Source organism: Equus quagga, chromosome 12 (assembly GCF_021613505.1).
Source record: "Equus quagga isolate Etosha38 chromosome 12, UCLA_HA_Equagga_1.0, whole genome shotgun sequence".
NCBI classification, from domain to species: domain Eukaryota; kingdom Metazoa; phylum Chordata; class Mammalia; order Perissodactyla; family Equidae; genus Equus; species Equus quagga.
The window spans coordinates 35,148,511-35,401,718 of NC_060278.1; the positions used below are offsets into that span (position 1 = coordinate 35,148,511).

General features: G+C 40.1%; 3 protein-coding genes across 4 annotated transcripts; all 3 read right to left on the reverse strand.

Annotated features, from left to right (window-relative positions):
• Positions 1-17,438: 17,438 nt before the first annotated feature.
• Positions 17,439-21,705, reverse strand: LOC124248153 (microtubule-associated proteins 1A/1B light chain 3C-like). The gene is made up of 4 exons (XM_046678006.1): positions 21,699-21,705; positions 20,659-20,901; positions 20,404-20,497; positions 17,439-17,670 (listed from the first exon to the last, which is right to left on the reverse strand). The coding sequence occupies exons 1-4, from the start codon at positions 21,703-21,705 to the stop codon at positions 17,439-17,441; spliced, it is 576 nt and encodes a 191-aa protein (XP_046533962.1).
• An 18,793-nt stretch (positions 21,706-40,498) lies between these two features.
• EXO1 (exonuclease 1) lies at positions 40,499-80,721 on the reverse strand. Of its 2 annotated transcripts, none has more exons than XM_046679345.1 (14): positions 80,667-80,721; positions 79,572-79,751; positions 76,844-76,963; positions 74,039-74,162; positions 72,898-73,035; positions 71,509-71,721; positions 63,709-63,896; positions 62,906-63,002; positions 57,725-57,950; positions 54,258-54,501; positions 49,322-49,883; positions 46,575-46,676; positions 43,794-43,987; positions 40,499-40,870 (listed from the first exon to the last, which is right to left on the reverse strand). In XM_046679345.1, exons 2-14 carry the CDS (start codon positions 79,730-79,732, stop codon positions 40,735-40,737), a joined length of 2,505 nt encoding a protein of 834 aa, XP_046535301.1. In that variant the 5' UTR covers positions 79,733-79,751; positions 80,667-80,721; the 3' UTR covers positions 40,499-40,734. The 2 variants fall into 2 exon arrangements, with proteins under 2 accessions (XP_046535301.1, XP_046535300.1); XM_046679344.1 differs by having other exon boundaries at positions 54,258-54,504.
• A 48,405-nt stretch (positions 80,722-129,126) lies between these two features.
• On the reverse strand, positions 129,127-243,417 carry WDR64 (WD repeat domain 64). Its single transcript, XM_046680060.1, has 28 exons — positions 243,273-243,417; positions 240,188-240,318; positions 233,642-233,744; positions 231,269-231,372; positions 228,147-228,176; positions 226,793-226,903; positions 223,800-224,014; positions 219,977-220,111; positions 206,284-206,363; positions 196,719-196,858; positions 182,993-183,119; positions 179,647-179,795; positions 177,133-177,256; positions 174,538-174,713; positions 166,943-167,119; positions 160,334-160,464; positions 157,436-157,537; positions 156,275-156,344; positions 155,321-155,357; positions 154,614-154,753; positions 153,171-153,276; positions 147,201-147,259; positions 144,055-144,164; positions 139,491-139,679; positions 136,868-136,973; positions 133,946-134,026; positions 133,000-133,113; positions 129,127-129,221 (listed from the first exon to the last, which is right to left on the reverse strand). The coding sequence occupies exons 1-28, from the start codon at positions 243,415-243,417 to the stop codon at positions 129,138-129,140; spliced, it is 3,276 nt and encodes a 1,091-aa protein (XP_046536016.1). The 3' UTR covers positions 129,127-129,137.
• Positions 243,418-253,208: the final 9,791 nt, after the last annotated feature.

Here is a 253,208-nt window from a genome sequence, read left to right on the forward strand (position 1 = left end):
ATAAAAGCTTAGCTTAGAGCTTCTGTAGTTCCGGTGATTCATAATGCATCGACTGTAGTTACAAGGCTGGGGTCTCAGTCTGTCCAGCCAGTTTTGACACAGGCCGAGGTAGACTGTGAAACAGCAGGAGGCGCAGGGATTGTGAGAAGCCATTTTTCGTCTTCCTAATCCTCATTCTTTTCGATTTCTCTTTTGTTTATTTCTGAGAGACGGAGCTCACTGGGCAACTGGGCAGTGCGCAGACTCCCTGCCTCTGCTGTAGGATGATGGCTGTTGGACTTGCCAAGCCCCAGGCAAGTCTTTAGACAGAATGCCCGGAAATGTGCCTTCGAACTTTTGTTTCTTCCTCGGCCATTTCTTTTCTTTTTTTTTGACGAAGATTAGCCCTGAGCTAACATCTGCTGCCAATCCTCCTCTTTTCGCTGAGGAAGACTGGCCCTGAGCTAACATCTGTGCCCATCTTCCCCTACTTTATATGTGGGACGCCTGCCACAGCATGGCTTGCCAAGCGGTGCCATGTCCGCACTCGGGATCTGAACTGGCGAACCCTGGGCTGCCGAAGTGGAACGTGTAAACTTAACCGCTGCACCACCGGGCCGGCCCCTCTAAGCTTTTTTGATAGGATTCTAACCATTTATGATGAGGTGGGAAGGAATTTTAACACTGGATCTTCCTGAATGACGGTCCCCTCGCTTCTGATGAGTCCAGCTTTCAAGTGCTCCTTGTGTCCTGGTCCTCTGGGTCCGGATCTTTGGCTCCTCCGTCATTTCAGGTCACGATTTCTTCTTCTGCGCATGCTCTGGCTACGTGGCTTCGCACATTTTCTGAAAGATAACTCTCAGTCCCTCTGTTGATAAGAGATAAGGTCAGCTGAACTGGTCCTGGAGGGGGCCTGCGGTTACAGATCCCTACCTATTTTTCTGGCAGGATTTTTATTAGAAGGATTATCAGAAATACATAGTTTTTTCTTGAGAGCTCTGTTCAAGTGTTTCAGTCCCCTTGCCTTCTGTGGATACTTTAATCCCAGTACCTGGCACATAGCAGGCTTTCCATTAAATAATAATCGAATGCATGAAATGATAAACCTGAAGCATTCAGATTTTCTAACTACGTGATGGTGTATTCTATTTTTACTAGTGGTTGTTTTATTTAAAAATTATTTTCTTCTCCCCTCTAGTCAAAGTTATATGAATTTTGCCTCTCTTAAAAAATTGCTATGGGTATAACTTTTGTTTCTGATTTTTAAAAATAATCTTCCAAAAGATTATTTTTATTTAATAAATAGGCCTCATGCTTAATCCAGTTCTTGACTCTGAGGAGCTGACTCTGACATTGGCACATAGTTGTAGTGATTTAATTTAAGTGTTCAATTTAATAACTAATGATGTTTTTTTGTGTGTGGTTCTTTTTTAAGATTTAATTTTTTTCCTTTTTCTCCCAAAAGCCCCCTAGTACATAGTTGTATATTCTTCTTTGTGGGTCCTTCTAGTTGTGGCATGTGGGATGCCGCCTCAGCATGGCTCGATGAGCAGTGCCATGTCTGTGCCCAGGATTCGAACCTACGAAACGCTGGGCCGCCTACAGCGGAGTGTGCAAACTTAACCACTCGGCCACGGGGCTGGCCCCACTAATGATGTTTTTATGTGTTATGCTCTTCTTAATTCTTTATATGTGTAGGTGCATATGTGTGAGTTTGTGTGTGTGTGTGTTCTAGGGTAAGTGTCCAGCAAGAGGGTCAGTTAAGGGCTATGAATTTCTTTTGGGATGCTCTATGTTAATCCTGCCCTGAGGGATTTCATCAAGTTGTAACATCACCAGCGGTATAGAGTATCCCTGTGAACACATATAAGAGTTAAAAGATTAGTATCAGAATACAGAGTGAATTTCCACAAATCAATTAGAAAAACAAACCCCCCAATAGAAAAATGGGAGAAAGACATGATTGGTGATTCTCAATTCTGGCTGCACGTTGGAATCACTGAGGACTTTTAGAAAATACAAATGCCTCCCATTCTCCCAGATTCTGATTTAACTGGTTTGGTTTGAAACTCTGGACCTGCCTTTTCTTCAGCTCCCTGGGTGATCCAGAGTCTTCAGGATTGAGAAACACACAGAGAGAAGATGTCCTTGCACGGGCTCTTGACATGTCAGTAAATTCACATAAGAAAAAAAAAGAGGGATGAAGTATTTTGGATGGGCGTGGAAATGCAAACAGGAGTCATAAACGAGCAGGTGGAGACGGACAGTGCTCCTGCGGAGGCCGAGAATCCTGTAACTCCAGAAGTGGAAGGAACCATAAAGACAGCTTAATCTCTGCTCACATCTCTCCAACTATTATTTTTTTTTTTCTGCTTTATTTCCCAACCCCCCGACCCCCGGTACATAGTTGTATATCCTAGTTGCAGGTCCTTCTAGTTGTGGGATGTGGGATGCTGCCTCAACATGGCCTGACAAGCGGTGCCATGTCCATGCCCAGGATCCGAACCCTGGGCCGCCGCAGCGGAGCGCGCAAACTTAACCACTCGGCCACGGAGCCGGCCCCTCTCCAACTATTATTTTGCTACTGCAAAAGTTGTAAAAATATGTGTGTGGGTATTCAAGGGCGGCAGAATGTGCCACCCTAAAATATGCCTCTTTGGCATAAGGATTATTTTGAGAAACTGTAGACACAGGAGAACCTCTGAAAACAGAGTAGAGGTTACCCTTTTCTAAGAGAAATTTGCAGTAGAAAGGGGCCTGTGCCGGGAGAAGTGCTGTTACTGGAGATCACTTTCCCAGCCGGGAGACCGTTCTGCTGGGCAGGGCAAATTTGCTTACCCAGCACATCCTCCTCTCACTGTCCCACAACTTGCCTTCCCCCACTTTGAAGCCCCAGACCCTCATTCCTGTCCTCGGCCCAGGATGGTATGTTACATATACATATATAAATATATAAACACATATGTGCATATATAATATGTACATATGTATATATGTAATATATATATATATTTAGTACTTATAGTTTGTTGAGAACTTTTATCTAAGTTACCTTATTTGGGTTCCATAATTCTATGAGGTAATGAAAATCATTAACTCCATTTTATACTTGAGGAAACTGGCCGGTGACCCTCAGTGACTTTGGCAGCTGCTGGTATTGAGGTGTGCCAGGACACAAAAGTGGGAGAGAAAGAAAGATCATTTGAGGGACTTCCACTTTGGGTAAGGGGGCAGGGATGTCTAGCATATTCAGTTTAGCACTCTCACTGAGAAGAAGTGAATATGCTAGAGGAAGTCTGAAAACTTCTTAAAGCTGAGAAGGACTGGAATATAGTGAGAGATGACCAGGCCAAAATCCAGGAGAAGGCAGGAACACAGAGGGAGTGGGAACGCCACTGCTTGCTTCTGCCCTGTGGGCATTTGCTGACCTGATGAACAGCTGCTAAACTGACAAGTGGGGAGAGGATGACAGAGGTGAAAGCCTGAGGCACCTACAGAGAGCAGAGACTACAAACGTCTCTCTCACAATCAGGGTGAACCAGGAGAAAGCCAGTTCCCATTTCCCCCCTTCCTAGAGCTGTAGGAAGAGTTTCCTTGTTGCTGAGAATGGAGGAGACCTGAGCGGAAAAATGTGACTCTGAGAGGTTGTAATGCAGTGCTCCCCTTCCTAGGCATTGTATCCCACTCATATCAGAATCAATGGGGAGTTTAAAGTGGCTGCAGACTGGTAGCACGCCAGGAATTTAGTAAATACAAATCCAAAACCTCAGTGGAGGAAAGAGCCGATGCTTCTGGGAATGCCAACAACAGTTCCAGGGCTATCATGTGCACGCCATCAAAGAGAACTAAGCTCATTTTGAGTGAGAACCAGTGAAAACAAAGAATGACATAAACTGGCCTCCAATGTCTTTAAAAATTGTAATTATAAAACATAAATGATTCTAAAGAGTGCTTATAATATTTAAAAATATAAGAGATACCCAAAAATATCTGTGAGAAACAGAAAATTATAAATTGGGTCATAACAAATTTGAAATAGAAACAAAAAAGCAACTTCTAAAAAGAAAAAATTCAATGACTGAATTTAAAATTCAATGTAATGAATGAGTTTGGAAGACAAGAGAGTTACAGACTTAGAAGATTGGTCAGAAGGAATTATTCACCATGTCATACGGACAAAAATAAAAAATATAGCAGCAAGTTTAAGAAACATGAAGGATAGAATAAGATGATCTAATATACATTTGATCAAAGTCCCAATTGGAGAGAAGAGAAAAAATTGATGGAGGCAATATGTGAATAAATGACAGCAGTGAATTCTCCAGAACTGATGAAAGACTCTAATCCACAGATTCAAGAAGCCTAATAAAACCCCAGTTGAACAAATTTTTTATTTAATTTAATTAATTTATTTATTTTGAGGAAGACTAGCCCTGAGCTAAATCTACCAATCCTCCTCGTTTTGCTGAGGAAGACTGGCCCTGAGCTAACATCTATGTCCATCTTCCTCTATTTTATATGTGGGACGCCTACCACAGCATGGCTTGCCAATCAGTGCCATGTCGGCACCCGGGATTTGAACTGGCGAACCCTGGGCCACTGAAGCAGAATGTGCGCACTTAACCCCTGCACCACTGGACCAGCCCCCCCAGTTGAACAAATTTTTTAAAAAGCCATTACTAGATACAGTAAAATTGAAGAAAATAGGAGTTAATAGAAATATCTTAAAAGCAGTCAAAGAAAAAAAATAATAGATTATCTTCAAAGGAGCTGCAGTTAGATTGAAAGCTGACTTCCCCATTGCATCAAGATACAATGGAACAAGACCCTCCATATGCTGAGGAAAAAAATAACTGCCAACCTAGGACCCTATATTCAATGAAATATCTTTCAAGCACATGAGCAAAATAAAAACATTTTCATAACAAATAAAAACTAGAGTTCATCACCTGTAGACTCCTCTCTGAAGGAAATTCTGATGGAAGTGGTAAATATGTGGGGAAATCTAGACAGATATTGACTTCATCAAACAGAAAAGTCATGTCATATGGAGTTAAAAAAACAGGGCAAAACTGAAAGACATGAAATAAGGAAATAACTTGGAGTGGTAAATAGAGTTGAGGTGTTCTAAATTTCTTTTATTATCCAGGATGAAGTAAAGAAATTAAATTTAGACATTAATAAATTAATAAAGCACATTGTAACTTCTCAGACCACCACCACAAAAAAGTAGAAATACATAACTTACATAACTTCTAAATTAGTAATGTGGGAAGAGGTAGATTAATAAAATATAATAGATGCCAAATAAAGCATAAATGCAGACCAGGGAAAAAAACAGGAAAATTAAAAGCATACGTTTTATGGTAAAAGAAAACCCAAATGTGTCACTTTACACTAAATGTAAATAGACTGTAATTCAAGACAAATTTATTATCCGATGAAAAAAGATACATCTAAAGCATACATGTAGACTGAGATTAGTAAAAAAGAGAAAAACATGTCATGCAAATACTAATTCCCCCTCCAAATCTGTATAGTTAATATCAGACAAAATTGACCTTAATGCAAAAAGCACTATAAGAGATAAAGGGAGTTATGCTGTTATAGTTAAATGTTCAAACCACCAGACGATAAAAGCATAGTAAGGGGGGTGCCAGCCCCGTGGGGCAGTGGTTAAGTTTGCACGCTCCACTTTGGTGGCCCAGGGTTCACCAGTTCGGATCCCGGGTGTAGACCTATGCACTGCTTATCATGCCATGCTGTGGCAGATGTCCCACATATAAAGTAGAGGAAGATGAGCATGGATGTTAGCTCAGGACCAGTCTTTCTCAGCAAAAAAGAGGAAGATTGGCAGCAGATGTTAGCTCAAGGCTAATCTTCCTTAAAAAAAAAAGGCCACAGTTAGAGGCCGGCCCTGGGGCCGAGTGCTTAAGTTTGCGCACTCCACTTCTGCGGCCCAGGGTTTCGCCAGTTCAGATCCTGGGCCTGGACCTGGCACCACTCATCAGGCCATGCTGAGGCAACATCCCACACAGCAGAACCAGAGGGACCTACAATTAGAATATCCAACTATGTACTGGGGGGCTTTGGGGAGAAGACGGGAAAACAAAAAAAGAAGATTGGCAACAGATGTTAGCTCAGGTGCCAATCTTTTTTTTTTTTCATAATGTTACTTTATTATAATCTTGTTTGTAATGTGCTTTTTCTTCTTTTTATTATTATTTTTTATTGCAGTAACACTGCAACAAAACTGCATTGGATATAACATTATATAACTTTCAGGTGTACATTGTAATATATTTTGATTTCTATGTAGATTACATCATGTTCACCACCCAGAGACTAATTACAATCCATCAGGTGCCAATCTTTAAAAAATAAAACACGGTTAGTCTGTGAACAAAAGCAAATCTGGAGTTTAAGGAATAGTGACCCCCCAACCTTTATGTAAATTGGCTTATAAGTGCCCTCTGGAAACACCTGTAGTTAAACAAAGTTGAGTGTGTTAACTCCTTGCAACAAGAGAGAACTCACGTCATGGGGAACTGTGGGGGTCCCAGTAAGCGGTTAGAAAGGATTTAGGATTAGGGCTTCTCTGAGAGTTTAAGGAAGGGGCTTTGCTATAGATTGGAAGTAGGGGTAGTTCTATGATTGAGTAAATAATTCTCTTCTAGAAGATGAGGACAGACTGTGGCTAAAGCTATCTAACTGGTCAAAAGGCGTTAGTCACGCATTAGCCAGGATAAGGAGATGTCTGGTCATTTTTGTGGTTTGGATGACATTCTGGCTTTCATCTTTGTGCTGACGTGATTATGGAGTGGCCTTGGTTTTGTCATGATCCGTCGGTCACGGAGTGGTCCTGTCCAGTGTCAGCATTCTGTGAAACTGCATATGTCCCACCGCAGCCGAGCTGTGCACCAGGCCGGCTCCCGGCTGTCAGGGGCTGCCTTCTCTTTCTCAGGCTGAAAGCTGGCAGGGAGGAGAGGAGAGCTGTCAGGGAAGGTAACTTCAGTTCTTGGAGACCTCGTGATTTCGACTGCGGCGTAGTCATGACGTGCTGGTCTCTGCTGGTGTCCTGCCTTTGTCCCTACTGCTGGTTAAGCAGATCTGCACCATTTCCTCATTAATATGCCTCAGTTTTAATTTTAATTTTTTGGTTTTCCAGCATCCATGTGATTTTCAAGAAGCAATTTTTCTTTAAGCTTACATTTTTATGAATGATGTTAGAGACAAGTTTAGTAAAACAGGAGCTTTAATTTTGGGGCTCAAATGAGTTTGCAGATGTTTGGTACCAGGGCCCATTCCCGTGAACACACAGTCCACGTCCTCCGTTAGCCTGAGTCACTGACACGTCAGATGGGCACGGCTGCTCCTGGGAAAGGTGCTCAGTGAGAGCGAAGGGTTTAGTATCCTCTGATGAAAGCCACATGCAAGAGTAAAATACATGCAGTGTCTTTTTCCCTCTTTTTCGGCCAAAAGTTTTGTTCAAGATTTTGTGGCCTCCTGTGACTCATCTTATTCTGTTGCCAGAAATTCCCCCTCGTCCTCCCTTGGTTTCCGTTTCCTCCTGCTGGTTGAGGCCTCACCCCAGCCCCTGCTCCCACTGGTCACCTGGCCACTCGCTGCCTTCGGGGTGGCCTCCTTTGGGCCTCCAGGGCCCATGGCAGCACCAGGAGCTGGGAGGGTGCTTTCCCTTACGGAGGTTTGTTACTCTCAAGGTCTCAGCATTTCTTTCCTCTGAGTGACAGATTCAGGACCCTCTTGGTTAGCACTCACGTCAAAGACACCCATCTAATCTTCCCAGCTACTCCCCCCACGTCTATGCCCAATCACCCCTCCCTCGCGCCGGCCTCTCAGAGGATTCAGACACACCCATCAAGAGGCTTAAAGTGATCCGGATCTTTAATGTTTATCCCACCACAATCCATTGCTCGCCCATTTCTAGACCCTCCAAAGCTGGATTGGTGCCACTTACTGGTGGTGGTTGACTTTAGCTTACTCTGGGAGAAAATCCCGTGTTCTTGTACAGCCCTGACACTTTAAAGTCCAAATTAGACCTTGGATTTGCCTCTCCCCTCCGTTGCCCCTCCACTTCCTTCTCCAAGCCACATGCTCTAGCCTGGACCTCCTACAGCCCCTCCTGCCTCCACCCCTTCTCTGCACAGTCACAGCAGCGACACAGCAATGACAGCAGTGCCAACTGGATCATTTCGCCCCCGTGGTGGGGCTTGCATCTCTTTAATGACTTGTCCTCTCATTGAGAATAAAATCCCAACACCTGCCTGATCTCCCACAACCACCTCTCCACTTGCTTCTGGCCCGGCCTTTCCCCTTCCTCCTTTTTCGCTTTCCTTCGGCCCGCAGGGGGTCAGTGGGAAGGGTAGGCTGCTGCCCGCCCGCTGCACACACCGTCTCCATTTAGGAGAGCATTTTATCAGAGCACCTGGGGCTATAAAGAAAGATTTAAGAGAAGCAATTGAATGTTTCAGTTGATGGGACAAACACCCAGAAAAATATTCCTCAAAGATGGGATCATGAGGTAGAACCAAACTGTAAGATGTTTAAGGACAGTGAAAGATCAAAACCCCAGAAACCAAAAACATCGCGGCTCAGCCTACTGCACGCCAGGTTCCATGTGCTGTACGTTGTCGTCAGTGCTCACACCCCGTAGATCAATGCATTATTGTTAATGCTCATTTTACAAATGATAGAACTGAGGCTTAGAAAAGAAAAACATGCTCAAGGTCATTCCACTTGTGATAAGCAAATCCTGGTCAGTGTTTGCTCCAAAACTTGTGCTTGTGGCCCCGTTCCACACATTGTTATTTGCAACAGCAGAAGCTGTAGGCAAGTCCAAGTTCGTTAACAAGAGGTGGATGGAATAAACTGTGGTTTGTCTAAACAATACAAAAGTGCCCAGCTGTGGAACAGAACGAGGTAGATTTGTGTATGCTGGAAAGATCAATAAGATACATAAAGCAAAAAAAAGCAAGATTTTCAAAATAGTTGTTATAATTTTATTTTTGTTTAAAAATAATAAACTCTGGAGTGTGATTAACTCTGAATGCCTCATAGTTTTTAAAACTTTTTATTTGGAAAAAACTTTAAACTTTCGGGAAAGTGGCAAGCAGGATCCCAAGTCACTCCACGTCCCTTCTCCGAGCTCCAACCCAGCGCCCTCCTCTAGCTTCTGGTAGTCTCTGAGGAGGGGTCTTTCCTCCTCACTCAAGAATGGTCCTCATCTTTCTGCTTAAGGAGATTCGTCTCCTCCTCTGGTGCTGTCAGTCCATCCCCCACCCCTGCTGTTACCTAACCTCATCCCTCCTGTACCATCTCCTTTCTCGGAGTCAACAACGTGCAGGTCCCTCACTGCCTCAAACACTTACCCTGCAGCTGCCTCTTTCCAGCGAGAGCCCAGCCTGAAGACAGACCTCTGCCCTCACTAGCTCCACCTCCTCAATGCAGCCCCCACTCTGCTGCCTGCTGCTGCCACTGGGCCCCCGCCCCAGCATTCCAATGAACATTCTTTGACAAAACCGCCCACAATCTCCCGCTTGCCAAATTCTTCATGCCTGCTCATCCCCATGACCTCCCCTTAGCTTTACCCTCAGCGTTACCCTGGTGATATCATGGCCGCTCTCCTCTTAACACTCCTCCCTGACTCCCCAGACACCTGTGGTCCCCTCTCACTCGCTCCCTCCTGACTCTTGGCCAACTCACTGAGCAGGACTACTCATTTCCCTCCCCGAGGCCCTTCTTGGACTGGTCTGCGAGCTCTGGTGCTCTACAGTCTATCCCCTCGATTGCTTTCACTGTGATTTTGTAAAAATCTAAGTCAGAGGCTCTTCTGTGGTTCTATCTACTGCGTTGTTTTGATTTATAATCATAAACCTTCTTCCATAAACAAAACATTCACAAAAATTGGTGTTTTGCAGAGTATCTAGTTTAAATAGAGTAAAAATTTTAAAAAAGAAAAATATGAAACACTCTTGAAAGCAATAAAAGAAAATTAATTTTAAAAAGAATGTGGATTTTTTAAAAATTCAAAAATGAAAATAAAATAAAATGCAAAGCCCTGATTTGTGGTCCCTCCCCCATCACTGCCCATGAGACAAGTCTAAGCCCACCCTCTCCATCTTTAGCTCTTTCTCTGCTCCTCCATTTCTACCCCAACACAGAGGCCGAGTCCCACACTAGTGAAACCGCTCTCCTGCCATGTCATATGGTTCCTTTGTGCCCCTTCTTTGTCTTATTTGCTCCCTCTACTGAGACTTCATTTCCAGACCCTTCATCGTCTGCAGTTACCTCCTCGCCATTGAAGATTCAGTTCAAGCTTCAAGTTCTGCATGAAAACTCCCCTGCCTCTCTACCTCAACTCCAAGGCCCAAGCAGAATGGGCTGCTCTCTCCCTTGGGTCCCCACCCGTCCGTGTCAGAACCTCTCTATCATCAGACCAGGAGTATTTCACTGCAGTCGCCTGTTTAGAAGTGTGTCTTTGGGGCTGACCCAGTGGCGCAGCGGTTAAGTGTGCATGTTCCGCTTTGGCAGCCTGAGGTTCACCAGTTTGGATCCCGGGTGCAGACATGGCACTGCTTGGCAAGCCATGCTGTGGCAGGCGTCCCACCTATAAAGTAGAGGAAGATGGGCATGGATGTTAGCTCAGGGTCAGTCTTCCTCAGCAAAAAGAGGAGGATTGGCAGCAGTTAGCTCAGGGCTAATCTTCCTCAAAAAAAAAAAAAACAAGTGTGTCTTCCCCACCTGGATGCACGACCTGGTACAGATACTTGCACTGGGTCTTCTGCTAGAGTGGCTCATAGTAGGTGCTTAAAAAGTATATCTTTTGAGCCAGCCGTGATGGTCTAGTGGTTAAGGTTTGGTGCTCTCACCACTTCAGCAGCCCACGTTCATTTCCTGGTCGTGGAACCACACCACCCATCTTTCAGTAGCCATGCTGTGGCTGCAGCTCACATAGAAGAACCAGAACAACTGTCAACTAGGATATACAACCATGCCCTGGAGATTTGGGGAGAAAAAAAAAAGATGAAGATTGGTAACAAATGTTAGCTCAAGGCGAATCCTTTCCTGCAAAAAAAAAATATATATATATATGTATATATACACATATATGTGTGTGTGTGTGTGTGTGTGTGTATATCTTTTAATAAATGGAGGAATGAGCATCATCACCAAGTGATCCACTAACAGCGCCTTTGCGTGCTTCCTCACATGTTTGCTAGCCTGCCTTCCCCTTTGTTGGTCCACCCCATCCCCCTTTCAGCCCCCACTTTGTCTGTTGCTGAGGACCGCAAGTTCACTCACAGCATCAGTGGATGTTCAGAGACTGGCTGGCATCCATCTCCCTCCACCCCCACTCATAAGCTATTGGGTTGTCACATTCCACCCCACCCCAGGGCATTTGTGACTCTCCTCCAAAATAAATTCAGGCCACCCTGTCTGGTCTGTGAGCTCTCCCACAGTTTGATGGAGAGCGTGAGGGGCAGGGAGCTGACCAAGGTCCACAGATTCTGTGGCCAGGCACATGCCGGGGGCTGTGACTAGAACTGCGTACTGGGTCGGCACAGCCCCTGACCTCCAGGAAGCTTACCTGCTAGAAGGTTGGTAATACCTTTAATTGTTAGTTAAAATGTTTCCAACCAGGTGATTCATTTACATGGTTCAAATTCAAAAAGTACAAAAGATACACAATGAAAACATTCCTTTTTAGGGCAATGAAAATACTTTGTCTGATATTATAACGATAGATATACGTCATTACACACTTTTCCCAAATCCATAGAATGTACAACACCAAGAGAGAATCCCAAGGTGAACTATAGATGGACCTTCAGTGACTATGATGTGTCAGTGTCGGTTCACCCTTGGAGAAAATGTTCCTTTTGCGTGATTGATATTGTTAATGGAGGCGGCTAAGCATGCGTGGGGGCAATGAGCATAAGGGAAATCTTTGTACCTTCCTCTCAATTTTGTTGTAAATCTAAAACTGCTCTCAAAAAATTAAACCTTTAATAAAACATTCCCTGTCTCCACACATTTTCTCTCCCTGAAGGCAACCAAAATTATATATGAGACATTAAAAAGTGTACATATTCCTTCTCCCTTCTTTTATTTGAAGTAAATAGTGGCATAGAAAATACAAACCAGTTAATACATACGTATCTAAGTTTTTTCACTTAAAATATATTTTGGAGATTATTCCATATGAATTCATAAAGAGTTTTATCTTTCTATCTTAGAGCTGCATAATATTCAGTCAAATATCATAATTATTTAACAACTTCTCCCTGATGGATGTTTTAATTTATTTTTAAGCTGTTCCACACTATACTGCATTAGTAAGCTTGCACATTATCTTGCAAGTGTGCCAGCATATCATAAAATACCTTTAGAAATGGAATTGCTGCATCAAAAGGTATGTGAATTTATAATTTTGATAGGTATTGCCAAATTGTTTTCGATGGAGTTTGTACCAAATAACACTCCAGCCAGCGATGGACCAGAGTCCTCACAGCTCGTGACACTTTGATGTATTCCCTTCAAGACTTATTTTTCTTTAACAATCTTGGGATCATACGGCACACAGTTTTATCTTTTTCCTTTGTAAAACTATTTTATTCTCCAAGTAGAAAAAAGTGATCGTGTCTTTCCATCATACTCTTTTCCGTGTTACATACATAGCTGTCCCACCCAGCATTATAGAAAGCTGAGCCGTGTTATGCTTTCCTTTTGTATTCAGGTTTCACGTTTTTAGAACTTAGTGAGTCCAAACATTTAGTAACCAGGATTTAGCCAGGTAATCAATCACATTCACACTCAAAACCTTCAGGCCGTGTCTGCAGCTCAGCCAGTTATCTTTGCGTCAGACTGAGAGAAATAGCAGATGTCAGCAGCTGGGTCACAGCAGAAGAGTGACGGATGGCACCTGTGCTCATGCTGGATAAATCGTTTCCCGGGATTACAATGACCTAGGATTGAAACTGTGAGAAAAGGGAGATGCTGTTCAAAATGCAGGGATAAACACCTTCCACTTAACTTTGCTCAAGTCTCCACACACACTCACACAGACACACGCATTCCAGGAAAATGATGCTGCTTTCATTTTTATTATTTTTTTTTAAATATAAAATGTTCAAGAGTACCAGTTATCCATTATGCTCCTCTGAATTTTAAAATTGCATACTGCTTGTAATTTACTTTTTCTCACTTAGTGCATCTAAACCATTTCACCATGCCATTAAATAGTCTTCTCCAACAACATTTTAAATAGTTATAGTGTATTCCATCATAGGATTAACATATAATTTATTTAACCAATCCTCTACTTTTGGGAGGTTTCTTTTTTGTCATTTTAGAAGCTGTGACATCACTGAATTACCTGGGTCACAGGGGTCGTCTTCCTGCTCACAGTCCCCGTAACAATCACATGTGAAAATGTTTTTAGGTTTCTTATTACTTACAAGGGACAGCTCTACACGAAATATAGGAAGCAGAGCTAAACTATCCATAAAAGAATTTATATTCTGTTTAGAAAGACGGGCTATCTGTAAATTTAACAAGATAACTAACACACGAGGCACTGTGGGATCTGTCCCAATGAACGTTACAGTCAGTAAGAGAGAGGATTCAGGAGAGAGGGCTGTGCCCCAGTGTGTCGGGAGAGGCTTTGGGTGTCAACCTTGGCTGCACAGGAGACTCACATGAGCCTCAATCCCGACACTCTGATTAAATCAGTGTGGGTGGGGCTCACACATCTGCATTTTTGAAGCCGTCACGAGGACCACTGATGTAGAAGACAACCTTGCACGAGCCTTGAAGGACACTTCACATAGAAAAACAACGACATTATAAACGTGTATTTATAATAAATAAATAGGTATTAATAGATTATTAATTAATAAATAGGTAACAAATGGGTATTATAAATAAATAGAGGAAGGTGTGAAGATTTATATAAACCATGAGAGGAGATGGGAAATATTCATGCAGAAATTTAGACTCTTGGAATTTTAGCACTGGGAGGAACACACAGTCGAATCGCTCTGCTCACGTCCCTTCCTGTTGTTCTCTCCAGATGACACTTGATGGTTTATGGGCATTTTACCTACATATCTTATTTGACTTTCATACTGACTCTGCAGAGTAAGTAGAAATGATTAACCTCATGTTAGAGTTGAGGAAACCCAGACAACTTCTTGGCCTGTGACTAATATTGGACTGTGCAGAGACTTGATAGAAATGAGAAAAGAAGTAGAAATTTAAGAGATTTCCATTTTTGATGACAGCAGGCTATGTTATTTGGTTGAAATTCCTGCTGAAGACAACTTAAAATGATAAGGTATGAAAAAACTTCTTAAAAGCATATTGAAAAGATAGTTCAAAATTTGGAAGCCAAGAAAAAGAGGGAGTTGGCAGGCCACAGTTCACTCTGGCACAGGGGCATCTGCAGATCTGGCTGGAAACAGCTGAGAGACAGAGCTGAGACTCAGAAAACTGAAAGAGAGCACACCTGGCCCCTTTTCCTCCTCTTGAGTGGGAAGAGTTTGGGGTCAGGTAGGGAAAGAGGCCCATCCTTGAGTTTGAAAAACAAACGCTGACGTTAGGAGCACTTGCAGCCCAAATTAGCTATATGAGGCACAAAAGACATGCTTACTTTTAGATGGTTACAGATTCCTCCTACCCAGGTGCTTGGCAGTTGCAAATGCAAATCTCTCTGGATGTATCTTCTTCATCCTAGGTGTCTGGAAAATCTCACACAGAAAATTTTCAAGGGAAAAAGGTAGCACAAAATCAAAGATACATTAGCACACAAGGAAATAAGAAGCAATGAACAAAAAGTGGCAGAAAACCCATCATAAACTAGCCCCCAAAGTCTTTAAATGCTAGAATTATTAGAAATAGACTATTTTTAATCATAATTGTCTAAAAAATATGACAATCTTAAAAATATCTTCAGGGAAACTATAACAAGTGAAATAACAGATTTGTCAAGGAACCAAATAAAATTTCTATAGATGAGAAAAATGAAATAATCCAAATTAATATTTCAGTAAAATGGGTTTTAAAGCAGACTGAACAGAGAAGTGAAAAGGACAGACCTGGAAGATAAGTCAGAAGGTGTTACATACAATGAGAGAGAGAGAAAGATGGAAAATAGGGAAAAGAGGATAAGAGAACTTCAGGGCAGAGTAAGAAGGTTCCAGAAGGAGAGGAGAGAGCATTGGCAGAGCCTGTATTTGAAGGGATTCTGTGTGAATCTTCTCCAGAAAGGTGAACCATATCCATCTACAGATTCAAGAAGCCTAATGAACTCCAAGGAAGATAAACAAAAAGGAAACCACATCTAAACATATCACAGTAAAACTGCAGACACCCAAAGACAAACAGAATTTTTTTTCTTTTGTTTTTGAGGAAGACTAGCTCTGAGCTAACATTTGCTGCCAAACAGAATTTTTTTTTCTTTTTTTTTTTTTTTTTGAGGAAGACTAGCCTGAGCTAACATCTGCTGACAATCTTCCTCTTTTTGCTGAGGGATACTGGCCCTGAGCTAACATCTGTGGCCATCTTCCTCTACTTTATATGTGGGACACCTACCACAGCATGGCTTGCCAGGTGGTGCCATGTCTACACCTGGGATCCAAACCGGCGAACCCCAGGCCACTGAAGCGGAATGTGCCCACTTAACCACTGTGCCACTGGGCTGGCCCTAATTTAATCATTTAAAACAACAGTTTAATTTAATTTGGTTTAATGTAATAGTGTTTTCTGTTAAACAGAAATTGGCCCAGATTATTTTTTGTGGCAGTGGCAAAGAAATGGTCAAATAAAATAAAAATATGTATAAATGAAGGAGGACTCATTCAAGACCTGGGGTCTGGAGATGAAGGAAGATGCCAGTAAACATCTGCTGAGCTTTTATCATGTGCCCATTGTAGATAGAGCCACTGAAAACAACCTGCTCCAACCGGAAAAGTCAAAACATGTAGGAAGCCCCATCGATCAAAACACCAGAAACCAAAAACATCGCAGCTCACCCTCCTGCGGAACATACAGGCTCTCCCCCAGATCCATGCCAGACTGGCTCCTTTTCATGTGGACTCAGTGCCAACGTCACCTCCTCAGAGAGCCCTTCTCTGACACCAAGGTCAAGGGTCCCCCATCATCTGTCTCCCGGACCCTCTTTCACTGTCTTCATACCACTTCTAATGCTTCTCTGCATTTTCTTTCTTCCCTCACTAGCCAGCTGCCTGAGGCTGGCCCTTATCTGTCTTGTTGGCTGCTGTAGCTCCAGCTCCCGGAAGTGCCTGGCACACAAGAGATGCTTAATCAATGTTTACTCACCATAGTGAATACAAACAAAACCAGAAGTCCTTCCCACGAGAATGCGTCTTCCTTCTCTGAATCCTCAAGCTGTGCTCCCCTGAGAGGCCCTCCCGACGAGACCCTCCCTGCACAGGTGAGCACCCCGATACGGGCTCTCTCACACCCTCCGCTGACTATTCTCACATGAGCAAGCTCCTCTGCAGTTACGTGTCTACACCCGTCTCCCACTCGGGTTGGTAAGAGAGTGTAACAGCACTGGTAGGTTTTCAGCAAGTGAAGAAACTCATTTTAGACAGGAAGACTGGCAGAGCAGTTAGGAGCCTGGGTTCTCTGCGGGACTGCCTGATTTCAAAACCTAGCTTTGCTGTTTGCTGGTTGTGGGAACTTAGGTGAGTTTCTTGGACATTCTCTGATTCAATTTCCTCATCTTTAAAACAGGAATAATAATACTTACACAGGATGATTACAAGGAATTAATAGACATAAAATGCTTTGAATGAAGCCTGGTCCATAATAAGGACTTAAATGCAAGCTATTGTTTTAAAAATTATGTTCTAAGGAAGACTAACCATTTAAATTACTTGAAACCGAGTAGTTGCAACTTTGGCATAAATCAATGTGGCAGAGACAGACAGAAGGAATATAAGAGGGAAGAACCAGGTGGAGTGAATGCTGTGGAAATACACCAGTAACCTGTCTAATGACACAGGGAAGCTCCACTGGCTCCACGCGGTTCCACAGCCTGAGCTTCTCCGTGACCAGCGCACACGGACTCCTTCCTGCCCACACAGGTGAAATCAGACTCCTCGGCGGCCTGCCGTCTCCTCCAGGAAGACACTTAAACACATCTCCAGCCCACCACGCAAAACCATCATACAGTGGACACGACTCCACACAACTCCATTGTTTCTTACTCAGAAAAGATGGACTGTTTACAAAATTCCTAAGAGCCAGCACAATTTCTGAATGAGATTGAGAGCACAAGAGCCTGAGCTTAAAAAAGGAGACCAGGGTGGCTGGCCTTCCTGTGGTGGCTGGTGCCCGTCACTGCAGGCAGCCCCGCCCAGACCGTCCAAACGCAGGAGCAACCAGGCCCCGCGCCAGCACCGGGGCAGTGGTCAGAGGACTGCGTCAACACACGCTGGAGAGGATGGCAGGGTCTGCCCCCAGGATGCGGCTGCCGACCCCAAGCCCCCAAACACCTCCTGGGAGGCGCAGGTCATGTACACGAAGCCGTCCTCGTCCTTGCAGTCCCTGTAGATCTCTGCCACGGTCACGCTCATACTGGCCACACTCCTGTGGTTCACCAGCAGGTGAAAGGCTTCAGTGGCCCCGAGGACCATGGGGTTCCTGGGATGGAGGAGAGGGAGGGGGCAGGAAGGGGATGCAGCCGGCAGGGAACGGGCCCTGACCAAAGCCTCCCCTGGTTCGGCCAGTGTAAACTTATCTACCCAAGATGCCCTGCCTCCCCGCTCCAGTGTGTCTTCCTGAAGCTTGAGAGCCGCCCAGGAGAGGCCTGAGGGAGGTGCAGACTCCTGGGCTCCAGCCCCGGAGTTCGCTTGAGAAGATCCAGGAAGCAGCCCAGGATGCTGCAGGGTCGTGAAGCAGGTGGAGCTCACTGGGAGAAACGTTGCTCTAGAAGCACAGGCCCTCCACCTGCCGCCCCGTCGCTGCCTGGAGTCTTTCAAAGTGTCATTTCTATCCATTTGTCTGCCCACAGGAGTCACTGCTGAACCAGTAATTTGTATCTGGTCCTGACTTAACTTTTTGCACAAAACCTCATCCCTCGTCCTGTTTGATTCCCTAATAACAGATAAAGAATCCGCGGCACAGAAGTTAAACAATCTCATAGAAACAACTCGAACGTCCATCCACGGATGAATGGATAAACACAATGTGGTATATACATACTTATAAAAGGAGGAAATTCTGTCAATCAAATCCTACAACATGGGTGAACTTTGAGGACCTTATGCGAAGTGAAATAAGCCAGTCACAAAAAGACACTGTAGGATTCCACATTCATGAGGTCCCTGGAGCAGTCAAATTCACAGAGACAGGAAGGAGGCTGCGGGGCAGGGAGAGCTGCAAGGGCGAGTCAGCGGTACAGGCTCTCAGTGTGGGAAGCTGAAAAAGTTCTGGAGACGGATGGTGGTGAAGGTTGCACAACGAGGTGAAGGTGCTTAATGCCCCTGAACTGCACACTTAGAAATGGTTAAGATGGTATTTTCTCACAATTAAAATAAAATAGTAAAAGAAATTAAAGGACGTGCCCAAGGCGCTTCTCCATCTCTCGGCAGTGTCCCTGCGGCGCTGAGAGAGTGTTAGACTCTGTTCACTTTCCTGGGATTTAAAGTGCCCAGGACTCTCAGACCGGCTCAGACTGCAAGGCCATTCTATCACTAACCAGAAAAATATCCATAGCTCGAAAATGCGGGGCAAAACCGCCTCCGTTTGTTATGAATTTAACGTTCAGAATTCCTGTCTGGTGCAAAGAGAAGGTATATTGCCGTGGGCTCTGACACATGAATTAAGCAGCTTTGCGGGACGTTCCGGAAGGAATTACTGCGCGAAAGTCTGAAGTTCCTCCTCTTGGGATGAGGATGCAGAGGCGCAGCCATACCGGCTGGACTTCACGGGCGTTCTGAATCGTTTTTGACAGCATAGCGAGTTGAGTCTGTCCGTAATGGCTAACCCTGTCTAACCGCCCCCCACCCAAACATTAGGGGCACAGCGGAGCACTCCCGGCCCCTGGAGGAGGGGCTAAGGTTACGTGGCGCGTGGGAGGGGAGACAGTTTCAGAATCCGGTTAAGTCTGGATAATCTAAAGATAATAACCCAGCGCCCACCATTGTGCTGCTCTCCCCGGGCAGGCAGATGTGTGTTCTGCACCGGAAGGGCGGAGCTGAAGGCAGCCTGTTGCAATGGGCTCTTGCGTTTAGAAACTGCACCTTCCTCTTCTTTCTTCTGCTACCAGCCTCTCGTTTCATTAAGGTCCAGGAGCCCCCAAGAGTGAGAACTCTGTGGTCTGGAACCGTCCAGGGCAGGAATTTCTGTCTCGTGCATCATTCTATGCGCAGAGGCCAGCACAGCGTCTGACGCGTGGTGAGCACTAGGTATCAATACGCTTAAACGCGTTACTGCGTTGGAGAATGGGGAGTGTAGGAAAATGAGAGGCGCCGTACACGGGAAAAGGACGGAATGGGGTCACACTCACTTGCTGGTGAAGCTACTTATGCCCCCAGCAGTCTGGAGCCTGACAGGAGTTGGGATCGAAGCCAGACTTTGGTTTTTCTTGAGTTGCCCCCGTTCCACTGGATTAACCTCACCCTTAGCAGGTCTGAGGACAATGCAGAGTGTTCTAACAGCTCAAAAACATCATCGCAAAGGTTCTAAAGAAACCATCTGCGTCGGCCCAAACCTGTGAGAGGCTGTTTCCAGCGCAGGAGACTCACGCACCAGCCAGGTTTACGGAGCCCCCACTCAGCTATTGTTACTTTCATATCATTTTTATTGAGTCCGGCTGGCAGGTGACAGCTTCAATCCCTTAAGCCTTATTGTTAAAGTCAGCAACATTTGCTTCACTTCGCCTTTCCTTGTTCCGAGCTGGTGGAGGCTGCATGTGGGGAAGGTCTGGCTCGTGTGCTCAGTGATGCCCGCAGGTGCACAGCGCACGTCCCTCCCTGCCACAAGGGGGGAAATTACCAGGGGCAAAATGCTATCATTGGGCTTTTAAAACACCTGAAACCAGAGGGTTCTCTGGACTAGTTTCCAAAGTTTCCTTTGGGAAATTCTTAGAGAAATCTGAAGTCAGACATTACAACTCAGTACCAGTAAAATGTTGAAATAAGAGAGAGAACAGCTGTTACATCAATATCCGGAGCTCTCACTGTCGTTAGAATTGCTAGCAAGGTACTTGCCACCTTTTAAAAGTTGGTTATTCATGAGATCATCCTTTTTAAAGACACACTTGAAGGGAAAAGGTGAAGCACAAATTCTTCCTCTTCTCACGCTGCCAGATCCCACCATCTCCAAGGCCCAGGGCTGCAGGGCACACGCCCCCGAGGGCTCCATGTCCCCTACCGCATGACGCCCTGGAACTGGGTCACGGTCAGCCCCTGCGGGCCCAGGAACTTGGTCTTGTCCAGCGCTGTCAGGAACTGCTCCCTGGGGAGCGCTCCCCCACCGCCTGTCAAGAGGGTCAGCATGACTCTCTTCTGAATCAGGGCCTTCAGTTCTCTGTGTCTTAGGCACTTGGAACAGAAAGAAGGAGGCCATTGGCTGGGTTTTAGTTTTTCAAAGAACAGGACGTCACAGACCCCCCCCCCAAGGGAGCACAGCGGAGTCTTACTGGGATCCCGCTGGGGAACTTCACCCAGATTCCAGCAACTTCCCCTCTTCTGGTTGCTGTGAATATTGAAGATGGCAGGTAATAGAAGTCTGTATCTTTCCTCCCTGCCTCAAGGGCCAGAACCCAGACGGTGGGCCAAGAGCTTCTCCTGAGCTCTTCCTCCGCCCGAAGGGGCTGACACTCGCGCTTTTCTGCAGAGTCTGCGGTTTCTTCAACAGCTGTGCCTGCGCCTGAATTAAAACAAACAGAAAAATCCCACAACCAGGACCTAGCTCATCCCTCCAGCTGCTTCCTAACCCCCTGCAGGAGCCTAAAGGGGGCCCTTAAGTGGGGCTGTGTGACATCAGGCCTCTCCCGCCCTCCCTGGGCAGAAGGAGGTCAGATCTGAGGACAGAAAGGGAACACCTGCTTGCTGGTCAGAAAAAGTCACTTTGCTCACAACTAGCTAAATATGTGTCTTTGCTAAAGACATTAAGATTCCCAATGTGGTGCCGTGGTCCTCACTATAGCATGGTCCTTCGGCCTAAGCTGGGAGCTCTGTATAGAAACAGCCCAGTGCGAGGACATTCTAATACTGTAGTAATGAGGCAAATTGAAGATCGAGTCACTTTATCCGGAAATATGCTGCTGCTTTTCACAGCAAGAAATAGATACTCCAGAAAGGTTGAGTAATTTGCCCAGATAAAAAGAGGTGAAACTGCAGTTAAAATCCAGGTGTGTACCAAAGTACTATTTTACTCAGCAATTTTCCAACATATTTTGTCATATTTCTACAGCTCTAGGAATGTGGGTAGGACAGCTATTATCATACTCAGGGTCTTGCATTTAAAAGATGATGAAAGTGAGGTCCACAAAAATTAACTCGCAGGCCTAGGATCGACCAGACAGAGACAGACTCAGTTCTCCTTGTTCCTGGACCAGGAGGTTCCACCCCATCAGGCTTCTTTTATGCATTCATGATGGTTTTAGTGACTCAGCTTCCCCATATAGAAAACAATGTTGCTACGGATGTTGACCCCCTCCTTACCTCGCATCCCCTCATCCCCACACTAGTCCCCCCATCTTGTTCAGACCCATCCCCATCCTGGGAATAAACAGGACCATTTGTATTTCCTCCGTGGTTAGAGGAGGTACGTGATCTTCCAAGGTCATCTCTGGCACCATTCCTGCAGAGACATTTGACATTTGAAGAGTCTTCAGTCAGATGATGATGATACAGAGGAAAGCGGCCAGACGTTCTCCAGGTTTGTTGAGGGACAGAACAAAAAGCAGTAGTTTATTCCTGGTTTTTATTTAACTATTAAAGAATCTCTGTTGAAAAAAAATTTGCCTTTCCTCCTGCCTAGGAAGCTGGGACAGTTGATGCTGAGCACAGTCTGAGGCCTTAAGTCCACGGGGTGGAGAGGGAGCACGGCCCCACTGGTTAGAAGGGTTTCTCAGGAGGCCTCCAGACCCTGGGGCCACTCCTCCAGGAATGCTCTGCTTCTCTGACTCTGGAATAAGTCGGGGTGGTGGCTTGGGTCCACTTAGGGCCCTGGCACGTCTTTCACAAAGACATGATTGCCTTAGCACCACTTTCTCTTTCTCTCTTCTTGTCCCCTTCCTACACATCCCCTCCCAATATCGTTTAACCAATCCCTTGAGCCCTGCGCTTTCAAACTGTCTTTCTTATTGCTCAAGAAGAAAGAATTCTACTTATCGTATCAACTTTTTGATATTTTCCTTTCATGATTATCTGTATTTTATTTGAGAAAAATAATCATTACTACCATTTAGTGATTCTGTAGTTAGGATAGGCTATGCTATGCTGCAGGAAGAAACAGACCCCAGAATTCAATAGCAAAACATAAGAAAAGCTTGATTCTCACCCACTTCACAGTCCAATGCATGCTGGGGGGCTCTCCTATTTGGTTCTATTCCAGGAGAAATTCATGTACACACGTTGCTTTACACTTGCAAGTGTGTCATCTCAAAGTCGTTTCCTTCCACAAGTTCAGATGAGAAAATAGGTGAAAAAGACACATTCTTAACCTTCTCCGACTTAATGTGCTTAAAGCAATACCTGTTGAGGGCCCACTCCCCTTCCGTTGATGGATAATAGTCATCCGATCCTACTGATACAGAGGCCTTTATCGTTAGTGAGCACTAATGTTCTCCACCACCATGATTGTTTGTTATTTTCCAAGCAATGACTATGTTCTTTGTTGGTTTTATATTTGAATAGTCCACACAAAAAAGGGTGTCAGCTCTGGGAGCTACGCCATTTGGGCTGTGTGCTGTGTGCATTAATGGCTGTGTGCCCTTGGGCTAATGGACACACCCCTCTCTCTGCCTCAGTTACCTCATGTATAAAATAAAAATATCTTCCCTGTGGGACGGTGACCATCAAATGAATTAGTTAATACATGCAAAAAGACTTAGAGCAGTGGTTGGCACATACTCCTCAATAAATGTAAGTTATTTTTTTTTTGCCATTTTCCTGATGAAGAGCCTGAGGATCAGAGAGGTGACACAGAGTCCATGAAAAAGACAAGGTCAGTTGGACAACAGACTTGGCTTATCAACGTCACAAACTCCTTCATCACTGTTATCATCCTTCCTCAGAATTGGGAGGAAGCACACTTACTAAGTGTATTTGACACTGTGCTGATCACTACCCATATTTTCTCAATTATGTCTTCCAAAAAAGAGAACTGAATTTCAGAGAAACAAATAAGATGGTCTGGATTGTACAGCTGGTGGGATTTGAACTCATGTTTATACAGCGCAAAAACCATGCTCATTCCATTATAACTTAATGTGTCCCATTCTTGAATTTCAAATACAAAACTTGGGTGTGAAAAATCTTGTGGTCTTAGGATCCTGCCTCCAGCTCCCACAATGCACTGGTCAGTCTCCTTTTGTGAGTCAGCTTTGCGGGTGTTTGTGTCTTATCCATGGGGATGAAAAAAGATGATCTGACCTCAAAGCATCCCTCAGACACAGGCAAGTAGGAAGGCAAAAATAAGCCTAGTATTGGCCTCAAAACAGTTTGCAAACTGGGTTGGAGAAGGTGTCAGGCTTTGATGACCTCAAACACAAAAGCCCATTTTTCTAAGATCTGGAGAAAATTCTTGCTTTCTGCACCTCTTGTGTTTGCTGTAATGTACTCCTGAAGACACCTGGCCATTGGCCCTGTGGCTGCCTAAGAAACCTCCGTTTTCAGAGTCCTTGAAGCCGGGAGGAGGATACAGCATCAGTCAGTCATCATGACCTGATGGTCTGGCACTTTGGGAAGTTTTCCAGCCTGACCCCTGCCATGTGACCTTATCCTGAGAAACTCAGTTACAGGAACTTTGGGAGCTGTATTAGTTATCTATTGCTGCATAACAAATTACCCCAAAACTTAGTGGTTTAAAACAACAACAAGCATTTATCATCTCATACAATTTATGTGGGTCATGTATTTGGGAGCAGCTTAGCTGGGTGGTTCTGTCTTGGGGTCTCTCATACAGTTGCAGTCAAGCTGTTGGCCAGGGCTGGAGTCCTCCCAAAGCCTCACTGGGGCTGAAGGATCTGCTTCCAAGATGGCTCAGCCACATGGCCAGAAAGTTGACGCTGGCTGCCGGCAGGAGCCCTCAGTTCTCTGCCATGTGAACCACTTCATAAAGGCTGCTTGAATGTCTTCACAACATGGCAGCTGGCTTCCCCCACAAGCAAATCATCTGGAAAAAGAATAAGGTGGAAGTCACAGCGTCTATTTTTCCCCCCAGCTTTATTTATTTATTTGTTCATTTATTTTTTTGCTAAGGAAGATTGGCCCTGAGCCAACATCTGTTGCCAATCTTCCTCTTTTTTTTTTTCTCCCCAAAGCCCCAGTACATAGTTGTATAGCCTAGTTCTAAGTCATTCTAGTTCTTCTGTGTGGGATGCCGCCACAGCATGGCTTGATGAGCAGTGTGTATGTCAGTGCCCAGGATCTGAACTGGCAAACCCTGGGCCACAAAAGTGGAGCATGTGAACTCAACCACTTGGCCGTGGGGCTGGCCCCACTCCCAGCTTTATTGAGACATAATGGGCTTACAACATTCTGTAAGTTTAAGGCATACAATGTGATGATTTGATATATGTATATACTGCGAAATGATTCCCACACTAAGGTTAGGTAACACATCCATCACCTCACATAGATACCATTCTTTTGTGTGCGTGGTGAGAACTTTTAAGATCGACTCTCTTAGCAACTTTCAAATATACAATACAGTCTTGTTAACTAGAGCCACCATGCTGTACATTACATCCCCAGGACTTATTCATCTTATAACTGGAAGTTTGCACCTTTTTTTTTTTTTAAAGATTGGCACTTGAGCTAACAACTGTTGCCAATCTTCTTTTTTTTTTTCCTGCTTTTTTCTCCCCCAAATCCCCCCAGTACATAGTTGTATATCTTAGTTGCAGGTCCTTCTAGTTGTGGGATGTGGGATGCCCCCTCAACGTGGCCTAACGAGCAGTGCCATGCCCTCCCCCAGGATCCAAACCCTGGGCCGCCGAAGCGGAGTGTGCGGACTTAATCACTCAGCCACAGGGCCAGCCCCTGGATTTTTTAGATGCTGCATATAAGTGAGACCCTACAGTGCTTTATAAGCTAGCTCAGAAGACACGCTGTCATTTCCACAATTTATACATTTCCATTCCATTTATACAAGTGAGCCCTATTCATCGTGGGAAAGAACTGTGCAGGGACACGAAAGCCAGGAGGCCAGGATCATCGGGCCGTCCTGAATGCTGGTTACCACGGGAGTTGTTTTCTCTGAGCTTCTGTTTCCTCTTTCGTAAAAAAGATCATTATTTTGACTTCACAGCAATATACTTGCATTCATTCAGCCACTCACTCAAAAACAAAGACTTATTAGATCCTTGTCCCGTTACAGGCTCTGTGGTAGGGGCTGAGGATCCAGTGAAGAGCAGTCATCGTAGTTACCGTCTTTCTGTCTTCATGGAGCTTTCTGGGGAGACAGACAATAAAATAAACACAAGAGTAAAAGTAAGATGACTGGTGTGATATGTAATGAAGACAGTGAATTGGGGTTGGGAGCGGGCGTTCTGACTGGAGCGATAACTCTTGGCCTCCCCACGCCTTCCCTCTGCTACCCATTCACACGCAAGAACTGGAACTTCAGACCTAGGAATGGGGACAGGAAGAGAAACTGGCCATTCAGGAAGCCCTCACCGACTCTCGGCTGCCCCAAGACCTTTTGCAGTCTATTCCCTAGTTGAATTTCCACCGCTCACGCCCCGCAGTGCAAGCTGTGATCCGGCTCAGCTGGGCTCACTTTTCTGCAAACATAGTCTGGGCAGCCCTTCTCTGGCTTTGATCGCGTGAAGTCCTACACAGAATGCACTCCCTGCCTCGCCCCGCCTCTCCTCTCTCTCCCTCTCACACATCCCACTCAAGTCGGGTCAGGTTCCACATCCTAAAAAGGTCCCAAAGAGGGGCCCGTCCTTTTCTCCAGGAATATTTGCTGTAGGTACAACGCATTTTGCATGAATATCCGCAGACATATTCATATTTGACTTTTCTTGTTCACATGAAATACAGACGGCTCTGGCTCACTCCCAGAGAGCACTTCCTTAACCTTGCAGAGGGTACCGAGGAAACCGAGACCCAGCACCCACCCTCACCGCGGGCGCCTTGCTCACCGCTCCTCCCTTGTCTCCGTTCTCTGCACTAACTGGGGCGTTTGTTGCTTAGGTCTACTGGAGTCTGAGACAAAAACACACCTGCGAAACGGCCAGCAGGAACGGAATCCCGGAATGATCCACAGCACGGAACGGAGCGACCCCAAAGGCTTCCCAGGAAGGTTCTCAAGAGTTGTTCCCTCTTTCAGTCCCTTTTCTGTGGATTGGCTTCATATATTTTTGTGGCTAGTAAAATTATTAAAAATTCCTACTTTGGCTTAATAAATTAGCTTTAAAATGTTAATTACCATAAAATCTTGGGAGGTTCTTACTTTTCAAAATGCAGTACTCAAATATTCGATGAAACATTGTTCAAATACTGAAAAAAATAAAATCATTAAGAAATAAGTAGGGCCAGCCGCATGGCTCAGCCGTTAAGTTCAGACGTCCCGCTTCGGCAGCCCAGGGTTCGCCAGTTCGGATCCCAGGTACAGACATGGCACCACTTGGCACGCCATGCTGTGGCGTCCCACATATAAAGTGGAGGAAGATGGGCATGGATGTTAGCTCAGGGCCAGTCTTCCTCAGCAAAAAGAGGAGGATTGTCAGCTGATGTTAGCTCAGGGCTGATATTGCTCAAAAAAAAAAAAAAAGTAAATTATGACATGCATTTTATGGAGTTAGAGTAATTAAAGATAAATTAATCTATGTATAATAACAGCAAAAGATGTTCAAATCATATGTGGATTTTTAAAAAGTTACTTGCAGAAATCATGTTTAAAAAAAAAACACAGAAAACAAAACTTTATAAAAAGTGAAATACCCAGGGGAGAGGATTAGGGTTGGGAATATTAATCCACAAACACTTGAAGTTGGTCTGTAATGTTGGATTTTATTTATTTATTTTTGGTGGGGAAGGTTTGCCCTGAGCTGACATCTGTGCCAATCTTCCTGTTTTGTATGTGGGATGCCCCCTCAGCAGGGCTTGATGAGCTGTATGTGGATCTGCACCGGGGATCCGAACCGGTGAACCCTGGGATGCCAAAGCAGAGTGTGCAAACTTAACCACTACACTACCAGGCCGGCCCCTACTGTTGGAATTTTTATAAGTGGGAATATATTTGTGCTCTACTTGCATAACTAAAAGAAATAAAAATAAAATATAAGTGGATGGTTTTTTAAAATAGACTTAAAGGTGCTTGGATTGTCTTTTCAGACGTTAAGGAATGTGGAGGAGCTGCCCTCTTGTGGAGCTTCTGGAATAGTCTTTAAATGGTTACTCAGAAATCAAAGAATTCATTGTGTTTAGTTCACAAGATTCTGGAGTTGCAATTTCTGAGTTCCAGGTCAACCCCTCAAGTTTGTCCTGTGAGAAAGAAGACAATAAAGGTTCAGTGTGTTACCCAAAGTCACGTAGAGTTTTAGGTAAGTCAGAGTTACAGATCAAGGCTTCTGACTCCTACCTGCCTCCCCTGAATCGTGCGTCAACAAGTGTTTGATATCAACTGTGTTTGGAAAGAGTTCAGGTGCTGGATGATATACAGTTTGTGGCGGCTACAAGTCACTTAATAAGAAGAATGTGGAATGCTGACCATGTCGCCAGGATCTTGCTGGGAGCTGAGAAACAAAGGTGGATAATGCTTTTATTGTGTAGTGGATTGTAAAATTTAATATAATTGACACGTTTAATAATAGGATTACCCTCACAGCTGCATCTAATCATTAAACAAGCATCATATAATAAGCAACAGCAGCCTACTGCTGGGGAGGGGTAAGGGCATGGAGAGAGGCCCCTGCTGAGCCACAGGTGCACAAAGAAGGTGACAACCCAGGATAGAGCAGGAACACTGAAGAAAACAACAAAACCCTGGCACCATAGCATCCCCCCCCCCGGTCCCCCGCCAACCACAAGGTAACACTAGAGAAATGTGAAGTCAGGGGTTCAGTTCTGATGATTGTAGCAACCACACACCCAACCCACTTAAACTCCTAACTAGACTTTAGCAGTGCCCCACTCTGACCACCTAGTAGCAGAAGAGGCATGCCTACTTCCAGACATAAATATTTACTTCAGTCACTACCCTCTACATCAACACAGATGCACTCAGTCAAACTAGATGACACACAAAAAAGCAAGGAAAGAGAAAACACTGTCAAAGACACAAGATACAGAACCAGATTCAGAGATGACCCAGATATTGGAAATATCGGAAAAGGAATTTAAATTAATGATGGTTAATAGGTTCTAGTGGAAAAGGTGGATGATATGCATGAGCAGATGGTGAAATGTCAGTGGAGAGATCAGAACTATAAAAGCAAAATAGAAATGCTAGAAATAAAAAAAAACACACACACAAAAGCAGAGATGAAGAGCCAAGGAAGGAACTGGCAAACTTGAAAGTGGGTTCATAGAAATCACCCAAAAGGAAAAATAGAGGAAAAACAGAAAGTAAACATAACAGCATAAGAGCTGCAGGAGAATTTTGAGCAGTTTAACGTGGTGTAACTAGAATCCCAAAAGGGGAAGAGAGAACAGGAGGTAAACAGGGCCCTGGGACGGGCGGCATGCTGTCCAGTTTGGCTTCACTTTCTCCCTTCTTTGCAGCCCCGTGCCTCACCTTCCCTCAGCTGTGCTCCCACCTTTAAGATCAGAGGCTGTCTGGTGCCAGCTGTACAGAGGAAACCTCAGGTCTTTGGGAAGCGAGGATAGTTGCTTCATCTTGTGCATGAGGGACAGGATCTGTGGTGTCTAGTTGCTACATTTCATCTATTTTAAGGTACACATTGTAACATTTTTGAAAATAGTGTCTTAAAGTTGGTGGGGTGTCAATATAACGGATTTTTTCTTTCAATGATATTAAAACAATGATGCATCTTACAGTTTACATCTTCAATTTCATGAAATACTAGTACTATTTTAAAAAATTATTGTAAAACAAAGTGCAGAAAACCATACAAAACAGCTAATGGCTTGATAAGTTATTATAAGGCTAACACCTTACCTTATGGTATGGATAGCTTAATAAGCTATTATGTTCCTGTAAGACAAACCCGGTCATAAAATACACCACCCAGGAAATAAAAGCTCTGCCAGCCACTCCCGGAATCCCCCCGACTGGCTTTGTCCTAATCCAGTGCCCTCCCCACCCCCGGGAGTAACCACTCTCCTGAATTTTATACTTATCGCTTCCTCGTGCATTTCTATTTTTTATCACCAAAGTGTGCATCCCTAAATGATCTACTTTAGTTTTGTCCATTTTTTAATATAGAACTTCCCTCTCCATCCCTTTCCTTACAAAGTGTCTGTTGAAAATCCCAGGGTATTAACCTGTAGTTTCTCACAGTCTGGAATTGCTAATGACACTTTGTGCTGAGGAACTCATGTTCCTCTGATCATCCAGCAGTGTGATCAGACTCATCTCCAATCTCCTGCAAGATTGTGGAGGATGCTGAGTTCTTTCATTCAGAGGCATGAAATGTGTGATTGTCTTTTTGTGATATTAACCACTCCTGATGCTCAAAGTCTAAATCCATTGGTCCACTGGGGGTTGCAAAATGGTGATACTATCTTTCTTTTTGTTAGTTAGAACTCTAAAAAGAGATTTCCCCTCCATTCATCTGCTGTTTGGTTACCCAGTGGTACAGTTCAGAGGAAAGACAGGAAAAATGATTGATATTTCTCCTTTATTTTCCCATTTTCAAGATAGTAAATTGATGTTCTGTCATTCTCTGAAGATGACAAGTTTCTTTAATATGTTTATGATGGGTTTCAATAAATTGTAATTAGTATGCTTTTTCAAGACCAAATTTTCTCATGTTTGGACAGTGGGAGCCTCTTTAAGTTGGATCCTAATTTTTTTGAAATTACAGAGTAGCCTGTGATCACTTCTGTGTTAACAAGATAGTCCAGGCTTATCTTTTACATTTCCAGCCAGACTATTTTACCAAGAAGCTCTGATTTCTTTTAATGAAAAATAGTATTTGAAGACTACAAGCAGAGTAAGAGAGATGCTTATTGTTACTGGATTGGTTATTTCTAGGTCTCTTCAGTGTGTATATATATATGTAGTACATATGCATATATATACAGTGTGTGTATATACATACCTAAATATTTTATCTAAGTTTCTATCAGTACTTCTAATTCAAATTCATAACTACAGGGATTTAAAAAACATTAACCCACTCTGTATTATATCTGTATCTCCTTTTCCCCACATCAAGAATCCTGGTTCTCAAGAAAATTAGAGATGAATTAAAATATCCCATAAATATTCATTTACTTTATCCCACATTATATACACAACAGTCCTAAAGTGACAGTACTATCAAACTGCCACCATCTAAACCAAATGTCCCTGGACATCTCTTCCTGTTAGTCGTACTGCCTCTGTCTTCTGGACACAGCCATTGCATACCACACTCTCTCCCTTAACTCTATTTTTCTTATTTTATTCTAGATTTTATTTTTCCTTTTTTTCCCCAAAGCCCCCTGGTACACAGTTGGGTATTTTTTTTTTTTTTAGTTGTGGGTCCTTCCAGTTGTAGCATGTGGGACACTGCCTCAGCATGGCCTGATGAGTGCCATGTCCACACCCAGAATTTGAACCAGTGAAACCCTGGGCCGCCAAAGTGGAGCACGCAAACTTAACTACTCGGCCACAGGGCTGGCCCCTTAACTCTATTTTTCAATTGTACAAGTTATTATTTGTTTAATGTCCACTACCAGTCTTTATGGTGCTATTTCTTTAGTCATTTTGGTTATCTCATGGAACTCATTTTCTGATAGATTCCTAGCTTAAGGGAATAATATTTCCCAAATTGGATTAGTTGGATGAGTTTGTGCCCTTTATACTTGAAAGTCCATTTTTTTGGATATAAAATATTTTCCTTCAATTTTTCCTTGCATATCTTTAAAATTTTACTCCATTTCTTCAGTATAAAGTATAATTGTAGAACAGTCTGATGACCACGTAATTCTTTTTCTTATATGTTACCTGCTGTGTTTACCTACCCAAAGGATCTTTTCTTTCATTAAAGAATAGTCACTTTATGTTAGTTATGTCTTGGTGTTAGCTGTTTTGGGTCAATAATCTTAGGTATAAGTGCACTTTAAACATGTTATTTCTGACCAGTGATGTCAGCATCACAGTGGAGTGCGTTGTTCCCTTTGTCTCTCCCCTCAAGTTACAACCAGTAGGCCATCCATAGACCAACAAAGGACTCTGCACAGCACACCACACCTGAGATATCCATACATCTACACATCTGAAAGTGGAAGGACTGGACCTCCTGGAGGTGGTGGAATCAAGGGAACAGGGGCAGCAGCTCCCAAGATGGGAGGTTCCAGGAACTGCAGGTGCACCTTGATCTGTGGCCCCAGGAACTGCAGTAACGCCTGTGAAAGGAGGCCCCAGGAACCCAGACAGCCCATGCTCCTGGAGGTGCCAGGAACCACTGCAAGGCCCATGACAGGAGGCTCTGGAAACTGCAACAATACTTGGGGTCCAGCTCCCTCCCTGGCTTCTGGTGGCAGTGCCCTCAACACAGGCCCTTCTAGTAGCCGGGGCTGCATACAAGACCCTAGACCCCCAGCAGCAGTAGTGGTGTCCATGACCTGAGGATCCAGGAACCGTGGTGGTGCTCACAACCCCCATGGTGGCGGCTGTGTTGCTCATGACCCTGGCCCACATGGCAGCAGTGGTGACACTACAAACCCAGTGTCCCTGGCAGAGCAGTGCCAGCGTCTCTAGAAAACCTGGTGGCAACAGTGCACATGGCAGAGAGCCTGTGGAGAGCCAGGTAAGCAACAGCAGAGCCCACAGCCTGGTCCCCCACAGCTGCAGCAGCATTTGCAACTTCAGCTCTCCCAGCTGGAGCAGTGGCACCTGAAGACTGAACAAACTGGATGTGGTAGAGGTGCTTGTCACCCCAGACCCTGTCCCACTCTCCCCCTCCCCACACCACAGTCAGGGAACCCATGACTCAGGCAACGCCAGAAGCAGCAGAGGTGTTCACCAGCCTGGTCACCCCAGTGGCAACACCCATGATTACAGTGACATCATAAGCAGCAAAGCACAGCAACCTCAAAGGCACAAGCAGCACAAGGAGGGCACTGACAATGCCTCTGGCAGAGGCAGTGGAAGGTGGAAAGGGCAGGCTCTCAAATACAAGCAGCAGCTCAGGACCAAAGTAAATAGAATCTTACCCAAATAAGGCAGGTGCTTGCTATCATAAATGTGCTGGCAAAGGAAGAACTCATCAACCACCATGAAAAACTAAAAGAAAATGACAATTCTCTTGAAGCCAAACTTGAAGTCACAGAAGATTGCAATCTAACTGATAGAAAATTCAAAATAGCTGTTATGAAGAAAATCAATGAGTTACAAGAAAACTCAGAAAGACAGTTCAATGAGCTCAGGAATAAAATTAATGAAGAGGAGTACTTCATCAAAGAGATTGAAAACCTGAAAAAGAACCAAATAGAAATTCTGGAGCTGAAGAATATAATAAATGAGATGAAGAATAAAGCAGAAAATATTGGAAATAGAGTGGCCCATATGGAAGAGAGAACTAGTGAGCCTGATGATAGAAACCCATAAATGATTCAAGTGGAAGAGGAAGGAGCTAATATTTTTTAAAAATAGAGAAATTCTATGAGAAACATCTGACTCAGTTAGAAAAAGCAACATAAAGATAGTGGGTATCCCAGAAGAAGAGAGGGAGAAAGAAGCAGAGAGCTTATTTAAAGAAATAATAGCCGATAACTTCCAAAATCTGGGGAAGAAAGAGGAAACACTAGTACATGAAGCTAATACAACATCCAATTATCTCAACACAATAAGACCTTCTTCAAGGCATATTATGTTAACATTGCCAAAATTCAATGACAAAGAAAGAATATTAAGGATGGCCAAAGAGAAGAAAATAACTTACAAAGGAGTCCCCCTTAGCCTATCAGCAGATTTCTCAGCAGAAACTCTATACTAGGAGAGAGTGGAATGATATATTCAAAATACTGAAAGATAAAAACTGTCAGGCAAGAATACTCTACCCAGCAAAGTTATCTTCCAAATCTGAAGGAGAAATAAGGGCTTTCTCGGAGAAACTAAAGCCGAGGAAGTTCATTGCCACTAGAACTGCCCTCCAAGAAATCTTGAAAAGAGCTCTCCTACCTGAAACAAAAAGGCAAAGCCTTAAGCAAAGTGATAGAATCAGAAAATTGCAACTCTGTATCAGAATAGGTTAGTAAACACTTAGTTATAACATAAAGGCTGGGGAAGAAAGTGTTAAAAATAACTATAATCACTTCAATTTGGTAACAAATTCACAACACAAAAAGGGATAATTTGTGACAACAAGAAACAAGGGGAATAGGGAAAAGGACTATATAATCTATGAGATCTTTTATATAAATCTCATGGTAATCACACACACAAAAATCTCAGAGCAGAGTCATGAGACAAAAAATAGGGATCTGAGAAACACATCAAAGAAAACCACCAAACTGAAATGGCAGACAGAAACATAAGGAAAAAGAAACAATGGAAATACAGAACCAGAAAACAAAAGATAAAATGGCACTAGTAAGCTCTCATATATCAATAATTACTCTAAATATGAATGGATTGAATTCACCAATCAAAAGACACAGGGTGGCTGGGGGGATTAAAAAACAAGACCCAACAATATGCTACCTCCAGGAGACCCATTCAGCTCTAAAGACAAACATAGGCTTAAAATGAAGAGATGGAGGATGATACTCCAAGCAAATGGCAACCAAAAGAAAGCAGATGTAGCCATTCTTATATCAGACAAGATAGACTTCAAGCCAAAGAAGATAAGATTCAAAGATGGACATTATATAATGATAAGAGGACAATACACAAAAAATACAGAACACTCATTAGTATACAGGCACCTAACATAGGAGCACCAAAACATATAAAGCAACTATTAACAGACCTAAAAGGAGAAATAGACAGCAACGTAATAATAATAGGGGACTTTAATACCTCACTAACATCAATGGATAGATCATCCAGAGAAGCAACAAGGAAACACTGGCCTTAAATGAAATACTAGAGCAGATGTCCTTAATAGATATATACAGAACATGCCATCAAAAAGCAGCAGAATATACATTATCATCAAGTGTACATGGAACATTCCCAAAGATAAACCATATGTTGGGAAACAAAACAAGTTTCAACAAATTTAAGACTGAAATCATATCAAACATCTTTTCTGACCACAATGTAATGAAACTAGAAACCAAATACAAGAAGAAAGCTGGAAAAGTCACAAATACGTGGAGAATAAATAATATGCTGCTGAATAATCATTGGATCAATGAAGAAATAAAAAAATACCCAGAAACAAATGCAAATGAAAACAAAATATATGGGATGCAGCAAAAGTGGTACTAAGAGGGAAGTTTACAGCAATACAGGCATATCTCAAGAGACAAGAAAAATCTCAAATAAAAAATCTAACAGTATACCTAAAAGAACTAGAAAAAGAACAAAGCCCAAAGTCAGTAAAAAAGGAAACAATTAAAATCATAGTAGAAATAAATGAAATAGAGACAAAAAGACAATAGAAAAGATGACTAAAACTAAAAGCTGGTTCTTCGAAAAGATAAACAAAACTGACAAACCCTTAGCTAGACTAAGAAAAAAAGAGAGCAGTCTCAAATAACTAAAATCAGAAATGAAAGACAAGAAATTACAAGGGATATCACAGAAATACAAAGGATTATAAGAGAATACTATGAAAAGCTATATGCCAACAAATTGGATAACCTAGAAGAAATAAATTCTTAGAATCATACAACTTCCCAAAACTGAATCAAGAAGAAATAGGGAATCTGAATAGATCAATCACTAGTAAAGGGGTTGAAATAGTGATCAAAAACCTCCTCCAAAACAAAAGTCCAGGACCAGATTGTTTCTCTGGTGAATTCTACCAAACATTCAAAGCAGATTTAATATCTATCCTTCTTGAAGTCTTCCAAAAAACTGAAGATGACAGGATGCTTCCCAACTCATTTTACAAGGCCAACACTACCCTGATATCAAAATCAGACAAGGACAACACAAAAAGAAATATTACAGGTCAATATCACTGATGAACACAGATGTAAAAATCCTCAACAAAATATTAGCAAATTGAATACAACAATACATTAAATGGATCATACACCATGACCAAGTGGGATTTATTCCAGGGATGCAGGGATGGTTCAACATCCACAAATCAATCAACGTGATACACCACATTTACAAAATGAAGAATAAAAATCACATGACCATCTCAACAGACGCATGGAAAGCATTTGACAAGATTCAATATCCCTTTATGGTAAAAAATCTCAGTAATATGGGCATAGAAGGAAAGTACCTCAACATAATAAAGGCAACAAACCCACAGTCAACATCATACTCAACGGGAAAAAAATGAAAGCTATTGCTCCAAGAACAGGAACAGGACAATGGTGCCTACTCTCACCACTCTTATTCAACATAGTATTGGAAGTCCCAGTCAGAGCAATAAGGCCAAAAAAGAAAAAAAAAAAGAAAAAAGAAAGAAATAAGAGGTACCTAAATTGGAAAGTAAATAAAACCGTCACTATTTGCAGATGACACGATTTTATATATAGAACACCTTAAAGAATCCATCAAAAAACAATTAGAAATAACTAATGAATATGGTAAAGTTGCATGGTACAAAATCAACATACAAAAATCAACTGTGTTTCTATACCCTAACAACGAACTAACAGAAAGACAAATCAAGAATACAACCCCATTTACAATCACAACAAAAAAAGAATAAATAGCTAGAAATAAATTTAACCAAGGATGTGAAAGATTTGTACACTGAAAACTATAAGACACTGTTCAAAGAAATCAAAGATATGAAGAAATGGAAAGATATTCTTTGCTCATGGATTGGAAGAATCAACATAGTTAAAATGTTCATATTATTACCTAAAATGATCTACAGATTCAACACAACCCAAATCAGAATCTCAACATTATTCACAGAAATAGAACAAAGAACCCTAAAATTTATATGGAACAACAAGACCCTGACTAGCCAAAGCAATCTTGAGAAAAAAGAACAAAGCTGAGGTACACAATCCCCAACTTCAAGATATACCACAAAGCTATAGCAATCAAAACAGCACAGTACTGGCACAAAAGCAGACACACAGACCAATGGAGCAGAATCGAGAGCTCAGAAATAAAGCCACACATCTATGGAAAGCTAATCTTTGACAAAGAAGTCAAGAACGTGCAATGGAGAAAGGAAAGTCTCTTCAATAAATGGTGTTGGGAAAACTGGACAGGGCTGGCCTGGTGGCCCAGTGGTTAAGTTCGCACATTCCACTTTAGTGGTCCAGGGTTCACCGGTTCAGATCCTGGGTGCGGACATGGCACTGCTTGGCAAAAGCCATGCTGTGGTAGGTGTCCCACATATAAAGTGCAGGATGGGCACGGGTGTTAGCTCAGGGCCAGTCTTCCTCAGCAAAAAGAGGAGGATTGGCAGCAGTTAGCTCAGAGCTAATCTTTCTCAAAAAAAAAAAATAATAAAATAAAAAAAAGAAAACTGGACAGCCACATGCAAAAGAATGAAAGAAATCCATTATCTTACACCATACACAAAAACTAACTCAAATGGATTAAAGACCTCAAACCATAAGATGCCTAGAAGAAAACACAGCCTGTATGCTCTTTGACATCAGTCTTAGCAGTATCTTTTTGAATATGTTCCCTTAGGCAAGGGAAACAACAACAACAAAAAACAAATGCAACTACATCAAAGTAAAAAGCTTCTATATAGCAAAGGAAACCATCAACAAAATGAAGACAGTCTACCAAATGGGAGAACACATTTGCAAACCACATATCTGATAAGAGGTTAACATCCAAGATATACAAAGTCCTAGAACTGAAGAAAAAACCCCAGCAACCTGATCAAAAAACGGGCAGAGGATAAAAACAGGCACTTTTCCAAAGATATAAAGACGGCCAACAGGCACATGAAAAGACGTTCAACGTCTCTTAATTATTAGGGAAATGCAAATCAAAACGACAGTATCATCACATGACTATCAGAATGGCTGTTATTAAAAAGATAAGAGGGCCGGCCCAATGACGCTGCGGTTAAGTGCACATGTTCCACTTCTACGGCCTCGGGTTCCTGGTTTGGATGCTGGGTGTGGACATGGCACCACTTGTCGCGAGCCATGCTGTGCTAGGTGTCCCACATATAAAGTGCAGGAAGATGGGCACAGATCTTAGCTCAGGGCCAGTCTTCCTCAGCAAAAAGAGGATTGGCAGATGTTATCTCAGGGCTAATCTTCCTCCAAAAAAAAAAAAAAAGGAGAAGAGGAGGAAGAAACAACAAGTATTGGAGAGAACGTGGAGAAAAGAGAACCCCCCTTACACTGCTGGTGGGGATATAAATTGGCAAGACTATGGAAAACAGTATGGGGATTCCTCAAAAAATTAAAAACAGAAACACCATATAATTCAGCTATCCTACTTCTGGGTATTTATCCAAAGAACATGAAAACACTAGTTAAAAAAGATACATGCCCCACTATGTTCACTGCAGCATTATTCACAATAGCCAAGAGTTGGAAGCCACCTAAGTGCCTGTCGATGGATGAACAGATAAAGATATGGTGTATATATACAATGGAATACTACTCAGCCATAAAAAAATGAAATCTTGCCATTTGCAACAACATAGATGGACCCTGAGGGTATTATGCTAAGTGAAGTCAGACAAAGCCAAATACTGTATGATTTCACTTATATGTGGAAGATAAACACACACAGATATGGAGGACAGATTGGTGGTTGCCAGAGGGGAAGGGGGTGAGAGAGTGAAAGGGCTAAAGGAGCACATGTCTACGTGATGGATGGAAAGTAGACTTTTGGTGGTGAACATGATGCAGTCTATACAGAAGTTGAAATATAGTGATGTACACCTGAAATTTATACAATGTTATAAACCAGTTACCTCAATAAAAAAAAATATATATTATTTCAAATGGTTTTTTATATTAGGAGTTTTCTGGAATTAGTGTTTTATTTTTCCTTCAAAGACTCCTATTATCTGTATATTGGACCTTCTGTCCCTATCTTCAATATTTGTCACTTTCTAATCTTTGGAAGTCTTTTTTCCATTTTGTTTTACCTTCTATTTCTTTTAGGGCATTAATTGCAGTGTTTGCTTTTGTTCCTTATTCTAAATATCCCGTATAGCTTGTATCATTTTCTTAAAATCTTTTAACACAATTTCAAATAGACTAGTTTTGATCTTCTCTTTGGGCCATGGTAGATTTTTATCATCTGTAGAGACTTTATTCTGCTTTTTGTAAAAAATTAAAATAACTTTGTAACAATTGATCTAAAAACTTTTCTGTCGTTTCTTTTAAAGTAAAATTAGTTTTCCTAAATATTGAGAAGGAAGCATGGTTCATAGAAATTCTTGAACTTCAGAGCTTTATTTTGTGTTCAAAAATAGGACATTCTGCTGAGATTTCCTGGTCAACTGTTCCTTCTTCCAGTTGCATTTTAACCTTCTCTTCCTTTGTCTCCTGCTCAATTTTGATTTTACTCCCCAAGTAAAAGCAGTCCTGGAAGAGAGCCTGGCAAACTGGGCCCATCAGCTTTGAGAGTTCACACGGACTAGACGCTTCAGCCTTCAGACATTACTCCGGGCCCCCTGCACTCACTCACTATTGGAAGGGCCGAGCCCCTCCCGGTTTCAAATGCTGTTTCCAGTTTGGCTTGCTATATTGCACTGGTTCCTGCAAGTTCTGTTCTTAGGTCCTCGACGCCCTGCTGCCTTCCTCTGCTTCTCCTGGATGGAGGCCAATACCGTCCTGTGGTCCTGTGGCTGTTGGTGGCTTGTCTTCACCCACTTATAACTTAGGATGTAAGGACACCATGTCACCTAATTTGTTGCAGTGTCATCCATAGGTTTTTGATTTTGCTATCCAGTTGCTGTTATATGGGATTTGGAGACTGAAACACTTGGCACTACTGCCATCTTCCCTTTTTCTTTCTCCTGCTGTTTTCTAAAGTTTTTCAGCCAATCCCATTGTCAGCTTCAGCTTTGCAGGAACCCTTGGCTTCAGGGGAACTTGCGTGATGCCTCCATTTATGGAACCCATCTAAACTTTTGGCTGTTGTTGGATTCTGTCCCTGGAGAAATGAATGGTCATTTCTTCACTAAATCACTTACCACTTACCCATCTGTTGCCTTGCCTGATGTCTCTTCTTCTTGCTAACCTTTGTGGATTTACAGTATGTTTTACTGCTTTTCTGTCATTTGAAACGGGTGAGGAGATAGACATTTGCAGACAACATTCATGGAGAAGTCAAATTTGCTTTTCTTCTTTGGATTTGGTCTTTTCCAGACTGGCTTTAATTTTTCTTTTCAAATTTTTATGCTGTTTCTTACAGCTTTATGTTTTTTGTTCCATTCTGACCTCTTTATCCAAGAATCCTCTACAAAATCCCACATAAAAATTACCATACGCCGGGTCCCTTTCCTTTATCATCTGCAGCCCAGACACCTTTCTATAACTCCTTCACTTCCTGTCAGATCTCACTTGTCTGCCTGCTTCCCTTTCCAGGTCTCTGCCTGTTTCTCTGCAGAGTGTACACATCACAGATCCTGCCGCGTCAGTATCTTACAGTGCACCCAGGACACCAGCTTTAAACATATGTCAAGGATTTTTAGCCCATACTTCAAAAAAGACATTAAGAAAAACCAAGGCTATCTTGAAGTTTGAGACTATTAATGATGTAAGTAGTTCCTTTTATGTGAGGCTGAAAGAAACTTTCCTTCACTGTCAGTTGGTAACCCAAGCAAACGCTTCAGGGATAACAGGGCCCTGTTCCACTTGTGCAATGACCTTTATCCCTTCCCACCACCCCTCCTATCCCAGCAGCTTTATTTTCAATTCAACCCTGAAAGATTGACAGGAAAGGCAGGTGGAAAAATTTAAAGCTTGGAGAAATACATTAATTTCCTTAGGATAAAATGATTACATAATTGTGGTTTTTCATTTACCACTCTTGACAACATTATAGAAATCCTTAGAGTAGATTTTATAAATTCTAGGAGACTTGCCCAATTAACATTAAAACTCCCAAGAACTGTCAAAGATAAGATTACTTCTCTAGTTAGCTTCTTATGAAAATATAAAAAGCTGAACAAAATAAACAATTACAGTTAATATACAAAATGGACTCTACTTAAAAAAATGGTATAGATCTAAGAACAAATCTTTTATACTGGTAAATGCCTCACTCCCAAACAGGACTTCAAATTGATAGGGCTTCTCCTGAGGGCAGCCGCCTCCCAGCTGCCTGAGTTTATTGGAATATTGCTCTCTGTACACGCGTACATTCAGATTTGTTATATATATCGTCTTCTGCTTCCGGAGTCAGTTGGATGTTATCTTTGACTGGAGACAGGGGCTTCTTACAGGAAGGAAGCTTTTCAGAATCTCTGCAAAATATAATATATTAAAATGAATTTGGTGTTTTTAGGGTAGTGATTATTAGAGTATAATCTACCTGGACAAAATACAGGTACATGAGGAGGATAAGAGCCTTTACTGCAGAATCTGTTTCACTTCATTCTATGACGCATTCAGGTTCTCCTCCGAGAATAAAATGTGAGTTTTGCTTCCTAGTACTCCTTCCTGCCTTCTAAATCACCTTTCAAAGGAGGTGCTAGGCCACTGCTAAATATACATTAGCTAAGGCAGCATGATTCCAATAAGGAAACTTTAGTTCTTTTCTCCTTAGCGCTCTTCTCAAGTCTAGCTAAGAACCAACATCAGTGAAGCATGAGCAAATGTTTAAGCCCTATCTTTCACTCCTCCTTCTCTCTCCCTTTTTTTTTTTGCTGGAAGGGAGCTCTAAGTCTATAAAAATTCATCTGATTATGAAGCTAACACAGGTAATTCTATCTCCTATCAACAAAACTTCAACACCAGTAAATCTTTTTTTCTAAAAGGCACTGAAGAATACCGTTGCATCCTTTTTTTTGAGGAAGATTGCATCCAGCCCCTGTTGTGCCCTTAATTTCTCTCTAGTAGCAGTTCTCAAAGAATGGTCCCTGGGCCCCTAAAAGTTTCCAAGGCCCTTGAAACGGGGTTTGCAAGAGCAAAACTACTTTCACAGTAATATTTAGACTTTATCTGCCTTTTCCACTGGGCTGATGTTTGTAGTGATGATTCAAAACAGAACTGAGTGAAGCTGCTGGCAACTTAGCACGAATCAAGACAGCAGCACCAGACTGTACAAGAAACACTAGCAGTACACATATTCCCCAGCTCCACGTACTTGCACTTAAAAAAAAAAAAAAGTTGGGGCTGACCCAGTGGTGTAGCAGTTAAGTTCACATGCTCCGCTTCGGCAGCCTGGGGTTTGCAGGTTCGACGCCAGGAATGGACCTAGCACTGCTCATCAAGCCATGCTGTGGAGGCATCCCACATAAAATAGGAGGAAGATTGGCATATATGTTAGCTCAGCGACAATCTTCCTCACAAAAAAATTTTTAAGAAAAAGTCCATCTCACTTAAGAACATTCTTGATGAAGCAGTAAAAATCATTAATTTTATTAACTCTCAACCCTCTCAATTTCTTAATATTGTGTGACAAAATGGGAAACACACATGGGCACTTCGGTTGCATCCTGTAGGATGATGGTTATCTGAAGTGAAAGCACTGTGATGCTATGGTTATCAAATTTAGGTATTTGGCAAACGGCTTCTCTAAAATGAAGAGAGAGCCTGTTGGTTACCTCAAAGAAAACAAACTAGCAGCATTTGTCGCCAATGATACAATTCAGGCTTTCAAGTGAAAATAGAATTTTGGAAAACTTCTATCTGCCACTTGACAGCTTCCCAATACTTAAAGGCTTTGTTGATAAGACTGTAGTTTTTTTATATTGTAAAATGAAATGTGTCAACATGTGGATGATAAGCACAACTCAATAAACCAGTATTTTCCAAAAGACCAAAGCACAAGGTTACAAAATCATGTACGAGAAAAGATGTACTCCTGGTGCAGGGTGGACCACGGACTGCAGTGTAACAGGGTATGAACAGCCAATCGACACAGCTTCACATTCCACGTTGCAATTAACCTTTAATGAGACCAACACTTGCTGAATTTTGGTGTAGTATCAAAGAGGAAAATTTATAATTAAGTATAAAGGCTATTAAAATATACATTTTCCAACTACAAATATGTGTGGGGCCAGATTTTCTTCATATACTTCAACCAAACAACATATAACAACCAAACACAGAAGCAGATAGAAGAATCCGGCTCAGTTCTATTAAACCAGACAGTAAAGATTAGCAAAAAATGTAGAAAACGTCACTTTTTACTTTTTGCTTTGGAAAACATAGCTATTTTTTGTAAAAATATATCAATTTTAATATGTAATGGGCTTATTGTTAATTAAAAATAAATATTTTTAAAATGTCCATTTTAATTTCTAAGATGGTTAAATGTGACAGATACAGCCCACATAAACCAAAGTATTTTTGAGCCCTCAATAATTTTTAAGAGTGTAAAGCGTTCCTGAAGGCAAAAAGTTTGAGAACTGCTGTTACATAGTCTAATCCTAGACTTTACACAATGTAAAATAAAAAATAATTGTCCAGCACTTACTTCTTTACAAAGTGTTCACACTCATACTATCTCGTCTGATTGTGACATTTGTGTTAGTAAGGTTTAACCCTATCACCTCACATAACTGCTCTTTCTTTCTTCTTTCTTTTTATTCTTAGCACACTTGCTTTATGGAGAAGAACAAGAAAATTAATTATAAATTGATGCTACTCTGTGGCTAATTATATAGTCTAAAAGAAGTACTGTGGTTCAAAAATGTAGACATATAGAGTCAATTCTTTTAAAATTGTCTTTGCTGCATACATTGGAAATCTGGCAAATTCACCATACAAACTCAATGATCCTCCGCATTTTAGATGTGATAATTTAGGGAAACAAATTGCTTTAAATCCAGAAGAATGACATGGCATTACATTCCCACCCCCATGTCCAAAACAACTTTATTCTCATTATAATCCGAGAGAGAAGAGAAGAAAGAAAGAAAGCAGAGACACTTACAAGGCCTGGAAAAGTAATTTGCTTAATAACAGAGAGAGCCCAAAGCCAGACTGAGAACTGAGGTTTTTTCAGTTTGTCATCTTTCCACCAAAAAAAAGTAGAGAAATCGAAGTTAAATATACTCACAAAGAATCAGCTAAAGGGAATAGAGGAAAATAATTCTCTCAGGGTAAGAAGAAAATAAGTTGATTCACATGAAAATAGAAAGAGTTGGGAGAAAGGGATTGAAATTACATAAAAAAAATAATTTATCCTATTTTAGAATAAGTGACAAGGTAACTCACTTTTTAAATCCAAAATTTTTCCAGAGCTCATTGATTTTTATCTGCAACCCTGGCTTGTTCTCCACATCATGATGATTTCTCTTCTGGATGCTTGCTGGTTTCTTGCTCAGCCCACTGACTCTGGCGCGCACAAGAGGTTTGATCTTGGTAGTAGAAAGATTGTCCACGGAACTGGATTTATACAGCCCAGGAACCTGCAGATTAAATGCCCATTTTAATACTATTCTGTTAGAGCAACTGTCTTTAGTTAATTTCAAACTACTCTCTATACACTGGAAGAGAAAATAACCTATAAAGCAATGTGCAAAACTGTGCTATTTATAAATGTCTACGACAAAAATTATCCTAATAATTTTAACAGGTAATACACGCCCTGGCACTAAATTCAAGAACTCTAAAGAACAGAAAAGTGAGTCTCCCTTTCCTCACTGCCTCTAGGCAATCGCTGCGACCAGTTACCTGTGCACCCACTGGATCATTCACACACACAAAACTGTCTTTGTCACTTAACATATCTTGACTCTACTGAACAACGTATCTCAGAGATTTTTCCATTTCACGTGTAGAACTGAATTTTGTTTTGAACAGGTTGTCTGTTCTTCCACTGTATAAATGTGCCATAATTTACTTAAACAGATTCCTACTGACATTTAGGTTATTTCACTGAAGGGGTGATTTTTATCCTGTGGGAAATATGCAGCCATTAAAATTCTGTTGTTTTTTAGGATAGTAAGAGTGAAGTATATAAAACAAGGCTTTAAAAGGGAAGAATCTGGCAGAGGGTGTATAAAGAATGGGAAGGCTCATACCCAAAAGATGAATCTTGAATTAGGCTGTTGTGATGGCAAAAAGGGAGAGAGCAAAAAACAAGACAATGTAAGAGAAACACTAGAATTTGGATAGGTATAGACGTTTGGTGGTTTTTCTTCACCCCCTGCAGAAGAAGGATCAAGCTGGTAGTTACAAAGAAAAAGGACAATCCCAAGGTTTTTAAACTAAATGACAAAGAGAATAATATAATTTTATCTAACAAAGAAAAAGAAAAATGTTCTGGGAAGAGCTGCTTTAGAGGTAAAAAAGATGAGTTTGATTTTAGGTACTAATGATGGATATTGGGGACCAATGGGAAGGTTCATGTGAGGAATTTTCACCAAAACAGACGTGACAGTTAAAACCCTGCCCATGCAAATCTCAGAGCGGGAATAGTAATAGAATGATAAAAAGATGATGGTTTAATGTCTAGACACGATTCCTTTTGGGTAAGTACTTTCTACATCTCTAGTCCTATCCATCACGCAAATAATTTTGGTATCTTTTTGGTCTTTTTATTATGATTATACAAACATACACGTGTGCATGAGCATTTTTAAGTACTTAAGCAAACAAAAACATCGTGCTACTTATTTTTACTTATGTTTTTCCTTTTCATTCAAAAATAACACAGCCATCTTTCCAAGACACGTTTGACAAAGGCTTTCTACTCAAAGATTTAAAAAATAATCTTTATTTACTTATTTTATATTTATATCTTCAATATATTTGGGATTTATATTCATATAGTATGAGATAGGGATCTTCTTTCAAAGGGATATGCAGACCATTTATTGAAAAAATTTTAAAGTTTTTATGCTTTTGAAAATAGAAAAATAAATATAACTATAAATATAGTTCACTTATATAAGAAAAATAATATACACTTACTATAGAAAAAAAGGACAGAAAAAAATTCACCTACATTCCTACCAGCTAAGAGCTAACACCAATAATCTATCTAATAATTCTCTCCTTTATTTTTAGATATTTAGATCATTTTCAATTTTTCACTATTATAACCAAGGCAGGAATAAGGTTTCTTGTACTTAAACTATCATTATTTCCTTAGGCTCAAGTTCTAGAATGCACTTACTGGGTTAAATTATTTGAACTCTTTCAAATTGCTTTCCAAGTGGCAGAGCAATTTGTATTCTCTTAAGTATGTGATTATTCATCCCACTACACCCTCATAAAAATGAGCACCATTAAAAATATCTTTTGGAAATCTGAGGGGTAAGACATTTTACTATTTTAATTTGCATTATTTGATTTCTAATGAGGTTGAACATGCTTTTATATATTAATTAACAGTTTGCACTTTTTCTTTTTTGATCTCTGTCCATGTCCGTTGCCTGTTTTTAAGTTAGGAATTAGTGTTTTCATATTGATGCGCAAGACCACTTAATATATAAAATATACTTTAGCTTACGAGCTTTCACTATGCAGTCACAGAAATATTTATACATTTTGATTAAAAAAAGCTGGCTTATTGGGTACAGTCTCTAGAAGGCCTTTGACAATATATTTCAAAGCTTTCAATCATACACGCCTTGGCACCAGTAAGCCCACTCCAAGGAATTCATCCTTACGAAATAAGCAAGAACGTGTACTCAAATACTTCAGCTCCGCATTGTAGTGGCCGTAGTGTTCGCTACAGCACAACATTTTTAGGGTAAAGGACAAACATAAGAGGATCAGCTGAACCCAAAGAATGGTATAGTATACAGTCATTATAAGTAATGCTATAATAAGTACATGGAGAAAGATCTTTATACGGTAAGAGAAAATAGCAGATTTCACAACTTAAACACCTACAATTAAGCACAAACACGGTCCTAGAAGGTTTGAAAGTAAACCTTTTTGTGTAAATAAGAATATGGGAATTTTAATTTTGCTTATATTTCTAATTTTCTGGTAATAAGCATGCAGTGCTTCTGAACTTAAAAAAAATTTAAATAAAAGTTTTACCTTGTTCCTTAGAAGCATGTCTTTTTTCGAAAAATGAGATAAATGTAGCTCGGATTTCTGATTACCTTGACTACCAATTGACTTAAAACTGCAATCAGATTCCTAGATTCCCCCAGATCAAAAAATAAAATAAAATTAGATTTTTACTATGGAATTTTAATGACAACTAATATTCAACAAAACATGAAACAAGTAAAATGAGAAAAATCAGTGTAAATAAAATGTAATTTCTGAGAAAAGAAAGTATAAAAAGCACAGGATAGAATAAAAGAAAATGAATCTACTGTGGAAAGAATGTTGCCAGTTTCATTCCAAGTCCCACTGCAGATACTAGCAGATGCTTTACCTGGAGAAGTAAATGGTATAACATAAAGTCTGCATTTAAAATCGAAGCTTTTCTGAATCATCTCAGGAGCATCAAAATGCTGACTCAGATAAGACAAGTCTCCTGCTGTAACATCACTGCACGCTTGGCTAACAATTTCCGTACATTACTAGCTACAAAATGCTGAACTAGGAGAGTTCCACATCTCCTCTTTTAACTGCGTAACGTGCTCAACATTAAAGAGAAAAAAGGCGCCTACTTTTAAGAAATAGGGTAGTATTGTGTCAAATGCAGTTACCTTCGCAATGACTTTAAGACCTACCCTATGTACCCCAATCCCACCATGGAAGACTTTCCTATAGACGGAATAATCTGGATTCCCATGAAAGTCAAATACATAAAGGACAGTGAATGGAAATTCAGAAGACTTCACATTTCTGCATTTTTCATACTTTAAAAAAAAATATTTATCTTGGAATGCACTTAAAAAACAACGCAAAAGTGAAAAATACTCTATAAATTTGGATTGTAACTTACAAAAACTCTACTATTCCTGGCTCATAGCTAGCAGTGGTGACTCCGTGCTAAATCATTTCCTAAATTCAAACTCCTGAGTAAGATCCTAAGAGTGATTCCCCTCAGAGAGCATCAATCAACTCACGCACAGACCCCACAGCTCTTGCTTTTCAGTGAACCAACAACAGAAGTGTCCGCAGAGAAACATTTTCTTCAGAACCACACAGTAAAAACCGATATTCAAAATGATGCCCCAATGGCACTGTGACTTTCTGAAACACTTTCTGAATCAAAGAAAGACTACAGAGCTTTTTGTTAACTGTTAGTGTCCCAATTCTGTGAGAATTAATAACTCATTTATCCTAATAGGAATTCACTACATCTGATGGGAAGAGATGACTTAAGGAATGATTCCTGGTTAAGTTTAGTTAGTTTGCTTTTTTGGTGGGGGGAGAGGATTCATGTTTCTATAACTGATTAGTATAAAAAACAGTTAGCCCAGCATGACTAGCCCAGAGCCTGTGAGCTGGTAAGGCTTCTCCGTAAACACGGCTACAAGCTAACAAAGTAAGTGAAACAGGAAGATGTCTGCTGGAAAAATGAAAAAGAATGCCCCAAAGGAGCTTAAGAGACTAAAAGTATCCTCACAAATAGATGGTGATGATTTTATGAAAGATGCTCAAGAGAAAGCAACTGTGGTGGTACCCAAATGGTGACCCATTACAGAGAAAATGCAGTATGAGATGAAAAATAAAAAAGATGACACTAAAATTTAGGAGACTCATCTTAAAAGAAACAGAAAGAGTCTTCTATACCAGTATGGATGAACTGAAGGCAAAGCAAGTGAAATGGAAAAAGAAAAGCAAAAATTTGGTTTGGCATACTCTTAAAACTTAAAAAACACTCCATGGGACAAATTTTGTATTTGAATATATTAACTGATTTCAGCTTTCTCCAAATGAAAATTTGCTTCTACATTTAACTTGGCTTTTTTCTTCAATTTGAGTCCAATACAACTCAAGTTTCCTTTGGGAATTTGAACAAAATATTTTCCTTTTCGTAAATATAAGCTATACTGATTTATTAGATGCTGTTCAGTATTCAGGATTATGAGACATAAAATTCTGTCAAATATTACCAAGGCTGAAATTGTTCTTACAACTTGGTACTTATAGTTGGTAAAGATAAAACAAAGTATGTTATATTGGTAATATTTGAGATAACTCAGATTTAAAGAAAGCTATTATGCTATTATGTCATTTTAAAATATAATGTCACTGGGTCTTATAAACAGTTCTTATTTGGAGCTTTGATTTTATTTAAGTCAGAATAAGAGATATTTTATAAATAAGAAAAAATGGTTAGGATGCTTTTATTAATTTAAAAGAGAATAACATAAAATCACCTGCATTACTATTTTGTTTTGTTAGAAAGGGAAGTTTAGCAAGAATAAGATGAGTAAACGAAAATACATTTGTAAAGTACTAAAATTTAAGACAAACACCCTCACATTAATAGGGCCATTTCTCATAAAGTTTCAAATGTTATCTGGATTCAAGAGAATATTAAGGATTTAAATGTAAAATTTATAACAACTTTTCATTTCATAGCTTATTCTTCAGCTTAGGTCTTAACTGTTCCACAACTTGAGATACCTATCAATGGAACACATAGTGATTCAAGAAACAGAGTTACAGTAAACAGACAAGAGTTTAAAATACGAAAGATACAGAGAAGTCCTTCTGATGAATAAAATGTGACCTTTCTACACAGTAAGATCTAGAAGAAAAAATCAAGACAGCCAATTATTTCCATAACGTAGGCAAAATTTCCTCAATTATCTGATAAACATCCTATTTTCTCTTACGCATGAATTTGAAAACAAAGGCTTCCTAATGTGACGTACCTCTGAATCCGAATCCTTACTAGAAGGCTGGGAAAGGCTTGATACATTCAGACTGTGTGGGGACAGTTCCACGCTTTCCTGAGACTGTGAGGACCAACGCGCCTCCTGCGAGGGCTGAGGCTCATCACCTGCCTCCTGGCTCTTTAACTGAGAGGGTTCAGACGTCTCATTACCGGCAGGCAGAGGCGTGAGGGGATCGCTCTTTCTGCGGAACTGCTGCAGTGCTGCGCGTGGAGAGGGGCTCGGGGTTCTCGAGAAACCTCCAAGACTGCCCGACCAACTAAAACAACTTCTGAGTGTTCCCAGAGCGGGTGGTGAAATGGTCCTTGTGAATTTGTCGGTTTCAGAAGACTGAGCCTCATCATCAGCAGTCCCAGTTGCCTCATCCGGAATCTGATCACTTGAGCTAGGCGCTACAGTCCTATCGACCAGACTCTGGCCATCTGGACAATCCGAGTTATTTACACTGGTCTCCTTATCTGTGACAGTGGCTTCCTCTAGAGGCTGGCTGCTTGCTGTCTTTGATACACAATCAGTGGACTCCAGAGAATTGCAAAAAAACCTAACAAAAAACACAACAGAAAGAATGCCTAAGTATTTTAGAGTTTTCTCACAAAGGTGACAAAATTCAGAATGGAAAAATGAAAGTTTCTTTAAAAAAAAAAAAAAGTCTTACAGTTACATAATTTCATAAATAAAGGCAAACTAGATCTTGAGAGTTTAAATTCTGATTATGCGAACATTCCCACATTTAGAAATTTATTTACACACCGACTTTGGAGACAGACTCCTTTTTTTGAGGAAGATTAGCACTGAGCTAACTACTGCCAACCCTCCTCTTTTTGCTGAGGAAGACTGGCCCCGAGCTAACATCCGTGCCCATCTTCCTCTACTTTATATGTGGGACGCCTATCACAGCATGGCTTGCGAAGCTGTGCCATGTCCGCACCCGGGATCAGAACCAGTGAACCCCGGGCTGCTGAGAAGCGGAACGTGTGAACTTAACCGCTGCACCACCAGGCCGGCCCAAGACAGAACTTTCTAAAAGCAGTCACCTATACATACACGTACTTGGAACTTGAGCGCTTCATCTATACCTAATCATCACATAGGTTTGCTTTCCTCTAACCTTTTTAATTCCTTGACTACAAGCTCCTTGAGGAAAGGTACTGTCCTTGCCTTTGTGTCCTCCACAGTACCTCAAAGAGTGGCCAACACATGGCTGACAGTCAGATATTTGAACAGATATGGAAATATGCAACAGAAAGCACAATTTACAACTACTGTCTCTTATTTTGTAAAAGCAAAATGAAAGATATTACCATTTGCCCCTCATCTTAGCTTAATTCCTAGTAGCAAATCATCTGGGAACTTATAGTAGCATGCTAATCTATCAGCTCTTTATATATCCTATAAACTACTACACTATCTTAAATATTGAGGTTGACTTTCACATCAATCATTAAATTCTATGCTACTAAAGAAGTATTACTTATTCTGTGTAGCAGCTTCAATAAATCACTTAAAAACACTCCACTACAAATGAAACATCAGTACCATCATTGGGGAGGCTGTATTCAAGGAGAGTTTTTAGCTTTAAAAAGAAAATCCTAGAGGGGCCAGCCTGGTGACACAGTGGTTAAGTTCGCATGCTTCACTTTGGCAGCCTTGGGTTTGCTGGTTCGGATGCCGGGTGCAGACCGATGCACCGCTTGTCAAGCCATGCTGTGGAAGGCGTCCCACATATAAAATAGAGGAAGATGGGCATGGATGTTAACTCAGGGCCAGTTTTCCTTAGCAAAAAGAGGAGGACTGGGGGCAGATGTTAGCTCAGGGCTAATCTTAAAAAAAAAAAAGAAGAGAAAAACAGAATCCTAGAGTACATGATAAATATGAAACTTAAAGAGAACTTACCTTCTTCATAAGCATTAGTCCAAGTCCAAGATGATAAACAGAATATTTACTAAATGCTGGAACAGAAATCCTCTCTATCCTTTCATCAAATGCCTAGCTGAGGTGTGTGGGTACAGGGCAGAAAAAAAGCAGAACATGGAAGGAAGGTCTTGCCAGGTTCTTCACTGAGCAGAAAAGTGGGCTCCTAGATCTGATCACATAATCCATTTTTAAGTAAATAATAACCCCTATGCTTTCCAATTATCTTCGCATGTATTATTTCATCGCTAAGAGAAGTGACAGTGGCAAGGTCATAAAATCAACCAGCCTGTGGTGTTACTCAACTGATATTTATATTTCTAGATCTCAAAAAGTAAACTGGCATGTTTCTAGGATAAGTATCTATATAATGAAGACTTAGACTTGCAAAAATGCAGACAGATTGGAGACAATCTTCTGCATATTTAATACCTCCTGTTGCTTTATATTAAAAAGAACGGGGTGGTAATGAATACTTGCATATATATTAATGACTGGGCAATGTGCTGGGTGTTTGATATGCATAACTCCTACTAGTCTTAAGAACAGCCTTACGTATACCATGGTCCACATTTTCTAAAGAAATATGCTCAGGGAAGTTAAGTGGCGTGTGAAAGATAACGCAGCTCACCAGAAGACAGACTGGGGATTTAAGTCCTAGCCTATCAGACTGTGTGCTCCCTTCAATCCACCACATCAACTATGACGAGGATTCTTTCTTATCATCAATACTAACTATAGGACCCTTGGAAAGCTTCTTAACCTCTCAGAGCCTCAATTTCTTAGCCCAAAATGAGAAAATAACGCCAAATCTAAATATCTCAAAATGTTATGAGGAATAAGCGAACACATAAAAAGAACTTTGAAAATTAGCTAAGAAAATGAATTTAATAATATCTAGTTATTATTAGATATTGCTATATAACCCAGATCAGAAAATGATACATCAAAGACTTACTCCCAATTATTATTTCACAGGAAGCTGACAGAGAAAAAATGGTTTCTCCAAGCATGTCTTACTGCACTCTCTGAACAATTTACTAGGGGACCATCTAACAAAACTACATAAAGCAGCTGTATACAGCCTCAGACGGAGAGCTCATTAAGCTTCTACAATGACTAAACAGGCAAGATCTGTAGAGACAGTGTTCTCATTAACAGATAAACACTAAGAGAAAGAAAAAAGAAACTCTATTTTCGCCCAAGTGGAAAAATGAAACACAAGTTCCAAAAATTTCTCCAAGCGAGGGAAGTCGACTTTCTAGAACTTATTAATCAGCATATGTCATCTAGAACCCTATTTCCCATCTTCTGCAGCCTACTTGTTCATCAGTCCACTGTTAACAAGCACCTTTAATGAGGGTGACTCGCAAAAGAAGAGTCAAAATGACCATTTAATTGTACTGCGACTGTTTCCTTGAGAAAAGTCGACAGGAGAAGACTCACGGGAGAGGGGTTTGAAACACCACCTGAAGTGAGGCTTAGGGGTCACCAGTCGTTCACTCCTGCATGCCCATCTCCCACCATCATGATGAGACAAAACTGGCTGCAGCTTGGTTTAATAAACTTGAAAAACAAAAAATATCCATTCTAAGTCTTCTAGAGGAATAGCAGGGCTGATCAATTTTCCTTTTCTTAGAGTTCCTATATCACGCCTAAATAACTTCTGACACTTACACTTCCTGTTTCTGGTTGTGGTGCCACCATCCAGACAAAGAAATAAGAGCTATTCAGTGTGTGTGTGTATCCTCTCTCAAGCACTGTTTTAGGCACTCTACTTAGAGTAATAACTTAATCCTCTCAAGGATCCTGAGGTTGTTAGCACCATTTTTTAAAAAGAAGAAAGTGAAGCCCCCAGAAGTTTACCTGCTCGAGTCAAACATCTATGAGTAAACAGGACAGGATTTAAATCCAGGTGGTCCATTCCCAGGGTCCAAATTCCGCACCCCAAAGTTATACCGACTCTTCAAATTCTCATCGTTGCTCACAGGGACTATGGCAACAGCCTCACTGACCTCTCTAATCCACATCTGGCCGTCTGCAGTCCATTCTTCAGTGTGCTCAGCGTGGTCTATCCAAACCAGGAGTCAAGCCGTACCCATCCCCTGGTTAAAACCCTCTGAAGGTTTCCCATCACCCCCAAGACTATAAGTTCCGTAGCTTGCTTAAAGCCTTCTATGACCTGGCCTCCTGCTTATTTCTGCTCCCTCAGCATCCTTTCCCCATCTTAAATTCTGGTGGTAGTAAAAACAGCAGTGATCAACAGCGAGTAGCTGCCCCATGCGCCATGCTGTTGCTCACCCCCACGCCTCTGCCCAAGCTGCTGACTCCACTGGGAAGGCACCTGGTTCCATTCTTCATCTGCTTCTCCCTCCTGGGCATATAAACCTAGGTAATGGCACCTAGCCCTCGTCCCTCCCCGCTCACCCTTCTCAATCAGTGACTCGGCATTAGATGACCCTTTAATGCCCTCAGAACGCTTAGGATGCTTTCGTCACTGTACTGACCACACTGTATGGAAAGATTTTGTTTATGGACCTCTTTTTCCAACTAAACTACAAGCTTCTCAAGAACAAAAACTATGTCTCATTTTTGTAACCCAGCACCTAATATGGTACTAAGTTCTCAATTAATACTAGAACTAGTCATCTGTACTTAAATATATTTATAAAGGCACTTTGCAAAATTGTATTTAGCTTTTAAAGAAACTAAAACAGTAGAAACAAAGAAGTGGAGGACTCACCAAAATAAAAGAATTCTTCTAATGAAAAATGTACTAGGGTCTAGAATTGTTACCTTGGTTCTGCATGGAGAGACTATAGAAGTAACAGGAGCTCAAGGGAACAGTGGAACTAAGGCAATCCGTGATAAAGACTCTAACTGGATTGAGCCAGGTCCTACATCTATCCCCCACTAGACACAATGTTTACTCAAGACGATTAAAATAACTATCAAGAGTATATAATACAATAGACAGACAACATTCTGTAGGTATAAAGTGTACCTGCTTCTGGTCCCTGGAACCACAACTGCACCACTTTCTTCGTTTTTTCTCTGTAAAAATGCTGCAAATTTATTTCTTGTCGTTGGTGGTGTGCTTAAGCTTTTTTTAATAGTAGTTCCATCCACCAGGTCAGGCAGGGACGTTTCAGCAGAGTTCCATGATTTATTACTTTCACAGCTATTTTTCTTGGTCTTCTTTGTAAATGAAAGAGAATATTGGCTCAACAGATCATCTTCTGACAGCTCTTCTAAATAAAAACAAAATTATTTGTAACTCTTTGTTTCACGTGTAGTTAGAGATTTGGACTTAACCTCACAGTTCATGTCTCCTTGTCCTAAAGATGAAGGCTTATTTTTTTATTTCTTGATAAGAAGATTGGCCCTGAGCTAACATCTGTGCCAATCTTCCCGTTTTGTATGTGGGATGCTGCCACAGCATGGCTTGATGAGCGGTGTGTAGGTCCATGCCTGAGATCCAAAACTGAGAAGCCTGGGCTGCCAAAGTGGAGAATGCAAACTTAACCACTACTCCACGAGCCCGGCCATTAATTTTTTAAACTATGCATCACAAAAGGAAATACCAGGATGAGTCAAAAAAAAACAAAAACAAAAACAAAAACTCCCTTAGCGGTGCTTTACAATTTCATAAGTTAGCTAAGATTTAATGTCAATTATTTGTGCAATTTATGTGAAATGACACAAACCAAAATTTTAGAACATAAGTGATTCTGTAAAGTTATACACTCATTATACTAAAGGGCCTAATTTGAATGTAAAATAATTTAAGGCAATTTATATGTCAGTGTATGATGAATTTAATGTTGAATTTAAATGATTAATTAAATAAGTATCCCAATAAAACCAGCAGCTATTTGTGCACACCATCCACATGTTATGATTTTTGAGGTACATGTGACCATCACGTAGTGGAAGTAATCTGTGCTCTGGCTCTGATCCTCGTTACTAGCCATGGGCCCTAGAAGACTGCTGTGTGGCAAATGTATTCTACGGTATTAGAATAAATCATAAGAATAACAATACAAAGGGTTAAAGCCTGAGATAGGTGAGGCCATAGAGAAAGCACTAAGGTGCTTTATATTGCCCTCAGTCTGAACAGCTCCCACTCATGTAGGAGTAAACACTCACTTCTCTAAGGAGTCGGTAAAGTGGTTGGGGGTACCAAAATACTAGAGACAAAAAAATGATACCTCAAACTTAAAAATGCATAGATTTTTAAAAAGCTATACATCAGTAAACTTGATTTTGATCCCTGGCAAAAGCTGAAAATTGTTTATTATGCAGGGAATTGTGAGCCCTTACAGAAGAGGAAAAAACAAATATTGTAGGCTCTCCAGCAAGGCTTCACCAAGAAGCCAAGCCAGGCTCACCTCACTTTCTTTTTGTGCTAAGGCTGTTGGACAAGCTACCCGGGGGAGTCCATAGATTTAGCATAACTTGAACCGAGCAGGACACTTCAGTGCCTCTCACGTTATCCTAGTGGACACTGTAGAGCAAAGTTTGTGGGATATTAGTTATCCGATCTGCAGCAAGGTGAACAGCCCTGAAAGATCGCTGGCGACTATCAGTCAGAAGGGAGGTCTGTCTCTAGCAGAGTGCTCTAGATTTCCAGACTTATAAACTCAGTAAATGGCAGCAAAATGTCAAGAATGCTAATAAAAGCAATGCTATCTTAGTTTGCAATAATAAAAGCAGTCTCTGGATGCAGGACTGAAATAGCACATTTCTAAATATTTACTGTGCTCCATGGCAAGCAGACCATATCTCAACAACTTCTCACTGTAACAGTTATACAATTATTAAAAGACTGTACATACAGTATCCAAAGCACAACCTGGATAGATAGCGAACTTTCAGCTTGGAAAAGAAATTTAGGAGGGTCAAAATGGCTGTCCCTAAATATATGAAGGGCTGTCACATAAAAGAGGTAAAAAATGTACTGTTCTTTTGTTTGTGTGTGTGCCCAGGGGACAAAATCCGCTGATAAGTGGTAGTTATAACAAAGCAGACTTAGTCTGACATAAGGAACTTACTGATAATGAGCTCTCTACATAAAATGAACAGCCTATCTTGATGGTAGCAGAAGGGAAGCAACTAATATGGATAGCGTACTTGCTATGTACCAGGGGCCGATATATGTTATACAACGTATACAAAAATTTGTGAAATAGGCAGTATCATTCCCATTTCAGAAGAGGAAACAAAGGTTCAGAGATGTTATCATGAAAAAGATTTAGGTTCATAAGGAATCAAGACATTTTGGCCAAATATGAATAATCTATACCTAATTAAAAAATAAAAGCATGATCTAAAAGTTTACAAAGGGCTTTGTTTTGTTTTTGTTGTTAGACTTTCATTCATTCATGTGGATGTCTGAGGGAAAGAAGAGAGAAGGAAGAGATTACAATTATTCTTTCTACTTCTAAACATGCTCTATGGTGAAAAACCCTTTTCCCAATACCTAGAATTCCACTCTTAGCACTTCTCTTCAGTCTTGTAGCTCAAGTTCCAGCAGGCAAGAAAAAGAAATAAAACGCATCTAGACTGGAAAAGGAGAAGCAAGACTGTCTTCATTTGCAGGTGATATGATCATCTGTATAGAAAATCCTACAGAGTCTAGAGATGCTAGAACTAATATGTGAATTTAGTAAGGTTGCTGAATACAAGATTAATATACAAAAAATCAATTGTATTTCTATTTACTAGCAATGAATAACTAGAAACAAATATAAAAATATTATTTACAATAGTATCAAAAATCTGAAATATAGGGATAAATTTGACAATAGGTATGCAAGACCTATTGCACTGCTGAAGACTTCAAGAATGCTTAAATAAATGGATCAGAAAACTCCATATTGTTAAGATGTCAGTTCTCTCCAAACTGATCTATACAATTCAACCAAATCCCAATCAAAATCTCAGCAGGAATTTTCTTTTTAGAAACTGACAAGTGGATTCTAAAATTTGTATGGAAATGTGAAGAACATGAAATAGCCAAAACAACTTTGCAAAAGAACAAACTTAGGGGACCTTTACCACTTGATTTCAACATTTACTATAAAGCTCCAGTAATCAAGACCATGTGTCTGGCATACAGATAGGAAAAGAGACCCATGCTACAGAATAAGAGAGTCCAGAAACAGATCCACACACACATGGTCAATTGATTGTCAACAAATGTGCCAAGGCAATTCAATGGGGAAGGACAATCTTTATAACAAATGGTGCTGGAACAACTGGATTGTCATACACAAAAAAAGTGCACTTGATCCTTACCTCACACCATATAAAAAGTAATTCAAAATGGATTGAAGGCCTACATGTAACAGGTAAACCTATAAAACTTCTAGAAGAAAACAGGAGAGACTCTTAGTGATCTCGGGTTTAGCAAAGACCTCTTAAACGTGACCAAGACTCACCAGTACTTCACAAAAACAAAATACGTACCACTTCTTGGTCTCTTCACAATGGATGACCTCCTTGGAAGATTTAGCCCTTTAGCACTAATCACTTGTTCAATGCCCACAGTGCTTGGCTTTTCCTTCAACCTTGGAGCATCTGAAACAACATCCAGCTCAACTCCAGGGCAATAATTCCTATGCCAAATGCTATTAACATTAGATGACTTCTGACATGTTTTATCATTCCAACTATGACTTCTTGATTGGGCAGGCTAAAATAGTAAAAGGAAAAGGTTACTTGAAGAAGGAAAACAGGCAAACCATTTCCTTCTGTATCAATATAAACTATAAGGAAATAATTAAATTACTCCTTTGAGCAGTTTTTGATGAAATATCTGTCCTCTAATAACATTTCATACTTTGCTGGTTGTACAGTTTTCCATTAATCATGTCTTATATTCCTAGGTCTGTTTCTCTTCTAGTGAAGGTCAAGCAACCTTGTTAGCTCATTTCTAAGAAATATAAAATGAATCTTCCTAAGATGAACAGTGCAAGAAATGAAACTGCACTTGACAAAACGTGGCCAGAAAAAAAAGTACTTTTAAAATTTGAGTATTATTTCAAAACACAGTATTAATCAGCTTAATAATGATCTGACAATAGGCCTCTAAATAGTCATTTACCTACCCTTTAAAAAGCACCTGAAAGTTAAAACCATAAAATCATGTACTTAACTATCCCACCTCTAGAAATGGTTGAGTTCAAACCAAAACAATCTAATTTGCAAAACACTAGTTTTTATTAGACCCATGCTTGGTACCATCTTCAGTGGGAAATACAGAGAAACAGAAAGCTACTGTGGTCTACGCTGAGCGCTGCATAAAATTCCTTTGAGAAAGGATGTATTGCCAGTAAGCAATCATTTTTAATGCTAATATAAGTTATTCACAATTAATAACTAAATATATTTTGGATGACAATGATCTGCTAGGAGGATGTCATGATATTCTTCTTTTTTTTTTTTTTAAAGATTTCATTTTTCCTTTTTCTCCCCAAAGCCCCCCAGTACAGAGTTGTGTATTTTTTAGGTGTGGGTCCTTCTAGTTGTGGCATATGGGATGCTGCCCCAGCATGGCTTGATGAGCAGTGCCATGTCCGTGCCCAGGATTTGAACCAGCAAAACCCTGGGCTGCGGAAGCAGGTGCGCAAACTCAACCACTCAGCCATGGGGCCGGCCCCAGTCAATGATATTCTAATAGAGCAAGAGAGGCAAAGGGAAAAATTAACAAAGGTACAAAAGATGTTGGTACTTAGGGCATGAATTCCACCTGACAAAAATCCCACCTGAACTTAGAATCTAAGTCTTTTACTTAAATAAAGGATAAAAGTAGAAATACATAAATAAAACAAGGTGACATTACTCAGGATACACTTTGAGAATTAACAAGGAAGGTAATTTAGAATACTTGAGGGAATGGGTATAAAACACAGCTTAAGCAGTATAGATCATGGCATTACAGCCCACTGATGGTTTTATTGAAAAAAGAGAAATAGGCAAGTAGGAAATCATACTGGGAAGAAATAGTTTTAGATAAACAAAAAGAATGAATTAGTTTGATGTACAATTAATGGTTCCTGGAGAAATTTCTCCATGAAGAAAGGAAAGATCTGATAAGGATTTGTGTTCATAAAGGATAGCCATCTTAAAGAGCCATAACATTCCTGTTCAGATCTGGACATATTCAATACAACCAATTATTTTTGAGTTTCTGAGGCAAAGGAAAAACTTAAGAATCATTCCTGATGAAATTATAATACCAATAATTCAAATGTGCAGAGAAGATAGCAAACACTTCAGTCCCTTCTTTCAGTAGTCATCCTCCAAAACAAGAAGAGCAAGAAAGAAACACCATCTCCATCTGCAATAAAATTAGGACATGTGTGTAACTTCCAAACCACCGTGAAGACAACAGTATAGACAGAAGGAATGAAGGAACTTGGCAGAAGAGAGATCAAACCCAAGGGTCTGCAGAAGACAATACCAATGAGAAGCCAATTCCAAATACAGAAACCTGGAGAAAGGCTCAGGGATTTAAGGCACCAGGTACCATGGAGGCCATAAACATGGGGAGGGCCGACAAAAGGATGATTTGACCCCTGGCTCTCATCTTCAACCTGACCACACAGTCAATTCACACCCACCTGCCTTGAGAAGCAGAGCAACTGGACACTTGAAATAAACCCAGAAACAGTAACACAGAAACAGCGCACACTTGAGAAGCTGGGAAGGTCCACGTCCCTAAACACAGAGGTCAAATGAAAGACTAAACACCGAATGGCGGGAAGCTGCCTCCCCTCCCTGGCCTGCCCCACTCACTCACCCCATCCTGCTCTCAAAATGCACACAGCCACGTGGGGAATTCACAAAACAAAGCCAGCCTGTCACCAACAGACCCCTGGGAGCAAAGCCCAAGGCTGTCAGCCCCTCACTCACACGCTTCCAGCACTTCTCGGTGCCTCTCCCAGTAGGAACAACTGGACAACGAGCTCCAGACGTGAGAAGAAAGACTTCGCCACAGAAGAGAAAAGGCCAAAACATAAAAAAACACAGAAGCAAAGAAAATGTTCAAGAAATTATAATTAATATTCTGAGAGAGATATAAGAGATTACATCTATGAAACAAAATCTTTAAAAAAGTACAATTAAAGAAGAGCCCTTAGAAATGAAAATGATAACAGAAATTAAAAATTCAACAGAATTTTCTGCAATGCTAGAAATGTTCGGTGCTGTCCAACATGGTAGCTGCTAAGCACTTGAAAGGTGGCCAACGCAACTGAAGAACTAAAATTTAAATTTATTTCATGTTAATTAATTTAAATAGCCACATGTGGCTAGTGGCTACCACACTGGATAGTGCAAAGTTGAGAGACAAAATTAAAAAAATATTTTCACAGAGAGAACAAAAGACAAAGACAGGACTGAAATAGAAAAGGTTCAAAATTTGAAGATGAAGGGGCCGGCCCAGTGGCGCAGCGGTTAAGTGCGCATGTTCCACTTCTTGGCGGCCCAGGGTTCGCCGGTTCGGATCCCAGACGCGGACATGGCACCGCTTGGCACGCCAAGCTGTGGTAGGTGTCCCACATATAAAACAGAGGAAGATGGGCACGATGTTAGCTCAGGGCCAGGCTTCCTCAGCAAAAAGAGGAGGACTGGCAGTAGTTAGCTCAGGGCTAATCTTCCTCAAAAAAAAAAAATAAATTTGAAGATAAAGAAATCCAACGTCAATAGAAGCTCTAGAAACAGAGAAAACAGTAAAGAGGAAATAGCAACTTGAGTGCCAGGTTTATGTAATTTGAGTTGATGAACATGAAGTTCTTGGTTAGTGTCATTACGGATGTGTGCTCTCTTGGTAGGCTGGGTTTATTTCAACCGACAATAACGATTTCTTTTCAGTGTACACTGGTCACTGGTTTGTCAGTGGCCATGCTCTCCAGGTTCACCTTTTTCTGTCCTAAGGCACTCTGGTTCCTCTACCTGGTGAACACTGAGACATTCTTGGTCTGGTCATAAGAAACTACTTAGAGTTCTGTTAACGTGTTACCCCCTTCCATACATGCCATTTCTTCAGCCTGGAATCACTCATCTGTCTTGAAATTCCCCACTAATCTTTGCAAACCCAGACACACATCAGTTTCTCTACAAGGAGAGTAGAGAGCCTGGCTTGGCATCACAGCTCCCCTGCTTATTAAACACGTGACCTGGGCAAGTTAGCTAACCTCTCTCTAATTGTTTCCTCATCTGTGGAATGGGAATAATAGTACTGCCCTTAGAGGCTTGTTGAAGAGTAAATGAGTTACTATGTGTAGGGTGCTCAGAATAGCACTTAGAACATAGAAAATGCTCAGTAAACATTTGCTATTATTATTATGAAGCATTCTCTCCTTAGGTGGAATTAAGTACATGCCCTTTGTTTCCATGGAGACTAGAATACATCTCTATCATAGCACTTACAACATTTCTATATATATAATCTCCTTCCCCTACGCAATGAGTACCTTATGAGCAAGGATTATATTTTATTTTTCTTTATATTCCAGAACACTAGCTAATCTGTTTGTTATAGTGCTTAATAAATGCACAATAAAGGACTGAATTAGTGAGCAAGAATAAAAAGACCTGGATCAGACTAGAAGCTAATGAGAGAGAAGAAACGATCAGCAAGAAAGACAACTAAAAGAAGCAAAAGGACTTAGCAATGAAAGAGAAGCCAAAATTTATTTCTAAGTTTTCTCGTCTGAGAGAATGAAAGATATCATGTAACTGACATTCATTCATTCAACAAATAAACATGGTAAACATAACATAGCAGTGAAGATCATAAAATCCTGCCTTTATGATTACATTCTATCGGGAAGAATCAGAAAATAAACAATAGAGACATAATTTATACAGTAATAAGTGCTAAAAAGAAAAACAGGAAATGTTATTAAGAAAAGTTGATAAGGAATGAAGAGTCTGCTTTTGACTGGATGGATTTAGTGTTAGACGAAATCAGCTGTGCAGCGATCCAAGAGACATTTAGAATTACGTGGTTGGGGCACAGACTTGAGACTGGGTGAAAGATGTATGAGCTGTCTGCATAAATGAGGTAATCAGTCATAAGAACTTATGTAAAGAATAAATAACACAAAAGATAAGAGTGTGAATGAAAGTATGAACAGAAACAAGAGCACGGTGGGAGAGTGCCATGAGGGATATACAACTGGGAAAAAGGAGAGGAAAACGGGAAAGAGCTCAAAGACCCACAGCAGGGTGTTCTAGGAGTATTTGCTAAATGGTGAATGAGTGAAAAAACAGCTTTTACTCCCAAGGGTATTGTTGCTAGGTTTGGGTCTTCAACAACGCCAAATGCCAGAGGCTGAATGGGGTGAGATGAGAAAAAAGGCAACAAACACTTGGTATATTCAAATGAAATGTTCAAGTCTAAAGGTGTGATAATATATAATGTGGTCACTTTTTAATTTGAGGAAATTAACCCACACACCTACCTACGTTCTAAGAGAGATAATTTCTCTAGAATCAAGTTGTTTTCAATCTACACTCTGCATAGTGCCTGGATACAGAAAGGCTTAAAAGATGTTTACTAAATAAAGCTATGTCTTTAGTCACGGTTCCTGAGACATTACTAAAATGTGCTCTTTTGAAAGAAAGTCGTTAAAATGTTACCGTAGCAGTGTCTGGATTGTAGTCATCAATCTGTTCAAAAGTATTTATATCTTTATTTCCAAGTGCTATTTGAAGAGCTACAGAATCATCAACATACCTAGGTTGGTAAGATTAAGGAAAAATGCTTTTTTATTAACAACCAAACAAATGTTACTGTAATAAGATAGAAAAGTGTTCTCTATCATCACGGAAAATCTTCAGGTCTATGACTTTAACGGATCCCACTTCCTTTCTACACTCGCGTTATCGAAACTGCAGGCACAGTTTACTAGTCTCTGCTTGTCACTGCAGGAGTTGGTGTTTCTGAAGCAAAGCCTCAGGTCATCACTCACCCCTTTCAAGGGAAATGGAAAGTCCTGGCCATCACTAAGTGACCCAGGGCTCTGCATCACCTGGTACACATGGCCAGCAGCCATGGGAAGGGCATCTTCGACTGGTGTACTCGCATGCCCAGAATGCTCCTCCTAATAAATGGAGCTGGCTTGCCACAAGGGGTTCTCGTAAGTGTCACCTTTAGAATATGTACCTGAAGTGACTGACTCGGTACACGTTTCTGTCACGTCAAAGTAATCAGAAGTTATAACAGATGAGCCTCAGGATTACAAACAAAAAGCTGCTCCAAATTTTCACTAGCATTATAATGAAAATTAGCATTGTAATTAAAATGAACAAAACACAGATTTTGCTATAAAAAAGACAGTAAAAAACAGTTTGCAAGCTTTTTACTGAATGTTTCACTAAAAAATCACCATAAAAATATGGAAGAATTGCAAAAGTCTACCATTCTGGTTCAGAAAGGATACCGCCCAGCGTAGCTTAATGTTTCAGGATCAATGTCATCTTCATAGGCATTCAGAGGGACGAGTTTCCTTTTGATGGGATCAAAAACCAGCTGATAAAGGAAGGTATTATTGGCCCGAATAAATCCTTCAATGTAATCTTCTGGTACTGTTATATTCATCTTGAGATAATGTCCCATTTTCTTGATAACCTAATAATGGATGTAAAAATATTTATGAGTTAATCTGCAAAAGAAGAATAGGGAATGTATATCCCCAAGACCAACTGGTTTACATCAGAAAAGGATGAAGGGCAGAAAAATCAATTGCTTTTATCTACACTAAAAATCTCTACCAGCAAACACAGCCATGTGAAATCACTTAAAATTCTAAGTCTTTATAACAGTATTTTCTTTGGTTTTTCTATTATTAATGCAAAGAATGAAAAATGCAGCTACAGATCAAGCTTGTATTCCTAGGTACAACATTAAGATACATCCTTCACCCTCAAAGTCCCTTTCATCTAGAAAGCAAAAAACACACAAAACCTGAGAATTAAAAAAACCCAAATATTCCTAGATCACATTTTTAAGTGAAGTCAATCTTCTAACTTCTGACAGTCATGGATGATTAAAGCTGTAAGTGGTTTTAAATATTTTATATCAAACTCACAGATGAGGAAGGGAAGACCCAGAGAAATGATGTGATTCTGAGTCACAGGCTGGTTAGGGCAAGTGGCTCGATCCCCAGCTCTGCCACCACCTCCCAATCTAGAGATCTTTCCATTCCACTACGCCACCCTCAGTCCTGAGAGGACTCACACTGTGGACTCTTGCAAACAGAAAATGAGAACTCTGCTCTGCAAATTCTAAGGGCTTAGAGAACTATCCAAAGGGGAAAAATGAGCTTCTTTAATGTATACTTATTTTTTTAAGGTACAGACATCAGAGAAATTATTGGGCAGTGATGTACGGGGTCTCAGTTTTCCAGAGGATACGCGACACACGACATTGCGTCAGACTGTACAAGGAAGTAGATATGAGGGTCCAGCTGTCTTCTTCTAAGCCACATTAAAGAGATTTACATAAATGTGCAAGTTGTCTCATACTTTTCATTTGTTTTAGAACACATGGCTATTTTTCACAAAAATAATGCATGTATGATAATAACAAATATGTTAACATACAATGAATTTGTCATTGTTGTTTTAAGTGAATTAGTAAGCATTTAAATTTTTGTTTTACTTTCTGCTTTGGCAAATAGGACAGAAATCAAAAGACTGTATATTTTAACACTAACTCCACCCTAGAATATTTTGCCCTTAAGTCTTTATATTAGTCTTCGTTTTATAAATTACTACTGCTTTGAGAGAGGGGTTCAACATGGCAGCGTAGGAGGATCCTGAACTCACCTCCTCCCACAAAAACAACAATCTACAACTACATGTGGAATAACTTCCTCTGAAAAAGATCTGAAAACTGGAGGAACAGAGCCTCCACAAGAGGATCAAAGGACAGCATTGAGACAGACAGTAAGAGGCAGAGATACAGGCTCACCAAAACAACAAAACAAGACAAGACACAACAACCCACTCCAGGTGGGTGATCTACAATCAGGAGGGATCTCAAAAACACAGAACTTTTCCCAGAGGAGTGTGGGGTTTGTGCTCCACATGAGGCATGCCAACTCTTAGATCCTGCCCTAGAGAGATGAGCCCCTAAAATGCTTGGCTTTGAAAACCAATGGGGATTATATCTGGGAAAACCAAAGGACTGTAGGGAATGGAGAACCTGCTCTTTAAGAGCTTGCATACAGACTCACTCACCCCAGGACTTGGTGCAAAAACACCACTTGAAAAGCGCCTAAACCCTATGGGAGGGATGGACCCACGTACTATTCTTGAAACGCCTGCTGGAGAGGCAGGAAACTGATGGGATTCTCTCCAGGGATGGAGACACTGGTGGGCACCTTGCTATGACTGGGGCTGGCAGCCACCATTTTGGTACACTCCTTTTAACTTGCAGAGCTGGTGGGAGCACCACACCGAGAGCCCCGCCTCCTCTGTGCTACACTTGCAGCCCAGCTGCAGCCACAGGTGCATGCAACCCACACAGAGGACACTCCTTGAGCTCCTAGATCTGATTGCTGGGGGGGATTGGGCCTCTGGGGCCCACATGACATCTCCTACACAAGGCCACTCCATCAGGAATGGGACAGAGAGTTGATTTTCCTAATACATAGAAAGAAACACAGAGTCAGGCAATGTGTGGAGACAGAGGAATATGCTCCAAACAAAAGAACAAGACAAAACCTCAGAAAAAGACATTAATGAATTGAAGATGAGCAATGTACCTGATAATGAGTGCAAAGCATGGTCATAAAAATGCTCACTGAACATGGGAGAAGAATGAACGAACATAGTGACAGCTTCAAAAAGGAGATAGAAAACATACAAAAGTTCCACGTAGAAGTTACAGAGCTACAAGAATACAAGAACTGAACTGAAAAACGCGGTACAGGGGTTCAAGGGAAGATTGGATGAAACAGAATGGATCAGTGAGCTGGAAGGCAAAGCAGTGGAACTCACCCAGTCAGAATAGCAAAAAGAAAAAAATTTAAACAAGTAAAAGTACCTTAAGGGACCTTTGGGACAACATCTAGTAAAATAACACTCACATTATAGGAGACCCAGAAGAAGAAGAGAGAAAGAAAGGACCAGAAAACTTACTTGAAGAAATAATGGCTGAAAACTTCCCTAATCTGCAGAAGAAAACAGACATCCAGGTTTAGGAAGCCCCGAGTTCCAAATAAGATGAACCGAAACAGACCCAGACCAAGACATATTCTAATTAAAATGACAAAAGTTAAAGAGAGAATCTTGAAAGCAGCAAGAGAAAAACAACTGGTTCCATACAAGGGAAACTGATAAGGCGATCAGTATATTTCTCAGCAGAAATTTTTCAGCCCAGAAGTAAGCGGCATGATATAGTATTCAAAGTGCTAAAAGGAAAAAACTTCCAACCAACAATTCTCTACCTGGCAAGGTTATCACTAAGAACTGAAGGAGAGGGGCCAGCGTGGTGGCACAGCAGTTAAGTTCACGCGTTCCACTTCGGTGGCCCAGGGTCTGCCGGTTCAGATCCCGGGTGCGGACACGGCACCGCTTGGCACACCATGCTGTAGTAGGCGTCCCACATATAAAGCAGAGGAAGGTGTGCATGGATGTTAGCTCAGGGCCAGTCTTCCTCAGCAAAAAGAGGAGGATTAGAAGTAGTTAGCTCAGGGCTAATCTTCCTCAAAAAAAAAAAAAAAAACGAGAACTGAAGGAGAGAGATTAAGATAAGCAAAAGTTAAAGGGGTTCATTACCACTAAACCAGCCGTACAAGAAATGTTAAAGGGACTTCTTTAAGTTGAAAAGAAAGGGTACTAAATAGTAAAAAGAAAATATATGACTGAAAAAAGGTAAATATATAGAAAATGTAGTGGATTTATTACTTACAAAGCAAGTATGAAAATTAAAAAATAAAAGGAGTAAAATTAACTAAACCTACAATAATTAGCTAAGGGATGCATAAAACAACATTTAAAAGGTGACACCGAAAATATAAAACACGGAAGGGAGAGCAAAATGTAAAGTTTCGGAATATGTTCAAATTTAAGTTGGTATCAACTTAAAAAAGATCATTACATACACAGATGTTATATGTTAACCTCATGGTAACCAAAAACCAAACACTTATAGTAAGGACACACACAAAAATCAAGAAAGGAATGTAAACATAACGCTAATGAAAGCCATCAAACCACAAGGGAAGAAAGAATGAGAAGAAGAAAGGAACAGAGAGGAACTATGAAAATAACCAGAAAACAATTCACAAAATGGCAATAGCACATATCTATCAATAATTACTTTAGATGTAGATGGACTAAATTCTCCAATCAAAAGACACAGAACAGCTGAACGGATAAAAAATAAGACCCACCTATATCCTTGCTGGAAGAGACTCACTTCAGAAGTAGGGACACACACAATGAAAATGAAGAGATGGAGAAAGATATTCTACAAAAATGGAAACCAAAAGAAAGGTGGAGTAGCTATACTTATATCAGACAAAATAGATTTTAAAACAACTACTCTAATAAAAGACAAAGAAGGGCATTAAAGAATGATAAAGGGGTCAATTCAGCAAGAAGATATAATATTTAAAAACATATGTTCACCCAATATAGAAGTACCAAAATATATAAAGTAAATATTAAGGAACCTAGAGGAAGAAATTGGAAGCAATACAATAACAGTAGGGGACTTCAACACTGAGCTTACAGTGATAGATCATCCGGAAGGAAAATCAATAAGGAAACATCAATCTTAAACAACACACTAGACCAGATGGAATTAACAGACATATATAGAACATTCCATCCAAAAGCAGCAGAACACACATTCTTCTCATGAACACATGGAAGAGTCTCTAGGATAGAACATGTTAGGCCACAAAACAAGTGTCAATAAATTCAATAAACAAGAAAATCAGAAATGAAAGAGGAGAAGTTACACCTGATATCACAGAAATAAAAGGATCATAAGCGACTACTACGAATAATTATATGCCAACAAATTGTACTACCTACAAGAAATGGATAAACTCCTAGGAACACACAATCCTCCAAGACTGAATTATGAAGAAACAGAAGATCTGAATACACTAATACCAGTAAGGACCCTGCATCAGTAATCAAAAACCTTCCAACAAGGGGACGGGCCAGCGGCACAGTGGTTAAGTTCACACATTCTGCTTCAGTGGCCTGGGGTTCACTGGTTTGGATCCTGGGTGTGGACTTATGCACTGCTCATCAAGCCATGCTGTGGTAGGCATCCCACATATAAAGTAGAGGAAGATGGGCATGGATGTTAGCTCAGGGCCAGTCTTCCTCAGCAAAAAGAGGAGGATTGGCGGCAGATGTTAGCTCAGGGCTGATCTTCCTTCCAAAAAAAAACCTCCTAACAAACAAAGGTCCAGGACCAGCAAGCTTCACTGGTGAATTCCACCAAATATTTAAAGAAAATGTAATACCTATCCTTCTCAAGCTCTTACAAAAAGTTGAAGAGCAGGGAACACTTCCAAACTCATTTTATAGCGCCAGCATTACCCTGATACCAAAACCAGCCAAGAGAACCACAAAAAAAGAAAATTACATGCCAACAACCCTGAGGAACACAGACGGAAAAATCCTCAACAAAACGTTAGCAAACAGAATTCAACAATACATTAAAAGGATCACACACCATGATCAAGTGGGATTTATTCCAGGGATACAAGAATGGTTCAACAACCACAAATCAATGTGAAACACCACACTAACAAAATGAAGGATAAAAATCATATGATCATCTCAAAAGATGCAAAATAAAGTATTTGACAAAATTCAACATTCATTTATGATAAAAACTCTTGACAAAGTGGGTACAGAGGGAACGTACCTCAACATAATAAAGGCCATATATGACAAACCCACAGCTAGTATCATACTGAATGGTGAAAAGCTGAAAGCTTTTCCTCTAAGATTAGGAGCAAAACAAGGATGCCCACTCTTGCCACTTTTATTCTACACAATATTGAAAGAGCTAGCCACAGCTATCAGGCAAGAAAAAGAAATAAAAGGCATCCAAATTGAAAAAGAAGTAAAACTGTCACTATTTGCAGACGATATACTATAGAGAAAACCCTAAAGGCACCACAAGAAACTGTTAGAACTAATTAATGAATCCAATAAAATTGCAGGATACAAAATCAATATACAGAAATCTGTGTCGTTTTCTATACATTAATAATGAACTATCAGAAAGAGAAATTAAGAAAGCAATCCAATTTACAATTGCATTGAAAAGAATAAAACACTAGGAATAAATTTAACCAAGGAGGTGAAAGACCTCTACGTTGAAAATTATAAGACACTAAAGAAAGAAAGTGAAGACAACACAAATAAATGGAAAGATATATGGTGCTGACAGATTGGAATAATTAATATTGTTAAAATGTGCATACTACCCAAAGCAATCTACAGATTCAATGCAATCCCCATCAAAATTCCAATGGCATTTTTTACAAACTAAAACAAATAATTCTAAAATTTATATGGAACTGCAAAAGATTCTGAATCGTCAAAGCAATCATGAGAAAGAAGAACGAAGTTGAAGGTAACACGCTCCCTGATTTCAAACTATACTACAAAGCTCTAGCAATCAAAACAGTATGGTATTGGCACAAAAACAGACATGGAGGTCAATGGGACAGAATTAAGGCCTCAGAAATAAACCCACACATATATGGACAACTAATTTACAACAAAAGAACCAAGAACATACAATGGAGAAAGAATAGTCTCTATAATAAACGGTGTTGGGAAAACTAGACAGCCACATGCAAAAGAACGAAACTGGACCACTATCTTACGCTACACATAAAAATTAAACTCAAACTGGATTAAAGACTTGAATGTTAAGACCTAAAACCATAAAATTCCTAGCGGTAAACAGGCGGTAAGCTCCTTGACATCAGTCTTAGTGACGTTTTTGTGGATAAGACTCCAAAGGTAAGGGAAACAAAAGAAAAAAATAAACAAATGGGACTACATCAAACTAAAAAGCTTTTGCACAGAGAAGGAAATCATCATCAAAACAAAAAGGCAAACTACTCAATGGGAGAAAATATTTGCAAATCATACCTGACAAGGGGTTAATATCCAGGAAATATAAAGAACTCATACAACCCAACAACAAAAGAACAAGCGATCTGATTAAAAAGTGGGCTGAGGATCTGAACAGACATTTTCTCAAAGAAAACATATGGATGGCCAACAGACACATGAAAAGATGTTCAATATCACTAATTATCAGGAAAATGCAAATCAAAACCACAATGAGGTATCATTTCACACCTGTTAGAATGGCTATTATCAATAAAGACAAGAAATAAGAGATGTTGGAGATGTGGAGAAAAGGGAACTCTCATACACTGCTGGTGGGAGTGCAAATTGGTGCAGCCACTATGGAACACAGTATGGAGATTTCTCAAAAAATTAAGAACAGAACTATCATACAATCCAGCTATTCTAATTCTGGGTATTTATCTGAAGAACACAAAAACACTAATTCAAAAGGATATATGCACCCCTATGTTCACTGCAGCATTATTTACAATAGCCAAGATATGGAAACAATCAAAGTGTCCACTGAAGGATGAATGGATAAAGAAGGTGTGCTATATATATACACACAAACACACACACACACAATGGTATACTACTCGTAATAAGGACATCACGCTACATGACATAAGTCAGACAGTGAAAGACAAATACTGTATGATTTCACTTTTGTGGAATCTAAGAAAGAAAGAAAAACAGAATAAATGAGCAAAAACCAAAAACAAACTCAGATACAGAGAACAGATTGGTTGTTACTAGAGGAAAATGATGTTGGGGGGTGGGTGAAGGGGGTCAATTGTACGGTAATGCATGGTAACTAGACTTCTCGTGGCGATACAGATGTTGAATTATAATGTACAAGTGAAACTTATATAATATTCTATACCGATTTTACTTCAGTAAGAAAAAAAATTACTACTACTTTTCTGTCAACTTCTTAAAACGTGGTTCATCACTTGCCAAAAACAAAGTCTGAATGTTTTAGTCATTTTTCCTTTCAATGACACGATATAGGCTATTGACAAAATATTTAAAATCCATATTCTGAGTGGTTTATCTATTATTTAAGCAATGCTTCATAAACTGAACATGACACTTGGTAAAATCACTCTCACCTTCACAATATCTGGGTTATTGGCTAGTTTCAGCACTTTGCAGGCCTTTGCCAGTCCAATCCCACGCAGCGAAGAGAGGTAGTCGCAGCCTGAAAGGATGCACATGTAACGGAACTTCTCCTCTGTGAACACATCGCCAAGCTGTCTGCACATTCCTAGCCGAGCCTGATCAATTTCCAGTCCATTTCCAAAGTGGTCCATTTTTAAAATCACCTTCAAAAGGAAGGAAAATTGTTACACCTATTAGCACCACTTTTACTTTTCCTCATCTAATCCACTGTGATATTTCTAAGAAATCTTTTTTGTTCTTCATCATAACACTGATAGAGAGGAGACACAGGTAGACCACTTGAGTATTGTGAAATGTGCAAATAAATTAAACTGAAGCAGAGGCTATGACTAGACAAGGTCATATGGCAGGGCTCAACGGTCCTGACTCTGGTACAAAAAACACCCTTTCTGCATCTCTTTACTTTGTACTTATATTACAGGGTTGTCATGGCAACCAAATAGGAATTCATACAACAAGCATTTTCAGGAGCTGGCCCCGTGGCTGAGTGGTTAAAGTTCTGTGTGCTCCACTTCAGCAGCCCAGGTTTGCAGGTTTGGATCCCAGGCACAGACCTACTCCACTCATCAGCCACGTTGTAGAGGCAACCCACATACAAAACAGAGGAAGACTGGCACAGACGTTAGCTCAGGGACAATCTTCCTCTACCCCCCTAAAAAAGAAAGCATTTTCTCCTTACCTTCTACTTTCACATTTTAAAGTAACCTTTCCCTTATTCCTAAAGTAACACATGTTCATTGTAGAAAATATGGAGAAAACAGAAACTCAGAAGAAAACAGAAGTTGCCCAAAATCTCCCATCTATCACTGTTACCCAGTATTAACCTTTTCACACAGATTCTTCTAGTCATCTATGAAATAAAGATAATATAAATAACATAGGTATTAACAAAACTGAGATCATCTTATAATTTTGTATCTTAATTTCCCTCAATGTACCATGAAAAAATTTTTCATTAAAGTTTTATGCATAATCCCCTCAGTAGATAAATTAATTTACCTAATTGAAAAATATAAAGCATATAAGTTACCATTATTAAACAATAAGACTACATTCTACTAACAAACTTAGACAAAACAACAAAAGTCTCTAACCTTAAGGGCTTACTATGAAAAAGCGTCCAGATTACGCAAACGTCAAGCAGCAAAACCCTTCTTTTCATTTTAAATAAAATAATTATTAACACTGTAAGTAGATATTAATTGCAGGCATTAAATAAAATAATTATCCTTGGAGAGGAAAAGGCTTTATTTAGCTCCTTGATTTACACTATTTCCATCCATATAGAAAAGCAGTATGTAGCAGTTGTATTTAAGTACCTTTTTACAGCCAAAAGCGAGTAGGTCAGAGTCCTCTGTAATGATTGCTTGGACAATACCAGCTTTGTTAAGATAGGCCAACTGTGCGTCCGCTTCGTATGGAGCCACGAGACAATCCACTCCCTGCGACCTAGCAGCCTGTGTGAGAGGGTTGCAGTCAATCCCAGAACAGCATCTGCAAAGCCCTAAACAGCTTCCTGTTTCAAACTCCTTTCATTACCAACCAAAACATGCACACGTTCATATTACTTTTGGAAATCATTTCCTTTGAAGTAACTTTTTCTGCTTTTAGTCCTAGGATATATTGAACTAATCACATAGCCACTAAAAAATCTTTTTAAAAAAATAAATTTATAAATTTGGAGAAAAGAAATATTGCTGTACATTCAGAAGGAGAAACAAAAGCCCTACAAGCTACAAACCTGAATTATTTCAAATTACAGATAGCTTCCATCTTAAGAATAGTGATGCTCCAAAAGTATTTTTCCCATAAAAATAACAGGTTCTCTTGTCAGACTAGAAAAGTCTATCTGACCTGGCATTGATAAAATTACAGAATCTGATCGCTATATTTATTTTCCCATGTTTACCACGCAGCTTGAACACAGGCCTGGACAGGCAGAAGTGAGGGCTGGGACTGTGGCATGGCGAAACTAAGACTTGAGATGATGAGGACAGAAGCTTGAAGCAGAGGCAGGTTAAGCAGGCTAGAAGTGTCCGGAGTTCCTGAGCCGATGAGGCAGGTTCAGCAGACCTCGGATGTCACTCCAGAGTGAAGGTCACGGTAGGTGCTGAGTGCTGCATGAGTGGGGCAAGACCGACCCTGCAGGAGCTTACCCCTCCCATCTCTACAGAGCAACACGGCGTACGAAGTGATGGAGTTTATCCACCTAACTGACTCATCTGAAAAGGAGAGCTGTACTTCTTCCTTAGGATTTCTCCCTTAAACACTATTGGTCTCCTCTCCTCTCCTCTATTAAAGACACTGCTCCTTTCTCCTCTGACACCTGTCCCTTCCTGGAGGTTAGGCCTAGAACAACTTTCTTCCCACATTTTCTTGCTCTCCCGTGTGAACAACTTGTGATGAGCTTAAATGAACGTGGCCATTGGCTGCCTTGGCTTTCCCTCCTCTCTGGCTTACTTTAATTACTCTGTGGGCCATCGCGTGCGTGATATTGACAGAGCGGGTAAAACATTCTCTGGCTTCTGACACTTTCCCCTCACGAAGAAGCTGCTTTCCCTTAAGAAGATTGGCTTGTCGTCTTCTGCAAGAGGAAAAAAAAAAAAACACTAAGAGGCTGAGTCAAGAAACTATAATAAAACTATAATTCAAGACATTTTCCTAGAATAAAAAAAAGTTTGACTCATTTGAAAGCACATACCAGGTCCTCGGAATACTAACCCAGATCTTTTGGGCTTCTAGGCAAAAAGAACAAGTGATTTATAATCTACACACACGCAAGCTTATCATCAGACTTTCCCACAGCAATGCCCTATGTCAGCAGAAAGTAGAATAACTAAGACACTTAAGAAAATGTGAATCAAAGCTTTTACACCATCAAAGCTAAGTTTCAAGTATAAAGGGTACAACTTCATCAACATACAAGGAGCTTGTGAAAAACTGTTTGTGAGAATCTACTAGAGTGCAAACTTCCGAGAAAGCAAAATGACACCAGAGAGAGACACTGACATAAGGACAAGCTAATAACCATCAAACATGGGAACTTACAGAATCCAGGCTAAGCATTAACCAGGGAGACAGCAATAGCTACGTGCTCTAACAATGTTGTACTACTAACTTTAAAATGGGGAGAGAGTGTGCATATACAAAAGAAGGAAATTTCAACCGTTTTCACTAGGGTATTGGTAGTGGTACTATTTTATTCTGAATCTATTGTGAGTATAATGTGAGATAAAATAAATGAGTAATTATAAGATGCTCTAACTTTTCCAAGCCCTGTACCCTTGGAAAACAAGGATTCTCACTATAGAAGAAAGCAGATATAGATGCAATACAGCAGGAGTTAAGTAAAAACCCTGTAGTCCTGAATTTGAAGTGGAAGTATCAGTGTGAACTCATGAGTTTTTTAAGTAAATGTGCATACACGTATATGCACAAATTTCCTAGTCCCACTTTTAGATGAAGAGCCTTTCAGAAAAGGATTTCAAATGAACCTACAGAGGTAAGACAGAAAGAGCCCTCAGGTCAGAGACAGACGGCTGAAACCTGGGTTAGCCAGTCTTGAGATTAACAAGAGAAAATCAGTAACTATCTGTGACTACAATTAAGAACATGGTGGGGGACCCCGAACCGGGACATGGTTTGGACTAGTCCCTTTGCCACGCTGGTTTAGGGTTGTCACCAATCCTTCTAGAACTAACCTGGAATTGGCTTTTTATTAAAAGTATGTTTGGTAAATCGTATATTATTCGTATTAGAATGTGGGTTCAGACAGCCTCAGTTAGTCCTTTAATAAACTTTACAGAGTTCTGACTTTGAGAATCAGAGCCCTCTAGGTACAGCTAGACTGAAGAACCCAGACCTGAAGGACCCTGTCTGGCCTGATTCTAGGCCCAGAGAGAGCAACAGCAGGCAAGCAGCTGTTGCCCCTCGCAAAACGCTCCCTCAGCTTATGAGGCTGTCTTCTACCTCTGACAACTAAGCCTAGCTGTCAAAGTGCCCCACACAACGCAACGGCTCATGGACCTAAAAGCTAATGCAGGGGAAAAACAAGAAGAGATGAGTGAGATGGAACGGCTGCTTCATTAAAACAGAGAAATTCAGGGGCCGGCCCGCGGGCACAGTGGTTAAGTTCATGTTCTGCTTCCACAGCCTGGGGTTCACAGGTTTGGATCCTGAGTGCAGATCCAGCACTGCTCGTCTAGCCATCCTGTGGTGGCATCCCACATAAAGTAGAGGAAGATGCGCACAGATGTTAGCTCAGGGCCAATCTTCCTCACACACACACAAAAATAGAGAAATTCTTTCTAAGGTCCATTGTTGTAAAATTACTAGATTCTGTTAGGTTAAATATGAATGATAAAATTTCTGGTATAACTACCAAAAGAACAGAAATAGAGTGCATCACTTTTCGACTAGAAACAAAATAATAAGGGTGGAAAAAACAATCAATTCAGAAGTGAAGCAAGGTAGGAGTTAACCAAAAGAAAGAGAGCAGAACAAAAATAAAATATAAAGTAAGAGAAATAATGGATCAAAATATATTAGTAATTAATGATCAATGTAAAAGGAATGAAACTCTCCTTTTAAAAGATTTTTTAAAATGGCAAAGACTGATAGAATGGATAAAAAAACATAGTGATGACTTCTTTATAAAAGACAAACCTAAAAACCAATGACATAGTAAAGCTGAAGGTAAACAGATAGAAAAAGATAAAAGATAGAAAACATACAAAAGAAAGTTGTTATGGCTATACTAATATCAGACAGAACAGACTTAAGGACAAAAAAACATAGCTAGAGACTAAAAGAGTCACTACATATTGTTTCAATTTACCACAAAAATATAACAAATTCTAACTTGAATGCAACCAATGAAATAGCTTCAAAATAAAGCAAAAAAAGGACAGAATTAGGAGGTAATTGACACACTATCACAGGGAAAACTTAACACACTTTTCTCAGTAATTGATGGATTAAGTAGATATACATAAGAAAACAAAAAATAAAAACCACTAAGAATACAGAAGATTTGAATACCACAATCAATAAGCTTGATTTACTGCACAGACATAAAACCACTCAATCATTGGAAAATACACATTCCTTTCTATGGCACACATGGAACATTTAAGGAAATTTATTTGCATACCAGGCTATAAAACAAGACTCAACAAATTAAAACTAAAAAAATTGGTATCACACAGACCACAGCATCAGACCTTAACACAGTTAAGTTAGAGATTAAATAGAGAGTCAACTTACTCTCTTCTGGACTTCTCCACCTCCTTTTTAGAAGGTAAAGTGCATCCGTCAAATACGAGAATAGGCTTGATCCCATGAGATAGTAACATATGTACAAATTTCATACAAAATCCTACATACCTATGAAAATAAAGAAAAACGCAGTTAAGTGCTTTGTATCTTACAAGATAATACTTTCACTCTTTTTAAAACTAGATGAAATGATTACAAAAAGAGAAGGTTTTTATTTTGTTTTTTTAAGCAAATGTTTTCATGGAAATGAAAACTCTAATTTAGACTTGGGTTCCAGTCCTGCCTTGGATCCTATTGGTCTATGTGATATCTGATGAGGGACTTGATCCTCTATCCACACATTAAAAGGCTTTGACATCCCCTCCAGCTCAACATTTTGTGGTTCCAAACCTCACCTCTCTCCCCCATTTTTGTTTTCCTTTGAAAAACTTCAAATCTATAAAAAAGTTCAGAGTATAGTATAATTATTACCTGATTCCCCCAACAACACCATTATCACATCCAAGAACTTTAACAGCAATATCATCTGATACGTAGTCTATATTAAAATGTGTCCAATTATCCCAATAATGTTTCTTATAAGCAATGGTGTCCTGGTAAATGTTTAACAACCAGTTCTGGGGAAGAGGTGCCTAATTTGTAGCATTTGTCAACTTCTCTGACATGTGAATATCCTGTAATTGTGGATAAACTACCAATGTAGGGTCTCTGAATGCTGCATTGGGGGAGATGGTGTAGCAAACTCCCATGAGTCGGCTCCAGCTGAGCACTGCTACAATTTCTTCCCCCGTCCAGCATCCAAACAAGGATCATGGACTGCACTTAGTTTTTTATTCTGGCAAGGCAATTAACAAAAATAGTTAGGTTTACAACTTCCATCATTTCATAAAGAAAAGGATATCTTAACTCAAAAACAGGAATAGAAAGATATAATCCTAAGATAATCTTTTAAATCAAATATATTCATCTTAATGAAAGACTCACTACGTGGTCCCTTTTCTATTATAAACCAGTGACACTGGACCTGCACTGATCTACAGAACAATGATTGGAACCCACTGATTAAATACCAAGTGAAAACAGGGGAAAGCAAATATAAAATGATAAATTTTCAAGGGAAATTTTTTTTGTCCCCAAATCCCCCCAGTACATAGTTGTATATTTTAGTTGTGGGCCCTTCTAGTTGTGGCATGTGGGAGGCCGCCTGAGCATGGCCTGATGAGTAGTGCCATATCCGCGCCCAGGATCCGAACCGGCGAAACCCTGGGCTGCCGAAGTGGAGTGTATGAACTTAACCACTCGGCCACGGGGCCGGCCCTGGAAAATTTTTTTTTAACTAGGCAGAATACAAACATCAGACACCTGACATCCTCATTTTATATATTTCACAGACACGTGTCAGGGTCAGCACGCATAGATCTACCTCATTCTTTACAATGGTCATAAATGTTTATTGTGGGCTTATCTAACCTCGCTGACCTTTTCTGTTAATACCCATCCAAAGGTGGACAAGAAGAAGAAAATACACTCTTATCAAATGTGACTTTTTAGTTGCTATGGTGGAAAAAAATTAAAACACACATTACATTATTGAAAGTCCTGAAACTTTGTAGTTCAAGAAACATTTATGGAGCGCCTCCTACATGGCAGGCAGGTCCTGTGGAGTTCACCTGCGACATTTCTAATAATAAAGGACGGTCCCTGTATTTTGGACAACTCTTTCAATTAGTCAAAAATCTCAGAATCCTCAAGAATTATAAAACACTAGAGATAAAGTTCTCCCCCCATGAAGAAATATTCAAAGAAACACTGAAAGTAGCAATGAAAAACTTGTAGTCTTCATCTACAATTGTAACTGTCCAAATTTACTGGTGGAAAAGAAGCTGCTTTCGAAACATGACCTCAGAAGATGGTGGGACAGGTGCTCAGGCTGCCTCAGATCCCACACATGCTGTCACAGGGCACTCCCAGTCGAATTAACAAGACAGGCCTGAGACCACGACACTCACTACTCAGTAAGGATTTTGCCCCCTTTCTTCTAGGAAACAAACAGGATTAGCACATTTCACCTACTGTCTACTGTGTGTAAGTCAGTCATATTGAGATCTGAGTGCCTTTCCTCTAGGAGATACACTATATATTGCAAAAAAGGAAGCACATAACAGTGACCAAATCCCTCTGGAAAATCTCTGTCCTGAAATTATACTTGCTTATTTCTCTAACGTTTCTATTTTAAAAAGAGAATATTACAGGAATCTTCCTCAAATGAAGTCACAGAGTTATGACCGGAGGTCAACAGGTCCCACCACTGTGGCCCCAAGTCAAGTAGAAGGGAGCCAGAATGTCCCGTCCCTTTCAGGCAACTGCCTCATTTTGCTAACGGGGCTTAGCAGTGTGTTGTCTGCAGCCAAGAAGGAAGGACACTGAAGCCACCACGGTGTTCAGAACTTTGTTAAAGAGTTTATCTCAGATAAAGAATAAAGGAGACGATCTTTGGTCTTTGTCCACTGGTGTTCAGGTATTCTGGCTTATTACAAAGAATGAAAACTAGGTCTATGTCATAGAAGAAGTCACCCCGGATTTGGCAATGTTCCAAAACACACACACTCACTTCTCGATAAACCTGGCATTGAATGAAAATGATCCCTTTCTGGAAAAAAGGCATGATAAGGCTCATTTTTAATCGGCAAGGAACCAATATAAGGTCCAAACTTACTTATCGGTAGGTTCACCTTTGGCCAGTTTTTCAGCACAAGCAATGGCTCCTTTGTGAAGCCAGCAGTATGTATCCACAGCTACGACCTGCCCCTTATACTTCCTCACGTGGATGGGTTCAGAAGCGTCTTTGATGAACTGCAGTAATCCGTGTATCCCCATGGTGCCAAGTTAACTAGTGCTATGAAAGGAGAAAGGGAAAATGGCAATATTTAAAGCAAAATATATTTACCCGGAAGTCAGAAAAATAAAGACAAAGAGCTTGGAAACTGGTATAGCAACCGTTATTGTTTAGATATTGGGAAATCACTGCTCTTTAAAATTGTAACTGAGCTCCTCCCTAACAATTTCTGTAGTCTAGAATATTTACACTGATCACTACTACTATCTCTAATGCCACCTGATAGTTCCCTAAGGTTTATTCTTTCCAAAGTGCTTTCCCACTTGGAATCATAGTGTGCTCCAAGCCCTTAAGACAGTACTAGCGACAGAGAAGGTGCTAAAAAAAGTATGCGTTTCTCTTTTCTCCAAAAAGGCTTTGTTAACGTCTACAAAATTGTGCATGACATGGCATCTAAACAGGCGTTATCACGGCCAACACGCAAATTAGAATAGGAGAGGAAGCTGGAACAGGTTGTGGGAAGGGAGGCATTCCAATAGAAAACTTAGACAGAACTACAGCACTAGACATGTACTTTCCTAGGACTGAAATTCACTGCCATAGAACGCGTTATTCCACGCAACGAGCATTCTGCTACCAGGCAGTGGAGGCCCCTAGGGGCAACCCCACCAGGCTCTGAAAGCTGCCCCAAAGAACTGTGCCTGGTGTGCAAACAGGGCTTCAGAACAAGTGCTTTAACTTCCCGTCCCCTTCCGGCGGGCGTGCGGCCCCTAAGCCCTTTCCATACAGAAACTGGGGGGCTGCCACAGTCCCTTCCGAAGCAACTGTTCCCAGCCCCCATCACTTCCCACCATAAAAAGTAAAAGACAGCAGAGGGCACGGAGCAGCTGCTCAGCGATCCACAGCATCAGCCTCCGCCGCCCAGCGCTGAGCCTGGGAGAAGGGAAGCGGCAGCGGATGGGAGGCCGGCCTCACCGCGCTGGCACTGTCGCCGTCGCCGCTCCGCGCGGGCCGCACTCGCAGGTCTCAGAGGCGCGCGGACGCTCAGCTCCACTCCCGCGACGGCGACGCTCTCGTCCGGAGGGAGGCGGGCTCTGAATTTTACCCTGCGCAGGTGATCTGGATGCAGGTGGTCCCCCAGCCGCAGCCTGGGAAAAGCAATCAGCCTCCGAGCTCTCAGATAACGTCCCTAAAAGGAGTTTTCTTCCACTCGGAGGAAAACTGACATAGCACACGTTTCACGAGACTTGCCAGGGAAACAGCCTCGAATAAATCCTTCCCTTCAGCACGGCAGGCCGGACTGCGGGCCACCGCGCACATGTCACCTCAAGGAGCCCGCCCGCCGCAGCCGAGGTCCCGGTCCCGCGGCTCGCGGGGAGGCGCAGGAGACGCCCGCGGGCCCATCCCAGAAGACACCGTCCGTCGGCCTGCACGACAGAAGAAAAGCACGCACCGGTCAACAGGTCACGGCCGGGACGCTGCACGGCAGCCCCGCACGGCCCGCCGCGGCCCGAACGCTGGGGGGCCGCGCCTGCAGGGGGCAGAACCCCTCGGGTCACCGAACGGCAGCCCGGCCGCCGGCGCGCTCCCAGGACCCGCTGTAGGGCGGGCACCCGGCAAGCCTCGGCCGCCCTGCCCGGGAGACCCCGCTGCCCGGGCCCAACGCGGGGGACCAGCAGGGAGCCCACCGCGCTCGCTTCCCCGCAAAGGCTCTCGCCGTCAGCTCCGGAGCGCCCGGGTGGAGGCTCCCAAACCCGCCCCCCACGCACCGCTCACCTGGCCGGAGCACGCGAGGCGGCCGGCGCGGAACAAGCCGGGCTGCAGCCGCGCACCAAGGGCCGGACCTTTCAATTTGCGCGGGATAACCAGCGGCCCGCCCAGCGGAAGTGACGTAAGCGCACTTCCGTCACGCCGGCGCCGCTTCCCGCGGCCTCACGCTTCCTTGTCCGGAGCATCTGCCTGGCCGGTAGCGACAGAGGCCCAGGGTCCTGCGACTGTGGCCGCCGCTGGCCGTCGGAACCCCGTGCGGCTTCTTGAAGGGGTGAGCGGAGCTGGCGCTGCTCGCCAACGGGGAGCGGCGCCCTTGACGTGGGAGCCTTCGCTGTCGCCGGGGCTGCTGGGAGTTGTAGTTCCACCTGGCTGCCGTCGCAGTTCCCTCTGGGGAAGGTTAAAGAGCGCCGCCGCGCGTTTGCGCTGAGGGCTGACAACATCGGGAAGGATCCCTGCTGCAGTTAGCCCTTAGTGGTCGCGTTGTGCTCCTCTCCACGCGGGTCTTCAGACAGCTGCGCGGTGGGCTCCAGGGAAACGGGAGGTGCAGCTTGAGTTATAGTATTCTTTGGGGTATTGCAGACTGTGGACTTTGGGAAGGAGAGGGGGGCGCTTAGTAAGTAATGTAACTGATGAGTGACGCACATTCTCTCCTCCACCGAAGTGGAGCCGCCTCCCCAGCTCTCCTCTCAACTAAGCCTATGAAGATGAACAGAACACTAGCGTGGTGTGGAAGAGCTCAAGGCCACATCCCTAGGATGGTCCTAGCTCCGTAGAGGGCCTGCCCGAGGAGGCTCAGGCTGCTGAAAGAATCACTGTCCCCGCGGACGCCTGGAGACCGGGTCTCTGCCCCCGCGTCTGCAGAGCCTCGCCTGGCTGAGCTCCGGTCTGCTAACTCCCCCTCCCCGCCGTGTGCAAGGGTTCACTCCCCTGACTGCTGAGCCCCGGTGACCCCTCCCTGCCCCTCTTTCTCTCTTTAAACCCCCAGTTCCCTGTGTACAAATCGGAGTTGAGTTCAGTTCACACTGGACTCTTCACTATCGCAATAGTATTCCTGGTTAAAACCCGTCCTGACCACTTTACCTAGGATCCAGCTTTGTTGACCTTTGACATAAGACGGGGGAAACTTCATAGCCAATCAGGAAAATGAGCCTGATGGCGCACAGATTTTAGACATTTGGACCTTATTGGCCCTTCGGGGCCAGGCTTCTGTCTCGTAACGCTGTCCGCCTAGGCATATTGTGCTAAAAGGTTGGGGAAGAGCCCTCCTTAGACCTGACGCGAAGTATGTTCTGGGCCCAGAGATGGGCAGGAGTGATAACTCAGACTCAGTTCAAGGGGCTGAAGGGAAAGAAGTGGGTGGATTTTTTAAAATGCTCCCTGTTTGACTACCTTCTCTATATGTTTCTCTTACGCATCTTAGTCTTTTCATGGTCGGTCTAATATCTCTCACGCCAACATATTACCTTAAAAATTGTTAAAAAAGTGCCACTTTGGGGAATGTGCTCAATGAGACCAGGGCTGCTTCCTCCCCAGTTCTTGTAATATATATATATATATGCATATATATATATATATGTCAGCTTTATTGAGGTATAATTCATATGCAAAGAATTGCACATATTTAATGTGTATACTTTGATGAGTTTGAACATACACAAACATTTCTGATACTGTCACCTTGATTGTGAAAGGTAATAGTCATGTCTGATACCTCCCAGAGTTTCCTTGTATCCTTTTGTATCACTTAACACCAGATCTACCCTCTTAAATTTTGAAGTGCACAATACCATATTGTTAACTTTAGTCACCGTGTTGTACACCAGATAGAACCTATTCATCTAGCATAACTGAAACCTTATACCCTTTGAATAAGAACTCCCCAATTCATTTTTTATTGACTATAAGAACTTACTTGTTTTCTATAGTCAACCATATGACAGACGGTAGTCTAAGGGCTTGACGTTAACTATCACCACATCTTAGGAGGAGGCCCTGGTAAGTTCCCATTTCTCAGATAAGGAAACTGAGGGGATGATTTATCAGTTACTCAGTTTACTTAACCCCTCAAGAAGTAGAGAGGTCCTGGTAAACATAAGAGTTGCCCATGGATAACAAGGAGTGAATTGTGGTAGAGGGAACATCTCACTATCTCCATATTCATTACTCTCTTTTAAGAACTCTTAAGTGAGATCTACCCTCTTAATTTTTAAAGTGTACAACACAGTATTATTGACTAGTGTTGTACAGCAGATCTCTAAAACTTATTCGTCTTACTAATTGAAACTTTATGCCTCTTGTTTGATAATTGCCCATTGGTTAGTAACTTCTTGTTTCGCCCCTCCCCAGCCACTGGCAACCATCATTCTACTCTGATTCTATGAATTTGACTCTTTTGGACAGCTCATTTAAGAGGAATCATGCAATATTGGTTTTTCTGTGACTGGCTTATTTGACTGCATAATGTCCTCAAGATTCATCCATGTTGCTGTGTGTTGCTCTCGAAGACACTAGCACTCCCGTGTTCCCTGCAGCACTATTCACAATGGCAAGATGTGGAAACAACCCAGATGTCCATCACAGAATGGATGACGAAAATGTGATATATACATACAGTGGAATACCTTTCAGCCTTAAAAGGAAGGAACTTCCATGTTCATTAATTTCATTGTATAGGAGTGTACCTTTATACTCCTAGGGTAAGTGAAGTGTCGTAGGTCTGCCATTCTCTAACTGGATCACCTGTTGTCAGCTTTAAATGACTACATTAAATAAGTTTTATAATTCTCAATATCATACTTTCTCATGGATCCCAATCCCTTCAAGGGTTTTCCATAAAATCCTTGGATCTGCTCACACCAAGCATATCACATGTTGAGCCATGTGACAGAAGATTTGATGGGTCCCAGGAGCGGTTACAATGAGCGTTGCTTCATGTCCTGCCATCTCACCAGCATCCCCTCCTCTCTCTCAGCACCTTCCCCACAGGCCCACCCCTACCTCACCTCCCACCATAAGGAGCCGCTAGAATGAGTGGTCCAGTCCCTGCTCAGCAAAACCCTCCTTAAAGATGGGCTTCTCATGCCAGCTGAACAACAGAAATATTTCCTCTGCATCATTATACTCGGTACCCAGTCCTGGGCTTTAGAGCTGAGGCTAGGAGAGGATGTCAGAAAAGTTATCTTCCTTGCTCTTCCAACAGCCATGATAGACGTTACCCTGGACCGTTTTGGAACCAACTGTAGGGGTAGGTGGCGGACAGTTCCAAACTGCAGTAGGTTAAAGAGGAACTTAAATGTGGGCAGGATGTATTTGTAGAGAAGTATTGTTATGGTCATTGGACTACCAATTGTATTAACTGCTTCAATATGTTAGATCCACCAAGAAGATGCCTCAGCTGGGGGGCCTAGGAAGGAACCCAAACATAAAAAAGATGCCCATTCCAGCCACACTGAATCCATCATGAAACTACCATAGGAGGTTGCTGCATTACAAACAGCCCAGATCTTTACTACTAATTTGACTACCAAGATTCCAGCCTGGCTTCTCAGCTATAGTGTTTGAAGACTAAAACTAAAAAAGAAAACACCAATTAAGATTTATTTTTATTCTTTGGGAGCATAAACCCATTTGAGTCCATTCAAGCAGTAATTTGCTTCATCCCTTAGGCATGCCTGTCCGTACTAGTTGGTGTCGGAAACCTGAAGAAATGGTCCTTCTTCACGCAACTTGGATCTAGTTCTGCAGACAAAACATGTATTCATAAAAAGTTAGCAGAACATGATGGTGCGTTATTAAACTCTGAGATGAGTGATACAACCCGTAAATTCTCAGCTTAAGATTCCGCCACTGTGTTACCAGCTCTCTGAAGTTTTCCCCGACGTGCACCCAAACACCCCGTGACAACCCCTTTGCCCTGACACTTCTCTACTCTGTTTTAGCTGACTTTGTTCCTCAGATTTAGCAAATAATAATACAGGCCAGTTAAATTTGAATTTTAGATGAACAGCAGATACATTTTTCATATAAGTATGTCTAATGCAATACTTGGGACATATCCTCAGAAAATTGCGTGTTTATCTGAAATCGAAGCCTTACCTTGAGGGCAGGGATTATGTCTGCTAATTTTCATATTCTGGTGTCTAGCACTAATGTTGATAAAAAATATCTGAAGTTGTGGACTAGTAAATGAATGTCCTAGGTTTGGCACTATGCGTTCTGGATTTTCTGGGCACCTCTGATTTTTGAGTATTCCATCTTGTTGAAAGACCATGTACCCTGATTTTTAATTTCGAAGGTATTGCCTCCATTGTTTTGGAGCAGTGTTTTCTAAAACCTGGAACAGGAAAAAGATTTGATGTCCTAGGACTCAGTGATCCTTAGGGGCCCCTCTGGGATGCCCTCTGACCTTTGCCTGGTTTCAGGCAAGGTTGCTACAGCCACAGCCAAGCAGCATCCTCGCTCCCCCACACACGTATACACACACCGGCACTTTCCAAGAAGAGACATGGGAGTGGGGGTTCTTTCCAGTGGGCAGCATGGGAAGGCTTCTCTCAGAGACCAACCTCCCTCCCAGCCAGGGAGGTATGGGACTGGCGACAACCTCAAGTGCTGGGCAAGTCACCATCCATTTGTCACAGAGTTGTAGGGACTGTTTTCATTTTGTTCCTATGTTGAACTCAATATGAATGAGTGTTAAAAACAGGATGCTTAAAGTATAAAGGTGAAGGTGATGATGGAGAAGTGAGTAGTGGTGGGCAATGTTACGTAGGCATGGAACACAACACTCTTTTTCTCTGACCGATCATTAACAGCTCTAGTTTTCCGACTGAGGAATTTACTTTTAGGTGTTCATTTTTGTAGTTCCATCAGATTGATTTTTATTTACATTTAATTGCTTTTACATTTTTAAATTATTTTAATTGAATGACTTGTTTTCATTATATTTTTACAGTTACCTCTATTATGGCAAATGATACAGTGTTAATATGAAATTTGCTTTATAAATAAGTTTAAAATGAGTCAATTTAAAGAAAACCTATTAAATAAGTAATAGGACAGGTGTTTCTCATTCATAGCAAATATGAGTAAGTTGAGTTTCCAAAACAGTCATTTCTCCCATCTTTAAAATAACCCTCTGGCTGTTGTCCCATTTCTCAGCTCTCGTTATGGTAGAATTTCTCGAAATAATTCTCTGTACTTGTCATCCCAGATTCTTCCGTTCACTCTTGTATATTTTTTCTTTTTAAAAGGTGATGTGTAACATATGTACAGAAAGGTGCACAAATGCTAAGTGAATTACACAAAGCGAACACCACGTGCTGCCTCCACTCAGCCCTCCCAGAAGACCGCTTGACCCCCTTTCCGATAACAAGTATGTCTGTCCTCCTCAAAGGAAGACGATGATCCTGATCCGTCTTCTCAATGCGTGGATTAGTTTTGCCTTGTTTGTAAATTTTATGTAAATAGATCCTTAGTTTTTATTCTTTAGCACTTGGCCTCTCACCTAACATTGTGTTTGTGAGATTCATCCATACTATTGAGGGAACCTACAGTCTTGTTTCTTTTCCATTTTTATGTGCAATTCCATTCTATAAATGTATTGTAATTTATCCATTCCACTATTGGTGGATATCTGAGTTTGTGTGGTAACACAAAAGGGTTTCTCTGCCCAATGCTCATTAAAAAAAAGCCAATTATTATGCCACTAGCTTTTGAGAAAAGAAATGGCTTTATTGTGAGGTCGACCAGCAAGGAGACAGGAGGCAAAGCTCTCAGATCTGTCTCCCCAATCCGAGGCTTGGGGCAAAATTTATGGGATGAAGGGCAGGGTGGAGATGGATTGATTGGAGGTGAGGAGAAGTGAGGTGATTGATGATCTGCACGAGCGTAGTCAAGCTTCCTGGCTCTTCATAGGACGCATGTTCACAAAATGGTGGCATTAGCATGATCTGAAGGTGGACTTTTGGCCACCTGACGTCAAAAGGGTCACTTATTGGGCATTCATGCAGGCCCAGTTGATGGGTTGGTGGCCTTAACCGGCCTTAATTAGACAAGGGGTTGACTCTTTAGTTCCTGAAAAACAGCTCTCAATTACTCTGTTGATAAGATGGGGTAAGTTCGAACTGGTCCTAGAGGGCCTGCAGTTACAAGTTGTTTCCAGGTTTGGGCTATGTTAATAATGCTTCTGTGAACATTCCTGTAGCTTTGCACGTGACCTCAGCCCCTATGACTTTTGCTCCTGCTTACTCTATTTTAGTCACACTAGTGTCCTTCCATTCCTTGAACATTCCAGGAAAATGCCCACCTCTTGGCCTTTGCATGTGCTCTTCCTTCTTCCTAGAATGCTCTTCCACTAGATGTCCACATGACTCGCTCCCTCACCTCTCAGGCCTTGCTGATGGGTTCCCTCTCAGTGAGGCATTCTCTAACCTTTGCACTACATTAAATTGCGATTCTTATCTCTACCCTGGCACCCCCAATTTTTCTTTCCCTGATTGTTTTCTCCATGTTACTTACCATAATTTGGCATATTATGTATTTTACTTATCTGTTTGTTTATTAATTGCACCCCACCCCACCATAGCCAAAGCTCTACAAAAGCAGAGATTTTTGTCTGTCTTCTGGAACATTGCGTGGCACACAGTAGACTCTCAGTAAATCCTGGTTGAATAAATGAAGGAACAAATATTGAAATCAGCTGCTAGCCTGGATCTGAACTAGTGACTGACATTTTAGAGCTTTGGATAATATAGCTATTTGCAAAGATGTTTTATAGTCAAACAATCAAAAAGTTATCAACATGAGTGTTATTTGAACAATCTAGAGCACAGGATGTGGAAAGTATAAATATTGGTTTTCATTCCCTACTATGGAGGGCAAATTATTTTGAACAGCCTCTCTTTTTTCCCTTTGCAAAAAACTATGTAATGCATTTTTCACAAAATGACACTTCAAAAAATAATATAACTGGCCCCAAAATAGACCAGAGTCCTGGATTATAACACTTAGGGAGCATTTAGTATATTTCAGATTTGTTGTATATGTTTTTTACCTGCTTAATTTTTTAGTATTCATAACAGTACTATGAGGTTGGTAAATTTATTATCCCCATTTTACAAATGAGATAACTGAACTATAAAGGAATCTGAATGCAACACAGCTTAGTGCTAGAGTCTGTGCTTTTAACCACCACCTCTGGGTGCCCACTCTATGTGTTTATCCATAGAGAGATACATAGATATCATGTTAACATTTGCAAAGTTATCAATTTACTGAGCCCCTTCAGAATTATTTTAGTTTCCTTTTTGAGTTGATTTGGGAAGAAGAAAGGAAAGGAACAACTTTTATTTAGAATCTACTGTATTTTACATGTGTCACCTCATTTAATCCTCAAAATAGCTCTGGAAGATAACTATTATTGCCCCATTTACAGAAGAGAAAACTGAAACACAGAGAGGGAGATAAGCTTATCATAGTCCTAAAGCTACTATATGATGTGAGTCAAATGTGATTCAAACCAAGGTCTGAAGTGGTGTTACCCAGTAAGCAGTGGAGGTCAGGAGAGGAGGAGCGATGCCCAGCCCAGCTGGGAGCAGGCTGTAACCGGGCTGTGCAATCAGGAGCCAGAGGACAGAATCTCAGCTGAGAATTTCTGGGCCCACAGAAGTTCTCCTTGTTCTGACCCCGGCCCTTTTTCCGACCCTAGCCCTCAAAGCTACATTCCCAGGTGAGCGCTAGGTAAATGGATGGGACAGGGCCCCTGCAATCACAGCCAAGCTAAGTCTTCATTCTTGTATGAGGTCCTTAATTAAAGTCTGAGATCCTGGGCCCAGTGGTTCAGACTGAGGAAGCACCTCTTCCTACTGTTGGAGCAGCAATCCCATCTCTCACGATTCTCAGTGTCACCATGATTTTTCATGGCCCAAGGTTAGTCTCATCTCCACACTTCAACTTCTTCGTTTTGTTTCATTTTGAAAAAAAATTAAAAATACAAGCTGTTCAGAGAATGGTACCCACTTTCCTGTTGAGCTTGGCATCAGCCGTCCCATTGGCACAAAATGGATGTTGCTTCTTTGACTTTAGTGGGAAGCTGTGATCTGCAATAGGACATCAGAATAATAGTTGCAAGGTGGTAAGTTGATGGAGGACATTCATTCACCAGACAGCTAAAAGGACACTTCTTTTGAAAATTCAGTGAAATATAATCTGGAACAACAAAACAGACGTCAATACATCAACGGAGTGAGAAAAACAACGAGCAACAGAGTGCTTAGTGAGGAGAAATAGAAGATGGATAGGCTCAGCTTGAACAAAGAAGTCACATTGATTAAAGGCAAGAAGTGGTTCTTGTGTGGTGAGGGTCATATTCTGCATGGAGCAGCTGCTCTCAGGAAGAAAGAGTAATGAATTTCTGTCTACTTATTGGCCTTTCAGCCTCCAGGGGACTTACTCAGTCAGCAGTCCTATTTTCAGAAGCAGAGGATAAGCACACACTATAATCTCACCATTTAAAATCTAATAAATATTTTTACCAAACATCTGTGGCCAATTTTCCCGTTGTTCTGTCATGTATCTACATGCATGTCTCTGAAGATGTCTTCTGTTAGCACATGTATCCTACATCAGTTGGTTAAGAGCTAAGCTCTGGACGTAATTACTTGGAAAAGTCTAGGCCACATAACTTATTAGCTGTTAAGTAGCTGACTTTGCAAAAGTTTCTTAGTCTCTTTATTTCTTTATCTGAAAACTGGGATGAGTAATAGATCTAACTGAACTGCTTCATAGGATTGTGAAGATTAAATGAAATACTGTGTGTAAAGTGTAGAGAGTATCTCAGTATCAGTTAAGTGAAAAAAAGCCCACAGTACTTAACGGTGTATAGAGATCTATGGTTTGTGTATAGAGATCTATGGTTTGTGTATAGAGATCTATGGTTTGTGTATAGTCATCAAGGTTTCACACACGTTTTTCATTTGTCTTCACACTCACCTGGATGAGACGTACAGGTTTGCCCTTTATATAAATGAGGAAGGCGGCCTCCAGCTCTGTTGAGGGCCTCACGCGATCTCATAAAGCAACTGGTAGAGTCAGAATCTTTTATCTAAAAAAGATATTTTCGTCCTTAGATTAATGTCCTTTTCACAACTTCATGCTACTTCCCTTTAAAATGAAATTGCTGTTCTTTTTGTAGTTGATTTGGCCAACTTCACTCATAATAGAAGAGTCAAAATCAGAGCCCGCATCCCCCTGCCCTGCCTCATCCTGAACCTCCAGTTTCTCTCCAGAACTACTCAGGAGGAGCTGAATTGGTTAAATAAAAATTATCCCTGTGCATATTATCACCCATTTCTGGAAACTTACTGGGACTTAAAATAACATTTAGTAACCTAAAAGAAGGAATTTAAAAGTACTGAGCAGAAGTCTTTCAGTTATAAATGACAGAAACCCAACTCAAATTAGCTCTTGTAAGAAGAGAATTTATTCCCTCTATTATGGGTTGAATTCTGTCCCCTTCAAAAAAGGTATGTTGAAGCTCTAATCTCTAGTACCTCAGAAAGAGGCCTTATTTGGAGATGGGGTTTTTAGAGTTAATTACATCTAATCCCTAATCCGATGTGACTGGTGTCCTTATAAAAAGAGGAGTTAGGACACAGAGATGTGCAAAGAGGGAAGACGATGTGAAGAGACTCTGGGAGAAGATGGCCACCTGCAAGCCAAGGAGAGAGACCTGCAACAGAGGCTTCCTCAGAGCCCTCAGGAGGAACCAACCTGCTGACATCTTGATTTCAGACTTCTACCCTCCAGAACTGTGACTCAGTATGTTTCTATTGTATAAGCCCTCGGTCTGTGGTACTTAGTTACAGCATCCCTGGCAAACTTATGCACCTTCTTGTACCTGAAAAGTTTAGGAGCAGCTCAAGGATTCAGGCATGGGTCAATTTAAGGGATCAAACGATGTCAGTAAGACTTGATATATCTCTTCATCTCTCTTTCGTCTGTGCTGCTTTTACTATATTTCATCAGTTCTAAGGAGCACCTTTTTCCTCTCATTTTCACATCTCTGAAATCAACAAGCAACTTATGGTTTCTTCTTACATTTCTTCATTCTTAGTGGTACATAAAATAAGGGTACGTCTTACAATTAATGGCATGTTAGGAAACCTTAGAAATAGAGTGTCTGCCGGCAGACTGTGCGTGTGGGCAATATGGCAGCTCAAAGCTTAATATCTAAGTCCCTTAGCAACCCCCATGGAACGAGGGACCCTTTTCCCATCTGTTTCAGCAAAAGGCCCAGGACACATGTTCCTTGGCTCTAATTGGTGTGGCTTTGGTTATGCGCAAGCCTAGAAAGCAGGGTTGAGGGAGGGGGCAGGTAGAGTCAGCACCACCGAAATCGCGTGACCAAGGAGCAGTAAAGGGTGGTTTCCCAAAGGTGTTGGCTTGTAAATTTGGGAGTTTCCTGGGTGAAATTCAAAACTTGCCCAAACACAAAGGGCAAGTTGAAACCGAACAAAGAAGCAAGCCACTCCAGATTGGTAGGTGGCAAGTATAATAAGCAAGGGAACTTACAGAGGAGGCTTGTCTTGGGCAGCCACAAGACGAGTAGATCTCTGCACCCACCTGCCGGAATCTTAAAGGTTTATGTCAAGGCCTTACCGGGGTTCAGTCATGTATCCTGTCCAGATGGTCTCAAGAACACACTGCTCTCTCAGGGCTGCGTCCTTGAACAGTTGCTCATATGAGACTAGTAGGTGAAATGTACATTACCTCCTTACCACAGGTAAGGAGCCTCTGATTGCCTGGGTCCAGCTCAAAGGTCAACCAGTGGTGACATCCTCTTGAAGACCTCCTTCAACAAAGGGGAAATTAAGTGCTGCTACCAGGAGAAGGAGGATTGGCTGCTCAGAAGACCTGTGCCAAGCACTGTCACATCGCTCTTGCTTAATTGTGTTGTCCATTTCACTAATCAGGAAACTGAGGCTCAAAGAATCATGGACCTGTCGGCAGAATATTACCAAAGAATTAGAGTGTCTACATGTGTAAGACATTCTTCTAAGGGCTACAAATACAAGAATGCATATTGTCCTTGGGCCTAAGGTCCTTAGATTCCAAAACACTAAACAGCTTACTATAAAATAAAAGGTACCACAACAGAAATAGGACCATAGTATTATGAAGATAATTAAGTCTGCCTTGGCAAAGAAGGGGGTCCAGTATGGATTAGGGGTTGGAAAAAGTTCTTTTCACACTCAACAAAAAACCTTTCTTACACTTGTGGCAAATTACAACATCTGAGTACTGGGAAGCAATGATATTATTAAATCTTGCGAAGAACCTGGCATATGGAAAATATTTATTGAATATTTATGGAATGAATGATTGAAAGAGTGAAGTGGGTCTTATGTGAAGAAGCCAGATGTCATTATGACCTGGTGTTGCTTTATGAGTTCTGAGTCTTTAGCTCCGTGTGCATGTCTGGGGTCAGTCATTACATCCAAGGGGGGTCCATCTTGCTCGCTTCCATCTGACTTGCTAACGGGACTCAAAGCTCTGAAGTTTGCACTGTCTTTTCCTCTGAATTTTGAACAACTTTCTTGTGCTCTTTTAAGCTATTTCATTATGAATCATCTTCCATATTAATAGAAACTTCCTTTCCAAACATTTGTTTCATTTAGCTTTCGAAAAAACCTTACCAGATCATGATTTAGCTCACTGCTGCTCTTCTTGATTAGTTTTCAGAAGTAAAAAATGTGGTAACTTTATAAAACACGTAGGCTCCCGTAAACCTTTTGCTCTCAATCTGTAATAAAATGATATATATTTTTCATTTCTATTCGACTGAATTTTGATGATCACGTTTACACAAAGACAGGGAAGAGTAGCTGACTTGTTCCTACACTTGTGCCCTTCCACCATCCTTGCTCTTCCCTCCCCTACTTTCTGGAATGACTTTTTTCCATCCCAAGGTGCTCACTACCCTTGTACCTTCATGATGTTCAGTGTCCTTCTAGGTAGGACCATGCCCACCACCACTGCCAATAATCCCAGTTACCTTTCCAGAAAAACTTTCCGGTAAAACTCAGTTTTACTTGAGTTCACTGACTCTCAGAGTTATTTAGGAGTTGCATTCCTTTCTTATGCATACCGCCTACGGCTGGTCTGCAGGCTGAGGTATTTCTGCTCACTGGAGACAAGACTGTCAGCTCTCGAGGCTTGGCTGGCTGGAGAAGCATCTCAGTCACAGTAAACCCACCACATCCCGCTGTGAGTCCATCTCCAGTAAGCACGGACTCAGGTTTTCTGCATCAAAAGTCCTGTAAGGCAATTGTAGAATTTGTAAATATGGTTAGCAAAGCATTTCTAGGATTGTATAACCCAGATATAATTATCCTAATCTCCACATCACTTTATCTTTATAAGCCTATCTTCAATAGCGCTTCAAATGATATAATTACTTTTTCTGAAATTTGGGATTTACGGGTATATCTGTAGCTGATACTGGTGAAATGCCGATACTGATGAAAAGCATCCTTGAAATGATCAGAACTACCTAGAAATCCCTTTTGGGTGGAAACTGTAGTGATATAAAGGACCTCCATGTTTGGAAAGGGTCCTGGCTCTGTTCATCAAACATTCCCGGGTTGGGTGACCTTTTGATATTGAACGTGAGTGGAACGCAGAGCATCTATGTTTCTGTTTTACTCTGCACATCGCAGCTCCTCTAAATGAACTGGATATAGCAGTGGGAGTCCTAATGGACCGCAAGTCCTGCCCACCTGTTTTTTCACTGTGTATTTTGTAAAGGTCTGGCTCCTAAAGTCCAGTAACCACAAAAATACTCCTGGCATTTCCTTTTTATCCTTAAGTAGTATTTCTGCTTAGACTAAATGTCATGCATGTCCTCTTCCTCAGGTTTCCTCATCACAAGTCAAGATGTCCCCATGCCTCCTAAATCAATGTGTATCTTCTAACTATAACATAAACAGATACTTCTGTAGTGACCTTAGGAAAAAATACAGAAATGTATGGAGAAGAAAACAAAAATCCCCAGTAATACTATACTACTACTATTCGGAGATAACTATTGTTAACATTTTATGTATTTTTTGGCACTGTATATATAATCTTGTATTTTTCTCATATATTATTATTTCATGAGCATTTTCCTGTGCAGTAAATATTCTCTGAACACATCGAATTATATATTCCTTCATTATGAATGTATCATAATAATTTAACTCTGAATCTATTTTTGAATGTTTAGTTTGTTTTTATCTTTTATTGTAAATGGTGGACATATTTACATCTGTATCCTCTTATCCAATGATCTACTCAGGATAAATTCCTTGGAGAAGAATTGCAGAATTAAAGGGTTTGATTGTGTTTATCTTCGTCTTTAATGTTCTTGATATATACTGCCGGATTGCCCTTCAGGAAAGGATTAGAATTTAAACTACCAGCTCTTTTTGAGTGCCTCTTTCACTGTTCCCGCAATAATGTAGGGTATTTTCATTAAGCTTCTTTTTGACCGTATGATAGTTGAAAGAATCACACTCTTCTTTTACATTTCATTTCTTTGGAGACTAAGAAGTCAAACAATGTTCCTCCTATGTTTTTCTTGTTTGCATTTATTTTGTAGCTTCACTCTTTATGTCTTTTGCCCATTTTTTTTCTACTAGGTTGTTAAAGTTTTGCTTTCTCTTTCTTTTCTTTTCTGATGTTGGACCTCAGCTGTGGAGAATTGGATTAGTGCTATTCCACTCTTTGAGGACATGGCCAGCATTGCTTCCTTTTTTTTTTTTTTGAGAAAGATTAGCCCTGAGCTAACTGCTGCCAATCCTCCTCTTTTTGCTGAGGAAGACTGGCCCTGAGCTAACATCCATGCCCATCTTCCTCTACTTTATATATGGGATGCCTACCACAGCATGGCTTGCCAAGCAGTGCCATGTCTGCACCTGGGATCTGAACTGGCAAACCCCGGGCCACCAAAGCAGAACGAGTGAACTTAACCGCTGTGCCACTGGGCTGGCCCCGCATTGCTTCCTTTTATCCTGATTTCCAATTCCCATTTTACTGCATCCCCCGCCAACACACACATATGCAAGCTTCCTAGAGTAATCAGTGAATATCATTCCATTTGTGCCAGTTGTTGTAAAATGTGTATTATTGTAAGCATGCATTTTAAATTTACGTAAATCAAATGATGTTGTATATTACATTTACTTCTGCTTCTTATTTTCACTTAGCACAATTTTAAAGATCCACCTGTTCTGCTCTGTGGTTATCTGGTACTCTATTGCTAAATGCTGCATAGGACTCCATGGTGGGTGCTTTCACCATATTTTGCCAGGCACATCTCCAGTGAGGGTCACCCTGATTCCTCTCAGATTTCCTCTCTGCTTGGGCCTCTGTAAACAAGGCTACAATAAGCATTCTCCCATGTAGCCCTTTCAAGGTTGTGTGGGAATTTTTTTGGAACATATATATATATACACACACACACATATACATATATACACATACATATACATATGTATAATACAGGAGTGGAATTGCTAGGTCATACCTAATTTGATTAACTACCAATTACTTTTCAGATGGCTATTCCAGTCTAAATTCCCACCGGCAGTCCATGAGTTCCTAAACCCCTACATTCTTCCCACACTTACTGCCAATTTAACAAGTAAGAGTGATAAGTTATTACTGTTTTAATTTGCATTTCCCTTTTGCTAATGAATTTGATCATCGCGTTTTGGGTTTTCCCTTTTGAATATTGCCCAATCACAGCCTTTACCCATTTTTCTATGTTTCCTGTTTTTTTCTTGCAGATTTCCAAGTTTCTTGTACATTTTGCTCTATTTCTACATCAGTTTTGTTAGAAATGTTTTCTCCAGCTTATTTTACTTTTAAGTTTTAAATTTATTAGGTAGTCAGTTCTACTAATATTATTATGTGATTTCATCCAATGTGTTTATGATAGTTGACAAAATGAGTTGTGTTTTCTTCTGCCCTAGCAATCTATCTGCTTTACTGCTTTTCCAAAATATGTTTTTCCCAGAATATCAGCCAGTTGTTCAAAAAGTGTGTTGTCACTTTCAATCCACTAGGGGCCAACACTTGCTTGAAAGAAACTGATATCCTTTCCTAAAACTCAAGGAGGAAAGTTGAAATAACCTGAAATAGCTGAAATAAGCCTTATAGAAAATAAGTAATTTCCATTTAAATTTAATGACTGGAAATTATATAGAAAATATGAGTCCAGAAAAAATGAAAAGGTTCTTTTTAAAGAAAATAAATTGTATGAAAAGGATTCAAAGTTGTTTTTTAGTGAAAAAAATGAAAGCAAAAAATACAAATATCAGTTTAAAAAATTTTTAAATTAATTTAGAAAAAAGTTTTCGTTTCAAAATAAAAATAAAAATGGCCCGGCTTCTACTCAAAATCTACATTAAGCATTAGTAAATAAGAGGGTGGTAACAAAAAACAGCAATAATGGCTTTTTCTCCTTTTTCCCCTTCTTTGCTCTGAGAGACCAGGTGGTGGGGCTTACCTGGTCCCCATATTCTGTAGGGCTCCTACGCAAATAACTGAGTGGAGTATAGTTCTCAAACTAAAAAAAAATCAGTTGTTTTAATTCAAATGAGGCCATCTGTACAAAAGGACCTTGCTGACCCAAAAGCAACCACTTCAAGATGCTTCCTCTCTCAGTCCCATTAACATTCTTAAAATCATGTTTGACACACAAAAGCAGACAAATCTACAAAGGCTGGGAAGGAGAAAGAGAAGGAGGGAAAAAAGGAAGGGCTGAATACCACGACTGCAATTCTCTTATCTGTGAAAATACAAGAGGATAGCTAAAAACAGTTCTTTACAATAGATAGCTGCTTGTATTTAGACCTGGAGAAAATGGTCCAGATCAAATGATAGCCCACATGCAAAACACTAGAAGAAGTAACGTACTGTGATTATTTCAAAGGTGCATATGCCAGCTTGGGACTTGATCTCTGGGGTGCCCCTTCTTAAGTGGGGTGGCTGCATCATAGCAAATATGAGGGCCCTTGCTGAAAAGAAGTTATTTGTACATCAACTGAAATAAATACATGAAAGATTTGTATTTATATATAAGATAGGGTGAAAATTTAAAAATCAATGAAAACACATCTTAAACATGGCAATTTACAGTATAAAGAATTTCAAATTAATATATTTTCTGCTTGCTTTCAAGTTAGTACCTATAAAAACTGAGTATGTACAACAATAAGATAACATTTACAAGTGCTGAGAAATACCATAAATTATTTCATAAAGGTTATTCAACTTTCAATTAATTCGTTTCGTTTTTCTGTATAAGTACAAGGTAGAAAATGCAAATACTACAAAAGGGTTTTCTTTGAAAAGCGTGCTATTCTCTCATCCCCATCCTTTGGTCTCCCAGTCTCACCATCCAGAGGTAACTGTGATTGTGAGTTCTTGCTACTGACATATATGAATATTTTTTTGCAGAAATGGTAGTACGCTATATAAATTGTTCCACAACTTGCTGTAAAACACCGCCACAATCACCACCACCACCGACAACAATTACCACTTGAAATAATACAGTTTGGACTTCATTTCAGGTCAGATCAGGATGAGGTATGCCTTATTCCTTTCAACAGTTACTAAGTACGCCATTGGATGAATGTTCCAGAGTTGATTTTTCTAGTCTCCTATTGAAAGACATTTAGGTTGTTTTTAGTCGTTAGCTACCAACACAATAAGTGATTTTCCATGTACCTGTATTTCTTTTGTGGGAATACAATTTAGGAATAGAAACCTAGAAGAGGAATTTGTGGATCAGAAGGTATGAGCATCTTAACGTGTATAGACTCTGCTGAAACTGCCCATGGAGGGACGATGCAATTTACATTCCCGCTGAGCAGGTGCCTTTCCCACCACACTCTCCCCAACTTTGCTTTTCATCAAATTTTTTGTTCTTTTCCAACCTGTTGGGTGAAAAAAAGGAATCTCATTGTGGTTTTTATTTTCACTTCTCCTATTATGGAAAAAAATTCAACATCTTTCTATTTTGAAACTATTTGTATTTTCAGTGAATTGATTATTTGCCCATTTTCCCATTTTCCTCTATTTATTGTAAGACATTTAAAAAATGATTTATAAATCCCTATGTAATATGGAAATTAGTTCTTTGTCTGTTTTAGGTGTTAGAAATTATTTTCCTGAATTTGTTAGGAGAAATTTAAAACTTTTGAGTGGCAAAACTATCAATCTTTTATGACTTTTGTGCTTTATTTCAGGCTTTAAAAGGTCTTCCCAGTCAGAAACTATTTTTTAAATTCTTCTATATTTTATTTCAGTATTTTCACTATTTCATATTTTAATTTTAATCTTTAATCCAGCTAAAATTCATTTTGAGGTATGAAATGAGTTGACATATAGAGCTATTTTTTTCCCAGATGGCTGCCCAAAACTATCTGCTCTATTTATTGACAATTCATCTTTCCCCATTGATTTGAAGGGAACATTTTTCAAAACCGTCCTCCTGTATGTACTTATATGTCCCTAGACTCTTCTGTTGATTGATCTTTATATCTCTTTATGTGCGTATAGCAGACTATTTTGATTACTATTGAATTTAAATATGTTTTAAAAACAAGACAAGGTTGTTCACTGTCACTACTTCTTTTCAACATAATACTGACAGTCCTAGCCAGAGCAATTAGGCAAGAAAAACAAAAGACATCCAAATAGGAGAGAAAGAAGTAAAATTGCCTCTACTTGCAGATGACATGATCCTATACATAGGAAATCCTAAAAATTCCACAAAAAACTTGTAGAACTAATAAACGAATTCAACAAAGTTAAAGAATACAAAATCAACATACAGAAATCAGTTGCATTTATGTACACTAACAATAAACTATCTGAAAAGGAAATTAAGAAGACAATCCCATTTACAATAGCATCAAAAAGAATGCAATACTTAGGAATAAGTTTCACCAAGGAAGTGAAAGACTTGTACACTAAAAGCTATAAAATTCTGATGAAAGAAGTTAAAGCAGACAAATAAATGGAAAGACTTCCCATGTTCATGAATTGGAAGAATTAATGTTGTGAAAATGTCCATACCACCCAAAATGATCTACGGTTTCATTGCAATCTCTATCAAAATCCCAATGGCATTTTTCACAGAAATAGAAGAAACAACTCTGAAATTCATATGGAACAACAAAACCCTAAATAACTAAAATGATTTTGAGAAAGAAGAACAAAGCTGGAGGCCTCACTCTTTCTGATTTGAAAATATATTACAAAGGCATAGTAATTAAAACAGTATGGTACTGATATAAAGACAGACATATAGACCAGTGGAACAGAATAGAAAGCCAAGAAATAAATCCACCTATATACTCAATAGCAAAACACAAAGGTGTTTGACAAAGGTGTCAGAACACACAATGGGGAAAGGATAGTCTCTCAACAAATGTTGTCAGTTAAACTGGATTTCCACATGCAAAAGAATGAAATTGTACCACTATTTCACACCATACACAAAATCAACTTAAAATGGATTAAAGACTTACATCTAAGACCTGAAACTATGAAACTCCTTAAAGAAAACATAGGGGGAAAACTTCTTGACATTGATCAAAGGTGTATATATGTGTATATATACTCAATAGCAACTCCATAGGAAAAAACAAATTACCCAATTAAAATATGGGCAAAGGGCCTAAATAGACATTTCTCCATAAAGACATACAAATGGCCACCAGGTATATGAAAAGGTGCTCAACATCACTAATCGTCAGGGAAATGCAGATCAAAACCACAATGAAATATCACCTCACACCTATTGGGATATATATTATCAGGAAAAAAAAAAAGGCGAGGCTGGCCTATGGCCTAGTGATTAAGTTCAGCACACTCCGCTTTGGTGGCCCAGGTTCAGTGCCTGGGCACGGACCTACACCACTCGCTGGCAGCCAGGCTGTGGCAGCAACCCATATACAAAATAGAGGAAGATCAACAGAAATGTTAGCTCAGGGTAAATCTCCCTCATGCAAAAAGAGGAAGATTGGCAACAGATGTTAGCTCAGGGCAAATCTTCGTCAGCCAAAGAAAAAAATGTTGGCAAAGATGTGGAAAAACTGGAACCCTTATATACTGCTGGTGGGAACATAGTGCAGCCACTGCAGAAAACAGTATAGAGGTTCTTAAAAAGCTAAAAATAGAACTACGACATAATCCAGTAATCCCACTTCTGAATGTATATCCAAAAGAATTGAAATCAGCATCTCAAAAAACTATCTGCATCCGCACGTCTATTGCAGCATTATTCACAATAGCCAAGATATGGAAACAACTCAAATGTTAATTGACAGATGGACAGATAAAGAAAATGTGGTATATACATACAATGGAATATTATTCAGCCTTAAAAACAAAGGGAATTCTGGTTTCTGGTGTTTGCAACAACACGGATGAACCTAGAGGCCATTATGCTAAGTGAAAAAAGCCAGTCACAAAAGGACAAATATTGCATGATTCTACTTATATATGAGGTACCCAGAGTAGTCAAATTCGTAGAGACAGAAAGTAGAATTGTGGTTGCCAGGGGTTGAAAGAGAGAGAGTTGTGGGGAACGGGAGATGGGGAATTGTTTTTCAATGGGTAGAAAGTTTCTATTACACTATTCCTCAATAAAGCTAAAAAAATATCTGGAAAGGCTAGTCTTCTCTGTTATAGAATTTTTTTCTGAAACATATAAAGATCTTTCTTTTTTCCCTGTAAGCATCAGAAGTATGCTTTTAAAAAGTTTATGTTTATTCATCGTTTAAAGTTTATATAATAGTTTTGGGAGAATTTTCATCATTTTAATCCTTAGACTTCTGAGCCAATAACAAATTCTGTTCTATTGAGGTGTTTTATATCCCTCAGTGTAAATTTTTTAATTAAAATTTTTAACATAGGGTTAAAATTGTTTAAAATAGGTCTTGAGTGTTTATTGTTAAATGTATTCCTAAGGAGTTAATATTTTAATTGCTGTTGTATATATCTTTGCTTCTAGTATGTGTATTATTTAATTGTTGTCTGTATATTGCAAAGCTATTGATTTTTTTTTTGTTAATTTTGTGCCTAGACAACCTACTGAATTTTCTTCTTGTTTAAAATGGCTTTTAAGTTAATCCTGTTGGGTTTTTCAGGTACACAAATACATCACGTGAGAATAACACCATTTAAGCTTTTTTCTGTCTTCATTTTTAAGGAGCAAAGTAAGAATCTACTAAAAAAAGCAAAGTTGCATAACTTATCTTTGTTGTACATGGAACAATTACTGACAGAACAAACATCCTGAATACAGAGAAGGGTTAGGTTTATTTTAAAATAATCAGGGAGAAATAGAGAATTTACCAGAAAAAAGAATGGCAAGCTCTTCAGAGTCATTAAGAACATTGGAAAACCTAGTTAATAGCCAAATGCATATAATGATAAGGCATCAACATCTGCTAAATCCTTTATATTATGGCACCTGCATTGAACTTTAGGCTAAATTCTCCATGAAATTGTGACTGACGCAGTCATCACGTGGCACATCCTTTCAGCCTACTGCAGCAGCAGCTGATGAAAAGAGAGGGCCTCTGTCCCCTTTCTGCCAGCAAAAGCTGCCACTAGTGGACAGTGATCACTTTGGCTTGCTTCTTCTTTTTCCTCAGACAGAGAAGAAAGAATTCTCACTAACTCGAAAAAAGGAAGAGAGGAGAAGGGTGTGAGAGCACCACTGATTCCACCGAATACGACTTAGTAATGGATTGTCAGCGAAAGATGACAGCCCTTTTGCTCTTATCAGGATGGGGACCCTGAGCCTCTCAGCACCGTGGGAAGAGTCACCTTCTTATGGACGGGGCAGTTTGCCTCACTCTTTTCCAGGCACTTCCTAGCTTCGCTGGCTGACTTTGAGTTGGCATTGCTGCCTTGGCTGGCAGCCTGCTTCCTCCTGCCAAAAGATTATTTTAGATTCAATTCACATTTTGCTTCCTAATTTATTTTTACACTTTAAAAAAATTGGATGCTAAATCTGCCTATTTGTGTGCTAAGTAAATTTTATGTGCATTTAAACATTCTTTCGGGCAGTCCAATAAATTCTCCAGACGTCTTTTCATATAGAGACAGAGATAACCAACCAGATAGAGAGATAGAAGAAAGACATACAGATGCTGGTTATGAAGTTTTAGTTACACGAATGGGTTGTAGGTTCAGACCTGCCCTTTTCACTTTAACAATCCATCTTGACTTGATGTCAGTACATGTAAATGCTAACCCACTCTTTTCATGACTTACAGGTACGCTCTATGGATGGACTATAATTTAATTAACCAGTCCCTTATTGGTGGAAATTTGGGTTGTTCTGGCAAAAATTCATTGCATTATATTTACTTCCCTTTAACCTATGGTGGCCAGAATGAGAATTAGGATAGTTACACTGGACTCCAAGTTTCACCCAGAGCAGGAGTATTTTCTAGTGGAGCAGTGTCTGCTCTGTAACAGGTGGAATCAGCACAGAGGTACCAAGGATTGGAGCTGTGATTAGGGCTATCACTGTTTGTGTTTGACAGCATGGGCAAGTAGGCTGGCACAAGGGACGGCTGTGAGAGGAGCCACAGTAGTTGGCTTGGTAAGTTGAAGTACTTAGGCTTAGTAACTGCAACATTGGAGAGAAATGGCAATACTGGTCATATTTATTTTTCATAATCCTAAAATACTGGCACTAATGCTGGTATTACTAGCAGTAGTTTATTTAAAAAGTATTATATGGTGCCATCATCTTCTACACTTTGTCTTGAGGAAAAATAGTGAACCCGAGAAAGAGCCAAGCCAAGGACTATTGTCTACTGCTCTTCCAGCCTGAATCTTGCTAGAAATGGCAAGCTGGGGAAGAAGTTAAAATAAATTATCCTATGGGAGAAAAGGCTGTTTCCAAGAAAATGGATTTGGTCCTCTCAGGAAAAATAGGAAGAACCACTAATCTAGAAACTTCTTCACCTTTTCTTCCCCTCTTCTCCCTACTCCTTCTCTTCTACTCCATTTTCCAGAGGATCCCTTCCCAACTCTCCGCCCTCACCCTCACCCCCATTCAGATTTCATCAGATACTTCCAGAAATTGATTGGGCCCAAACTGGCTCAGGGGGAAATAAAAAGCTATAAGAAAAAAATGTCCAGCCTCACTAGTAATTTAGGAAATTGGAATTAATACAACCAAGGGACACCTTGAACAGATTTTAGAAGGGAAGTGATGTAGTCAGAATGCTTTCTAGTCAAGTTGCCTCTATTTAATGTGAATTTTAAATGCAGTGTATAACTCTCTGGATATATCTCACAATGCAAGTAATTCAGTTTAGATTTTTGAAATACTGGTACTATGCTAAGAAAAATATCTGAAAATACTTATTTTTTTAAAAAAACATAATATTCTGGCATACTAGAATATTACAAAACAATATTTCAGCCATTTATTAGGTCAGGGCTGGAAAGACTGAATAGGGTGTCAACAAATAAGAGGCATAAACTTCAAGGAAGCAAAAAGTTTGTTTAGGGTATCAAGAATCGCAATTTGGGAGACACAGATTCAAGTAGAAACTCAAATGTGCTCCTATTACAGGAGAGGGGCTTAGGGTTTTTATGGGAAAAGGGGAGGAAGATGAGGTGAGTTGTATTAAGGAAGAGTTCACTGGTGCTGGATGAGGTAAGGCTAGGTTTGTGCTTGATAGATTGGCTTGAGAGTTGGCCATCAGGCAAAAGGCTAGACTCATACTTCATTGATTGGTTAGTGATTCAGTCATCAGCAAAGTCCAATTTCATCAGTCCTTACGAACAGGGTATTCTTGTCCTTACAGATGTCTTGGAATGTTGGCAGTTTGGTCCAGTTTAGAAGATGAAACAAGACATGCAAGGCAATCCCTCTGAACTGGCAGCTCCAGCTCTATTTTCATATGGCTCCACTCATGTCATCTTTCACAGGGGCAAAATAGTAGGGTAGGATAACAAGCTGACAACCAGAAGGAACCCATGAAAACAGGCTGAGGAGCCTGGCCTGGCACAGTGAAAAGGGCCTCAGTTTGGAGTCAGAGGACCTAGACTCTTTCTTTTACTTATTAAGGCTGTTGGGTTTGGGGCATGTGCTTCCACCCGTTGGGCCTTCCTTTCTTCATCGATACCAGAAAGCATGACAACACTGCTCGGCCTCTTCCACGGGGCTGCTGTAGGATAATATAAATAAAGTATTGGTAACAGTATAGAATTGCCATTTATTTAAAAATTTTAGTCTTGGGAAAGACACAACGTCGTTTGATTTTGCTCTCAAACTGCGTAAAGGTGGCTTCTCTACCCCATGCCTTTCTACAATGCTCTCTGACTCTTATTTAGATGTAAATTGACAGGAAATTTTGAATTATGGGATGAGAAGTTTCCTTCCTCACCAACAGTATTAGCTGACACTTCTCATAAATATCATCTTTGACATTTGGCCAATTGTCATCCCCATTCAGAGTGAAGTATCCTGAATGAAAAAGCCTTTTCAGATTGTACCGTTTGGAGTAAAAGGGCCAGTTTGGCTTAATCTATACACCGAGGATCCCCTTCTTGTTATTTTGAAGCAAACTGCAGATATCATATTAGTGGGCCCTTTGGATTTGATGTTAATTTGAACTGTCTTTGATTCCTGGGTGTCTCTTGGCTTTATACCCTGTGGCTGAGCTAGTCTTGAAGCTTCAGTGGGCATGGAAGCCTCGGGTGGCTCATTTACTTGGAAAGGGAGCTTGTCTACTTCTTGGCAATCATCCTATGCCCTCCTTGTTAGGTCTGACCTTGTTGCTGCCCTCTCATCCCATCTCTGAGCTCTGCCTCCACTCGAGCTTCGAGGCCCTTCTTGGTATTTGTCTCCCCAGAGCTGAGTTCTCATTCTCTCTAAGGGACAGTAGCTTGGACTTGCCCTTCTAAGCTTTCCTGACTTTTCTTCCTCAGGTAGGTCACACCTTAGTTCTAGCCCTTCAAATCCCATCCCTGGCAGCACTGGTTCACTGCCAGCCCCAGTAAGGAGGAGAAAAGACATGCAAAGATGTGACTGCTTTGTCTCATGTTGTGGCGTCACTTCTCGCTTCTCCTTCACCAGGGTTCTTAGAGTATCCTATGATGGCACTCTTCCAGAAAGAATTAACCAGTCTGGATTTTCATGTTGAAGTCATAGTGATTGCTGAGAAGAAGATGGTAGGTATCTTTTTTCCATGTGTGTTAAACTCTGCCATTGGGCTGCCATCATTATTTTGGCCTTATGATCCCAGTTTTCTACAGCACTTTTAGGTCAACAGCTCTTTCTCTTGACTTGTATGATTCTAATTCTGATTCCAATTCCATTGTGTGGGTTTCCAACACCACCAAGTACTTCTGCAACACCGGCTGGATGTCCTACAATTCAACTCAATTCTGACGCTATGTACCTGGAGATAGCATCAGATCCCTCAGGTTAAGTGCTCAGTCCCACAAGACTGTCCTCACTTCAGATGCCAATTGCAAGTCTAGATTGTTCCCTATGATTCTGACCGACTATAAGTCAGAGTTTCCCACGACCCCCTCCTTGGGTTCTATTAATTTGCTGGAGCGGCTCACAGAACTCAGAAACATTTTACTTACTAAAAACCTGGTTTATTATAAAAGGACGTATTTCAGGAACAGCCAGGTGGAAGAGATGCATAGAGCAAGGTGTGGGGAAGGGGCGTGGAGCTTCCATGCCCTCTGCGAGCACACCACTCTTCCTAAATCTCCACACGTTCACCAACCTGGAAGCTCTCAAACCCCCAGACTTTTGAGGTTTTACGAAGGCTTCATTACATGTGAGATGCGATTGATTAAATCATTGGCAATTGGTGATTGAACTAAATCTCCAACCTCTCTCCCCTCCCTGTAGGTCAGGGGTGGGACTGAAAGTTCTAACCCTCTAATTATGTGGTTGATTTTTCTTGTGACCAGCCCCCAAACTTAAGTGACCTATGACTTTTCCCAATGTCACCTCATTAACATAACAAAAGACACTGCTGTAGCTCTCATTACTTAGGAAATTCCAAGGGTTTTAGGAGCTCTGTGCCAGGAATGGGGATGAAGACAAAATATGTATCTCGTTATATCAGAGTATCACAATTTGCTTTTTGGAATCTGTAGCCTTCTTTACCCATCAACCCTGAGGAAGAACCCAGGGAGCACAACTCCCTGGGATTAGATGGGAAGACGGTTTGAGTAACACTGGTCACACATCATTCAAAAGGGTCCCTCACAGACACCCCAGCCTCTCTGTTTCTGGATTGCCCTGGATCTTCTTCTATCTGTGTGAACAACTTCTTGATGTAGTACACGATGCTGGGAAGGAGGGGTGGGCTGTTGTTTCCCAACTGTCCTGGAGGGGCTGTTTTAGCTTTGGAGCCAACAGTTAACCCCAAGACACTCAGTCCTTGTCTCATCCTTGAGGCTAGACCTCTAGGCAGACAAAATGGCCAGCAGGCTACCCCCTACTTAAAAACCACTTTGTAGGTCCCATCCTGCTAGGGATCTTCAACCCCATGATCCTTGATGATGCAGGAAAGGGCTACTAGGTAGACGGAACACAAAATTAGGACGGCTGAGTTTCAGTTCCATTCCCACTTTTCCCATTCAGCTTAGTGAAGATTGTTCTTATTTCATCTCTGACATGCAAGTAGTGATCATTTCCTAGGAAGGAGTTAGAATACGTGCAACAATAAACTGTGTGACTATTCCCCACCCCTCCCCCCACCCCATGTTTAGATATTCTTCTAAGGAACTTTCCATCCTGTTCTATTTTAGATTAGAGTCAGGTTTGCCTTTGAACTGAATCAGTATTCACGGGAGAATGATTTTCTCTCCAGGCAGAAAGCTGTGTAGGTTTGTTTTTGTTTTCTGAAAACACATCTGAAGCTGCTCCTGCCAGATCACCTAGAGTCTCAGAATTCGAATTGGTGATGGAAAAAGCACATTATCAGTTTCCCAAGCTGTTTTTCTTTTTTGTTATTGCAAGCAATGGGGGAAATGTCAGAAGAACTGACATGGGTGAAAAATTGACAGTTGCCAGGATGTGAAATTTGTTTTTTCTCACCTCTTCTGGTTAGCTTACTTGTGTTCCTTTGGCAAAGGGCAGCATAGAATGGAGAACAGGGGTGGGGGAAATGTCAGAAAATGTTTTGTGTATAGCATTTGTAAGATAAGAACTGTTGGGGTCCAGGATAGGCCACCCAAAAATATCCCACAATGGCATATGATTATTTTGAATTAAAGTTACTTGAGAAGCAAAAGGGCATTCTGACCCTCCTGTCTCTGCTCCTGAAAGCAGGAAATGAATCTCCCTGGTGAAAGGTGTTCTTTCTACCTCCTTGTCACCAGGGCCAGGGGACTCAGGGCTGAGAAGCTGCATAAACAAACCTTGCAAATTTACTATCTCAAGCCTAAACTCTGCTTAAATTCCCCACTAATTACATGCCCCAAACCTAAGTTTCTTTGTCCTGTCATTCCTCACGTATATTGTTTCTTTACTAAAAAGATATATTTACTTCCTGCTTTGTTCACTCTCTGAACATCATTTTCATGATTCTTTCATGCACAGGTAATTAAATTGGATTTTTCTCCTGTTAATCTGGTCTCATGTCAATTTTCCAGCCATAAGAACATAAGAAGGATACTTGGGGGAATCTCTGCCTTCCCAACGGAACAAAGCAGAGTGAATGCCTAGATGAAAAGAAGCTGAAAAAATATAATGCACACATAAATATATATATATATGTATACGTCTATATATACACACAAAGTATACATTAAATAAATGTATACATTTAATATGTATGCATGCATATTAAATAAATATGTGTGTATAATATATATTCTAAGTTGTCTTACGTACACTATTTAATCTGCGTTATCACTCTACGCAGCAGGCACTGCTGTAGTTTTCATCTTGTAGATGAGTGGACTTGCACAAGAGAACTTAAAGAACTTGCCCCAAACTGTGTTCGTGTGGAGCCAGGATTTGAACACAGGGAGGCTAATTCCAGAACCTGTGTTCTTTACCGCAAAGATAAGTCTAATTTAGCTCTGCAAATTGTGAAGAATGAGAGTTTAGGGAATTTCTTTGAGGATTCAGTGCCACTCAAGATAAGTGTGGTTGGCTAGTGTGATCTTCAGACTAGAGTCAATCTAGATGGTCAGTCCTCTCTAAAGAACCTATGGAAGAACCAGAGACAGTGTTGGAACCCCGGGTCTCAAACATGTTCTGAATCTAGACTGAGTTGGCCTGGTGATTTGAAGAGAAGAAGAGGGATTCTGTTTTTTGGAATATTTTATGGACATCATGTGGTCATCACATGGTACAGGTGAATTTGAACCATATATTTTTTTCTATTGATCTGACTTCTGATTCAGTTTTGCAAATATATGTAATATTTCTTACCATTCTGCTATTATCTTCAGAAGTACATAAATAGTAAAATTAGGGGGCTGGCCCAGTGGCACACCAGTTAAGTGCGCACGTTCGGCTTTGGTGGCGCTGGGTTTGCCGGTCCAGATCCCAGGTGCAGACATGGCACTGCTTGTCAAGCCATGCTGTGGTAGGCGTCCCACATATAAAGTAGAGGAAGATGGGCACAGATGTTAGCTCAGGGCCAGTCTTCCTCAGCAAAAAGAGGAGGATTGGCAGCAGTTAGCTCAGGGCTAATCTTCCTCAAAATAAATGAATAAATAAATAAATACATACATAAATAAATAAATAGTAAAATTAATGGAATCTCTTGTCTTAACTACTGCTTCAGCATATAATTTTCCCCATACATTGCCAGCTATCTGTAAGACCATTCTAATAAAAAATCCTTTGTTCTATGTAGTAGAAACCTTTTATTTTTGTTTTCTTCCCAATATGTTATTCTCTTTTTATCCATGAGTGATTATGTCAATATGACAGAAAAATATTTCCAGGCAGTGAACAGAAATGCATAAGTTGAATTTACTAGCCAAACACCACATCTGAGTCATTATAACACAAATAAATCATGTGTATGCATGAACAATACATTAACTCATTCAATTTGTTCTGACAGCATAAGACATTTTAAGGAAATGTTAGGGAATTTTCGCTTATTTCTATTCATTGAAAAACATTTTTAGCCACCTGTGCGTCTGTGCTTTCTCCCAGTCTATGGCCTTTTTTGTAGGAAAGAAAGTTCTAAAAGTAGATATGACATTTCTTTTCAAATCAAATGCCTTCTTCTAACATGTTTCCATAATAAAAATAGTAAGTAGTACAGATGGTATATAGCTATAAATTAAAGCTTATTTTGACTTAGATGTCACATGCAATCATCTCTCATTTAATAATATAAAAATGGGGACTGGCTGTATAAATAGGAATCATTTTTGTTGGACACTTTCATCTCTATCCATCTGTATTTCTAAATCTTGCTGACCATTGTATATATTTTTTTACTTTTCTGCTTTTAGGTGATGGGAATTTCCTATAAAAATTGGAGAATGGCTTTCATTCAGCTTAAAAATAATTATTTCTTCCTTCCTTGGCCCTACAAAGATAATGCCTGTAATTGGCAAGAAGTGTTCATTTTTCAGAATTGGGAAGTTTCCTACGTCTGTGTGGTGCCTGCACTGGCTTCCATCTTAGTACCTTTAGAGCTTTGGTGCCCATATCTGATTCCATCTGTGTTTCTTCTCCTAGGCTATGAGTATTTCAAAGGCAGAGATCACCTCTTATTTTCCTGGATATCTAGTTTTTTTACACAATATTTGTTGCACAAATTAATGTCTCATTCAGTCTCTTATCTCATTACTTTTACATCCATTAAAAAATTGGTGTCTTTAAGAAAAATGTCAATGTAGGCAACAATACATGGGCAAATTAACATTTTTGGGTACCTGCAGGATAATACTATCTGAACCAGGTATTTAAGGGAGGTAAAAATGGAATACTAGACATAGTTGCTTTCTCTTAAGGCCCTCTAGATTAAAGGAAGGAGAGAGTACAAAAACCACGCACATCTATGAGCATCTATTACCAAAATGAGTACCGTCATCCTGTTCACATACAAATACAAGCCACACAAATACAGTCCATTTAACTGGTGCTTGAGTATGCGATATCTGTGTCATGCATTATTCCTGAGATATTTTGAATCCTAGTTAAGTTTTCCACTGTCATCTAGCATACTTTTAGCCATTTTCCCTCAACTATCCAGCTGTTATATATTTGGTGGTTGACAAAACTCTTCAGTGTCAACCTAAAACGTAATTCCAAAGGTATACCTGCTACAAAAGTATCATAATATGTATTTTAAAGCCAAATAAAAATCACGTCTGGATTTTCAGATTCTCTCTGCCACTACTGACCACAATAGCTTGGCTAATTGCAATGTGGCCTGAGTAACCTACACTCCTTCTTTACCCTCACTCCTGAGGGTTTGTAATTGTTCTGCACTGCTCCTTCTGTGCTTTGTCCGGTTCTTTCTTCAACACACACACACACACGCACACATCTGCCATCCTCCTCTCTTACCTGACTTCACTGTGCTTTATCCTTTTTTTCCAGCCATTTGAAGAATCAGGTCATCTGACAAACTAATCTCCACGGATGTATTCACAGGAGAAAGATGAAAGTCTTAGGTAAGGGCACATGTCACTTTCAACACTGGGCATCCAGAAACAGTGTTTTCATTGGATGATCCAGGGGGTACCCCACAAATGCCACTAAAGGAAGATTGTTTTCTCACCCTGTAGGTATGGTTGGATATCTGGATCCAGGAATGATATGCTTTAGTAGATGTTGGAAGACTAACAGCCTAGAATAACACTGCACAGCTTTGTGAATAGGATTGATTTGATTGATGAGACCTGTGCTCACCATAGGCACCACTTACATGAAACCTGAGTGAGGCCCTCTCCTCTTGGCCTGAATAGTCTGGCAGGGAATCTGAATAATTATTTCAACAGGTGATTTTGCTGACAAAGAGAACGTTCTCAATTGTCACGAGATGTCTGTCAGCATCCTTTTTGGGAAGGGAAAACTGCCTGAGGTCCAAATTCAGACCCAAAGTCTGCCTTGGACTTGGAACTCACTTTACAAATCACATCATCGAATCCACAGTCCATGCAGGACGACCTCTGCAACACTTCTCCTTGGACACGGATCTGCCAAGCAGAGACCAGGATATATAGCAAGCAATATTTCATCCCAGGTAGACCAGAGCCTAGCGTATAACCTCTTCTCTTTTGGGTAGGGTTTGTGGCTGTCAGCCAGCAGTCTACTTCCTTGGCCAGGTTAAGCATTAACAAATTGTCTTCTACAGCTTTGTCTGTGTGCTAACATGCCTTGTAGAAGTTACAGTTGCGTTATTTCATTTGCTGATGAAATTTACAGATACCTACTGTATATTTCTATTGTTTCATGTCGTTCTTTGCATGTAACATTTATGTTTTCCATTATTACATTTTCAAATCTAAAATTATTGGTTTGAGTAAATTTATTGATTTGGGGTAGGTACTGATGTAAATTTCTATTGCCATTTCCATATTTGTTTCAAGGTTAGTATATGCTCTTATTAAACCCCTTTTGGTTTTTGCTTAGCCCAAAAGAAAGGGAGGGAAAGGTCTGTAACTGGTGGGTACTGTGCTAGGCACTCTACGTACTTTAGTTCACTTAATCTTACACACAAGCTTGGGAGGGAGATTCTGTTCCTACGATACAGATGAGAAAACCAAGTCCTGCAGAGGTTGAGTAATTTGCTCAGTCACACAGCAAGTAAAAGAGCCAGTCAGGGTTGGAAATCAGCTCCATCTGACTCTGTGCTCTCGGTACTGTCTGGTGCTTCCTCTCCCAATGCTTTATTCATATTTGGCCTCCCTACGGGGCCAAGTTTCTGTGAATCTCTGTTCAACAATTCCTTCAGTGAGGTGAATGATGGCTACCGCCTGACCCCCATTCCAAAACAAAGCAAGAAGAGAAAGAACCTGCTCTCTCGCCCTTGTTTGCCCTCACTCTGCAGTTCTGTAGTTTCTTCCTCTTTATGGGAAAGCAGCTTGAGGGAGTTGCCTGTACTCTGTTGTCTCTGCTTCACCTCCCTGCTAACTCCTGAACCACTGTAGCTTGCTTCTCCCACTGCCACGCCACCATTTAAGGTCACTGAATTCTTCTTATTTCTCAGAACATACACTACACCCTTCTGCTCTTAAATTATTTGACCTTTGAAAATGTACAGTGCTGACCGTCCTTCTTTCTTGACACCCTCTCCTTCCTCGTCTCTGTGAACTGGTTCTCTTCCTGCTCTGTACTCTCCTCTCACCCCCTCTCATCCCCAGGCTCTTTCACTACCTCTTCTTCTTTCACCTGCTCCTTGAATGGACAAGATTACTTAGAGTTCTCTGCCCGTTTTCTTTCCCCACTTCTCTTTTCTCTTTATATTTGATTTATTTTCCCTGTGAAGTCCTATTCATTGCCTTAGCCTCAACTTCCTAATATATGTCCCCAGTTCCAGACCTTAATTTAAAGTCCATTCCGGTTATCTCCCAACGTGTGTCTCAAGATGCTACAATCTCAACTTATTAGCTTCTCTGCCCTATCTCCCCATTGCCTTGCTCAGTACCCTCCCCAGCCCCCAAACAGTTGGTTGCTCTGTACTAAGTTATAAGGTAATACCTTTAGATTCCTCCCTTATCTCTTGATGTATTGTAATTGTTTATTCATGCATCTCTTGTGTCTGGGGTTGATTAGCTATGAAAGAGCTTATCTTCAGTGCTTATCATAGTCTCTTCCGTTTTTAGCACAGTTTCTGGCCGAAAGTAGGGCCTCAGTAAATGTTTGTTGAATAAATGACTAAAACTGTAGATACGCCTTTACAGACTCATTTTAATCATTCTGTAACAAATCTGGAAGCACAATAATGAAACCTACCTTTAGGCTCAATTTTCTGTGATCCATACAGATCACCTGAATTACTGAGATCAAAATATGGGCCACTTTTGTTGAATATAATAAGCATGTCACTGAAAAACACTCCGCAGTTCTTAGCAAGAGTTGGTCTTAGTATCTCAGCCTAATGTAAAGAATTATATAATCTTAGCTTTGAGTATGATGACTTCAACTCAGATCTTTCAGTTCAGTCCAGCGCCCAGTGTACTGACCAGAAGGCTGCATTGCAGAAGCATCTACTCACCCTTTTGCCCCCCATGCCACCTTCCTATTCTCTACACAACCCCTCAGTTCATGCTTATGATTCTCTCCAGGAGATTTAGCTCAGTCTGTGTGGTATCACTCTGGTAACTTAGAGAGCTCTTAAGGCTTTAGGGGTATACCTGAAAAGTTATATAGACTCAATCTTTCTTTATAGCCTTGTTTCTCAAACAAAAGTATAAGACTATTATAGAGATGTTTTTCTTAGTCCCATACAGAATAAAACTGAATTGGACAAGATATGATTGAACAGGTATTTCTCACTGGAGCCAGTCGATAAGCATTGATTAGCTCTTAGAGTGAGCAAGGCATTGTATTATATGCAGTGAGTAATTAAGTGAAAAAAATGTGGTTCCTGTTTTTAAAGACGTCTGTCTGCTGAGTCATTTAGACATCGATCACAAGCGCTCTGTAGTAACCAGAGTCAGTCTTGATGCCTAAACCTGTCCATACATCCCTATCACTTTGTGTTGACCCCACACCAGACACAGCTGAGTCAACATTTTCAGGGGATCGAGCCTGGGAATCTGCATTGTATTAAAACCACCTTCACTGATTCTAATGCAACCAGTGGGCTAGCTTTTGGAAATCACTCGTCCATATATCACCTAAGTAAAACTCAAAGGAGATATCTGGACATGGAAATAAATAAAAGAGCCATATTCAATTATCTCTCTATTTTTAGTGGCACAATTTTTAGAAATTCAAGCGAATTTTTAGTTTTATATTTTTGTAAAGTGAAAGCTCAGAGAAAAGAAAAATGTAAGTGTGTTTCTTTTATCCTAAATGAAATGTCGACATGTTTTTCTTATGTGATTTATTTATAACTTGCTTGTCATGCTGGAATGGTTCATGATTCAGCTTTGCTAATGAGTGCTAATGGGAAGAGCATCTGGCATATTGGAGTTAGTTATGGCAATCGCGAAATTAAAATCAAACAACAAATATTATCAAGTGCCTGCTATGTGGCAGGTACAGTGTACAAATCACCAAAAAATATTTTAAAAATTGAGGAAATGAGCTATTAAATAAAGTCGGACTATGGGAAAATAGTAACAGTGATTTATAAGTAGTAGCATAATATCAGGGGAATTATCGTAATAATCTCCCTGAGTCAACCAAGGGCAAATTGAATTTAATTTTGTAGTGTTAGAGTTAATGCCATTGATGTTGGCATTATTAATTTCATATTTTTAATATTCATCAAAATGGACTTCAAAGACGTCATGTTGCATACATTCAGCAGGGTATTTATTAGTTTCCAATGCTCAGGAAGTTCCACTTACTAATTTTCAAGGCAGCTAAAAGAATATAGAGGTAGAATAGTAAAGGAATTGGAGGAGAGTGTGAGAGGTGTCCTGATCCATGACAATTGACCCAGAAGCAAAAATTAAATTATTTCTTTGGCAGAGGGTAAGGTATGGGGGAGGGGAGGAGAAGGAAGAGCAATACATCGGGTCGGTTTTGGGAGACGTCAGCTATGTGGGGAAATGGGAGAAAGGTCTTTAAAGGAAGGTGGAACAAAATGATATTTGGAATGGCATGGTATGCAGAGGTTCTAGAATCTAGAAAGATGTGGTACTCCTCGAAGCAGATGGGCCTGGGCAGGGGAGGAGGTGATGGGAAGGTAGGAAGGATTGGAGAGCCATCAGATCAATATCTGGAGTTATAAGTGTTTGAAGGCAGCTTTAACTTCCTCTCTTTTTAGTAGCAAAAGACAGTTTTGAAATTTCAATTGAGAACCATTTAGAAGATTTCTAAATTGTACATTTCTGAAGAGTAAATTAGCTGTATGGTTAGATTTTCAATATTGTAGCCAAAATCCTGAAAATTCTTATGTAATAGCAAATAAGTCTAAAGGAAACTTTCACCTATGGACAAAGTGAAAACAATTTTTCTAATGGTTGCATATTTCTTCTAGGCCTTCTAAATGGCTTAGTGATAACCTGTTCTCCTTGTCGATCACACATCCTTCAAAACAAGAACAAAAAAGAATGCTTCATCAGTTATGACAAATGTCATTCATGCCCCAAGTTCTGTTTTTGGTGTTTTTTTGGGGGGGGAGCTTATCATGATTTTAGTAATAAAAAAAGAAAAGGTTTTGAATTCTTACTCCTTTTCTCTTTACCCTAGATGCATATTTTCGTTGAAAGATCCAAGTTTATTTTCCTACAATTCTGTAGATTTCATGAGTCTCATTTTGGGAGAGGGCACTCTTCTTAATTGTGCAAAATTTGCTACTAAAATTTGGGTTTGCAAATAGACTGCTTTATTTTGCTGTGCTGTATGAAAAATGGGTCAGCTTTGAGAGAAGGAACTTATTACTCATCAGAGGAACATCATAGAAACAGACAAGATCAATTCATGAAAGAGAACCGGGAACTTTGAAGAAAATTTGAAAACAAATTTTGTGCTTTTTATTCTTTAAAGCCTGAACTCCAAAATATGTACATATATATGTATGTAATCATCCATCCACACTAGACCTTATCCCACAAAAGGGCTAAATTAATTTACAAAAATATGTACAATACAAAAGGTTCAAATAAATTACTTGGGCAATCTGGGCCAGAGGACTATTTGTGCAAGAATATAAGATGTAGTTTGATTCTAAAACAATTGCTAAGGGAAGGATACCAATTTGCCTCTAAACTTTCTAAGCCATCAGAGGAAAGAGGCAACATCCACTTGTAGGAATTACGCGTCCACAAGATCAAAGCAGATCAGTTCTGGGCAAAGCACAGTGTTTCCTGACCCTGAGACCTGAGAGAGTGTTCTCTCTCAAGTCTTCGTAAAGGACGCTGTTTGACCGAGGGCTGATGCCGTCCTCTCTGCGTCCCTGTAGTAAGTACAGCAGTGGCTTCTGTTTGGCTGTCTATCATAGTGTCTCTCAGTTTAGGTCCAACAAAGCCAAAGGACAATTCAGTAAAAGCAACTCAGTGATGTACCAAAATAAGCTATTCCAGGTATACGGCTTTCAGACAGACTGATCTGATGCAAGAGGCAAAACATATTGAATTGCCTTTCACGTATATTGAGTTGTTCTGTCAACGAATGAAATGAAAAAAAACAAGTTATAATAGGAAGCTAGACAGAAGAACTTCAAAAATAAAAGGAAGAACTTCTTTTATGCTGTGCAAAGTGGTAGCTTTTTTTTCAGTCCTCCTGGTACTGGGGTAATTTATATTTCCTGAAAGAAAGCAGAAGGCATTGAGGAGATAATTTGTAAGGATGTTCTTCATAACAGGGAGCTAGCCATAGGCGCCAAACTCCAAAGACTCAATATTTTACATTTTTTCTATGTTACTGATATTTGCTAATCTGTTTGGCTGCTAATAGAATGGGTCTTTGAAGAGGTACCTGATAGGCATATTCAGTTTCTGCTTAACCTAAACAAGAAGACCTGAAGAGGCTGGGTGTTCTGGAGACCTCTGTACTGGTGCTGGCTTTGCTGTTGAATTCAGATTGTCATTAGCAGCTCACATTTTCTCTCTGTTCTTCAATATCCACAGCCTTTACTCACGACCAATGCAGTGTGAATGGGCCAGTCAGTGGGTGACAAATGATTTCTTTTTCAGTTTCTTCAACTGGAATGTGACAGGTCAGCTCTTACTGGGCAGCCACACCACGCCATGCTCAATAAAACAACAAATGGTACCAGCACATCACTCAGTAGTTTTTAAGACACTGTGAGGTGAGCAGAACAGGTAACACTCTCATTTTCCAGATAAGAAAATCAAGAATCAGGAAGATTAGGGGCTGGCCCAGTGGCACAGCAGTTAAGTTCACATGCTCCACTTGGGAGGCCCAGGTTTCGCAGGTTTGGATCCTGGGTGCAGACCTAGCACTACTTGTCAAGCCATGCTGTGGTGGCATCCCACATAAAATAGAGGAAGATTGGCACAGATGTTAGCTCAGCGACAATATTCTTCAAGCAAAAAGAGGAATATTGGCAACAGATGTTAGATCAGGGCCAATCTTCCTCACCAAAAAAGAAGAAGAAGAAGAAGAAGAAGAAGAAGAAGAAGAAGAAAAGAAAGCATCAGGAAGATTAAATAACTTATCTGATGTCACACAGCTTGTGAGTTGGCACAGGCTGGACTCTTAAGAGTGAGCTCCTAATTCCAAGCCCAATGCTTTTCCCACTACATTGTGTATATAAAGCTGTCATTCAACAAATTCTTATAAAGTACCTGCTCTGGGCCAGGCACTGTTCTAGAACTTGAGGACACAGCAAGTAATGTAACCAGAGTCCCTACTTTCAGAGATCTCACCTTCTAGGGAGGAGTAACAGATAATAGAAAACAAGCAAATGAATATTGTTAACTGGGGGTGAGTACTATAAAAAACAGGTAAGGAAGGGGCCGGCCCCCTGGCCTCATAGTTAAGTTTGCCACACTCCACTTTGGTGTCCCAGGTTTGGTTCTCAGGCACAGACCTACACACCACTTGTCGGCAGCCATGCTGTGGCGCATCCCTCATACAAAGTAGAGGAAGATTGGCACAGATGTTAGCTCAGGGCCAATCTTCCTCAGCAAAAAAAAAAAAAAAACAACAACAGGTAAGGAGGATAGAGAGCCAAGGGGTAGAGGTGGGGAGGCAGGTAGGAAGGTGTTATTTCAAATGGGGATGGTCAGAAAAGGACTCTTATAAGGTGACATTTGAGCAGAGATCTGAAGGAAGTAGAGAAGTACCCTGGGGGAAAATACTCTTGTTTTATACCAGATATTCTGGCTAAGGTATATACCTCTTGCTTTTGATACTTTGCTTATGTTGAAAGGATGTGCTTTGGCCTATATATTTTAGACTTTGTTTTGCCTCATGTGAAAATTGCCATTGGTGATTATTATCACGTTGTTAGTTATTACGAAGTGTTCCCATCTTGGTGGGAGTAAAATCTGCTAGACTGGAATAAATCTAATTATGTCATCCTAAAATGTGGTAAGATATCATCCAAAATATCCTGGCTACACACTGAAGGCTGGGTGGGCTTGGCCGCAAAGCTGGGCTGAATTAAGTTAAATCCTGGGTTTCAGGATATTATGGAATAAAGATAACCAGCATTTTATGGCCACGATTATATCTTCCACAATGAATGAATCCAATAATTCATTTCAATTAGATTTTAAAAAGTATAAAATTTCTCTACTCTCAAAAAGTTTACACTTTGGGCTAAAAATAAGCAAACAAAAGAACAAAGCGAACAACACACACTATGTATAAATGAATTAAATAACAACCAATGGCATCTGGCCGAGCCTGGCTTCTTTGGGAATTAGTGGACTCTTGGACACTCTGCTGAAGCACCCAGGGTCTGGATTGCTCTGGTTAATATTTCTTTCTTATTTTTGCCCCAGTATCCAAGTGTTGGATCCCTTATTCTGTAATCTTGCATTTCTCTGTTGGATAGAGCTACTCACTGAAAACAGGCAGTTGCTTTGGTCTCAACTATTTTACCTTCCCTCCCTGCTTCTAGTTCAGTGCTACTCAACTCTGGCTGTACAGAGGAGAGATGCCCTGGGGAGACGAAGACAATAACAGCGAAAATGATGCCTGGGCCTCACCTGGGAGATTGACATGTAACTGTAACCCTTCTCCCCGCATTAGTTTTTCTTCTGCTGCTGTAACAAATTACCACAATCTTAATGGTTTAAAATAATACATATTTATTATCTTACAGTCCTGGAGGGCAAACATGTGCAATGAATCTTACAGGGCTAAAATCAAGGTGTCGGCAGGGCCGTGTTCCTCCTGGAAGCTCCAGGGAGAGTCTGTTTCCGGCCTCTTCTGTCTTCAGAGGCAGCCTGCATTCCTTGGCTTGTGGCTCCTTCTCCCATCTTCAAAGTGCACCACTCCAACTTCCGCTTCTCTTGTCAAATCTCTTTTCATTGACTTTGACCCTCTTTTCTCTTTCTTCTCAGGACTTTGTGGTTACATTTTGCTCTCCTAGGTAATCCAGGATAAACTGCCTCATCTCAAAATCCTGAATTAATCCCATCTGTAAAGTCCCTTTTGCCATGTAAGGTAACATACTCACAGGTTCTGGGGATGGGAATGTGAACATATCTGGGGGGATCATTCTGTCTCTCCCCCTCCCCACAGTGTTCTTTCGTGAAAACCCCCCTAGCGACTTCAATGTATAGCTACCTGAGAACAACTGCACTAGTTATATGCAGGATCCAAAGTTTTTGCATTTTTCTGCTCTATTGATACAAGAAGACGATAGTAATAATAACAAAAACAAGAGTAAGAATAATGATGATATTAATAGAAAACACTTAAATAGTGCTTCCTATAGGCGGGGCACTGAGCCTTTTCCATATATTAACTCATTTAATACTCATACAACCCTATGAACTAGGTACTGCTCAGATCCTAAAATGGATGAAATGTCACATAACCCAGTCAACAGGGAGAAAAATGGGGGTAACTTTACCTTTAAATCATGGGCAAAGTTTGCAGTGGCAAGATGGGGGAAAGATCCCCCTCGTTCTTATATCAGCTTTGTTTAGAATTCTGGTACTGGTCTGGAGCCCAATACTTTCATTCCCATGGTGTCCAGGTGGTCATCATAAATCACTAGAATCTTAGGTTGTTAGCTTAGTTTTAAATTTTCATTAATTAATTTTCATTGAAAAAGTTATCTCGGGGTCCCAAAAGGCCATAACTACTGAAAACTGAGTTTTGGCATTGCTAGTAATCGATGCTTATGTATAGAAATTACAAAAAGCACAATAAAAGTTTATCGTTGGGTGAAGACAGAAAGACTTCATGGAACAGCTCGTTGTTTTCCAGGTTTAAAGGATAGCTGGGATTTGGGTAAGTGAGAAGAAGGATAGAGTTTGCTCCAGACCCAAGGAATAGATGAATAAGATGAAAAATGGTCCCCGCTATCCTGATTTCCTCTGTCTAAACTTTGCAGAAGCCAGAAGACCAACAAGGGTCACGATTTTTGCCTTGTCCCAAACTAGACCAGCTTAGGACACCACCAAGTAACTCTGGGTTAGCTATCACTGAAATGTCTTCATATGAGTATTTCAGCCAGAATCCTGAGACTGGCCAATACTGCTTTATCTCTGATTCCTACTGTCCTTCACCATTACCCAAATCCCAGGCCCTTCTGGTCATCTGTCCTTACTTATCCTCCTATCCTAGTTCTGTTCTGAGCTCTCTCTCTCCTGGCTCGTCCCCACACTCATGCTTTATTTGCTAGTCCTTTCCACTATGCCTGCCAGAACCTCCATCCAATTGCAAACTGCCGTGTTCTCTTAATACAACCCGAGGTCAGATGGCAACAAGGCCGCATTCTAGGCTTGCTCCCCATTGTCTTTTCAAAATCATTACTCCTTTACCGCATACAAAATGATCTTCTCTGAAGCTTATGTTTTGTTACTGTACCATCTTTTTCTTCCTAGTAGTGTCATTTACTGAACTTTTGGCACTTCTGCACAATAATTGTGAACTTTTGGCTCAGGGTGTTTTCATTCAAATTCAGTCCCACTATCTTCCTGGGCATCTTTAATATCTTGTGGGAAATTCATTTAATGCATAACATTCGAGTTTCCTGATCTCAGTTTTAATGAACTTTACTTCCACTTTCTCCCAGCAATCTTTCCCTATGACCATTAATTATACTTGGTCATCTAGACTTTTCCACTTCTGTAGTCTTAAATTTCATGAACCCACTCTGAGCAGACCACCGTCTACTTCTCAATCCATCACTCTTACTTTTCAGTACATTTTTGACAGTATCAAGTGATCCAGTGCCACGCACTTCCTCCCAGGTTATCAGTACTCTTATGAGTTCCCCATCTTCTCTGTCAGCCTACACCCCATGGTTCACCACAAAACGCGTCCTTCTTGTTTCACTGAATCACTTGCCCCTTGTCCTTCCATCGCGTCCATTCTGTAAAATCCCCAGTCAGACCACAGATCTTCTCATCTTTGCAAGAGCCGTAGAGAAGATCCCGTAACTCTAGATTGGAACCATTACAAACTCATTCTTTTTAAAACTCACTTGGACCTTAAATGCTACCAGGCAGTCTTTGGTATATCCAGACAGCCTCTCTTCTATTCTTCAGGAATATCCAAGTTTCCTCATTCCTTTTCAACCATCTACTAGAGCCCTATCTCCAATTTTGCTGAAGGTTCTGAAATGAGTGGTTAATAATGTGGGCCTCAGAATCAGATGGACCTGAATTTGATTTTTATCTCCTCCACTTCCTGAAGATGTGACTTTGGGCAGATTACTTAACCTCTCTAAGCCTCTGTGTTCTCATATGTAAATGTAGATAATAATAGCATCACTGTATTATGAAAATTCAATGAGAAAATCCATGTCTAGTGCTGAACGTGGTCCCGATAGATGCATGTGAGTTATTGTTATTATTCATGGAGGAAGCTGAGACAAATTGGCAGGAACTCCCTCAACCTTCTCTCATGGCAACTACTGATTCATTGCTATCTGTACCCACTCTTTCCTTATTGTTTCCTGTCACAGCAGAAGATGAGCACTGCCTCTGCTCTAAGGCAGCTCTTACTCCATCAAATATCACAGATAAATCCTCTGTCTTCAGTTTCTCTCTTTACTGTCTTGACTCACTTCTTATGGCCTTTAAACATGCTTAAGCCCTTCCAATCTTGAAAATACCCTCCTACAATTCTGTATCTAGCTATCCTACTTTCACAACCAAAAATTTACTGTTTTTCAAAGAGTAGTATAGACTAGATATCTCAAAGTTCTCAGAACCACAAGGAAGTTGAGTAAAAACATCAAGAACTAAAACAAAGAGCTCCCTGTCATTTTGCTTGATCTCATTGCCAAATTTCACACCATTGATAAGTTCTTCCTTGAAAGTGTTGGCTTCCGTAATACCAAACTTTCTTCTGATTTTCCTTCTACATTTCTTTTCTGAGCAAATCTTTCTTTCTTTGCCTCTTAGTACTGATATTCCCTGGAGTTCTGTCCCTAGTTCTCTTCTTTTTTTATCTTATGCTCTCTCTCTGGCTGACCTCATTGACACCACTGAAGTATACACACAATGGAATACTACTCAGCCATAAAAAGGATGAAATCTGGCCATTTGTGACATTCATCAGTGATATTGGTTTGTAATTTTCTTCTTTTAAATTTTCTTTGTCTGGTTTTGATATCATGGTAATGTTGGCTTCATAGAATGAGTTAGGAAGCTTCCCCTCCTCTTCAGTTTTTTGGAGGGATAGGCATTAAATCTTTGAATGTTTGGTAAAATTCACCAGGAACACCATCTGGTCCTGGACTTTTATTTTTTGGGAGGTTTTTGATTACTGTGATCTCCTTACTAGTGGTTGGTCTATTCAAATTCTCTATTTCTTCTTGATTCAGTTTTGGAAGGTTGTATGATTCTAAGAATTTATCCATTTCTTCTAGGTTATCCAATTTGTTAGCATATATCTTTTTGTGGTATTCTCTTATAATCTTTTGTATTTCTGAGGTGTCCATTGTAATTTCTCCTCTTTCACTCTGATTTTATTTATTTGAGCCTTCTGTCTTTTTTTCTTGGTGAATCTAGCTAAAGGTTTGTCAATTTTGTTTATCTTTTCAAAGAATCAGCTCTTAGGTTCATTGATTTTTTCTATTGTTTCTTAAGCCTTATTTCATTTATTTCTGCTCTGATTTTTATTATTTCCTTCCTTCTACTGATTCTGGGCTTTGTTTGTTCTTTTTCCATTTCCTTTAGGTGTACTGTTAGATTGTTTATTTGAGATTTTTCTTGTTTGTTGAGGTAGGCCTGTATTGCTATAAACTTCCCTCTTAGAACCACTTTTGCTGTATCCCATACATTTTGGCATGTCGTATTTCCATTTTCATTTGTCTCCAGGTAATTTTGATTTCTCCTTTGATTTCTTCATTGACCCAGTCATTGTTTAGTAGTATTTTGTTTAATCTCCATGTATTTGTGGTTTTTCTGATTTTCTTCCTGTAGTTGATTTCTAGTTTCATACCTTTGTAGTCAGAAAAGATGCTTGGTATTATTTCAATCTTCTTAAATTTATTGAGACTTGTTTTGTGGCCTAATGTGTGATGTATCCTGGAGAATGTTCCATGTTTTTGAGATCATATCTAACCTCTTTTTTTATTCATATGTATCCATTACCCTCTTATCATGGAAGTAGATAATTTTGGTACTTTTGTCTTTTGACCTTCATATTAGCTTCATAGGTGGCTGATCTGCTACCTTTACTGTATATTTGCCTTTATTGGTGATTTTATTGCACTTTTTTTATTTTTTGATAATTTTCTTATTCCTACTTGTGGTCTTCCCTTTGCCACTTAAATAAGTCCCTTTAACATTTCTTGTAAGCCTGGTTTCTTGGTGATAAGCTCCTTTAGTTTTTGCTTGTCTGAGAAACTCTTTATCTGCCTTCCATTCTGAATGATAACTTGGCTAGGTAGAGTATTCTGGGCTGTAGGTTTTTTCCCTTTCATCACTTTAAATATATTGTGCCACTACCTTCTAGCCTGTAAGGTTTCTGCTGAGAAGTCAGCTGATAGCCTCATGTGGTTTCCTTTTCATGAACTTATTGCCTTTCTCTTGCCACTTTTAGAATTCGTTCTTTATCTTTAATTCTTGACATTTTAAGTATTGTTTCTTGGCATGGACCTCTGTGGGTTTATCTTGTTTGGTGCTCTCCATGCTTCCTGTATGGGGTTGTCTGTTTCCTTCCTTAGGTTAGGAAAGTTTTCAGCTATTATTTCTTCAAATAGATTCTCTGCCCCTTTGTCTCTCTCTTTTCCTTCTCGGACACCAATAATATGGATGTTAGTGCGCTTGATGTTGCCTCAGAAGTTCCTTAGACTGTCCTCATTCTTTTTAATTCTTTTTTCTTTTATCTGTTCAGCTTGGGTGATTTCCTCGAGTCTTTCATCCAGCTCGCCGATCCGTTCTTCTGTATCATCTACTTTGCTTTAAGCTCCTCTAGTGAATTTTTCATTTCCAGTATTGTATTCTTCGTTTCTGATTGAGTCTTCTTTATATTTTCCAATTCTTGTGTGAAGTTTTCACTGAGTTCATCCATTCTTCTCCCAAAATCAGTGAGCTTCCTTATGATTCTGACTTTCTATTCTTTGTCAGGTAGATTCTTTATTTCTGTTTCATTTAGTTCTTTTTCTGGGTTTTTGTTCTGTTCCCTTACTTGGAATGTATTCCTTTATCTCCTCATTTTGCCTTTTTCTCTGTGCTTATATCTATGTATTAGGTAGGTCAGCTATGTCTCCTGATTTTGGAGAGGTGGCCTTATGTAAGAGATGCCTTATGAGGCCCAGCAGTGTGCTTCCCTCTTGTCACCAGTTCCAAATGTTCCAAGGGTGTTCCCTGTGTGGGTTACATGTGTCCTTCTATTGTGACAGGGTTGCTCTTGCTTCAGGTGCTCAGAGAATCCAGACTGTTCCCCTGGTTGGCTGGTGGTAATGCTCAGCTGCTTGTGGCTGCTATGGACCCTTCAGTCATTTTATCAGGCATGGGAAGCCCCAGCACAGTTGGCCGCAAAGTCTAATAGCACATTCCTGTTGCAATTTTTCTGGTAAGTCAGTAGGTCCCCAGTGTGGCTGGTTGCTAAATTCAGGGGCTTACAATCACTGTGGGCCTCTGGCCTGCAAGGCTGTTGTCAGCTCTCTCAGGATTGCAGCTGACTGAGGCCAGCCCCAGGCATGGGAGTACTTAATTGTTTCAGGCTTTGGAAGGTGGCACTGATCCCCTTTGTAGCTATCTGAGAAGCACAACTCTGCTGAAGCTGTCAGGCCCTACCACCCACAGGACCACACATTCCATCAACACGGTTCTGACCCATGCACATGCCCCGACCCACTGAAGTGGATCCAGTTGCCCCACTGTAGAGGTCCCACACACTCCACCAATGCAGACCCACGCCTCACACACACCCTGCCCTGCAGAGGTGGACCCACCCGCTAGGCTGCAGTGTTTCCAGGCACCTCACCTATTCAGGCCCACAAGTTGCCCAAGGGCTTGCTGTTGGGTGGGGCCAGTCCCCAGTGTGGGCTGCCTGCCCTGGCTGAGCTGGATTAAATCTGTGCTTTAGTGGGTGTGGCAGACCCCTGGGCTAAGTGGCCAGGGGAACTCCAATGGTGTGTGTCAGGGTCTGAGTCAGCACACCTGTACTAGGTCACAATAATGGCTGCCACCAATGTCTCAGTCAGTTTTTTGGTTTTAGAATTTCCGTTTGGTTCTTATCAACAATTTCTGGTTCTCTGCTGAAATTCTAAGTCTTGTGTTTTATCTCCTTCACTATAGCGAGCACAGTTATTTTAAAGTCTATATCTGGTAAGTCTGATATCTGGAGCTCCCAGGGGTTTGTTTCTATTATCTACTTTTTTCTGTTAGTTCTTATTCTTGTTGTCTTGTCTCCTCATATACCTGGTTGTTTTTTTATAGTGTGTCAGACATACATTTGGAACAATAAAGACATAATTTAAGGCCTAGGATGATGTCATCTTTATCCACAGTATTTATCCTGACTTCTGCAGGATCGTGGGGCCTCTGGCAATTCATGGTTACCTGAGTCTGATTTCAGGGATTGGAATAGTTAGAAGCTGGACTGTGGTCCCCAGTGACCTGTCTACCTTTGTTTAACCCATCTTTCTAGGATGCAGTTCTTTGGAGCCTCAACCCAAAGTGAGAGGGGCCTACCCCTTGATGAGGCCTGGATTCCATTCCCTGTCCCCTTAGCCCTAATTACCACATCAGCTTCTTAGCTTCTTAATCTTCCCTTCTGGAATGAGCACACACTTGCAGGAGAAGATTGGCTTCAAAAGTTGGGCTTACCTACCTGAGCCTCAGTACTCCCCTGGAATCCGGCACTGTCATGCTTTACCATCTTGTTTGTGCTCAGATGCCTTCATAGAGATCTTTTCTGTATTTTGTCCACGTTTCCTAGTTATCCTCAGTGGGAGTGATTGGGCTACATTACCTAGTCTACCATTACCTGAAGCAGAAATCATTACCCTCGATTTTAGTAAACATTTTAACCCCACACCGAACATGATATAATAGAATACAGTCATGTATCCCTTAATGATGGGGATACATTCTGAGAAATGTGTCCTTGGGTGATTTCACTGTTGTGCGAACATCATAGAGTGCACTTGTACAAACCTGGATGGTATAGCCTACTACACCTAGGCTATAGGGTACTAATCTATGGGACCACCTTCATATATATGGTCCATCATTGACCAAAATGTCATTACGTGGTTCATGACTGTATTCTTAATTTATTTGTCAAGAAGTCAAGCTTTATCTTAAATGATTAATTTAATCAGCCTGTTACTTGATAAATGAGGGAAAAGACAACATTTTTCTATATATTATGTATATCATTAAAAGTTTTATTATACTTACATAATTAGTTATACTGCCATTCTTAACAGTATATTGACTAAAATAAAATCACTTATGATATAATGACCAAAAATGCTGAAATATTTTTTAAAACCCTAAGAGCGTCAAGAAATTAAAAGAGATTTTAGAGAATTCCTCAGTCAAAAAAGGAGGGGGATGCTAATTTTGGGCCTTGAATTTCATATTAAAGGGAGTGAGTACATAGCAGGATATTCAATATTGTCTTGTTTTAGGAAATCTAAGCCTAGGGATAAAATAGCCTTTTTTACACTGAGATTGAAAAAGGTAGGAAATGGAATCATTTTCATAAAATCTTTGGAAGTTTTCTTTTGAACTTTCAGAATCTTTTAAAAAAGAATCTTCTGCAGCAAAATAAGGGGGTCAAAAGGTATAAACTTCCGGTTATAAAATAAATGTCATGAGGAAGTAATGTATAGCAGGGTGACTATAGATAACAATACTGAAATACCTATTTGAAAGTTGCTAAGAGAGTAGATCTTGAAAGTTCTCATCACAAGAAAAAAAATTATAGCTATGTCTATGTGTGCTGACGCATGTAAACTAGACTTATTGTGGTGATCATTTCACAATATGTACTAATATTGAATCATGTTGTAAACCTGAAAGCAATATAGTGTTGTATGTCAATTATACCCCAATTTAAAAAAAAAGAGAATATTTTGGCTTACTTAGGTATTGGTAGGTGATAATTTTCCATAACTATGCTCTGTTTTTTCTTGAGTCTCTTCTTTCATTTCAATAAATCATAGAAGCTATTTTAAAAAATTTAAATACCTTAATGTTCAATATTTTCTCTTGGAACTTTAGTTTCTTGTGAAATTAAAAATACTTGAAGAAAAAAGTTAAAAGAAAAAGAAAATTAGTAGGAGAAATGATCACATTCCTCTTAGCAACAAAATTTAGTACATGATTAGAAATAAACATAAAAATAAATGTGTAAATAAAGTTTTATGAATAAAAAATTTCCTTAGTTTTCCAAAGTTGTTGGGATTTTAAGAATTAAAGAGCCCTTGCCAGGATGGAAAGGCAGAATCAAATGTTAAGGGGCTGCAGTTTTTTCCCAACAAGTGGCCTGTGCTTTGGGGGGACAGATTGACCCGATGCAGGAATGCTTTGTCACTCACGTCTCCAGGTTTCCCAAAGAGGCCTGGCTTAGCCAGTCTTTGAGCTTCAATTCTGATACTTTCCTCATGCCTTTGACTTATTTAAAATCTTATTTATTACTGATCAAATTTAGATGCTTTCATTTATTACATGAATATCCATTGGTGAAATTAATCATTTGGTCAAAATACCAAAATAAATTAATAAAAGAATTAATAAAAGATGAACCCTAGAAAATTCAGATAGTAACCATTCCAGTTCTATTTATCTAGAGTCATTTCTAGACTAAATGTAAATAACTCCTGACTTTTATCTAAGAATCTGAACATTTTCTTCCATGTGACATTTCCCCAAATGAAGAAGACAAATGGCTAGAGGCTTGACTGGCACGTTTTTCTTTTTAATAATTCTCTTTGTTCACCACATAGTGTGACACTCAAGTAATTTGCCTCTTACTTGATACATGCTGATAATAATTCTGGTTATGAATTAGGGTAACAGTGGAGGGAGTTGGAAAGCTAATCATTAATAACCACATTACTTTAGATCTACTTATGCTATTGATTTCCTTTGTTTCCTTATGTGTCATTTTGCTGACAGTAAACAAGAAACATTTGCCTATTTGTTAAGTGAATTTTGATAGTGAAAGAAGTTGGCCAACTGGCTGCTTGTTGCTTGGTTGGTATTCAGAACTTATTCCACCTGAGCTCCCTGAGCAATCTTCTCCATTGATAGAATGGTCTGAGGATACAGGTATGGATGACAGTGTCTCGTGGACCCTCAGTTTCATCCTGAAATAAAGACTGGAGTATCATTCAGACCTTCCCATTTTATGTGTAGCTCAGGCCACAGCAGCCACTTCTGACTTTTCTCTCTTCATCTGGGGATGGCTGGGAAGAAGGAAGAAGCCAGATTTATTTGCGGGATTAAATTTCTTTTCAGACTTCTCCTCCGTGGTGACTGCAAAAGAAAGAACATGTCAGTAATTGGCATTATGTGACAAATGCAATTTTCTAAAGTCAAGTTGCACCACTAATTTTGTGGAGGTTTTAATCTTCCTAGAAAGAAAATATAGTTGTTTACTTAACTATCTTGTGTGCCTCCAGTAAAAACGTGTTAAAAACAGGAGGCAGGGTTCCAGAAGAGTATGACTGAAGGGCAGAAGCTTTAGAACTACTTGACTGGGCAGTTATCCATTCTGGGACTCTACTGCCCAATCTATAAAGGGTTGGTTAAAACAGAACAAAACAAAGAAGTTTGCTAGGTTTTGTAACGCACAGAGATATTGTATATTAATATCATCAAAGTCTATTGACTTACAGGAAAATAAAATCAGGTGATGATCCCACGAACGAGAAGTGAAAGTTAGCTTTGAATTGGATATTTTGGAAAGACATACATATAAAAAGTTAGACTCATTTGATTTAAAAATTCGGATTGAGAGTGTCTAATTTTGTCAATAATATTCAGCCAATATTTATAGTACACATCAATTTGATTTTATGGTCTATTATGGGGAAGAAGAGAGAAAGAAGACAAAGGGAAGAGGAGATGTAGAGAGTTATAAGGTAAAGAAAAAAAGACAGTGAGCCCCAAGTTCAAAACTCAACCACCTAAATCTCCTTAGGCTGGAACACGCCTAGGTCACGCGCTGCTCCTCTTTCTCCCGGAGACGAGGTGGGAGACCCTGTGTCAGCCTGCTCAACGCCTGAGGCCACTTGCGAGCTGCCCTGATCTATCTTTCTTTAATTTTCTGTTATTATCCTCCTTGTCCTCCCCTTCCTCCTCCTCCTCCTTCTAACTCATTCATTCTTTCATTCAGCAAATGTTTTCGAGCATCAACTATATGTCAGTCTGTTCTAAACACTGGAGTTTCAGCAGAGAATGAGGCAAAGTTCCTGCTTTCATGCATCTTACATTCTAGTGGGACAGAATCAATAAAAAGAAATGAATTCTCATACAATGTAATGTCAGGTAGGGGCAGGAGCTGTGAAGAAAAGTACATTCTGGGGAGGGATAGAGAGCCGTGGGAAGGGAGGCTCCTCAGGGTTCTTTATTGGTAAACTCGCAGGTGATTCTGCCCCGGGGTGGCCCAGCGGCTTGCCGGCCTCGGAAGGACGCTGCATTGTACTTAAGGGTCCCGGCTCTGAGGTCAAGCTGTGGGTTTGAATCCCAGCTCTGCTATTTCTTTAGGGATCTTAGATCAATTACTTATCCTCTGTGCTTCAGTTTTCTCAGCTATAAAATGCGGATGAAAATCGTAACCATCTCAAAGTGTCGTAAAGGCTAAGTGAAAGAGTGTCTATCAAATGGTCAGTGTTGTACCTGGTGCACTAATTTTAAACCAAATGTTAGCCATTATCATTAGCACTATCACTCAGTTATAGTTATAGATACCCTTTTCACCCAAAATAAAATTGTGAGAACTTTTCAATTATTTAAATATTCTTTGGAAAAACTATAGAGTATGCTATCATGTCATCTTTCACTTAATCATTTTTCTATTACTGGATATGTTTCCACAATTTGGAAAATGGATTACATGTCACAAAGTTCACATTCTCTCCCTTTCTTCCCACATTTAGACTGAAAAGGAATGGTAAACATTATGTTCTGATTTATGTTTTCCTGTACTATGGTTAATATTTTGTGACTTGTTATTGAATTCTAAAGAGACTTGCAAACAATTTAAAGACATTAATACTCAGAACCAGCATTTCTATTATGTGAAAATAATAATCAAAGAGATTAAAACGCCTGTCGTGGGCTCTGCTCAGAGGACTCCCTCCCCCCTGCACTGTGAGCATCTTCATCTCTGATGGCCTCTTGGAGCCCAGCACGGTGCAGGGCACACAGCAGGTATTTCAGGATAGTTTATAAATATTTGTTCCACAAAAGTGGAATCTGAACACTAAACTTTCTGAGGTAATTTTGTACCCAGCTTCCTGGAAGTGCTTTTTCATGAAAATAGGCATTTGATGTGTATTTATTGATTTGATTTCATCTACTCATCTCCCACTTATGCTATCTGGGTTCCTAAAATTGCAGGCAATCAACATGGTGGTGCTTTAATCCATCCCACTTTCCAGATTTTATTGTCGTCTTGCTAAATGCACAATTTCCTGAAAAGGACCTAATTTTATTTTGGAAACTAATTTTAACACCCTGACCACACTGAGCTCTTTTCTTCAATAAACCAGAAAGAGGATCGTTAGTCCTGCTTTTGTGGCTCCTTTTCTGTAAGCAAATTGAGACATCTGCCCCTTTGCCTTTCTCGTGTGGTTAATGACGTATCAGGACAGGTAAGAGAAGACAAAGCCTCTATTAAAACAACAGACATATTAAAAGTTCCTTTGTGATTGGACAAATAACTTATCATATTTCATGATCTGTAATAAAATTAACCATAGTAGAATCAATTTCTGATTATCTGAGTATACATTATTCACTATGTAGGTTAACTCTGACTAATTTTTAATTCCATTTTTGTCTTCCCTCTGGCATTTAAGACATATCTGGCCACCTTCTTTCTGTTACTTAGTTTGTACTTAGAAATGTGAAGCATGTTTAATATCAGATGGGGCAAAACATAGAATGCAAACACAGGGCATAAAATATATGAATTATAACACTCGAAACAAATACGCTTCTGATTACCTGTTAGTTTTGGATTATTTATACCACTGTGTTTCATCTGTTCCATAAAACAATTAAAAGTAAAAAATATTATTTTTATAGAAAACTCTTTTATTGCCCAAAATTCTGACTTAAATAATTGGTAGAGTTGATGATTCACAGGGATAATTCATATTCTCATTAAATGAGCAAGCTAACAAAATTATGGTCAAGTTTTCTGTATTAATTACATAACCCATATTTTGGTTTTTGTTGTTGTTGTGTTTGTTATCTGTTACTCAATTAGGTGCAGACAGTAAGAACCATCTCATTTCTGTTTTTAGACTGACTTCATGGAATAGAGGTTTATAAAAATTGCTGTATGTTAGATCTATTTGATCTATTTTAATGACTGGATAAATGGGCACAGGTTAAATTAGGCCCATACAAGCTTCCGAGAACTAGTAGACGAGTGAGGGTTTGAGGTTTTTTAGGCTGTATAGTTTAACAGAAGAGCATGAAATTTGGAGTAGAAGTAGATCTCAGCTTATCGCTTCATTCTTATTTGATCTTTGGCAAGTCACTTAATCTCCCTTTAGACTACATTTTTTTCCAATTCGAAGATGGATCTAATATTTTTGTTGTAATTATTGTGAAAATCAAAAGAATCATTTATAAAAACACTATGTAAACTGGAAAGCATTGTATATTAGTTATTCCTATTAATATACATGGAAACAGTTCTCTTTGACTTGGCTGGTAAGCTAGAAACTTACTGATGTCATGGCTCCGTCCTGTAGGTACAGTCAGATTAAAAGCATAACTAAACAGCCCTCAGTTATGTTATGTCATACTGTCTAGCTTTTAAAACTAGTCATTGAACCTAAGTCTTATATTAGCTCTAGAATATTTCATTTGTCACACTTACAGGTCCTGTTTGACTTTTCTATCTAGGAAATTAATGATTTCCATTTCATTGAGCTAAGACACATACATTCTGAAATATTCATTAAAAGAGTATGAACTGGGATAATTTTAGGCTCAGAATGTTTCTGGGAACAGAGAAAAGTTAATAATCCAAACAGCCGTGGGGTACACTCTGGAATTCTAAGTACTAATTTACTTTTTCATGTTGAACATGACCTCCCTTCTTCTTTCCTGGAATGCCATCTGGAGACTCCCTTTGAGGTTCTGACTCGATGAGTGGAAGGAATTTTAGACTGGTGGGGCTTGGTACCTACAAACCATAAATAAAGAGTTAATAAGACGTATTTAAAGTGATTATTTCTGTCATGTGAATTCAGGGCTGGGGGATAAGGAGTGAGAATGTCCAATTGCTTTAAAATACACCTCCCTTCTCAGTTGCCCACTGTTCATTCTTGATCCTTCCCCCTTAGCATCATTTCTGACTCAAGTGTTTGAACCTATTACAGTGGATATGTTCTTGGGAAGGAGAAGTAATGTTTTAAGAAGCAATAAGATTAAGTTGAAATATTTCATCTTTGGCTTATTATTCTTGATTAATTAACTTGTTCTTTAATTTAATAGAGGATATCTGGAGTGAAGACTTGAAGGATGAGTGAGGATTTAGAGGGAAACAAGGGGTGAGTGAATTCTGGGCAGAGAGGCAGCACAGGCAAATTTGCAGAAGTAGAAAGGACAGTGATGCTTAAGGAATGGCAAGTAATTTGGCATAGGTGGAGTAGAGGGTATATGGAGAATGTGGTAGAAAATGAGGTCATGCAGCTCAGGCAGAGGCCAGATCGTGAAAGGTTTGTGTGCTAGGCTAAATCATTTGGATCTTATCCTGTAGGTGATGAAGGTCCAGGGTAAAGTTTGAAATAGTTTCCTGTAGTGTTGTTCACTGTGGAATGGCAGAGACAAGTGATCAAGGCCATTGACACACACAACTGAAGACTTCTCTGGAATCAGACACAATGTGTTTATGGAAGCAGTTGGCTTGGTTATGTGCTTTTCTCCAACCTTACTTGCTAGCCCAGGGTCAGGAGTGAGATGTCAGGTTCCCCATTGTTTTGTAACCACGCTAGTCCTAGAAACCTCCACCTCACCTTGTATATAGGCAGAGAACCAAAAACAATCCCTGCCTCCCTGTTTTCAGTCATGAAACCTTCCAAAGCACGTCGTTGAATCTGCAAAACAGGAGTGAACGTTTAATGGAAAGGGTGCATTCCATCCGTGGCAGAATTACTGGCTTCAAATCCTGACGCTGCCGCATGCTAGCTGTATGATCTTAGGCAAGTTCTTTCCCTGTTGACTAGTTACGAGAATCGAATGAGATAATGTATATAGTAAGGTGCTATCCAAAAGTAAGATTTAGTACCATTGTATTATTATTACTGATAACAATATGTCAAAAAGAAATTAACAGAAAGAAGTGACTAGATAAATATTACACAATTGAGAATGAAAAGGAATGGGCAAAACAAGATTGCTGGTAAAAATCACAGATTCCTAAGTGAAAAGTATTTTAACTTAGCTTTGGCATTAAATCTTTGTTATTTTACCAAGCAATTGAGAAGATAGAGGTGTGGAAAAAGAGAGTAAGTATCTTGAGCATTCAATTGTTTGAAGAGCTGTAAAACCTTTCTAAAGATTTCCCCAAATTTATTTAATGTTTAAGTTAAATTATTTTTTAAAAAAATTATTTCTTGTCTTCAAACTGGAAGAGAATATTAAAAAGTGAATACCAATCTTTATTTTTAGGTTGTGCTATTTCAATCCTATTGGACAAAATTGAGTATCTGTTACATGCTATGCATATTTCTTTGCCCAAAGAACTTATGATTTGGTGGTGGGCAGGGGGAGGAAATAAAAGCAAATACACAAATAGTTCTCATTTGGTGCAGAACGTGGTAAGTGAACATGTCAGGAGGCACGAAGCAGGGAGAGATCGGGGCCTTCGGGGAAAGTAGAATAACATTTACTGAGTATCTACAATGTACCTGGTATACCCTTTCTCATTTAATTCTCACAACAACTGTTTGAGGGCTTTTCAGATGAGGAAAGAGATAAAATAACTTATCCAAGATTAAACATGAGTCTGTCACACCCCACATCCGATGTCTCTCTTGCCTGTCACTTGTCACCTGTCTTCCGGGAGAAGCTATCTGAGTTCCATTTGGACTGAAAGGTAGGAGTGACGAAATTGTTTCATGTGGAAAGTTTTAAATATTTGTTAAATATAAAGTTGATACTATGAAAGAACAATGACATAATGAACATTCATGGACCCACAGCTCTGTTTTACAAATTGGAACAATACCCGCAACTTTGAGGTTCTCAGTATGCCATCCCACGACTCAGTCCTTTCCACTGTCCTCAGACATAATGACTCTCCTGAATTTTATGCTTTGAATTCTCTTCCTTTTATTTGTATAGTTTAACCTTATATGCTTTTTGCCAAAACAATATTTTATTTAGTTTTGTCTCTTCTTGACTTTTATATAAATGAAATAACAGTGTATCAACTCTCATGTAAAACTTTTCTCATCCATTCATGTAGGTGAGTGTTATTTTAGTTCATTTATTTTCACTGCTCTGTAGTATTCCAGTTTATAAATATGCCATAATTTATCTACCAATTATACTGATGATGAGCATTTAGGCTGCTTTCAGGTTTTTGCTATTACAACCAGTACTGATCTGAGCATTCTTGTACTTGCCTCATAAGCACGTGTTGAAGAGTTTTCCCAGGGTGTATATTTGGTAGGGTATGCTTATTTTCAACTTTACTGGGTAATGCCACCTTTTTATCCAAAGTGGTTCTACAACTGACACTACTTGCATCAGCAGATTAGCATTCTGAGTGTGCCACATGCACACTGACCCTTACTATCGTCAGACTTTTTGATATTTGCCAATCTGGTGGGTGTTAAATGGTGTCTCCTAATACTATTGATGTGAATTTCCATGTTTACTATTGAGGTTGAGCATCTTTTTATTTGTTTATTGCTAAATGTTTGTGTGTGTGTATGTGTGAGGTGTCCATTCAAGTATTTGACCATTTTTTTAATTGGACTGTCTTTTCTTCTTATTGATTCCCAGGAGTTCTTTTTCTATTCTGGATACTAATCCTTTATAAGTTATGAAGGTAGTTACAAAGGTAGGATGGACTTTGACAGATGGAGAGAGGTCATGCCTATGTCAAGGAGAGCCCAGGTGAACTGTAGGGGCAGAAGACTGAGAGGAATGCTCAGGGAAACAACAGCTAGTCTGATTTGTAGAGGGCAGAACAACTGTAGGTTAGTAATGGGAGATAAGTTTAGAGAGGTAAGTTTGGTTTGTTTTGTGGAAGATCTTGAAGAAGTCAATTTAATCAGTTAATGCCAGACCTTAGCCTAAGGACTCATGCTGTACCTAGTCCTTAGAAGTGTTTGAAATACAAATAGAATGAATAGCAGTACACTTTTCTCTCCTATTCTGCACTGAAGCAAAGTGTGTCTGTCTGTGATAGGCAGAATATTTACAACCAAAGATGCCCACCCCCACCTCCAGCCCCCCTGTGAATATATTGCTTCACTTGGCAAAAGGGACTTTGCTGATGTGGTTAAGGTTAAGAACTTTGAGATGGATTTCCCAGGTGGGCCCAATCTAATCACAGGAATCCTTAAACACAGAGAACCTTTCCCTCTGTGTCAGAGAGACACGCGACCACAGAAGAATGGGCGGAGAGATGCCCCATTTCTGGCTGTGAAGATGCAGGAAGAGGGCCACAACCTCAGAAAGGAGATTCTCCCTTACAGCCTCCAGAAAAGGAGCACAGCTCTGGCAGCACCTTCACTGCAGCCCAGCGAGGACCAGGCTGGACTTCTGACCTACAGAACTGAAAGGTAATTAATTTATATGGTGTAAGCCTCCAAGTTTGCAGTAATGTGTGATGGCAGCAATAGAAAACGAATACACTGTGCATATCTAAAATCAGGAAAACCAGAGCAAAGTGTTTTCTGTTCGTTTGTTCGTTTTAAAGCTACCTTGGGAGAAGAAAGAGACTTGAAAAACTTAAAATCATGTTCCACTTCAAAGGTCTTGGGAGGTGTACGTTTGAAAAGCAAAGACATTGAGCTCATTTTTTTCCATCTGCGTAAAAAGATACAAGAAACACTGTTAAGTACATACCCACACCTTTTATTCTCTGCCTATTAAGCAAGTTATCAATTACATCCTTCTTTCTCTAGGTCCCCAAATTCTCTGGCTCCCATGACACTGGTCCTAATGATACTACCTCTGCACCTAATGCTTATTCCACGTGACGTCCCGGATCTCCCTCCAGGGAAATTACAGAGATTTCTCCTAAGGCTGAACGTGCCATGTAGTTCAATTCATTAATAGCCATTGGAATAAAACTGTGTAGTAGGAATGTGGAAACCTTGGCTACAAAACCACTGCTTGATCTTCGTGTGACTCAGGGTAGCTTTCTCTATAGTTAAAACTTACTTATGCATATATTTAAAAAGTCATAACTAAGCATTGAAAACATTTTTTAAAGATAATAAATAAATAAATAAATGTCCTAAGATAGAGTACTTTTGCAGAAGAAGGTCCATTTTGCTACAGACAAGACATAATTATTTACTTATAATATGAACACATATCCCACATTTGAGCTATCATGCTGTTTCACACTTCTGCATCTACCATTTACACCTTTTGCCTCTGCTGGTGATGTTCTCCATTAGTCATTCTTTGTTTGTTCTACAAATGCCTTTTGAGTGCCTACTGTGTACTAAGCATTGAGCTAAGAATTGGGGATATAAAGATGTATAAAACACAGTCCTAGTCCTGAAGGAAATTACGGAATAGTGAAGGAGATGCAAGTTAACAAATTGGAATATATTCTTTTAAGCGCTAAGATATATGGATGTTCAAGACTCAGCAATTACCCAAAAGAGATGGATCAGCTTTGCTTGGTGAACTTTACCAGATCTTACTGTCTAGCCAAAGCAAGACTTGAACACTTCAGTAGGGTTTTAGCCATTACCTGGAACCTTTGCTCTTTATTCTCAAGTTGCTCTTGTTTTGATCCAAATTCTATGTAGCTTCTCTTAGCTTCAAGTCCTATTTACAGCCATTCTATCAACCTTTGGACTAGATAATGGCATTGGGTCTCCCCAGCTTTGACTCTCTTAGGATTTCCCGAAAGGACATTATCTTAGACAACTCTCTCTGATTCTTCCCACTTTGGACTCATCTAGTCAGCTTACCCAGTTCTGGTCTGCTGCATGTTACCAGTCTAGGCAGGTCTGGTCCCTTGAGGGTTATACATTTAGCTATCCATCATCTAGGGTTGGGCTTCACTGATGTTGAAAGCTCAGATGAGCACCAATCTCTTCCATTACGACAAGGATCTGACCACAGTCAAAACCAAGACTGAACTTTGCAAAAGCACAAAGTAGCTTTTCATCAACATTCTGTTCTCTGTTGGAGAACTATCTTCCTTTTCATAAGCCTTTAAGCATGCTCGCGTCTCCCCCACAAACAAGCAAACACGTGAAACAAATTCTTCTTCAACCCTAGAGCTATTCAACTTTCTTAAAAATAATAGTATATATTTTTATATACTATTAGTATCTAATAGTATAGTAATCTATACTATCGTCACCTCATATCTCCTATTTATTTCTCAACCACTGCAATGTGATTTTTCCCCATTACTCCATTGAAATTACCATCTCTAGAGTCATCAGTGACTTTTCAGCTGACAAAGATGCCAAATCCAATGTTTACTTTTCTTTTGTCCTATGTGATCTCACTGCATGTTCTAAAATGTGTCCTCTCTACCATTTACTTACAACTCTCTCCTCCTCTGATTTCCATCATACCACTTGTTTGTTGTTTTCCTTTCAACATCCTGGCTATTCTTTCTTAACCTTTTTCACTTGGCCTGCTCTTTAGAGATGATCGTTTCTTGATTTCTTCCTTAGTTTTATGTTTTTCTCACTCTGTACACAGGACCTAAGTGACGTATCCCTGGTGAAAATACTACTATGCCAGTGACTCTCACATCTCTGTCTCAGCTCTGACCCTTTGGGGAGCTCTAGGCAGGTCCATCTCAGTGCTCGGTAAATACCTCCACGTGACTGTTTTTGGACTTACACCTGTCCAACACCAAACTCGCTGTCCTTTTCTTCAGACCTGCTTTTCCTCATGTATCTTGTCACAGTGATTTCTGTAAAGTTTAAAATCCTTATGGTTGGCCCATAAAAAAAGTTCACCGTGCTTTGGCCCCTACAGACTTTCCTTGCTTTATCTCCTACCATGTCCTCCCTACTTGCTCCCTGGGCTCCAAGCCTGGAAAGACTGTATGATAGTCTCATTATTTAGTGCCTTTGCTTAGGCAACTGCCTCCTTGGTCTTCTTCATTTGGGTAAATGCTGTTTACCCTTCTGTGGTTATCTTCAGAGTTAAATGTTCCTAGCAGTACTATTATACTGAGTTGTAGCTTTTTGTTTACATATGTCTCCCTTCCATGGATTGCAAAATTATTGAAAAGTTCTGTGCTTTTCACCTTTGAATTCTCCACATCCAGCACAGTGTCACATTATGACAGTAGTTTAATTCTTGTCTGCCCATCTGAAGAAAACCCAGTGGTCTCACCTTTGCTTGTCAAATACCAGAGGATATTCATACTTTTGCTTCTTCTCTGTGAACTTGCTTTCTTCTTTTATTTCTATGGGATATTCATTAACATCACAAGGCAAAATGAAATCACTTGTCTGTGATATTTCAAACATTCTTCGCTGTCCAAAATATCCACAGTAATGACCATTGAGTGCATGCCAGAGCCTGAGGAAAGTAAAGGTGGGGAGGATAAAGTAACTGGAATCCAGTGGAAGTTATTCTGTTCATTAGATCATTTATATAGATTTTCAGTGGTCCATCAGGGATTTTAAACTTGAGTCTAAGACTCTTCCTCTTAAATTTATGGAGCTAAACGTAGCATAAACATTTTTATCAGTTAGAATTCTACTCTACAATGGTTTTGGAAAATGTCAGTTTGAATTTGTACTTATGATACCCATTCATTAAAGGCAGGAAACAAGGAACAGATTTTTCCAGAATAATTCTGCTCATTGAAGCTAATAGAACCCACATTGACTGACAGTGTTTTAGTTGAATTAGGCCTTAGGCTGTATCTCAGCTGTCTACTTTCCATATCAGCATCAAAATAACTTGTAGGAGGAGATACCTAGTGATGCTTTTACTATTACCAAAATCCTCTCAACCTGCATCCACAATTCCTAGAACTGTGGAAATACCGTACTCATTTTTACAACCCAATTCCGAAAGAAGTGGCTCTTTATCCATATGCATTATTTCACCATCAGTTCACTCCAAGAGGTCTCTCTGAATAGCCCATGTAGTTTAAAGTAATAGAGAATGTCATTAGCAAGAGTGTGTGCCCTATGTCTTACGGAAAGATAAAATAGTATTTGGAAGATCTTCCTTTTATGTCTTGATTTCAACCTCAGAGTGACAAATGATGGAAACAATCATCATGTGCCTACTGCAGTGACCCAGAAGGTGGACAAGCTAAATGAACTAACAGTAGATTCCATAAAGTCCAAGTAGTGTTCCAGATCAAAGAGGCAGGCACCGAGGCGGAGGCGGGGCGGAGATAGCCAGTGGGACTCCTCACACCTGACTGTCCTGAGAACATGGGCATCCTATACCCCTTACGTATTTTAACTCCCCAGCACTACATAAATGTCATGGTCTCCTTGCCAGAGCCTTTGCCAGAGTGAAATGGACCAGCCTTTTCCCCACAGAAGTCAGAGGGGTGAGGGACCAATTTCAGGACAACTCTGAATTCATTCTATCATAGGCAAGGACTGAAGCAACTTTTGGTCTCCTTGCTTTGTGGTGTTTCCTGCTCCATGAGGAATTCTCCCAGGTGACTGATCCTACCTCTCAGCCTGGATTCCTGGGCCTTAAATGTGGATCCGTAGCCCCGTCTATGCTCTGTCCCAGAGCTAAGTCTTTATATGCTTTTTCCTATTATAAAATCACAATCTTTTTGACAATCAATACTTAGTGTTGAAGTTTCCTACTTCTTTAGAAAATGGCGGCTAGTCTTAGCAAAAGAACGTGGCTCAGTTATGAAGAGAACTGTATTATTATTATTTTTAATTTTTATTGCACTAAAATTGGAAAATAACATTATATAGCTTTCTGATGTACATTGTAATATATTTCAACTGCTATGTATATTACATCATGTTCACCACCCAAAAACTAATTATAGTCCATCACCACACATGTGAGCCTAATCTCCACTTTTGCCCTCCCCCCACCCCCCTTCCCCTATGGTAACCACCAATCCAATCTCTGCTGCTATGTGTTTGTTTTGTTGTTTTTTTAATCTTCTACTTATGAATGAGATCATATGGTATTTGACTTTCTCCCTCTGACTTATTTCACTTAGCATAATACCCTCAAGGTCCATCCACGTTGTCGCAAATGGCCGGATTTCATCATTTCTTATGGCTGAGTAGAATTCCATTATGTATATATATCACATCTTCTTTATCCATTCGTCCCTTGATGGGTACCTAGGTTGCTTCCAAGGCTTGGTTATTGTGAATAATGCTGCAATGAACATAGGGGTGCATGTATCTTTATCCATTTGTGTTTTCAAGTTCTTTGGATAAATACCCAGCAGTGGGGTAGCTGGATCATATGGTAGATCTATTCTTAATTTTCTGAGGATACTCCTTACTGCTTTCCATAGTGGCTGCACCAGTTTGCACTCCCACCAGCAGTGTACAAGGGTTTCCTTCTCTCCACACCCTCTCCAAAATTTGTCTTTTCCTGTCTTGTTAATTATATCCATTCTGACCAGAGTGAGGTGATACCTCATTGTAGTTTTGATTTGCATTTCCCTGATAGCTAATGATGTTGAGCATCTTTTCATGTGCCTGTTGGCCATCCGTATATCTTCTTTGGAGAAATCTCTGTTCAGATCTTTTGCCCATTTTTTAATTGGATTGTTAGTTTTTTTGTTGTTGAGCCGTATGAGTTCTTTGTATATTTTGGATATTAACCCCTTATCTGATATATGGTTTGCAAATATCTTCTCCCAATTGTTAGGTTGTCTTTTCGTTTTGTTGATGGTTTCCTTTGCTATGCAGAAGTTTTTTAGTTTGATGTAGTCCCATTTGTTCATTTTTTCTTTTGTTTCCCTAGGGAACTGTATTCTGACAGCTAGTAATAGAGCTATGTTTTTTGAACTGAATATCTAGGGAGATTTTAACTTGAGGAATCATAAAAGTAATTTCTGCATGCCAAGGGTAACTGGTTTGAGCAGGGAAAGCTCAGGACAACAGAGGTGTGTGCACATGGGCCGTGTGGAGGGGGTGTGTGTGTGTGTGTGTGTGTGTATTACAATCTCCAGTTAACACTTCTGCTGACAGGTAGCTGAAAATATACTGGAGCAGAGACCCAAGGAACAGACTTGTGAAAAACATCTATAATAATGAAATGTCATCTTCTAAATTTTTCCTCTGAATAAAACAACAGACTCCCTTTCTGACAGAGAAAGCAGCCTAACTGTTTGCCCCCTACAGATTCACCTTGAAATCACCGCTTCTCCTTCATCCTTCCACATTCTAAATATTTTCCTCTTTTAGTGCTTCCTCTCTCAATGAATGGCCCCAACATTCACCTAGTCGTATGTGCCAGTGGTCATTCTTGGCATCTATTGCTTACCTCCTCTTTCAGTTGAAGTTCCCATCTTCTGGATTTTACATCTTGGATTGTTCTCAAATCCAAAATATTTATTTCCAGCTTTGTTGCCACTTCCATAGTCCAAGCCACCATGTTCACCACAGACATCTAACTAGTCTCTTTGCTCCCACTTTTGCTGCTCTGAAATCTATTTCCCACACATTATTATTAGTTTTTAATGTAAATCAGATTATGTTAGTTGCCCACTTAAAATTCTGTTTCTTCTTCTTCTTCTTTTTTTTTTTCCTGAGGAAAATTTGTCCTGAGCTAACAGTTGTTGTGAATCTTCTTCTATTTTGTATGTGAGCTGCCACCACAGCATAGCCACTGAGATGAGCTCTGTAGGTCCACACCCAGGAAACAAACCCGGGCTGCTGAAGCAGAGCATGCTGAACTTAACCACTAGGCCACCCGGGCTGGCCCTAACATTCTTTGATGGCTGTTTCTTTCAAGGTGAAGATCCAGATCAGCTCAGGCTCACCCAGCTGGCCAGGGTCTGTTGAATTTCAGTCCAGGGTCTTTTATGCAACATAAAGTATTCCTTCCTTTTTGTCTTCATTATGTTTCAATTCTCTGATACACTTTGAAGCCTCTTTCCCCTCTTGATCTCACCTGACTTTATTCTCTTCAGGGGATAATTCATTACCATGATTTTAAGACATTTTAATACGCAGCAATTTGTCTCAAAAAACATTGTGGCATTTCCTTTCTCTTTATGTATATGTGTTTTTAGCATCTTGCATATGTATATTTAGCATTATCTAGGCAATTAAAACCAGTAGGCTGTGCAAAATCAGTCACTTTGTCCGTGAAACAATTAGCTCACTTTTCTCTTTTCTCGGTATTAGTTGATCTTTTCTCTGACTTTTTTATGACTTCTGACCCCATGTCTCCTATGACCTTCCCTGGGCTTAGGTCTGTCTCTCTGAGCTACCCATCTTGCTTAATTCTTTGAAATAATCTACCCAAAAAACCAACCTTTTATTAAGCTATTTGTTATACCTTCTAACATAGATGAGCAGGGCATCTCAGTTCCTTGGGCAGAGAAAAGAATTCTGAATCAGTGGCCATCTTCTCAAAGCCCTGTTGTGCCACCTTTTATTTGTTTGTTTATTTATTTACTTATGTTAATCATCAAATCAAGATTGCACTAAACTTTAGCTTAAAATCTTTTTTTTTTTTTTTTGTTGAGTAGGGTTAGCCCTGAGCTAACGTCTGTGCCAGTCTTCCTCTAGTTTCTATGTGGGTTGCCACCACAGCAGCTACAGCATGGCTGATGAGTAGTGTAGGTCCACGCCCAGGATCCAAACCCACGAACCTGGGCTGCCAAAGCAGAGCACACTGGACTTAACCACTAGCCCATGGGGCTGGCTCCCAGCTTGACATCGCTTACATCTCATACTCCAAGCCCTGATTCACAAGGTGAAGGTCATACCTTACTGAGCCGTCGATGGAGGCAGTGAGCACCACTTGTTTGTCTTCTACATAGATCACTTGAATAATTTCCAGAGAATGAGCACGCCAGGCGAGGACCTGCTTGAATTTCTAGACAGCAACAGTAAAGCACATCCCTTGTCATAAGTATGTGCTGATCAAAATTCAATCTTGAGCAAAACCATAAATCATTAAAAAGCCAAGCTTATGAGTGAATGGTGTGGACATCTGTGCAAGATGATGAGGTCCCTGTCCTAATTAGATCTTTCTTTTTTGTTGAGGTACCAAAAATTTCATTTTTAGATATTTGTTCATCTGTGCATATCCCTGGGAGAGCAAGTATCTTGTGTCTTTAGCAATTTATCATTTAATTGAGGATTAACAATTCATTTATTTGAGGATTAGTCGATGACTAGATGAGAGAGAAACCTTAGGAGGATTGTGGGGGGACCAAGAGTGAATATATCAGGAGCAGCAGGAAGGAGAGTCAAAAGGTGAAGACCAAAGGGGAGATTGTCAGAAAGACTTTCCCTATCTTCAAATTTCATCCAGAGATAGCCTTGGCTGTTTTGTTCTTTTGTGGAGGGAGGAGGTTATATAGGATAACGATATACCACAAAAAATTAACAAAAAAAGTGGGCCCAGCTCATTCTTTCAGAGACATCCTGAGGCTTGATTGGTATGTTCCTTCAGCATGTGGCTTATCCTCAAGTTTAGAGCGCCTAAATGAGCCTCAGCAGACATTTCTAAATTGTGTGATCTAGAGTTGTCAATTGGGGAGCTTGCTCTGCAGTAGCATCCCCTTTCTATCCCTGATTAACCCAGACCTTCCTTCCTCCTGGGTCATCTACCTAGGAGCATTTGTGTGGCTAGAATTCGGGCAGCTTGAAGTTCTCCTAGGAGTCTCCTTTTCATTTAGACACTAACAAAAGTTAGGCACAATTCCTCCTAAATTTCTTGGCCTTCTAACTCAATTTCTTCTAGTTCTTAGAGAGCCAAGGTGAAATCTTCTGCATTCTCCTGCTTCTTATTGTCTCAAAGCTGTTCAAGAGCATCTGCTCAGCCAAGGGCTCTTTCTCTGCAGTGGGATGGGATTCTCTAAGGAAAGTGTGTCTCTAATATGGAGCATATACATAGTAAGAAATACATTTTACATCATGACCCGGTGAACACATACAGTGCCTCTACATGCATCTGAAACAAGTTTCAGTATCTTTCACAAAAGGATACCTAACTTTTCCATGTGCAGGGCACACTGATACTGTCTATTCTATTCTATTGCATTTCATTCTGCTCCATTCTTTTCTATTTTTTTGAAAATACTGGTTGCCACTCATTAAATGGATTTTATGACCCCCTAGTAGATTACAACCTGTAAGTAGGAAAACACTACTCTAAGACTGTTTTTTCTTGCTATAGACATGTGTATATGATCATATGTATTATTTCTTTTTATGTAGACAGGTTTTGACTATTCCATCTCTTAGAACATCTGTATTCCATAGAGTGTCTTTTTAACAGTAATGCTGCAAGAGTATCAGATTAACCTCTGATTTGGAGACTGATATATTAGGTTTTTATTGTAGTTGTAACCTATAACTGAACCTTGTTTATTGCATGGTATATGTTAGTCTATGTACTAATGAGGCATCTTATAACCAGATTCTCTTGTATATTTATAAATAGGCAGCCATGTGCAAACTAGAAAATCACAGTGTCCAAAGGTTGAAATGAGGTTGAATATGGAAGAACTTAAATAAGTTATTGAAATAGATTTTCTTCTTTTAAAATGGTGAAAATGCTCTAAAATCAATTGCACTATAATTCTAATTCAATATTATTGAATTAATACAATGTTGTTTATTTTAAAGATTTTTCCCTAAATTTTGAGAGGTCTTGCTTGCCAGTTTGTAGAAAGCCCATTTGCAAAAATGTAGGTTTTGAATCATGTTTTTATGTGTTGCAATTAATAATAGAATATTGATAATCATTGCAAGTAGGAGAAAACAATTAGATAAACTTCCACATACACATGGCTCAAGCATATGATTGTTTTCATTCAGCTCACAGCATGCCTTGATGGTAGGCCATTTATACTTGTCGATAATTGAAACACTGTGCTTTGTAAGTTGAAACTACGATTTTCTGTTTGATGGCAGAAAGTGTTGAATATGGAAAGAGCACTGGATTAAAGGACAGAACCCTGGTTCTGGCCCTGACTTCATCATTAACTGTCTGTGTGATCCTAGGCACGCTACTCTCTGAGTTCTCCTCTGCAAAGTGAAGATAAGCATTCTAAAGTTAAATATCTGAACTTTATAAAAACTACAATGGGTTCTTGGAAACAAAAAGGAAACTCCAAGGATCAAATGAAACAATGTTTGAAACAATAACCATTTAAAAACACTCTGCAAGCAATCCAATCCTAATCTATGCAGCCTCATGTTAATACCTATAAACCAAAAGCAAAACATTACTATTTAAGCTAATATTTAGCTTTTGGATTTGAAGTATTAACTTAAAGAGAAATAAGTCTATCCTAAAATAACACATTCTTGCTGTGCTCTTTAATTAGTGTTGAGTCTCTATAATATATTTAGATATATTTGTATATCTACATACATATTTATAAGTTATAAAATAAGGATAGTGACATTTACATTGCATTAACACTAAAAATAGAATAACATGTTTGGATTATAAGGAGGATTTAGACTAGATGTGAGGAAGAGTTTCTTGAAAATAATAATAGTTGGGCACGAGATTAGGCTTGCAAGGAAAGGTTATGGAATCTCCTTCTATGAAGATGTATAAGATAGAAAGATAGAGAAACTGACTGCGGAGGACTAGGTGATGTATGAACTCTTGTAAGCTCTGGGATTCGATATAGATTCTCACAAATAGTCAAAACACAAAGAAGATGCATAGTGACCAGTGGCTGGCTCGTTCACTCACTCACTCACTCATTCATCCCCTCTTTTCACCAGTAGACCATTGTGGGTTGTCATGTAGCTTAAGTTTCAATAGTATTATATATGACTTGAGAGTAAGGAGTGTTGTATTTCTATCTTTTGTGGTATCTAGCACGGAGAAATGCTCAATAACTATGTGCTGATTCACGAACTAAACTAAAACTAAAGTTCCTACCTTTTCATCATGAGGTGGATCCAGGAAGGAGCTAATACTGCACAGGATAACATGTCCTTCTGTATAAATTTAAAGGTTGTAATCTTCAATTAGATATCTTGTTGTCTAAGTGAATACTACCCAGACTACTAAGTTATTTTGATTTGGGCATTTATAATGATAAATAAAATAGAATCTAAGAAACTAGAAATGAAGGAAGAAATTTTATATCAATTTGTATATGTAGCAATTCTTTTTTGTTTCTGGCTTAATGAGTCATAATGGGGTTGCCTTATACATTCATAGTCAAAGTTCTTCTAGACATCAAAGTAGATGAGATTGAAATGGATACACCACTACCAAACGGAGTCCAAACTGTTACAAAGATAGTCATCCTACAATCCAAATGATGGTTATAAAAACTAGATTTAAAAAAGCAACAAGGACTACACCTAGGCATATTCAAACTGTAGAAAATCAAAGATAAAGAAAAAATCTTGAAAGAAACCAGAGGAAAAAAACACCTTATGTATAGAGGAGTAAAGGTAAGAATTACATCTGACTTCTCAGAAACCATGCAAGCAAGAAGAGAGTGGAGTGAAATATTTGAAGTGTTAAGAGAAAAACCACCAAACTATAATTCTGTATCATGAGAAATTATTCTTCAAAGTGAAGATGAAATAAAGACTTTCTCAGGCAAACAAAAATTGAGAGAGTGCATTGTTAGTAGACTTGCCTTGCAAGAAATGTTAGAAGTTCCTAAGAGAGAAGGAAAATGATGTGTCAGAAACTCAGATTTACATAAAGAAAGGAAGAGCATAAGAGAAAGAATAAATAAAATTAAAATAAAACCTAGCAGATGAGTTCATTCAAAATACTAACTACACTAATGAATCTGATGATTATAACTTATGAATGCTTGAAATGAATGACAGCAGTGTTACAAGGGATGGGAGGGAGAAATTAGGAATACTTTGTTATTGTAAGGTACTTGCAGGACCTGTGAAGTGATGTAGTATTATTTGAAAGTGGACATGGATTAGTTTTAAATGGATATTGTAAACTCTGGGTTAACCACTAAAAAAAGTAAAAAAAAAAAAAAAGATGTATAATTGATATACTAAGAAAGGAAAGAAAATGGAATAATATAAAACACTCACTTAAAACCACAAAAGGCAGAAAGAGAGTGGAAGGCAAAAATAAGAACATAAACAAGGACAACAAATAGAAAACAGTAAGAAATATGGTAGATAATCAACTATATCAATAATCACTTTAGATGTCAAAAGTCTAAATAAACCAATTAAAAGAAAGATTATCAGCATGGATTAAAAACAACATCTAACCATATGTTTTCTACATAAAATCCACTTTACATATAAAGACACATATAGATTAAAAGTAAAGGGATAAGGAAAGATTCACCATGCTAACACTAATCAAAAGAAAGTAAGAGTAACTATGTTAATTTCAAACAGAGAAGACTTCAGAGCAAGGAAAATTATCAGGGATAAAGAAGAGCATTACATAATGGTAAAGGGGTCAATTTTCCAAGAAGACATGACCGTCTTTAACATGTATGTGCCTAACATTGGAGTGTCAAAATATGTGGGGCAAAAATTAATAGAACTGCAAGGAGAAATAGATGAATCTACTTTTATAGTTGGAGACTTCAATATCACTCTATCAGAAATGGATAGGTCCAGTAGGCAGAAAGTCAGAAAGAACATAGCTGAACTCAACAGCACCAACAATCAACTGTATATAATTGATATCTATAGACAACTGCAACCAACAATAGTAGAATACACATTCTTTTCAAACTCTCATGAAACATTCATCAAGATAGACCACATTCCAGCCCATAAATCGCGCCTTAACCAATTTAAAAGAATAGAAATTATACAATGTATGCTCTCAGACCACAATGAAATTAAATTAGAAATCAATAACAAAAAGAGAGCTGGAAAATCCCAAAACAATTGGAGACTAAACAACATACTTCTAAATAACAGGTCAAAGAATAAATAAGAGAAATTTTTAAATATTTTTCACCAAATGAAAATATGATCCCAAAATTTGAGGGAAGCAGTGAAAGCAGGGCTCACAGGGAAATTTATATGCATATATTAGAAAAAAAGAAAGATATAAAATCAATAATTTAAGCTTCTACCTTAGAACTAGATAAAGAAGAGCAAGTTAAACCCAAAGTAAGCAGAATAAGAGAAATAATAAAATTTAGAGCAGAAATCAGTGAAACTAAAACTAGGAAATCAATAGAGAAAATCAACAAAACCAAAAGTTGGTTCTTTAAATAGATCAATAAAATAGATAAACTTTTAGCCAGGATAAGTAAGAAAAAAAGATCTCATGGGGATTAAACGGGTACTAAAGGAATACTATGACCTCTGTGCCCACAAATTTAATAAGCTAGATGAAATGGACCGATTCCTTGAAAGACACACAGAGTCTGCCAAAACTCACACAAGAAGAAAGAGACAATAATATAGAAAGGTCTATATTATTAAAGAAATTAAATCAGTAATTAATAAGCTTCCCAAACAAAAACCACTAGTTCAAGATGGGCTTAATGGTGAATTCTACCACCATTCTACTACCATAGTTAAGGAAGAAATTATAGTAATTCTCTACAATCTCTTCCAAAATATAGAAGCAGAGGGACTACTTCCTAACTCATTCTATAAGGTTAGCGTTGCCCTAATACCAAAACCAGACAAAGACGTTACAAGAAAAGAAAACTACAGACCAATGTCTCTTATGAACATAGATGCAAAAATCATCAACAAAATATTAGCAAATTAAACCCAAGAGGTATAAAAAGAATTATACACCGTGACCAAATGAGATTTATCTCAGGTATGCAAGGCTGGTTCAACATTTGAAAATCAATTAATGTAATCCATCATATAAATAGGCTAAAGAAGAAAAATCACATAATCACATCAATAGACACACAAAAAGCACTTGACAAAATCCAGTACCCATTTATGATAAAACTCTCAATCTAGACACGGACCTTATACTTTTCACCAAAAAAAAAGCCTCAAAACAACTTTAAATGTACCATAGAAAACTATAAAACTCCTAGAAGAAAATCTATATGACCCTGGGTTTGGTGATGACTTTTCGGATACAACACCAAATGCATAATCTGTGAAAGAAATCATGAATAAACTGGACTTCATTAAAATTAAGAACTTCTGCTCTGCAAAAGATACTGTCAAGAAAACAAGAAGACAAGCCATACACCAAAGGAAAATATTTTCAAAATACATATCTTATCTTCCATTACAGAGGATTGTTGGATTAACAGAGGACTGTTATCCAAAATATATAAAGAACTCTTAAAGCTCAAGAATTTACAACAACCAAGTGGCCTGATTAAAAAAGGCAAAAGATCTGAACAGACACCTCATCAAGAAGGCATACAGATGGCAAAAATGCACATGAAAAGATGGTCCACATCATATGTCATTAGAGAAATGCAAATTAAAACTACAATGAGATACTATTTCATGCCTATTAGAATGGCCAAAATCCAAAACACTGACAGTATCAAATGCTGACAAGATCATAGGGCAATAGGAACTCTCAATCATTCCTGCTGGAAATGCAAAATGGTGCAGCCACTTTGGAAGACAGTTTGGCAGGTTTTTGTAAAACTAAATATGCTCTTACTATATGATACAGAAATTCCACTTCTTGACATTTACCCAAAGGAGGTGAAAAGTCATATCCACACAGATGTTTATAGTGGCTTTATTCATTATTGCCAAAACTTGAAAGCAACCAAGATGTCCTTCAGTATGTGAATGGATAAATAAACTGAGGTACATCTAGACAATGGAATATGATTCAGTGCTAAAAAGAAATGAGCTATCAAGCCACGAAAAGATGTGGAGGAAACTTAAATGTGTGTTACTAAGTGAAATAAGCCTAGGATGCTAAGTGAAAGAAGGCAATCTGGAAAGGCCACATACTGGATGACTTCCAATAGGACATTCTGGGAAAGGGAAAACTATGGAGACAGTAAAATGATCAGTGGTTGCTAGGGGTTCCAGAGGAGGGAGGGATGAATAGGCGAAGCATAGGGGATTTTTAGGGCAGTGAAAATACCCTGTACGATACTATAATTATGGATACATCGTCTTATACATTTGTCCAAACTCATAGAGTGTATAACTCCAAGTGTGGCCCCTAGTGTAAACCATGGACTTTGGTGATAATTATGTGTCAGTGGAGGTTCATCCATTGCAACAAATGTACCGCTCTGGTGCAAGATGTTAAAAGTGAGGAAGGCTATGTGTGTGGGGGTGGGGCCAGAGCGTATACAGGAACTCTGTAATTTCTACTCAATTTTTCTGTGAACCTAAAACTGATCCAAAAAATAAAGCATAATTTAACAACAAAAAAGCAACAACTGGAAATGTCTGAGGATGTTTGATTTAAAATAGTGACTAGATAGCAACCTGCATAGAAGTTCCTTTAACATCTACCGTAGCACAGAAGAAGGAAGCTAAGGTCAGAATCTAAGGGAAATCTCCTTTAATTATAATATGGATGAGGCTGGATTGAATGCCAAACACACCCCCACTCTAGTTTTCTAGATCACAGCAAAAACTACAAATCTCAAGAAGTAAATGGTTTATATGACAGGAAAGTGCTCTGGGCAGAGGCAAAGAAAGAAAGAAGCCTTGTAGAGGTGCATTCTGAGAATTCTGTCGATAGTTTCAAATTTTACTTGTATGTGTTTTGTTAGGAAAGGCTTGCCACATAGTAGGTAAAGTTAGTCCAAAAATATGCAGGCTATTTTCAAAAAGGAACAAAATTTGCCCGATCTTAGATTTCTCTACTATTCTGCTGTAAACAAAAACAATGTTTATGGAAACTATGGAGATTGACAGATAAATAAAAGAAGTCAAGAATAGGAATATTACAGTGTAACAGAACTGATGGTGAGCAATAAAACCAGACAAAATAAAGATAACTTTAAGTAAATGTTAGAAATCTCCTGATAATACTATACTGATTTCAAATATAAACAATTATTTCCTGTAATCTCCAGAAGACTCAAATAATTGATGATACAAATGGTTTGTTGTGACTTTTATAAAATAACTTTTGAAATGAGAAAAATGTTCTCAAAAGAGAAGATGTAAAATTTAAATAGTAATGTACTAGCAGTATCTGGATGCTAATCTCAAGATTGACATTGGCAAATGATAAGTGAAGGTGTGGGTGTGGAAAAAAGAGACAGGTCAAGTGGGCTAAGCCTTCGGTCTGGCTGAAAAGATGCTATTTCAATCTAAATGCTAACAAATGGTTAAATTTTCTGAAAAATGTAAAGGTAAACATTAGTAAAATTAAAAACTGTATTTATACATGGTTGTGCATTTACACACACATAATCTTTCAAAGTATGAGAGGGATGAAAGGAAAGGAAATTTAAGATTAATTTAAGATGGAAGAAAGGAAATAGAAAGGAAGAATTAAAAAAAGAATAATGTTACATGAAAGAATTAAGACCAACTATATTAGCTATAACAATAAAGTCCGCTATTGAAAACAAATAATCCCTTTCCTCTCTCATACACGCCTCTGCTCCCTTTAATAATGAAGATTAAGGCAGCATACCACTTTCAAGATTAAAAATGAAACCTTTACATTCTTCTCAATGTGTAAGGTAAGGGGATTGGTAGTCATACCCAGTTTAAAGATGGAAGAAATAGAAAGTCTTGCTCTAAGTAAAGAGCTAGGGATGAAGTAGGTTCTCCTGACATTCGTTCATTCTTCTAGTTATTCAGCAAGCTGTCCATAGCACTCGGCTCTCATGCTTGAGCATCCTTCTTACCATTCTTTTGTCTCAATAAATGTCGCATATTTTCCTATACCTATATATATGTCGCATATTTTTATGTCATGTAGGTTGTTAAGATACCTGTGGCCGACTACATAAGAGGGAGGACTTACCCATATTTCCAGTCAGGAGTATCCTGGCACAGGAATCAGTGTACAGCGATGTCAGAGAAATGGCGGAATGTTTTGTGAAAGGAAGCATATCTTTCAGTAGTTTTCCCTAAATAAAATATGATCATAAATTCCATAAAATATTGATATTGGAGTTGTTTCTCCATAAATAATCCATAGAAAGAATTATCTCTGCTACTAAAACGTGATTCTTTTTGTAATAAAAATAATTGACACTATCCATAGGGATTTAATTCCTTGAAATTAAATATTCATAAAGCTATAGACAACTATTAATTATAAGCATCCAGATGCTGATTATTACAGATTATCTCTCTACTTGGGGTTGTTTTTGTACTTCTCATGACCCTTTCTATGCAATTCCTCAGAGGTCTTTTCCAGGTCCTTTTAAACAAACATTCTTTTCAGGTTTAAGCATATCTCACTTGTTTTAAATAGGAATGTTGTATTTGCCTTTTCATAAATATCTATTTTTGAATATTGATGCAAAATAGATTCTAAGAGATTCACATTCAGCAGATTGCTTTTCAGTGCTTGGTATAAGTCAGCCCCAGGAAGGACTTTCACACACATTGCTTCACTGTAGAGAATAAATGTTCAAGCTGGAAAAGAAAGAATTTGAATCTGCTACTCATTTCCTGAGATTTACTTGGATATCACCTTTTTTCCTCCTGTTCCTCTCACTCTTTTCTCATCAGAAAAAGAAAAAGATATTGCTTCAATACCAAGATTGTCTCAGGGAAATTTATTGCTACAATATTTTTACTTTCAAACCAAGAGTTTCCCCCTAATAAGCTGGGATCTGCTGATAGACATGGAGCTTTTATCCAGCAGACACAGCCATCTGTTCTATGTTCTTGGATGCCACTGTCTGCCGTGCCAAACTATGGCTGTTTTCTGGGTTTCCCTCCAGAAAGAAGCCTCAGAAGTGGTGCCACCTCCCTTGTCTCTCTAAGGATTCCATTGTCAACGTCACCAGTCTACTCAAAATCTTTTCTTTCATCATCTTCTGTCCTCCCAATTCAAATCCTGCCCCCATCCACCCCAAATCATTTCAAATCTTTCAGGAAAGGAGAGCTGTTTTTTCACTGTAATATGTTCAAGGACACTCAGTACAATGAAATAACTTCTTCCAATAGTTTGGATAACTAAAAACTTACGTGTACTCAAAATTTCATGGTTCTTATATCCTTTCACTGTAATACATCATTAGTATTTTCTAATGTTATTTAAATATCCAATGAAACTAGCCTATTGTAAAGTTTGAGTAGCATTTTCAGTGAGCAGCAAAACCAGCAATTTGGCTAGGAAGTTGAAAAATACTAAAATTGGATGCTTTATGGAACCATAGAAGGCTAAGGTTCATTCAGTAATCCTTTTTATCTTTCCCATTCTTTGCTAGTCCAGGTAAATAGGCCCCATCACCTCAATGGTCCACAGGCGGAGGTGTCCATCCTCATGCGCAGTGACAAGAATAGGTGGCTGGGCATCTGTTAGATTGGTGCCCCCAGGCCGTTTTTTGTCCACTGGGTGTTGCTCTCGCGCTGTGACATCTGTTTGCTCACCTATTGGGAAATTAACGAGCTGCCATGGGGTTTACAATACTTGGAATTCCACTTTTTATAGAACATAAAGGAGGAGGCAGGTAGGAAAATAGCAAAAACAATACATTCTTTTCCCTAGAATTTTTTTTTTTTTTAACCTCAGAGAACTTCAGTCAGGGCAGAGGACAAAAAAGCTTTAGCAAATGGAATACTATATCCCTGGAAAAACCTAAAGAGTTTATTTTTGGTCCTATTTCAGAAGCCTTTGCACTGTATATAAGAGCTAAAACCAGATAGATGTCAAGTGTAAGTCTTCCCCATACAGAATGGCTTAGGAATCTGCAATAAGCTTTAGGAAAATGGGCTGGAGGCTGAGGGCTCAGTAATATTTTGGATTTTTAAAATCTAGAATTAGTAGTTGAAAAGGCACCATCATGATGGAAATTCTGCCTCTCAGACTCCCGAGTCCTATGGCACCTCAACACTTAGTCAAAAAAGAATATATATTCCTCACGAGTTTCCATCCCCTGGACTCCCTACCACAAAGCGATAGTTTTCTCATAAGGAAGAGAACCGATTCCTACTGACCTTTGACCTCGCTCTCATGGATGCTCTGTTTGCTTCCCTGAATTAGGGGAGAAAAAGAGAATATTGCCACGATATTGTAAGGAAATGAGATATACTAGGTGCGTAGATTCTTTAGACAGTTGAATTTATATTTCTAAGCCTTAGTTTTAAAGTTATTTTTGAATTAGTTCTTTGAAAAACTGTATTGTAGAGATTGTGTGTCCATAAATAGGAATCTGTAACAGAGCATTTTCCCAGTGGCTCAGATCTAGCCTAATAATGAGAGAAATTAAATGCCTAATGCATGCCATGCTCTTCGTGTATATTGCCTCTAACTCTATTAACAATCACGCAAAGTAGGCTTTATTATTCCCTTTTTACTGATGAAGAAATGGAGACTCAGAGATTAAGTGACCTCTGTAAAGCTAATTATCAGATAATAAGTGGAGCACTTGGAGTCAAGTACAAGTCTGACTCTTATGTCCTTATAAGTTCACTCTTTCCCCCGTGCTAGTGATTTTAAAACAATTTTTGCAGTGAACACTTTCCTTCAAATAAAATCCTAACTAGAAATGGAATGTGTAAAAATAAAATTGGAACTGAGAACAGTTTGAAAACCGCTGCATTAACTTATGTGTTGTGATGTAATGTAATTACATGCTGTCTCTTCCCCCTGTGAAATTTTGTAATACTTTTTAGCAAAAGAGATAGTCTAAAATTACTTTATTATTTTATGAATGTAAAAGTAGCATATATAATTCATTTTATTCATGATTCTGTATTGATTATTTGCAGATATGAAAGATTTGAAAAAGCTTTTGGTTTTTAGGGAAAACCATAAAGTTTTTACATACAGGAAGAGAATCTTTCCACCTTTACCTTCTATCAAGTGAGGGGCTCAAATGGGACAAATCAGTATTTTTGAACCAACGTTCGGTGTAATAGGAAGACATCCTCTCCCCATTCTTTGCTTACCTTACTACTCTGTGGACCCCGACTGGAATCACAGTGGGACGAAGAGCATATGGAATCCTGACTTGACCTTCTGCAAGGAGAGGGAAGAAGCCCAAGGAGGAAAAGTTAAGATATTCTATCACACTCAAAGGGCGCTCTTCTCTGCTTTAATTTAATTTAGTTGATTACTTCTTTCATCATCTGTGGATCCTGAGCCACTCACTTATGAAGCAAATCGCACCTTATATCTTGTGTAATGAATGTTCATCTGTCTGATGTTGGTGGAGACCGTTGGGAGCCTCAGGAATTGAGATTTATTGCTGCCTGGGCCTGGGAAATAAAAAGCCGCCCTGTTTCACTGCCAAGGTTGGATTTAGTCCCAGAGGCTCCGATACTGAAATGGTGGGGTTGGGGGTGGCGGTGGTGGCCTGACAAGCCTGGCTAACTTCTACTCTACTGTTTCCACTTCTGGCCTGGTCCTGTCTTTGCAGTGCTCTGCTGGAATGGGCTGGAAAGCAACTTAGGCTGCTGCTGGAGGCACATACAGAACAAGCCCTCAAGATGTTCTCCGATAAGGAAATTTCAAGTCAAGGGGTAGGAAAGGGGTTATTTCTGGCTCACCACGGGGTGACCCCAAACTGGCACAGGAGCTTTTGTTGTTTCTCCAGGGGTGTATTTACCATTGCCTATTGCCTGAAAATCGGAGCTCTCAAGCAAATATAAATAGAAAAAATACCTTTTCTTAAATATTTTAAAAACAATCCGCCACTCTCTCAGCAACGGGTGAAGAGTGCTCAGCTGTAGCGGATGTCACGTGAAACCCACTGCCCTGGGATCTTTCCTATCTGCCCTCAGGTCCTTCCTTCCATTTCACATCAGTGCTCGCAGAGTTAGATGTTGGCTACAAGCATGGTGAAGTGAGCATTATCCATCTCTGCTACTGCTGTAAAGGGAGCTGTGAGCTGACGTGGTGAGGGAAATGGATCCTCCACTGCAAATTCAATCCCTGGGGGCCACCCAGCTCCAGAAGACGGTGACAGGGAAGGGAGCTGAAGCCGAGGAATCAACCCAACTTGTGTCTTCCCTCAGCTGTACCTTCCTTAAGGCTGGAATGAGGAGAACTCTATATGACACCCACATAAGTCCCAGATGGTATTTCTTGACCAATAAGTACTGAGTTACCTTGCACATTCAGGGCTACGAAAGAGGAACAGGATGTCATTAATTCTAAAGCGTTTTGGATCCAAATCAGCACCCACAGTGAAGCAGTCTTCAGGTCTGTACCTGGAAACAAGCATACATTTACATGCTGAGCATTTACAAATTAGGTAACTGCCATTACTTATATCATCCATCCCACGCAGAACTAATCGACTCCTGAAATGTTGATATCATTGAACGTGAAAAGAAAACCCAGAGGTGTAGAGTTTGAATGTATCTTCCTTACTAAGGCTCCATAGAACAGCATGGTCATTTAGTGTTAAAAATCTTTTAATTCAATTAGCTGGTCTAGTCTTACCCATGGGTCAGATTGGGCTTATATGACCTCCTGGAGGTTTCATACTGTTGTTTTGTTGTTGTTTTTTTTTTTTATTGAGGTCACATTGGTTTATAAGGTTATATAAATTTCAGGTCTACATCACTATGTTCCGATTTCTGTGTAGACTACATCCTGTTCACCACCCAAAGACTAATTACAGTCCGTCACCACACACATGTGCCCTGTTGCCCCTTTTGCATAGTTTAAAGAACAGAATTCTACTCTTTGAAAAAGTGGAGAGACAATTTGAATAAACCATGGTTACTACCCTCAAGGAACTCACAACTGAGCGAAGAAGACAAACGGGTAATTCAGTGATTACACTGCTCTTGGCGCTCAAGCCTCCCGTTGGCCCAGATTCCTAAGAACATACATTTTCGTAGGCAGTTTCCTGGGAGCAGAGCAACAGTCCCTAACTGCCGGCACTGGGCGCTTCCACTTGGCTCTTAAAGCCACACCTAACACTCCTTAGAGCAAATAGACCTTGTAGCAAAATACTCCTTTTCCTTCAGTGGAAATTGCCTCTGCTAATTTGGACTGATGTGTGATGAAGGAACCTTCTGGGGCGTGAACCAAGCTCAAAAGGGGAGCCTATAAGCTTGATGGCTTGTTGAGCCCAAACTTTTTAGATATTTCTGCTCTGTAGATGAGCTGAATGGTGCAGTGGGTTATTAATTAGCAAGAACAATTTCTAGTTTGAGCCGAAAAAAGCATGGGGCTTTGAACAGGAAGAGAAGGGCTATTTCTCCTGACTGGCGGAGGGCTCTTAGGCAGAATTTAAAGCAGAGGTAGAGATGGCGTCCACCATGAATAAGGAAACCATTTTCACCTTCAGAGCCTTGAAAGCTGAGTCTAAATTGCCTTAGACGGTTTGTGCTACATTATATGTTTTGCAAAATAGTCCAGTGATTCTAAATCAATTATTTTTTATATAATCCTCTTCTTATAGGAGGGGGACACTGTATGACTCACTATAGTCAGTTATTTTTCTCTGATTGGTGTTAGATTTGCATGCATCCCTTGGCAAAATGTCCAGCACTTTAACAAGGAGGCTCTCCACCTTTAAATTGGAACTATTCTCAGGGGAGGTGCCCCCTCCTTAGGCTGCAACGTCAGAGCTGTGGTCTGTGCCTTCTTAGTCTAGCTGCTTTCCTTTAGTAATGAGTCATGAAAAGCTGACACTCGCAGTGTGAGAACTGCGTTAATAAGAGGGTGAGAAATTGTACAAACTGCAGTGCATATTGATGCAGGTATCAAATGACAAGTGCACAGTCTGCGAGAAAAGCCTAAGGGCAATGGTTGAAGAAAAGGAACAGAAGGATGACCGGTTCTAGGGGTAAGGCCCGGGAGGACGTGGGCTGAGGTACAGAGGGCGGGGTCTGCAGAAACAGCTACTTCAACTAAAGGTTCAAAGGAGAATAAATTCACGGTCCAAACAAGAAAAGAACATTTCCTCTCAAAAACTGGGTAAAAGTAAAGACTCAGACCCCGACCGGAAAGCTGCATGGAGCCCAGGTAGACCAGTAGTGTGTAGGCACAGACAGTAGACTGCAACAGGACAGACATTTCTTTTGCGTTTTCCTCTTCTTTTCCATTGTCCTCTTTGACTCTCTCCTCACCTCTTTTATATCTCTTCCCTTCCCCAAAATGCTTGGATAGACTTGATTTTATTTTCATTCACTGTTAAGGTTCATGGCCATCTTGTACCTCAATGTAAAATTTCACAAACTCCCTTGACATAGGGTGTTTACACATGGCCCTTGCTTATAGCCCAATTACACAACTGGGGAGAATTTATTATTTACAGTCCATCCATAACAAATAATACAAGGTTACGTTATTTCCTTTACAACCAATGGTAATAACATTTAGAAATGGATGGCAGGGGGAAGGTAAAGTTTTTGGCTGTGGTACAAAGCGAATCTAATTGGTTGAGATATAGAGTTTCATGCACCATGCCTTTGTTAGCACTGACATATAATGAGCTGGATGTGTTGGGGTGGTGAATGAAGAGGAAAACCCATTGAGAATGCCTGTCACCATTTGACTTCGGTGACTGAGTAGATGGTGGTGTCACTGGGAGTATAGGATGAGGAGATATTTGGGGCGGGGAGTAGGCTGGGAGGAACTTTTGGGCATGTGGGCCTTTAAGGGTCTTGATGGCAAGCCAGATGGTAATTGCCAGTAGGCAACTGGATATGTATGTTTGAAGGTCTGGGGAGATTAGTGCTTGAAATTATTATGTATTTTAAGTGGTTGTAGAGGTTACGAGTTTGAACAAGATCACATATAGAAAGCGTGTGCTAGAGTGATAAGAGTAAAGCTGAGCCCTTGGGAATACAAATACTTCAGGTTCGCCTTATTCATATCATTCTGGGATTTAGACACAGAATACAGTCTCCTCATGAACATAACCTCCAGGACAGCCTCTTGAGAGTTATCACCATTTTTATGTACTGCTTTTTTTTTTAGTATTGAATATTACTTCGACTCTTCTGCAATACAAGTTTCATATTGTTTAAGGAAAAGATGCAACTTACACTTCTTTGACAGTAGATGTTACAAAATTCCATAAGATGATCATGCCATTTAGGGTTCCAGCAGCTATCAAATTATATCCTTCTACTTGTAGTAAATCAATGCAGTTCACTTCTACACTGATGGCGGGATTCTGAAGAAGGAAGGAAACAAGACTCACCAACCATCAAGAACACAGCATCTAACCACAGTACAAATGCTACATGTGCACACTGCTATTCTGTCATCACCTTAAAACAAAACGTCTTATTATATATTTTTAAAACCCTAGAGCATGCAATTTAGTAAAATCTATTTCTTCTTTTTGGCATTAAAAATTTTTTACTTTGTAGAATTCACTAAAACAACCAGAATATACTCTCCCTCTGCACGGACTCCTTCCGGTTAGCCTTGACTTATTCTTCCTAGACCTGCCAACCATTAGATTACCTTCCATCTTTCTCTCCCCTTCAAACTTCTTGAATATTCTACATTAGCTGTTTCCCCTTAATGACTTTCTCTTACTCATTGTTTGCCTTCTGCTCCATGCCACTCTATGAAAACTTTTTCTAATTATCACCAAGCACTTCCAATCCCAGTGCTACTTGACACTTTTCAGTTGTCTTGCCTCAAGCATTTGTTGGACACATACTACGTTAGGTTCTCGGAATACAAAGTCAAATAGAAGTCTATGACCTGGAGAAACATGTAATATAATTAAAGTTTTAAGATAAAGTGTTGATGACTATACACTTTGAAAGTGCTATCTTGGAGGTATGCACAAGACTTTATAGCAACACAGAAGAGTGACATCTAAATAAGACTAAAGGTCTATTATTCTTGTCACTCTCAATTGCTCTTTCCTTCCTGAAACTCCTTGTTCCCTTGACACCAGGCTCTCCTGGTTTTGCTTGTGTCTGTGTGACTCTTCCTTTTCTGTTTCCTACTTGGTACTCTCTTACTCTACCAACCTTTTAAATATTAATATCCTTGGGGTTTACCTCTGGCCCATTTACTTTTTCCTTTTTCCAACTCTTTCTGGGTAATCTCATCCCCTTATGTTTTAATATTCATCCCAGTGTTAATGACCTGGTAACCTAGTCCAGTCCCCTCCCACCAGCTTCCGGCTGGTTTATTTAATTACTTCTTAGAAATTTTACAGCTATCTCAAAGTTAATATGTCTAACTCAGCACCCCCTTCAAGCACGCTCCTTTATCCTATATCTCATTGGGTAGCACCACATCCCCATCCACATTCAATCAGAATTGCATAAACCACATCCTTGTTAGGTTAGAAATCTTGGCACTGTCCTTGATTTCTTGCCTTCTCTCAGTACCCTCCTCTCCCAACTACATGGCATCAGTCACTAACTACTCAATCACAAGTTCTGCTACTTTTATCAGCTAAATATTTTTGGAAACCCCTCCTTTGTCACCATCCCCACTATCATGGCCTTATATCTTTCAACTAAAACAGTAGCCTATTGCCTGAATCTCAGGCCTTTAGTCTTGTTCCATTTGAAGCTGTCGTCAAGGTAGCATCAAAGATGCTACCAACAAATCTGATCATGTCATGTCTCATTTAAAGCCCATCAGTGGTTTTACACTTCTTATAGGATATTCAAGCTCCTTAACACGGTGAGCATGATCCAGCCCCTACCTATCTGACCATCTCCATGTTCTACCACTCTCAGTTTTTCTTCAGCCATCCTGAGATACTTGTAGTTATCCCTAGCACACCATGCAAGTTCTTACCTCCATGGTTTTTTTCCCATGTTATCTCCTCCACTTGGGATTCATTTTGTTTTCTCATTTCCGCCTAGAAACTCCCTATCTGAGCCAAGCTGACTCTTGACCTAATTCAGCAATTATCTTCATCAGGACCTCCTCTTCTCCAACACCCCACCGCTCCCCAGCCCAAGCTGCCAAGTTCTCTGCTGTCTCCTAGAGTGCAGGGGTGCAGGTAGCACCCCTCATTAATCTCTGCATTCCCAGTGCTAAGAACAGTGCATCATATGTATTAAATGTTCAATAAAAAGGGCTTCATAAATGAAACAGTTTTAGGGAAAGAGAATTTCCATGCACAATCCAATTATTTTTCCTAAGTGACTTTTGCAAACTTTCTATCTATAAAAATATTTAAAGTATGTGGCAAAAAGGAAGTGCTATAAATGCTTAATTATGATAAATACAAATAATAAAGTTTCAAAGTCAGAGATAATTTACATTTGCATTTAAATCCTAAAAGGCATTTCCATTGTACTTCAATAATTTATTGCAACAGTTTTTCTTTTTTTTTCAAAGCAATCATTTTTTTGTTACCCATGTGATAACTTGCCAGCTTCATTGGTTCTGACTCACGGAACATTCGTCTTCTTTCTGTTTTTATTGACTCCAAGCAAAGGAACATAGGACTGAACCCGTAAGTGTTTCCAACGGCGTGTAGAGTTGGAAGAAGTGGGCTAGAACTACTCCATGAGGAGACACAGTTTGTTCTTCTATCTTCTGTGCATATCACATGATAATGTTATCATGACATAGTCACTCTATATCTTGATTTCAAAATCCTTTTAGCAAACAATAAAATCTACTTATGATTTAAACCAGCATTGAATGAAATCCGAATTGCAGTGCTAAAGTGATTTATTTCAATCTGAGGAAAAATAATACAATATTTTGTATTGTGAAACAAGCTGTATTATTCTCTCTCAAATTAAATTATGGTTGTTTCGCTAATGACAGCAGTGAAAAATTTAAGGCTTTCTTCAATTGCTCCCTCTGTGACTTGCAGTTTTCCTGCACTCTTCAGTGTCTGATCACTTATCCCTGTAAAAGCTGAAAAGCATTAGTAGTTTGAGCTAGTATTAGAGTAAGCAAAGAAAGTTGATGGTCTCATTAAAAAAAGAGACCAATTGGGCTGAACTTTTATAAGAAGAGGACAGCTTCCTCATTTCTCTGTCCTTCAGCCTGAAACATACACCCTGCACACTTCACCCCTCAGGTGTGCACACGCTCCTGCCACACTGAGCAGGTGTCAGAACCTCACAAGAATAGCTTTCTCAAGAGATTTTAAACTAATTTATCTAGGTTCAATATATACAGCTATTTCTGAAATATTTTGAAATGTGCTCAGACTCTAGTCAGTAGTTATTAACCTTTTCTCGGTCACAAATGCCTCTAAGAATCTTTAAAAAAAAAGCCATATTAGAATATTACTCAGGCATAAAGGAATGAGCTACAGATATATGCAGTGACATACACAAATCTCAAAAACATTATACTAATTTAGAGAGACTTTAAGTATATAGTATATAATTCCACTTACATGACATTCTAGAACAGGGAAAAGCAAATCTATGGTAAAAAAATTAGAATAGTGGTTGCCTTTGGGTGAGCAGTAAGTATTGACTAGGCAGAGGCGTGGAGGAACTTTCTGCAGTGATGGTAATGTTCTTAATCTTTTTTTTTTGGTGAGCAAGTTTGGCCCTGAGCTGACATCTGTGCCAGTCTTCCTCTATTTTGTATATGGGATGGCACCACAGCATGGCTTGATGAGCGGTGTACAGGTCTTGGCCCAAGATCCAAACCTGTGAGCCCCCGGCCACTGAAGTGGAGTGCGTGAACTTAACCACTATGCCACTGGGCCAGCACCTGTTCTTAATCTTGATAGCGGTTTGGATTGTGTGTGTTCCCGTTTAAATTCCTTGAATAGCATACTTAATTTTTGTGCATTTTATCTTATGTAAATTTCACTAAAAAACGATGCCATAAACAAACAGTGAACTCTAGTTAAAGGTTCATACACTGAAGTGTTTAGGGGTGATATGTATTGTATCTTCAATTTATTTTGAAATACATTTAAAAAACAGGACGGATTGAAGGATGGGTAGAGGATGGATGGGTGAATAGGTGTGTGATGAAGCAAATACTGCAAAATGTGAAGGGTAAAATTTAAGTGGAGGGACGTATGGGTGTTCATTGTACAGTACTGTCAAGCGTTCTACATGTTTGAAAATTTCCATAATACAGTGTTGGAAAAGAAAAAGCTGTGGACCCTGCAATCCTCAGAAAAAGAAGTTTTGGACATAATTTCAGAGGCTTTTGGAGCTGCAGAAGCCCGCCGTGTACTCTGACTCTGCAGCTTTGAGGAGGCTCTGTGAGGTGCTTGTCACGAGATGCTTCTCTGTTCCTGTGTGTGGGAAACAGAATCGACTCCTTGCAGTCTACTTACAACTTTAGAATTCAGAGAATATTCTGTGAAAAATAGTCTGCTGATACACTTTCCTTATTTAGATTTTAAAACAATAGAAGCAGCAACAACAAAAAAATTAACCAAGCAGTGTCACCAGAGCAAGATAAGAACCTTTAAAAAAATGAAACCTGTGAAAAGAAAAAGCTGGAATTTTATTAACTGACAGTGGAAAATCTAGTTAAAATTGTATAATGTAAAAATCGTGAAAAATAGTTGGCCAGAAAAAAGTGAATGTTGTTTTGTGACCTCTTGAGATGACCCCAAACTTACCCTTTTTTTCAAAATCTAGGATAAGTAAAGCACCCAGCTATTTTTAGATGCAAAGATGAAGTGCTAATAGAATCCCTGAGTGGAGCCTGGAGAACATGTGTGATTATTTCCAATTCCTGATAAACTGCTGCAAACTCATCTGACTAACTGCCCAGAAGTGAGCATCACCATGGCAAAAACGACCACACACAAAAAGAAAGCACAAGGAAGAAACTGGGAATAAATATTTGGAACTTATATCACAAAGGACTAATATCCCTAAAATATATTCCTAATTATTTATACACATATGTATGTGTGTGTGTATTCCTTATACTCCTAATATATTAAGAGCTTTTTAAAATATTAGGAAAAAAAGCTAGATAGAAAAATGGACAAAAGATATCAATAGACAAATGATCCATATACATAAAAAGATGTTACAATCATTCATACAGGAGAAATGGAGGGGCTGGCCCCGTGGCCGAGTGGTTAAGTTCGTGCGCTCTGCTTCGGTGGCCCAGGGTTTCTCCAGTTCAGATACTGGGCACAGACCTGGCACTGCTCATCTGGCCATGCTAAGGCAGTGTCCCACCTAGCACAACCAGAGGCACTCACAACTAGAATATACAACTATGTACTGGGGGGCTTTGGGAAGAAGAAGAAGAAAAAAAGAGAAGATTGGCAACAGTTGTTAGCTCAGATGCCAATCTTTAAAAAAAAAAAAAAGAGAGAGAGAGAAATGGAAAATAAAATATGCCAAGTTACAATTTTTCATCTATCATATTTGAACAAATCTAGAAGTTTGACAGATACACTGTTGGCAAAGCTGTGGGGAAGTAGGCAATTTCATACATTACTAGTGAGAATGCAAAATTGTGTAACTGCTGTGGAGGAAAGTTTGGCAATGCCGGGGAAGATTACATTAGCATTTACTTTTTGACCTAGAAATCTCTCTTCTAGGAATCTATCTCAAAGATAGATTCAAAAATTTGAAATGTCGTATGCATAAGGCTATTTGTTATAGCACTATTTATAATTGGAAAAGATTGGAAACTACCCAAATGTCCACCCACAGAGGGCTAATTGAATAAACTATAGTACATCCATACAAATGAAATACTATGGAGTTTTCAAAAAGAAAGATGAAATATCTATACAAACAGGGGCATAGCCGCAATAGGCAAAAGGTGGAAGCAACCCAAGTGTCCATCAATGGATAAACAGATAAACAACATGTGGTGTATACATACAATGGAATATTATTCAGCCCTAAAAAAGAAGAAAATTCTGGCATATGTTACAACATGAATGAAGCTTGAGGACATTATGCTAAGTGAAGCAAGCCAGTCCCAAAAGGACAAATACCATGGCATCGTCAATGGCTGTGATGTCCAAAAAAAGACAACCAGTGATTATGTGAATCTTGATGGAACCACATGACACCATGTACTACGGTGACCTCCATGTACTATGGAGTCATAAAAAGAATCAAAGCTGTATACAATTAAGCCACTAGATACATTACCAGATTAAAAGAAGTACAGGAAAACTTAAATTACATCACAAGGGTGCAATCAACAAAATCCAGAAAATGTGAAACTATAGCACCAACTGTCCAGCATCTTCAATAAATTGCAAGGGAGAAAAAGAGAGATGGAAAGATATGTATAGATTAAAAAAAGACAAGAGATTTATCAACCAAATGCAACAAATGGACCTTGTTTGGATCCTAGTTGAAACAAACTAAAAAAAATTAAGAGGAAATCTGGGAAATTTGAACAAAATGAATATGCGATGATATTAAGGACGTCTTGTAAGTGATTTTAGAAAATATTTGAGAAAATGATGGTATCATCTTTTTGAGTCATTATCATTTAGAGATACATACTGAAATCTTTAGAAATGAAATGACACAATGTCTGAGATTTGCTTCAAAATAATCCATTGTTAGTGGTCGTGAGGAAGTGGTAGGAATAAAGGGGAATAAGCTTGGCCACACATAGATCATTTTTCAAGCTGAGTGTTAGTACATGGTAGTGCATTGTGGAACTTCTTATTTTCTCTACTTTCGGGTATGTTTGTAATTTTCCATAATAAAAAGGAAAAAAAATCAAGAAATAAAATTTACCGTAACATGTTGAGAAGAGTGTTTCTCAACCATCAGCTCGACATCTGGAAAGGGAATAGCCATGCTCCTGTCTTTAGTAGATGTCCTCACATGCACAACGCGGCTCCCGGATTGTAGGACAGGCACGACATCCGGCAGCTCCCAGATCACCACAAGGCAAACGTCATCTTCCTTACCCTGCAATAGAAAGCCAGTGAGTACATGAAAAATTCAATCAGTTATTTTATTCTGAGCTATTTTAAAGACAGAGAAAAACAGAACATACAGTGATGTACCTACCACCCAGCTTTATCAAATCCTAAGTCCCATCTCCCCCGCCCTATTCTGATTCCTCTTTCTTCTTCCCTCTCCAGAGGTAACAGGTGACCTGAATATGCTGTTAGCTATGAAAGTTTTCATATGTCCACATAAACTTATACATATATACTACATATACATATATTACATTTTATACATTCATATATACAAGTACATATATATATATATGTATAAAGATATTACCTTCAGGCTTTTAACCTTTTAATAAATATTGTCAAACTCTATGGATTCTTCTTCTACTTCCTTGTTTCACTTAATATTACATTTTTGAGATGTATACAAGTTATTTACCTGGAGCTCTAGTTCATTTATTTTTATTTTTATTTATTTATTTATTTATTGTGAGGAAGATTAGCCCTGAGCTAACATCTGCCAATCCTCCTCTTTTTTTCTGAGGAAGACTGGCCCTGAGCTAACATCCGTGCCCATCTTCCTCTACTTTATATGTGGGACGCCTACCACAGCATGGCTTGCCAAGTGGTGCCATGTCCGCACCCGGGATCCAAACTGGTGAACCCCAGGCCGCCGAAGTGGAACATGTGCAGTTAACCGCTGTGCCAACGGGCCGGCCCAAGTTCATTTATTTTTAACAGCTTTATAGTATTGTATGAATATACTACAATCTACTTATCTATTCTCCTAGTGATGGATGTTCAGGTTGTTGCCAATTTTCCACTGTTTGTTTTTGTGGCCAGGTGTCGTAGTTTTTAGAGCATATGCCTGAAGTAGAATTACCAAGTTGTAAGAGATGCGCATTATCAGCTTTACCAGGTATTGCCAAATGGCCAGAGTAGTGTTAGTATTTCCACTCCCACCAGGAGTAGATAAGAATTCTCCTTTCTTCACGTTCTTGCCAACACTTGGTTTTACTTGATTAAAAAGATTTTTTTTGCTTATCTGATGGGTTTGAAATAGGACATTTAAAACTTAATTTAGGATTTATTAATTATATTAATCACATTGTCCTGATTTAGTGAGTTGAGCATTTTTTCATATGTTTGTGAGCCATCTGGGTTTCCTTACCTGTCCTTTGTCAATTTTCCTCTTGGGCTGTTTGTTTTTCTTCCAGATTTGTGGATTCCTTTAGCTATTCTGGTTTCTAATCCTTTCTTAGTTACCTGGGGTACAGTAGTCTTTTCATAGTCTGTGACTTGTCTTTTCAATTTGTTTTTAATACGTGTTTATTTTTAATTTAAATATAGTAAAGATATCTTTTTGATATCCTATCTGTGAATATGGTATATCTCTCCATATTTTCAGGTTATTTTTTTATATCCTTTAAAAATTTTTTTCACAAAACTCTTGCATAGTTTTTGTTGAATTTATTTTAGGTACCTTATACTTTTGTTGCTATTGTAATATAATAATTTATTCTGTTTTCTAATTGGTTATTATTGATGAGAGGCTGTTAATTCTTGAATTTTGAATTTTGGTTTGGGAATAAAAGCCAAATTCTTAAGCTTAGTTATTTTGCTAGCAGAGCAGAGATCTGTTAGCTTAAAGCAGCTGTGATAAAGTGGAGAGAATATTGGTCTTGCGTGCAGACAACAGATTTCTAGTCTTAGTTCTAGTGAGAGCTTGGGCATAGTACATATCTTCTTTGGACCTTATTTTCCTTATTTGTAAAATGAGGACTTTAGCTAGTTGAGGGATAAAAGTCCTTCCATTTTTTAAAGCTTGTGTTTCCAGATGATGTAAGATCTCTATCTCATATCTATGTTAATCTAAAAGTATAGACCCGTGGTCCTCCTACCCACTAGTTGATTCTTTGGTTAGAGTTTGTGCCGTTGTGGGGCAGAGGGCATCTCAGTGATGTGCCGACAGTGATCAGATATTAACAGATCGAGTCCCAGCTAAGGCAGAGTCATGTGCCGCCTTGTTGGTATGAGTTGGCTACAGTGGTTTGAATAGGTTTAGCTGGTTTCAGTTGAACCACTTAAGACACTGGCTCTCAGACTTGCCAAATTCTTGGAGTAAAATTTAAAACAGAATTTTGGAATATCGACTTAGATTTACTAACATTTAATTTTACCAAGAGAGGACATGGGAGAGAAGGGGACTGGGAACTCTCCCATCGCTTTGTGAAAAGAAAGGCCGTATTTCAACACAAAAAAGGAGGAAAGGTAGAATCTTAAAATTTAAAAAGTAAAATTAGCTTTATGAAAAATTACCCTTCTTTTCTTCATTTCATCCCTAAGTGGTAAAACCCTTTATCTCAGAGTGGAATTGGCAGATAGGCCCTTAAGAATTGGTGCCTTAGGAAAACAGCAGTTGTCATAACGCTGAGAGCATGGATCATGTTCATGACTTCATAAAGACAGATCATGTGCTTTCACGAATAGGGCCATATTTGTAGACCCGTGAAGTGATGTGGATAGAAGGAAGGCAAATAAAGAGAAATAATCGGGCCTATTAGAATTTGAACTATTTTTCGGTTGATTAATCAAAATCTCTGAACTCCCACAGTGCTTTGTTCATAATGTTAGCACAATGATCTCTCACCAACCTATGGTTTTCACCAACAAGGGTTTGGGCGGTGGGGGGAGGGCGGGGAGGGTCAAATTTATCAAAAATTTTATGTAGGCAGAATGCAATTCTACCTCCTTAAATCTGAGGTCATGAAAAAGGTTATTGTTTCCTTCTCTCGTGGCCTATGAAGTTGTCTTCACAGGCCAGTCAGTTTATAATCTGCCCTCCCACTACACGGCTGGCAGACCATGCCCAGGAGAGCTCGTCCAGTGAGGATCTGTGAGAAGACCAGGCAGTTGCACAAGCATTTTTCTGAGACTTGAGAAAATAAAGCCAAGAATATAAGTGCAAGAGAGACATTACATTTCAAGCCATTAAGGACTGGTTTGAAGACATTAAAAAGAAGTACATAAAACTTATGTGGACTCTGCATTAGCTCTTAATGCATTAGCAATGGTGCCTGAATAACTGAGTGTGACTACTGAAGCACTTTTTGTTTGTTTGTTTTTCGGTGCACCTGGAGTCTGGGGAGATAGCGGTTTGGTACATCTTTCCTCTTTTCCTTGGCAACTCCAACTCTAGGAAGGAACCACCTTCCTGCCCCCAGCAGTTTCTGGGGGCAAGCAGGGAAATGGGGTTTGGAGTTTGGGGAAAGAAAGTTATTATGGATCTTGTTCCCCTCTAGGCTGAGCAAAAGCCTGGGGACCAGGGTGGGAGAGAGTCCAAAGTTGAGATTTGCACGTGGTGGTTCATCTGCAAATACGCTTAAATCCCCAGAGGTAATGGTGCAGGGGACAATGTGAGGCTTGACATGTGCCTGGTGCTCCTTGCCTCCAAGGAGTTGAGGAGTAACTGAACAGGTGGACTAAGCCTTCTGTACTTTTGAAATTGGGAGAGTGAGGAGAGAATGGGCAGCAGAGACATTTACTCTTGGTGGCTCCACATGAACTGCTGTGGGGACAGCTAAACCACCAGCTCTCAGGAAGAACATGGCTATGCATCCCACCCTTTTAGGATTGCTACCTCTTGTGTTTTTCTAGTAACCAAGCTCCAGTGAGCAGAAAAAGAAATATAGCTCAGGGGGCCTAGCATCCAGAAAGAAGAACAGACAGAACAGCAGAACAGATCCCAGACTAACTAGAACTGATGGGAAGTGTGATAACTTGAGCAAATCTGCAGAATACTCAGGGAAGTTCAAGACAGAGACAAAAACAACACATTATCTTCAAATTTTAGTTGATGAGCTGAAGGAGAATCAGTTCCTGTTTGAGACTTGAACTAATAGCCTAGAAGAAGAGAAAATATTTCAAAACAGTCGGCAAAACTAACAAGAATTAGAAAACATAAAGAAAAATATAAGAGATTTGGAGGCTAGGTTCAGATGACTCAATATACAAATAGTATGGCTTCCTGAATTAGAAAGAGAAACAGATACAGAAGAAACACCTAATAAACAAAAGATAATACAAATTACTCCTGAGCTGGAAGAAATACCTAGGACTGCAGATTGCAAAGTCTCCTGTGGAATTGATGAGAAAAGATATACAAATAGGCATAATGTAAAACTTTAAACTTTATGGACAAAGATAATGTCTTGTAAGTTTGCAGAGAGAAAGAATAGGTTACCTATAAAGGAAAAAGAACCGGACCAGCAGTTGCTCATTGCCAACGTCATCACTTCATCATCTCTGACTTGAGTGACATATAGACTTCTGATTAAAAAGTCCTGTAACTCAAGAATGCCAAAATATTTCCCAAGAGTCGGTACCAATTTACACCAACATTAGCAGTGTATTAACACTCCTATTATTCCACAGCCTTGCTAAAACTTTATTATCAGACATTTTTTAAATCAATCTATTGGGTGTACTATATCTGTTGTAATTCTAATTTGAATTTCTCGGCGTACTAATAAAGTTTAGCAACTTTTCACATGTTTTTTGGCCATTTGGGTTTTCTGTTTTATGAAGTGCCTGTTTTAATTTTTCTGTTGAACTGTTTACCTTATTTATTATCTAAAAACTTTGGATACTAATCCAGTTAGTTATTATATATTGCAAACATCTTCTTTAACTCTACTCTGGTCTTGTTAGTTTAGTGTAATCAAATATATCCATCTTTTTCATTATAATTAGTGAATTTTGAGTCTTAAGATATGTCTTTATCCTGAGTTCATAAACCGTCTCCTATATTAATTGTTAAAAACTGTATTGTTTTGTCTTTTAATTAAAGTGTTGAAGTCATTAATCCACAAAGAATAGTCTTCAATAGGAGACCAAAAGTTAGAGTTTTTTTCCATATGACTGTGTAGTTCTCCAAATCTATTTGCTAGAAAGAATATTCTTGCCACACAAATCTGCTATGCCACTTCTATTGTGTTTGGACCTGTTTTTATTCTATGGCTCTCTATGCCCAAACCTCGTTGTCTTGTTTCCCCGTGGGCTTAATTATTCTGACTCTGGTTGAGATGAAGGCACCTTCCTCCAGGATGGATTTGTGTGTGTTTTTGCCAGGTGCCTCGTGGAACTTCCGGTTTGGGACCACCTTAAACCAAGTTCATGGTTGAGATTTCCTTGACCACCTCAGCACTGTCAATCTAGGTTGCAAATGCATGTGAGCTCCTCCCTGCAGTCACAGCTTCTCAGGGACAGGGTTTTGTCTTGTCTTGTTTTGCTTTCGTCTTCCCCTTGCTTCCTCCCTGCATGGGATAGTGTGCCCCTGCTTCCCTTGGCGGCCTTTCCTGCATTGCTCCCCGGAGACTGGCTTCTTTCTTCCTGGTTCACCCTTAACTTGATGTGGTAACTTTTGGGTCCCAGCATATCGTGGACATGGTAGTAACCTCCTTGCCTTACACGGGTCCTGGGCCTTGACTTCTTTGCCCCTTCTGACCTGATGAGTCTCCAAAATTGAACCCAGTTTGCTTAGGAAAACGCCCTCAGGACAAAAGCAACAGTGGCGTTTTGGTTCTTAATTTACCTCTCTCATTCTCCATTTGCCCTCAAATTTTTGTCTGCTATTTACTAACTGCGATGTCAACTCTTTAACGCTAATTAGGAGACTTAGAAACTATTTCAGCCAGAACTTTTAGTTGTTTTCAGTGGAGGGTTGGTCTGAGTGGTCTAGCTCACAAACACCTTATTTTTCATATCTAGATAGCAAGTATCTAGCACATTTGGAGCACACAAAATGTTTCTTGAATTGTGCTGAATTTAGCTGGAAACCAGTGGAAAGAGAAATCTTCCCTGACTCCCAGATTAGGCCGGGCACCACCCACCATCACAAGCTTCTGTGGCACCTTGTGCAGCACTCCTAACACCCGGAATCGGTGGATCAGTACCAGTCCTGCTTATTAAATTGTAAGTCCCTTGGTGAAAAGGAAGATATCTTTCTGGTCCATGGTAAACTTTTGGCAAATGCTCACTGAAAAAAAATGAGTGAATGAAAGTATTCTAGAGAATAATTATGTAAATAAAACCATATTTTATTTTAACTAGGCAAATAATAATAAGTAAATAATAATATGCTAATAATAATAAAGTAAGTGTGCTTTCAACATTATCCTTGTTGTAAAGTTCCCCCCTCTGACATTAATAAAAATTCCCTAAACACCCCATACATTTACTGTTGTATACCTTACCAGAGTTTTCCTGTATTTCTTTATTCTCTCAATCCTTAATGAACACCTACTCTGGACACAGCAAGAATACAAATATGCATGCGAGGTTTTCAGTCCTCATTAAGTTTAATCTATGGATTCTGGAGACAGGGAGAACCAGAATAATCAATCAAAACGCCACAGTTGAACTAAAACAGTTTTCTTGTAGGAACAGCACCATACTGCTTTTTGCAAATCTTGTAAAAGGAGCGTTTGTAACAACAGACCTTATCTGTTAGGAAGGGCATGTAGATGGTCAATTGCAGTAACTTGAAGTGAAATCAACACCCTGCCGTGTTTTAGAGTGCATTACCAAGAAATTCCTTTCTCCAGTGCCCTTTAGGATTCCTCGGACAACAAGGGAAGGACATATTGAATCAGGGAAGTTTTTCCCTCCTTTTTTCCAACAGTAGGGCATTCAGTCATCTTAATCAATGCTGGTACTTCATGATTACCACTCTGATTTGAGACTTTTTTTTTCCTGATCTTAGCTTTCAGAAGAGAATTAATAAAGGCAATGAGTCCTTGAGTTCTCGGCAGGGAGAGATCCACTCAATAGCCAGGATAAATGATCTAGCTTGCATTTTGAATATGAAGAAGGTATTAGCATTCTTAGCTGGGAATAGACTCCAGAAAAAAGAAATTAGCCTACCTCAATCCTCCCAAAACAGCTCTGAGCATATTGCATCATTAACCTTAGGTAAACAAAGCAATTTTGATGACAAACTGAGAAAGTGACTTGAGCATCCCTGAACACGTTATGGGTGATAAGGGACAGAGAGGAGTCATGGCTCCCTTTCACAGTGCCTGCTGGGGAGCAGCTCTGCCAGGGAATTACCCCCAGATGAGGGTATAAGCAATGTCGGAGGTGGCAGCTGTGTGTACGTTTAACCTTTCTGACACCTTCTTAGAGGATGCTGACTAATCCTCAGCCAACGCTGGATGAGTGGGATGCTGTGGCTGAGCAGCCACTGTTTCCTGCTCTTTGCTTGTACCTGGGCAAGGTGAATTAGGAGCACCCAGGAAGGGTGGCGGAGGACGGCTATCCTCAGCTGGCTGGCAGGAAGGGCGTTAAATGGGGATTATCCAGTGACTCAGTTGACTTTCCCGAGAAGAGCATGTAGGGTACAAGTATGAACGTGGGACTGCCAACCTGGAGCATTTTGATCTTCCCGTTGCGCTCCAGGGCGAGGATCAGATACTGATGCTTCTCCTGAGCTTTCAGGAAAACCAGGCGATGCAGCCAGTGCTCCTCCTCCTTCCAGTCCTTTCCTTCTGGCAACACTTTCATCTCTTGCCCGCTGCCGAAGTCCCAGATTTTAACCGTTCCTGAGCACACAGAGAAAAGATTGTGTGGTAAAAATAACGTGTGGAAGGCTTGGCTTTTATCTCAGAGAAAATGGATCTAATTGAAAGCTTGCTGCCAACAAATTATCTTCTATTTATTTCCTCCTAAGACTGACGTGTGAGTCTCGCTGGCCTTGCTGTGCACGTGTATTTCTGTGTGCCTTGATTTGTCACAGGCTGATACAAAAGCACAGGACCAGGCAATGACTGGACTCTTGTGACAGTTTTCTTTGAAACTCTCAGACTCCTGTCTGAGCTTTCTGTCTTAAGTGAATCTTTTCTGCCTTTAGTCTCCCAATGCTTTAGTTTGCTAAATACCCCTCGATTTCTGTCTATTGAATATTGTGCCACAATTATTATTAATAGTAAAAGATCATTCCAATAATGTCACATTTCCTAAGGTGCTGCATGTTTTAGGCCGTTAGCTCTCACTGGGTCATGAAAGGTGTAAGGGAATCCTGGCAGGTGGAAACCATCAAGCTTTGAGTTGTTTTGTTGGTTACATGGGAAGGAAATGCAAAAGGAGTATCGAGTTTCTCCCTATGTTTGACATCATACTTTCTTTATAGTTAACTTTGTTTGATTTAGGGGATCTTGATGAAAGGGCCAGAAGGGGTGCTAATCTAGGTAGACGCTGAATGCCTCTTTCTACGTCCTTACTCGGTGTAGAGAATTATCTTCAAACATGGGTTTTTTCCACAGTCATCTCAGGTTTAGGATCCAGTGGACCGCCCCTCGCTGCACTTTCATCCTCTCCCTAAACTCAGCTCCGCCCTCCTGCTTCTACCCCAGCTCTAATGCTGCTGGACATTCAGAATGTATTCACTGCGCTGTTTTCCTCCCTCATGCCAGGTTCTCTTCATCAGCAATACTCATGACCCCCATCATTTGTTTGTTTGTTCACTAAGAACATCATTTAACATCGCTTAAACCCTCCCTATTTACCCAGCACTGTGGTAGGAGCCGGGGATGGAAGGTGAACAGGCGTAGTTCCTGCCCTCAAGGACGTTATCGTCTTGTAGGAAAATAGTCACACAAACAATTAAAAGAAACGATCATGCTCCCATTCATTCCTGGGTACGGGGACCACAGTCTCATGGCCCAGATTTCCTGCTCCCTCGGGACGTTGGCGGTCAGATTTAGTGGGGCAGAGGGCAGGGAAAGGTACTGCTTAGCTCTTTCTAGGTGGTGGGTGGTTGGGAGTGAGAGGGACTGCTGGCTTGTGGGCAGAGCTGCTCTGGGAGTAACAGACTCTTACTTTCTGTGGTGTACTGGACCCAGGATCTTTGTCAATTAACATACGTGTCTCTGGAGAGGACAGACTGTCAATATTTAAAAGAATTCTAGACTTTAGCACTAACAAAATGAAATATGACTTGCTTGCATGAAAATAATACTATCTCAGTGATGTATAAGAATTGCTTAATACTTATGCCTGATCATGGTTGTGCACATTGCTCAGACTTTCTGTTATAACTAAGCGTCTCATGTTTGCAGCGTGTGCTTACAGAGCAGGAGGACTGCTTCTCAGGAGCTGTCCCACGTGAAGAGTTGTTGCAGTATTCACACCCCGTCAACTCAGTATTCATGAGTTTACTTCACGTGTATTATTATCTGCTCACACTTTGAAAATCAGACTTCCACATCAGGATGTTCACTTAATCCATTAATTGGCTCCCAAGCCAGAATTTATTTGGTCAATACATCCCTAGATTAAATATGTTCTGAGTAGTGCATGTAGTTGGTCATAGTGTCTAGATAAAGCAATTCTTTCATGGCAGTTCAAAGTGAGGTGAAAGGTGAGGCAGGCCACAGCTCTCTAGTTCCAGGAAGTTCTATGCAGCATCCACAGCTCGAGGAGCATCAAATGACACAGCATAGCCTGAGCCTGACAGGCCTCTCAAGTGTGACATGGCACATGCCCTCAAGGACCTTAGGCAAATCCACCATGGAATTCTAGGTGTTATATAACAAAGTTGGCTGGATGTTTGTCTGGTCCCCAAATCTACTGTCAGTAAAAATATTATGAGCAAGCACTGTATCTAATGTCTATCCCTTAGCTGATGGTACCCAAAAGTAGAAGGACAGAACGAGTCAGTGCAACATAGATGAGTTCCACCAAAGATGGAATGAGATGGTTTGTGTGGAAGACTTTTGCAACCTGTAGAACAACTATGTAAGTGTAATGTCAGGTATTGATTATTTTGAACATCAACATCAGGACACTAACGCCCCTCAGAGCAGAGTCCCTCACCATTCAGTCAGGCACTGCAGTCTCATGCATGCTCACATATTCCAGCCTGATCCGCGCTCTCCCACTAACCCAAACAACTAATGAGTTCCTAGCATGACTTCTCAGGACACTAAAGCTGGGAGGCCATATTCGGGATGTTAATCTGACCATTATATGCTCCTGTGGCAAAAAGAAATCCAGTCTCATCAATAGCTGCAGAAGTCAGTTCAACGTTGAATCCATGAGGGTCTAAAATCTGGTATATTTGGAGGCCAGTCTCAAGTTCCCATACCTGTAGGAAAGGACAAAAAAAATCAAATAACCCATATGCCCTTCAGTTTTTATAAAAGTTTTACCATATTCAAAACAGCCTCAAAACTGGTACAATGCACATCTAACACTTCTCGCAACAATCTGCTGTGAATTTTGATTTGAGCAAAGAAAGTTCTAAAAGAAGCGGTTCTTTTAGATTCTGAGATTCTAAGATTCTGAGAGTCTGTGAATCTCATAGTTCCTGCACTGTCCTGGAGTGTGTCAGTTGCATATGTGGGTGGCTGAGACAAGCAGTGACTCTATTCCAGGCAGCCCCTGGCTATGGGGGAAGTAGTCAATGGCTGCTGCAAGCATGAAGCAAGATTGGCAGCAAGACAGAAATGTAGCAATTCTAAGTCCAGTAGTCAAAAAATCAAACTGGATTTATTTCCTCTGGACACTCATCCAAATTAGCCAGGAGTCATGGGCCAGAATCTCTGGTTAAAAGCATGGAATCTGAGAGAACCCTGAGGAAGGAGCTCCCTGACCTTTCCAAGGAATGTTCTGATTAGGGAGAGAGAGAGAAAGAAAGAGGGGCTGAGATTTCAGAGAAGGCTGTCCGTGTAGTCAGGCTGGGTGTAGTCAGAAAATCCAGAAACTTGTCCAGACTCCTCAGTGTCTCTCTTTGGAAACACAGGAGAGGCTTTAGACCTGGAGTCCTTGGGTCTGAATCTCTCCCGCTTCATGGCTCTGCTATGTTCACATGTCAATTAGATTGCCAGTGAGTAGTAACACTGAGCTGGCAACACCGAATGGTTGCATTCAAGGCATGTGGGGATGGCGGCCGCGTAAGCAAAGGGCCAGAGATGAGAAGGTGCCTTGTTCCTCCAGGGAGCTGAAAAAAGTGATTGTAGCTAAAGTGAAAGAGGGAGAGGGAAGAGATGGAGCTGCTGAAACAGTGGGAGGCCATAACAAAGGGCTACCCATGGGGAGGGGAGAGAGCCTAGACCTGAATGAAGCCAGTCTGGCCTAGAGCCTGTGCTTTTCACCTCTGTGTCCCCCTGGGTATAGACAGGTCCTTAAGGGAGAAGAAGAATGGATGTCACTACATGAATGGGTCTCAGAGGTCTCCCGTTTCCAGACCTGAAGTAAGAAGCCTCTCCAACCAATCAAGTATGGAAACTCACCTCTTCCCCCCAACAGGGGGGGACATTTTCCCCTTAAGATGTCAGTATTGTGTGAAAGCAGGACAGGTTTTAATTTTAGTTTCCCTTACTTATTCTGTAGGCATTGTCAGAAATAAGTGATAACTCAGTGAGCTCAGGAGATTTGGGTCTGAGAAAATCTCCAGCAGATGAGCACAGAAGGTCAAAGATTGAGAGGGGATCTGAAGGGTCTCCAGAGGAATGCTCTCTCGTGCTCCACATCTCCTATGGGAGAGCATGCGTGAAATTAAAGGGAACACTTGAAGCAAACACCTCGAGCCATCCCTGCTAGATGATTTCTGTGGTCGTAATTACAGATGCAGTTGGGATGGCCAGGCACCCTGGCCTCTAGGCAACACAGTGTTGATAGGGCCAGAGGAAGGCAGAGGAAAGGACCTGGATGTTCAGATCAGACAAACCTGCCTTCATATCGCAGCCCTCATGTTTAACCATCATACGACCTGGTGTGAGCTGCTTGACCTCCCTGAGTCCTAGTTTCCTCATCTTTAAAATGGAGCTCTATACATCCACAGAGAACTATTGTGAGGATTAAATAAGATGATTGATTTAGGGCACTTGGTACATATCCCACACCTACAGGGGTTACAGTAAACAGCTACCAATTTTTTTCCCTTCCTTTTTAACATACCTTCCTCACATAACTCAGTTAAATATACATATATACAGTAATAAGCTGCATAACAACGCAATTTGGTCAGTGCTGTTTTTGGTCAATGCTGGACCGCATAAACAGTGGTGGTCCCATAAGATTAGTATCATATAGCCTAGGTGTGTAGTATGCTGTACCATCCAGGTTTGTATAAGTGCACCCTGTGACGTTCACACAATGACGAAATCGCCTAATGATGCAGTTCTCTGAAAGTCACATGTGACGAGATATATATTATATATATTTTATATATATACCAGTGATTTTTATATATATACTAGTTCTCTCTCCTTGATATATTTGCTTTAAAATTCCTATTTTGATAGTAAAAACTTGCTTTATTTATTTAATTGAGCATGCGGCTTAAGAGCAAGCAGTCTGAGATGGCTTAAATTATTTGTTTTCATGTGTTCATGAAAGCTTAAAAATGGCTCTAATGTAGGGTCTCATCATATGTGCCACTACATTTACTTAATTACTCAAAGACTTACCTGTAAGAAGAGAAAATTCTATCTGCTTTGCCTTTTTCTTTCTGAAGAGCCGATATATACTCACCTTAATTATGGATTCAGAGCAGATAGTTAGCACTTGGTGAAAATATTTGTTGTAAAGCATGACATTGATTTCTCGTTCGTGAGTGTGAGGAATCTGTTTTGTGTCTTGTATCATCCTAGTCAAAGGATACATGTCCACTACACTAGATCCTGGAACAGAAATAAGAATCTCATAGCTAAACAATATCAGAAGTTTGGAAACAGCCAATCAGTGGGATTAGTAATATCAAGGCCTAGCAATCTAAGGAGGTGAAAACACACTCATTTACTCTAGAACATTTTTCATAAATAAAGCAAATGTGATTCAGCCAGAAAAATGCCTTCATATTGGGCTTCATTAATTTTCAAGTGCAGACGATTTGGATTTCATTGATATCCTCTTTCAGTAACCCCTATTTCCCTGTTTTTTATGGTCTACTTTTTTCCTTCCTGCCTGCTGCACGCCTCTCCATCTGGTGCACAGTAATGACGGTGACGGTCAGCCTTCTGCTGAAGGAAAGCTTCCTTAAGTGATTGGAATGTATTGTTAGAGAACCCTTTTCAACCAACGGATGATGAAGCACTCTGTAAACACGGTCTTATTAAATGTAAAGAATGAGAATGACTGGAAGCCAGTGCTTGCAGCATCGATAGTAAATAAGATTAATTTCCCAATCACCATAGTGAAGTAGACGGAGAGCTGGTACTCCTTACTTGTATTTTTCTAAAGGTGTTTGGTTTTACAATAATATTATATACTCCAAGTATGATTGAACTCTCAAAATCAACTAACTATGTATTCTGTTTTAGTGTAATGTCTAGAAACATAAATAAGAATCTCAAAGCATTTCATGCCTCAAACAAAAAGAAACTTCTTTCTTATTATATTGACGTGGAAATTAAGTTACCCAAGGCTGACCCTTTGCATTGAGTTTCTCAAGTCTCTCCAAAGAAATCTCAGCTTTAGGAAAAGTTTCAGCAGGAGTTACTAACCACTTTCCTAAGGTGTGTGCATTTAAAATAATGTCCTCTCGTGTAAAGCGGGACTGAAGGGCTATTCTGGTGATATTTCCCAATTCAAGCACCTCAATATGGAAATATCAGAGCAGTGTGGTCGCCAGATAATCAGACAACTCTTGGAGCTTCTTGGGCGACTCTTGAGCACTGTACTGACGGTAACTGACTTCATCCAGGACTGACATCAACAAAGCGAGACACACTTATGGACAAATGGCCATCCTCTACATTTTTGGCTAGTTATACCACTACCACGGAAAGCATGTAGTACAGAGAACGAATATGGATTCAGGAGTCAGAAGCTTCGGGACTGAATCCCAGCTCTATGTTTCAACCTTGTGTCCTTCTACTAGTCAGTTGAACTGTTTGATACTCAGTTTTGTCATTTCTAAAATAGGATAAACAATAATTCCTACCTCACACGGTGGTTGTGCAGATCAAATGAAATTAAGTACATGGAAGCATTTTGTAAAAGAACTATACAAATGGTAGTTGTCTTAATTGAGTGATAATAACTACAACAGTGACAGTAACAACAGCATATGCGACACAGCCCTTCCAGAACATGGTGCTGCTGTCACTGCAGTCTGGATTGCTATGTGTGACTGCTTCGTTTGAATCCAAGCACGATGTACAATCTGAGAGAGAAGCTTCATGGAATTCTAATGTCAGGATGACAGTCGCAGTCAACGCATTCAATTTTAGCTTTTAGTGATTAAGCAATATGCAGAGCTCTATATTTTTGTAAGCAAAGTACTATCAGAATTACATAAAAATTGGGAAGAAACTTTGATTTTCTTTTTTTTTTTTGTCTTCTTACTTGAGTCCTTAGTTATTCTGATGATAAATAGGATGGAAATGCTGAGCCCAGTAATCAAGCATGCAAATTGGGGCACTAAGGGAGAAAATTTGCTTGCAGCCACCGGCATGTTATTTTTAGAGGAGGTAATACAGAGGAGCATGCCTACAACTAGAATTAAGTTCTGTTTGACAAGGTGGAAGATTACCTATCACGCATGATGTACTGGTTCACTCCCTAATCCAGAAAAACACCCCAAACTTACAGATAATTATATTCTCCACCAGCAGAGACAGCACCAACCTCCTCCCTGGCCTAATGAATCCCACAGGAGCACAGAGCAGGTCGTCAGAGGGAAAATGCTTAGGGAATGCATTTTGGGTTGGTGTTCCAGAAGGAAGTACTGTTAATATGGTTCATTTTCTTCCCAAGCCTGAGGCTATGCATATGGACAATGTTAAACCTAAATGCCTAGGAGAGTCTTTTGTCTCTTTAGTAAGCTTGTGTTTCCAAGAGGCAATGAGAAAAGGAGGCACCAAATCCTTTGGCATCAGCACTGGGGATCTGTCTGTCATCTGAGACTCTATCCTCTCTCTTTACTGTTCTTCGTCTAGAAGCAAAGGCAGGTGGGAGGGTCAGCACCGTCCTTCTTTCTTTTTTTTTTCTTTTGGTGAGGAAGATTGTCACTGAGCTAACATCATGCCAATCTTTCTCTATTTTGTATGTGGGATGCCACCACAGCATGGCTTGATGAATGGTGTGTGGATGCACCCTGGAGATCCGAACTCGTGAACCCTGGGTGGCCAAAGTGGAGTGTGCAAACTTAACCACTATGCCACCAGGCCAGTCCCAGCACCCTTCTTCCTGAGTAACTATCTCATTACCAGAGTGCATGGGGCCAAATTGCCTTGATGAATAGAAGGAACCTTGACTCAGCATGCTGATGCAGCCACTCTAAGATGGAGCATATTCCTGCTCCCAGGAGTCAAAACACAGCTGGATTGGCCGCCTATGTAGCAACAGGTTACATCCCACTTCTCTGCTTAAGCCATGCCACATCTTCCTAGATCCAAGAACTGAGAGCACTGACCTGGTCTTTTCAGAGCAGTACAGCGACACATTTCATCCACCCAGCCATGGAACGATAGGAAGGAGGGGAATTGAATTAAATATATACTGTGATGAATTACAGTTTATAAATTCCCCTTCTAGTTTGTGTCAAATGCTAGTTTAAAAAAGGTTAAAAATTGGGGCTTGCCTGGTGGCTCAGTGGTTAAGTTCACGCATTCCACTTCGGCAGCCCAGGGTTTGACAGTTTGGATCCTGGGTGCGGACCTACACACTGCTTAGCAAGCCATGCTGTGGCAGGCGTCCCACATATAAAGTGGAGGGAGATGGGCATGGATGTTAGCTCAGCAAATCTCAATCTTCCTCAGCAAAAAGAGGAGGATTGGCAGTGGATGTTAGCTCAGGGCTAATCTTCCTCAAAAAAAAAAAAAAAGGTTAAAAATCAAGATATGAGTTTTGGTTGCCATTAATTGGGTACACTTACCTGTAACAAGCATGCCGTGATTGGAATCAAATATCATGGAATAAATCTGCATGTCTCCTGGTCCTCCCTGGCTGTCGTGGAAGACTTGTAATAGTGACAGAGTCTGTATGTCCCACACCCTGAAAACCTGGGGAATAAGGAACATAGTTCACCACATTTACACTGTACCTTCCCTGCTCAAAGCTATTTATGGGAGGCATTTTCAGAGTCTGGAATATGCTCCCAGATACTCACTGCAAAGTATGATTTATATGATGAGCACACCTTTGCTAAACTCCAGTTTGGTTCTTGGTTCAATGATTGTTCATTAATATCAGAGGAAAATAGCAGCAGTGATTAAAAAGTTGCTTAAAGGAACTGGATTTTTCTATCATTACAGAAGGGAGGGGAAAGACAGTATTTATTATTCTTGAAGAATTTGGAGGAATAATAAAGACTGCTCATGACTTACAGTGCAATTGAAGCCACATTTCTCTTTACACGATGGTTTAGAAAACAGAAGACTATATTTTAGGGGGAGAGTTTCAAATTGCTTTCATGACTTTTGAAGGTGGGAACACCTTTCTAAATGAGATTTCTAAGAACTTCCCCTCTTCCTGCCCAGGGAAGAATTATGGAAAGCAGTTTTTATGGTGTAGATATGGCAAGTGTGTAGATATGCAGATGATGTAGATATATAAAGAGTATAGGGAAATAGGGTACGAGAGCTCTGCTTTGAGGGAAAAAAGAGAACTATGTAATTACTCAAATAGAACTTAGGTTGATAGACGAGAATAGAAAGAACAATGAAGTTCAAATTCAGCAAAACTAGGTCAAGTTTACCCTTTGTCACTTGAAATAACTGGTCTTAGTCTTCTTCATTATTCTCTTTTTTTAGCAAGTTGCAGTGTGATTGAATTTCAGAAATAAGTGTGATTTGATCAAGGATTACATTTCCTAGCGTGCGTCAGCCTTAATTAACATTTTCATATTATAGTAGTTATTGTTAACCTATTAAATTGGAGTGTTTGTTGAATAAATGAGTGATCATTTTATGGAACTACATATAAAACTCTAATAAGGAGTTTTGTTAACAGAGAAACTGACTTCTAACTTGAGACGCTTATGTGGAGTTAACAGAGTTGAACGCTTCACTACCGCCAAGGCAGGTGGGTCCTTCTGTGTAGGAGATGCAGGGGTCTGAGTCACGTGATTTGGGGAACTGCTAAGGAGGCTTTGCGCAAACGTGCACCCTCTGTAGCCAGTGTTCCTCAGAACTTGTACAGTTGGAAGTCACTTCCTTTGTTCTAGTAAAAATGCAGATTTGGAGGGAGTAGCTAGAACACTGAGCCTAATCAGTCTTTTGTATCATAAACTCCGCTCGAGTTGGTTCAATTTTATTGCTTTGGCTGGGACGCGTTCACGGTTGGCAGTCTACGCATGTGTACGCACCCTGAGTTGTGGTTGGTGGAAAGAACAAGGGACGAGGCGAAAGAAGATTTGGGTTTCAGTTCTAGTCCAGCGTTTAAATTCCTTGAGCTCAGTTTTGTCGTTTCTAGAACGCACACCAGCACCCTTCACTTTGTGGAATTGATGTGAGTGTGTTTTGAAATCTGTGATGTTCTCTATAGAGTAACTCTGTTTCTTTTTTATTTCTCTTTTCAGTGTTCAGTTCTTTGGGTCTTTTGTATGTTTTTAAGGAAGCGATGATGGCTGGGCTGGCAGAAGGCACAAAGATCTTCCTCATGGTGCCGCCTCTCTCCTCTAGGCTTTCCTGCTGCCTTCTCCCCATGTGCCCTCTTTGTTACTGTCATAGCATCTGCTTCCTATTTCCAAAAGCCCCTTTATCTTTCTGGTCTCACTGCAGTCACACCTACTCTTCCTATCATCTACAGCTAACTCGTCCTCTGTCTTTAAATCTGTCATAAAGAGAATTAAAAAGCTAGACTTCAGGTCAGAATAGCACAATAAGTTTATGCCTTGATGTGCATTTCTTCTCCAAACACAGAGAAATAGTAAAGAAAATACGAAAACAAGAAAGCAAAAGGAAACAGGAAGTCTTCACAATAAGATATATATCTCTCTGTAGATCTAAATAAGAGAGAGAAACAAAGCAATGTCTGGGCTGCAGCAGAGGCCTGGGCACTGGGTCTGCAGCGGGCACTGGCAGCAGAACAGCTCCTGCGGGGGAGGCAGGACCAAAAGCTCACTCACAGCTCCAGGGCAGAGCCCGGAGCAGCTCTCCCAGGTCAGAAAAAGGAGACTTTTCTCCTTTTCTGTTTTCATCTGGAGGTCTAGCTTTTTTTCTTGTATGGGACTAGTGAGAGGGGAGGACACTGCCTTCCGACCAGGAGCTAAACCAAGGCAACCTCTGGCCCAGGGGCTAGACCTGTCAGTAGCCTGGGGCAAAGGGGCCAGGTGGAGGAAAGTCATCGATGTGGAGGAGTGAGCATATGCACACACACACACACACACATAGACACACAAAGTGAGAGAGAGAGGGGCCTGCTGGGTGGCGTAGTGGTTAAGTTTGTGCGCTCCACTTTGGCGGCCTGGGGTTTGCAGGTTAGGATCCTGGGCATGGACGTAGCCCTGCTCATCAAGCCATGCTGTGGTGGCATCCCACATAAAATAGAAGAAGATTGGCATAGATGTTAGCTCAGGGCCAATCTTCCTCACACACACAAAGAAAGTGAGAGAGAGAGATATATAAATATTAAAAGGAAACTATAATTTTTACAAAAATGTAGAGAATGATATCTCTGTAAACAAGTTGAAAAGGATTTCTTAAGCACAAAAAGCATGAGCCATAAAAGACTGATACATTTAACTAAATTAAAATTAAAAACCTCTGTTCAACCAAAGCAACAATCACAAAGCCACAAAAGATAGAAAAAACTCAAATGTTCACTGGCCAAGTTGGATGGCTCATATGTGGAGCATATACAACAGAATAGCACGCAGCAGTTAAAATAAAGGAACTTGAGCTATATGTAATAACACAGATAGATCTCAAAATACAGTGTTAAAGGGAATTTCTGTAGGATTCATTCACTATATTCATAGAGAACATTGAAACATGCAAAATAAAACTATATATTGTTTAGGGACACTTAGATATGTACTAATGGTATAAAAACATGGTACTTGTTCAAAGTTAACAAAAACTCAGCAAAAATGTATCTCCTTTGGACTGCTTCCACCGGTCACCCCTTCAACTTTGATGCTCTTCCTCTAGATGCCCACGATACCTGTCTGCATTAGTGGCAATTAGCAATTGTAACATGGTGGCGTACTCAGTGGCCTTCCCTACTGCTCTGTAGCTTCCTTGAGGGAGGAACCATGTCTGATTTGGTTCCGTTTCCCTGTCTTCTGTATTCTCCTTGGTTTGCTTGGTTAGTTGGTTTTGGTCTATTTGCTTCCTTATTCCCCCCCTTGGTCCAGTAGGAATTTACCATGGTGCAGCACTGCATGGACATTCAACACTTTTGTTTTTTTGCTGAGGAAGATTCGCCCTGAGCTAACATCTGTTGCCACTCTTTGTCTTTTTGTATGTGAGCTGCTGCCACAGCATGGCTACTGACAGACAAGTGCTGTAGGTCTGTGCCCAGGAGCTGAACCCAGGCCACCGAAGTGGAGTATGCCAACCTTAACCACTAGGCCACTGGGGCTGGCCCCAATACTTTTTTTAATTGAATAGATCAATTAATAAATGGGATGGCTTCAGAAAACATAATTCATTTACTTTATATCTTCTTCTTGGTGCCGTTGGATTGATTCTAACTCCTAGCGCCCCTGTGTACAGCAGAGTGGAACCCTGTCTGGTCTTTTTGCACCATCCTCTCCCCTTCCAGCACTGTGTCAGACAATGTTCGCTGCTATTCACAGGATTTGCATGGCCAACTTTTGTGGAAGTGGGCGCCCAGGTCCCTCTTCCTAGTCTGTCTTAGTCTGGAAGCTCCTCTGAAACCTGTCCACCATGGTGACCCTGCTGGATTTGAAATCCCAGTGGCATAACTTTCGGCATCACAGCAACAAGCAGCTGCCACAGTATGACCAACAGACGGATGGTGTGGTTCCCTGACTGGGAAATGAGTCCAGGCCACGTGGTGAGAGCACTGGATCTTACCCACTAGACAACTATGGCTGGCTACTTTATCCTTAGGTGCTCATAATGTATTCGTTACTTTGGAGGAAAAGAGAGCAGCAATATTAATTAGGCTCTCCCGAGTCCAGTGCTCCTCTCTCACTCTCTGCTCCCAGGAGTTGACAGTGTGCCTGGGGTCAGTATTAGTGCTTCCAAGCTTGAGAGAAGAGAAGTGGCGCCAGGTCAGCCCTGAGGGGTTCCGGGAGGGCAGAAGACTTCAGACAGAGACTGAGTTGATGTAGAGAGAAAATCTGAGAGGACAGGGGCCTTCCACTAAAGAAGCCCCGGGGTGGCGGAATGGAGTGCTTATAAATTATGAATTAAATGTCGCATACGTGTATAGAGAGCTGAAATTACAAGAAATACTCACCTTCTAGTAGCAGTATGAATAATAATGATTTCCAAAAAAATTGGGAATGGAGTTATGTAGAAGGACATGTTTTTTTTTTACACTGGGAAAAATTCAACTACAGGCCGATTAAGCTTTGAGTATAAAATGGAAACTGAAGTTACTAATCCCAAAATATCCAAGAAAAGGACCATAGAAAGGCGTCTCCTGAAGCCTTTTGTGAGGAATAATTAATAAATAACGATGAAGTAGAAACATTTGAAAAAATCTGCATGTGTACATGCCAGGCGTGAGGATTGTTTTCATTCAACTGTGTTTCCTGGCTTTTCTTCTTGGAAACCGGATGCCAGTCACTACTAGCCAAAGGTATCAATAAAGTGCCCTTTTTTTTCTTGATGTGTGTTTATTATAGAGTGACTATAGCAGAATATCTGATGTCTGGGAGTTGTTCGTAGATACACAAAAAAGGAGTTATAAAAAGATGCAAAACTAACGTGACATACACAATTCGTTATGTATCAGATCGTTATGGAGCTCTGGGCTAGGTGCTACAGAAGCAAAAGACCAACAGAGACACGATTACTGTCCTTGGACAGGTCTCAGTCTGAGCCGAAGACTAGACAGAAGACAAACCATTACGAGGCATTGTAAGAAATGCGCCAACGGAAGTTTAGCATCGTGCCATGATAAAAATTGCACTGGCAGAAATCTTTAGAATTGTAATATCATTTAGGCAGAGGGAAGGACATGAGGAATTCACTATTTTCTGATTTATCAAGGGAAGCTGGGAATTTTGCCTCTCTTCCTAATTTTACCCAAAGGCCACAAGAGGTTAATAAGATTCTAGTCCCCAGATGAATGAAATCGGCGTTCCATGATTTTACATTGGAAGAGCCTAAAAATAGCTGAGGTTGTGAAACTCTTTTGAAGGAAACATAATTACTACAGATGAATGGAATATTGAAAAGCCAGGGTACGGACAACAGTGCGGTACACATTTATGTTGGAAGCATCCAACATTATTTATGTAGGGAACTCAATGCAAAAATGTATTTATTAAGTTCTTACAAGTAACTTAACAAGAAGAAAAGTTTTTTTTTAGTTGTGTGGAACTAAAACTGTTAATTTTGTTATCTTGTTCTCACATTTTTCCTGTGTGATAACTGGCAAATAAAAAATGAAATGAAGACATCCAGTGTGTCTTTTAAAAATTAGCTTTTTAATTACCCAATTATTATATGTGCCTAGTAGACAATTTCAAACAGTACAAAAACCAAAGTCCCCCTTCCCACCCCCCCATTCCTTCTGGGCTCCCCGGCCCACTCCTTAGGTTAATCATTGTCGGAAGACACTGCCTCTGGAGGCAGACTACTCAGCTGAATCCTGCTTCACCACTTACTAGCTGTGTGACCCTGGGCAAATCACTTAACTTCTCTGAGTCTTAGTTTTCACATTTGTAAAGGAGATCATACCAGTACCTATCTCACAGAGTTATCATGGACGTTAAATGAGGTCCCATATTTAAAAAAAAAAGGGCTTACATCTATACTAAGGCATATTTGACTACTTAGATTTACCTCATTCTTTCAATAGCTGAATAGTATTCCATTGGATGAGTGCCTCATATTTTATTTTAATTAGCTGCTTATTGTTGCACGTTAGGCTATTTCCTTTATTTTCTCCTAGTGAGGCAATAGTGAGCCTCTGTGTACTGGTAAGTTTGTAGAGTAGTGTAAACTTAACTGTTTTCTAAATTCCTAGGAATAGAACATTTGTGTCAAAGGGTGTTAACATTTTAAGTGGTAACAACAGCTTTCATGATTAGGTCCAGTTACCTAGGAGAATTGAACTGGATGTTTTTATAACCACCAGCTTTTGTCATCAATGATTTTTGGCAGTTTTGCTTTACTTACTCAACTAGATTTTCAGCTCCTTTGGGCAGAGATTACATCAAAAGGTGTGCAGGCACAGCCCTGATACAATGTGAGGCCCTCAGGCTCAAATGTGGAGCCAGTCACGCAGTACGAAGTCAGGATTCCCTGTGTAGCCCTCAGCCACAACCCGTTTACCAGCCAAGGAACAACGTCAGGCTTTTCTGGGAACCACATCTACTAAGAGATGAAGGTTAACGTCAACAGAATACCCAGATGGTTACTTTAGGTGGGCCATAGTGAATGTGTGTGTGTGTGCAAGGGGTCTGAGGGCTCTGAAAGCTTATAGGAGTGGGAGGGTGAGAGTAAGTCTAGAGGATACAGTAGTCTCATAAAGACCCTCTGAAACACAATATGGACCACGAAGGAAATTGTCTAAAGGGCAAAAACCAAACCCAGCAAGCTTATCAGATGCGCAGTAACAGCACAGTGGCCCCGGCTACGTGAAGAGACAGCGAGAGGCACAGACAAAAGGAAGCTTCAGGTAGGACGGGATCCCCCTCATCTGTGCAGGCACATAGCTCCCATGGCTGAGAACCATCAACAGGGTCTTCTTTTGAAGATTGTCAGTGAGCTGCCCTGGGGTGACAGACTCAGGGAAAACAGCAAAGCCTGTTCATAAGCAAAGAGCAATGCAAGTTGAGTATAGAAGCCCAAAGCATGTGCCTTCACTCCCTTTCCTTACTTTGTACTTTTTCTTACCAAATGGCCACTGAGATTTTATTGGCGAAAGCTTCCTAACGTATACATGTGTGTGTCCTCCCCAGAAAATTTTCCTCCAGCCACTCCGAGGAAAGTTTTGAGACAAATAACATTGACTCCCGAAAATGATGCAAATCACAGTTCACCCAAAAAGGAATGTCCCAAGCAGCAGAGCAAGGACAGAAGGTGGCACAGTTCTGGAAGTGGTGAAACGAGGCTCTCAATCACGGACACATCCAATTATCCAAAAGTAAAACAAGCCAACCATCTTGACCTTACTTCATTTACAATAATCCCGCACAAAAAGAAGGTACAAGGAGCAAAAGCCAGGAAAGCCTTCTGAGCTTCACAACTAAAGACAACATATTTTAGAGGGTCGCACTTCTTTCTATCCCTGGGTCTACTTCAAGAGCACACATTTCTCACTCACCAAAGAGAGACAAACCCCATGTTCCTCTCAGTGAAGGGTTCATGGAGGACATGGTATTTCACTAACTTTTAAAGGATGGACAGACTAGCTGGGAGCGGGAGGAGTGTTGTCTCAGACAAAGGTGGGGAAGCACAGTGTTTGGGGAAGAGTGTGGTGAAGCTTAGAATGTCCGAAGGTGAATAAGGAGAAACAAAGCTGGTAAGGAATTCTAGTTCCAGACCACAGAGAACCTTAAAAACTAAAAAAAGTTTGGACTTTACTTGTAAGGCATGACGTGCCCTTGGAGATATGTAAGAAGACAGGGACGAGATTATCCGCAGGTTAGGGGATGAATAACATGACAGAATAATATTTGGATGGTTTGCAGATGGAAATGACTGTGACGTGGGGGGACGACAGCCCCTTTTAATACGGCTCCCTCAGCTGGGAGCCCCTCAGTGGGGCTGCACTAAGATCATGGCTCTGGAAGAAAAATGAGGTGATCAATATGAGAAACATTTCAGAGACTTGAAGACTGGCTTATGGTAGGGGTTAGGGAGGCAGAAGTTTCGAAAGTGACATTGAAGTTGGTTATGGTTCACCAGGAAACAAATGATACCATTAACAGCTAGAGGAAAATCAGAAGTCAGGAAAGGAAGATCTGAAGTGGAAAATAAATTCAGTTTTAGATATGCAGGAAAGTTTTAAAGGATAAATAAGAACTGGATGGGGGCCAGCCTGGTGGTGCAGCGGTTCAGTTCGCACGTTCCACTTCTCAGTGGCCTGGGGTTTGCAGGTTCAGATCCCGGGTGCGGACATGGCACCGCTTGGCACGCCATGCTGTGGTAGGCATCCCACATATAAAGTAGAGGAAGATGGGCACGGATGTTAGCTCAGGGCCAGTCTTCCTCAGCAAAAAGAGGAGGACTGGCAGTAGTTAGCTCAGGGCTAATTTCCTCAAAAAAAAAAAAAAAAAAAAAAGAACTGGATGGTTTGTAGTTGAGGAAAAGGAACCTTGAAGACAGGGAAATTGGGCATAAGAAGAAGAGAAAGCATGGCTGATGAAACAATGTTTTTCTTGGTGCAGTTTTTGATTAAGAGCATAAGAGGAGAAGGATGATTTAGGTAGGAAGAGAAACACTCATTCTTTGGCAGGAGGAAAAGAAGTGAAAGTAGGTTAAAAAAATACAGAAACATTTTGAGGTAGAAATGAGGGAAATCAATAAAGTGACCTCAAAATTCTCAGTTTAGTAGGAGGTGAGGTAGCTTGCGGAGAGTGAGAGTGGCTTCGGGGCAATGGGAGAGTAGAGAAGATTTGTTTAACCCTCGTGGAGACTTTTACTCAGCGGCAGGAGAATATAGGTGACTGAGCAGCATCTGAAGTGTGGGTGTTTTAGAAAGCCTCACCTATTCTGTGCCATAGACCACATCCAAAGTCCACACCTGTGCGGTCACAAAAGAGGTTCACAACAAACGTGGGTAGGTCAACACGAGTCCCCTCCCCAGTGGGGAGCGAAGAGAGCACAGGCCTTTCTGATAATTGCTGACGTTTATTGAGGACTGGGTTACATGCTTGCTGCACTGTCCCATGTAACCTTCACATCAACCCTATGAGGGAAGGACTCTATTCTCCTCCTCAGCTATCTCAAGTGACTTGCCCAAGGTCCCAACCTTCAATTGGCAGAGCCAGGGCAGATGTACCCAATTTTAGAGGCCATTCTCTTAGCCACGCTGCCTGTAAGCGAGACCATAGCCTACTCTTCACCTAGGACAATGTCTTAGACAGGGTCATGGGTGAAATGAAGTCCAGCCAACCTGCAGGCCGGGCTGGCAACCTGTCTGGCTCGCTCTAACCTTCTCCACCTGGCACCTGATTTCAGGATGTTGCTTCTTGCTCTGACACACCCACAGCCTAGTCAAACTTCGGCTTTTCTCGGCTTCCTTCATATCACTTCCAAAGTGAAAATTTAAGAAAAATAGCAACTTTTAAACACCCATTTGCAATCTGTTATAAATCATCAAAGCGTGTATATCTCTCCTCCTCATAAGAAAAAAAAAAAAAAGAAAGAAAAAGAACCCTTGTTAGCCAGAGTTGTGCTTGAGATGGTTGCCAACCATTGTTCTTCTTGGTTTTGTTAATGAAATGAAAGGAAGTGAAGTTTATATTTCTCTCTGCAGTTTTCAATGTTTGTCAATTCTTCAGGAGCAGTGGCTATGACATAGCTGTTAAACACTTGAGCTCTGTGACTAGAAATACAATTTTAGCAGTTGGAGGAGAAATACATTTTTAACAGTTGCAGGAGAAAATAATATGCTGGTGGAAAGGCTGCAAAAACTAGGAGGAAGGATGAAAATCTGTTTTAAAACCTGGGGAAAAGGCATGTAGTAGGCACAGGACTAGCCAGTGATTTATTAAAGCTTGACGTGATGAAAGCTAATTTATATGAAGCAATTTGAAGGAATGTTAGATGAGTAAAACCTGTTACTTGTACTGTAATTAATAATAATAGTAATGATAGTGACAATAATAATGACAGCTTCAGCAAAAACATGTATGTGCCTCGTTTGCTGTTCCTTCTGCCTAGATTGCTCTTTTCCCAGCTCTTCATGGGGCTGGCCCCTCCTCCGTCATTCAGGCTTTGGTGTTTACGTCACCCCCTCAGACGTGATTTTCAATCACACTACTTTATTGTGTTTTCTGTCTATTATAATACTTATCACACTGTTTTCCTGCAAATTTGTTACTTTGCTTGCTTGTCTCTCTCTTCCCCTAGAATGTGAGCTTCCTGCGAAAAGCGCCATGTCTGCCTTGTTCAATGTTCTCTCTCCAGAACCCAGAACAGTACCTCACACACCGTAGACACTCATGAAATAAACGCCTGCTGAATAGGTAAATAAATGACCTCATTTAATCTTTATAACAACCCTGTGGGCTAAATACCAGTCCATTTTACACAGAAGAGACCGGGTGGAAAGATAGTAAGGAGTTTGCCCAAGTGGACCTGCTGGGATGCTTGAGCGAGCATCATCTTAACACTCCTTCCATTTAAAAGAAATTGGAAAGCTGCTCCCTTCTGTCTCTTCACCGCTGGGCATGAACTTTTGGTAGAAAGTTGGCCTAAACTTTCGCTAGAAAGTTTTATATATATATATATATGTGTGTGTGTGTGTATATATGTATATACATATTTAACTCCCTAGAGGAGAATTCATCACAGGTTTTAGTTTAGTGTCTCAAAACCTTCACTGTCTTTCCAGTACCTTTTTAAAAATTAAGAAAATTTCAATTAAATTTAATTAAAATTAAAAATAGTTTCCTTATTACAAAAGCAAAGCTTATTTACTGTAAAAAAATAGATAAGCAAAGAAAGAAAAAGAAAAAGAGAAAAAAGAAAAAAAGAGAAACCCAGAAAAAGAAAGAAAAAAATGTGAAAAAGAAAAAAATGTAAAAGTCCACAATCTTGCCACCCAGGTAATCACTATGATCTTGCCGTTAATCATCTCTGATAACATATGATAGACAAAGATATATTTTAAAATGGATTAATTTCTTTCCTACTGTTTTGTTATGTTTCACATAATATATTGTTCGGATATTTTCTTATCAGTATTCATCTATATAATGTTGAAAGTCTATATGATATCCCTGCTATATAAAGGTATCTATCATAAACCACTAAATGGGGGGCGAGGGGTCCTTGAAGGAAGGAGGTCAAAAGGTACGAACGTCCACTTATAGGATAAATAATACTAGGATGTAATGAACAACATGATGACCGTTAACACCGTTGTCTGATATGTAAGAAAGTTGTTAAGAGAGAGTAGATCCTGAGTTCTATCACAGGGAAAAACCAGATTTTTCTTTCTTTTTTTTGTACCTATCTGAGGTGATGGATGTTAACTAAACTTACTTTGGTAATCACTTCACAATCTATGTAAGCCGAGTCATGGTGCCATCCCCCTTAAACTTACACAGTGCTGCACCCCAACTATATCTCAATGTAACTGGAAAATAAGTAAGTAAATAAGTACTGAATCAAAGCCTTATTTTTAGACATTGAATTCCTCACTCTCCTTCCCTTCCCTCGTTCTTTCTTTTTTTTCCTTTCTTCTTTCCTTTCCTTTTTATTTCTTATTTCTTAAACCAATATAAGCAATAGCGCAATGAACATCCTTTTGCATAGATCTTTGGCACTCATCTGATTACTTTATTAGAATAAATGCCCAAAAGGCTTGTGCCAGCTTTACCCCAACAACACTATGTGAGCATGTCTGTCTTCTCTGCCCCCGCTTTTGTTTCCCTACTGATTTGTTAAAATTGTTTGTCTACGGATGTTATTCCAGTTTCTGTCATTTCTGTTGCATTTTTGCCCCCTCTGCTAGCTGTCTTTGTCCTTTTTTCTGTGTCTAGGGAGGCTGTCCCGGGTCTGAACAGCTAGAGGAGCAGCTACACTTAGCCACTAGGTAGCTATGTGACCTCGTGCAAGTAATTTAGGTCTCATTTTCCTTTGCATGTACAAAATTGGGATAATTACCTTATAGGGTTGTAATTAGCGTCGTCTGAGTTGTGTGTGTAAAATATATACCACAGTGCCTGGCACATAGTTAGCGTTTGATAAAGGATAGCTGTTATTATAATTTACAGAATTTGAATGTTTATGTAGTCACATTTAATTTTCCTTTAGCCATAGTATTATGCTTAGGTAATACCCTGAGTCTATATGAACATACACCTGTATTTTCTGGAAAATTCTATCATTTCTTTGGTTTTGTACTTCACATTTAAAACCTTTAATCCATATGGAATGCATTTTGCTGTTTGTTATTGAGTGATGATGTTGTTATATATCTTTTCCTTATACGGTTAATCAGTTTTCCCAACATTTAATGAACATCTCATCCCTTGCCCACAGATTTGAAATGCTGCTTTTATTACGTACAAAATTTGCCAAGATACTTGAACTAATTCTTGGATTTTCTCTTTTGTTTCATGGATGTGTGTAACTATTCCTGTATCGATTACTACTCTGTTTTATTTATTGTGGCTTTACAATATGTTTTAATGTCTGACAGGGAATGTTCCATCTTATTTTAAAGATTTTTACTTTTTCCTTTTTCTCCCCAAAGCCCCCCGGTACATAGTTGTATATTCTTCGTTGTGGGTCCTTCTAGTTGTGGCATGTGAGACGCTGCCTCAGCGTGGTCTGATGAGCAGTGCCATGTCCGCGCCCAGGATTCGAACTAACGAAACACTGGGCCGCCTGCAGTGGAGTGCGCGAACTTAACCACTCGGCCACGGGGCCAGCCCCAGGAAATGTGCCATCTTATAATTATATTTTCCAAAGTTTCTAGGATATTCTTATATATCAATACTTTTACATTAAGTTTAAACTTAGCAAACTGATATTTAAATAATTCTGAATAGCATTAAAGATACAGCTTAATTTGATGGAGAATATCTTTTACAGTTTAATGTTCCAATGCAAGAACATAGGGTGTCCCTCTGTTCATGTTCTTAAATAAAAGTACCTCAGAAAAAGTTCATAGTTACCTTAATAGTATTAATAGTGAATATTGCTTGGTAAGCTTATTTCTAAGTATTTCGAAAGCTTTTGGTCTTATGGGTGCTATCCCTTTGACCATTTTTTTTTTTCTAACTGGTAATTGCTCTTACACAGAAATTTACTTTTATAAATCATTATAACCAGTCACCCTATTGAACTTAATCTTTTCTAAAAATTTTAAGGTGATTTTATTGATTTTTCAAGCAATTACATTATTTGCAAATATTGTAATTCAGTCTTATTTCTAATATTCATAACTCATTTTTCTTGTTTTATTACATTGGTTAGAACATTTAAAACACTGTTTAATAACAGCAATAATAACAGAAATCTCTATTTTTCTGTCTTTAATGGTGATGTTCCGGTCTGTAATGGGAAAGCCTCTTGTGTTTTACTATTGAGGATAATACTGGCTCTCTTCCCAATGCTTTCTCTTTTGTCTTTAAACATGTTCTTTCGCATGCTATAATCAGTAGAAACAGAGAAGAGTGGCTCATCATTTTCTTCTCCACATTGACAATATTTTTCTCAGTGACTACCAGCTATTTCAGTCAAAAATTCTATGTGTTCTAAAATGGCCAATAGTTCATTTTCAGGGAGAAAATTGTTTGTTTTGCTTCCTTTTTGTTGTTTTCTTTTTGTTACCTTTGCAGAGGAAAGGCTAATGACGTGCTGATCTTTCTCATTTGTCACAATCTCGGTGATGCTGAACATGTGCCCCACAAGCTTCCCCACTGGCTTGGTGCTGATACTGGGGTGCCACAACCGCAGCACCTTGTCATCCCCTGAAAAGAAGGACATGGGAAGATTATTTCCTCAGGGATACCGGTGGTCAAAGTTTAGTCTCTCTCACGCGATCGCATCCTTATCTTTCTTCTAATATCACATCACAGTCTGTTTCTCCCAGGATGCATTCTATGATTGACTTACCAAGAGGCTAGCCTGGTTTTTGGATCTGCTGCTTCTCGTCGAGACTGTTTTGTAGTAATTTTATTTATACATACAAATGTGAATTCTTATAAATATTTTATGAATCCTTTTCTTGATTCAATACTTTCCTACTCATTCATGCATTAATGTATTATTTATACTTTATTTACTTCCACAAAGTATTTAAGGCAGCTGTTCTTTTGTTTTCACGTTCTTAAATTATGCAAACATTACAATAAGAAAAGAAATCAAAGGAAGAGGAAAATTGCACATAACCTCTTCCATTATGACAAATCAAGCGTTTTCGTTTTTCCATCTTCCCTTCTAGCACATATCCACAAGCACAGGTAATTTGTATGTAGCCACCATCATAGCATAGACACAATCTTTTTAATTGTCAAAATCATATGAGCACATGATAAAAGATTTAAACAGTATGGAGGGTATAATTTTTGTAAAAAATGTCTTTTTTCCCCTCATAATCCCTACTTCCGCTCCCTATAGGTAATCACTGCTAACTTTTTTTTTTTAATCTCTTTCAAAGAGACTTTTTATTTTCAGAGTTAAGAATAACACTTTTCCATTCATATCTAAATATTTCAGATTATTTTCAGGAAGTACTTAGGAAGATTACCATTTCTCAACAACAAAAAATCAGTATTCCTAATTTTTACCTTTGATATACACATAAAAAATATATTATAAATGTTGCCAAAATACAAAAATCACTGCTTTAAAATGCATTTTTACAAAGAAATCATGGCATACTATACTGAATGCATATAAAGACAGCTCAAACTAAAATTTTGTAGAATAGATTTATCATTTTGTTATATGTAGATTGAAGGGAAAGTCACTTCCTTTTTTTTTCTAGCTTTATTGAGATATAATTGACACATAATATTGTGTAAGTTTAAGGTGTACATGTGATAATTTGATCTATGTATCTATTGCAAAATGATTACCACAATAAGGTTAGGTAACACATCCATCACCTCACATAGTTAACTTTTTTTGGTGTGTCATGAGAACTTTTAAGATCTACTCTCTTTGCAACTTTACAATACAGTATTATTAACTATAGTCACCACACTGTACATTAGCTTCCCAGAACTTATTCATCTTATAGATGGAAATTGGTACCCTTTTTAAAATATAAATTTTATATTAAATATAATTAAATATAATTAATATAAAATATGAATATTTGATATTATAAAATAAAATATGATTAAATAAATATATTTAATGTAACTTTAGAAAAATGTTAGATATATTTCTAGGTACATTTTTCTACCCACTATTTCTTTTTCATTTATGGAAGACCACGGGTCCATGCCTTCATAATTGTCATTTTAGTTTTTGTCTATTTGTCTATTGATAAATGGTTCTGAATATTCTAGTTTTGCAGTTTATTCAGCAACACAACAATAAATAATTATTGTATTTTGGATTACATACTGAGGATAAATTCCCAAAAGTGGGATCACGGCATTAAGGTGTATCAAAATTGTTATGATTTTAAAACATATTATTAGGTTGCTTTCCAAAATGGTCGTACCAAATCCAAAGGCCATCAGCTCTACATGATGACACCAGTTTCATCAGACTCTGGCCAGCACAGGGACATTATCATGATTTTAAGTGTTTGCCATTTTAATAGGTATAAAAGGATACTTTGTTTTAATTTATATGATAGCTAATACTGTTGAGTATTATCTCCCATGTATATCTGCTTATCATATCTCCTTCCTCTGTGAGTCGTTTGACCATATTCTTTACCCATGATCTATCAGAATTTAGATGATATTAAAAATTAAAATTTAATTAAAAATTTATTGTTATGTACATGCACACATCCAGTTTTATGATAAAGACTGGCTAACTGTTCACCAAACCCATATTGTCTCTTACTGGGTACACAGCTAGACTACATTTCCCAGACTCCCTTGCAGTTAGGTGTGGTCACCTTACTGACTTTTAGCTAGTGAACTATGAGGGTTGATTTTAGATTTTACAAGACTGAGAAGAAATACATTTCCATTGTGTTTGAGTCACACATTTTGGGGTTTATTTGTTGTAGCAGCTAGTGTTACCTGAACTAATGTGTAGTTGTAATCTAATTGTATTTTTTTTTTTTAAGGAAGACTACCCCTGAGCTTACATCTGCTGCCAATCCTCCTCTTTTTTTTTGTCGCTGTTGTCTGGAGGAAGACTAGCTCTGAGCTAACATCCATGCTCATCTTCCTCTACTTTATATGTGGGATGCCTACCACAGTGTAGCTTGCTAAGCGTGCCATGTCCACACCCGCGATCTGAACCAGTGAACCCCAGGCCACTGAAGCAGAACGTGCACACTTAACCGCTGTGCCACTGTGCTGGCCCCTAATTGTACTCTTTAAAAAAGTAATCTAAACCATGTATAATCGTTTACAAAATATAGGATATTTTTAAGAGACTGGATTCTCTATTGCACAAATAATTAAATGTCATCCTGGAAGCTGAGTCATAAAAATATCAAAGAATTTAGGGGCTGGCCCCATGGTCGAGTGGTTAAGTTCGCGCACTCTGCTGCAGGCAGCCCAGTGTTTTGTCAGTTCGAATCCTGGGTGCAGACATGGCACTGCTCATCAAACCATGCTGAGGCGGCGTCCCACATGCCACAACTAGAGGGACCCACAACAAAGAATATACAACTATGTACGGGGGGCTTTGGGGAGAAAAAGGAAAAAAATAAAATCTTTAAAAAAAAAAATCAAAGAATTTCAAGTTGGCACCCTAGAAGTTATATCATTCAACTCTCTTATATCATAAAAGAAAGAAACTAACTCTTAAAGATTTAACAATTTTAATTAAATGATTCAATTCGATTTAACTTAATTTAATTTAATTATTTAAATGTTATTTGTCCAGATCACATTTCAGAAAATGACGTCACAATTAGGAATACTGTGATGCATTGTTAAGTATCTTACTTATTACCAAGAATCTTTACGGCACTAGAAAAAAAAGAATTGTATAATTGCATTATAACCTAAGTTATAATTTATATGTAGTCTAAGTTATAATTCACAATTTCTATATAAAAAACCTAAAATTCAAAATGGTCATTTTAATTAATCAGGTAGCATGCCTGTGGCCGCCCACAGGATGAATTTGCTGATATATATGGGATTTTTTAGTAAATAAACTTATCCAAACTGAAAGAACCAGTTGGGTAAGAAGAATTAGATGATTTGCTGGTTGGATATTTGTAAGCCAGGTAAATGTGATAGATATAGAGGGTTCCATAATTCTACGATTATTTTGTTGGGCCCCATGAAAAAGAAACATAGCATTTTCTCTACCTTTTTCTTTCTCGCCTTTGAGTATCTCAATCCATCCTTCAACTCTTAGCATAGCTCTCCCTCCAAAAATATTCCAGGATGTCTTCACATTCTTCAAAACTTAGTGCCCCTGCCTATGTGCCCTCTCCCCCTGTCATCTTTTATAATTGATTATTTATTTGACTGAGCCATCCAGTAGACTCCAAGTACCTTGAAGGCAGGATTTTTCTTGTTTATTATGGCATCTCTAGTGTGAAACCATAAAAATGGTATACGTTTATAGTAGGAGTTCAACAAGTATTTATTGAATGGCTTCAATAACTTCAGTGTTGGGACTATGGCTTCTAGCTCAGAGGTTTAACTAAGTGACAAAAGACTGGGAAAATGTGGATCTTTGTTGAATGTTCCTCTGACTCCTTTGATAAGGCCAGCTGTTTTATTCTAGAGGTTCTCACATCCTGAAGCGTTTTTAGAGGTGGGCTGAAAAAACTCAGGGTACAGCTGACTCTTAGTTCAATTTTCAGGCAACTGCTGTGGATTGAATTGTATCTCCCGTAAATTCATACGTTGAGGCCCTAACCTCTAATGTGATGGTGTTTGGAGACGGGGCCTTTGAAAGGTCATTAGATTTAGATGAGGTCATAAGAGCGGGGCCCTAATGATGAGAGTAGTGCCCTAATGAGAAGAGACATCAAAGAGCATGGTCTCTCTTGCTCTCTACCTGCCCTGTGAGGATATAGTGAGAAGATGGCCATCTACAAGCTGGGAAGATTGTCTTCATTAGAAATCGACCATACTGGTACCTTGATCTTGGACTTCTAACCTCTAGAACTATGAGAAAATTAATTTCTGTTGTTTAAGCCCCCGAGCCTAGGGTATTTTGTTAGTATAGTCTGAGCTGACCAAGACAGTAATCAAGATATTTTAAGGACTATTGTCAATGGGTAAGTGGGATATTTTCTCAAATTTAAAACTTTCATGTTACCCTAATTAAGAATAAGAGGGAAAATTTCTTGAGAAATTACTGTACACTTGGCATTTTTCTAGATGTTGAGGATACAAAGAAATTCTAGTATTGACCCTGCCCAGAATCCACTTTTTCAGAAGACCAAACCTTATACTCTTTTAGACTTAATTCCAACATTTCCTCCCTAATGCCTTCCCTGATCACCTTGCCCAGCCTCAGAAGGAGTTAAGACTTCTTCCATGTTCTTGGGGTGTTTTCTTCAGATTTCTTTTATAGTATGAATCTTATTCAATTAAAATTGTCTCTTTACACATCTGTTCACCCATTGTCTGGTGAGCCTTACATCTCTCATTTAGAGCAGTGTTTGACAAATAGTAAGTGCTTAATACGTATTTGCTAGGTAAATGAGGTGGCTAGTAGAGTCACCCATGAAGGGGTTAAGAATACATATTTTGAGAAAGTCTGCCTTAATTTGAAACCTGGCTCTATCACTTACCAGCTTTATGACTTTGAGTAAGTCATTTCGCCTCTCTGTATCTAAGTTTCCTTATCTATACAATGGGAATAAACGGAACTTACATCATAGCTTTATCATGGAGATTAAATGGGACCATCCATGTCTAATCCGAACAGTTCCTGGACTGGAGCTGACTGTTATTACTACTACTATTCTTCTTCTTCTAAGTCCCTGCCATGGACAATGGATTGTACAAAATTTTTCAGGAAGAGAGAGAGGAATTGATACACAGATGTATGAAACGTGGTCCCTGCTACTGAGAGTTTATAATATAATAGAGCAATAAGCAAGCATGAAAGATATAGAGGGAACATAAGTATTCATAGAAAGAATATGAAATCTGAAGATAGGACTTGATACTATAATATATGATGGTTCACAGGGGGTTAATTCCTTGTTTCTGTGTTATTTTCCACTTATTTTCTTTCCTTTTTTTTTTGTTAATCTAGGATTTTCAATAAAGTCACACATAAAAGATAGGATTTTCTTTCTTTCAGCAAGCTCTTATCCCAGTGTGTGAGTCACTTGGTCAAGTGCGTCACTCTTGACGAGATGAGCTGGCTCAGTTCATCGAGGAAAGCAAGGGAGGGTGCACCTGTAGTGAACCAGATACTGTGGCCCAGGAGGACGGGGGCTGGGAGCAAAGAGGACTGACTCGTGCTCGGTTCCCCCAGCTAATGTGTTGCATGGGTTGTGGCAAATCATTCTCTTTTCTGGGGCCTCAATTTCCTTATCTGTACGATTTTGATCTGCATGATTCCTTCCAACTCTAAAGTTTTATGGCTGTGTGCTCTGGAGGGAGAGAGTACTACAGTGAGCAGAGGGCAATCTGGAACTTTCAAAGGTAATGAGAAAAACCCCAGATGATCAGTTACATGTTTCAAACTGAATAATTTCAATAATGCCCTATCTTGCCTGCATTCGCTTTTCACTGGCAGTGGCCAAGAAGTATCACATTACTCAGGTGGGTTCAGCACCCTGAGCCTCAGGCCCACAGATAGTCCTAGACAATGTTGGCCAGGGTATCACCTGAAATGGCCATTATCACTCCTGGAGGATGAGGCCAGGCTCTCCCCAGAAGAAAATCTATGACTTGTGTCAATGAAGAAGGATGCAGTGGAAGATTGCCCCCTGAGAACTGTCCAGGCCTCTTAAACGAAGAGCTTTGTCCCTTGTGCATGGTGAAGGAAACCCAACCTTCCACAGGTTCCCTGTTGTCTATCACCAGGGTCCTCTGGCTCTGCTTGCTTTTCGTTGATAGTAATGGAATCCTTACATAGTCTGTGTGGTGGCTTTTTTGGAGCCAGAATGAGCAAAAAGGGACATGATTCTAAGCTCTAAATACCTACAGTATTTCATCTGTATTATTATTCTTATTCACTTGTTGACTGATGCTCCATTTTGTATTATAGCTATCTATAAACATGTCTTATTTGTACCATTAGATTTTGAATTCTTGAAGGTTAGAATACAACCTGATTATTATGAGGTTCATAATGCCCGGTCCATAGAGGTTGTTCAATAAATATCGGTTGAATAAAATATGAATAAATGCACGCAGAGCCCCGAGATGACTTGGATGGCAGATAATTATTGTTATACACTAGACCTTCTAAACTAGGAGTTTAAGTCTTAAAATGGCCAATAGAGACAACTATTGGGTAAAAAAATTCTTGTTAGTCGCCAAAATAATGCTCAGGAAATTTTCAATTTTTTTTGTAAATACCTTGTCCTAGTTTGGTTTTTTTTTTTTCTCCAAGAGCTTCTGATTTTTCAAGCTCATCAAATGTGCCCGCACATTTAACACATTCAACTATGCCTCGCAAAGCTGATGGTGTATTTTGAGTCATCAGCTGGTACATGCAGTACATTTAGCACTGTGCTTGGCTGAGTTACTAATCAACAAAAGTATTCTCCTGAGAAAAACGTGTTTTCAGTTATTGAGGAATTGCATTTTCTGCTAATAGAGGCTCCATAGCTGTGACAATTCAGTTAGTTATGTATGGTGAAAAGTGTTAGTTGCTTGTCAGTCATACTGCTAACGAGCACTGAGGTTAACGAGAGTCAAATGCCTTCATCCATAAACACTAAGTAGTTTCACTCCCAGAACTTTACCAAACAGATTTTGTTTTCTAGAAATGATTAAAATACTTAAGATTACAAAGTATATGAAAGTTGGTCAATTCTTATGTTTTGTATTCTTTTGTGTGAGAACAAAGGGCTGTCCAAAGGAGGGCAATCAGATTAATATGACAGTGTATATTTTTAGAAAAATCAGATTTTAGAAGTCAAATCTCATTTTAGTCACATATTTAAGTATTGCTTTTTCAAAGGATTTCATGTGCAGAGTTTGAGTTGAAGTAGGCTAGAAGGCTATTCTTTTTACCTAACTGAAGATACACAGTGGTCGGTGCAGCATCCATTGCAATTTGATTCCCAGGGAATTTTGCAGCTTCCTTGTGCCCCACTACTGCACTTTCCTTCCCTCATTTCTTGAAGTGCCCACCACCACCTTTTGATGTGTGGTTTAGACGAGGAAACATGCCCATTTCCATTGCAAGTAATAATCCAAGACTGTCATCAACTCAAGAAGGGGCAATGGCGATCAAGAAATTCTGATACAAACATTCCATTTCTTTTTTTGAAAACATCTAAATTTAGTATTTGTTTCCCTATGTGTGTAGACCTCAGTACGGAGCTCTTGGAATGATAACCTTAATTAGTACAGCTTACAGGCTTGGATTCCTGTTTGTTCTTAGAATCATCACTACCAAGCTTCTGGAAACTTGCTCCCAGTCCAAGCCACTACTCCCACATACTACTTTGCAGACTTCTTATCCATATGCCTTCTTTTCCTTTCTTCATGACCTTAGTTGAAATTTAGAAGTTCGTGACCAATTAATGCTTTGCTTTTCTGAATATACAAAGCTGTGACTATGTATTAAATAACGTCTAATTGGTAAACTGAGTTCCAAATTCTCCAAAAGACATTTTAGTTTATCTCCCTATGAACAGGAATTTCTTTAATCAATGGAATCAGAGTATTTTAAGGTCAAAGGGATCTTGGAATTTACGTAGTCCAACTTCCTCATTTTATCAGATAAAGAAAATGAGCGACAAGGAGAGATTAAGTGATAGTTGGAAATCACATACTTGGTTAGCGGCCAGCTTATGACTAAACTCAACTCTTCTAACTTCTAGTGCATTGTCTTCATTGTTTTGCTTTCTAGGAGACTACTATACAATTTTTTAAAGTAATATTTGAATCATAGGCTAATTTTAACTGAGTGTTATGGAAGGCCCAAAGCTGAGCACAGGTTTAAATATAAACCTCAAATGCAAGTGTACTTGAAAAAGAATTAATTTTATACCCTCAGGGGAGATTACCCAGTCATGAAGTGAGATGCAGCTATCTTTGTACTTAATTTCAATGTGTTGTAAATGGATCGAATTAACATTTATTGAGAACTTATTGTGTGCCAGGCATACATTATCTCAATTAACCTTACATATCAGCATATGAAGTAGGTGTTTTTGTTTCTGTTAGCATTATTCTTAGCTAGTTTGTATTGAGTTTGTATTGATTTATTAAGTGCAAGACTCTGTGCCCAGTACTTTTTTTGGATTTGTTTAATTCTGATAATAGCCTTGTGAGTAGGTACTATTATCAGCTCCACTTTACAGATGAGATTGAAGCTTAGAGGAGTGAAATGACCTGCCCAAGGCCACACAGCTTGCTAGTAAGAGAGCCAGGATTTGCACCTGGACTGTCTGACTCCAGAGCCCAGGCTCAAAGCCATCACACTGGGACGGAAGCCCAAGATCATAGATCAGGAGCCCGAGGCTCAGAGATTATTTCCGTCTTCTACCTCCCCCTCAGGCTTCTGAGATGGTCAGCTTCTCCTCCATCTCAGCAGAAGGCCTTGTTTTTGTCCCCCACTCCGATTACCTCTTAACTGTTGGTATGTTTCAAGGCTCTATCCTTGGCCCTCTTGTCTGTTAACTCTAGAACGCTGGCTCCTGACCTTTTTGGTCATGAACCCTTTGAATATTTGGTAACATTTTGACTTTCTCTCCAGAAAATGCACACAGACACACATGTGTCATTCTACCTTGGGGGCTCCAAGGCTCCTTTCAAGCCCACACTTGGGCCCCGGGCTAGGAACTCATGCTGTCACACACTGAAGTAAGTTCTAGATAAGTTAGAGAACTAAAAGCAAAATATAAACAAAAGAAGGAGAAAATAGTATAATAAAATTTGTTTCACATATTTTCAGGCTGAGTGACATCAAATCCAAAGTCACAAAGAAAAAGACTGAGATCTGACTTTACACAAAGTTTAAAATTTTCTAAAAGGTTTTCCCAGCAGTAAAATTCTATAACTTTATGAAAATTTGATAACCATGTTAATTAAAGAGAGCACTGTTTGCAAAGTAGAAAATCTCTGTGCAACATGAACTGTCCTCTTACCTCCAGTGACAATCACATTTGCTTTTATACAGTAACAAAAAGTGTTGGCTCCTCTTGGCATGGCAAACTCTCTGACAGGCCTGGGAAACACAAATTAGATGTCAACCTTGTATAATTTTCTTTATAAAACAAATTGCAAGGGGCTGGCCCCTTGGCAGAGTGGTTAAGTTTGCGTGCTCTGCTTTGGCGGCCCACGGTTTCACCGCTTTGGATCCTGGGCACAGACATGGCACCGCTTGTCAGGCCATGCTGAGGCGGCATCCCACATGCCACAACAGGAAGGACCCAAAATATACAGCTATGTACTGGGGGGATTTGGGGAGAAAAAGCAGAAAAAAAAGAAGATTGGCAATAGGTTGTTAGCTCAGGTGCCAATCTTTAAAAAAAAAAAAAAGCTAATTCCAATTTATAAATAGATTATAGTCAATAGGCTCATTTCTAAGTCGGTAGTAAATCCATTTACCCACAGAAAATATTAGAAATAATATTTACTGACCCAGAGAGTCTGCTTGCTCCATAATGCAGTGATATTAGCCCAGCACTTCATATCATTTCTGTCTAAGAAGAAACACAGCCTCCACGCTGGGGCTGGGCTGCGCTGGTGGTAAGGATGGTGGAGGTATGGCAGGTCTTAATCCAGAAAGCACATTCGGCAGCTGACTGAGCCCGTTTGGTAGCACATAATGCCAGGGACACATTTGGACACTTCCTCCTCTCTCACCACCCACCTCCAACCTGCTGTCAAGTCCCACTGATTTTACCTCTGAAATATACCTGGAATCTGACCACTTCTTCCCATCCCACTGCAGCATCATGGTTCAATCCCATCTCCTCTGACCAGAACTCCTGAAATAAACTGCTCATTCCTCAGCTTCCACCATGGCCCATTCCTTTTTCCCCAATCCCATCCAAATCCTGTTGTCACGTTTCAGCCAAAAGGGTCTTTGTAAAACATGAACTGTATCACATGGCTTCTCTCCAGTGGCTCCCCAATGCTCTTAAAAGCCACACTCTTGCACCTGGGGCCCCTGGCCCTGGGTGGTCCCTGTCACCTTTCCAGGCTCACCCCATGCCCTCTTCTTCCCCACACGCTATGATCCGGCCACGCTGCCCTCGCCTGCCTCCTTTCTGGACACACTGAGCTCTTTCCCTCCTCAAGGCCTTCTGCAGAGGCGGAAGATATTCTTCGCCCAGATGCTAGCCATGCTAACAACCGTCCTTCTGTGGGTGTCAGCTGCAATGTTGCTTTCTCAGAAAGGTGTTTCCTGGACTCCACCCTCTGCCCCCACCAACTAAATAATGCCTTTCATGCTATTCTCTCCTAGTACCGTGTTATTTTCCCTTAAAGTATATAGCATCTATCACACAATTTTAGTATGTATGTTTTGAGCATCATTTAATATTTCTGAGTAGTGTTGTGCTGAGCTTAAGTGAGAATATGTGAGCTTCAATCCTGGCTGCACCACTGTGCCTCAGTTTCCTCATTTATTCGATGAGATGGTAATAATACTGACCTCAGAGACCAGCAATAGTTGCAAGCCGTTAGTGCATGTGACCAGATGAGATAACAGGAGGAAACAGGGTCATTGTGAGGAGGGACCACCAGGAGGCACTGAAGACGGAGCGGGTGGGAAAGACAGCACCTGACCTTTGTCTGAAATGTGTATGTTCCTTTTTTTTTCTTTTTTTTCCCTAAATACATATCAGCATACACTATTCTGTTCTCTGTTTTTTCGCTTAATAATATATCTTTAAGATCTTTCCAAATCAGTACATAAAAACTTTCTTATTCTTTTTTTATTGCCACAGAGTACTCCCCTGTATGATTAAACTATCATTTATCTAATTTCTGAGGGAGTCAAGCTTGTCTCAGATCTTTTGTGATTACAAATAGCGCTGCAATGAACAGTATTTCTTGTGAAAGTGTCATTTCGTACGCATGTATTTCTGTAAGACAAGTTCCTAGCAATGGCCTTGCAAGTCTAGGGGATGTGTACTTGTAATTTTGAGAGATACTGCAGCTCCTTTTAATTTTTTGGCCCAGTGGACTACGCTTCTTTAAATGCGGCTCTTTACAAAAACTGGGCCTCATAAAACCTAACTATTACGTAGCTTATTTTGGGGGGTTATCTTTGCGATATTGACTCTAAGGGAAATACCCGGAAGCATCACCCTGGACTTCAGGCATGAATGGATTTTCACGACAGCTACCTTACTTCTGGATTTAGGGTATAAAAGCAATGGACGTGAATTAAACACAAGCTGTGGAGTCCTCAAAGCACAGTCACAAAGCCAACGAGAGAGCATGGAGATGAAGTCTGAACTGCCGTCTTTGGAAGGATACAGATTTATGATTTGGCTTAAGCATCTTTGTTTAATGTCAGAAAAATTGTGAAGAAAACATTTGCTCAACTAAATTCAGGTATTTACATAAGAGTCCCTTACTGGAAACCAGGAGCCATATGTAGCTTTTTCCAATAAAGTTACTTTATTCTTCCTTAAGCCTAAGGTAAATAGCATTGCCTAGACCCCCACATCCAACTTCATCAACTCTTAACTTACAAGTCAACTTTATGAACTTCTTTACTTAGGTCAGAAATTCTCAAGGCCTTAGAGCAGTGGTTCCTAAATCTGGTTGTAGCATCAGAATTACTTTAGTTGTTAAAAAATAAGTTCCTGGTCCTTCCCTCTAACTTAATAGATCAGAATCTCCAAAGATGGTGCTCAGAGGTGTATACTAAATTTTTCCCCAAATTTTTTCTCATGTATACTTCTACAAAATTTACTTGTAAATTATATACATATATTACTCAATTAATATAGTACGTATATTATAAAACAAACAATAAAATGAGATTAATATTTAAAAGAAATAGAATTTCTAGAATTTTCTACCCACATTCTGATGGATCATCTTATATTCCCCCCTAGAGTATATGCACCCCGCTTTGGAGACCTCACAGGATATGGGCTGGCTCCTGATACACTTTCAAGAAAGACTATGAGAGCTCTTTTTGATTCTTTTTCACAGGAGCCCCCACAAGAGGGGGAGTGGGAAGGGCAGACTTCCGCGGCCCTGACCTCAGGCAGGTGGAGCTCAACAGGGCTCATAATTTCCAGTGAGAAAGTTTCTTTCTCCTGTTGGATAGAAATACGGTCTTTATTTTCATGACCCACATAATCAAATGTATTACAAATGAATAAATGTGCCTTTAAATAAAACCTGTTTCAGTTAGGAAGGCTCATATAATTGATGCCAACCTGGAAAAAGCTTGAAAGATGAACTGCTTTTCACAGATATTTCATATACATATTCAGCTGCATATTCTCAAACAGATTGCTTTTTCATTGTTACTTTAGGTGTATCTTACTCTAAAGAGAACACACAAGAGTGTTCAAAAGACAAACACTTTGTGAGAAACCTGTTGTAGTGAGCTCAGCTAGCATTTCTACAGCTTTTTACATCTGAAGAGTGAAGAGTGTTCACATGTACCCTGCCGTGTGGTGAGATATCTGGTTTGGGGCTTGAACTCGAGCCCAGGTCCTCCGCACTCTGCTCCCTCCTCAGGGATGGGGTGGAAGGGGTGAGGGGGGACCTCCTCTTGCCCAGGGTGCCTCAGTGAGCCCCCTGTAAATGCCACCCACAGCAGGATGGCACCAGACTCACACTCTCATTGTCCATTTTGTAACAAAATCAAGTGTTGATACCATGGGACTTTGAACATAGAAGGCTCCCAATAAATATTTGTTTGAAACCCTTAAGGGACAAAAAGCTGGCTGATGATACCACTTTCCAGAGTCACGTAGGATAGAAATGTATGGATTCTGGGATGTTCCCTCTGAATTTTTCCCCGGTACTCTTGAGATAATAGCACTTCGGGAAGGGAAACATTTTCTAACAATTTCTTCAAAATGGAAAAAAAAAAACCCATTGAACTGTCAAAAGACTGCCCGAATGAGAGCGTAGTCAGCTCAGTTGTCCTGCTGTTGTTAGAAAAGTTCTCCAGCTTTGACCTGGGGCGGGAAGCGGGGTGATCAGATAGAAGGTAAAGGGTGACTCCTGGGGGCACGTGTCACATGATTGGGTTTTTACTGAATGTAAGGTGATGCCCAGACAGGAAGGCATTCCAAGGGGATCATGTGATTGCTAAAGAAGATCCATTGAGCAAACAGTGTGTCCTTCTCTCTTTTCTGCCCTGGCAGTGGGGATAGTTGTTGGGAGTGAGGGCAGGGGACCAAGAAGAAGGCATTTTTATTTTCTCCCTGATGATGTGAAGTAAGAAATTTCAGAGTGCCCTAGGTAAAGCTATTTTTTAAAGTGGTCCTCACTTTGAATTATCACCTGTCATTGATCCACATTGTGCCCATTACCAAGGGACAAGAGAGGGTACAATAGAAAACTCTATATCAGGACTTGGCAAACCTTTCCTTTAAAGAAGCAAATGATAAATATTTTAGACTTTGCCAAATAGTTTCTGTTATCACAACTACTCAGCTCTGCCCTTGTAGCACAGAAACAACCATAAATAATACATCCACAAGTAAGCACAACCGTGTTCCTATACAACTTTAATTTTTTTTTTAAGATTTTATTTTTCCTTTTTCTCCACAAAGCCCCCCAGTACATAGTTGTATACATTTTAGTTGTGGGTCCTTCCAGTTGTGGCATGTGGGATGCCGCCTCAGCATGGCCTGACGAGCGATGCCATGTCCATGCCCAGGATTCGAATTGGTAAAACCTTGGGCTGCCAAAGTGGAGCGCGCAAACTTAACCACTCGGCCACAGGGCCGGCCCCTACACAACACTATGACCAAGGAAATGTGAATTTCATATTATTTTCATGGGTCACGAAATATTCTTCTTCTCCTAACTTTTTCAACCATTTAAAAATGTAAGAACCATTCTTAGTTTGCAGATGTGAAGACACAGGTGGCCCTCGGGATTGGCCCTCAGTACTTTCTGACCACTGTTCTGGATGCAAGACCATGAAGCCCAAACAGTACAAGTCTATAATAGCTCCACCTGCTCTCCTCAGCATTCAGATTCTTTTTTTTTGATACTTTTCAGTGTCTTCATTAAGGAAACAAAAGGAGGAATAACATTTATTGATTTCTAACTATGTACAAGGCATTAAGCCAGACACTGTGTATGAGTAGACTTAGGTAATTTTTATGACTAGAAGGTTGGGTATATTCATTCCCATTGAAAGATGGGAAAACTGAGGCAAAGAAGAGCTAAAAGTAATGTGTTCCATGGTCACCAAACCAGTGAGTGCTAGGACAGAAACCAGTTCCGTCTGGCTCAACAGCAACCCTACTGAGGAGCACCACCCACTTTCCAATATAATCATGTGCCTCCAAGTTGGGCAACTAATAAAGGTAATGCCGAACAGTTAGTTGCTCATCTCTTGGAAATTGTCAAGTTATCGAAGGGTTAAAGGTTCAGCTTGCATCGTGCAACAGGCCGCTGTGCTTTCACAGCATCATTAATTGCAGATGTTCATTCTCTTGCCAGTACAAAGCTCCATTTGTCAAATTGCCATCCAGAATTATAACCAGAATGGTGATCATTTTTGAAATGGGAATTTTTTTGAGAGGAATTTTTTCCTGCCTTTTTGGGAGCTGTGCTGGCTCCCATTGTAACAGCTGGCCAATTATGTATTAGTATAAATGCAGTTTCATCTGGCTCAGCTTAAGACTAATTATAGGAAATTGCAGAAATAGGACTATGTTGGCTCTAGGGAGGGAGTGGACCCAACTCTCCGTCTGTGGAGATGACTCTCCAATGACACTGGCAGTTCAGGAAAGCATGATTACACTGCATCACTTGAGAAATCTCTTGGCTTCTAGATTTAGAAGTCGAGTGGCCCAAGGAAGTAATTGAAAAGCTCATCCAGAATCTGACTGAATAGATCAATGTTCACCATTTGCTGAGGCTGTCTGAGAATTTTTATCCGAGTTTCCTGACTCCCTTGGGCTGAATGTATCATCAGCCACATTCCAGGAGATATGGTAAATATGAGGAAGCCCAGAATTGGGCTCAAAGACAAACTCCTAGCATTGCAAAATAGATGCTTTTCAGAGCAAAGACCAGAAAGTTCTGGCTAGTATGCAAAAGAAAACTTTCTAGATAATCTAAGTGTTTATGACTACTAAGTACTGAGTCTGTGAAACACTGTAGAGAGTAGGAATTTAAATTCCCTACAATACCATTACATGAATAAAAAATACATGCGAACATACATTTTGAGGAAACACATAAACAAAAAGATATATTAAGCCCAGTAGAATGGTTGCCTCTGTTTGTCTATGTCCACACACGCTTGTGCACGTGTGTGAAAATGGAATGGGACATGAGGATAAAAAGGACTAAAATAAGAGATGGAGAGTATGAGAGTGTGACTAACTCAATTCTCTTCTTGAGCTTACTCCACACGCACAAGAAGGACTTAGATTTGCCTAGAATCGTGCTAATTGAAGGGCATATTTTCCCTGACGACAGAGGAGGTATCCAATCTGAGTGAGATCGAAAAGATCACTATCTCATTAAAACCTAACACCAGAATTCCCCACTTGATTCACAGATCCTGACGCTTGGAAAAAGGGAATACTGGCCCCATTCTAACTTATTCTCAAAGGAAAAGATTAGCGCCTTTCCTTTCCTCCACTGTTGGAGTATTTATTATCATAGATTTAGACAGCACGTGAAAATCAAAGTGTTCTTTATAAACCCATTCTTCATGAAAAAGCTTAAACATCTATAAGCAAATAATAATACTTTCAACTGTTAGTCTTTTGCAGTTTTCAAAGCACCTCCATCCATCTCAGTTTATTTGAGCAGTACAAAAATCCTGTGAGGTAGAAAGTTAGTATTATTCTCATTCATAAATGAGGTTGTTGAAGTTCAAATAAGTTAAGCAACATGCCCAAGACCACCTGGCCAATAAATAAGTGGCAGAAGTGACATTAGAACTCATTTGCTCCCTTGCAAACTTACTCCTCCACTTAAATTCTCTCTGTCTTAGTACATAGCACAGCCATGCAAACAGTCCTCCAACCAGAAGCCTGGCAGTCACCTGCTGCTCCAACGCTTTCCTCAAGATCTCTGCATGATTTGCTCTTCACTTCAACAGACCTGCGATCAAATGATATCTCCCCAGAGCCGTCCCTCCTGACCATCCCATCAAAAATACCGCCTCCCATCACTCTCTGTCCTGTCACGCTTCTTCATTTCCATAACATGCTCACCTAAATTTGTATTATTTATTTATTTGTTTACTATGTTTCTCCCACTAGAACATGCACTCCAGGAGAGAAGAGACTTAGTCTTTTTTGTAGACCATTATATCACTTCTTGGAACAGTTTTTGGTCTGTAATAGTCATGCAATAAATATTGTTGAGAATGAAAAAATGAAACTTAGGTTCCTCTCTTTCCTTTATTCCTCTCATCCAGTAGGTCACCAACTCTTGTAAATTATACACCAATCTGTTCTTTCTCCATCCTTCCTTCCACTGATTAAGTTCAAGTTCTCATTTCTTTTCTACATTAATACCGTGTCTTCCCAACGGTCTCCCTCTTTTCAACTTTCCTTTCCCCAGTCTGTTTTCCACCAAGCTGCTAGAGTGATCTGTCCAAAACACATATTTTATCACTCTCCTGTCTAAAGCATTCAATGGCTTCCTGTAGCTTTCAGGTTAAAATTCCAACTCTTTAGCATGGTATGCAGGTCTTTTCATGTTTGGCCAGTCCAGACTCAGCTTTTCCAACTCTTCCTCTCTGTGTTCCCATCATATTGAATCACCTATACTTTCTAGGACTCACCATCTTCCATTTCACTTTATACCTTTGTAAATGCCATTTCTTTAATATGGCTATTTATCACTTCACTCTCACTTGATTGCTTGGCCTGGCTAACTCTTACCAGTTCTTCAAACTCAGCATGCGTGACACCTTCTTCGTGAAGCCTTTCCCAATTTTTCTCTCCCCACAATCCTATCTTAAGATGCTCTGAGAACTCTCTTCTGCTCCCATACACCTCTCCTGAATCTGTATCATGGAACTTATCACCCTCCATGGGAATCTATTTGTTTTCTTCCTTAGTAGACACGAGAACAAGGACCTAGTCTTATATGCATCTTTAAATTCCCAGCACCTAATACAGTGCCTCAATCAGAGTATTTACTAAAATAATACATATTCAGACTTCTGCTCTAAAGCTTCCTCTGAGTCATCTATGTAGCTTTGCTCAAACTATAAGACAATCAGAAAGAGAATGTTGGATAGATAAAAAATCAACAAGCTTAGTGTCTTGGAAAGACACACTCGTAAACATAATTAAAATGCAATAAATACAATGACTGAGGTATGTAAAGTGTACCTAACCCAGCTGGGAAAGGGGGTGCTGGGAGAAGGTCAGGAAAATTCCCTAGAGATGGTATCATCTGATCCTTAAAAAAGTATGGGGTCAAATACACCTCCATAAAACTGTAAGAAAATTTACAAATAAAAAACTTGCTCTTTTCCCAAAAAAGGGGGGGTGGCCGTTATGCAGGTTGTGGTAGAGAAGTAAGGGGAAGAGTGGGGAGAGTATTTCAGGCACTGAACACGTGCCAAGTCCCAGCATAGGGTATCCAGGGAGCAGCAAGAAGTGGAGAGTTACAGGAACCTAAGTGCAAAGCAGCAAAGGGGCCAAGGTGGAGAAGTTCACAGGTTATGGAAGTGCTGTGGTAGAGGATGGAGAAGCGTGAAAGCTATTGAGATGGTTGGATATCATCTTCATAAGAATGCTCTGGAAGAGTATTGAGGCAAGAGGCTAGTTGAAGATAAGAGCTTAAGGGGAGAGAGGTACAGAAGATAAGACAGATTTAACAGGTATTTGTAAGGCAATATGGGCGAATTTGGTGACTGATGACTGTGGGAGTTGAGGGAAAGGAAGGAGTCATGTGGGATTGCTGGATTTCTGCCGAGGGTGATTTGATGGATCATGGTGGCATCAAGAAAAAATGAAAATGCTATAAAAGGCACAGATTAAGAGGTGGAGGAAGTGAAGTTCGGTTTGAACATATGAGTTTAGGGGTATGAGATGTCCAAGTGGAGATGGTGAGCAGGTATATGTAAGTCCAAAAGTCACAATAGCTTGGGTTTCATCAGCTGATAGGTATTAGTACATTGAAGAGGAACAGCACCCAAGGATTGCGTAGAAAGTGAAAATTAAAGTTGACTAAGGACAGAACTCTAGAGAACACCACCATTTAAGAGCAGGCACAAAAAGAGGAATCACAAGGAAGAAGAACAGACAGTAAGATGCTAGGAGAAAACTCTGGCTTCCCAAAAGTTAAGAGAATAGAGTTTCTGGGTGGGTGAAATCAGTAATGCTGAATGCCCCGAGACTGTCTGATACATTGTTTCCACTGGTTTGATGATGTAGACATCATTGGCAATGTGAGAGCCCTTTTTATAGAGCAAAAGGGGGAGAGACTATATTAGAGAGGGTTATAGAGGGAATGAATAATGCAAGATAGTAAAGATAGTGAATGCACACTACTCTTTCCAGAAGAAGTGTAGTGTGATAGATCAAAGGAGGTTGTAGCTCAAGGAAAGCATTACTCAGATCACAAGGGACTTGAGCATTATAGGTTGAAAGTGAGAGAGTGGGAGAAACTGAAACAGCAAGATCCTGCAGAAGAAGGAGTTAAGTGGAATGTCACCCATGGAGGGTTTGATACCTCCATTTCTGAAACAAAAAGAAAAGACTTAAGGATGGGTGTGGATATAGAAAATCTGCAAGATCTGGGGTGTTAGGGAATGACTCCTGAGGTCTCAGGGTTTTTTGGTCTTGTAGGAGGACAGGATATCCATGGAGAGTGAAAGGAGTTGACGTTTGGAATAGTCACTAGGGAACGGGACAGGGAGGATATCAAAGGTGTGTAAAAGGATTGGGAGGCCGGGCCAAGGTCTCTGCTGAGTGGAAGGGTAGGGATTTTGCTGATTGATGCAGTGGACAGATAGGGATGTAAGGCAAAGACGAATGCTGGTGAGATATGAGCTCAGATGGTTAATCTGGAGTCCAGGTGGGTAGGGAGGGGAGAAAGTCAAAGAGAGGGATGATAAAATTTGACCTAATGGAGAGACGAAGCACTGAGCAGGTGGAGTGGGAGTTAGAGCATTTAAGAGTTGATAAGGTAAGACACAGAGGTCGGAGAGAGGGATCCTGGAGTTTCTGAAGAGAAAAGTTCTACGTGCTGGAAGTTAGGGCCTGTCAATATTGTTCAGACTAATCTTTTGATTTCCATTTTGTAATGTTAGTTTGACAATAGGCAACTAAACACACCAATGTACAGATACTCTTTAAGAAGGAAGAAATAAGTCACTTCATTCGTCCAAATGCTGACTAGTCATGTTTATTGTGGCTGCTGGAAACTTTCTTGTTTAATGAAATCGCTACCAAATGTATTTACATAGTCCCCTATATAAGGTTTCTTGTTTTTATCTCTATGGGCTTGCTAGAGGACTATCATTTATCACTCCCTTTTCCGAACTCCTATTATGCCTATAATCCTACCCCATCCAACTGGCCTTGAACTGCTCTGCTTTGCAGTGTGAATTATCCTGTGCAGTGGTGTGCTGGCAGATGTTTCATATTCAGCTGGGGCCAGGGAAGAGGAGATGGGAGAGTGCCACTGGTTTATAACACAACACTTGCCATTGGTTTACAACATTTGCTGTTCTCCATGGTATAAATATTCCTATCATGGCAGATTTCAAACTAGCAATGTGATATCTCTGAACATGGAGCTGAGAAAAGATATACAGTTTCACACCATTATATAGTACTTTTATGTTCTTGAGGACATAAAATCCTCAAAAGCATAAACAAAAGTAAAATGTAGTAAAATAAATAGGAAGTCATGAGTTTTGAGTATTTATTGCCTTTGTTTTTAATATAATTGAATTGCGAGCTTATTTTTAAATGATGGCAGTGTTTAACAATAAGTTTGTCAAATTCCTGAAATCTTAGCAATCAGCTCTCATTAGCCAATATGAGCTAGCTCCAACATACCGCTGATTTCATATCTATATTTCTTGTTTCCCACTTTGATTTTAAGCATTTAAAGGCAGGGGTCATGACTTAAACATATTTGTATTGTCCACAGTGCTTAACACATGGTGACTTAGTAAATATTTATTGAATAATTGATACACTTCTGGATTAAAGGCTGAACTACATGACCTGTATAACTTTCTGGTTGCCGTATTAACTGCTAGAATTACCCTGGTAAGTGTACTGGAGATATGTGTGCTGTTAAAATCATGGCTGTAGATTTGTATAGCTAGGAAATGAAAACCCCTTCTCTGGATGTTGAAGTAGAATATATGTTTTCTATAGGACCACAAGGGCATATTATATTTGCATACGTTTTCAGAATATTTCTTTATGGCTATGAATGTATTATGAAATGCCAACATAGTATAAAATCAAATTGACATTTATCCTGCTTGCTATTCTCTGAGCTTCTTAGACCTGGGGTTTGGTATCTGACATTAATTTGGGGAAGTTCTCAGTCATTATTGCTTCAAATATTTCTTCTCTTACTCTCTTTCCTTCCGGTATTCCCATTACACGTATGTTACGCCTTTTGTAGTTGTTCCACTGTTCTTGGATATTCTATTCCATTTTTTTCAGTCATTCTTCTCTTTGCTTTTCCATTTTTAGAGTGTCTACTGACATATCCTCAAGCTCAGAGATTATTTCCTAACCCATGTCAGTCTACTCTTGAGCCAATCAAAGGCATTGTTTCTATTACAGGTTTCTTTAATCTCTAGCATTCCTTTTTGATTCCTTATTAAAATGTCCACCTCTCTGTTTACATGACTCATCTGTTTTGCATGCTGTCTACTTTATCTGTTAGAGCCCTTAGTGCATTAGTCGTAGTTACTTTACATTCCCAGTCTGATAATTCCAACATCCCTGTTCCAGCTGAGTCTGGTTCTGACACTCTTTAAACTGCATTTTTGCTTTCGGTATGCTGTGTAACTTTTTCTTGCTAGTGGGACTTGATGGACTACGTAAAAAGAACTGCTGTAAATAGGCTTTTAATAATGTAGCGGTAAGGGGGGAGCAGTCTGTAGTCCTATGCTTGGGTCTCAGCCTTCTGGTGAACCTGTTCCTCTGAAACGGGAACTTCACCAGCGCTTCTCTTCCCTCCCTCTCTTAGTGGGACAGGAAGACTAGAGTTGTCTAGAGTTGAGTATTTCCCTTCTCCCAAGTGGGTTAGTCTCTGATAAAATCTTAATGGTTTAGGCTCTGGTAAGATAGTTTCTCTTGACAGCAGGCCTTGTTAAGAAGACTGCTCTGGTATATTTCAAGGTGGTTCATTTTCTCCTTCCTCCAGCAGAAGCAGGAGAAGATTTTTGTCCAATATTCACTGTGAGAAACTGGTCAAGCTCGTTGAGATGAAACTCACAAAAGTGTGGGGACCCCCATGACGGGGTCTCTGGAGATTTTAACTATCAGCCTTGTCTACCTGAGCCCCCAGCAATTTGTCAATTACAGTTTCGGTGTCCCTACCCTGGTACTGGTTTCCCTGGAGGTTTCTGCTTGTGGATTTCTGCTCCTGTAGGCTGGGATTCTCGATATTTGCCTGCCTGTCTCTCCAAGTTTGGGGGCAGCAGGTTGACTTGTGACCTCACTTGTTTGATAGATCTGAGAAGAGTTATTGATTTTTCACTTTGTTTAGTTTTGCACTTGATGTTAGGTCTGAGTGATGACTTTCAAACTCCTTACATGTCAGACTGGCAACCAGAAGTTTCCACACATTTTTTAAGACAGCTTTAGTGAGGTATAATTTACATGCCATAAAATTCACCCATTTATAAGTGTACAATTTCATTATTTTTAGTAAATTTATAGCATTGTATACAATCACCACAAAAAAATTTTAGAACATTTTCATCAGAGGTTCCCTTGTGTCCACTTGGGATCCTTGCTCCCACACCACCCCTAGGCATCCACTTATCTATTTTCCGTCTCTATAAATTTGCCTTTTCTACACCTTTCTTATAAATAAAATCGTTCAATATGCAGTCTTTTGTGTCTGGCTCTGTCACTTAGCATAATGTTTTTAAGCTTTATCCATGTTGTAGCATATAATTCAATGCATTTTTTTAAAACTGAAACAAAATACAATAGCTGTTTTATAGTTATTATATATTAACCAGTATTTAACCAGATAGAAAATAAGACTACGCACTATTCAAATTCGCCTGTCTATAAGAAAGCCATTTTGTGTATTTATTACAAATGGAACATGATGATCGTGCTACAGACACTCACAGGCTATTGGCTAGCCAGTTGACCTGTAAAAATCATCTTAAAAGTATAAAGTTTCACTAGTAGATCTATATTGGGAAAATCTAGTTATAGATACACCTGAATTGATTTATTCCAAAAGATTATAGTGATAAACAACCAACAAGCCAAATTACTGCTGTGAAGTGACGTCATGTTCAGATTTGCATGAATATCTTCAACTTCCTCCTGAAAATCTAATTAATCTCGTCAAACAAATGGAATAACTAATACTTGATTTTTCTCAAAACCAGTTTGAAAGTTCCAGGGCTGCCATGGGCTTATCAATTGTGAAAAATCTGAAAGTCACAGAATGTTGCTGTCTATAAACTACTGTACTTACAAATTATCCTCAAGTCTCTTCAAGGAATCCAAAACTAGTGAATGAGCACTGTCTAAGGAGCAAGATCCAAAGCAATTTAGGGCTGAAATGTATCTAATTTTCATAACCCAGTCATTATGTAGCTTCCTCTTAACGCTGGAATTAAAAGAAAAAAAAGGGAGGTCGTTTTAGACAAACAAACACATCACGTTGAGTTTCTGTTGGGCGTTTCCCTGTGACTTTAGCCAGATCACGCCTCTGAACTGCCGTAAAGCCTGCATGTATAACACCACCTTATGCATTATACCACACTTAACTGTTTAACAACAGTTTGCTGTTAAATTTTGATAATGTAGCATATTTAAAGTGGAAAAATAAAAGAATATCATCAAATTTTGAGCTATAGATTCAGAATTAAAGGAATAATCTAGAAGAATCCCTGTCCGATATTGGCACTACTATCTGTACTTTACTGAAAAAATTCTGATCATACAAATGGAAGACTGCGTTTCATATTGTTTTATATCTTACACGAGTCAACTCACTTTCATATTTTCCATGAATATTTCCAAAACTGAAGAATTGGGAAATTCATAATCCCAGAGCACTGGTGAATCCTCATCACAGGCTCGCTCATCAGTACACAGGACATTTGAGTGAGAAGCTAGGTGTCAGAGGGTGAACTTCTGCCATAAAACTCTCCTCTTAACTGGAAGAAGCCATCTTCATGGTGTTATATTTCCTCCTATGTTACAGTATTTGTTTCCTCATTCACAAACATTTATTGAGCACCTACTGTATCCCAGGTACCAAGGACATAAAGATGATTAAGGGAAATTTTTTTTTTTCTTCCTGAGGAAGATTAGCCCTGAGCTAAAATCTGCCAATCCTCCTCTTTTTTCTGAGGAAGACTGGTCCTGAGCTAACATCCGTGCCCATCTTCCTCTACTTTATACGTGGGACGCCTGCCACAGCATGGCTTGCCAAGCAGTGCCATGTCCACACCTGGAATGGGAACCGGTGAACCCCAGGCCGCCGAAGTGGAACACGCACACGTAACCACTGCACCACCGGGCCAGCTCCTAAGGTAAAATTCCTGTCCCCAAGTTCTTTAGATTCTAGTTGAGGAATACACGTTTATAACTCAAGGCAGGCAAGTTCAACAATATGGTATTGAAGAGAGTGGAGAGGGAGATTTCTCCTTGCATGCCACAGTGTGTTTAATTTTGAACTCTGGATGCTGGCTACTTCTTTCTTTAATTTGTACAATGTTTTGCATACCAGTGTTTGCTACCCCCTCATTCAATATGAATGAATTGTGTGGATATCAACTGCAGGAAAACTTTCATAATGACTCTAGAATTTAATTATCTCTTTAGCCTTAATACTTTTCATTCTGTTGAATTTGAAGAGCTCTTGGGGTAAGGAAATGCCTCAACATGCAGCCTACACGTATACTTCAGTCTCAAATAATAAATTGTGTACATGTCGATCATCTACACGATTAAATCATCTACACGTGAATAGTCACCCGAAAGAACCAATGTGAATTAGCATTCATTTAACTGTACCCAGATTCCTCAAATTCCTCAGATCCACAATCTCATTTCTAACATATCTATCTAATGGGGACACGGAGGGAAACAAGCCATGGAATTTCCTGACAGGTGACACACATCTCAGTAAAGAGAAGATTCATGTCTCGGCATCTGTCCTAAGAGCCTATCATCATTGGAATGAAATGCATGCTAGTTTGTAGAGCAGCACATCACGTGTTAACAAACTGCCTCATCAGAGTCTAGCTCTTGGTGGAACTAAGTGATACTGTTTGTATGAGGAATGGAAAATGGAGCCAGATGGATCGTTACTGTGTCATTCTTAGGGTTCCAGCAATAATTCCATTGTAGTGACAGTTGCAATGATCTTTTAACTGCATATTCTAACTCTGGGATAAAATGTTTGTCACATTAATGACAGTATAATCCTGTATTTTTAAAAGGTTTTTTCTTATTCTAAAAGAAAAATTTTCATTGTACAAAATTTAGAAAGTAGAAAACTATAAAGAAAAAATAAAAATCACCTCTCTGAAGTCCCATAGGTAATCATTATTAATATTTTGGGATATTTACACTCAATATTTTTATAAGTAGAAGTGTAGCAATACACAGACACAGATGCACATACACATAGATGTATCTTTTTATAAAACTAGATCTATATGTACATAGAAAAGTAAAAATATTTTTTTACTTAATATTATATCATTCATATTTCCATATTAAGTATTTTTCAAAACATAATTTAATGGGGGTGCATGGCATTCCCTAATATGGTTATACTATGATTTATTAAACATCCTTGATACATTAAATATTTTTTAGGAGTCTGGCAAAATATATATTTTACATATAAATATGTTACATATGCATGGATATATTTATAAAATATATAAATATATATTTATAGAATATTATATTATACATTTATATAATATCTGAATGATTTATTTAAATGATTGATCATTTAAATTAATCCTTCTATAGTTAGATACTATGTATTTTATTATTAGAAATGATATGTTGTGATAACCATGACATATATATATATATATATTTTTTTTCCTTAGGAAGATTAGCCCTGAGCTAACGTCTATTGCCAATCTTCTATTTTTTTTACTTGAGGAAGACTAGCCCTGAGCTAACATGTGTCTTCCTCTATTTTGTATGTGGGTTGCCACCACAGCATGGCTGACAAGTAGTATAGGTCCATGTCTGGCATCTGAATCTGCAAACCCGGGCCCCCGAAGCAGTGGATGCAAGTTTAAGCACTTGGCCATGGGGCTGGCCCTATCCATACTTATATTTTTAAACATGTGGGGATCCCAGGTCCCAATGCATAAATGTTTATGTAGACTCTTATGCGTCTGCCCATACTGCTTTTCAGAAAGGGATGCAATTCATACCTCCATCACCAGCAGTATGTGAGAATGCCCACCTCATAGCATCTTCCCCATTTTCAATACTTTCCAATTGTATAAGTGAGAAATTGTATCTGATTTTAAGTTCTACTTCTTTGATTAATGCAGGGGATATATTTACTACAAAATTTGTCTTTCTGCTAGTAAAGGTAATATATGCCTTACTCTAAAAACTTCAAAAACACTGCCATGATAAAGAAGACAATAAAAATCACCCATAATCTCATTAGTTAGAGATAATTTTCGTTAGCATTTTTGCCTGATGATCATTTTGAGATGTTTATTGTCTACTTGTACTGTATGTGCATGTGTGTGAACTATCTGTTCTGGGCCTTTGCCCGTTTTTCTCTTGAGGAATTATTGTTTTTTAATTGAGTTCTAATACCTATTAAAGAGTAAACTCATTGTCTGTAATATTTATTATCAATATTTGTTCCATTCTTACCTACTTTTAAAAATCTTTTGATGTCCAGAAGGTTTTCTTTCGTGTATAGTCATCTATCAAAGTTTTTCTTTGAATTTTGTATCCATTGCTTTTATTTGTAGAATCTTCTTCCATATTCAAGGGCTAGCAAATAGTTGTATATGTCTTTTATAGTTTTTTCATGATTTAATTTTTTATTTAACTCTTTCATTCATTCAAGTACCTAAAGATTTTGATCGTCAATAGCACTCAGAATAGGCATGTCAGTTGCTGACTTTCCTGTCTGTCTGCTCTATTGTACCAGAAGTCCCTTGAGGCAAGAAGTGTTTCTTGTTCAGCTCTGCGTTTCAGATCTCTACCGTGGGGTCTCACATTGTTCCGCTATACAAACACTGGAACAATGTCTGTATTAAACAACTTGACTACGCATGTAATACCCTTACCTTTTAAAGTTCTTTGAGTCCAGGACCTGAGTTTGTAATTTCTTTTTGGATTTTGCCTGCTTCAGTCCAAAGTCGTCACTATTTACTGTGAATTTGTTCACGAAACCTCCATCATCCCCTAAGAGGATGTCGTCTCGGCAGAGTTGGTCGGGCAGGGACACTGTGCACACGCAGAGGAGGCAGTGATCCATAGGCTTGATGACAAAATAGTTTTCCTGAAACAGAAGAACGTTTTGATACGTTATTCCATTGCTCTAAATATCTAAATATAAATATTGCCCCTATTATTTGATAGAAGTTTTACTTTTTGATGTTTCTCCTTCCAGATACTTCTACAGTATTACAGTATTCTACAGTATTCCAGATACTTCTACAGTGTTAAAGGAACTTGCAAAAAACCAAAGTTAACCAAGAACAGTTAATAAACATTCACTCTAAGCCCACCACTGTGCTTTTGGGTGTTTTGTGGTGAAAAGGGTGGGTTACCCACCTCTGGCGCAACAAGCAATGAGAATTTCTGATGTGTTCCTGTGAATGTCCCTCTCTTGGATTTGTAAGGCAATATGAACAGGAAGCACAAAAAGGTTCCAGTCTTACCAGACTGATGACATAAAACTGGGTGTTAAACAAGAAAATCAAGTATTAAAGTCCCAATTATTTTGCAAGGAGAAAACTATCCTAACATCTAAGTTTATCCGGAAACATTCAGCAAGCATTTGTCGAGCTGACTCTGTGCTACTGAACTGTATTCACTAAGCTATGTGGCTACTGCCCTCCTGGAATCCAGTCTCTACCTAAGATAGAAGAAAAAGATATGTAAAAAAATTTTAATTCATTTTTTTCCTTTAGAATGAGTGAGACTCGAACATATTTAGAAGTTCATTCAGTCATTCAACAAATGTTTACTGAACACCTATGATGTGCCAAGGACTATTCTGGGCACGAGCCATATCGTGATGAACAAGACAAGTTTCTAACTTTGTGGAGTTATCATTCTATTGGGGGAAGATGGATGAATAAAGCAGATAATTTCAGATAATGAGAAGTGCACTTAAGGAAATAAACTAGAGTACTGTGATGAAGAGTGACTGAAGAGGCCACTTTAGTCTCCGTGGTCAGGGAGGGTGACCTTAGATCTCAGACCTGAATTGGTTGAGAGGAAGATTCAGAAGAGGTTGAGAGAAAGGATCCTAGAAGAAGAGATTCATGTCAAAAAGAGAGAGAGAAGATGCTATGGAGCCTCGTTCTGGACGAGGCGGGGGTTGGGGGGAGCATCAGACACAAAGATATTTTGTCTTCAGAGAGAGGAAGTTAAGAAAGGAAGGAAGAAGGAGTGCACCCCTCGTTACAGCTGTAGGTGAGACGGCTAGAATTTGAAAGAGGACAAGCCTTATAGACTCAGTGTTTTCAGGAAAGTAGGGGCCAGTTCATCTGCTGAGTGGGAGAGGGCCTGAGGAGAAGAAGGGAATTTTGGAATACTTGCTGGCAATGGGAAAGCGAGTTGGCAAAGATAAGAAAGAGATTGATGGAAGCCACCCGCGCCCAAGTGAGTCTGCAGACCCTGAATTTGTAGTGATGCCAAATAGCACGGCTTTGTGTTTTTTCCAGCAGCGCTCGCCGCTGCGAAGGAGCAGAGAAAGGCTGCAGCATCTCTCCGGGACTAGAGCTTTGAGGATAGAGATTTAAGAGAATGGAGGGTGAGGATGACTTCAGGTCGGATGATCCACCCAGCGGTGCAGGTGGGAAGGGAAGGAGAGCGGAGGGAGGGCAACCGAAGAGTGGAAGGAGACACTTTCAAGGAATCGGCGGCTTCCATGGGATTGAAAAGCCAGAGTGAAAACAGGAGGGAGCTGGGAGGAGAGTTGCAGTCAAACTGTATGACACGAGATAGTCACACATCATGTAAAGTACATTAAGCAACCAGCTGCCTTCTTTGAAACCATCCCGGCATCACTACCTCCCGGTTACAGCATTGTGAACAAGCACGAGAAGTTTAGTTTTTCACTGAGACCAGGCACAAGTAAGGCACAGAGGAAAGTTTCTTAATCCTCCGTGTCCTTCAAAGTTGGCCTTCTTTCTGAGGGCATTTTTCCTTTTTTTTTTTTTGAGGAAGATTAGCCCTGAGCTAACATCTGCTGCCAATCTTCCTCTTTTTGCTGAGGAAGACTGGCCCTGAGCTGACATCCGTGCCCATCTTCCTCTACTTTATATGTGGAATGCCTGCCACAGCATGGCTTGCCAAGCAGTGCCATGTCCGCACCTAAGATCCGAACTGGCGAACCCCGGGCTACCAAAGCGGAACATGTGAACTTAACTGCTGCGCCACCAGGCCAGCCCGAGGGCATTTTTATATAATCCCAATGCTCAGTGATTTCACCTCTCCCGAAGCCCCTACTGCACTTGTTCTTTTTACTGTAGAATTTGCTGGACCCGAATGTTATATATTATGTTTATTCATGAGACTCTTCAAGACTGAGTTTTGCTTGAGTGCAAGGAACACGTTCATTACTTCTATAGGTCTGCAGAGAAACAAGTTAATAAATAAACATTGTAAATTGGTTAAGTGGTCACATCTCAGCTCCTAAAGAGATTAACATTAACATCTGCCCCATTAGATTTTTTGCCAGAATTAAGCATTTGATTTTAGTAATTTTCTTACCAAATAAGCTGAGTTGGAGAGAAAGGCTTTGAACTTGATAACATGAACACAATCAAACAGATAGCACTTGGATTCAGAGAAGGGTATGAAAGAAGAAAGGAATTAGCCCCTCTCTCTCAAAAACAAAACAAAACAAATACCCTGAAATTAAACATACACTAAAAGGAAAGAACATTCTCTTTTAATTAGCCTTACACAATATTAAAGCTGGACTTGATTATTAGTTTTTTCCATATGAGGAAACTGATATTCAGTAGAGAAAGTGGATTGCTCATATCCCACCAGTATGGAAAAGACAATCGAGTTTCTTCGAGTATTTCTCTTAGCACAGTACCTGGCTGCTCCCTTGAGCTTTGTAATCCCAGACGATAATGGTCCTTTCTGTAGTGGCGACAATTCGTTTCAGCTGTGAGAGGTAATCACATCCTGTAATCCAGGAGGTGTCCTGACAGAAAAGCATAGAATGGGGGTGGGGGTGTAATATTGTATTTTGTTCCATCACATGGCGATGGTTAGTAAAGAGTAGGTTCGCTACGTTAAAAGCCCCATTTGGCCTCCTTATTTGCAGAGGAGCCTCGCAATGTCTCTTCTCTGAGGTTTGAGGAGAGGCTCTCGTCTATTTCCCTTTCATCCTTACCCTGAGTGTCTCAGCACCATCAGCTGGAGAATGAGGCAGCCAGTGCCTGGAGCAGCTCCCTGGAAGCACAGGGTGGCCGGCAGAGCAGTCGTCTCTGCACTATTCACCTTTGTAAGGACACTTCCTCACAGGGACACGGGGAGACTAGATTTAGGGCACTGATTAAGCAAGTTCTCTGAAGTTATCCCCATGCTTAAAACTTTTAGCTAGAAAAGATCTTAGTTGTCCTTGGGGCAATGGTCAAGGTGAGGCCAATGAGTTTGTCTTGTGTCTTGCCTAAAGTGGAGAAGTTGCTGTGGGCAGCATCTTTCTTATCAGCAACCACACACTACTGAACAAGAACGGCAGCTCCCACGTCTGAGTGCCTGCCTCAGGTCATGTCAGTCATGCCCTTGAACCCTCTGTAAAGCGTGTTAGGAATTCTAACAGGCTTAGGGAGAAGCGGGCCTCCTCTGCCAGGCGCCTGGCACCCTCCTTTGTACTTCGGTGCGTTCAGGGCGTGCAAGGGGGATGAAGAGTCCAGCCTTGCCCATGTCTCATAAAGCCGCGGTGGGATTCTGACAGCAAGTCACCACAGCTTCACAACATCGGGGCAAGATTACTTTTCCAATTAGCAATATGGATTAAACAAATTAAAAAATTGCACTCAAATTTTTTTATGCCGTTTTCGAGTTTAAAATCAAATGTGGTCAATTATTTCCATTGGCTATTTCCTTGTTGTTCTCACAACCTAGGCTGTGTCCATTTTTCACATCCCTCCACAGTGAGTGCTTGGAAAAACAGGCGAAGCTTTTAAATTGAAGCTTCCAAGGAGTGATCAGTTTCCAGTCAATTCTCTGCAATCAGTTTAACTCCAGAAAGCAAAGGGTCCTCTTTGCTGTTGCTCAAAGTTTAGTTTTGATCCTAGTCAATAAACATAAGCTTACAACCTATGAAAACATCTTATTCTCAGAGCCAATTCCGGCACTTCATTCGATGGTGATGAGTTATGGAGGAACCATGATCATAGCCCTAAGATTGACTTAATTAGGAATTTAAAAAATGTACTTACGGTAACATTGGTGCTAGTCTGAACTCTCATCTATAAACAAAGAAAGGCAATAATGAAACCTAGTTGGCACGACAATTAAAGATGAGAATATTGACCCTAAAACAACTCAATAACTCCTCGATTTGATCTCACTTGTCATTTCCACCTTCCATGAGTCGCCTGCCTGTTTCTCCTTTCCCTGTAGCCCAGCCCTGGGGAATAGTGCCCTGTGTGCTTCGGGCGAGGTTTACGCTTCTGCAGCTTGTCTTTAAGCCTGGGGACTGTGCTCTTAGAGTCTTAGACTTTCCTAATTATTTTGTTCCTTCTATTTGTGAACTGCCTCACATTCTTTAGTTATTCAGAGCAACATGTGATATCAAAAATTGTGAATGCAAAGTAATACTTACAGCAATGGCAAGAGTAGTTGAAAGAATGCTAAATAGGTCAATATGAATAAAAATTGATGTAGGAAAAAAACCCACTGTTTTATTTGGAAGTTATTGCTCAAGTTATTGAGAGACTTAAGAACATTCTATCGAGTGAGCTTCCGCTTTTATTCAGTAAGTATCTATTGAATGAATATCATGCCCTGGGTTCTATGTGGTTGGAGAATCATAGATTTATTCCATGCACACCTGGTACATACATGAGCAGCCTCTTAAACCCTTAAGGCATGTTAATTGTTCCCAAGGTAAAGGGAAGTAGTCAAGTGTGTTGAGGACCTGGTTTATTTGGCATTCTCGAATGGTCTTGGGAAAAGTCTAGAAAAAGGCTGCCCAGAAGGAATGGATTATGTGAACAGGAGGAAAAATAAGTCATAGATCTCCTTAACTAAAACTGTTAGTCATGGTCATCACAGACTGTCTTTCATCTGGAGACTTCAAAACGCCTTTTCTGCCCGGGGACCTTTTCTCCATGGGAAACAGAAGGCGCTCTGAGCAAACTGGTGAGCAGAGAGCACAACACCTGGGGCTTCCTCCTCTATTTCCCCACCTCCATCTTTGGTGGAAGCCACATATTTAAAGTTCTCCTATCATCTTTCAAAGTTTCATAGTCCTTACAGGTGTGATTTGAATTTTTAAAATCTAGCTTTTTTTGCAGGAATTTTCATTAATAACAGTCAGAGTCTATATCAAAGCCCTCCAGAAAGCACCACGAACATCCTTACCTATGTTTATTCTACTAAACATAGAGCCAATTTTATAAGACATTTTGCATTATTAATGGCTACCTTTTAATGAATGGTTCCTGTGACCTACTCTACCAAATTACTTTCTCACAGAATGTGTCATCCTATTTGGAAGGCATGCAACATTCAAAATACCATTTATTCCTGGTGTATCAAATCTTAAAATAATTGTTAAGCAATCTTTTCTCTCTCATTGCATTGTCTTATAGGGAAGAGATGTGTCTGTGTGTTTGTGAGCATATATGCGTGCACCTATAGACTAGCGTGTGTGCATATGTGTGTGATGCCTCTCCGGAAATATGAGAATGCCACCTCATTTTGTTTCACATAATCCTGAACTATTGTATTACGAAGATCATTATTTTCCTTCTCACATTTTTCTTTTTTTTTTAATTTTTTTTTTTTAAGATTGGCACCTGAGCTAACAACTGTTGCCAATCTTCTTTTCTTTTTCTCTTTCTGCTTTTTCTCCCCAAATCCCCCAGGACTTAGTTGTATATTGTAGTTGTGGGTCCTTCTAGTTGTGGCATGTGGGACGTCGCCTCAGCATGGTCTGATGAGCAGTGCCATGTCCACGCCCAGGATCCGAACCAGAGATATCCTGGGCCGCCGCAGTGGAGCGCGTGAACTTAACCACTCAGTCATGGGGCCAGCCCCTCACATTTTTCTTTAGATACAATCTTAGTTCTATTTTTGAGGAAATAAAGGTGAAAAATGAGAAGGGAAATAATGCACGGAGGAAAAAAAGAGACCAGGGAAGATTTTCCTACATAAATGAGGCAAATCCATTTTTGTTTACACATCATTTGTTCATAATCATAATTGCCAACATTTACTGAGTGCTTATAACGACGCTAAGCACTTTATATGTATTTACTCATTTAAACAGAACAACTACCTAGGGAGGGAAGTTCTTTGGTTCTGGATCAGGAGGAACCAGGGCGTGGAGATAAGTGACCTGCATGGCTGGGCAGGGAGGCTGGGCTCACACTGGCACTGGGACTCTCCCATTGCACCACCCCATGGCTGGCAGCCATCTCCTCTGATGGCATCTGGCTGCCTGTGATGGAGATCACTGAAGGGCTGGAAATTACTGTTGAAATTTTGATCACGTGATGATTATTTCAAATATATTTTACTTTATAAAGCTTGCCCCCGGTTGGAAATAAGCTAATAATTGGATTTATTTTTTGATACTTAACACCAAACCTTCACCTTTAATTTTCACAGTGACATATGACATAGACTGTATCATCGTACATTCCATTATAATCGCTCGTATTTTGAAAATGGAAGTCCAAAATTTACAAATTTAGAAAGAAATGGCGTTAATAATAGCAATGCCTTACATATATATGGGCATTTATTGTTCATAAGATGCTTCTGGATTCATCATCTCTTTTGATCTTCACCACAGTCTTCTGAGGGAGAGAGGACTGGTCCTGGTGCCCTCATTTTGCAGATGGATAAAAGAGACATGAAAAGGTATACGTTGGCTCATTGCTTCCCTACTTAACATCATAGCTAGTAAAATAGAGGGGCTGGAATTTGAGCCTTTTTTTTTTTACTCCAAGGTTCTTGTTGGAACCTTTTACTACTTGGTAGAATTATGACCAAATCACCTGACTTGTGAGTTTTTCTGATTTTCTCTGATAAATTATCCAGGATCATCATTTAATTGCGCTGATGCCACATGGTTCAATATAACACCCCAAGGAATATTGCCAAATGCAGTTACCGAAATCTGAAAAATTGATCCAGGGCTCAGCAATCTTATCATTTTCATAATATTTGGCTTTATTTTTTGGAATAACTCTGAAATATGGTTTATGGTTTCTGCTGCACCTGATACATACACATAATGCACAGATAAAACAAAAGGAAGGAAGGAAAGAAGGCAAGGAGGGAAGGAGGGAGGGAGGGAGGGAGGAAAGAATCCAAGCTTTCAAATTACCTGGCTGTTGAAGACTGTTATTAATCCTTTCTGAGAAGCTGTTATTATTAAATCCAACTGAGGAATCTTGACGATGCACTTAATCACATCCCGTCTTCTACTGCCTGTCAACAGCGTAATATTCATTTCAATTTCCAGCAGTAAAGATCTTAAAACTCATTTGTTAGGTTTGTTTTTAAAACAAAGAAAAGAAAAAGAAAGCATTTTGCTAGAAAGCCCCAACTTCCTTAAAAAATAGAGGAAAATTGTAAAAACCCAGCAACTGTTGCTTTTCAATCATCCGTGGAGATACCAATCTGCACAAATTCCCAGGGAAAAGGTAAGATACACACCACTCCCCCACATGTACACACACAAGCGTACACACACACGTGCACATTTCTCAGAGAATGAGTTTTCCAAACATCTTTTGGAATCATTTCTATTTGGAGATTTGCTCATGTCTTAGGAATCCTGTCTTTGAACCGTGGCCATCATGGTTTACACAGAACAAAATCCTAATACTATCTCAGGCTTTCTAGTATAAAAGAAGAAAACTACCTGAGTACTGTTATTAAAGCTTTGGTTTTTACTTTGTGCATTTTGAAAAAAGCACTAGGCACTTTCCTGTTTCCATGCCTATGTACTGAATGACGAAGCCATGTATATCTAACCTCTTCCCGGGGTGATTTAGTGTCTATAATCGTCAACTTTTAGAGAGGAAAAGCAAGTGAACGGATCTCACACTCTAGTGTTATCGCCCTACACCATGCATTCTCCACAGAGAAAATATTGGCCCCAAGGGGGTGCAAATTGGTTCTTGGGGGGTTGTGTGTATAAACCACAGGCATACAGATAGTACATAAACAGATACACGGTGCATCTGAGGTATTAAAATTCCATGGAGTGAGAGCAGGGGCACAAATAAGAAAAAATGTCTAAAACACTCCTTAGGGACCCCTATAATTAAAAAATATAATAAAAAATAATTTGATATAGGTTAAGCACATATCCTCTTCCAAGCCACCACACGTTCTCTCTGCTTCTGCTCCTTCCCCACTGCAGACTATTTTCAGCACAGAAGCCGGAACAAACCTTTCAAGTGTAACTCACATCTTGCCTGTCCTCTTGTAGCTCAGAAGCCTTTAGCCCTCGCCCCACGCCCACATTGCCTCTTTGACCCCCTGTTCTAGCACTCTCCCCACCCACTCCACTCCCCCTGGAAGCTTCAGATCTTTCCTCACCTTCTCAGCCGGGTCTTCCCTGACCAGTCTATTTAAAGTCACAACACCCCGCTCCCATCTCCAAACCAACCTCTTCTGACATATAACATATTTTGCTTGTTTGATTTTCTTATTGTCTAGCTCTGTTTGTTTGTTTACCACTGTGTCCCCAGCACTTAGAAAGTTACCTGGACCACGTAGCAGACTTTAGCAAATATTTGTTAAGTGAGCAAATGAATTACAGAACCCAACTGCCATCTAGAAACGTGCTTTCCAATTTCTACCTCAGGATGCCAACAACAGGTTTCAGCGGCTCGCTGGCCCCTCCTCAGCTCAGCAGGTTGGCTCCAGGGACCACCCCCTGGCTCTCACTTTGATGACCAGAGGCTGGGCCTGGTGAAGCCTATGGTTGGGCTAAGGAAGGGTTGAAGGCAAAGGTGGGCTTGCTTCACAAAGGACTGGAGAAAGTTCAGGCTCTTTTTTAAGCAACAGCAGATTCGACCTAGACTACACACTTCATCTCTGAATTTAGGATGAAATGCTGGAGAACAGGAGCAGAGGAAGGAGCTTTCTCTCTTCCTGAACTTCTCCCTCCCTGGAGAGAGGGAAGGAGAGAACACCTGAAGTGGAGAGCGATGGGCGTTTCTGGATCCCAGGCTCAAATTTAAGAATAAATGACCTATGTGAACTGGAGACTTCCTAAACTGAGATAACACCCCGTGACTGGCCCAAATTCACAGTTTTAGGCATGGAAGACTAAACCTCCATAAGATAATCGGGGATGAGAGCGTGGGGAGGAGTTCTAATCAGTGAAAATTCAATTATAAGAATATTTTGAAAGAAATGTGATTCCATCGGGTACTGGAGCGTGCATCACTGAGATGCCATTGCAGAGAGCTTTAACTTGAGGTCTGAACCTCTTCAGGAAAATATGAATTTTTTCCCCTCACGTTCCCTGCTTAATGTCCTGAGAGCAATGAAAGTACTCAAACTCACCTGCAGATACAGTTTCTTCTAATACTGCGTGCGAAAGTGTCACTCCCCGCCCCCCAGTTATAAAGTGAGGAAATAAACTAAAAAGTGATTCTACAGAAATGTTATATTCCCAATATTTATTTTTGAGAAAATATTCAAACCCATATTAATCTGGAAGGGAAAGTGAAAATATCACCTGAAATTGTAATTCGCTGTTTTCTAGAAACAAGGAAAACCAAACTTTCTTCATCCATCTGGGAAGCAAGAGAATCTTCTTCAGAGGAGAAGTATCCAAAAATCTAAAATCCCAAACGACACATGTGAACATGGTATCGACCCTGATATCAGTTTCTCTGCATTAAACCCAGCATATATGGGGTTAAAACCAAAACACTCATTCCCTGCTTACTCTCTGGCTTCCTGGCTCCAGAATCCACTATCCTCCAGGAGACAGACAGCATCAAGGACAAGCACCTGGACTATCTCCTCCCGCAAAGAGATACAGGCTGGTGAGAAAGCTGCTGACCAGCAAGGTCATGAGCTCCCTCCTGTCTGCAAGTAGTCTCAAGGCCAAAGACAGGCTGGTGGGAAAGCTCCGACCAGCAAGGCCATATGCTCACCCTTCCCTACCTAAAGCCCCAAATAAAAACCCTTCCTTTTAGCTTTTCTGGGAGTTTGGGATTTCAGCATTAGCTGCCCTCTCTCCTTGCTCAGCGCTGTGCAAAAATAAAATTCCTACTTTCTTCCACCACACCCGGTGTCAGAGATTGGCTTGCTGCGCAACGGGTGAGCGAACTCACTTCAGGTTCGGTAACAAACATGCACAATATCTCAGAAATGGAAGTAAAGTAATAGATTTGATGTTTCTTGAATTTAAAGTCTAATTTGGGTTAATGGTTAACACCTTGATTTATAAATGTCAGGGGGTTCCCCATAGCAGGAGAACGTAGCTAAATGTATTGAATACACCGTATGCTGAGGGTGCATGATTTTTGAGAAGTCGCTAATTTTTCTTTCCAGGCTGGTATCCTTGCTCAGACTGACGGATCTATTAGGAGCTGGACTGACCTGGAAATCAAATCAGCCGTCATCAGACACGGTCCCAGCTGAGAACCTTGATGTTGAGCTTGGCCACTCTCAAATGATCATTCCTACCCATTTTCCACAAATCTTCCTGGGCAAGACTTTTCATCGCGTTGAGAGGGAGTTTTGGAATTGAAGAGACTGTGTGGTTTATCTACTTAACTGTTCCAAATCTTACTCTCTATGTGTTGCGTGAAAATAAATTACTATGAAAGAATATCCTAAAGAAGAAAAGTGCTCTTTATCTGTGAATTGCCAAATTGTGTAATTCCAAGGAATTTGAAAAACAAGATAGCTGCTTTTCAATTGTCTTATGAATAAGCAGATAAAATTCTTATAAATGAATGATGCTATTCGCGTGAATTTGAGATTAGTTGGTGCCTGTTAAGGAGTGGATGGAATGAATGGTGGGGTGCTTCTGAAACATTAGTGGACGGAAGACGCACTGGGCGTCCTGTGAAAGTGCAGATTCTGAGTCAATAGGTCTGGGGTGGCACCTGGGAGTCTGCATTTCTAACAGGCTCCCCGTGAGTGGTTGCACTTTAAGTTTGAAGGACCTAGTGACTAAATGAGTCAATCGAAAATAAATCAAACCCAACTATATATCAGTTGTTTTATAACATTTGTTTATTTTGATGCTACATGATGGCTTCGCATTATATGCTAACGTATGTCCTTCCATGAGTCGTTCCTCAAATGTTACTACCTCTTCCTTTACCTTCCTCCTCATCCAAACCTCCCAACACACAACGACTGCCCCCATCATTTCCTACAGTTCGATTTCATTCTGAGGGAAGATCAAGATCATCAGACATTCTCTCTTGTTTTCCCTTCCTCCTCCCAGCAAAATCAGCACTCAATGAAAGCTTAAGTAATTTTTCATCTTTTTAGAAATCACTGCTCGTTTTTCATGAGCACAAACCCTCTGGACTTAGCCTCAAATTCCCTCTGAAGGACTGATAAAAGAGAAAGTGGGGGGCTGGTCCAGTGGCTTAGTGGTTAAGTTTGTGCGCTCTGCTTCAGCAGCCCGGGGTTTGCCAGTTCTGATCCCTGGTGTAGACCAAGGACTGCTTATCAAGCCATGCTGTGGCAGGCGTCCCACACATAAAGTAGAGGAAGATGGGCACGGATGTTAGCTCGGAGCCAATCCTCCTCAGCAAAAAGAGGAGGATTGGCAGTGGATGTTAGCTCAGGGCCAATCTTCCTCAAAAAACAAATAAATAATAAAAAAGAGAAAGAGGAGTGCTTTCAATAGATCTGAGTTGAAGTGGACAGGAACCTTCCGTCACTGCTATCTCCTCACCATCACTCACTGGTGCATTACCCAGTTAGCAATCATATATCAATGTGCACCTTAGCCCTGTAGCATTTCAATCCACAATATGGAATCAGACGGTCAAGCGTTGGAGTGCAGGCTGTACAACTAATTAGCATTCAGAACTTGGACAAATACCTTCACCTCCCGAAGTCTCAATTTCCTCAACAGAGAATAAAAGGACGAACTTCTGAGTTTGTAAAATGATGTTTTAAGTGAGATAATGTATGTGAAGCATTTTGTACTGTGTCTGGCAGATAGTAATTTTTTAAAACAAATATTAGCTATGATTATCATTAGAAATGCTAGATTAAGAAGGCCACCTGGAAGCGAGGAAAAATATCATAAATTATATCAAGACCACAACCGCTAACGAGAAAATTAGGCTCTCTTTGGGGATAGTACTTAAAACTATCAGTCCACCTGGGGATGGAACTGGTTCTTCTCATAGAAAAGACTCGTCAGGTGGGCACTGTGATACGCAGGTGGTGTGTGGAACCGCAGTGGGAAGGACTTACATAACTTCCCCAGGCAATCAGAACTGAGAGGGGAATTCAGCCCCTTACACCTCCCAACCCCTCAGATCCCGGCGGCCCTCGCCTCTTTTCTTACCCAGATTGGAATCCGTGGTCTGTCACCTCAGTCACACATTTCCATACCGCCATCCCCTTACATCACTGCATTAGCCTGGCAAGAAACCCCCCTGCTGGGCAAATACAACTGCCTGTGCTCCTTGCACCCATGCTGCTGTGGCTGATGAGCCACAGAGAAAATCTCCCAGCCCCTCGATGGGGCCACCAATCTTCATTAGCTCCAGCCTCCTGGGGCTTCATTGTCACCCGGCCATTGTCCCATGCCTCCCTAGATGATCTTGTCCATTATCCACAGAACAATGTCAAACCTTCTCCACTCATATCAAACGTCCTTGTCACTCTCAGCAGCTGACTTCACCTCCTACTTCAGATGATAGTAGAAGCCACCAGACAAGAGCTTCCTCAGCTCTTCTTGCCACCCTGTTTTCAACCAACCGGGTTTTGGAGTCATCCTCCCACCCTTCCCTTTCAAAGGAAGACACGTTTCTCCTTTCCAACAGCAATCCCTCCACCGTTCTCTGTGTCCGGTCTCCTTTTGTCTCCTCCGAGCTGGTCTCCTTTTTCCCTCATGTCTTCTCTCTACCTCTCCCTTTCTACTGACCTTTCCTGTCAGCGTGTCCAAATCTCTCCCATCTTACAAACAAAAATACAGCAAACCTTCCAAAGTCGATTATAGATGATAATTCTTAGTCCTTCCAAAGTCGATTGTAGCTAACAATCCTTAGTCCTTTTCTTGCCTCTCTCTTCTCCAGTTTCCTCCTCTAAGTGTTGCACCTCCTTCCATTGCTGTTGAATTTGAATTCCTCTTATGGGCACATTTTGGCTTTTGTTGGTTGTAACAGCAGACACATACTTTTTTTTTTTTTTTTTTGAGGAAGATTAGCCCTGAGCTAACTACTGCCAGTCCTCCTCTTTTTGCTGAGGAAGCCTGTCCCTGAGCTAACATCGTGCCCATCTTCCTCTGCTTTATACGTGGGACGCCTACCACAGCATGGCGTGCCAAGCGGTGCCATGTCCGCACCTGGGATCCAAACCGGCGAACCCCGGGCCGCCAAGTAGCAGAACCTGCGAACTTAACCGCTGCGCCACCGGGACGGCCCGACACATACTTTTTGAACTTTGACACCATACCCTCTGTATTAGTTTTCTATTGTGACTGAAACAAATTATCACAACATAGTGACTTAACACCCATTTATTAGCTCACAGTCCCATAGGCTAGAAGTCCAAAATGGGTCTCATTGGGCTGAAATCAAAATGTCAGTAGAGACATGGTTTTTGCTGAAGACTTGAGGAAGAATCTTCTTCCAAGTCATTCAGGTTGTTGGCCTGAGGCCCCCGTTTCCTTCTGATTGTCACTGAGGCTGCCTTTAGCTTCCAGAGGCCTCTCTGCAGCCCTAGTCCATGGGCCCGTACATCTCAGCACCAGCAATGGTGCTTCAAACCCCCCTCATGCTTGGAATCTCTCTTCTGCCTTCCTTTTCTGTTTTTAAGGTCTCGTGTGATACACTGGGTGCAGGTAATCCGGGATAATCTCCTTATTTCAAGGTCAGTTGATTAGTAACCTCAATTGCATCTGCAAAGTCCCTTCACAGCACGACCTACATTAGTGCTTGACTGAATAACCAGGGCACAGGAATCTCGGGAGTGGGGACACCTTTAGAATCCTATCACATCCTCATTTTATAAGTGCAATTCAGTACAATTTCAACTATTCGTGCAAAATACAACCAAAAACTGATGAATATTAGCAGCCAATTTAACCTCAGATGATAGTGTGAAAAAGTAGTTTTCAGGTAATAATGTGAAATGGTATGGGGCTGATGATCATTTCTGTGCTAATCAATTCCGCTGTTTCTTAGGGGTGGAGAACTCCCCACCATGTGTGTTGTCCTATATGAATTTGAAATAATGTCCTATGTGTCTATGATACCCATATTCAAAAAGCAGTTTACAGTCATTTAACTTGATTTGTAATTTTGGTGTAAGTTTTATGGAGGTAATGACAGCGTATTTGTTAAGTGTCTGAGAAGAGATGTGGGAAGAAATCCTGGAGTGTCCTATGCGAGGCAATATTGGGTGCTTTAGACTTGGGCATGGATCCAAATCCCCATTCTACTGCCTAATACTCATAGGACCTCAGGCAAGTTCCTTAGTTTCATCTGCAAGACAAGGATAATCAATAATAACCCCAGCCCTATGCCTTGGTCTGAGGATTAAATGAGGAAGTGCATGGTTAGATTACTAAGTAATTAGGAAGGTTAGGAAGTATGTGGATTGCCCCAAGTGCCAGGTAGGAATTCAATCAATGTCAACATCTGAGTAAATATAATTCTCAATTTTTCAAGGGTCAATACAGGAAACAGAGCTCAGGTATCCTCTTTGTTAGTTCAAATTGTCCACCAGACATCTTTGCTGCCTGCCCAGACAGCGCGTCAGCCGTGCACATAAGTGTATCAGTCAGCCATCAGTCATCCACACATCAGCCATCAGTCATGTTATGTACTGTAGAGTCACTCTACACGGAGGTAGGTGCCATCATGTGGAACATCTGCTCTTATGGAAAGAGAAATTTTGCTGTTTTTACTCGTAATAACACAATATTACAATGCTTGCCGTAAATAATTTCAAAAGGATACTAAAAACATCAAATTACTAAAATTTCTTGAGGAATAATTTAAGAGATAATATACCAGATAAACTCCTTCAGAAGAGACAAAGTTTTACATTTCAAAAGGAAATGTTTCAATCAAATAACGTTTTTAAAGAAAATATCTCCTTCCCTAGGGTAGGCTGTAACCTCAAGGATCTCAAATTTCTTTTTCAACAGTTTAAATTTCAGTCTAGTAATTATATGCATGACATGCTTGGAGTATTTTATGACTATTAATGATGCATTAGTATACTAATTTTCTTTGAACTATCTTATTTAAAGGACTTGCTCCATACTTTGTGATTCATTTTGTTTTTTTCTGGTTACATAAGGAACACACATTCAGGGCAGAACATTTGGAGAAAATGAAAAGCTGGTAAAAGAAAATAAAAACCTGTATGCAACTTATATTTTAACCCACCTTGGAACAGATAACTTTTAAGTCATTTTAATTACCCTGCATGCAGGTGTGCAATTTTTTAAGTTGTAAGCTACCTCAAGTCCTTTTAGCATAGGAACAATCTGGTTTATTGACAAATCTAGAGTGTGGTCTTCTGTGAGTTTAAAGAAGGATAAAAGGCCTTCTCTCTCCTTTACCGTCGTCCACAGATCACTGAACAAACAAACACACTCCTATGTGTTCTTCCAAGAACATCAGAATGATATCTAAGGAGTCAGTACTGTGCTATTCATAAAATGACTCAGGAAATGTAAGAGGTAGTCAGCTGTAGCCTTTTTCTTCTCTTTTGTTAAAAATTTGGATACACTGAAATTTGTGTATATTGACACTGTTGAAAAGGAATAATTCATGGAGAATATAATGAAGGCCATTAATATCTTAGTTGTTGTTAATGGCATGTGTAGTTCTTCCAATTGGCGGCTTGGTCTAAAAGAATTTAGAAGTTACTCATTAATAATACAGCTAAACATCCGTTTGGTTTATTCTACGGGCAGCGGCCATGTCTTCCTGGGTGTAGGCATTTAAACATGCCACCATATTGTGGGTCTAACCTCTGTAGGCGTAACACTTTAATTATTTATTCTAAATAAAGAAAAATAATGCATGGATTTCATATTATAAACATGAAAAGTGACTACCTCACACCAGTCTATAGAGGCATCGAGGTTGTTGCAGAGTTTCCTGTAAAAGCATTTCGCATCTTGATTCTTCACTTCTGGACCGAAGAGTTCCTGTACTGTCGCATAAAACTTGTCATAATCAATTGCATCTGCATTGTAACAAAGTACAAGAACGTTGTCATAAAATTCCAAGAACTACATTGTCTTTTTCAGCTGTTTTTTCTATTTGCTAGTCTATTGTATGGTTTCAACCTATAAAAACCAGATTCTTTTGCATTTTAAAGATCTTTTCACTGGAAACATAACTAGGTCCTTGGCTTAAATATTACTTAGTCAAAAGAAAGTATTTTACTTTGGTGTTTAGTACCTCCTCCATAGCTTTTGTTTCCACTATTTTAGGAACACAAAGATAAGAAAATGAATTACCTCTTTCCTATTGTGAAAAGTTTTATTGATCAGGGATATCTGCCAGAGTCCACCTTGAGTGGAAGTTTAGAAGTGACAAAGAGCAATTCTCGATTGGTTCTTTGACGTTATGTAAACACACACACACACACGCAAAAACACACGATTGCTTGAATATTAATTTTGCCAAATTTGGTGATTCACTGGAGTATGACCAAGGGCAAGAAGGAACTAGACACAAAAATGTATTGAGCATCTGTTATGTCTCAGAATGTAGCTAGACACCGGACTTAGAATGGAAAACTAGATAGACAACATCCGTCCTTCAGGGAATTTACATTATAGTGGGAAAAACAGAAAATCAACAAGTGAGCAAACAAGGGAAATATTTACAGATTGTGACATGCAAGACTAGTTCCTAGAGACATACTAGGTGAGAAGGGCATGGGGGTTCTTTCTGGGACACTAAATGTTGTCTTGATCTGGTTGGGAGCTACAGGTATGTTTACTAAAGTCAAAATTTATCAAGCCATATACTTAAGATTAGTGCACTTTATGGGCTTTACTGTATGTATGTCGTACCTTAGTAACAAAGAAAAAGCATTAAATCTAGAGTGAGGTAAGTGTTGGGAAGAAAACCAATAGAGAGGCGTGACAGAACCATCTGGTGGTGGTGGGTGGAGGTGGACCTCTGGGAAGTTCTATCTAAGGACCTGGGTAAAAATATTAAGTTGAGACCTGATAAGCAAAAAGGAGTCAGCCATGTGTAAAGCTAGACAAGAGTGTTTTAGGCAGAGGCTGACAAACCAAAAGACGCTGAGGCGGGAAACAGTATGGCATGTTCTGGAAGGTCCGTGAGTATGGAGTGTAGAGAGGACTGGGAGAATGCAGTGAGGTGAGATCAGAGGTGAAGGAGGCTGAGCTAAAGTCAGAAATTTGTATTCTAAGCATGATGCTAAGCCATCGCTGGAGGCTTTTATGCAGGAAAATGACAAGAGTTGACTTAAAAAAATTTTTTGAAAGCACACTGGCTGCTGTGAGGAGATTTAAGAGAGAAAACTATATATCAGTGAGGGTCTAGTGCCTTAGTCCAGGTTTCAGATGCTGGAGGCTTGGGCCAGGGTGATACAGAGGGTGGTCGTGCATCCTGGGCTGCCAAGGAAAGTCTCATTTATGCCTATTTTCTCAGCTTAGTTATTAATAACAACCCGTTTCACTCTTGAGTGTCCTCAGTTGGATGACAAGTGATATGGCAGCCAAGACAGAGCACTTGAGATGGTGAGATATGGTTGGAAGTAGAATTGTAAAGACTCGCTAACGGATTGGAAGTGGTTGGGGCAGAAGTGGTGAGTGAAGGACAGGCAGGACTCTAGAGCAGTGGTTCTCATCCAGGGGAGATTTTGCCCTCCCTTCCCCACAGAGACTTGGCAATGTCTGCAGACATTTATGATTGTTATAACTAGGGGAGGCAGTGCTACTAGCTTCTGGTGGGTAGAGGCCAGAGATGCTGCTGAACATCCTATAATGCACAGAATAGCCCTCCACACACACACACACACACACACACACACACACATATACAGAACAAAGAATTATTCAGCCCCAAATGTCAGTAGTGCCAAAGTTGAGAAACCTTGTTCTAGAATGACACTCAGGTTTCTGGTCTTCAAACTCAGCAGATGTTGGTACTATCTACCAAAACAAGGGCAAATGAGGAAGGGCCACTATTCTTGGGGAAAATCAAGTATTCCATATTGGTCACATTAAGCTTGAAACTTCTCTGAGATCTCCAAATAGCTTATGTGTTTTAAATTCACACCAACCAGTATAGGACATGTGTCTCATTCTAAATGCTGCTGGGTGAGGATGATAAGACTCTCCTTCCCGGGATGATTTAATTCTATCAGGTCATTGACAAGAAGATTTCAGAGCAATAATGCAGAGATGAATTCCTGCAGTGTACTTAATATCATTTTTGAGGTAGACAACTGTCCATTAGAAACATTCTCTTTAGTGCTTGGCTTCTTGCCTATGGTGACAAGTAGACCCTATTTTCCAGAATTTGTGAATGAATATGAATGCATGCCAGTATTAGCAGTCTGTTGAAAGTTAAGATCACATTTTCCCCTTCTCAGTCTTTTAGGCCAGTCCTTCTGTTGTAGAAGGTAACTTATCTAGCAGTACTTAGTTTTTATCAAATATGTAAATACACAGAGAGACAGAGACAGAGAATATATATATTTTATAAATATATCGAGATATATATTTTATAGTATATTACACTTTAGTATAGTATACGTGTATATATACATATATTGCTCTGCTTATGAAAGTCTTTATGGTCTCATGATACCCTTAAGAGATGGCAGTTGGCTCACATGGCTTGTTAATGGTCACTATGCACTACTGAGAGTCCCAGGTCAACCAGGGGGCCATCCCATGGTATATCCCACAGAAGAACCCTTAGATATCATTTAATCCAACCCTCTAATTTTACATTTGAGACAACTGTGGTTCAGCAAAGTGAAAGAAGCTTCTCCAAGTCCACTTGGCTGAGTAAAGACAGAGTCAGATCGAGGACTCAGGCCCTCATTCAGCATCTCTGCTATTAAGCTCTGTTGCTTCTCTCATGGCTTAAAACATTTCCCAGTTCCAACCATCAGACCCAGCTGGACTTCCCTGTAATCACTGAACTTACCTTCCTTTTGGATAAACAAGCCTGCTCTTTCATCTCTTTTTTGGGCCGCTACACGTTCAGCCAATTTTTCAAACTCCTTCAAGGCTGCCCTGAAACTGCTAATCTGAAGTGCGATGTTCAAATGCTTTTCCTCCCTGCTATCCATAGGGACAGAGGGAATCTTTTATTTCTGTAGCACAAATTTGCCAACTTGGAAAACCTTCTAGTTGTTACGGTGCCTCCTTGCTGTCTCAGTTTTTGCCCTGGGCCTCATGCCGTTGAGTTAAAATCCCATATTGCAGACAGGGGTAGGAGTTGCCACTAGGATGGTAGCAGGGAGGAACGCTGACTTATGTCTAGAGTATTGCATGTGGGCAAACATTTCAGTAAAAATCCTGACCTCATAATGTTAGCAGTGTCCTTCACACGGTCCCCATTGCATCATAATATCTCTGTAACATCTTCCTTCCTTCATGAGGAGGGGACTGAGATCTCTTTCCCTACAAATTGTGTGTGTGTGTAGGAGGTATGTGGGTGGGTGTGGGTGTGTGTACACTGCCAGAGAGGGAAAAAGAATGGCTAAAGACCAAATGAGAAAACTGGGCATAACTTTCTCCCTCCTCCATCTCCTCTCGCCTCAACCTTTTGCCTTCCTCAGGATGCGGGGGAGAGTAAAATTCACATTCGTTCTCACAGCTGTACTGCATATGGAAACGTGAACTTCTAAAGATGAAAAGGTATTTCAGCATCTGTCCCTTCTACCACAGATGAAGATATTTTTAGAGGTCATAGAGAATAAAAATGCCTCTTCCTTTATGCGTTGTCCTTCAATTAAAATAATAAAATGAGCCGGGGATGGGGAAGGGGTAGTTCCTGATTGAGAGGGCAGTTCTTCCACGTGTTATGAGTTGAACGAGAAGAGGTTTGTCTGCACACCTCCTTTCCCTTCATTGCAATCTCCAGTGCTCCAAACCCATTTAGCCCAACTGCTATTGAATCACATTTTCCAATATTCAGCTCTTTATGGGAAGGAGAGGTTGTCTCGTGTTTTATCAACAATTCGTTAACTGCCGATGGTTTAGGTGAGTCAGATGAGGTCCATCTTTAAAGACATCTGCAAACGCTTGCATTCAGAGGAGAAGCAGATGGCATTGCTGGGCACCTCCAGAACCGGTCCTGTCTCCTTCGTGTCCACCGCTGATGACTATGAGGAGAGCAAAGTAAGGTTTTCATACCAGAAAAAAATCTCCTAACTAACTCCTTTTCTTTTCCCTTTAAACTTTCAAGGTACTGAGTAGCGACATCTGAAAGACCACCTTTCACAATTCTAATGCGCACATTCTTATAGTCATCCATCCATTCATTCATCAAATGTTTATTGAGCGTCTGCTTCCCACCAGCTGCTGGTTCAGGCACTGAGGATACGGCAATGAACAAAACAGCTTCTTGAGCTTTCAATCTAAGGAGGAAGACAAACAAGCAGATAACAGATCAGAAGGTGGTAAGTGCTGTGAAGAAAAAGGGAAAAGGTGTGTGCTAGGGATAAATCAAAGTAAAGGGATTAGGGAGCTCAGAGAAGTTCTCATTAATCGGAAGACGTGTGGGCACAGAGCAGAGGGAAGTGAGGTAGCAAGCCACGTGGATAAAAGGAGGAAGGGTGTTCCAGGGACGAGCAGACGTGAAGTCCTGAGATCAAAGTGTGCTTGACATATCTGAGAAAGAACAAAAAGGCCACGAGCCTGGGGTGATGCGGGATGGGGAAAGAGAGGTAGGAAGATAAGGTCAGAGCATCGGGGGGTGGGACCAGATCCTGTAGGACCTTATAGGCTGTTGTAAGGACTTCAGCTTTTCCCCTGAGTGAGATGGGAAGTGAGTAGAATAGTGATATGTTCTGACTTACATTTGAAAGAGTTTCCTCCAACTGCTTTATGGAGATAAACCGAAGGAGAGAAAGGTTAGAAGCAGGGAAACTAACTGGGGGGCAATTTCAATAATCCACATAAGAGATAAGAGTGGCCTAGATTATGATACTAGTGATGAAGGTAGGGCTAAGTGGTCAGATTGGGGAAGGTAGATGTGACAGGATTTGCTAATGGATTAGATGGAGTGTGAGAGCAAAACAAGGATTGAGGATATCTCCTGGGATTCTGGCCCCGAGAAGCTGAAAGGATAGAGTTGTCATTTACTTCTTGGGAAGAAGTCGGTGGGAGGAACAGATTTTGGAAGGAGAATTAAGAGTTCAATATGGGACATGTAAAGATGTCTATTAGATAAAGAATTGTGGGTGTCGAATAACCAGATGTGAGAGTCCAGGATTTGGGGGAGAGCTTGAGACTCATCAGCTTTAGGTGGTATTTAAAGCCATTGGACTGGACGAGATCATCTGAGATCAACATAGACGGAGAAGAAAGAAAGCTGAGGACCAAACCCTGAGCATGCCAGGCTCAGAGCTCAGAGTGATCAGGAAGAACCAGTGACAGAGATTAGTCTCTGTCTAGGAGTGGCCAGTGAGGTAGGAGGAGAGCCAAGAGAAAGGAGTATCTCAGAAGCCAAGAGAAGAAAGTGTTTTGAAAAGGAAGGAGGCTTTGGAGGGACAATCCATTTTATTCAAGAAAGAAATAAATCCAGTTTATTCAATAAAGAAATTGCATAGACAGAAAAAAGAAGGAGGGGAGACCAATAATTAAAAGGAACTTTACAGACACACCAACCAATCATAGAGTGTGTACTCTGTTTAGATCCTGACTCAACAACCAAACTGAAAAATAATTACAACATTTATGAGATAATTGGAAATTGGAACACTGACTAGATATTTGAAGATATTGAGAAATTACTGTTCAATATTTTAGATAGGATCATTATATTTTTATGTTATACTGTTATTTATGTGATGTTACATTTTAGAGTTACATACGGAAACATTTACAGGTAAGCATTAAAATACAAAGGAACAGTAAACTGTGCCAAATACTGCTGATAGGCTACGCAAGGTGAGGAGCGAGGGTTAACCATTGGAAGGTGGACTATGGTGACCTTGAGAGGAGCTCTCTCAGTGGAATGGCAGGAGGGGGAGGGGAATGTGGAGACAGTTAGTATAAACACATATTAACAGCAGCACCTTCTGTGAACATCTTAGAAGTGTGTGCTGGAGCAATTCACAGCTATGACGGCCATTTGTCGAGCTACAGGATACATTTGTACTTGTATTTGCGCAATTGCAAAAATGATAGAACCACCAATTTAAAGAACATTAAAAGAAATCACTCATGCTCCCATCACTCTTACAAAACTGTTGATTTTCTTCTAGGCCCAGGCCATATACTTTGATAATTTTATGCAGTTTCAATAGAACTATGCACATTGTTTAGATAGGAATGTATTATTTCATAAAAGTCCCCATGTGTCTAACATCCTTCATAAGTGCAATTTTTCTTTTTTCCTTTCCATCTATTTTTCTCACCAAATATTTTATTTTAGTAATTACTTTTTATATATAAGTGATTGTGAAAAGTGATTGATATAAAAATTCAGAAGCAAACACAATTCCAGCTATGTAAGGAAAGAAATAATATTGCCACTATTAGAGAAAGGCTGTGGGAAAAGAGACAGGTGGAATGGTTTCCTTGAGTTAGTTTATCTTCAGCATCTATGAGTCTTATCAGAGGCCAAGTGTGGAAGTCAGTGGCCAGGGCCACAACACAAGGCTCATAGATACGGGCCTATAATTAGGACCAAGATAGGTCCTCGGTGGGTCTGTGACAGGGCCCAGGCACCTGCCATCGGGTAGAAATCCTGTAAGGAGCAATAGGTTGCTCTGCATTTTCTGCTTCTGAGTTCACATGGCCAGCTCTCGTTCTCAGGATATGTCAATGGAGATCTCCTCTCGGGTGAAATGACGGTTCTCAGCTGGCGCATGTGGCAGAGCACAGAGAGAAGGGCAGGTGTCCGAAGGGCATGATGCAGGCCAACCGGCTGCTGCTAAGAATCTGGGCCCTGCTCACCCAGGCATTTTCAGGATAAGAAGATGATGCAAGAGCAGAAGCATCTTGATAACATTCCTCACATGTCTGTCTCGAGTCACATGCCTGCAGCCTGCCCCAAAGCCTTATGTATACCAGGGCATAGCTGTCAGGCTGCTATCTCCCTTTGCCATCATTTTGGGAATTCCCTCATCCTCTCTCCTCTATCCTATGTCTTTCTTTTCCATAGTTTATTCCCTCATTTTGGTGGCACATATCTGGAAATAGTACCTGGAAGATAAATTTTTGATACCTTGCATGTCTGAAAATATCCTTAATCTTCTCTGTCATTTGATTGATATTTGGTTGAGTATAGAATTCTAGGTCAGAAATTGCTTTCTTTCAACATTTTGAAGGGATTATTCCACTGTCTTTTTGCTTCTAGTGTTGCTGTTATAAGAAGTCTATTTTGATCAGCTTCAAAAAGTTGCTGATTGTAAGCTATTCTGATTCCTGATCCTTTGTACATAACTTTTCATTTTTCCCCCCTCAAGAAGCGTATAAGTGCTCTCTTTGTCCCCAGTATATCAAAATTTCACTATAGTGGATATTGATGGGGCTATTATATATATATATATATATATATATATATATATACACACACATATACTAATCATAACTTCACTAACCAGTTCCTCTAAGAAATTGAATGTTTATTCTTCCCTGACTGCTTGGTTACCCAAACTCTACTTTTGAGAGCAAGGTTATAAATGAGATTTCATTTTTAAACCAATGGATGTATTTTGGGGGAGAGGAATGTGGACAGGTACACAAGTTGTACATTAAGCTGATTCCTGCATCTCCCACATCTGAAGAGCTGTATGCACAAGGAGAATCGACATTCAGAACCTGAAGGCATTCCAGATTCTTTTTTAAAAGGTTCAATTATATTCACTAAATTACATTTCCTAAAGCAGGAAAAGATGCAGATATATAAATGGCTCTTCTGCTTCTCACCAGGGACCAAGGTTAGAGAGGCCAAGGAAGCATGCGTTCGAGCCCTTGGACGAGACTAAGGGCTGAAGTTCCCTCTCAGCTGCTAATGCAAGGCACAGGAGGCTGGTGGTTGTCAGTGCTGCCAAGCAAGGATGGCAGATACAACCTGTCTCCATTCTCCTTATACTTTACAAGGACCTTGTGGATTATAGGATTGTGATGTTTTAATGCTCCAGTGTAGGAAGATATTGAAATGGACTTCCTTCTGTCTTGGGTGAGGCTCCACAATGTGACTGACCTGAACACTCTCCCCATGTTAAAGGGCAGTGCTGCACAGCCCAGGCAGGAGGATGTGTGGCGGCACTGGGAAACCAGTTCTGCCTGTTCTCACCTTCAAACTACTTGGGAGAAGGCAGGTTCATTAGGATGTTGAGGGGACACTTAGTGAGCACCTCCTTACAAAGAATTTTCAGAGTAGTCAAGGGGTCATGACTTTTCCCCACTTGTTTCCACTCTGTGGGGACTGAAGGGGCGAGACGGTGCTGGCCAGTTCTCCACAGCAGGCCATACCCAGAATTTGGTGGGGCAAGGATGCATACATTTTTGCAGAGGGCCAGAGGCCAGAGTCTGAGCAGAGGAGCCAAACCAGGTCATCTTGGGAGGGACCCTGCTGGAGAAGACCATGTGTAGGTCTAGAGGGCCCTACCAGGGTCTGTCAGGGTGACCTAAGCAGCCAGTGGACAGAGGCACTGCCCTGTCAAGCGAGCTGTGGGAGAAAGATCTCCAGTGACCTCAGGTCCTCTAGAGAAGCAACAAATCACCCTTCAGCAGAAAAACACAGCATTTAAAATCTGCTGCAATCAGAGAGCACCAACACCAGATGACAACTTTACCAATCAAGGAAGATTTTTCCTCAAAATCCCAGAGCAGCATATAAAGGTAGGGGATCAAGGAAATGGGAGAAGCTAAACTTGTTGCCGCCTCCACATCTCCCCCATGGAAGTTCTCCAGGCCTGAAGTAGGCTCTATTTTGGAGGGTAGACAAGTGAGTTTTCCATGAGTTTTAGCATTTCAATATTACAATCTTCTGGAGCTTATATTAATCAAAAGTGACCAGACAGGCTTTGGGACCCAAGAAAACATCATCGAGGGACAGTAAAGAACAGGTGGAAAGGAGACATTTGAAATGAGTAGGGGAGAGACTGTAGTTACGTTTTGCTTGCACCATACTGAGTCCAGCTTGCTCAATAAACTGGCCACATCTGTTGACTTCTACTCTGAGAGATTGAGACACAGGCACAATTTGCATATGCTTTTTTACTGTGCTAAAATATATATAACATAAAATTTACCATCTTAACCATTTTAAGTGTACAATTCAGTGACATTAAGCACATTCACAGTGCTGTGCGCCCATCGCCACTATCCATCTCCAGAACTTTTGCATCACCCCAGCTGAAGCTCTGTACCCATTAACCACAAACTCCCCATTCTTCCCTCCCCCCAGCTCCTGGTAAGGACTATTCTACTTTCTATCTCCATGAGTTTGCTTATTCTAGGTCCCTCCTATAACTGGGATCATATAATATTTGTCCTTTTGTGTCTGGCTTATTTCACTTAGCATAATGTTTTCAAGGCTCAGCCATGTTGTAGCGTGTATCAGTCCTTCATTCCTTTCTATGACTGAAGAACATTCCGCTGTATGTGTACAAAACATTTTGTTCATCCATTTATCTGTTGACGGACATTTGGGTTATTCCCACCTTTTGGTTATTATAAATAACGCTGCTCTGAACATTGGTGTACAAATACCTGTTCCAGTTCCTGTTTTCAATTCCTTTGGGTATATACCTAAGAGCAGAATTACTGGGTCAAATGATAATTCTGTGTTTAACTTTTTGAGGAACTGCCAAACTGTTTCCATAGTGGCTGCACCATTTTATATTCCTGCCAGCAGTACACCAGGGTTCTAATTTCTCCAGATTCTTGCCAACACTTATTTTTCATTTTTTGTTTCTGTTTTTATCTTTTGATAATCCTAGTAGGTATGAAGTGGTATTTCATCGTGGTTTTGATTTGCATTTCCCTAATGACTAATGATGTTGGGCATCTTTTCATGTGATTATTGGCCACTTGTGTATCTTTGTAGAAATGTTTATTCAAGTCCTTTGCCCATTTTTGAATTGGGTTGTTTGGGTTTTTTTGTTGTTGTTGTTGAGTTGTAGTAGTTCTTTACATATTTTGGATATTAGTCCTTTATCAGATACACGGTTTGCAAATATTTTCATTTATTCTATGTGTTGTCTTTCACTTTTCATTCTCATGAAAGTGTCCTTTGATCCACAAAAATTTTTAATTTAATTTTGATGAAGTCCAATTTATCCATTTTTATTTATTATTATTATTTTTTTTTTTGAGGAAGATTAGCCCTGAGCTAACTGCTGCCAGTCCTCCGCTTTTTGCTGAGGAAGACTGGCCCTGAGCTAACATCCATGCCCATCTTCCTCTGCTTTATAGTGGGACGCCTGCCACAGCATGGCGTGCCAAGCGGTGCCATGTCCGCACCCAGGATCCGAACCGGTGAATCCCGGGCCGCTGAGAAGCGGAATGTGCGTACTTAACTGCTACGCCACCGGGCCAGCCCCTATCCGTTTTTATTTTTATTGTCTATGCCTTTGGTGTCATATCTAAGAAATCACTACCAAATTCAGGGTCATGAAGATTTTCCCCTATGTTTTCTTCTAAGAGTTCTATAGTTTTAGTGCTTAAGTTTAGCTCTGATTTTTTTTTTTTTAAAGATTGGCACCTGAGCTAACAATTGTTGCCAATCTTCTTTTTTTTCCTGCTTTTTCTCCCCAAATCTCCCGGGCACATTGTTGTATATTTTAGTTGTGAGTTCTTCCAGTTGTGGTATGTGGGACACCTCCTCAGCGTGGCCTGATGAGCGATGCCATGTCCGTGCCCAGGATCCGAACTGGTGAAACCCTGGGCCGCCAAAGAAGAGCGGGCGAACTTAACCACTCTGCCACAGGGCCAGTCCCAAACTTTGATCTTTTTTGCATTAATTTTTCTATAAGGTGTAAAAATAAGAGTCCAATTTTGTTCTTCTGCATGTGGAATTCCAGTTTTCCCAGCTCCATTTGTTGAAAAGACTGTCCTTTCCCCATTGAATGGTTTTGGCACTCTTGTTGAAAATCAACTGACCGTCTGTGTGACGGTTTGTATCTTGACTCTGTCTTCTATTCCATTGGTCTATGTGTCTATCCTTATGCCAAGACTGCATTTCCTGTTTAAGTTGTGATATGTTGCTATCATCCTATCATTACGTAATTCTGAAGATGAATAGAAACACACATTATTGGCAAAATAAATCATATTGTGGTATCAGTGCCTGTTTCTGTCAAGTATAATAAATATCCTTAACAGTTCATAGTATTGTAAAAATAACTCTATCAAAATTCTTAAAAATTTGCTCAAAGCCTCTTATTCCTTTATTTCCTTACTGTTAGGATTCCTCTCGCATAGGTGTTGCGCTGGGCTTTACTCTGATAGAGGAAAAGCCAAAGGTCTTTTGCTAAAATAGCCAAGCTTCCGCATGATCTGGCCAGTCACTGCTCACCCATCTCTCTGCCCTCACTTCTTCATTCTCATTCTGCTCCAGTCATATTGGTACAACCACCCCAGGACATGTGTCCTATGCCTGCAGTCCTCTGTGATGCTGTCCATGACCACCGTGTACAAAATAGCATCCTCTGCCTTCCCTCCCGCACACCCTTTCTCTGCCTGATCCTTCTTTATGGCACTTATCAGCAACTGACACCCTCTGCTTGTACTTATTTATCATCTGCTCTCCCAAAACCACTAGAATTTGAGCTTTATGAGGGCAGGGACTCAGCCCCAAAGAGAGAAAGAATGCATGAATACTTCAGAAAAAACATCAGTGATTCCTTCTTTATTCATTCATTCAACCAATATTTATTGAGAATTTACTGTATACTCGGCACTATCTGAAAACACGGTGGACATTAAACATACAGAACTTGTTAAATGGTTGCATAAATCTAAAATATATAATTAAATGAGTTTTTTAAAGGAGTGGGTAGGTTAGTCTCAGAGATGTCAAGTCCAGATTGGAAACGTGAAAGACAAACCAAGGTTTTGAGGGCAGAGCACACTGCCCTTCGGCTATTGCTCAATGCACCAGGGCGGAGAGCTGACCCCGCCCTGCCTACCAGATTCTGTCTCCAGGGAAATCTGGAAGAGGGATTCATTGCAGCGAGTCATTCTTTACTGGTGTTTTGAACAGAGGTGGGAGGGGTAAACAGTTGCCCTTCCACAAACACCGGCCACCAGTACCCAGGACAGCCTGCAGGTCTGGCTCAGGTCCTCCTGTGGGGCCTTTTTAGGGACTTTTCAGGGACAGAGGGACAGAGCCCTGGCAGAGCGTGATCACGTTCACAATCTATATTTGACTTGTACTATATATTCATTGCTACTGGGGAAACGGCCACGTGGCAAATGTGTGCTGTTCTAAATAAAGCACCCACGTCTCTATACCTGCTAGATTTAGGTTGAAGCTTGAAGGCACGGCTTGGACAGTCACTGCCAGCGAAGGGCTTGGCGTACCTCAGTAACAGGATACTCCTACCACTTAGAGCGGGACAGAGGACACTATTGGCAGGCCTTGGGGTCCAGCCCGGGGCTTACATTAAGCGTGTGAGATGAGGGTGGCGCTGTAGGCTAGCAGAGGGTTGTTACAGCTTCCCGGTAAGGGGAGAAGCCTAGGGCGGGAGTCCCTCACCCAACCCTCCAGCCAGCACAGGGCAGGCGCAGGCGCTCAGGCTCCTTCAGGAGGGAGCCTTACCCTCCCGGCTCGCCCCAACGCGCGTGCACGCTCGCGGGCACGCGATGGGGCAGCGGTAGGGGGACCTGGCGAGCTGTTGGGGGAGGCAGTAGCACCGCCAGGGGTTTGGGGAGCGGCGGGAGCGCGCACACCGGG

What these genes read in the sequence shown, in the direction of transcription:
- WDR64 (XM_046680060.1), bottom strand. Translation starts at nt 243,417, where the DNA reads ATGGATAGCAGGGAGGAAAAGCATTTGAACATCGCACTTCAGATTAGC. An exon ending in TCACGGCATGCTTGTTACAG is followed by an intron (nt 179,796 to 182,992) that starts GTAAGTGTACCC and finishes TTTCTGTTCCAG; the next exon opens with GATCTAGTGTAGTGGACATG. An exon ending in TCCGCCTGTGGACCATTGAG is followed by an intron (nt 153,277 to 154,613) that starts GTGATGGGGCCT and finishes TATTTTATTTAG; the next exon opens with GGAAAACTACTGAAAGATAT.
- LOC124248153 (XM_046678006.1), bottom strand. An exon ending in GATCCCAGTAAGACTCCGCT is followed by an intron (nt 20,498 to 20,658) that starts GTGCTCCCTTGG and finishes GCGGTGGGGGAG; the next exon opens with CGCTCCCCAGGGAGCAGTTC. An exon ending in CAGTTCCAGGGCGTCATGCG is followed by an intron (nt 17,671 to 20,403) that starts GTAGGGGACATG and finishes CCTCCATCCCAG; the next exon opens with GAACCCCATGGTCCTCGGGG.
- EXO1 (XM_046679344.1), bottom strand. Translation starts at nt 79,732, where the DNA reads ATGGGGATACACGGATTACTGCAGTTCATCAAAGACGCTTCTGAACCC. An exon ending in TCGCTTTTGGCTGTAAAAAG is followed by an intron (nt 71,722 to 72,897) that starts GTACTTAAATAC and finishes TTCCTTTTGAAG; the next exon opens with GTGATTTTAAAAATGGACCA. An exon ending in ACATTAAGCTACGCTGGGCG is followed by an intron (nt 63,003 to 63,708) that starts GTATCCTTTCTG and finishes TTACCAACCTAG; the next exon opens with GTATGTTGATGATTCTGTAG.